Source organism: Anser anser, assembly GCF_964211835.1.
Source record: "Anser anser genome assembly, chromosome: 1".
NCBI classification, from domain to species: domain Eukaryota; kingdom Metazoa; phylum Chordata; class Aves; order Anseriformes; family Anatidae; genus Anser; species Anser anser.
In genome coordinates, this window is record NC_139720.1 from 8729335 (window position 1) to 9014328 (window position 284994).

At 37.9% G+C, this 284994-nt stretch overlaps 2 protein-coding genes and 2 long non-coding RNA genes across 7 annotated transcripts; 1 reads left to right on the forward strand and 3 right to left on the reverse strand.

Moving 5' to 3' along the window:
- Nucleotides 1-33551: 33551 nt before the first annotated feature.
- LOC310892868 lies at nucleotides 33552-37268 on the reverse strand. The gene is made up of 3 exons (XR_014578532.1): nucleotides 36928-37268; nucleotides 35562-35703; nucleotides 33552-34068 (listed from the first exon to the last, which is right to left on the reverse strand). It is a non-coding gene; the product is annotated as an uncharacterized lncRNA (long non-coding RNA).
- Nucleotides 37269-88458: 51190 nt separating this feature from the next.
- SEMA3D (semaphorin 3D) lies at nucleotides 88459-236941 on the forward strand. 4 transcript variants are annotated; one of them, XM_083815278.1, is made up of 20 exons: nucleotides 88759-89025; nucleotides 121118-121234; nucleotides 122739-122806; nucleotides 133757-133945; nucleotides 151812-151972; nucleotides 164686-164748; nucleotides 166425-166544; nucleotides 170741-170834; nucleotides 174075-174203; nucleotides 180398-180540; nucleotides 194556-194670; nucleotides 195052-195121; nucleotides 196029-196173; nucleotides 208205-208427; nucleotides 211659-211747; nucleotides 213590-213631; nucleotides 214864-215021; nucleotides 217314-217378; nucleotides 219598-219737; nucleotides 229666-236941. In XM_083815278.1, exons 4-20 carry the CDS (start codon nucleotides 133831-133833, stop codon nucleotides 230077-230079), a joined length of 2286 nt encoding a protein of 761 aa, XP_083671404.1. In that variant the 5' UTR covers nucleotides 88759-89025; nucleotides 121118-121234; nucleotides 122739-122806; nucleotides 133757-133830; the 3' UTR covers nucleotides 230080-236941. The 4 variants fall into 4 exon arrangements, with proteins under 4 accessions (XP_083671407.1, XP_083671405.1, XP_083671406.1 ...); XM_083815279.1 differs by lacking the exon at nucleotides 121118-121234 and having other exon boundaries at nucleotides 88461-89025; XM_083815281.1 differs by lacking the exons at nucleotides 121118-121234; nucleotides 122739-122806 and having other exon boundaries at nucleotides 88459-89025; nucleotides 214867-215021.
- LOC310888548 lies at nucleotides 138177-164671 on the reverse strand. Its single transcript, XR_014575926.1, has 5 exons — nucleotides 155300-164671; nucleotides 153802-154136; nucleotides 145085-153555; nucleotides 143752-143918; nucleotides 138177-143661 (listed from the first exon to the last, which is right to left on the reverse strand). It is a non-coding gene; the product is annotated as an uncharacterized lncRNA (long non-coding RNA).
- A 23466-nt stretch (nucleotides 236942-260407) lies between the features above and the next one.
- LOC310892266 (uncharacterized protein) lies at nucleotides 260408-278660 on the reverse strand (the record flags this gene model as incomplete). The annotated part of the gene is made up of 3 exons (XM_083819740.1): nucleotides 260408-260573; nucleotides 276280-277131; nucleotides 278587-278660. 3 exons carry the CDS (start codon nucleotides 278658-278660, stop codon nucleotides 260486-260488), a joined length of 1014 nt encoding a protein of 337 aa, XP_083675866.1. The 3' UTR covers nucleotides 260408-260485.
- Nucleotides 278661-284994: the final 6334 nt, after the last annotated feature.

Below are 284994 nucleotides of genomic sequence, written 5' to 3' on the forward strand. Positions count from 1 at the left end.
AGCAGAGTAAAGTAAGTGTTAATTTGTTAAACTGCGGAGCTCCACCTGGCCTAGATCACTAGACTCCTTCTCTATGCATATGCAACTACTCTTCATGTTAATAAGGAAAGCATGTTCTTTGAAGAGCAAATATACACATCACGCTTCACGTCCTAAAGCATTCAAGATGTTTTTTGGAGATGCCAGAGATAAGTAGCATGATGCACAAATACACATAATATTTGATGAGGTACCATACTACTTGATGAGATACCATAATACATAAAGAACTATTATCATTCTGATGTCTTCCACTACACATGCTGAGACTATCAATAATCACAGTTGGTTTAGATTTCTGGATTCTGGTTTTGGATAACTTGAATTGAATTCAAATACAAGTACAAACTGGCATTAAGCCTTTTTTTCCTGCATTATGGGAAAAGTAGAGCTAATTCAAAAATTTTGTGTTCACTAAGAATTTTGAAGCATGTATCTGTAACTATTTTGGATAACTAGATGTTTTTCATTTCTTAAATGTTATTTTTTTTATGTGTAGATGTTTTTGCACCCTCTGTCTTCTCAATTTTTCCAGCTTTAAAGTAGAAAAGTATAGAAGAAGGGATAAGATAATGCTGTAGTTTTCATATATTTGTGAGAAAATTGTAATCAAAATGTAAATTAAGCCTGAGCCTGACTTTTTTTTTTTTTTAAGAATTCTGGTTTTGGTCAAAATGTCTGGAAACAAAAGGGTAATAACTTTAAAACCTGATCAGACTTGAAAGTCATGCTAGAGAAAGAATGAGAGAAAGTTATTGTTAAAGAATAAAAATAGATGTAACAAACCAAAAGTATTGTGTTTCATGAAGTCATGGAATTAAGAAAAAAAAAATCAACATTGACTGGCAAACTGAACACACGGAAACCAGTCATTTGCAGACACAAGAAGTAAATATGTTCTGTAGAGTATTTTGACCTCATTGATTGTTCCAGCAATTTAGAAATAGACCTTGTAATAGGACCTGTAATCCTTAGCCAGTAGCTAGCTGGTACTCTTGTTTTCCACATTGTCAGTGAATCTGGATGAAAATATGTAAGCTGTATCATGGCTACATGTTTTGTACTCGTGTTCTTATTTTTGCAAGGTCAGGTTCAGGATTTACCTGTTTGTGTAAAACTCTCATTGATACCAGTTAATACACACAGAGGAAGAATACTGTATTTGATGTCATTTCTCAGTGGAATAAGATGGGGTAAAATTTGGTTACAAATGGTATGAAGTAAAGAATTTAATAAAACATCTGCATTTGGAGCTATATACTATTTTCAAAGAACCATAGAGGTTTATGTGGAAGTGGACATCTTTTGGAAGGCAGGTAGTATTGTAAAACTGTTAGATGGACTCAGAGCAAAATAATTAATCTGGTACAATTACAAAACTGAGCTTAGTTCTAGGCATGTGCAGAGGGGGTAAAAGGATGAACAAGCACAGTTTGTTCAAGTCCTTGCTTTGACATGTCAATAGAACCCTGAATCAATTGCATTTTGATACTTCCTAATATATACACTGTTATGATTCTGATTTTCTTCTGAACTGCTCACATTTTTGTATACCTTTGTACGCTTTGAAATGAAATTATTTCAATGAACAAACCAACTTCACTCAAATCTTCAGGAAAACACAGCCAAGTTGTGGTTTTCAGTTCCTTCCTCTCTCATGGTAACTCTGTATTTGTATTGTTCAGGCCCTACTGTTCTATTTCCAGACTACCCAAAAGATGGGTTTGCCTCTCATAATGATCTAGTTATACTCCTCCAGAATAGAATAACTACCACCAAACCTGACAGCCTGTACACTCACCCACCTGAAAGCCTGGAAGCCATGGAAAAATTTGTCTGGTTAATTCCAATAATGAATTCATATATAATGACCAGGACTAGATGGGCCTTGTTTCCTTTCCTTCCTTGTCCCTTTCCTTGTTTGAGGAGAGGGACAAATGGATTTACTGGACTGTGTGGCCTGGCACATCGGACAGATGTGCCAAACCCAAAAAGCTAGAAGGCCCCACTTTCACAATCTGTATTTGTACTGAAAATCAAGATCAAGCAAGCTTTTGCTCTTCTGCTACATGGGAAGTTTCTGGTCTCCATGAGGAGATGTGTTACGCTTTGATAGGTGTACCATCCCAGTCAAACTCCCCAGGTTATAGTGACTCTAGTGGACACCAGTGCACAGTATACCCTAATGCCATCCATCTCTAAAGGGGCAGAACCCATCCTTATTTCTGGAGTTACAGGGCTATCCCAACAGCTAGCTGTTCTGCGGTACATAGGTCCATGTGATTCCACCTCAGTATATGCCCCTAACTGTGAATAATTAGTTACAATTAAGTCATAGTTAAGGCTTTCTTTATTCAAGACATTTATTTAGAGTATTGAAAATGAATTTGAAGAGCCATCAATAGGAAAAATGGGAATCTGAGTATGTTTCATACAGAATAATGTCACATAGTCCTGGGCATTACAACAGCACATGATATGGGGTGTCCTTTGTCTTAATCACACTGAGGATAAATGTGAAATTTGACACCTTTTCTTCTCTACCTAGAGCTCATCCCCTGCATTTCCTTGCTTATTACAAGATAAGTTTTAACACTTTTTCAGAATTTGGTGGTGGTTGAAAAACATCTCCAGTTAAGTATCTTCCATAACTTGGACAAAAACAAGAAGTAAATGTTGCTGAGGAAAAGAAAATAAACACAAAGCACTTACATAAAAGTCATATCATTACATGCCCCCTTGCACAACTGTATTGCATACCTATTTTACTGTGTGAGCCTCTATTTTCTGCAGTACAACTGCATCCATCAGAGCACAAAACAAGCAGTACTTCATGAGTGAGGCAACTGTGAAATATTTTTTTTTCATGTTACCCTCCAGTATAACATTATGCCTCATTTACTTCATGACAGCTGAAGTCTGCACAGAGAAATCTTTGTTGTTACCCCTCTGATTCCTGCTGTAGTGGTGTTTGAGCACATCTTCAACAAGAACAAACTCCTCTGCAACTCCCAGTTTGAAGCAGGAAAGTATTATCCATATGTGACAGAGACAAAAGAAGAGATTAGGCCACTTTCTCCGTACAAGATGCAGAGCAAGTGCCAAGGGCTCAGAAAGTATCCAGCTTGCTCAGATTGTTCTCCAGTGCCCTAATTATTACAACAATTAGTCTCTTGAATGCATGGTGGTTTAAATTATTATACATCATGCTCTCTCTAGAATGAATGTAAAAGACCAGCAAATATTATGAAGGACCAATTGTCTACTAGGTTCAACTTTCCCTGCTCAGAAAGCAAGTTGCACACGAAGATGTGGAAAAATCTGTACAGGTTAATTGAACAAAACCCCAGCTGCAAGGCTGAGATCACTTTTTTTTTTTTTTTCCCCAACTGTCATTTCCCAGCCAAGTGTGTCACTGAGTAAGATTCACACTAATTGTATTTGATTTTGCCCATTTGACCAATTTCACTTCATATCTGTATTTTCTCAGCAAATATTGGACAGTAGTCTAGAGAAAGGACAACACTGAAATGCTAGAAATGACTCTATGGTTCAGCCCTGAGACAGTGACAAAATAGGTTGAACTGACTTCTTGCTGGGCCAGATAAAGTCTTTCACGGTCAAGGGACCCAGTGCTTCCAACAGCTGATCCTACATTCAGGGAGACAGATATTTGAGAAAATGAGGCATTACCACTTCTGATATTTGCTGACTCCTAGCACTGGAATAGAATAGCAGAGCTCAAACATTTGTCCCTGATGTTACTCCATCCTCACAGTGTTCTCTTTGCTCAGTGCCCCCTGCATTTATTATTATTATTATTATTATTTATTTATTTATTTTAAGGGGAGAAAGGGGAGGTTGTTTCTCCTTTCAGGTATACATAAATTTTCTACAAGAACATATTTACTTTCCTATGGATGGATTACGAAGAAACTGTTCTGAAATGTCTAAAATTCCCCAGTATGACCGGTTGCTATAATCTAAAAACTACTCTACCAAATCTACTACACTCATACAAAATGTCCAATAAACGTCCTTAAAGCTTCGACATAATTCAGTTTGCACTTGTTTTCATAAGACATTTCTCTAACCTTCCTATCACATTCCTAGTATCTACCATCCAACTACTGTAGTCCAGAGCTATTTGAAATACAATGGTAAGCTTTCCTAATCATACAAAATGCACATTTTTTTCATCTATCCCTTATTTTTCAATGTTGGATTTGCTAGGGAAAAATAATTTTGAGACTACTACCTGGTTTGAGAAGAAATGAGCTATTCCAGATGGAAAAAGTAAAACAGAGAGTTACAGGGTACTGAAAGAGGTCTCACAGAAATCTTTGTGTAGCTTTAGTGACAGGCATTGCCTTACATTCTGCCTGTAACAAACACACATTTCATTGCAGCTTTAACTCCAGCTGGGAGCCTGGCTATGTGTGTTGTAAAGTAATACAGAGTGAAAGGACAGTTGTATGGTGAAAACAAAGTATTGGGTGTCAGGAAGTTATGGGCTTCAGACCGGTATTTGCCCCTGACTATGCACTGAAATAAACCATTGGGTCTGTTTCTCCATCTGAATAACCACTTGTAAAATTAATGTAGTACTTGTATTCCTCTTGAAGGTACTGGACTGCTAAATTGGTTTCATGGGGTACAAGTTTGGTTTCATGAACGGTACAAGTTGCAGACTGACAGGAGAATTCACCTTCAGCATCATTCTCTATCATTTAGCCAAAAAAAAAAAATAATATATATATATATATATATAGTTACAACATTTTAGTGACATGGTAAAAGTGGTATTAGCAATGTCTGTTTAAACGTACTGTTTTGACTATGGACAGGGTTTTATATTCTTTTTTTAGATATCTAAGTTTGAACTATCGGAAGTCTACATTTAACTTAGCAAAAATATTGGATTATCTTTATTTCCCATAGAGAGTACTATCCTCCTCCAAATGACCATTCTGAGTATTGAAATCAGATTTTTGTTTTAAACCTATTTCCAGAGGAGTCATCACTGATTATTCAGGGAGCGAAGGGTAATTAAGCATGAGATGCACTTCACGGGTTTCAGTGCTTGATAGGTGGATGCTTTCACCTGACTTTCATTTAGATTCAGTGGGGAGAAATAAGCACTTCAGACTGTGCAAAATACAAGTTTATCACAAGAGATGCCTGTTTCTCTGAGCAGCCATAAAGAGAATTTATACAGCTGATATTAAGTAAACCTCTCAATTGAAGATGTCTTAGGTTAGATTCCTAATCTCAGAATACTTCTTTCTTTCCTGATGTCTACGCATCCACCACATGAAACAGATGTACAGGTTATCCTTAGTGTTTAAAGGCTAACACTTTCATTTTAAACACAGATTGAAATAAAGATTATCCCCAAAACAGAAATTCTGGCAGCAAGTAATTTTGGTCTGTCTCTTACTCTCGAGTGACAAAACTTTAGTTGAACAAACTCCTTGGGTTCAGGATTTAATTCTAAGGTAGGAATGCCAAACCCAAATAGGCCAGCACTCAGGGCAATCTGCCCAATTCAGTACAGGAACATGAGGCTCAGTTCTTCTCATGCCAGATGAGAGCCATATCCTCCAAGTCGCTGGCAGCTCTTCTCTGGGCCTCTCTTTTTCCTCTGCCTCCCACTATCCCCGCCTCCCTTCCCCCACTTCCAAAAAAACTTTGCCAGGCTTGCCTTATTTCATTCTCCATCAGAATAGAAACAATTTTTGCAATCTAAAATCTAGGAGAAAAAAAAAAGAAATTAAAAAAAAAAAAGAAATTTTATTTTCAGGCCAGCTTGCTGAGAAGAATCCTTAGCATAATCAGGTCAGTATAATCAGTGTTGCTTAAGTGGTCAAAAGCATTTGTGTTTTTAAATAGAAAAATACACATTGCAACAAGCATAAAATGGAAAAAAAAAAAAAGGAGATGGAAACTAAGCTAGTCTCTCAAAACAGCTCATATTAAAAAAAAAAAAGTTTCATTTTCTGGCTTCGCTCAGTTTTCTGTTTCTATGTGTTACAATTGCATTTTAGTAAAATGATATATTATTGCACTCTTTGCAGTAGATAGTGGTTTGTGGTAAACAAAATGTGATCCATCTTTTTCCAATACTTTTGTCTGGCTAAATAAAATTATTCTAATGTTTTCTGAGTTTGTCTAACGAGAAGTACACTCATATCTCCTGTTTTCCTTTCTTTAAAATGATTAAAGAACAAAAAAATCTCTCAGTCTGAATGTTTTTTCCACCTTCATTTTTATCCCTGTGTAATATTACTCTTTCAGATCTCATTGTTTTGAATATTGTTTTGGGTTATGATATGGGAGACTGTCACAGAAGAAATGGCTCTTACAAGGAATATTTTCCTGACTTATGGATTATGAAAGTTTTTTTTTTTTTTTAATGAGATTCTAGATGATGATAACTAAAAACAGACTCCAGAGCGGTTCTGTTTTGAAGATCCTTAAGTGACAAAGACTATCTTTGTTATCATGCACTATTTCTCCTTGTGCTTGACCATTCTTCATACTTAGTTCTGCTGCTCACTGCCTGTTCCATGACTTTCTTTTCACTGTTTCTCCTTTGTCTTTGTGGGTATTCAGAAACAAGGTGACTTCAGAGCCCATGTTATAGCTGGATATATACACAGACTGCTCACTCTGGCCACTTCTGGCTCTATAAAAAGCAAAGTTGGTGTGCTTACAGCAGGTTCTTTTTCATATACCAGGATCTAAAACTGAAAGAAAGCCCAGGTGATTTTCAAGCAAATTACTTCAGCTTCATTCCTTACACAAGAACTTCTGCTAACTATGTTGTGTCATTGTCTGCACAACATACAGCAGCAAGTGCAGGAATTTTCTACTCTGTGATTCTCAGCTGGCTGTTGAACATATGCCCAGTCTTGTACAATACTTAAGAACGTGTTATTCTTTCCCAGAAGGTCATTGCATACATATTGGGCATATAATGTGACATGAGACCTCAGAAGAACTGTCTCAAAGTGATTTTCTCTCTTCCTTATAAAAAAGGGCGGGAAAAAGAAAAAAATGCATTTTTTTTTACTCTAAATGAAATGAAAAGCAGAATTGGCTGCTCAGGAATTTGTTCTTCCAGAGGTGGTGTTATGCTTAGAGCATGGTGGTCATTAAATACACTAGTATGCTTTTACAAGAATAAGACACAAAGGCCAGTAGCTTCAGATTTAATGGTGGATAAAAAACGTATATGAATCAGAATCCTGTCACGATTATTTAGGTCCATCTAAAAATTATCCAGGTAACTCAAACTTTGTAATTAACTTCTCCCTTCCTAATTGCTGTTTAGTGTTAACTATATTTTAGGAATGGATTAAATGATTCCTGTGCAAATTCCTGATTCATATGGGTGAATGTATGACAGGTTTCAACAGAGGGTGAAAATCTGAAAATCTTTTCCAGCTTCTGGAGGACAGGTTTAAGCCAAACATACCATGAATTCAAGAGGTGAGCACTATCTGCCTAGATCTGATTCCCTTCAGATTCTCCTCTATAATGTCCTTCACTTACTTTTCTAAAGCTTCTGCTTGAATGATTAGTAGAGTATTACATTTTGCTCCCAATATAATTGAAAAGAACAAAGATGTTTTATTCTTTTGTTCTAGATCCTGAGGAAGGAGATGGTATTTCACTATCAACATAAGTTTGCACAGAGTTCCTTTGGTATTGACTAGCACTTCTATTTATATTAAAGGATTTCCAGGACAAGTGATATCTTTAAGATAAAGTCATAGAACAAGAATATAGCACAATCACATTTTATGTATTTTCTGGAAGTGTTCCTTTAACATGAATATCAACATCCCCAAAATCACAAAATCACCCACAGGAAAAAAAAAATGTTTTCTGCTTTTCAAATGAGAAAACATATACAAATGTGGAATGACTTGCCACAGATGAAAGGTAGGTAAAAAGTCCCCATTTTCAGACTTCTTCGTCTGTAAAACATTTTCAGAGCTAGCACCTAGGAATGAAATGTTGTTCTTATTGTATAGGGAAAAAAAAAAAGTCATATACTTTGAAATAAGTTTGTCACAATGGACCTTCCTAACAAGTTCATTCCATTATTTGAGCTAAAGAAAACCTCCATCAGTAGATGATAGCAGAAAGCCTTTTTGTCTCTTGATGCAACCCATTAGAAAGTGCTGCAACCATAAATGTATAAGCAATTTTGTAGTTGGTATTGGTCTTGTTACAATGCGGTGATGTGGTGTGGGTCTTATGTAGCATGTTGTTAGACATATATCATGTAAAGGTCTAACAGACCCCACCTGGACTACTGCGTTCAGCTCTGGTGCCCAATGCGTAACAAAAAACATAGACCTTTTATAGCATATCCAGAGGAGGGCTGAAAAGATGATCAGAGGGCTGGAGTACCTTTCTGATAAAGTCAGGCTGAGAGAGTTGGGGTTATTTAGCCTGGATAAGAGAAGGCTCTGAGAAAACCTTATAGAGACCTTCCAGTATTTAAACAGGGCATACAAGAACACTGAAGAGGGACTGTTTATCGGGGAGTGTAGTGATGGGACAAGGCATAACAGTTTTAATCTAAAAAAGGTTTAGATTAGATATAAGAAAGAAATTATTCATGATGAGGGTGATGAGGCACTCAGGCAGGTTGCCCAGAGAAACAGTTGATATTCTGTCCCTGGAAATGTTCAAGGCCAGTTTGGATGGGGCTTTGGGCAACCTGGTTGAGTGGAAGGTGTCCCTGCCTATGGCAGGGAGGTTGAAACTAGATGGTCTTTAAGGTCCCTTCCAACACAAAGCACTCTATGATTCTATAATATCAGGTCTCATCATCTGAGTCTTCACTGTCAATGGAGAAAAATCACCACTGTAAGATAACGATTCAGATAACTAGTTACTGATATGTATATGGCATGAGACAGTTGTTCCTCAGGAATGTCTGTTTTTTTCCATCACCTTTCAAGTGACTTTGTGATGGCCTTCATATTCCACATCTGCCTTGAAGTCTTTTTGCACCAACCAATTTCACTTTCATGAACAGCCTATGTGAACAGACTATGTTTTCCAATTGCAATTGTACTCCCATTCCATCATTGCAAACCAGCTCCAAGGCTTTTCTGACAAACAAATCCCAGAGCAGTTTAGCATCTGTAAATGTGACATATTGCAGACACGGAATTCTGAAATACGTTGTAAAAATTCAGGTTTTATGTGGTACTTTGAGATACTTGAGTGAAAGCACAAACTGTACAGTCCAAGCCCAGATGTTCATTAATCAGCCTTGTATCATGAGTTCTTTATTCTTTATTGTCCTGTTTCAGAAGCATATTTCCAGACTAGTTCAGTCATCTCCAAGACAGACCAAGTCTTCTGTTGTCTCATCAGTCTGTGAATACACTCAAATTCTTACCTTTTGGAGAAGCTATTTTGTCTGAGCAGTTCCATGTGTGCTAAAGCATATCCATCTGGCATCCCTGAAGGAAACTCAGTATGATAAATATTACTACAAATTAGCATAGTTTGAAACCTTGGCTCAAAAAAAAAAAAGGCTTTAATTAACTGTATTTACTGAATGGTCTTGGGATGTGTTTTAAGACTACTCCCTGCAGAGAAATGGAGGTAATCACAGAGAGTTTGATGCTGCATTGTGTGTTTGCGTGTGCGTATGCCTCCTCTGATCCTTTTTCTTGTCCAAAATACAGGTCTTGTACACTTCTTCCAAATGGAATAATCAGCAATTTAGTCATTGCCAGTAAAACTTTAGGTGTCTTAACTCTTCAAAATAAAATGTCAATAGCTGTTTTTTTTTAACATATGACTCAGGGTAAAAATGCTACTGCCAAGGTTTATCAGTCGTTAAAACTTCACTCAGTGCAGATACGATCTTTTCCCTTGGAGTTTAAACTAGAAATAACTTGTATTCCAAAGCGTAAACAAAGATCTCTCATGATTATAGTGCTGACTTATCTTTGGTTAAAATATTTCACAGAACAGCTACGCACGTACTTATGGACAGGTATTCAGCTGGCAAATTGATGGAGATTCTCCTTCTGGCAACAGCCAATGATAGGTGTAAGATGAATAATAGTAGAGAAGTAGCCAGATTGTTGAGAAAGGGTAAAAGAAGGTAATAAAGGGCAGTTGGAATACTGCTTGCATGGATAGACAGATGGAAATAAATTGAGACAATTTCAAAACTAAAGTAAATTATAGTACACAGAAAAAAGAGACTGAGCAACCAAAAGCATTAGAAATATTAATATTAATAACAATAATAATGAAAAAACAGTAAACACCAAAAACAACTGCTCAGCTTTACTACTTTAGGTAAATTAAAATTCCAGATGTACCACCAGCAAGATAAGTAAATATGGTAAGGATACTTCAGATTCAGTCTGATGGACATCATATCACGTAACTAGCAGTATACACTAAAAGAACAATCCACCTGCAAAATCTCACACAATAATAGTAATGTTTTCTGGAAGACATGAATAATATTACTTCACGAAAGGATACTGGGTCAAGTGCTCAGCTGTTGCAAATTGGCTGAGCTACCTTGATTTCAGTGGAGTTATGCCAGTTAATTCTGGACTAGATCTTCAACTGAAGTTTTTACTTGTAAAGGATTCAAATGTTTCATTAAATATCTTCTGCGATGGAACAATTCTCATTGCCATTCTTCCTCCATACATCTGATCTTGTCATATAATTTTCTCAGCCTCTTTTTGCAGCCATTCTTGCCTTTTAATGAATTAGTTAAAGTAGAATAAATATTTTCCAGGTAGACATAATAGAAATAAGAAATGTATCACTTGAGTTCATGTGTAAGGAAGAGCAAGCCCAGCCAGAATGGTGTTTCAGTTACTGATTCTGGGAATGAGTACATTTAGACTGGTACATTCCGGGAAGATAAATACAGTTAAACTGGCACTTATTTTTTATTATTTGGAACATGGAATTGACCTTTGTTATACTTTTATTTTTTATAGGGCCCTTGACATGACCCAGTATTGTACAGTGTGAGATTTAATATCAACGTAAAATGTTGATATATCTAATCAACTTCTCTTTTGAATTTATCTCAAATTTTATATTTTTACATGCAGATAGAAAATATATAATATACAACATAATTATAAGATACAATAAGCGTGAGATTAGGAATGATAGGTCAAAACAATGTATAACCCAAGGTCTCAAGAAATGGAACATCTATTTCTAAGTTCCAAGCTTTTCTACAAGTTTCTTGGAAACTGCCTATTCTCTTTGCCCCAGTTTCCTTCTACTTCAGTTTAATGAGTTGTACTTTTCTTCCTTATCAATACATAATGAGGATAAAGTTGTTAGCACCTGAAGTGTCATACTTTTCATCTTTATCAATACATAATGAGGATAAAGTTGTTAGCACCTGAAGTATTTACTTCACAGAATCACAGAATCATCTAGGTAGGAAGAGACCTCCAAAATCACTGAGTTCAACTTGACATGTACAAGGTAAATGTGATTCACTTCACCCAACCTTGTCTTCTGTTCTGGGTCCTTAGGTGCTGTAGTCTTTAGTCTAACTTTGTAGACAACAGAGGAGAAGCTCCTTCCAAAAGACACCTTTCCCCACTCAACTCATATTCACCTCCTGGAACAAGATGAGTCAGTCCCTAGAATGTCTTTTTTGTTCTGCTTGGCCTAGAGAGAGCCTAGATTTCTAACTAAATTAAACTTTCAAGTAGCTGAAGTTAGATGATATAATCACACACATGGTCAATACATTAATTATATGCACAGCCAAATAAACTGTTTTGAGAAGTCCAATATTTATAAGTTGAGATATACATAAACCAACTCACATAATCTCTAGTGACCATTGCCGCCTGGGAATTTCCTAACAATTCATAGCAGAAGTGTTTGAAGGATGAATGAGGAGAAGGAATATTGAGGGGGAACAAATGATTACAATATGCTTTGGTTCAGGTCAATCTTTAGGGAATATTTTGCAGAAGATCAATCATTAAATATCTCTTTGTTTTAATCCTCCAGTTATTAGACTTGTCATATGTCAATCCTTCTGACTTGAAAGAGCCTAAAATATGCAGGGCTGGAAGCAAATTCTATGTGTATTATGACAGGCATCATGAAGATGTAGAATGAAACACTCTGGTTTGGAGAACCATTACAGACCTATTCTTAAGGCTTAAATGATGTGTCTCCCACAAGATCTGTAAACTTGCTTGTTTCATAAGCAACCCATAAAACTGATGCCTGCAGGGGTTCAGCTGTCCCACTCAGTGTTTTTTTTTCTCTTTTTCAATAGTTAGATTGTGGAGCAGCCTATAAAATCAAGACCTCTGCCTGCAAGCCAGAAACTCTCTGTTTGACCTGTGATTACTCTGTTTTTGCCAAAAGACTTTGCAGGAGCAACACACAAATAAGATAGGCCCCTGTCAATAGGACACTTTTGCTTGACCTCAACTTGCTTTACCATTGTTGCAACACATGACTAGAAATTAATTTTTTTATTAACCTTACCATTCTTCTTTACAGAATACTTCAGGTTGGTAAGAGGAAGTTTTGTGCCCCTTTCAAATCCAAAGTTCCTTCAAGCATTCTTGGACAGATCTTGAAAGATATGCACATATACAACATATGCACATATACAACGTATGCACACATACAACACATATGTACTCTTTTTTACTGTGGTACAGCACAAACATTTTTACAGTGTTTACTGGAAGTTCCACTTCTACTTTAGACTTAACAACTTAACTAGTTTTTTTTTTGTTTGTTTGTTTGTTTTTAACCTCCAATAATTAAATCTCAAATCTTTCTTATACCCAATATTAGCAGCAGTTTGGAAAACAAAACCAGCCAAACAAAAAAGATGCATCATTTTCTCAGTTTATATTAGTGTTCAAGGACTAATGTACAGGGGGAAGCTGTAGCTATCAACAACCCCCATGATCATCAACTAACACAACATATTTCCAAAAATCACAAGACCAGGGAAGAATGCATTCTTTCCTGCTATTAAATGAGCTCTAAAATAAATCTAGGAAGTTACTTAATCCCTTATCAAGAGAAGGGAAATCAATCATCTTCTTGAGAGGATAGAGAAGCTGCTATGATTTACTTTGGTAAAAACCCAGAGGCTTGTAAACCTTCAAAGTTATGCTCATTTACCAGTAACAGAATAAGCATGGTGATGCTCAGGCAAAAGTATTGTTTATTCTTTTGATCTTTGTTTTTTTTCCTACTTTTTTTTTTTTCCCTCACTAGCTATATTTGCTACTTTCTACCACAGCATTTTCTAAAGGTGAATTATTCAATGCATTTCTAGTCCAATTCAGAAAGCTTCATGCAGATAGAATTAAATGTCACATATAGAACGAAGTAGAAGCAACTCAGTGAGCAGATAAATCACTAGAGTTTTTCCTTTAAGATATTAATGGACTTTTAGAAGCTAATAATCTACATACAAACATTTGAGACTATGAAATATAATACTTCCATCTGCGTGGCCATATGAAACACTCTTTTTCCTAGTCTTGTGTCTTTATAGGAAATGGAGAGAAATTCAAACATTTACATACCAAAGACTATGGATGTAAATTATTTACCATATAGTTAAGACTGCCTGTATTGACAAAGTCTTCTCTCTCGCTCTCTTTTTTTTTTTTTTTGATAAACTTTAGATTTTGATAAACTTTAGATTAGAAGAAAAAAAAGAAAAAACAAACAAACAAAAAAAAAATTACATTTGCACCTCTCCTCATTTCTTTGAGATGTGGTATTTTTGTCTGTCTGACTTTGTGTTATTGTTATATTTGCCATATTCTTGTGCTTCTTCAAGGGCTGAAAGGAAAAGCACAAAAGCCTATGCTTATTTATATTTGGTTCTTATGTTTTAATCTCTGATAAATGCTTGGGATTGCCTTGTCTGGTGTAGCCAGCAGGTTTAGGACATGGCTGGACTTGCAATATAGATACAGATCTATAGCATCAAGCCTATTTTTTTCTAATATGCCACTCTTGGGAGGTCTGCTGTGCTAAAACCGGCTGACCAATTCACTGGTAAAAATCAGTGCTATAGATTGCTGATATTCTAACAGTGATCTACTGGTTTTATAATTTATATATTATCCAAGATTAACTTTAGCAAACTGTATACAGTTGAATTGAACTTTCATTTTCAGATTGAATTTTAGACTCCTTTTTCAAGCTCTATTTCTCTCACTCATGCGTTTTCTCTAATGGGATTCCCCTGCCTTCAGAGATGATATTCTGACTCCCTACAGCAGTTCTTCATGCAAGCAATGTCACTGACATTGTCTTAAAGTTGGAGAGGGAATCATAGTAAGAAAACAGAAAATGTGAGTAGAAAAAGAAAACTTTATGAATAATATAACGAATACTTTAAACTTACCTTCTTTACTCCTTACCATGAATTTCATCTCTTGTAATTCATAGATATTATTAACTTTCCATTGAATCCCTTATGTGTTCTCACCCATGCAACTCAGAAATAAATATCTGAAAAAAATATTTTAGACTAAATCCACTGCAACCTCCTCCCTCTACACACACACACACACACACACACACACACAAACACATACAGTGTATTAACATAAATGTGTTATTTCCTTTTGACTGAAACTGAGAATAGTTTACGACATGAATCCCCTGGATTAACTTCACCCTCACTCACAACTCTTTCCTCTTGGTTCTAACTCACTACTGACTAATCAGACCTCTGTCAGGGTCTGGGGTATAAAAAGCATCAAAGTAACTTAGCCACCTTTGTTCTGCCCTTACTTCCATGAGGAGCTGCAGAATACACAATTTAATTCATTGTCCTTTATACCACTTCATAACCGTCTCTCATCCCATTTTCCTCTCACTAATGGCAGTAAATGCATCCTGCATAACTTGGGAAAACTGTGGCCTTGAATGCTGATGATTTCCTGAACATGATTCAGATGGTACATACACTCAACCTTTGTATTTCCTGGGATATTGGCCTGACCACTAGGAAATGTACAAAAAGTTCATTCACATTTCTTTTTTAGCAGCAGAAAGGGATATTATGTAACATTGGAAATTTGATAAAGATTAAGCTTCAGAGATTGCCTAGTTAATGAAAGCATTCTGGTTCCCTCAAAGAGTCTCTTTGCAACAATCATGGCTGAACAGTCCCCAGGGCACGGAGTCCTCTTCTGTACTGCTGAAAGGATAATATTTAGAACAGAGACAATCAGCCATTCATCCCCTGCCCTGATTTATGTTGTACACTTGGGATAATACTAACCCAGTAGCGGCAGTTCTCAAAGGTTTGCCTATCTTTTAGACCCTGGGTAAAAATGGAAGGGGAAAAAGAAGCTCAAATTAGTGAATGTGATACATTCTGCCACTGTGCAAAGTAGTTATAGAAACAATATGCTTCTCTGGAGACAGGTTTGACCTCAAGGTGTTCAGAGGCTCAAATTAGTATGCTTTTGCCTTGAAAAAGAGCTGAAAGACCCTGAAAAAGGTCATGGAATTTACTCTCTGAGGCATCATAGAGAGTGACTTATACTGTTTGTTTACAGCATGACATGCAGCTTGAGGAAACACACAGAAGTACACAGTGGGAAGAGCAGAGAACTTCAGAAGACAAGAAAGACTGGCTTCATAACATGGGTTAATAAGGTAGTCCTGAGCTTGGGGAAAAACCGTGAGGCTGGGAAATGTGTGAACTACAACTGAGAGATAATTATGAATAGAAGAGAGTCTTCGTTTGATGGTGTCGGCCTGACTGGGATGAGAGTTGTGCCTCATAGGTGAGGTGACTTGTTAACATCATGTAGGTCATTACTAAACAAAAATATAGATCTCTTTCCTAGGCTCTTAGATATCTATTACGCTTTGGGCCACCCAATCTCACCACCCACCAAGTTCCCTGTAGACAGTGGCGGGGGGGTGGGGAGGGAATTATTCTTCAGACAGCAACAACACTAAATTTTTTTCCAGATACATCAAGTGGTTCTCAAACTATTTTTTCTTTCATTCTCAGTGGGAGGCCCTGGGATAGGAGACAAATAATGGTTTGGCTCTATGGCTCTCAAGAACTACAGACCCTATCTTCTCCCGCTGTTTGTCTCCTGCGGTCTGTCTCCTCCCCTTGTCAAAAGGAATTCTTCAACAGATTCTACTCCTTGACTCTGTCACTGCCTCATGTTGGAATCTGCCTGGCAATGTGCCCCTTCTTTTGTCTCTATCTTCTTTCCCCCAGTCCCCTGTGATATTGCGTTGCGCTTTGGTTTGAAGTATAGGGGAAAAAAAAAAAAAAAAGTCTTTGAGGCCTACAGCTTCCTCTGGGACTTTGTAGCTGACCTGATGAAGAATTTTAAATCTTCTGCCTTACAACTCTTTTCTTGATTTCTCCCTTCTTTCTTTCTTTTTTCTTCCAAATTCTCCTCCCTTCTTACAAAGAAAAAAGGAATAAAATCACTTTTATTCTGGCATACATCTGTTTTGCCCTTACTGCCCTTGTTTTAACACTATAAGAAGCCACTAAGGTTTTGTAATTTTAATCATTAATCATGTTGCTGAAAGAAATATCTGTTTGCTGAAGGACATATCTATTTAATGGCAAATGATTTATTGACACATAATCATAAATCGTTGAATCATTCAGGTTGGAAAAGACCTCTAAGACCATCTAGTCTAACCTTTAACCTAGTACTGAAATCCACCACTATACCATGCTACTAAGTTCCAAATCTACACGTTTCTTATCTACATGTTTCTTGAACACCTCCAGGGATGGTGATTCAACCATTTCATTGGGCAGCCTATTCCAAAGCCACAAAACTCTTTCAATAAAGAAATTTCTTCTAATATCCAGCCTAACCCTCCCCTGACACTACTTGAGGCCATTTCCCCTTGTCTTATGACTTGCTGCTTGAGAGAAGAGCCTGATCCCCATCTCGCTATAGCCTCCTTTAAGGTAATTTTACAGCACGATAAGGTCTCCCCGAGCCTCCCTTTCTCCAGGCTAAACAAACCCAGTTCCCTGAGCCGCTCCTCATAAGACATTTTCTCTAGACCCCACACCATCTTCGTTGCCCTTCTTCAGACATGCTCCAGCACCTCAATGGCCTTCTTATAGTGACAGGCCCCAAACTCAATACAATATTTGAGGTGTGGCCTCACCAGAGCCAAGTACAGAGGGACAATCACTTCCCAAGTCCTGCTGGCCATGCTATGTCTGATACAAGCCGGGATGCTGTTGGCCTTGTTGACCATAGCTACAGCTGGCTACATGAATGGCTACAGTTCTTGCTGAAATTGTCAGGTGCTCAAAACACACAAGGAAGTGGTCCCTAATTTCTATTCAATTGTCTATTCAATCGTCTATTCAATTCCATTTCCTCTGAAATACATGGTGTGCTACCTGTTTTCTGGAATTTTCTTCAAAAGTTGAAGACTGAGTCAGTGACGTTGCTGAAGAGTGCTGAGATTACATGCACAGATGATATCAGGCCAGCCTGGCTAATAAGACATAAGTATTTTTAAATAAATACACATATTTACCTGAATACAGAATATTGATATTAGATTATGAACATCACGTAGCTGAATAATTTGTCTCTGCAGCTAGGACAGCAGCTTTCTTCACTGTATGATGACCAGAACTTTATGTGTTTAGTCAGTGAGCATATTTTCTTGAGTGCAGATATGCACATATTCATAAAAACACTTTCTCATGCCATATACTGTACACATGAGATTGAACAAACAAATGAACAGTACAGGATGAGTAAAAGACCAGTAACTTTGATTTTTCTGCTCCTCTATCATACATATTTTTGACTTTATAGGAGTAGCTCTCATCATAAGTGAGAGCTGTGATGAGTTTTTGTCACAAAATAAGTGACTAAGAAGGCAGATGAACTCTTTGTTTATGCATATTTTAAAGTTATTTTCTTTCAGGCTTAAACAGGTTTCATATGTCACAGAAAGTCATTGCAATAGTATTAAAAGATCTTTTTTGATGGGAAGGGAGGAGATTAATGCATAGCTAGTGGTATCTTAGAAGGCAATGCATACTGGCAAAGGACCTTCCAGAATTAAATAGAAATGTTAAAAAATAAATAAATTAATTAATTAAAAGAAGAGCTTAAAGAAAAAGGGGAGAACCTTACCAGAGAGAATATGTTCTTTACTCTGTCTTGTCAAATGCAATTATCAGCAAGTTAAATCAGTCATAGGGAGCCCTGTCTGTGACTGGGCTGGAGCCAGTAAAGTCATTCTGTTAGATGAATCCTGCACTTAATTAGATGTTATTTTGCCCCACCTAATCAACAGTGTGCTGGGGTGACCATGGCTGGCTGCCAGACCCCCACCCAGCCACCCTGTCACTCACTGTCCTCAACAGGAGAGGGGAGAAAGTAAGATAGAAAAGCCTTTGGGTTGAGATAAAGACAGTTTAATAAGAAAAGCAAAAGCTGTGTGTTGAAGCAAAACACAAAGAGGGAAATATTCACTACTTACCATTGGCAGGCAGATGTCCAGCCAGTTTTTGGAAAGCAGTGCTTTAGTATGCTTAGTGATTGCTCAGGTAAATAAATGTCATAACCATGAATCCATGAATGTCCCTGCATCCTCTCCTTTCCCTCAGCTTTTATTCCTGACCACGATGTCACAATGTATGGAGTACCCCTTTGTTCAGTTTAGGTCAACTGTCCCAGCTGTGTCCCCTCCTGGTGCCTTGACCACCCCCAGGTTTCTGGCTTTTGGCAGGAGGAGGCTGAAGAGAAACCCTTGAAGCTGTGAAAGCAATGTTCAACAGTAGCCAAAACATATGTGTGTCAACACCATTTTAGCCACAAATGCAAAGCACAACTCCGTATGGGCTGCTGTGAAGAAAGTTAACTCCAGTTAACTGCCAGATTCAGTACAAACAGCAAGTAAAAAAGTCCATCACCAAATAATCAAAAATAATTAAAATCTCAGTAGTAGGTGATCAAATACTGTATAGAAATACAAACAACTGAAAAGTGCTGCAGGATAAATATTGTAAAAAGTTTAAGGAAATAAATAAATTCCTGCATTTATGGCATGTGCAAGTAATTTCATGTATTTTCCTGACATCCCTCCTGGCATAAGTAAGTAATGCTCCTAGAGACATTGGCTTCCCTACAGCAGTGCCTGGCCAGAGGGCCTTCACATACAGAATAGGATGATGAACAGGAATTCTGTAGAAGAGGAAAATTATCTGGTATTAATTAGTTGATGTTACTAAGCAAGATTGGCTTCAGTACTTGGTATGAACCAAGTAAACTCTTTGGAAGTGAAGGACTCTTCTCCTCACTTGCTTAGTTGGAGACTAGAACTAGCTGAACTAGAACATAAGATTTGAATGCTCTTGGCTATATTCTGAAAGGGAGATAAAATTGCCTTGTTTCTGAAATAACTTCTCAGTTGCCAGTGGTCTTTTTGAAGGTAGACAGTTCCCATTTAATGAAAAAGATGTTCAATTAAAATTCATTCACTGAACAAAAATATTCCCTAATACTAAAGCACTAGCAAGTGCACTACAACTAAAAGTCACGCTGGATCCAAGAGCTCATTAAATGGAAATGATAACAAAAAGGGTATCTATATGTTAGTTCTGTTTAAACACTTAAATGTGTGAAATATAAATGATTTTTTCATCCATATAATGTGAGTAGATAAAGGAAGAATGATATAGTAGGCAAATTTTTAAATTTATCCACACAAGTCTTGCTGTATCTTTAAACAACAAGGTTCTTATGCTGACCTTTCCAGAAGAAACCACTGAAATATATTGGAGATTATAAACTTTGTGAATGCTGAAATACTAAGACAAATGTGTAAGCATTGTTATAAAAGTGTTCTTTGGGGATGATAAGTCTTACCAACCATAAAAATCACTAAGCCCAAACTCCACCTTCTGTATCTAATACTGCACTAGTTCACTGTCACTGAATATACTCAATACCAGTATTTTGATGTTTTCTACATGACTGAAAGTGATAAAATAAGTAAATCAAACTGATAAAAATATTGCCAGCTTCAAACATTTATAGACAGAAAAAAAATGGAAATGTCTAATACAGAGGCACTTAACCCAGTTTAACCCTCATTTAGCTTGTGTGAATAAATCCTTGTATTTTTATGACTCTAACAAATCAGTTGTTTGTGTGTCATTGCTTTAAAAATGTCGGATACAAAACCCATTTAAACCAATCCAACACTTCAAACACTGAGCAAGCTTTAATCATTCTCTCTGGTGTGGCAGGACAGGGCCTTAAATTCTAAGAGCACATCCCAGTGGAAATGTTAAAGATCTTGCTAGCAGAAATGGGCTGTCTAATTTCACATTAAATAGGAAGATTAATCTTCATGGAAAGATCATGACTAACCTAGAAGTCTAACAAATTCAGGTACTTCCATAATGTTTATTGGTAAAAAAGAAAACTTTCTAGTTCTGTAAGTGTTATGAGCACAGATTAATGAGCCTTGACATTCATTCTGTCTGCTGCAACACTTCTAGATTTATGGTAAATGGAGGTGTAAAAGCACTTCTTTGTTACCAAAATATTTTATAGTTTGTATGTCTGAAGATGGATGTATTAAAATACATCTATCTTTGGTGGAAATTTCAATTAGAAAAGCATGTTTGATCAGAAAGAATGAAAAACAAAACAAAACAAACAACAACAACAAAAGTTAATCTGTTACAGTTCATCAGTTTTATATTACCAATATCAGGTGTAGAAAAGAGACACTGAACAGCATGCAATCAGCATGCAAACTAAACTTCGCCAGTGTCTAATCTGACAGCTTAATTCAAATAAGTGCTTTGAGTGAATCTTACCTACTGAAAAGACTTCTGTAAAAGGCTTAAGCCCATATAAATATTAATCCCAGAACCTATAGTTTTACTTCTGCATAATTAGTTATTATTATTATTATTATTGTTATTATTCTTTGGGAATAGCAGACTGGAATGGTTTAGCTGCCTACTTTTTTTTTTTTTTAAACCATTAGTGTAGTTGATATTGTTCTAAAAGGAATCTCCTATGTATCAACTAAAAATACCTGGGAGGAAAGTTTTATTTTATTTATTTATTTATTTATTTATTTTTATTTAATGTAATATAAGAAGATTCTGGGTTTATTAAATATTTTTCAGGGTGATTTTCTGAATAAATCCAGACAAGGTTCTGGTTTTAAAACTACCAACTTCCTAATAACTTTGTTGACCATTTGCTTCGGTTGTGGCTTGCATAGAGTTACTTTTCAAGTTATTTTTCTTCTTAGTGTCTGGTATAGTGTTGTGTTTTAGATTTGGGATGAGAAGGTGTTCAAGACCTGGTTGGATGAGCAACCTGGGCAGCCTGGTCTAGGGGGTGACATCCTCACTCATGGCAGAGGGATTGAAACTAGATGGTCTTTAAGGTCCCTTCCAACCCAAACCATTCTATATTTCTATGGTTCTATGATTCTATGAGAATAATGCTGATAACATACCAAAGTTCTAGTTGTTGTAGAACAGTGCTTACACAGAGCCAAGGACTTTACTGCTTCTCATACTGCCCTGACAGTGAGGAGGATGGGGGTGCACAAGAAGCTGGGAGGGGACAGAACCAGGACAGCTGGACCAGACTTGCCAAAGGGATATCCCATACCATATGGCATCATGATAAACAGTAAAAATGGGGTCAGTTGGCTGCGGGAAGTGCTGCTGCTCAAGGGCTGGCTGGTCATCTACTGGTGTTGTGTGCTATTTGTTTTGTATACTATTGTATTATTAATATTATTAATTTTATTAATATTATCCTTTCATTTTCTGTCCTATTAAATAGTCTTTATCTCAACCCATGAGTTTTACCTTTTTCTGATTCTTTCCCCCATCTTTCTGTGGGGGGAGTGAGTGAACCTTGTGTGATGCTTAGCTGCCTGCTGCTCACCATTCTGAGATGTTGGGAACGAGCTCTGGATCTTACACTGGGCTGATACCACTAATTTAATTCATCAATGTTAGTTATACCTCTCTCTTCTTGGTAAATTCTAATGGTTTGATCTCTTCTGAATATGTTTTATAGTGATTTAGGGTTGCCTGTATATGCTCTGGGTTTAAACATTCAAATTATTTATACAGATATATACAGATTGGAAGTAAGTATAGGGTACATCTGACAAATCTAGACATCAAAAGTCTATGTCTGGCCACTGAAGACTCTCTTTGCAGACAATGGAGTTATTTAGCAGAGGCATATTTCATCACATCTTAAAATAGATGTCAAAAATAGGTCAAGTGTATCACACCCTGGAAGTACTTATTTCTCTATATTGACATTTGCAAACTCAGCTATTGATGTCTGTTGCAGAAATACTAGCACAAGTGTTTATACTTTCATTGTCAGATGTGATTAAGAACTTGCACAAAACGGTAAAGCGGCTGAAGAAACATTTCTGAGGCCTCTACTCTAAATCTGTCCAGCTTTTGAAGAGCTCTCTTTATTTCTCAACAAGAATTTTAAAAGGTTCAGTTTAAGGCTATAATGATAACTTTATATTCTCTGAGTAGGGATTTCAGTTGCACGTGTAGAAGCACAGATCTATGTATGCTGCTTGCAAAACTAATGAGTGGGCACTGAAGCCTGGAATGATTGCTAATGAGGAAGAAGTTTCCATTTTGTCAGTTGTACAGATTCAGCAAAGTAGTACAGTAATGAAAGAAATGTTAAGTGATGACAAGTGTTCTGCCTGATGTAGTCATGAAAAAAGAGAAAACAAAAATAGGGTTCAAAAAGGACTGAATTCCTTAAACTACTAAAAGTGGAAAATGATACTTCGAACAGTTAAACTGAAGAGAGAGTTAAGCAGAGAGCAGAAAGCCATTCATTATGGCAAGGGAGAACACAATAGGATGAATGAAGAGAAATCACAAGTGAGAGAAGGCGCAATGGTTCTTTCTGAGCCTCAAAGATATCTGCTGTTGAAGGTTTCAGAATTGCTGATAATTGGCAGCTCTTGGATTCAAACCAAGAGTTTCTCTATATACGATCTAAAGATAACCCTGATAGCTTGGAGCTGGTTTCATGAATGTGTCTGGGATTACTTATCTCACTTCATGAAAACAATATGTATTTTTAAGTAATAACAAGTTCATTTCTGGGGAGCAGGGGAGAACTAAGGTGTGGAAAAATGACTCATTTCCAAATATGATAAGAAAAGAAGTGTTTAGCTTGGAAGGTGTGTCTGACAGCAAACTTTAATTTATACATCCAAAATCCTTGGCAAACTTTGAAAAAAAAAAGTAAAGAAAAAGGAATTAAACATTAATAAAAATAGAATAAAAGCTAAACTACTATCATGCTGAATTGCAATAAATTGCCTACATCAAGGAGGTAACATGTTTTGTTTCAAGTGAAGCTTCTGGGTATATGTAGATCGGATCCGTTAGCAATTCAGCCACTGACTCTGGAAAACTATACATTTTCAGGTCTATTATACAGAATAAATAAAGAATAAAATTATTCAACTATTTGAATAAGAAAAGAAAAAGAGCAGGAATGGAAATTCAAAATTTGATTCCAAATCAAAATGAGTTTTGAGGACAGCAGCAAAGAGAGCTAGCATCAGCTAAAGGCAGATTATCAGGTTTCTGGGAACTTAGATTTTCTTGCAAGAACTGATTTAGTTCAATCAGATCAAAAATCTCATGCTTCCAAAGTGTTCAACGGATCTAAAATTTTGTGTTCTTTTCTGTTTTTTTTTTTTCATTTTTTTTCTTTGCTTTCATGTTTATTATTATTATTATTATTATTTTCTAGTTATTCACAGAAACCTTATGGACAGTGAGATATGCCTTGGAATTCTCACTAAAACCAGTAATGGTGTAATTTGCCAAAACTGAGTACTTCAATGAAGAGTTGCATCTCTCTTCAGAGATTGTTTCTGAAAACAGTGAAATAATGAAAGAGCATGAAAAACTAAGTAAATGAAGACTGTTCCTGAAGTGAGCTTTGGGGCCACCATGCTCCTCACAGTAAGTTTAATCCATCTGCAGGTCTGAGACTTCACAAATTCATTACAGCCTCCCAGCTGAATCCCTCTTCCAGGGGAGAGCATGGAACCTGTGACCTCACTGCCTTAAATATGGAGAGGGAGCCTAGAACTCTAGGGAAAAATCCACTTAACCCTTTCCTGAAGTTAGCAAAATGTTCATTTGAAAAGGAAATGCTTCAAAACAGCCTGAGTTCAATAAATCTCTCCTCAATTAATTCTGTTTATTGAATATCCCAACAAGTTCTGAATTAAGAAAATGAAATATTTCAGTTTCTAGGCCTTTCAAATTATAGTAAGTGAAAGGGATATAAACTGTAATTTTCTGATATAAATTAAACAGTTTTAGAATGAACACAAGGGTCCATTTAGAAATGTAGGGGGGTTGATTTTCCAATAGCCAACAGATTATTTGTTCCCAACAGAGTCTCTTTGGTGCACTCACCAAATTCATGTCTAAATAGTGAAAACTGACCTGTTTCAAGAAAATTTGGTTGTTTGTGTTGGTTACTCATGAAAGATGTGACTTATTAAGGAAACACACTGCCTTCTTACATGCAATTACAAGTATGCTGTTTTTTTCCTTTAAATCTATTGTAGCTAAACATGAGCCTGCTTGGCAACCTATAGAAGAACCTAGATGAATAGATGCAATCTGTTACAGTTACAGTAATCTGCAGTGATTATTTCACAATTCAGAACTGTGGAGGCGTTGAATCCATACCTGAACCATTAACATCCCAAAAGCATATAAACAACTTCAGTGTCAAGGAGTTTCTTTTCCCACAAAGATTCATCATGGTATTAAAATTTCCACTTGAGGCTGCAGGGTAGGGATGTGAACAGCTAAATTGCAATAAGGTATGCTCTAGATAGAGTTCATTCTATTAGACTGACTTGTCAGAATTAGTTTCACTTTGTAATATAGTACTGTAGCTCAGTAAAATATTTCTACAGTGAATGAATTAAATGAAACTTCACTATTTATTTTAAACATAGGTCTGGCTACATATAAATGATTACAATAAAAACATGGTTATATTTTTCATAATGCAAAGATATTTTATGTACTTATCAGTTCCTAATGATGTCTTAAGAAACAGCATTTTTAAAGGTCAAACTACATGTGCTCATGGAATATATCTGGCTCTCTCAGGGAAAGCCTGTCACACTAAACAAGATATTTTTCTGTGAGTTATCTGATAACTGGCCCATGTTCCTGCAGAGCTCTCATGTAAATCTTAGAAAAATGTAAGAAAATCTCATTATGATCACAATATGGTCTTGGATGTTTTTTAAAGCCAACAACTCTTCCAGCCAATTTAATATTCCTGCCCTGGGAGGGACTCCTCCCTGTGTTTTGGGAGCCCTACAAGTTGTTTCTGAAATTCCAGTATAATTACCAGTTTTATACCAGAAATGCCATGGAAAAGGTCTGATTAGAATGTGTGCACTTTAGAAAACTGTGTGATTTTCTAAAGACTTCTTTTTGTAGCTCTGTTTAGTGGACCTGACTCAAACCTCAACCTTACAAGCATGGAAATACTTTCCTTCCCAACCTGTCAAAATACGGTCACTTGCTCAATTTAAGAATGAGCATATTCATATTCCTTTCCATGCTGCTGCTCATGACACATCTACAAGGCCATCTCTTTAACTTTCAAATCATTCCTTAAAACTGTTCCCTGAGCTGCTTATAAATAAGCAAGCTAACACCAGGCTACGGCCATTGACCATAACAGTGATCACCAAATTGACCAATGATATCTCATTTTCTTAAAAGCCCTTGGCTGCTTATGCATATCTATTCCACCCTCAAATTTATTCTTTGGCCTTTGGTGACATGGCATCTAAAAGATTAGTGCTCTCAGGTGCTACAGTCAAGATCCAAAGTGCCTCCTTTCATCATACAATGTAGACATTATGACACCTTCAGAAAATAGACTTGGCATGTTGTTTATAACAAGATTAATATACCTACATGAAATGCTCTTACATGTAAGACAGGTATTTAACTTCCTTTAGCATTTATTGACAATACAATCAACACCATTGAGAGAAATTACTGAACAGTTCAATTCACCTTTAAAAAAACACATACAGTACAGTTCCATAGTTAGGCATGTAAAAGCATTAGAGATATTTTAGAGCATTCAAGATACATGGCCAGAACTGGGTGATATGACACATCACAAATGACCTTCCAAAGCAACACTTCAGGCCGTCTTGAATGATACTTGAGATCTAAATTGCAGCCTTAAGTCTTAAACTGAATTTCACTTTTGGCATGTGGAGGGTAATCTAGATTATATGGATTTCTTCTGTCATTAATACAGAGCCAAGGTAGCTTTGGCAGATGATTAGGAAAGTTTGTATAAGTGATGAGCTACCTGGAGTGTATTAAAATTAGCTCATTTCAGACATATCCAGTTTTCTTCTTTTCTATAGACACTTCCATGGCGTTATACAGTAGGCACTGCTGTTCATTTGGTTCCATATGCTGTTCCATAATCTGGCTACTTCTCTATTAGTAAAACCATTCTGTTCCAGGGATTGATGTCTGATCCTGAGTCCAAGTGGAAGGGCAAGGCATATGCCTAAACTACTCAGAACTACTTCCCTCTAAAACACTGGCAGAGCCTCATAGACACAAGGCTGTATCTATTTTTGTCTCTTTTTTATTCCCTGTGCTTTTACTTAAGGCATACATTCCTTTAGAAGCTGAGATACTTGCATCATACCGACTGCAGAACTGGGATCTCTCAGTTCCTGAAACTGAGACATTAATATGTTAGAGCAGGTATTCCTGTGGATGCTCTTGTTATTCCTCTAAATATTCCTAGTTAAACGTGCTGGACCCGTATACTCCACTATAGATAAAAGACACTAGTTGCACAGTTGTCTGCATCTTTCTTTCCAGAAGGGAACACTTTCTGAAAGACCACTAAAGAAGACTTATTCTGGCCCAGCTGGTGGTTAAAATGGTGCTAATCTAGTAATTGCTCTTTTAAAATACACTTGCTACAGGACTGTAGTCTAATTTTAGCATAGTGAATGCTTTTGTTCAAAGGCTGTGCTAGTCAACAATTTCCAGTGCTGGAAAATATTATAAAGATGGCTGGGAACAGCAGGCTGTTTTTTTCCAAGAGCATTAGAAATTACCAGCTATGAAATGAGACCAAGGCTCCTGGTTAGCATGGAAATGAAATAAGAACCACCTAGTCTCCAATGCAGATCTTGAATTAATTCTGGCTTCTGGTTGGAAACATAACTCATTTCCCTTTAATTTTGATGTTCTTGAAAGTTTTTTTGATTAAAACTGGGAGGTGATGTGACAGAAGAATACCAAATTTGTGCTGCTTTTTTCTTGAGAACGAGAAAACTGGTTCCCAGTTGGAGTAAAGAAAAGACATTTTCTCATAGGAAAAGGTCTGAGAATTCGGTTGGAGAGAGGGGAAGACGAAGAGACAAGAAGAGAAAGAGGGAGATAGAGAGAGATTAGTAAAAAGTGGAAGTTGAAAACAGAAAGCTGTAAGTGGAGAATAGATAGTTGCTGGGTTACTGCTTCAAGGGTTTGTCCCTGCTGAGCTCCTGTGCTGAATGAGTATATTCCACACTACAAATGGATCATATTTAGGAAAGCAAGTAAAGGAAGATATACCCTCTGACTTAACCTCTCACAACAGATTGGCTGGGCTGCCATCACAAGTCAATTTTACTGCGGAGATAGGACAAGTTTGGAGACAGGATTGAGCATGGACTAGGGAGTTTAAAATAAAGTGTGGTTTCAGTGTTAAGGGGTTGTGTGGTGTGTAAGAATGACTTAGAGAGCTTGGCTATACTGCTACGGTCACCCTTATTCAAAATCTAGCAGGCTCACATAGGTACAACAGCTGTTTTGTTTTCACTAGGTGACGCTAATTGAAATGCTTTTGGTTTTGTTAATAATCAATGTTCTACAGAAATGAAGGTGACACTATTTCAGTGAAGGCTTATCAGATCCTACTCTGTATAAATTACGGTGGTTACCCATCTCAGAGATTTTAAGTAAAGTTTAATATTTGCACAGTTGCAGACAAACACATTTAATGAATAGAAAAATAACAACAAACTTTTCAAAACAAACAAGCAAACAAACAAAACCACTTAAAACCCTGTATGCCAAGTGTTTCATTTTATTTTATTTTAGCCCTGACAAGAGTGAAGGAAAATATTTTATTTTAGGAACATGGTTTAGGAATAAATCTCTGCTCAAGACAGCTTAATTTCCATTGACACCTGAGGGATCTAAACACATTATTCATATTATACAGATGCTTAAGTGTTTCCCTGAATAGGACTGTGACACAATGACCCAGCCCCAAAAGTGTATTAATGTATTATATGTAGTCTCTATAATATGCCAGTAAGCCAGAAATAAAATGTCTGCTTGTGCCAAAAACATCTCATGATATGTAGCTTGCAGAATGGTACATTGTAGGCTTACTACTGTAATTCATTTTTATCACTGCAATTCAGCTGATTTCCTGAGAGAAAAGGTAAACAGGGTAGGAGAATCATCACTCCACAATTCCTCTGTACCTAAAGATATTTATCCTCAAACAAACATAATAACATTTCTTTAGCAATCTGATAGACACCAAGCAGCTAAAAGAAAGGCCATGCTATTCCCATGGCTCTCAAACAGTAGAGAAATAAAAGAATTCCTAAAATATGGTTTGAAACTTTGTCAACATTCAGCAGGAAATCCTCAAATATAAATGAAAGGCAGAAGTACTCTACTAGAGAAGAATAAATTCATTCAGCAGCTTCTCAGTTCACTAGTTGAGAAATACCCTCCCATGTGATAGCTAGCATAACACGTTAAGATTGTTTCCTTATTTTATTGATTTATTATGTAGGTATTTCGAATTTTATGATTAAGAACCTTACTCTTTTGATTAGCTGAAATATAAATTATCTTCATATTAAGTCCAGAATTAAAACTGATTAGATAAACCTAGGGGTACATGACACATGTTCAAGAAAAAAAAATCCAAATGAATGTTGCAAGTAAGTCTGTTGCAGGGTCCATAATTTGAGAGGAATTAAGGGATCAAAAGAGATGGGATGTTTCTTACTAAATTCCAATGCTCGGTTTAGGGTCTGAAAGCAATAAAAAATGCTCCTAGATGGTATTAGGCAATTCATGACTTCTAATCATGCTGTCTCAGGGGAATAATGCTTGGCCCTGTTTGAACAGGGCTGAAGCAGGAAGATTAGGATGGAAAGAAAGGCAGACATTTGGAGCTGAAGAAATGGTGATAGGTTGGTGAAGATGTCCAGGAGATTCATTCAACATGGTGAAGTCAATCCAGAGTAAAAGGAGGCAGCGGATGAAGGAGCTCAGAACATGGAAGAACTTTGGTTGATGCACGAAAAAGCAGGAGTGTGACTTGAACATCAGAATGCCACCTGGAAACTGGGTGCCATGTGAGAGGATGGCACATGGAGCAGATACTATAACCTGCTCTCAGACCACTTCAAAAAGTGGTTCACCCTATTTCCAAATATTTCCTGTGATCGGGTGTCAGGATCAGTCCTGGGGAAAGGAACTCGGATCAGCCCCAGCCTCAGGATGGCTGGGGAGTGTGGTGGAAACGGGGCATTTCTGTTACTGATGCCTGATTCCCCAGAAGCCATGTGAATACTACGATGTATAGCTATAGTACTATGTATAGTCATACACTCAGAAACAAGAAATGCTGCAAATGAGAATTCGTAATTTTAAGTGTTGAAGAGGATTTAAATAACAGAGTTTAAATTATTCTGTTTAAATTGATTTCCATAGCTTATGAATTGAATCTTAATTTTGATGTAATGACTGAATTGTAATCTAACTGATGAAAGAAGCACTATTTTCCATATTACTGCCAAATAATCAGTCAGTGCTCAGATAACATTAATACTTGCTACCCTTTCTAAAGGGTCCATAGCATATGTTTGATCTCATTTGCCTGATATTTGAAGTAATTGATTTTATTAGTGGAGACAGATGATTGCATTTTATGTTTTTAGATGGGTCTGCAGGTGAACTTTCCAAGCCCTCTTATCCTCATTGAAGTTATGCCAAATATTCACATATCAGGGAAGTGGGTTTAATCTCCACTTTACTTAATCTAGACCCAAAGCCGTGACTTTGGTTATCATTTCCTTCTCTCAGAGGACTTACACAGGAGAAGAATGCTTCAAATTCTTGGGTAGGTACAGATATGAGATCATCATCCATCCCTCTTTTTAAAACCCATAAAAGAATAAACAAAATTCCATACATTCATTTAATTGAGCCTAAAGTCCAATGTATTCAAATATTTCCAACAAAAAACTTCTTGAGTAGAACCTGTCCTATCATTCAAACATGTTCAAATCCACAGTTTATATGCTCTACTTTCTCACAAAAGTCCTGGTAAGAAATATTAAAAAAATTAAAAATATATATAAAAAATACAAGGATTCTCAACAACAACACCTCTCTGGTTTTATTGCATTTATAATGTATCTGGGTACCCACCCAGCTACGGGTGTCTAAGACCACTATGTTGCTTCTTAAAGCAAGAGACATTTTTAATCTTAAAGGTTCTTTCAGCCACTAACATAATTTCTAATCAGTGTGAATAGTTTTGTCCTTTGTTACCTTGCTGTAAATTGTGGTAATTATTCTATTTACATCGGTGTGGCATGGAGCAAAAATTAGAATACTGCAAGAGAAACGGGATGTGAATGCCTGTGATGTCTAATATTCAACACAACATTTGGAAGGTTGCCTAGAACAATGTACGAGTGAAGATGCCTTAAATAAATAACAAGGCACATGTTATGTCAGTGCATTTCTGTACAAATGCAGATTTGCTCTGTAAAGTATCCTCGCGGATAACTAGTGGATAACTAGCAATAGGACTAGAGGGAATGGCCTCAAGTTGTGCCAGGGGAGGTTTAGATTGGAAATTAGGTGGGGATTGGTCTATTCTCCAGTGTGTTCAGTGATAGGACAAGGGGGAATGGGCTAAAGTTGCGCCAGGGGAGGTTTAGGTTGGATATTAGGAAGAACTTCTTTATCGAAAGGGTTGTTAGGCATTGGAGTGGACTGCCCAGGGAAGTGGTTGAGTCGCCATCCCTGGAGGTCTTTAAAAGACGTTTAGATGTAGAGCTTAGTGATATGGTTTAGTGGAGGACTTGCTAGTGTTAGGTCAGAGGTTGGACTAGGTGATCTTGGAGGTCTCTTCCAACCTAGATGATTCTGTGATTCTTCTCAGAAAGAGTAGTCAGACATTGGAACGGATTGCCCAGGGAGGTGGTGCAGTCAGCATCCCTGGGGGCGTTTAAGGAAAGGTTGGACTTGGTGCTCAGGGATGTGGTTTTTGGGTGACATCGGTAGTAGGGTGATGGTTGAACAAGATGATCTTGGAGGTCTTTTCCAACCTTAATGGTTCTATGATTCTATTAGTTAGGCCATTTGTGTCTGAAAAGTAGGAGAAAATGAGGGAAGCTTCTTTCTCACTTCTTTGGTGTTATTTTGTCTTCGTCCATAAGCAAGAATGAATATGAACTGTATAATAAACAGCTGGAAATCCAAACAGAGGGTGTGGAAGGGTGGAGGAGTGGGGAAGAACACAATGCCTATTTGCCTACAATACTTCTAAAGCAAGCTTCTTTTGGAATATGGTCCTTGGCACGTGATGTCCATGTTCGGGCAAGGACTGTGAGCTGTGTGATAAGAGACTTCCTCCAATTTGGCCCAGCCTTCTTCTCTTCCAATCTGTCAGATACTATTTGTCCATTTTCCTGTATCATTGTGAGCCATAATCACTTAAAACAAAGCTCATATAACCACCAGTGGAAAAGGTTAAAAGGGTCTTGATGTGTTCCATGCACTTTAAAACCTCAGAGGAAAGGTTCAGTGACTGAACAATATTATCATACAGGCTGCCCTCCTCTTCCCCCCCGCCCCCCTCCTTTTTTTTTTTTTCCTTCTGCTTAATGTATGTAACTAGATGTGCTTTCACTGTAATGAGCAGAAGTGACCATTAAGGTCATTGATAATACTATACATTTATAGAACCATTTAGAAATATTCCTATATATTCATTGCATACATATGGAGGAATATTACAGTCCTTTACTTGGAGCAATGGTGAGGAAGTTAGATTTATGTAGCTAGGCTGTTTTAGCTTCTTCAGGGTTAGTAAAACCTATGGATCTTCACTACTCAGGAATTTTAGGAAGGCTTTCACAGTTCTAAATTAAAACTGTGGAGGATCAATGTAGCCAATATGGCTTCAAACTAACATATGATAGCCTAGCACACTGAGTAAATCCTCAAAGGGCAGCTGTTAAGATATTACAGCTACTCCACCACTGACACCCAAAGCTACTCCCAATACATTCAGAAAGTAGTCATACATCTCTGTTTCAGGATAGGTACATACAGAAAGGAGAAGGGTTCACAAACAAGGCATTTGAGTGGGGAAGCCTATGAAGCTTTTGTATGCATTGTGAATACAGTATTTCAGACTCCAGCACATCCATTTGGAACTTCTTCAAGAATGCAAAAACAGCCTTAAATGAAAAATTCAATATCCTGAAACATCTAAATCTTTCCTAACAGACATAGTGATAAGAGACAAAGCACTTTTCTCCCTTAGTGAAAGATGAAGTCTTAGTCCATCAAAATAATTCTAAAAGCTTTTTTAAAATTATTTTTAAATTTTTATTATGCATTGTGATGAAGTATATTTGTCATGGGTAGTTTGAAAAGTGTGTATCTTTTGCACTGCATTCACCATAAGATTTTTACCTAGCAAAAGCCCAGTAAAACATTGGAAAGTAGAACTTTACTCATTAAAACTGGAGCATAGAACAAGCTGATACCTGAGCAGTGAGCTAACAAGTGACCCATTACAGTGGTCACTTAAATGTTTGTAATTAAAAAAAAAGGTAATGCCTCTTCAGGTACTACCAGTGGTAGGTTAGTAGCTTGAACACCGTTGCAAGAATAACATGTTACAGAAGTTAATGAAAAAAATCAGAACAATCCACCTGTAATCCATTTAATTGTTACAGAAGGATTTTTCCTTTTCTGCAGTTGGAGTCTATCATTATCTAAATGGTCTACACAATATTATTGCCATCATTACTCTTTAAAGAGAGAATAGCCTGTTTTGGTATGTTCTGATGGTAAGACTTCTGCAGCAAGCTTTTACAGTTCTGTGTTTATCTCTACACATAGACTTTTATTTTAAAAAATTAAGTATTGGGAACCTGGTCTCTAACAGCAGACTATTGCCTCCATACATAAACTCAAAGGTAAAGATATTTACCCGAAAACTCACCCACAGCAAAATCAGTACATTAATATTCTATACTATGAGCAAAGAATTAGTGTTTTGTAGGAGTATCGAACATAGTGGTTGTTTAGATTTGAGCAAATCTGAATACTAGATTGGATACAGTGCTGGATTGGCCTTGGCTGGCTGCCAGGTGCTCACTCCCCCTCCTCAACAGGATGGGGAGAAAATAAGGTGGAAAAGCTCATAGGCTGAGGTAAGGACAGTGAAATTACTCAACAATTACTGTCACAGGCAAGACACTCGACTTGGGGAACACCAGTTTAATTTATTACTAATTAATATCACCATAGGTGAGTCAGAAACAAAAGTAAACTAAAAACATCTTCTCTTGCTGTTCCTTCTTCCCAAGCCCTGTAGATCCTTTCCAGTGTCCAGTGCTTCAGAAATGGACTCCTCCAGTAGGTGGGCTCTTGGCAGGAACACAACACACCAGTTCCTGATAAGAACCTTTTTCTGTATGGGCTCTCCATGGGCTGCAGATTCCATCAGGTTACATATATAACTGTTCTGGTGTGAGGTCTTCCATGGTCTACAGTGCTGATATCTGCTCCAACACGGTACACCATGAGTTGCAGAGGGACTACCTGCTTCATCAGAGTCTTCCTCAAGGGCTGCAAGGGTTTCCTTGCTCAGGTGGCTGGAATACCCCCTCTCCCTCCTTCTACACTGATCTTGGTTGACTGCAGGGTTGTTTCTGTCATTTTCCTGACTACTCTGTCACAGTTGATGCTCAGCACTTTCTACCCTTCTTAAAATATTTTATCACAGAGGCTCCACCAGCTTAGGATCAGCTTTGGCCAGTGGTGGGTCTGTTTTGGAGACATCTGGAACTGGCTCTATCCAACATGTAGTCAGCACCTGATCTCTGCTCTCTGAGGCCATCCCTGCAACCCTCCTACTGCCAATAGCATGTCATGTAAACCCAATACAGAGGTAAAAAGATTTACCTTTATCATCTTGGTATTTTATCACCTGGGGAGAAACAACCCCGAACACCCTGAGCAGGGATCAGTGACTGTGATCTCATGTAATTCTATAGATGCTACACTCTAGACTCACCCTGTGCAGTGATATATCCAGAAGATAATTCAAACCCCCCATTAAGATATCATCCATAAACTCGCTGCAGTCCATTAAATAAAAATTGTGTTTAGTCTGACTATTCCTAATGCAAACATCAGAATACCAACAGTAGTCTGTATGTATTTAATGCCATTCATTAGCATTCCTATAACTTGAATAGCCTCAAAATCACAGAAGAGCTGAGGTTGGAAGGGACCTCTGGAGGGCATCTGGTGCAACCCCTCTGCTCAAGAAGGGACACTGAGAGCAGGCAGCCTAGGACTATGTCCTGTTGACTTTTGAAGATCTTCAAGCAGGGAGACTCCACAACCTCCCTGGGAAACCTGTGCCAGTGCTCTATCAGCTGCACAGTGATGAAGTGCTTCCTCATGTTTAGACAGAACCTTTTGTGTTCCAGTTTGTGCCACTGTCTCTTGTCTTGGTACAGGGCACTGAGGAAAATTGACTTTGGAGAAAAAATACAAAACAAAACATTGACCAGGCACCTGCCTCCACACTTTTTGTGCCCTCCCTTCAGGTATTTATAGGACATGGATAATATTCCCCCTTGGCCTGCTCTTCTCTAAGCTAGAGTCCCAGCTCTCTCAGCCTTTCCTGAGAAGTGAAGTACTCTAGTCCTTTAATCAGCTTTGTGGCCCTTCGTTGGATTTTCTCCAGTAGCTCCATGTTTCTAGTACCGAGGAGCCAAGAGTGGGACATGATACTCCAGATGTGGCCTCACCAGTGCTGAATAGAGAAGAAGGATCATCTCTCTTGACCTGCTGGTAATACTTTGCCTAATGCTGTTTAGGATACCACTAGCTTTCTTTACAGAAAAGGCACGTTAACTCATGTTCAAATTCATGCCCACCAGGATCCCGGGTCATTTTCTGCAAAGCTGCTTTCCAGCTAGGTGACCTCTATCTATTGGTGCCTGGGGTTGTACATCCTCAGATGAAGGACTTCACACTTTACCTTGTTGAACTTCATGAGGTTCTCATCAGCCCATTTCTCCAGCCTGTTCAGGTCCTTCTGGATGGTAGCACAATCCTCTGGTGTATCAACCACTCCTCCAAGTTTTGTGTCATGGGCAAGTGTGCTGAGGGTGCACTTTGCCCTATCATCCAGACCAGGAATGAAGATGTTAATCAGAACTGGGATGGGATGGATCTGAAACACCTGCTGGTGCTCCATCTGGGAATAAAGCACCTGCTTTTCTTCGACCCTCAGCAACCCCCCAACAGAAGGGTCCTCCAAGAGACTGGGCAAGGTAGACAACTGCTTAATGTCCTCTGTCTCTAAGGTAGCTTTGCCAAAAGCCCAGCAGAATCCTTTTAGGTCCTTGAAATATCCTCTCCTGAGATAGTCTATTCCAAGGATGCACGGAGCATCTGGACCAGTCACAATATGGTGCTTTTGCCACTCATTCCCAGTTAGACTCACCTCAGCCTCCACTACAGTTAACTGCTGGGATCCCCCTGTCACCCCATAAATACAGATGGGTTCTGGCCCTTTATAGCTTGATTCTAATACAGTACACTGTGCACCAGTGACTACTAAAGCCTTATACTTATGTGCATTTGGTGTGCCAGGCCATTGAATCCACACAGTCCAATAAACTCAATTGTCCCTTTCCTCCCCCTGGCTGGAGGCAGGGCCCCTCTAATTGGGGTCAGAAACTTCATTCCTGTGTCTGGAGGACTGCCTGCTAGAAGTTGGAGCAGCAAATTTCTCAGAGAGCCTCTTTTCTCCAATTGTTTTTCCTTGCACTCACATATGTGTGCCTCTAGGGTCAAGGTAGATTTTCCATCCCATTTTCTCATGTCCTCTCCATGGTCACATAGGAAAAGCCACAGGGTGTTTACTCACTATATCATCTTCCTTGCACAGAAGTACACTTACCCCAATAGTGGAGACACCGGTTTGTACAAGTGGGGAGGAAGATAAAATCTCTTTTAGTTGGTAGACCTCTTCAGAAAGCTTCTCCACAGAAGAGACACAGGCATGTAGGGAATAGGAGACACTTCCTTTGTACTGCCAGAGTTGTTTAGCCAATTCATGCAGTGTGGGTTCCTCATCTTTCTACTTATCACAAGGCAAAATTTGAATTCACATTAAGGCACCTTTTTCACACAGCCTGTTGTTGCATCCTAACAGATACTTAAGAACATTCTTCAAAGTCAGGCTTACCTGCATGCACTTGAGCTTCTGAGATTTTTTTTTTTTAAGGCTGGGAAAGGAGCTTAGAATCAACATAAGTAATTTCACTGAAAACAGACAAGGTGAAGGAAGTACTCTGACTCCACAACATTACACAGCTGTAGAACCCAGGAACACTTACCTGCCAGCTTCTTACTTGCCAGCTTCTGAACCTAAGTCACTTCCAACAAGCTCACAGCTTATAAAGTGAAGTAGTACCACCAGGCTTTTACTGTACTGAGAAGACACCACCAACGTAACTAGCTCATAGAGTTTTCAAAACCATTTCACAGAGATAGCAGAAAACATGAAGAAAAAGCAACCTCCTGGGGAACACTGAGTCCATTTCACCACGATAGAAAAATCATCCTAGAAAATCTGACCCTCAAACTCCCCTAGGAAGCCTCCCTTTACTCCTCATGCTTCCTATATAGCAAAGGTCAAATGACCCACACCTGGCAGATTTCACTTAACAAGGGTGGAGCCAAGAGACCTTGTGGAATAGGCTCATCTACTTGGCTTCAATGTTTTAAGGTCAATTGCTCCTTATCACTAATAGAAATAACCTGATAAGGGGCTTAGTGGTTAGAGTTGACCTAATTAATTAACTACAAAAGGTGCACAAGGGTCATATTTCTGTTGGTCATTCTGTGAGGAAGATTTTTACACAGCCTGTTTTAAAAAATAAAGTAAAATATAATAAAAAACTGACCTTAAAGGCAACATTGCTATCATAGATTTTCATCTGTCTAGTCATGACGGATAAAGAAGTGTGGGGTACCACACTAGTTATTGGCCTCCAGCTACACTGCACCATTGATCACCGCACTCCAGGCTTTCCCACTTAGCCAGTTTTCAATCCACCTCGCTGTCTACCCTTAAGATTGTAAAGTGTCTTTAAAACATAAAGGAAGACATTTTTTTCTGTAAATTTTAACTGATGTGGAGGCTCTAGAAAACTTCAACTAATTTGATTTAATATTGAATGTTTTCAGTTCACAGCGAAGCTAATAGGATTAATGAATACTAGCACCTGAAAGACTTGGAGATTTGAATATTACATTGGAAACTGACGTCACGATCTTACTATACGTTCCCAGAATCAACTTAGACTCCCTACTAGTCACTGGATGAGCAATTCCACTGGCTAAGACTTGTTTTCTTTAAAATAAGATTTTCTCATATGGTCCTCTGAAATCTAGTCAAGCAAGCAAACTCAATATTTTAATGTTTCACTTTCCTGAATGATTCCTTACAGAACCATTCTGTTCTTTTTATTAGGAAGCTTTTTTCAGTTGATGGTGATTCCTAGGGTATAGATAACATTTTTTTCTATTCAGTCAAACTTATTTTTTGTTATCTAACACATGGACAAAACTCCATGTAAACTGATCTAAAATAAACAACACAAAACAATCCCTTTCTATGCTCAAGTAAAACGGTAACAAACAAATAGGAATTGGAGAAACATTTCATGGGATAGTAGGCTTTCTATGCCAAACACCATTGCAGTTAAAGAGCTGAGAGCTTTGGGCAATTTCTTTTCTTTTCTTTCCATCTATAATTTCATGTTCTTTTTTATATCATGGACATAAAAGACAGCTGTAGTTAAAACACACAGAAAATGATTACAATAAAGATGAATTTGTGGCAGTAAACAACACTGTGACTTTTTGTGCAAATAGAGGACACTTGCAGCATTTATATAGTATAATAACCAGATGTAGTTCTTTACCAGCTTTGTAAAAGTTTGCTTTGTAACTAGACTGCGGCACAGAACAGAGTATAAGCAATGGGGCTTCAGGAAAGCAAAGATTATTCATGGGAAACATCTGGCTGTACAGTAGGTTTATGGCTGATATTTGAATAATTTAAACTTAAGTCACACTCTCTCGCAACCAGACAAAGTGATTTTGGAACATGCTGACCTGTAGCTATTGAGACTACTAAATCCTAAATTCATGCTTTTAGATCCATCTTTCTACTGGTGATGACCCATTCAGGGAAACTATGTTAAATTAGCCTTTTTTATCACACTCGAAACAAGCAACACAAGATTGTCTTTCATTTGTCTCCAAATCTTTTTCTTTTGTTGCTTTGTCAGGATTAACTCATACCTCTGTGAATGATGTCCAGCATCTAACTGTAGCCAGTCTATGATCATGTTTATGTCTGCATTTTTCCATGGGTAATCTGTCACCTGTCATCCGCTACATTTCACCATCTTTTTTTTTTTAATTATCATGTTGAACGTTTTTGACTTTCTCATCTTTTATTTTTGCATCTTAGAAATTGTTGCACTTCATATTCTGTGCATTTAGAGGTGCTCTGCTTTCTATTTTTTTCTAGCTTTTTGGTGTCTTTTTGATTTTAAAAATGCAATTCCATAGTTAGTCCATAATTTTGCCGATTTTTCTTTCTTACTTTTATCTAGCAGAAAAGCTAGAGAGGAAAATATATGTCAGAGTAACCAAAAATTCAATTTATAAGGGACTACTGGACAGCTTTCCTGAATAGAAATCACAGAATTTTCCTTACTATTGTAATAATTTCCATGACCTAAATCAGTATAGTGCTGTGCTGTACAAACTCATATAAAAAGGCAGATTTTGACCTTGAACTTAAAAGTAAAAAAAAAAGAAAAGAAAACTGTTCTCATTAAAAAAAAAAAAGGGATCATTTGCAGGACTCATGTCTGTGTTTGGACACCTACATTTCTTATCTTGATATAAGAAAGAAGTTTTTTTCAGCGAGAAAAATCTAACACTGGAACAACTTTCCTAGGGATGAGGTGGAGTCCACGTCACTGGAGATTTTTAAGATGTGACTTGTCAGGTTACTAGGTAATCTCGTCTAGTCTCATTTCTGTGAAAAGTTGCATCAGATGATCATTCAAGGTCCCTTCCAACTTGGGCCATTGTATGATTCTATGAAATGTAGGTGTCCATGATATAATTATCTCCAAGTGAATGGCAGACATTTTTCGAAGTTCTCGCGGTATTTAATGGAGACCTAGGACATGATTTAGTCATGTTAGATTTGAGATACCTTACGGCAGTTGCCTTCCCTCCATCTGCCAGTCAAGAAGGACATTCTTTCGCGGTAAGTGCTTTGTTATGTTTTCCAGTCCTGTGCAACTATCTTAGACTCCTTAGGGCATCTCAACTGGTGTCAGAAATACAAACTTAGATAAATTGATTGAATCCTGTAGATGTTAGAGATCACATATGAAAAAATACCAGGTGTGATTCTGTTGTCTAAACACAGGAGGCTAATGCCATTTGAAATATTCCGTAGTATCTCATCTGGGCTCCGGCTATCACTCTGTACAGGCATGTATCCCCTTGGCCTGTATCATTATCAACTAGTTCCATGCAGATAACTCTGTTATCTCAGTGTATCTTAAACATCTTATCACACAAATAAATCATGCCATAGATGTCTACCCTTAAAAGATGAATAAATCTCTAGGTGCTGCCAAATCTATTATTGAAATATGGTGATCATTATGAAAGCTTATACACTGACTGAATATTTTTAAAAATATGCATATATATTCCTAAATTTAGACATATGTTAGGCAATATAAATCTACACTGTCATTGACTTTTATTTATGCTTTTTTTTTTTTATAGTTCCAAATAGCCCTGCTGTTTAGACAGTCTTTCCATCTAACCACCATCCATTCAAATACACAGATTCAGGAAAACAGAGTTGACAGTGTATCGATGTAGGTTACAAATGGACAATGATAGCTTATAGCACTCTATTTTAATAGCCCAGAGACCAGTAGACCCTTGGTTATGGCTTTGTGCTTGACAGTCAAAAACATTCCTGAAAGTGCACAGTCCAAAATGTTGCATTTTGCTGCCCAATGACTTGTGCTGCTTTACTAGACAACAGTTCCAAAAGTAAAACTGTCTAGGCCACCTGATGGGAGGCTGGTCTTAGTTTTGACAGAAATAATAGCAGGTGTGGAGACACCCCCTTGGCAACAAAATGGACCAACACAATTTTTGCATTAATACAACATGTGTTTTTAGTTTCATTTGCATTAAACCTTTTCCATTCATGTGCATTTATCCAATTTAAGAAAAATGTTAACTATATATAAAAGCACACGATGTAGCTTTTGGAAAACAAAGTGTGTATTTGGGAAACAACATGATGGCTGAGTTAGACTTTTTTTTTTAAATACAAGGATACAAGGACAACTCACTAAAATTAATCAAAAATCTTGTTCTTGTAACAAAAGAAGATTTATCCCTTACTGTCTGATTTTTACAGATTCTTTGAGTGTTTATAATGATCAGGACTCTTTCCTTACCTGACCACCACTCAGTTCCCCCAAGCTCAGCTTTTACTCAGCAAGGCCAGAAAAGCATTGGAAAAAAAAAATAATAGAATTTGACTAAGAATTTGTTCTTGCTCCTCTTTTATTTTGGAACTAAAAACTCATCTTTGAGCATTATAGGCATTGTATGTTTATTTTATGCCTAACTTTGAGTTTTCTGGGAATCTTTGATGTGATGCCTCTTTCTGTCTACATTGTAACACTGCACGATATTTCTAGGAATGTACTTATGGTGCTTGAAACCAGAAAAGTAAAAGCAAAAAAAGCAAAATACCTTCACAGTAAAAGAAACCCAGGCATGGAGGAACTCTGTGTTGGAATCTAATGGTGGGGATGGAAACCAAATGAGTGGGACCAAAGAGAAGGCTTGAATCACATTCAATTTGCATTTTTCTGTGCAAAGGAGTTTGGGAAAATTCTGTTTAAGTGTGTTGTAACCTGGAAGAAATTATAGCTGTAATAGTCTGTGAAAGTCTGAACAAACTAATTATGTTTAGGCATGCCTGGGCTGAGGTGTTACCCTAATTTAAGGCAATATTTTGTGGTTTAGAGGTGCAATAGTCACAAACCATAAGGAAACATCGAAGAGACTATTAGACTATTAAGTCTCCTGGCAGGAAGAACTGTGTGTGGTCCTTCATCCTATATGTACTCCCAGTAAAACACAAAAATCACTGGAAAATAAGAGATGATTAGTGGAACAAGGGCAGCTTAGCCCAGTGAATGGCATCTCACATTTCTGGGTCAACTGTAACTTAGATATGTGCTCACTGAAGTTCAGAATTGGTGTCAAAGCTCTGGAAATTGCAAATTGAGCATTAGTATAGAGTATTTTGAGCATTAGTATAGAGTATCTGGGAAGCATCCAGTTGCCCAAGTCTTCCCAAAATTAAAGGAGCAGACTTGAAATGTTTTCAGAACAACTTTTGGAGAAGAACAGCTTCTTACTGTATATTATCCTTCTATTTTAGTATTGCCCATTTGTAGGTTCTCTTTTAAAATATGTTTTATTTGGCTCCTTAACTCGTTGATTACAGATCTGAAGTTTAGGTCACTGAGCACCTAGTTAGTTTATTTCACCAAAAGGTTGGTGTTTATTAATGACCTCTAGAAATTTAGCCAGGCCTATATCACTGCCTGGATGAAGTGTTACCTTTTTTAACTCAACCATGTCCCTGTCCATTTCATTTCAAACAAAAGTAATCATTGCACCACCAGTGACTGAAGAGAAGGTCTCAATCCTCAGTCGCTTTAAATTCACGAGTCTTTAGTAACGATCACTAATCCCAGATGAGTATATGACTAATTCTCCAACCAAAATCACTATTGTATTCTTGCAAGCTGTGTTTATAGTGTTGCAGATCTGGGATGGGATGGGAAATGGGGGTTCACGCTTCTATTTAGAGTGGCATGTTCTCTTCTCCAGTTACCATATGTTCTGCATACCTTAAAGTCAACAACTGATTTACCTAACCTGGCAAAATTAAAACAAAACAAAACAATAAAACCTCAATAAAAATCTTGCGAAATGTAGAAAGATTAGAAACAAGCCAGTATGTTCTTTTTATCTGTCATATCTTGCTGACTAGTCTGCATTCCTATGCTATTGCAGCAATTTCTGAGTATGAAACTTCCTTTTCAGTGGTGTGTGGTAGGGAAGTTACAAATTAGACCTATAGAGAAATACACAGAAATCTGGAGGCAGTATGATAGTGTGGATAAGAAATATCCTTTATTCACAACAAAAGGAGGAGCTGTCTTCATTAGCATTGTCAATGCCTATACTATTCCACTCAAAATTGTAGATAATGGTCTGTAGTAAAAAATTCTGTGCTGACCACCCGCAGGAGTAACACATCTCTTCTACCTCCTATTTTTTTTTCTTTCTTTTATTCTTTCAACAAAAACATGGTATAGTGAGTGTTCAGGGATTTAACTGAGATATAGTCCCTAATAAAAACATATACATATACATCCAAGCATGATCTTCTTCCCACTTTTTAAACCAACTTGGCTAAAAAAGAGAAGTTCGGCTCTAAGGAGTTAAATCTCTGAGCACATTCTTTGTTCCCACCCTGTATGACACTTAAATTTGCCTTTTGGTTTGTCTTCTCATTTGAACATTCTCTTACAAGTGTGGGGAGATGCTGCTCTGATGATTGAATACAGATTTTAGTGGCTTTCTCTATTAACAGTGTTTCTGTTTCTGCCAAATATTGTTGGCGCTTTGGGATTCTGTGTACCAAGAGCTGGCATATCTTCCTGCATTTGTTCTGGCAGTTTTCAGTCCCCACACTATAGCAGCACAGACAGCAGAAGAGTAACCCAGTAAATCACCCCAGGGACAGAAATGCCAACCAACCAAAGCCTGACTAGTAATGCAGCCAGGATACTTAATCTGTCCTGGAAAATGGGACTTGAAGGAATGAAATAGAATTTTACAAAAGATATTATTAGGAAAAAAAGCTTGAATTGAACTCAGTTGTAAGGCTAGTGTGAGCCTGATCAATTAGTAATGCATAGCTGCTCCCAGGGCAGGGAAGAAATCAAGCTCTAATCCCCATTTTTTTTGAGAACATGAAAACAACTGACACCAGGTCTCATATTGGCACTGTTTCCTGCTTAATGCTGGCTACCAGAGATGAAAGCATCCTACCATCCATTTCCACCCATCTGATGAAGAGAGAGGCAAATTGTGACCTTTCCTCATCACAAAGCCTGAACATTTTCCAGAAACAGAAGTAGCCCCATGAGGGACGCCTACCTTTGTCCTCCTGCACAGGACAGCAGGAGTGATCTGTGCCCATCAGATATGAAACAGGAGCACATAGAATTTTGGAGGCAGAAACTTAATTGTAAAACTGAAAATGTAACTGGTTCATGACCAAAAACACAAGTTTGAGCAAAATACCATGAAGGAGAAGTGTTGGAAGACTAATACAGCACTAGGCTGTGATTTGAAGCCAAAGTTTCAAATGTGAAACTTGAAGTCTGGACTGTGATTGGCAGTGTGTAACGTGGAGACCTCCAAACTACAAGCAGTTTAATCATGATTGGGTAATGTAACCCACAGAGAGCTCCCTGTCATAGAAAACAGACAGCATGATGACTGGAAGTAGCTTCTCTAAGCCAGATTGCTCTCACTCTCCTGCTGAGACCAAACGAGTTCCAGCTCTGTTCCCACACTGACTTGCAGAGCAATGCCAATTATGTCAATTTACTGCCCTACCTGTAATATGGGGGTTATGGTTCTCAATTAAAATGAGATCCACAGCTAACTGAGAATGATTGATTTCTATGCTCACTGCTCAAAATAACCCTTCCCTTCAAAAAAAAAAAAAAAAAAAATTCTCAGATCAACAAGTCATTTTTTGGCACCATCCCAAATAAAATTGTTTTTGTATTATTATTATTTATTTTCACCTATGCAAACCCATGAAACATCTTTTTTTTTTTTTTAACCAGCTAAAACAAGAATCAACATTGAGTACCTTTTTTTTTTTTTTTTAATTAATGTAACTGTCATTTTTAAAATATATTTTTTTCTGTTTATTTCTTCAGAAAGGACGGGTGATGTTTTCCTCCTTGCTACTCACTGCCATTTTGACACTCTTCCCTGTATTCTTGGATAGCACAGAATAACACTTCAGGAATTCTAAGGGATTTATTTATATTAAGCTATGCATTCATCACCGAGGTGGCAAAAGCAACTCCGGCAAACACAAGAACTTAAACAAATTCCCAGACAGCTGTGATGCCTATTGTGTCCACCTGTGCTTCCTATGACTATTTTAAACATCATTTACAATATTAATGTAAAAACAAACTGTTACAATCTGTATGCAATGTAAAGGTGCTGTGATTAATGTACTAACATAATAATCCTCCATTTCAATTTAAAAATGCTATTAATGGTAGGGATTTGCATACTTAAAAATCTCATGATATACTTAATTTGTCTTTCAAATGCCTTCAAATATACAGTGCATCAGTAATGACCTTTTTGACTGTTTTCTGCTATCTTGTTGAATTAATCCTGACAGCTTCATAACCATGAGAAATCATAGATTAATTAGTTGAAGTTTCGAATCTACATTTAGTTGTCATGACTGCAGCTGAACACTTCTCAAATCTTCAGACCTTTCTGCCACCTCAACACATTCTCAGAAAAGCAGCCTCTCAGTTTCCTACAGGAATTAGCTACCAAAGCAAAGACAGTAGCCTTCATCTGGAGAATCACTGAACAATCAGCCAGGAAGCATTTTTTTCCCCTTTATTTACTTATTTGCTAGGAAGAAGCATCGCTGATTTTATGTTAATGATTCTTCCTTGATTGTTATCTTGATAAATAGATTACACGAGTGCCTGTAGGGTCATGCTGTTCCTGCTGTTTGCCATTTCTAATTCTATTAAAAAGATATAGTCAATTTGTTTCAAACTCAAGTGTTTCAACATAAGCATTTCAATTTAAAACTGAAATCATCTCTCAGAGATGCAAAATGTCTTGTTGCCTTCCTGGGGATTGTACAAATTGACATTTTTTTTTAATTTATTTTTTAATCATAACAACCCCAGCTTGTGTGTTCTCTTAAACCGGACATAAATTCCTCCTTCCACCTGCAATATTATTCCCTTTAAAAATAACTACTTAGGATATGTCAGAATTAATGTAATTGAGACCAATGGACTCTTCCAAAAAGAGTTATTATATTTAGATTTTAATAATAATGGCTTTTATGCAAGACTGCAGATAACCTACAGTATAATTAGAAAAAAAACATCTCTTTAGCATTCAAATAGTCATTCAGACAGGAACTCAGCCACTTAAAGAAACTCCTTTCCACTTCATCATCATTCTAGGAAGCATGCCCTGAGACCTGTCCAAAAGCCTGATCCCATGGAGTTGTTAGTTCTACCGGCATAAAACTGGTATAAGAGGAAAATCAGACTGAGAATTTTCACTTTTTCCAAGTATCTTTGAGTTAATTACCTTTTTGCTATTAATACTGAAAAATGTCAATTCCTTTTTTTATTATTATTATTATTTTTCTTTTTTTTTTCCTTTTTCTATTTGGATAATGACAATAGAAAGGTAAGATTCATAGCAATGCTACAGAAGTTAAACCATATTAACACTGGCTTCATTTTCCCATTCCTGAATGCCATGTTTCTCATTCCCATGTTTCCCATTCCTGAGCATTAGGCTACACTAGCTAGTTTGTATATTTGTTAAATGATTTATGTAAATAAAATGAACACAGAATGCCTTTTTCTTTTTATTGTTGTCATTTTTGTTTGTTTGTTTGTTTGTTTGTTTTAAGCAATGTAATACGGAAACATAATTTACTTTCAAAATAGTTCATTTGATAGATTTCTTATTCACAACAGCTCTTTAGCAATTCAGCTGGCTTCAAAGCTGAATCAGGGTTAGACCACACATAAAACAAAGTTTTTGCATTCTACAGATCAGTTTAAAGAGCTATTTTTGTACATTTGTTCATCAGACCTCCTACCTATGTTGATATTTGGTGGGAGTAACTTGTGTTTAACTTCTGCTTCACTGAAACACAAGCACCATTTTCCTTCCCTTCAGGCCACTTATCTCGTATACTATCCATTTCAAAATTTACCACCTGAATTTCTTGAATTTATTTGCTAGAACATAATCCTACGTTAAAGGATGTCCCCATGAATAAAGGCTACTCTGTGTAAGGCAGCACAAAATCTGCCTCTTTAAATTATAAATTTGGCTTTTTTTGTTTCATACGCTCCAGAGAATGGTATAAATGCCATTTTCTTTTTGAGGCAAGAAACATTAATTTCTATTATTATGTGGCAATATAACTCCATATACAATGCATCAAAGGGAATTTTGAGAAATTTTTGCAAAACCTCCTATTTGGGTCGTTTGGTACTAGGAAGTTCTTGACCAGTTTACATGGTTTCTTGGAATCCTCTGTAAGAGAGATAATTTTTAATATTTTATTCCACTTGTTGCAAACCCATCCTGATGCTGTGGACATTACTCAGCATTCTTCTGACAATTTAACATTCTTTGCTGCTGTGCAAACAAGATGAATAAACTAGCAATGGTATGCAGACAAATGTGTTCCTTTGTTTATAGCAATCACATAAATCTGTGTGCATTGATATTGGTACAGAGGTCTGTGATGATCCTGAAAGGGAGGATTTGGGCAGGATATCAATCTATTATGATCCTGAAATAATGCCATGGGATCTTTAACTTCCACTTGAACAAGCACTAAAGGCAGAGAGATGGAAACTTGGATTAACTTCTTATCCTAGTGACACCTCTTGCAATGTTTTTGACCCTTACTTTAAAGCTGTCACCAGTTGCCTTGATTTATGGAAACACTATCCTTTTAAATCCTCCTCACTCTTATCTCTGCAGGCAGTTTCCTGATTTGCTTTTCTTTCTCTCAGATCATCCATATTTTTTCTTGACGGGGGCTGTGTGGACAGCCACACTTTCGGTGGTGCTTAGGAAGAAAAATGGTTCTGTTTCCCAGTAGAACAGACAATATTATGGACATGTTTGAGTAGTGTCACACAGAAGGCTTTGTTTTCTGTTTCAGGTTATAGAAAGAAAAATATATCTATATAAATAAAACCAAACCCACCACCACTAACAAAAACAACTGCAGAAAACAAAACAAAACAAAACAAAACAAAAAGAAACACTAGAAACTCCATTTAATCTTACTCTTGTTTCGCAAGCTATGTTTCCCATAAAAATCAGAATTATACTATAGTAATAGGATACTATTTCCATCATTCCAAAGAGCTTTCGTTAGTTATACAGAACCTGTTGGGGTAATGCTGTTTCACCACCAAAAATAAAACCTGGTTCCAGCACCAGAGCTTATGTAGTAAATAGTAAATAGTATGTAGTAGAGCTTACTAGTAAATAGTAAAAAAAAGCCACAACCAGGGAGCAAGTTGGAGCACTACCCCACCAATATGTATGTCATTTAACAGTTATCATGCTCCCGTCAGTGTTTTGCCTTGTGCCATTTAGCATTGTCCAGACAATACCTGGGCACAGTTTAGGAGACAGCACTTTTCTACGTCTGTTTCCCATGGTCAGTTTGGGTATTTTCATCTCAGTTTTCTTTGGAGAGAAGCTTGATTAAATGTGTGGAGGCAGGCCATACCATGCCATTGGAGGTCAGGAGCACAGAACAGTCTTTGTCCATTGTTCATAACACAGATGCAGCCAGAAAGTCTGCAGCTGAAGCACAAGAAGAGTGGCAACAGAGGATTGTAGTGGAGTATCAGCCCACTGATAAAAGACAGAAAAATCTGGGAGGTAGTGCATCACCTGTCATTGTTGATGTAGCCTTGACAATGTTTAAAAAGAGTTTTTCTACCCTTTTTGAAATACTGAGAAAAGGTAATTTGTTGGGATTTTTAGTTCTTGCTTTTTAGGCACAAACTCACATCAATTTAAGAAGTCATAAAGAAAGTATTATTGGCCATACTGATATTATCTGCTGCCCATACTGACTGTTCTCAGTTTCTGTTGGAGAGTGACCACTCAAAAAGTTCAGTTGATTCTGTTACAACAAAAGAGGCAGAAACAAGTGATGAGGAGGGACAAGAAAGGAGCATATTTCTCCTGCTCCACTGGTGGCTGATCTGCCTTACGGAAGCCTGACCTTTCCCAGACACTCATTCACACACCATAAAATGTTCAATACTCTCTGTTATCTTGAATACTGTGCCATGGGTTGGAGAAATCTTAGTGCTAGAAAGATAATTTTGCAAAGATGACTACTGGCAAATTGGTTATCTATCAGTCTTACAGTAGAGACTGACATCTTCTTTGGGATGTGAGAAAGTTTAGAATTATAATTGTAAAAATTTGAAAATATAGGCAAGCAAGTTATACTTGATGTATTTCTGAAGGAAAAAAAATAATAAAAAATAAAGAAGGCCCACAAAAGTAATGAAAACAAAAAAATTGTACAAAGTAATATGTCAAATATATTACTTAAATTTCACCCAATGGTCTCTGCGGAGTGATAACCTGAATGACAAAGACATTAAGTAGAAGGGTCAGACCCCTACAACACACAAAAGAAAAATAAATCTACCTCCAGCAAAGTCACTTTCTTTCTGACTTTACTATTTCAATATTCTTATATTATTCTGCAGATATCAAAATAGGATAAGTATTCTACAAACAAAACAAATTAGGGACTTGACCCCAAAACTATAAAAACTGTTTTTTTTGTTTTTTTTTTTTTTAATATCCTGGAGTAAGTTTCTTTTACTTTTTCCTAATGCACTCTTTGGTGAAGAAGTACTCCTTAACATGATGCCAGATCTCTCTGCAGACACCATTTCCTACTGCTGCAAACCAGGCAACTTGGGTAAGATCACAACTAAGCAGCACAGTTCCAGCTGGACCCAAGCATCCTGAACTTCCAGGCATCAAAGTTGGCCTTAAGGAAATACAGTATGCCTACCTTAGAGATTTATTTATTATTTTTTTTTAAGAAAAAAGAATAATATATCAAGTTTTATTTGATTTTTTAAATCTGTCTTGAGACTTTTGTGGTGCAGTAGGGAAAATGAAGTTGTATTTCAGTATCTCTTGAATGTATACAGTGTGAATATGGACTTTTTATCCTTTAAAAATGTAAATATAGCTTTCAAAATCCACAAAGCTTCAGTACATGACCAGCATAGTACTCAGACTGGATTTTTAAAGAATATTCAAAGACTGCAGCAATCAAGAGCAGAGGATTGTACTTGATATATTTATCGTGGTTTTCTTAAATAACTTAAAACATGCAAAGTTGAAGTCTTCTCTTTCCCAAAGACAATTATCACAAAGTTATGGGAGAAAAGTATTTTTTATTTTTATTTTTTCGAATGAAGCCCAAGTTCTTAAGCTCTGTTCACACAGTTGGTCATTCAGAATCAGCAAAGCTTTTAAAAATTCCCTTGGGTTGGCTTAGACCTCTGTGACTTAATGACAGTATAACAATGGGATAAGGCTTTTCACAGTCTTCCCAGTAACTTCCAAATAAAGTCAATAAAATAAAACAAAATAAATAAAATAAAATAAAATAAAATAAATTGAAGTAACCCTTTAATTAACCCTTCTCTGACAGAAATAGTAATCACAGTGTTATAAACTGGTAAATTTGTTCAGATCAAGACTGTGACCCTGACTATTTACTACAAAGAGACCCCTACCACAGTGTGGCAGTTCATGTGCTACCCTACCATAAGGGTAGCATGTGAAAATTCTTCATTGATTATGCACTGTTTTGTTCTGCTACTGTAGCTGAGGCAATTTAAAGGCCATCACATGGGAATTAGCACAGCACAAATGTGTAATGTGAACATTACATTAATATCAAAAGCCATTCTAATTTAGCACTTCTGAAGCTCTTGATGGCATAGTAATATATGGTTTGTTGTCTCCTGTAAACAGAAGATATGCCTTTTTTTAATGAGAGGACAGTTTTTAACTGATCATTGATGGACATTTTGGCTGACTATTTTACAGAATTCTTATGGTTCTTACAATCTTGATTCTTTTTTAATAGAGAAAAACTAGCTGGCTTTCTCATATGAATTGTTCTGGTGTTTGGAAAAGGAAAATAGCCAGTCAATGTTACATAAAAACAGGAGGGGAATTGAGTTACAGAAGTACCCAAATGCATCCAAACGAGTAAAACATATCACATATTTTTCTTGAATAATACAGCCTCTTCAGAGTTGCTAGACTGTTTCTCTGGAGTTCTGTTTATGTGTGATGGACAAAAAAAAAACAAAAAAAAACTGCACCCCCTTATCTTGAAGCTGACTTTATTGAGAGACAACACTTTGGCATCCATGGATGAGCCTCCTTTAGTTCTACCAAAACTGAGCACCAACAGCTCATCCTGTGTCCGTTATCTCTTTCATGCTGTCAAAGCTTCAGCTCTACGCCTACTTAGTTTGGGTTTCTGTTACCTATCACTCCAGTCCCAACTGAAATAGCCTGAGGCAATGCTCTGTGCCATCCTTGTGTGTTGATGGACACAGCTGTAAATACCATGTAGTCTTTTTCCTTTCCTTCCTCTAGTCTTTCCTGCAGTCGTATCAACAGTGAGGCCCACAAAACCCTTGATAACGATTAGACAGCTGGTATAGATTGTGAGGGGGCTGTGAAAATAATAGAGCTGTAATTTATTTACTTTAGTTCCATAACTGGATCTAAATGAGTGAAAAGGGAAAAGAAGAAGAGAGATGGTACGTAACTATGTACAGGAGGAAAATAAATTCAAATCTGAAAAGACAAACAAATGAAAACCTGTTCTTTCATTCAACATCCCAATCTAGAAGAAAAGAGTTAGATTTAGGGTCTTTCTGTAAAAAGATACAACTGGAAAATTGATTGTTCTTTCTTCTGATTCAATAGCCTGTCAGGATAGGCTATCAAACACTTGAGCAGGATTCAAAGGTTTTTTAGGGTCAGGGCCAGGGTCAGGTTCAGGTTGAATGCGTTGCTCTGCCTGAAGACATTTGAACCTACTCCTTTCCCCCTACAAGAATGTAATAAGTAAAGATTCATGGAAGCATTATTCCACTTTCTATAAATAAATGTTCACAAGAGCAGAAGTTAGAGCATGTTTGTCACTTCCTGGCTGAGTGTCTCAAAAAAAAGTGGGTAGAATAACTAGTGCTAGTGTTTTTGTATAGATAATGTGTATTTAACTTAAAGTCCTCAAGGGAGAAACTGGAGGACACCTTCAAGATTTCTGACATTCTAGAATTCTAGGATTGCTAAATTCATCACTTGAAATCATAATGTGGCTTACTAAATGTTGAGAGGACTACCTTGGGAAGTGAAAGATTTGAATTACTTTTGTTCTTAGAAACAAAATTTGATGCTTCATTTTCTGAATTCTGAATGAAATCTGTGATGACTGAGCAAAAGAAGAGACATTGTTGCTATTTCGCTGTAAGGAAGGTTTAAGAAACTAGCCCTTTTCTTCCCAATCTTGTAAAATTTTCTGGACACATGAGAGAATTACCACTTGTCAAAAAAAAAAAAAAAAAAAAAAAAAAGCATTTCACTGTAAATCTTTTTTTCTAGATTTAATCTAACATAATCTAATCCAAGTTTTTCAAGCCCATGAAATGTATTACACAGTTCAGGGTCTCATTATTATATATACACATTATTTTTTTGCCATTTATTTATTCCCAAAATGAATAGCATCTTCTCATTTGTATTGCACACAGGTATTTGATGCATAGGCATTCTAATACTGTAAGACAATAATACCTGATGGCAATTATTATCAGGATTTTCTGAATGTGCAAGAATGTAGAAATCTGAAGACCAATCAGACAGTGACAAAGTATCTATTGGTCAGAAGTTCTTGTTTTTACTGTCTGATGATATCACAATATCACAGTTATACTATGATCCACACTGCATCTTCTGTGATATATTTTATTTGAAGAAACACAACTCCCATGATTTAATGTTTCCTGAAGCTAAAATTGAATGTTGAACTTTGAATTCTCTTAGACAGAATCTTAACCCCAGTTGAACTAGAACAATGACCTACACTAGGTGTTCCCAGATTAAATACTTGAACTGCTTATTTTGGAGACCACATCCCAAAGAAATGTAGAAGAAGCTTGTGTTTTCCAAAAAAATAACTGTTTCGATCTGTTTTGGCTGGTTTATAAAATTGTTGTGTGAGGCAAAGCCTGTTTTTTAGGTGAATGTATTCCAGGTTAGATCATTGGACTCTGAGATGAAATCTCTACTTCTGTAGTTTGCAAAGTGTTGTATTCTTCAGAAAGATCCAAGTCCAGAAATACCTGAGGAAAGCCACTGGTCATGGCTTAAGAATCTGTTTTCCAATCCTTTTTCTTATGAGGGGTGGAGAGGAAGGCTGGAGGCACTGCAGATAGAAGGAAGCCTGGTCAGGAGGAGGAAAGATAGCAGAGCTAAATTATGACTTACGGATAATCACATATTTTGCTGTCATAAGGTTTTATTGCACTTGGCAATGAGTGGCTGTGTTATATGAATTTATGTTCAAGCCTTATTCAAATGAAGAAAAAAAAAAAAAAAAGAGTCATTAGTTCATTTCTGAAAGAAAAAGAACATGCAGAAGCATCCACAAAGAAAATGACCTATTTCATTTGATCCAGCTTTAAAAATATGTAAATGCAGGAGTTGATTGCCCAAGTAATTTGGTCAAATTCTGTTCGGTTACCTGCAGATTTCATAGTTAGTTAAGCAGCAGGAGGAACTTATTACTCATGTTCTAAACTGTGCAACAGTGAATAAGGGAATTTAGAAAACTCAGAGTACTTCAGAAGACTTTTTCATACAAGTTTCTGGAACTGCTAGTAGAATTAACTACAAGAATTATCTATCTCTATCAGAGAAGACTCTTTGAGAAACAAGCACTGTGTTCTTAGAAGGGTTAGGTACACAGACTTTAAGACTTAGTCAAGTGGAACCAGTGTCTGTGGAGCCTGATGTGAGGAAACAAGATACCCCACCTCTGTCTAAGCTGGATATTTTATTTGTTTCTTTTCTGTCTCATCTCAGAGATGGACCTATCCTGTGTCTATACATATTTCCCCTAAAGCTCCTAGGTTGCTTTTAAAGATGAGTGACAGCAACACTTGCATTAATAAGAAGTAGAGATAGGATTTGCTGGACAAAAGTTCAATGTGTGTGGGTGTTTTCCCAGTTAGACACTCGTGTGCTCATGGCAACTGACTTGTCATGATGTCCACTTTGATGTGTTATTCTTGGATGGCTGAAATAGAGAACACTTTTACAGCTATTTGCTTCACTTGACTGAGGATGGAATGGTTCCAGTTGTGTAAATAGTTCCTTGTGCTCTTCCAGCTTTTCTCCTCACTACCCCCATGGAGATGCATTTGCTTAAGCAGGGCATGGCATGGGAGGAAGCACTGCTGGATTCCTCCCTCCAAACCTTCCAGCATATCTCAGACTGAACTACAGTATCTCTACCAGTCCAGACCTTGACCTTTCCTTGAAGAGAAAGAACCAGTTGTACACATTCTGGTTATGGTTTTCTCAAGTGGACAATTCAAAAAATAACTAAATATGTGTGACTCTTGTTAGGGCTTAGGTCTCCAGAGACAATCATTTAATATTCAAATTAACTTCACATTCCTCTAATCTTAATTTACCTTAATTCTTAATTTGAGATAATGATGATACAAAGAGAAGTATTATCTAATTAACACATGGGGTTGGAGTCTGGTATTTCTTTTTCTCTTGGAGTGCCTCAATTGAAACAGCTCTCACAGCACCACAGGATTTATGAGGATTACATAAAGAGTTTTTCCCATACCCATAGTGAGTACGAGTTTCATCCATCAATGCAAGCTTGTATAAGCCCTGTGAATGAATGGTTATGCATAACTTTGAAACCCAATCTCAAGTGGCAAAATGGGAAATGTATAGAATTCTATATATGATGTGTGGATTTGCACTTTTCTCATGTATAGTTGCAATCTGTGGTTTATGAATATTGCATTGAGGTTAGAAGGTATAACTTGTTTTGTAAAACACAATTTTCCTTTGTGTGCTTGATCAACTAAAAACAAACAAACAAAAAACAGGGGAATAACAAGCCATGTTTTAGTATTCTGTGTCTGAGTAATAATATCTGAATAAAAAAAAAAAAAAAAACAAAAAAACACTCCTGGGCTGATATAAACTGCTGCAGTTACATTTGTTTCTGGAGCTATTTTGTTGATGTCTGTTGAGTATATGACACGCTGTTAGAAAAGTATTTAACAATAAAAAGCATTTACTGTTGTCTGGCTCTCCACCTGGCAAGAATGACCCTACTTCTCCACAGATATCAAACAACACAGTATGTTGAACACGAGAAAGCAGGGTGTGAAGTTAGCATTACAGATCAGACAAAAGGTCCATCTAGCCTTTTCTCATCCAGAGACTAGTGCTTGATGCATATGAAGAAAACAAAACCAAAACCAAAACCTCAAAGAAACATTACAAATATGTAATGACTGCTGCCCTTTTATATCCTTTCAGCTTTGCCAAGATGAGTGGGTGAGACCCTTGAAAGAAGTATGAGATGGTTGAGGCTTCAGAGTACAGATCGTCTTTCCTTGTTCCTCCTCAGCATTAACTTTCTTTTTGAGCTCTTCAGTATACTTAACTTATTCTTCAATGAAGCAGCAGTAGCAACAGGAGGCCAGATAGTGTAACATTTCAGAAAACAAAACAAAACAAACAAACAAACACATACGCTAAAGGCCAGAGAGATAAAGTCAGCAGCAGTCTTCATCCATAAGCTGATGATCTTTGGCATCTGTTGGTGTTTTGTAACTTATTTTTTTCACGAGAGGTGAAAATTAAAGTAGTTCTTGGGTTCTTTAACAATTTTAGAGTATATATATTTATATATATATAAAAGGCCGGCAGCATCCTTGTTATCTGTAGAAGAGCTGTCTTAGGGCAGAGAGTGCTGCTAATCGCAGAGTCAAGATAAGAAATAAGTAGGTTTAAATCCAGTTTGTGTAATATGAATGGAGTTCAAATTTGAAAAAGTGCTGAGCACTGACCTGGAAAATCAATGTCAACAGATATCTAAGAGATGGCACCAAAAATCTCCAGGTAGTTTTAATGGCTGAACCCACAAAATGGAAAATGCATTGTCCAGAGAATTCCTAACATCTGTAAAATAAATAAATAAATAAAAATTCCTGTCTCCTAGACTAGATACCAGTTGGAATGCTTTACTTTAATCATTTCTGAAAAATAAGACTATAAAACACAATATATTTCCTGGTAAAAAGATATTGTTGTATTTCTACCTCATTCTGTCCAGTTGGATTAAGTTCTTGACAAGAACATCAGACAGTTTTTATTTGCTTCTTGTCATGCTAAATTAAAAGACATTTTGTATTACAAAACAGTTTAAAAAACATAAATCTTTGCAGTTTAAAAAGGACCAGCTCAGACTCGAAATCCTGTCATTTTAAAATAAATTCACTTTCTTAAAGAGCTTTAAATCCAAATACCCCAAATAATGTTTAACTCTTATTATCTTTTCTCCCCTTCTTACACCTATTCTTCTTCAGTTGTCTCAGTATATTTGATTTAAATGCCAGGTCTTCACTTTTTGCTTAATAGATGAGTTTTAAGTACGGTAAAATCCTATTAAAGAAAATAAATATTTAGAATACAGACCACAATCCAGCTTGGAGCTTTGTATGTCAAGGGAACTGATACATGTCTTTCACTATGGAGTGTTGTATAGCAATAAAAATGCTTGCAAGTTAAACCGACACACTTGGATCAGATGTCCACTCTGAAATGCCATCATTCTGCAAATGTGAGAAAATCAATAGGACACTTTACATATCATAAACTAATCATTCAAATGCAATTGGGAACATAGGCTACTTAGACAAGTCAAGGCTTTAGAATTTAACAACATACCATATATTTTATAACAAATAAATTAGCCATATAAGTTTTCAGCTCTCTATGTTTGTCATGTACAGATGTAGGCGTTCTTTTATTTCCATAATTCAGTTTTATAATGAAAATGTTTTTGAATCATATGATCACATAGGTCAAATATCATCCCTCCATTAAAGAAATGTGACTCCTTGTTTCAGAAAAATGTGGAATGTTGTGTATGTATATAGTCTTACTCTTTACTTAGTCTTACAAAATAAATAAACAAATAAATAAAAATTGGACTATCCACAAATTGAATTACAGACTATATTTTGCAGCAATGCTGATGTATCGTGAGGGAGAAGGATTGATTTAGCAAACAACTCAGTCAGAAGTACTAAATGAAAGTAGTGAAGAAAATGTTGCATCTGGAAACCATGTGTTTAGAAAAGGATGCTCATTCCAAGACTGGCCTTTGGCTTAGGTTTCTCTGTTTAGTTCCATTCACTCTTGAGGTGAAAAACGCATAAGCTTCACTGTTACATCTAATTGCAGACAACATTACCAGCCTTTATATAATCAGTATGCAAACTCAACTACCAAATGAGCTGGTTCCTGCATTTGTAGGAAACGTTCAGCTACCTAAATACTCATCTGCAGTGACTCCACATTCTCTGTGTAGACCGAAACACGTCAGCTCACCTCGAGTTGATCATTGGCCTTCACACCGTTTTTCTGCTTTGAAGTCACACTTTACAATTTAGTTTTTCTAACTGATATTAACTGAGGACATAACCTTCAAGTAACAAGATTAAACAGCCAATATACGTTTTGGATGTGAATTTAAGGAACCAATTGAAAGACCCCTTCAGAATACATATAGAGAAAATGTCAAAGACACCTCTATGCATAATGAAAATGAACTTCCCTTACAATTTCTTACTGACTGTGTCTAAATCTTTCTGTATCTCCAATGTTTTTGGTTTGAATATTTGAATTTCATTGGAGTGGTATTGTAATGTCATCAGTGTAAAGCTTTAGTCAAACAGACTTTTCATCTCTCATTTACTCAGTCAAGAGTTATAAACACAGCAGAAAGCATTAAAATGAACAGGAATAAATTGCAAGGATGAGAAGATATCCCTCAGGAATTCCAAAAGAAACATGAAATTAGTAATACTAGTAGGAATTCTATAGGCAGGATTAATCTTTATCATCCTGAAACACTTGAAAAATCAGGCACTGGCCTATGTGAGAGATTTGAAATACAGTTTCCTAACAGGGTCTACAGTTAGGTTTTATTTGCTTTCTAATTTTTAAATTACTATAGTTTGTATTTCTAAGCTTTTCTCTGTCACTCTGAAAGCTGGGGTCTTATTTATCTACCTTAATGGAAATGGGTCTCATATGAACACAAAGCAGGGAGCTGCAATTTTCAAGAAATATTTCAACTATGGTAAGATTTAAGATAATATGATAAGACGGCATCACAGACACAGGTAAGAAGCCACTCACTTAACCTTGAAAATTTACTGTGTAAAGTAAGTTTTAATGTCAATTAGACCTTATGAAATGTGAAAAGCAACCAACCAAACACAAAAATATACTAAAAAAACACTTTCACAAAGTGTTCCTTTGTGTGAACACAAAGCGTTCACATCCATGCCCATGGCAGCGGGGTTGGAGCTAGATGATCTTTAAGGTCCCTTCCAACCCAAGCCATTCTAAGATTCTTTGAAAATGCGGAGCTTTTCTATGCAGTGTTTTGATGAGTTTCACAAGACGAGCTAGTAAGATTTTGAAAATGTCCTAAATATTTTGTAGCTGTATTCAACTCTTAAAAATATGCCCTGGTCTCTTTCACCAACCAAGTGAACAAGTTAGCCCTCAGGTTGGCATTTGAGGATGGCAAGTAGCATGACATTTTGCTTCTCTGATTCAGTGACAGCTTGGGAGGTTCCCTTCCTAACGCACTCTAGCACGATACTGGATGTTCTCCAACAACCTGAGAGCGGTTCTGCAAAAGACTTGCTCAAAAGAGAATAGTGCATTACAACTGTCTAGTAAAGAAGGGCCTAGGAAATAATCCCTCAAGCTCTTTTCATTGGACCTGGGTGCTTCTACAAAGTACAGAGACTCTCATTGCAGTCTCACATGTGATTATGCACAGAACTCTGGCAGGAGGAGACAGTGGAAGTCTTGTTGTGATACAGTGCTGTGTCAAGGTAAGGTAATGGCGTCACTTGCTCTAAATCTTAAATTTTCTCTTGTTTCCTGTATGAAAGAAGAGATAAAAACCATAACGTGTGAAGTACTACAGCAGAGGACTGCAAGACTGATGTTTGAAAAGTGCATTATCTATAAAATGCATTGTAATTCCTTCATTAGATGTAAGAACTGGGAATTATACAACATCTTCCTTATCTCACAGTCTTTCTCTGTATTTACTTTCTCAACAATTTTCAGGGAATTGGTATTAGATCTTCCTCTAAACTGGAAGACTGGACACACAGATTAGATTACCTTGGACAAGTATTCAAAAGAGTTGAATCTGGGCCACCACCAGACCACACACCTATTCCACACACCCAGCCAGGTGGAATTCATTTTTTTGTTTCCATCTCAAAACATAGAGATCATTATAACTGTACTTTGAGTCTAAACTGTGCTTTTACTTTACCTCAAAGAAGACACTAAGGTTGTACCATGAATTTAATCTATCTTTTATTTCTATCAGGAAAGCAGTCTGACTTTTTAAACTGACCTGCTGTGATTTCTAAGTTGAAAACAAACACTGAAAGATTTCATTAAAACCAAACTACTTAGCTTTTTGTGAAACATCCCTGCTTGGTATTTGCTTTCTACACATAAGACCTGTTTTTCTTCTATCCCTCCAAAACAGTTTGATGAAAAAGACCCTCAACACTTGCTATTCAGCAATTGGGCCTTTAAAAACAAATTTTGGGTAATATGAGTTTTAACAACACATTAATATATTTATTTCTTGGATTAGTGTATTTAAGGGCTGTGAGGAGTTATGGGGACTGACTGCTCTTTTTTTTTTTAAACCACATGGGGTTTTTTGGCATTAGTGATGAAGCAGTTCTATGCCAGATAACCAAGGTTTATGAACAAAGCCACTTAATTTTAAAAGTTCACGTACAGGTTACAGAATCACTGGTGGTGTGAGCAGGTTTTCTTCTCCTTTCCTCTTCCAATCCATTAAACACCCATCTTGACAAACATACCTAACTGCAACCGAGGGTCAAATATGTTCTTGGAGTAAGCAAAATGTCTGTGCTCTTGCTTCCCCAGGTTTGCTCAGTAAACCTGGACACAGGTCCTGTGGCAAGCCCTCACTTACTGCTTAATTCTTTTTACAGGCAGCAGGTATTAAGCAAGCTTCTTGTAGCAGCTGTTCTGGGAAACACTGGCACGACTGTAATCCTCCCAGCTGAAATACTCCTAGGTATTTACTGATTCTCACTGTGCACAGCTGAAGAGGCTCTAAGTCACTGGAGCCAAACTAACCCTGGGGTCTTAGTGTTAGTTGCCAAACATAAAAATGAAGAAAAAATATGTGTTCAGGATCAGAATTTTAGGTTAAATAGGAAAAATACCCAGATCAAAAGCTTCTACTGTGGGGCACCCAGGAAGGTTTGTTTTAGCTATTGAACCCTTTTCAAAACCTGCTTTTTCTTTAAATTTAATTCAGCTTTTTGAAATGTAGAATATAATTTCAAACTGGAATGAGAAACATACTCGCATATGCCTCAAAAGAAATACATAGAAGGATTATTATTTGTTTTCCTGGATTTTTGTTTTAGTTTGAACTATTTTCAGACAAAGATCCATGTCATACTTTGGTACCCTGAAGCTTGCCTATTCATTTATTTATTTATTTATTTATTTATTTATTTATAGGCAACTGTAGAAATAATGCATCTACTGAAAAAAATATTGCTCAGCTCTGGAAAATCACTTTGGAAACAAATAACAAATACAATGATGAATGTTCTCAGTGAAAACACTGAAAGGGAACTATCAAAAAATCTTAATTGAAGATGAACAGAAATACAAAGAATATAGATTTCAGTAGACAGATCAGTTCCTCATAATAGCCTAATCTAATAATCAAGCTGAGTAGGGACTTTGTGTCCTTTGGTGTAAAGACGGATATAAGAAATAGCTGCATGCTAAAATCCTGGTTCACTGGTTTCTCTCAGACACTTAAGTTTTATATTACAACTTCAGCTTTTTTTTTGCCTTTTTTTTTTTTTTTTTTGATACTAGGCTTCTTTAGCTTCCTTATCCAGGGACTATTCTTAATACGGGTAAGATGGACCCCAACATTTTCTATTCACAGGATAAGATATCTATATTTGTCTGTCAAACTTGGGAATGAAGTATTTCTTATAAGAACATAGAGATGTTTGAGATTTCAAAAACTGTGTGGGATTTCAGGCAAGACTGAGAGGATCTCTACTGCTACCATATTAATGCTGCCATTATTATTTACATACTTTTAAGGAGTCAGATCATACCAGATTGTGGATATTGACAATGCAAAGATACAGTGAGAATGTGAAGTAGCTTGTACAGAAAAACTCTTCACAGAAACTATTCAGAGATTAATATTCTTTTTCAGACTTCTCTGCTAATGTTTCAGCACCATGTGGTTGGTATCTTTGAAGTAACATGAATGCTCCTTCCTTAGGCTTGCTGTGCTATTGGACTTGTTCTCATCTGGCCATATTTATACAGAGCAGGCTGCAGAATCAGAGAGGCTAAAACACAAAAGCTATCACAGTCACAGGCAGACTATGAACATTTTGATTTCACAAAAGGAAACAAAACGTAACTAGTGTTTGGAAATTTTCCAGTGACTTCCATATTATTGTGCTGTCTGACAAGTTCTTTTATTCCCACTTTACCCTGTCTTTCCAGTGTTTGCATACAAGACTGTGTGCACTGCACCAGATGAAGTCTTACTCTTACCTGGTACACTGGCATTTTTCCCCACTTTCTCTTTGGATCACGTATGTCTTTTACACATCTCAACAACACTAGCAGCTCATGGTCATGCTGTGAGTCTGTAGCATGCACAGTCTTTTCTCCTTTACTATTTTCAAGTCCTCATCATCCCACCCCTCCAACAGAAAGTTTTAATAGTGCATAAATGAATGTCCTCTACTTCTCATAGCATTGAATTTTCTCCTACTTCTGTGTCTTTAACTAATGGCCATCCAATTCTTTCTCTGCGGCATCCCCATCTTTCACCATAGTGACAATGATTTTCAGCTCTGTTGTCATATTTTATTAGATCACTCCCGGGTTTCTGTGCCAAACCATAATGAAAACATTATAGAAGGTTAGTCCAAATTTGATCCTCAAGAAATTCCACTTCAATGTCCATGTGATTCAACGTTTCCCATTTAGATATAACTTGTCATTTCCCCTTTTAGCAATTTTTAGCCAAGTTCCAGTTCTTGTATTAATCATCTCCAGTCCAAAATATTTCCCCTGTGACCCAGTCTCATATACTTTACCACAATCCACGTATGTGACTATATTTACCACATTTCCCTCACGCAAAATTGAAAGGCTTTATCAAAAGAAAAGTGACAGTCTTTAATACAGGACATGTTTGATAATCCGCGTCTTTGTCATATAATAAATTGACTTTTCAAATTTTGTTTGATTCTTTTGTCTTTTCTTCAAAACATTCTATAAGCCTTCAGTAATATTATTAAGAGTATTTCCTGTTTTTTTTTTTAACCTTTTTGATATATAGAGGTCCTACTTTTTCTTGTTTACCCATGATAACACTGCAAATTCATAGAATCATAGGATCAGAAGTGTAGAATACTCCAGGTTGGAAGGGACCCACAAGAATCACTAAGTCAAACTCCTGGCTCCACACAGGACTATCCCAAAATCAGATGCTATGTCTGAGAGTGTTTTCCAAGCACTTAAACTCCAGCAGGCTTGGTGCCAAGACCACTGTGAAGAACCATTTCTTAACCCCCAGCCTGACCCTCCCCTGTCCCAGCTCTATGCCATTCCCTCCAGTCCTGTTGCTGTCCCCAGAGAGCAGAGCTCAGCACCTGCCCCCCTCATGAGGGAGCTACAGGCCGCCATGAGGCCTCCCCTCGGCCTGCTCTGCTCTGGGCTGAACAAACCAAGGGACCTCAGCTTAGTCTCATATGTCTTGCCCTCTAGACCCTTCACTATCTTTATTGTCCTCCTTTGGCCACTCTTTAATAGTTTTATGTCCTTCTGATATTGCGGCACAGAAAAGTATAGGCAGTACTTGAGGTGTGTCTGAACAAGTATATTTGATGAAACTGACAAATTTATTAACACTCCTTCATATCAGAGCTGTTATTTTATCAGCATTTTGGCCGTTGATTTGTTTTTCAGGAAAATTTGAATGCATATTATTCTGTCAATGTTCACTTCTCCTTCAGATCAAGGAGAACCTAAGTTTTCCCCCTGCTTCATGTGCCCCATTTCTCACTCTTACTTCACTTTGCCTTTATGAACAATGTCTTCATGAAAACAGATAAAAATTCACAGGGGTTTGGTTGCTGATCCTTTAATATCAGCTTAGAATCATATATTGGTGTGAGCTGAAAGGGACCTTAAAGATCACCTAGTTACACCCCCCAATGCCATGGCAGGGACACCTTCCACTAGACTAGGTTGCTCAAATCCCCATCCAGCCCAGCCTTAAACACCTCCAAGGACGGGGCATCCACAACTTCTTTGTGCAACTTGTTAGTGCCTCACTACCCTCTGAATAAAGAATTTCTTCTGAATATCTAATCTAAATCTACCCTCTTTTAGTTTCAAACCTTTACCCTTTGTCTTAACTTAATCTGCCCTATAGAGCTATCACAGTATCTCTGTTCTTTGTTCATCTGCATGGTTGTCTTGTGCAATCAAGGCTTTTGCTATAGTTATTTCTTTTTTTTTTCTTTATTTTTTCTTTCCTTTTTTTAGATTTTTATTTTATTTTATTTTATTTTATTTATTTTATTTTTTGAAACAGTCTTGTTCTCTTTTTACATATTTTGACCTCCATGGTGTAGCTTCTTCGTTGGTCATTGGTTGATCCCTTAAGATCTTCTAAAATGTCTCTATAACATTTTCTAAAATATCTACTTCACTTTTAAAATTACAGTTATTTATGTCTTGCTTATTGTCCATTCATAAAAACTTGAATAACACTTGAACATGCCTATACCACCAACTATTGTTTTCAAGTCTGTATGTATTAATCTCATACATGTACAGTAGTAGAAATCACAGAATTATCTACTGTATGAGTACAGCCAGACTTGTGTCACCATTGCTCTGCAGGAGGACATTCAACTAGAAGCCTTGACCTCTGCTTCTGATTGACAGCAGAAAATGACAAAGTACCATCAGTTTTAAGAAGGAATTAATACTACTAAATTTTCTGCCAAAACCTGATGCAAAACAAACCCTGCTTTTGACTCAGATCTCACCCTCCTCCCTAAACCTCATGAGTATATTTTCATTGTTGTCACAGGGCATCCCTGAATTTCTCATCTTCTTCTGACATCAGTAAGGCTGAAATGATATTACAACATGGCAAAAGAAAAACACTACAGCTACTGAGTTTGAAGACAAGGGATTTCCAGTCCTGGGAAACTGGAAAATGTGTACTTAGCTGTAGCACAAAAAAGGTCATGAAGTCACTTTCAGCAGTGATGCAAAAGATGGCATAAATCAGATGTGGGCTTTGGTAAGCATGCAAAATGAGCATAATGTTACATTCAGAAGATGACAGTAGACAGTCTTCTTTTTGCAATACACAATACAAAGTGTGCTTGTGATCTTTTTGCTTTGGTTTATGCAGAAGGAGCTCTGCTGATTTAACTACTTTTGACCATTACTTCTCATGAATGAGGCAGATCTCTGATCAGATGCTTCACCCTCCTGACAAATATTTTATTGAAAGTGATACAAGTTTACAAAGATTCAATACCAGTGAACAGACATTTTTTAAATTGAAGTACTATAACCTAGTTTCTTAGAATAGTTCTGATGCAGTTCTTCTGGCCCACTTAAAACCTTGAGGCCAGAAGTAAATAAAACAATAGACCATAGAGGAACTTTCCAAGTCATCACAATAGTCACTTTGATATATTCAGTTTGTTTTTATGCTGATGACAATTCATCATTTGATCTGCTGTAAAGTAGGGTGCATTGGGGAATCAAAATCTGAAATGTCCCCTTGGTCATTTTAACTTCTATTAAATTATTTTGAACTTAGAACTGGGTGAGATGAATCCCAACCATTGTTTCTGATTCTGAACATTATTGTACAGAATAGGTTTGTTACAAAATCTCCTTTCAGCAAAAACAGGAAAGATTTAAGGACATCACCTGTCTTCACTGCTCTAGCAACATGTGCATGATTCCAGGTATAAACATGAGGTCACCTGGAAATACATAGTGATATCGTAAAAGCCCAAAATGAAGAATGGATAATTTAACAAAATCAATGCTATGCTGAAAACAACAACAAAAGAACAATATGAAACTATTTTAAGGCAATTGATATTTAGAGGTAAACAATTGGCTATGCAGAATACATAAAAGTAACTACACTAAGACGTCATGTAAAAGCAGTAGATGGATTTTTGTACTGTACCAAAAAGACTTAGATACCCAGACACAACGTCTTCCATTATCTCTTCAGTAAATCTTTTTATAACCACAAAGTAATTTCATTGGCTGGCATACACTGACATGGTTCAGCTGAGCTGAGTGGAACTAAAGAGATTTATGAGACCTGACAGTCAATTCCTTACACCTTTATTTTATTTTTATTTTTTTTCCCCATTCTGCCTATACCACTTAACTTTCCCTGCAATTACAATTTCTTTTGGGTGGCCTCTATGTGTTATAAGAGGAAATTCCATGCAAATGTTATTTTTAAAATATGCATTTCTACTGTAAAGTTTTTCTTGGTTGCATTTCTCCTTGCTCCCTTACACCTACATTTGGTGATCTGATTTTTTTCTCATTCAACTATAAGGCTGGGGAGGAGGGTTTTGTTTGTTTGTTTGTGTGCTTGTTTGTTTTTTGTTCTTTTTTGTTTTCCATCACAATATGTCATTTTTTAATGTTTGCTCTGAACACTTGCACATGCAAGTGGTTCTACTACCTCCATTATTTCATGGGAGCAAAGAGAACCAGTCCTCTGGGAATTGTGGAAAATGCTTAAAAGTACATTATAACCCTAAGTCATTAGGCTCCAATTACTGAATGAGCTATTCTGAAATCTAATGTGAGCTCCCAGATTTCTGCATCAAACATTGGTAATTTTAGCTGGCATTCATGCGATGAGGTCTTGCAAATTCAATTACTGAATATAGATCACTACTGCAGAATTGCATTTTTACACTTGTTCTCAGTTCAAAATGAAAAACAAACAAACAGAAAAAACAAACAGATTTAAAATTAATGATTTTCTGAATGTTTCTCATGTTCTCAGCACTCTTTTGCTTTTTTTTATATCAAACCTTCACTAGAAGTAGTGGGAAAATGTTAAAACAATCAAAGTTTATGAAAGTCCTTACTGTAATTTAGTTACTAGTTTTTATGAAGCTGTCAAAAAAAAAAAACCTGACAAATGCAAAATTTCAGTATTAACTGAAATAAATACATAATTTTGTACTTTTTATTTTAACTGAAACACATCTTGCATTTACATATCTACCAAAAAAGGGAATTTCTAATATACATTCTAAACAATGCATAATTCTGTACATTCACAAAAAAATTGCTTAATATATACATTTTAATAAATGAAGACATTTCATTCTCCAGTGTTTGAGGCTACTAAGACATTTGTCAAACAGTGAACTACTGAGTATGATGAGGACTGTGTTCTTTGAACTTAATGTTCAAATATGCTGCCATCGTGTTTTACCATAATGGTTTACTTTAATCATTCTGAGCAACTAGTTCTTAGGTTGTTAACATATCTGTAATTTATAATGACATTTACACTGAAGTTTGTTGTATTGTCACTTTTGGGAACCATGAAATGAAACATGCAAGTTACTGGATTTTTTTGTAGGCACATGGGAAAATTTCAGCATCACAAAAATCATTCTCTCAGGACTCAATAGTTCAGATGTTGATTTGATTAAAAAAAAAAAAAAGATAAATGAAATGATTCAGTAAAAATCTCTTTTGTACTGACTGTTCTGTTGGAAGAAGTTTGAGAATGTGATTTTGAAGTTAAGGTTTATATTGATGCTGAAAAATCCCACATGACCATTGGGTTCCCACTGATGTCCTCATATCAGTCATTCTATCAGCAAAATATTTTCTCTTATTTCTCATCCTATGAAAATGTACTGCAGAATAAATCAAGTGTCCCAACTACATCATATGTATTGTGTTAAACCACAAATCTGTCCACAACATTTCCTGCAACATAGTGTCTTTCTGATTTAAAGATGAATTTAATAAATTTCACTTTTTTTTTCTTTTTTTTTTCCCCATTTGTTTTGGCAGTGGTGTCTGTATGTTGCCTGGGATATGAGCTAGATATTCTGCTTGCAAAGACCCATGCCAGCATTGCAGACATATAACTAATTTCTATGAACACACACTCAGAATCATTTCCAAATTGTCCAGCCAGGCAAAGTGGAAGCACTTAGTGGTGCTAAATAGCATTCAGTCATCTTCCCTGCCACTTTCATCCCTGCTGGAATTGTTCCATTTCACATTGTCAGTGCAGAGGCCTATGGACTGGATGGGGAGTCCTGAGAGTTTTGTGTACCTAATGGCATCTCTGCTTTTTCTCAGCTGAGTATGTCTCAGAGGTTACCTGTGACAAATCTCTATGTATGTTGCAATATGTAAACAGCAGCACTGCCTTTCCATGGAAATAATATGTATCTGTCAATATGATCAATTTTAGTTCACACCTTTTTCCAATCTGTTTATCAATCTGTTCCTCAGGATTGTTTGGAAACAGTAGCACAAAAACACAACATCATTATGAAACTTGAAAAGATGCCAATTTGTTATGAGATTGGTTACAAAATGGTTTAGATTGGCATTCTAGCCTATTTGTTTACTGATATATTAGCTGGGTTTCTTGTTTCCCATTGTGCGTCCTTTTTAAGTGCTGAGAACTCTACATAGTTCCTTTTAGTACAAAGAAATTGTCTCCTTCTATAGCTAAAGTTCCAGTGTCAATCTTTGTGATAATGAATGTGACTGCTTACTGATGTTTACTTGCTATCTAAACTGTTAAGATCCTCGGTTAGTATCCTTATTTATTGTCTCAAGGATATTTAGGATCTAAACTATAAATAATTATACTTTATACTTATGCTCACAAATTGTAAAACTATGGATGAAATCAAGGTAAAGTTTTTTGTTGTTGTTGTTTGTTTTTGTTTTTTCCTAAAAGTAGGTGTCAGCTCATGGATTAAGCCTAAGTTTAAACATCTATGCGTAAATGTCTACTTGTGAAACTATGTGCTGAGGTTTTCACTGCAGTTGCACATGCAGATGTACTCTAAGGCACCTCAAATGGCACTAAATTGCTACATTTAAGAAACAGTACTGAGTAAAAAGTACAAAAATCTTTTCACATTATCCTAGACTAGAGGCTTATATTTAGAATGAGAGAATTAATAGTTATGAAAAGGTGTCAGTTCAAATAAGAATGATTAGTAAGCTTACAAAGGATGAGAAAAAACAACAACAACAACACAATTTTAGCTTCTTTACATGAAGGCAACAGAGTTTAAAAGAACAGATTAGGATATGAGCACTTTTCTGTATCATTTTGATACTTCTGTCAGCATCTGAAAATACATTTGTGCCAGCATAATGGTGCACTAGGACATACTAGCTCTTAGAGCATTTTAAGAATGTTCAATAAAAATACTGGGTTGAACAAATGAAAACACACATTCTAATTTCTGCTTGGATAGTATATTTTGAAGTATTGCAAGACAACATGTTATTTAAAGATTTGAAACATTTCGAGCAAAAAAAGTTAATTCAGATATGTTCCTTGCATTGAAAGGGCCAGCTACCTTTGTGCACCAGAGTATGGCATTTGTAGGTGTGATACTGTAAAAAACAGTGGGCTCTGGGCACATGTAACCATCCCCAATATGGTTTCAGGCTGTAATAATCATCCTTACTGTCTTATCATTTCTTACATAAGAAGTGTCTAAAATAGTGTTGGTATTATATGGGGTCGGAGCTTGAGTGGCACTCACGCACTGGTGGTGTCCCTTTGAGAAAGGGATTCAAAGTACACATAGAATCACAGAATCGTCTAGGTTGGAAGAGACCTCCAACATTGGAGTACTCCAAGACTGGACTTCCAAGTTTGGAAGAGAAACTGTGTGTTCACCATTTCTTCACCTAAGTGACTTCAATGTGTGCTGCCTAAGGGGTTCTAGACTGAAGCGGATGAGAATGAAGGACAATTGATGCTAGCTAGTAACAAGTAAGCCAGCTTTTTCTGGGTCATCACGCCCTGGTTTCTTGGACTGAAGATGTTGCTTTTGGAAATGCAGCAGCAGAACTGGGTTGTGTTTGCCTGGTGTTGCAGTCTGCTTTGCACCTGGTGTCATCCACTCATGGCATGTTGTCATGATGCAGCAGGGCTTCTGTATTTAACAGCTTTATCTGCATTTTCCCTTTATCTGATGGAAGGAGATATTTTTTACATAACAAAACTGTTAATTAGTTCTTGACAAGATTAACAGGGCCTTGCTTAGACACAATTAGGCCTAGTTCCATTACTCCTGAGGCTAAGGCTGTGCTAGAACAGAGGCTAAGAAGCTTTATAGGTAAACATAAATTAAAAGGTACTCTGCAAGCAAACCTATTTTAGGAAGGTTTAATAGACTTATACATGCAAAAGCTATGTATATAAAATGTGTTTTATAAGCACACTTTGTGAAAAAAAGAACAACTTTTTGTAGGGTTATACTGGAATATAATATAGTGAATAGTTTTTACTTTTCACTGAATTCTATATTTCCAAGCTAAATCATTTATATTTATACATTTGCATATTCAATGTTAGAATGAAAACAAGTTAGCTTTTCTGTGGAACTCCTAATATAAACACTTTGCTAAGGCTAAAACTATGACTTCAAACCCCTATGTAAACTGTCCTTTGATTGACTAGGATATTTGAATTAGAACATAACAGCAGGTATTTATGGATAAGTCAGAAAAAAAAAAAAAAAAAGAAAACAAAAGTATCTATCCCTTTAAAACATAAAAATGCTTGTTTAGACTCTTGATTTTTTGTCAAGTTCCGCAAGAGTTAGTACAAGGCAGAACTTCATGTACTGCTTCTCTGACACTTTGCATGCAACTCTTACTGGCAAGAGTATTGATTTCAGGAGCACAGGCAAGATATGAGTTAAACAGAGAAATCATGAACTCGGTATACCATCACTGGTTTAAATTTATGTTACTTAAATAGATACGGAGAACAATAACCACTCTCTGAGTTTTGATCTGGTAAAAACCTTTCTTTAAAATTCTAAACCAAAAGAGTATGTCATTAGCAATGTAGTCCAAAGTTCATCGGCTTTAAAAGAAATAAGCATTACTGCAGGGTTTTATTGATCTTAGAAGAATGAGGTCCATTTTAGACAGCTGACACTTCCAGATCTGTTGTGTGTCTATATTATGAAGTAGAAGAGATTTTTTTTATTTTTTTTTATTTTTAATGTTTAAAGGTGTCTCTGTCTTGAATCCACTTGCAAAGTGCACATTCTAGACCCATTCCTAAATCTAAGGAGCCTGCACAAAAACTTTATTTATGTTACTTGTTCATAGTCCCTAAGAGATAATCTGTTTCTAAGTGGTTATATAAAAAATAAATTTTCTTCCTCAGACATAATTACCACTTATGTTGTTACTTAAAAAATATCTCTGTTATACACTCAAAAAGTATAGGACCTATTGGATGTAATGTTAAAAGAGATATAGTTGTGCTAGAATAAGTACACAAAGGAACAGCTGATGATCATTGATTTATTTTATAAGAACTTTCTGAATGAATAAAGCCTGGAAAAGAGAAAACTGAAGGAGAGATGCCATGTCCCTGTGTCCCTGCCCATGGCAGAGGGGGGTGGAATTAGATGATCTTTAAGGTCCAATCCAACCCAAACTATTCTGTGGTTCTATGAGATTATCACCAGGTTCTGCAAAACCATAAGGAGTATTGGAAAGGTGAACAGGGAGTGTCTGCTGACCAGTTATGATACATGAGGTTTGGGGCATCGCATACTTTAGCAATACCTACTGACCAATTCATGAAAGAAAGGATCATGGAAGAATTTCTCACATAAATATACCATGTCAAGCTTGAGAAGGCCATTAGTTGTGAATGAGCTCTTTGGCATGGTGTCTTGGAGAGTGTTCTTGCATAAAAGTACTGTCTGCTTGCTTATTTTACCCACTGTTATAGACCAGATACTGATACAGATGAGTCTTTGACCTGTTCCTGGACTGTTGTTGTTAGGTTCTAGGAAGACTTATTATTATTATTATTAGAAATGGCATTGCATGTGTTAAATCACAAGAGGCCTCCTATTCAAATAAAGTAAGAAGGTTGGAATGGAAGCAGGAAAAAAAGGCAAAAGTAGACTCTAAATTCTGACTCCCTGAAGTCACATGGCAGTATAACCCAAGCTGTGAATTAAGGAAAACAAAGCAAGCCTGGATGTGGGCTCTTTGGTAGGCCAAGCATATCTTTGGGAAACAGCCTGAATAGAAGGCCGCTATGCACTGGTGCCAACGGAGGAAGCTGGCCAGTTAGAAAAATTTCTTCCTGCCCCTCTTCCCAGGCTTGTTAGCATAGTGTTTAGAGTCAAAGGGAGTAGGCCCTCTGAAATACCCCAGTCTTGCATCCCTGGAGCAAACAGTGTGCTCTGACCACTTAACAATAATAGCTTATGGGTTCAGTGTTGCAGTATGAACCACTTCATCTGGTGCTTTAATCTCAATGTTAGAACAGTGCACTTGACTTAGAAGGCAAGAACAAAAGAAAATGTCTTGAGAGTAGAGAGCTGAGAAGTAAACACATGTAACATTTCAAAAATAGAAACAGTTTCTAAAATTTCAAACTGATCTATTTCTAAAAAAAAAAAGAGATTTCTTTTAAAAAGTGTTATTCACTTCTTTAGCTTTAATTCAACTCTCCCAGTCTTGGTCTTATTAAACTGTATAGAAAGTTTTCTCTGTCATATATATGACTTAATTTCAAATGTTAAACTTTTCCCTTTTATTTTTTTTTCAAGCCTTGTTTTTAAACACATGAAATATTAAATATTTAAAACTTTATACTAAAATTCTGACAGAAAGTCATTTTATCATTAAGCAGTTAAAAGGAAGCATGTTGAAATACTTTGTGCCAGAAATGTCCCTATGCTACTTGAAACAAAACGAGCTTACCCCAAGTTAGAATCCATAGTTACAGAAAGGTGACAAGAGTTCTCCAGAAGGCAATTTCAGCATCTAAATGGTGCTTTAAGGATCATTTAGGTACCACTAACATTTGTCAAATTCCCACCTAAGCCTGTAGGTACTTTAAGTGCCTAATTTAACAGATTAGAGGGTTAGTCACAAACCTTTAGTATTATGAGGCTTTTTCATTTGTTAATGGACAGAATGTAGCTCCTACAAGCTGACTCCAAGTGGCTGCATTAGGCTTCAGCGCTGAAATACCCTGCAGGGCAGACCCCTCTTTCTCAGCACGAACTAGAAAGGACATTAGTCTCCCTCAAGTCATCCTCTGTGATTATTCCACATAATTTCCCATGTGACATCTAAACTGAGAGACTCCAGAGCAGAATAAGGTTCCTGATCTAAGTGTAAATCTTAGCCTGTCCTAACTCCACATGAAAGTGGACTTTAAGCACACCCCAGACATCTCCCACATCATGTTTACTGGGGAAAGATAACTGCTGCGCAGGCTGGCTGTCATCCATGGTGAACTTTAAAGAGGTCTTTGTTTTGAGACACTGCAGGGGCTTCCGTGGTGCAGAGCCAAAGGTCAGTTTAGGAGCAGCCCTGGACATCTGAATATCTGTGGCAGGAAATGTCTATTTTGATGATGTCCAGGAGCAAGGTGTTAAATTCATGCCTTCATCCTACTGGATGTCTTCATCCTCTTGTCCTGCCTAGCCTACCTGCATGACATGACCCAACAGACCTGCTTACAGTATGTCTCACTATGAAACAGAACAATATATATGATACTGGTAATTCCCCCTGCACTCTATAAACTCTAGGGTGTAGACATACTTCTTCTGCTTGACATTAAATTCTATTTGGTATGAAATACTTGAATATTTATTTGATCAGAAAGTAGAATACATTTCTGTGCAATCTTGTTTGTGTCTTTCTTAGAATTAGCTTCAAGGTTAAATTGAGTCATGGGAAGATTTGAGTTCAAGGTTTTTCTTAAAGATCTGTCATTTGTCTAAATCTAACTGAAAGATTTCTTTTCAAAATCTCTTTCAAATTTTAAATGTGGAGAAGGTTTTTTTCTAAAGCTGTTTTTAACAAAACTTGTTTTATTTTAATAATCAAAATAATAAAACATTCACAGTGCATTTCATTCTCCGCCATGGCAGAAGACAGTGCTGGGGATAAATTGCATATGAGAGCTGTTCATCATATCTAGAAATTGTTGTAAAAATTTTGTCATCAGATTTTCATTCCGAAATACTGTTTTAACAAAACTGATAAAACATGCTACACTGTTTCCAATAGGAGATGCTTTGATCTAGAGAAATGAACATTTAATTAATCAATACATTAAAAAATGTCCTTAGTAAACTGCTATGACTTTTCATCTTGCACATTAGTTTTGGCATGACATTTTATACAGCTTTGTAACTAACACATATGTAATAACATAAAAAGTAATAATAAAAAGAAAAAAATATCTCAGGGCCTTTGAAGTTCCATTCAGGTCCAACAATGCCTTTAATGCACTTAGTGCATAGTTATAACTGTACCTATAGAGATATAATGATAGACAGGTCTAGGATTGATTTTCCACCTCTCCCAGCTCTTTTTTGATTCTTCACAACTTAAACTGAATTTATCTTCTATCAGGTTTAGGTCCTAAAAACAAATCTATTGAAGAGATTGCTTTCATGGAGCATCAGTTCCTGTATTTATAGTCAGTTAACCTATATGTCTTATAATTTTTTTTGTACACGTAAATTCTTGTAGATGCATTTGCTTAATTTCTGAACTGTGAAAGCCTGAATGACTTGCTTCGTTCTTTATCCCATCATTTTCCTATAGTTTACTTAAATGTCGTTATAAATTTTGCTCCAGAGTAAAATCCCTTCACATATTTCTTTTCACATGGAGGAATTAGAGAGTTTTATATGCATAAACTTAAGATATTCAATAATCATCTTTCTAATAGGATTCAACTGGAACATGCAGAATCTTCTTTCCTTTCAAGGTAGGAAACAAACTTATCTCTTATTAGCAGTGAACCAAAAAAATGCCCAGTTTTCTTTGTACTCACACATAATGAATTTTAAGGTTTTCAATAATAGTCTTAATGCACAAGTCAGGGAACTAGTTGGCCATTTAAGTAACTGCAATCAGGTCACTTAAAGGGTAAGACAATCTTAAAATTAGTGAGGCATTGAGGAGGGCTATTTAGAATGTTTCAAAATGTATAAGGTGAGGTATTCAGGAAACCTTTTTAATTCCATCTTTTGTTATGAAGAGAAGGTCTCCCACTGGCTGAAAAATGACAAACCATCCATATATAATTTAATTTGTTTTGTAGAATTTTACACATTATTTTATTTGGAATAGAAGACACAAGTTTGCAGGGCTTCTCAGCAAGTCTCTACTTTATTTGAATTTCTGCATTTTTGTAGTGCACAGCAGGATAAATACATGGAGAGTTTGTTTGACCTTTTAAGTAATGGAGACTGACAGTGGATTGAAAAAACATATGGAAAAAAATCTATGAATATTGCATGTTGCTGTTGCTTTAATCAAGCAGGTCAGTGGTGCTACAGAGTGCCAGCTGATAGCACCTGTGATGACAGTGACATACACAGTGTGCATGTATGTCTTTTCCATATGTGTTTACTGAGTCCATGGATGAAAATATGTTACAGCAGCAATGAATGGAACTGTGAGCTCACCCAGTGGAGGACTTACTAAAAAGCCCTTTTCAGACTCTGACTTTTTTTCCATCTAGTTCCAACCCCCTCGACATAGACAGGGACACCTTCCACTAGACCAGGTTGCTCAAAGCAACCAACCTGGCCTTGAATACTTCCAGGAATGGGGCATCCACAGTTTCTCTGGACAACCTGTTCACCACCCTGATGGTAAAGAATTTCTTCCTTACATCTAATTGAAATCTACCCTCTTTTAGTTTAAAACCATTATACCTTGTCCTACACTCCCTGACAAAGAGTTCCTCCCCAGCCTTCCTTTAGGCCCCCTTTAGGCGCTGGAAGGACCCTATTCTCCCCAGAACCTTCTCTTCTCCAGGCTGAACAACCCCAACTCCCTCCGCCTGTCTTCTTAAGAGAGGTGCTTCAGCACTCTGATGATCTTTGTGGCCCTCCTCTGGACTCATTCTAATACATCTATGTCCTTCCTGTGCTGGGGGTCCCAGAGCTGAACACAGGGCTCTAGGTGGGGTCGTACAAGAGTGAAGTAGAGGGGAAGAATCACATCCTTGACTTGTTGGTGACACTGCTTTTGATGAGCCCAGGATACAGTTGGCTTTCTGGGCTGCAAGCACACACTGCTGGGTCATACTGAGATTCTCATCAAGCAACCACTACTCCCACGTCCTTCTCCTCAGGGCTGCTCTCAATCCATTCTCCACCAAGGCTGTATTGTACTTGGGATTGCTCTGGCCCAGATGCAGAACCTTCCATTTGACCTCATTGAACTTCATGAGGTTGACATGAATTCACCTCTCAAACTTGTCCAGGTCCCTCTAGATGGCATCCCTTCCCTCCAGCATGTCTACTGCACTTCACAGCTTGGTATCATTGGCAAACTTGCTGAGGGTGCACTCAATCCCATTGTCCATCTCACTGACAAAGATGTTAAACAGCACTGGTCTCAATACCAACCCTCAAGGAATGGCAACTAATTTCCACTTGTACATAAGCCATTGACTGCAACTCTTTGCATGTGACCGTCCAACCAATTCCTTCTCCATGGACTGGTCCATCCATCAAATACACATCTCTCCAATTATTCTCTTTAGCGCTATCTTTTGATGTACCAGTGGTCTGCAACAGAAGTTCTGAGTCTAGTATACATGTGTGTGTTATCATAGAAAGGTAAAATGGCAAAAGGCAAAAACAGCCATTACAGCATGGGTTTGTCTGAGAAACAGAAGTGAAATAAAGCAAAGATCAAATTGGTATGCAACAAGTAAAATGGTGCTCTAACAGCAAAACATCGACACTTTGAAGGCATTTTATGGCTTTCACTTCACATATCAAGCAGGGGCTGACTATAGCTAACACAAACTAACCATTCTGTATTGAAACTGATCTCTCGTTATGGCTAATAACATAGAACACTAACGTGTTTAATATACTTTAGGTCTAACTCAATCTTGCAATGGAAAATGAGCAGTTTATATATACATATTTGAATAAATCATTTCACCACTTGGTTTTTCTGAGAAAACACAGTGTATTACTTGGCACAAGTGGTAGGATATTGTGCAATACACAACAGAATTCATACTTTCAGTCCACTGCAATGTTTCAGCATAGCTTCACCGAGGTCATTGCTGCTGCAAGGAATTACATCAGCCAAGGATCTGCTATTGAGCTGAATTGCAGATTTAGTGTGTAACATATACAGACCAAAACAAACAAACAAACAAACAAACAAAAAACAAAAGCAACAACAACAAAAAGAACACAGAACTACAAAAAAAAAAAAAAGAACCACTATTCATAATGAAAAAAAAAAAAATATCCTGCAACCAATAAATGTTATAGTTACTGTTGATTTCAGTGAATCATGATTCAGTCCTCACTAAGCTGTACTAGATATTTGTTTTGGGGTATTTTGTTTCTATATACCAGTGATACAGAAAATAATGTATGGAAGGGGCAAAGTGACATAAAAAAAACCCACAGAAATAAAGCATCCTGCAGAGCTACCAGAGAGACCAAAAAGTACAACAAAAAGCTCCAATAAGCCTTCTGTTCCTATGGCCAGAAAGACTGACATGGAAAAAATAAATAAATAAATAAATAAAGGAAAAGGAAAAGAAGAAAAAAAAAAAAGAGAAGATTCAAATATTATTCGTTTTTGTTTTTGTTTTTAATGAGAAAATATGTTTGCTTTAATCAAATCCAAGAGTCTAGGGGACCTAAGCAAAATTCCTGTTTCTGGTTCCTCTAATTTAAAAACTACATAGATGTTCAAAGAAATAGCTAATCTTTTCTTCATTCTGGCCTCAGCAGATGCTATTTTTTTTTTCAAGTTTTAGAGGAAGGTGAGAGAATTCCTCTAAAGGACACATGCAGAACAATCTGCTGTAAGAGAAGTTCTGCTTAGAAAAATGTATGCCAGTTTTGAATGGTGCCCTCACTGAAAAATGGTAGAACTGAACCCTAAACCTACTCTTACACATCATCTTTCAAAACATATATTAGACCATGAACAAAAAATGTCACTGCCATTGTACAGTATCAGTTAAGAAAAATATGAGGTTTTTATTCTACAATTTCCTTTACATATTGTTGAGTTTCTGTCTGCCAGAAGATTATCTGCTCTTTGTAGAACATATGTAATTTGACAGTTGTAAATTCAATCACATTTTTCTTCTTGAGTGTTCATGGACAGGATACTGCACTTTAAAGAAATACTGTGAGACTAAAAATCAGAGGTCAATGAGTCTGGCTGGCTATAACTGAGTAGATTTAATTAAGTGGCTAATCCTGAGAGAACAATCATCTGCTGTTTCCACTGACTGAAGATGTGACTATTCAAGACATTTAGAGTCACTCCCTAAAAGTTGAGATTAGCAGTTGAAGAATCTATCGTGACCCAAGGGACCTCGGACTCAGGCCCCCCCTTTTTTTTTTTTTCCAAAGGAATAGTGAAATGTGGCTGGTTCTGTATATTTTCCCTGAAGGACTCTATTGTGTGTTAATTATTTTGAAGACTTCTTATGTCCTGGTGTTCTCCTTAGGATTGCATAACAATGACTTTCTTGGGTTATGGTGCTCCCTGCTTAAAATATATTGAGGACCCATAGACCTTTGCTGCAGTGGTAGCTATGGTGAAAGGGTGCTACACAGAGGTCTTGATAAAAGGTAAATTTCTGCAGCAGTCTGCAGAAAGGGGATTCATAGTGCAGAGGTCACAAGGCAGAAATTCCCACCTTTATTTCTTTCCAGCTGTGTGGTGCACATGCTTCTTCCTGCTACCATGACTTTCAGTGAGTCAATGATTTGGCTTAAGTTGCAAATCCGACTCTTGATTGCTTTTAAATGAGAATATAATATAAAATTCTGTTCCCAGAGTGATCTTTCTTTGACTGGTTTTGTGTGTGCTTGTCTTTTCATTGAAAAAAATGACTATACTGACTTCTGCTAATTTCTTTCTTGTATAGGGTTTGCAAAATCCTCCATGGTTCTATCCCGAAATAAGCCTGATGTGCATGAGCTGCACAGGACTTGATTCTTACAGCCACATATAAAAGGAGTAGAAATAATGGACATTGTCCACTACAAAAATACTTGTCTGATGCATGGTTTGTATTTTGTTTCATAAGTGGTGTAGTATCACAAAATCAGGCTTACATTTTTCAGTGAATTCCAGGCTTACAGTTTTGGAAAAGGAAGAATGTATCTCTGCATAGGCATCCAAAGATATTCCATAAAACCATGAGCACAGAACCCCTTTCTACCGCAACCACCACAAAACCTGGGAGTAAGTCTCTTCAGATCACTCCAGAAACCACTTAGATCTTTGCCAAATCTGTTTTCCTTTATAGTTAATTCTAGATTCAATAAACATAAAGAAAAGGCCATCAAATGAGCAGAGTCTACATAATTTGCAATTAGAACATATAACTGGTGTTTCATAAAAATACAGATATGGTTATGTCTCTGGGCTGAATTGAAAAAAACAGTAGTTTTGAAATCTTGCACCTGCAATATAAATTTGCTGGATTTTTTAGAAACTTAAAATACTACATTACATGTACACAAAGTGTGTATTCCTTAGCTATGGTCCTTTTTTGAAACTTAGCTCCTGAACAATGTTGCCAAAAGAAACAGCTTTTGTGCTTTCAGACAGCCAACATCTTATAAAACCAGGCAGATGAATGATGTTATGTGTAAGGGATGAATAAAAATATCAAAGATCTGAAGTTCCAAACAGGCTCTGCAGGCCAAGAAAATGTATTAAAATTCACCCCGTAGAAAATAAAAACAAATAACATTGGGGCGAACCTGAGCATTTAGTACTGCAGCAGAAACTAAAGGCTGTGAACATTCCTGAAGCAGTATGATCTCTGATTTTGCCATCAAATTTCCTACAGTTTTTGAAGTGTGTTGCTACATTGGGTTTATTCATTGGCAATAAAGATATGAACCTATGGTTTGTGAAATTTGTGCTGAATGGGTATCTATATTGTTGAGACTGACAGAATTTAGAGCCTTGCTGTTGAATTCTCACTATTGAATTTGAAGGGAAGCTTTTACCATTGACAGCAGAAGACGGGGATTACATTCATAAGTTAAAGCAAGAAGAAAGTTCTTGATAACTCAGATGGATTGCCTTCATGATTTAAGTTATAGAAACATATGCAAAAGAATTTCTGCTTGAGTTAGCACTTTATAATTTAACTTCATGAACTCATTCAACTTAATTCCTCAGTGATCTCCAGCGCTATATCAGTGTACAACTTAAATAAAAATATATATTCCTTAATTTATGTAAATGAAGGAATTGGATCCAGCATTAATCAGCAAAGCCACACATTGATTTTAAACTTTCTCATGCCAGTAAAATATGCAGGTGAAAATTTCCTGTTCTTCAAAGCAGTTTCTGGTTCAATCTGTTTTTACTTATATTTATATAAAACATAAATATTGGTACCATAATGAAATACTTCAGAAAGGGGTAATCCATTTATGAGATGCTATACAAAGGCACAGGAAAAATAATTATTTTTCTAGGCTACACCTGACTTTAATCAGGAGCTAGCAACTGACCATCAAAAATGATAGGAAGCCTGGCAGCATGCATTAAGAGGTCACCTGTGGGTTAGTTATGGGTAAGAGTCATCTCACAAGATTTTACAAATCTGAAGATAAAATTTCTTAGTATGAACTAGTTACCTACTAGGCTGCCTTCATGGGGCTCCTCCAAAGAAGAAACCATCTCACTTCTCTAAAACAGAATCATGTACTCTTTGGAGATGTCTTTTTCCCTTCTTTGACTAATATGGAGTCTCAGGTGACTAGAAGACACATAATGCCTTACATTTGTCTCACAATTGCATGGTTGGCTATTCTGAACCACCAAAGAATATCCCAAAGAAAAGACGAGAAGAAAAAAGGTAACTGAGTAATGGGAAGCGAGGAAACAAAAAGTTTCATTGGTATATTTTAAAATGTCTTATTTAATCACAATATTGTATTTTTTTTTAATAATTATTATTTTTTAAAGTCTACTCAGGAAAAGGATTGCTTTAATACAGAGTGATTCTGGCAACAGTCCTCACTGCTACAATACACATAGTGGAAGAATGTAGGAAGCTGAATCAGTCTCTGTCCCTCAGTCACATAAGTTACAGCTTGGATATATATTAGAGCTCCTTATGACCTTACAGATGCTTTTATTATGAACAATCACATCATATGTTTCCTTCATTCTTTAAATTTGTGTTTTATTTTCTATTGAACCCCAGACTTGAAATCTTTTTTTTTTTTTTTTTTTTTTGTCTTTCTTAAAAAATAAGTTCACAAGAAGCAATGTAATTCATTGATCCCTTTGACATCCAAGTATAGGATAGACTTAAATGCTCCAAGGTAAACTCAGAAGTTACCAAATATTTTCAGTTCTGCTTAGACATAACCTTGAGTTTCCCAACATCTGGATCTGCTCTGTTTCTTGGTTTTGCCAACAATACATTCATGTCTGGTAAATGGTCTACAGGGTCTCATGCACTCAAAGGCCTTCACATTTATGAAAGGATGCCAAAATAATTTGCTGTTGTGCCTTCACTTTCCAAAAATTAGGATGATGAAACATATTTCTACAACAGGGTTTGCTTTAACACTACTTTAAAAATCAGTCATCTTGGTAATGATTATAGTTATTAGCCATTGGAACCATTTCTCCAGGGACCACTGGATTCCTCTTTCTTCCAGTTATTTAGCTCAGAACTGACATTCTTCCTCATGAATAGGCTCTAGGTCAGCCAGGGATTGAAGGTTAGACTCAGATCACCAACTGAAATTCCTGAGTCAAGTCACAGATAAGTAATCAAGCCAGTTTTGGCCTTCTTTCTCTGTGTAAACTAAGTCTTATCTGACTGACACTAATGTGTAAGTGCTGAGTAGTTTAGATTGCTATAATTGAAAAATAATACTAAATCATGAAAATGATTCTATATAGTATCAGTAAGAGAAAGTAGTAGTTATGTTTCATTTCCATCCTTTTTCTACTGTGAATTTAATCAATAATAAACTACAGAAAAAATAAATCTGTAGATTGTTTTTTTTTGCACACTGAACTAAACTAATGAAAAGTACCCAATCTGTAAAAATTCTAGTCTTTCTTTTAATCTAAGGCACAGTTTCCATTTTTATTATTTGTACTTGGGTTTCTTTGTGAACAGAAAGCACCTGGAACTGTGAATTGACTTGGTAGATGCAGTCACTTCCACCCATAAATGCAGTTTGTGCAGGTCTATTTTCAAAAGTATTTACTCATCGTAGCTTCTTTTCTATAGCTTCAGGTTCTGTTCTCATTGCAGTCAAGGACAAAAAGCCCCTACTTATTGAAAGTTGAAAGTTTGAAAGATAGTAAATTAGAGCTAGATAAGCCAAGCCAATTAACACACCACATTTCACCTCATATCAAACTGATAGGCAAGAAGAGATCTATCCAACCCACAATATCAAATGCTGACTCTTAAATGCTCTGGTATCCTCCACATTTCAGTTTAAGTTACAGTATTCTCAGCTGATAAGCCACTGAATATATAAGCATTTTTATAGATGCACATGGTTTCAATGATGCTAAACTTATTATTTATTAGTTTTTTATTATTATTATTATTATTTATTTTTATTTTTGAGACATAGCCCTGAAGACTGAACAGCAGCCAGGCATAGCCACATGAAGAAATGTTGCTGATATAAACTGGATTAAATCTAGTATAAAACTGAATAAATGATTTCTCCTGAAAGGAGAAATAAACAAAATTAATTAAAAATCTGTTTGTTTAGTTTGAATAAAATATATTCCTGTCAGACTCTGAAGGTAATTTTGTTCAAGGAACACCAAAATGTGGTCACTCTGTTTCTAGGTTATAATGCTGAAATGAATAGCACCTTTCATAACAGAGTCCTCAATAACCTCTGGACTTGATCCTGAAAACACTTTGTATGTAATTATGTTGGCTTCAGCTGCACTACTTCAGGGTGGGTTTCACTCACTTAACTGTAGACATTTAGAAGTAGACATGTAGGCTCCCTCTGCAGTCAATGAAGAGATACAGAAAGAAAGCACAAGGAGGAAGTTGTGTTCCTTGTCTCCTCTGAAGTACTTTTTTTTTTTGATGAATCATTGCTTAGAGATACTAATTTCCTTCTATTTCCTGGATAAGGAGCCTATATGATTTGAAACCTAGTTTGTAGGAAATAAATTTATTTTCAAATTTGAATTAATATTTTTTTGCCTGGGATCCATACACTAGTCAACTATATGCTTGTGTAGAGAAGCAATCAGTGCAACATTTGACACAGTATATACAGTGGAATATACATTAGTAACAACTAATTCTTCTTTTGGCTAGAAAGGTAGCAGTTTAAAGTACATACAGATGCTGTACAACCAAACTTGGATGCAGCCTTGATGCAAATGGGAGTAGTATGTGAGAAGGACTCACTGCATCATGTGGACCAGAACCATGACAATGGAATGAAGGGGCTGCATCTCCCACAGAAACCAGCTCATCTGCTCACCTGACAATGTGGGCAAAACTGAGGTGTGCTCTCATAAAAAGTGCTGTTGAATTGTGAAGCAAGAAAAAATATAAGAATATTGTACTGGTATTTTCCCAAGAATTGCCCACAATACATTTCTAATTCAAAATGTAGCTTATTGTGGATTTTTGTGATACTGAGAATATGATGATGTGCTGCAGGGATTTTGCTAAGCTTTTGGGATTTGGTTCCCATTCACTGGGTTTAGATGCCTCACTAACCTCTTTTGGCTATGCTAATTTCCTTGTACAGAGAAACCCAGACTTAAACCTTCAGAGTCCCCCCGATCCACAGCTTCCATGAATATATGCCTGTCTCCATTAGAAATGATGTGGTGATCTTCAAATTCAGAGCCATTTTCCTTCAAATCTCTTGCACAGGTACTTCACAAAATGATTTAAACAGAATACTAACACAGAACAGAGGGAGCATGTAAACAAACACGCTATACCAAGTTACTGTTTTCATCCTTCTGAAAGTGCTGATAACTCTCATATTTCAGATGAATTTTATACTGACTTGGCCAGTAGCATATTATTTTAAGCTGTTAACAACAGTCAGTTCTCACTGGTGAAGTTATAACAAATTTAATGATTATAGTTTAAGGAAGAAAATACTTTAATACAATCCAAATAGTATTTATTGAGGACAATGAACATGAGTCCATGTAATGTACACTGTAAGTCATTAAGGCATGTGGTTTCATTTAATACTATTTTGCTTGTGAGGTGATCACCTGGAGTTAAAGTTTGCTCTAAAATGGGTAGGAAGCAAAAATATCCAATAATAAATAACAAATAGGGTGTGTTTGGGATGAAGCTATGTTTTAAAGCCAGAAAGAACATTTCTATCTATAGAACCATTGCTTGGATGTTTGTCTTCTGTTAACCACAAGTACATATTTTCAGTAGAAAAAAAGTGACTTTCAGGCATTCACAAAGATTTGTTCATGCTAAGGATAAACAGAACTAGATATCTTGTGTTCTGAGATAAGAAAATACATGGAATCGTTTCTTTTAATAGCACTCATGTTTTATTAAAATGAGGGGATATTTTATTATTGCTACACTGCTGAGGGGAACTGGAGTTCTCTGGACACAGCTCAGAGCTGAATTTATATTCCTACACTCCCCTGCTTGGTGCTGAAGCCAATAAATCTATAGGGCAGTTTTTGCCATTCAATGAAAGCAGGATAAGGCCTTAAAGCAATTACTTCAACCACTGGTTTCGTTGGAAGTAGAGGCAGGAGGTAGAAATGCCTATCCTTAGAAATATAAGAGAAATACAATTTTTATAAAGTGGGAAAATGAGCTTCAGTTAATTTTTCATGGAAATGAATTTCTTGTCTGACTCATAAAATACATAGCACTGCAGGACCTCAGCAGTTGCTTTCCTTTCCAATCCAGGACACATGGAAATACAGCAATCTTTTTTCTAGTCATAGTACTTATTTTATAGAAACTAGAATAATATCCCAACCTTGATCTGTAGAAAACTTTTTATTCTTTTCACCATATTTGCTCCAGATCCCACATGAGCTGTGCAGCAAAGTTTAGACTGAAGTCAGTGGAAATTGTAGGTGCTTCAGTAGACGGTTACAGATCTTCAAAAGACAAGGACTAAACAGTGGCAAGAAAGTACCTATAATAAGATGTTATTTAATTTCTACCTAGGCCTGTGACATGCTGGGCTAAGTTAAATGTAGTGAACTCCAATGGAGTTTGAACATGTTCTGTAATTCAAGATCAGATGACTAAGGTTTGAATTATCCAGGAATTTGGCAGCAAGACAAATCTGGATGTTCTACTTTTACCTAATCATTTCAGGAAGGTTTTGTCTGATTTTATGTAACATCTTAGACTTTTCTATGCACCTTTCATAACAGTTTCCTTTTGTCTCTTTCTTTTTGGTACAACAACTCAGTGAATCTGGATTATCTTTTACATCTTATAGCAAAGAACTAAGTGAAACATGCTCTTATTTGAGACCAGTAGAGTCTAGAGATGCCCTCTTTCATCCGCTCTAACCTGCAGTTTAATTTCTCCTGAAACAATCTTTACTGCTTGCTGAGCTTCTTCACAAACCTGAAAAGAGTGAAAGAGTCTTGACTTCTGCTTTGATTGCATCTTGTTCTCAATGCTTTAAATAAGGCAGAACTTGGGATGATCAGGTAGAAACAAAACAAAACAAAATAAAAACAAACAAAACAAACAAAGTGGAGTGGGACAAGTGCTTTGTCTTGCTCTGGAGTCCCCAGTCAGCCTAGCTGAACCAGCACAAACCAATGTGCATACTCTGGCTGTTCCTATTTTGCAAGGCAAAATTCTGAGTTGAAAATGAGAAAAGCCTTTACCTTCTGGTGGACTGCAAGGTGGCTGTTCAGTGCCTTGATAATACCATTACAACTTTTTTAAACACCTGTATTTTAATAACTTTATTATATATATATATAATATATATTTATATATCCTTTACATAGCCCCCCTCCATCAATCAGCACGAGATACATTATTGTCAGTGGTAATATGCCTGCTGTCTTCAGAGAACATTGATACAGATTTTTGGACAATGATGAAGTCTGAATTTGACTGGATTGTAAGTGGAGGACCCAGCTTGCCCAAACGCCTGCACAGTAGATGTGCTTAGTGACCTACTCCTCCCCAAGGAGACATATTTGGTGGCTGAGTAACAAATACGGGTACCTGAAGTTGAGTGGAAGAGGTGGTTTCTGCCCTCATCTGATTGACCCCCCACTCCATCCTTCCAGAGTATTCAATCAGAAGAGATTCACTAAGCACAATTTAGCCTTTTTTTTTTTTTGGCAGTCAAACAAATTTAATAAATTTAAGCAACAATAATTTAAAGCATTGTGCAGTGCTACAGAAATTTCTGTCACTGTTTGCAGAAGCACAGCACTCAGCATAACAGCAAATGCCTACAGTGTGGCAGCATGATGTGTCATGTTTCTCCTGCAGCCTTTACTAAGAGACCATGTATCTGCTTTGACACTTTTCTTAGATGAAAACTGTTTTCTCTGCAATATGCCAGTTTGACATTACAGTAACTGGACAGTGTTCAAACTTATGATCAAACAGAAAAGGAAGGGAATAGAAATTAACAAAAACAACTTACCTCTCTTCCTAAATTTAATTATTTTCTAAATATCCATTTGGTCACTTAATTCATGTTTGTACTACTGTTCAATGAGAGAAGAAAAAGGGAGATATCTGATGTTCAACTTTTGCTCTTTTATGAGCCACTCAGCCTTACAGGAAATCTGAACAGTTGCCCAGGGCACTGGGTGTGGAATTTGGTCTTAGGGGAGCCTCAAATAGCTATGAAAGAAAGAGAAAAAGAGAGAGAGAGAAAACACAGTTTTCAATTTCATGTTTGTAAGAACCTGTTGAACACATCTTCCACCCAACACTCAGTATTCCTTCTGTAGGACAAATAATGTAATCATCATTGCCATCATTATAATCTTCACATCTTCACAATATTGTAAAGAACTTTTCTCTTCCTATAAAAACTTTAGCTAATTTTGGTAAATTTGGCAGAAATTCCTATAACTTTCAGGGCACTTCTAAGACCCTGTAAGGGGCAGATACAGCCCTGGTCAAAAAGGTCACTCAGAGAGTTTCCCAATATTGCTGTACTTACCTACATTGGGATTTTCTGAATAGTGATTTAAAATACAATGCCAAGAAATGTATTAATCATTTAAAATGACACTGTGCAGATGGTGAATGTCTCCTCAGCTTGTGTCCATGGTATGACTTTGTGTAACTTTGTTGTACAGCCTTAGTAATAGAATAAAAAGGCATGCTCATACTGTGCTCTCTGCACAGAAATTTTTCTTTCCCTGTTTTCATTCAGCAAACAGCCACAAGAGGGCATCTTTTTCTTGGTTTCTTCCACTTCAATAAATTAAGAGCTTAATTATTTCCCAAATTCTTTTGTGTAATTCTTGAAAGATGAATCTTCTGCTATTTATTCCACTAAGAATATGTGTTCTCATGATCTGCAAGAAGGAAAAGCAGCTCTTAAAATAAAATCATTTCCAAAAAGGTTTTCTTTTCCACTTCAGAGAAACTGCAAACAGCTTCAACAAATGACTGAAGGGGACATTCACGCTGATTTGTTTTTCACTTGAGTCTGAAATATCTCCAGTACATGAAGCAAGCAGTACATTTCAGAATTTCTTCTTTTTACCAGGACTTATGCTTTCAGAATACATCAAAGTTCAATTATGTAGTTTTATTGAATGCTACAAAAATCAACAGGGATTTTCTTTCCGTCAACCTGCTCCTCATTTTCTCTTTGCTGATCTCCTTTGCTGCAAAAAGCAGTTACTAAAAAAGTGTCTGTGATGGTCAGTCAGGATCCGGAAACAAGGTGAAATGCAGTAATTATTCAATAGGAATTTAAAACCTAAACTCTGCTCTGAACTGCATCCTACCTATCACAATGATAATTTTATCAAATCTAGGGATTAAACCAGTGGAAAGTTTTGTTGATGATAATGAAATGAATATGGAAAATCAGGAATAGAATCAGGCCTCCCTTTTGGAGGCCTTAAAACAGAAGAAATCAAAGGCAGCTATGGAACAACCTGTCTTTGAATTGCTCCATTTATTTTGTGGGCATATGAGACACATGTAGACAAGCAGAGTCTGTGTATCTCCGTGTACAGAACTTACAAAAACAACAGTTTAGTACTGTAGTAACAAACTGTTTAAAAAACTAGATAAAAACGTGTCAAGCCAGCTTTTGATGAATTAAAAAAAAAAAAAAAAAAAGGTATTTAGATTCTACACTGTACACCGAGACCACCCATCTGACTTGAATGGAAGGTGAGGATGAAGTTCTGATGCCATGGGTAATGCAGTGGAAACTCCAATATATTCCTCTGGACTTCTTTGATTCTGCTGTTATTTCAAGGGAGCAACAGTTGGGGTCTGTTCTGCAACTGAGTCACCAGCTGAAGACTTTCAATCTGAGCTCTTCACTAACGGAAACGCAGTTTTTGAAAGAGCCCCAGTGTGTCTTGTCTGGAAGGGTCTGATACTATCTGTGCCATGTGTTGAATGGCTCTCAGCCTGTGGGCAGAAAGGCTCTTCCTTGGGCAGCCACAGAAGGAAATGTGTTGGGGAGAAGGGTTTGGTGTGGGAGTGGGTTAGTCCAGGAGAGAATTTCTCTCTTAGGAAGTGGTGTGCAACATGCGAAAGCTGGAGAACCACTGATGTAGCATATTCCATGGGCAAACAAAAATAAATACAAAAGCAAATGTATCCCTGGCAGCTTTGCACAAGGGCTTCCCATAAACGTGCACCAACCCCCAGCACTGGGCCACTGCCCAGCTCTTTTCTCCTTATCAGAGAGTGTGGCAAGCTTGCCCTTTTTTTTTTTTTTTTTTTTTTTTTTTTTTTTTTTTTAACTCCCAGTCTACCACCTAGTGACCTTCCCTGGCAGCAACGTGCCATGGGAATAAGGTGAGAGGACCTGAGGCTGCTTTAGACTTTATGATCTGGACCAGCACCTGTGCAGGGCGAGTGCAATATTAGGGTGAGATGCTCCTGTTGCAAACGCACAGGGGATCCTGCAAGAGCAGGCAAGGTCTGTGGTCCAGGGGAAAGTGCCACGAGTGCGCGAGTCCCCTTGTGCCCGATCTCAGCGCGGTGGGCATGCTGCTGCCGTGTCCGTGGGTGCGCTGAGCTGCTTTTCACGGAGCAAAATGCCACCCCGAATACTGCCCGGTGGCCGGGGCTGTGCCCGGCTCCGGGAGCAGCAGCAGTGGGTGTGAGGCTGGGCTGGCTGACATACACCCACACGCACACACAGCCACACACACACACACGCACGCCAAGCAGCCCATTTGCTGGAGGGGTGTGCATGTGCGTGCGAGGGAGTGGAAAGGGGTGGCGGGGATGGAGGAAGGGAAGCCAGGGGAAAGTCTGACACTCGGCGCAGAAGGAGCGAGACCCTCCGTCGCCGCCGGCGCCGTCGGGGAGGAGCTCGACTCTCTCGCAACGCCTACCAAAACCCAGCCACCGGCCCCGGCCCCGCACCGGGCTCACCCTGCACCTCGCCGCCGCTCCGGCTCCCCGGCAGGTACCAGGCGGCCCCCGCGGGACCCCCGCCACTTTGCGCCGCGCTTCGCCTCCGAGGAAAGGGGTGGTGGTGGTGGGGAAAAGTGCCTGGGGTCCCTCTCCCCACACACACACGTACCCGTGCTTGTCCCCCCCCCGGGGGCCACCTGCCCGGCTGTCATCCAGCAGCTGGGAGGCGCAGCTGGGATGCGGGGCATCCCTCGGCTCTGCCCCGGAAGAGCAAGCAGAAATGGGGTTTTGGGGTCGGGGCGAGGAGGTTGCAGTTTTGGGGAGCGGGGGTTGAAGGCTGCGGGGCTGGGTGCGGTGCGGCGGGAGGGAGAGAGTTGGGTCGTGCAGCACCGGCACCCTTCTGCTTCGTGTAGGTTTCTGGGGGTATTGCAAAGGGCAGGGTGGGGATAGGTGGCTCAAGTGCATCAGCCAAACTGTTGCTTGCTGGAGGGGTGGCAAAATCCCTTCTTTCCCGCAGAGTCCTCCAGCGCTGCCATGAGCGCGACTCTGCTGGATGTGTCCATCACTTGGAGCAGCAGAGCACCTGGTTGGCCTGGGGTGCTCGGTGGAATGAGGTTATTCTTCTTTGGCACTGACAACTCCTCTTTCGCTTTGTGCAATAACACAAAGGGGGGTAAAGCTCCTTGTTTTGCAGTGAATATTACAAAACGAAAGTTGTCGCTACTAGAAAGGAAACATTTCCGAGAGCTTTAGGTAATTGGTGACTGTACTGAAGAATCATAAAGCAGACACCTACGTTTCCTTAAAAATAAAATAAAATAAAAATCCTTTTGGTTTGAAATGGCAATACTTGTCCAAGAACAATAGAGATCAATGGGGCAATGTGACCATCAGCAGAGAGCACTTTGCTGAGAAAGCAGCAGCTCAACCCTGCATCTGTGGCTCTTACAGAGGTCATGAAGATGCAGAGTACAACTTTTGCAAGGATTTTAGCATGCCACTTTCTCTTTTTTACTACTTAACTTGCTGATCTATGCAATAGCTAAAGTGATTTGATTTTGCTGTTAACCATTAGTATGTGATTTACTATAATGTGCAATATTTTAATAGCGTTTTTCAAACTCTCATTAGTATAGTTGATGTGACTTTCATCTGCCTTTTAGTTAGCTCATTTAGCTTACTACAGGCCTGATCCAGAAAAGTACTGGTCATCGTTTCCTGCAAGGTGTATAGGGACCAAGGTCATTCCCAGCTATCTTTCTGAACAATCTTTCTGAAGAGGAATTTGGGTATTTTAAACCATAATTATAGTCTTACTGCCAGACAGAGGTACCCAAATTCTGCAGATGTCATACCTCTTCTTTCTTAAAGTTTCCAAAACAAGTCCTGCTCAGCCTTGATCAGGCAGTGCAGCTTGGCTTCACTTTTATTTGAACTTTATTTTGGCTTGGACATCCAGACTAGCCTGAGATCCAGGAACTAAATTTACTTTCCTTCTTCTTGCCACTGGATCAGTCCAACAGGGGTTCTCAGGGCTGGGTGAACAGAGTGGTAGGTGCACTGCTGAATACAGAGATGTGCCTCCAAACCAGGCAGAGGGCTTGGAGCTCAAGTCTCCCGCAGAGCATATGAAGGCTCTGCCCATGGCTTGCTTTAACCAGAAATGGAAATAGCAGCTTCACTAGAACCCTCTGCCATGTCTCAAAAGATAAGAATCACTGCTCACAGGACAGTCATCCCAGGAAGACAGAAGTGCCTTCAGTAGTTCTAAGTAAAGTGAATAAATCTCAGAAAGATGGCTGGGCGGGTAGCTGCAGTCAAAGTCCCTTGAAAGGCAATACCTGCTTTAGAGCCCCTTCTCAAGCACCAACCTCCACCTGCTTCTCTGCAGCTGTTGTGCTGACAGCCTATTTTAATTAAGCTAGAATATAAAATGGAAATTCACATTGTTCACTGTGAAAGAGCCTTTTAAAGCGTTTGAGGATGTTGCATTGTTACTACTTAGAGATTCATTAATGACAATCAAGCAAATCAGCATTGTAAGCACCAATGCATTATGAAAAGCCGAGCCAAAAAATGAAACACTCCCCCAAAAACCTGCCCTTACTTTGGTGCTATCAGGAAAGGTATGCTCAGCATCTCTTTCCCTGTTCTATCACAGAACAAGTGGAGGTGTAACTGTCCCACAAAGTCAGGATCTTTATGGTTTAATTTGCAGAAGGTAATATTCACTGGGAGTTGCTCTGCGAGCATGCTGTCAGCTTAGGGTGGTAAAAATAATGATGTATTACTGGATTCTTTTTTAATCTTTGTTTGGTGTTTACTCTGGTTTTACTTTTTGCTGTTAAAAATAGAGAAATTGTGATCTCAGGTGTCTCTTCACCATGCACCACTGCAATGTAGACATCCCATTTACCTGAGGCTCTGGAGAGGCTGATTCATCAGCCAGTAATCAGCTGAATTCCCAGCACATACCAACATTTCTTTGGCTAAAACCCCTAGTGCTGGAATTGGCCACCCAGCCACCTCCATAGTCTTTGAGGTTTCCTACATGAGGGAATCCTTTGGTGCTGGTTACGCAGGATTTCCCACCGCGCTCTCCTGGCAAGGCAGCCTGCGGGACAGCCAGAGCTATATTTGGCCCATTGTCTTTTTAACACGGGGAAAATGCTTAAGGGGCATGCTGAGTGTAGTTAAATCAAATAGATGCGGTGAATGTGTGATATGTTTGTTTTCCTTGCTTTCTGGACTTTTTCCAACTGCGAACAAGCAACAGAGAAGCTCAGAGCAAAGCCATGTCTGAGAGACATGCAGTGTGGTGGCTGTATTTAAACCATGAGTGAAACAAATTTTTGCTCCATGGGTGTGCTATTTTCATCTTTTTTATACTACTGCCTCTCTGTCATGCTTAACACAATCTCCCCCCCCCCAATATTTCTGTCTGGGTTTCATGTATTTTATAAACTAAACAATGGCAATGAGTCAGTGCTTAAGTTATCCCTATGTAAATCTTTAGCACTTTTATTTTCCCCTCTCTATCCCTCTGTATTCAGAAAGACACCTCTCTAGTATTGTTATTTTTCACATCCTAGAGGCATGCTGAGTGAACATCCATGTGTTATCTGACAGTGGGTGATAAAAAAAAAAAAAGGGAGAAAGAAAAAAAAAAAACCTTCTCTTCTACTCTCCTCAGTTTAGATGGATTCAACGTCACATGGAGGGGATCCAGGATGAGTCAGAGAGCAGTACTGTTGTCCAAAATTCCAGTTTGTGTTACAGCTGGGAGGCAGCATTTAGCATCATGTGGATTTATTTTCTTTTAACGGGAACTCCAAAATAATTTATGGAAGTCATATAGCCTAATGAGCAGAACAGATAACAGTAAGCCAAGAAGAACCTGGATTCCCATCTGGGTTGAATCATTGACTCAATTTGACTATCAGTGTGATGGGTGTGGTATTAAAGCCTAGAACATTATATTGACCTTAACTAAATCATTGCACTTCCCTACAGCATAACTGGAAAATGTGATTAAGATTCAGAGCTCTTCTGGTACCTAACAGTTTACTGAATAGTCAGCTTCACTGCACAGACCAAGCACACTGCATTACAGACATTTATCTGCAACCTTAATTTGCAGGGGGATTCCTAAATGGTTTGGGGTACATATGGCTAAGGATAAATTTGTGCTGTGGATCTTCTGCATACGTGGGGACCTGTAACTTGTGAGGACATTCTGCACTGCATGAATTTCACACTGTATATTACTCAGCTTTCAGTAACACGTATCCCTTTTGAACGTCTTTTTTTTTTTTTTCTTCCTGTGTTACTGCTGTAAACACAAAGAAGAGTTGTGTGAGCTTTGTCTTTTGATGTGGTCAGTTTAAAAGCTAAACAAATATCCAGAATTAAACTGTTTCCAATCTAGTTGGTCAGTGAATCAGGAGCCTTGCAGGAAGCAGATGTTATGCAAGAGAAAATAGACTAAAAATTCCTGTAACATCTGAGCACACTCCGATGATATGCTCTTTTCCTTGTTGTTGTTTTGTTATTTATTTTCTTTCTGAGAGGAGGAGGAGGAGGGAAGACACCCATTTTCCTGGAATGTCTCCTTCCAAAACTCCTGAAGACACTGCAGCTCTGAGTCTGATCTCATCTTGCGTCAGCATAACTCAAGACTACATGCACTGGAAACAGAAAGCGTAGGATTAACTGAAAATTATACAAAACTAAGGCTGTCATGAAATGAAAGACTTGCGCCTGTTCACAGTTAATCTGTATTTAGTGACTTCAAGGGATTTAAGCATGTGTTTAAAGACAGACTGTTGTGTAAATGCTCTCTTGAAAGAAGTACTTTCCTAAAGTCTAAATCTAGAGTGAGATCAAGTCTTTTAAAAGTTAAGTGCAGTCCTGAGGGCTGATGTGGCCAAATATTCCAGCATAATCTTGGCTAGAATTTTAACATTTTGTACAGCTAGATCTAATGGTATGTGCCTACCTAGCTTGTTATATTCCCCTGGAATTTATCAATGACACACTCCATATAATTGTGGTTACTTTTTGTCCGTTTAAAATCCTTTTTTGGTTTTGCAAGGGAAAGACTGCAAAGAGGGAGAATGTAAAAAATTCTTTCTCAACCCAAACCAAAAAAGCTTGCTTTTTTTTTTTTTCCTTCCACAATGAAGAATTAAAACAATGTCTGTTGCTCTCATGCTTAATGTCAGAATCTCTGCTAAATAATAGTAAGAGGAATATGATGAATTTTTCATATGGAACTTATTCCCTGTAATTTTATAATGCACATATGTGAGGTTTTATGAAGACTTATACTAAAAGGCTTTAGAAGAGTATAATAAAGGAAAACTGTGTTTGTAACATCCTTTGGAATCAAAAGAGCTGAACAGCTACAGTTAAGAGAGTAAATAAAATGAAGAGGCAATGACAAATAAGATTTACAGAAAAAACAACAACAACAACAACAAAACAGCCTTGGCTATAAGGTTACGTCCCTATTTTTCTGACTTTCTTTACAATCTGTGCCATTGCAAAGTGTAACATTCTTATATCCAATCTCTGATTTCTGAAAGACACGTTCCACCTGCATATAAAATACCTTTTTTTTTTTTCCAAAATACTTTTTTTTTTTAAGGCAGGTGCCTGAGAACCTTTATTAAGGACATAAATAAATCTTCAAAGCTACTAGAGTATGTTCTACTTACAGTGTGATTGTGTATTGCACCTCTGAAGATCTGTTGTTGTTTAAGGAGAGAAGACACAGTTGAGGACAAATTATTTGCATCTGTTTTCCAAATTTCTTAAAACGTTGTTTTTTCACACCAAAAAGGACTGTGGTGGTTTTACTCGGGTGGGCAGCCGAGTTTCACCACGGTAGGAAGTGCAGATAAAGTAGGCACATAAAGTAATGATTTATTACTTCTGTTTGCATAGTCTTTAGTTGCAAAGCAGTGTACCTTTTCTCATTCAGAGAAGGTCATAATAATTTATTAGTAGCATTGCAGTAACATTGGTCCCAGTCCACAGTGAAGGTCCCTGTCAGTAATGTAATGAAGGTGCTCTTGTGTTGAGCACTGGTGATGTATCTAATTAAACAAACAAACAAAACCACTTACAACCAAAATGTAGGGCAAGAGTCAGCAAGCACAAAAAACTGAGATGAGAGTTCCTCAAGAAAACAAGTAACAAAAACTGTTTTATTTGGTAGAATAAACAGAGGTCTCAGCCTGTTTTTCTGTTGTTGAATAGAATAAGCATCAGGGCAAAGTTGAATTTATAATGGCATTATGAGATCCCCTATTGTGAAAGATAAATAGCAAATTTGGCCTAATGCCTCAATAAATTAATTACATTGAATTAACCTGAGTTTAGCAGATTAATTTCTGAACAATGCAGCTTCAAAGAATCCACTTTATTTTGGGGAGGTATATTATAGGGAAGTTAGAGGATTTTCTAGAGACACAAAGTCTCCACATGAACAAATCTGGAATTCTTGGATCCACTGAGCCATGTAATATTTTGAGTTGGAGACTCTAAGCCTTTGTGTTTCAACTGGAGCAGAACTTGTCTTCAAAAGGGAAAACAAAATCTACTAGAAATACTATGCAGAAACACAAATCTAACAGGAAGGAGAAAACATAATTCTTTTTTTTTTCTTTTTTATCTGTGGAGCAGGCACACCATTTTTTATCTGGTTTTCACATATCTGAGCACATAAATAGTACAGACAGTTGGTGTCATGTCATTTGCTAAAAGCAAAAATATTGTAAGTCATTTATCTGTAGGAAAAGGCCTATTGAAAGAACATAAATCCAAGCATAAAGCTGAGCTAATAAAAGCAGATATATCTATTACCTGTTTTCCTCCCCTAAAACTGAAATGTAACACTATTTTTAGGTAACAAGTTTTTTTGTCAATGGTTCTTTAAATCTGCATGTGTTCATTTCAGAGTTATAATTAAATAAAATACATTTCCTGAATGGGATCCTGCAAAAGTTATCTTGAGTGAGGGGTTTCGTAATGGTCATGTTAATTATAGGAAAACCATCCAAAAAGAGGTGGGCATTAATTTAACAACAACAGCAAAAAGTACTTTACATGTCCCATTGTTGGGATATAGTCTGGAGCTGAGAGTCAAACTTCTGCTGCAGGCTGGAGAAGTGGAGAGTGTCCTTGGGAATGATGGTAGCAGAGAACAATCATTGTGTTGAAAAAAAAAAAAAAAAAAAAAGTTATAGCATGCTGCATCTTCAGTTGGTGTAAATTAGAGACGCATAACTGAAATTAATGGAGTGGTTTAGTGGTTTGTAATAGGTAAAGGCTGTCCTATCTCTTCAGAAGGACTGACTAGCTCTAGCTCTAAAAGCTGAAAAAGGACATCGGAGATTTAAATAAACTGTATATACTGAAAGCATTTGGGGGAGTAAAATTATAAAGAGAAGCCAGAGACTCAAGTAATGAGCAAGAGTTATCACTTCTTGTGCACTGACTCGCTGATTGTGGCAGGATCCCCAAAAGTCAGAAGTCTTGAGGGATGACTGCAGAAGCCATCTTGCAGGAAGTTAGGAAGAGCATTTAAGTCCTGAGCCACAGATTTAAATGCCTAAGTCCATTAGGGATCCTCAGTCATGAGCTCTACCAGCAGATAGGTGTCTGTGTAGGGTCAGATGTTTTCTTGTGTCAAAATTAAAATAAATGAATAATAAAAATAAATAAATAAAGGGCTCTAGTATGTATTTCGGTGGTTGAGGAGCCTTCTTTTGTCTGAGGTGGCACGGAAGTGCAGATTTTCCAGTGTGTGCCTGAGCAGTGGTATTGCTTGTACTTGGGAGTGTGGCTTCTTCAACTCTTGTGGGTATCGATGGCTTAACAGAAAGGGTCCATGGCTTGACATGGTGGTTAGAGCATCATCTTTCAGGGATTTATATATCTGGACCTGCTCCAATTAATATTTTGGAAATAGGTGGTGGTATTTCGTGTTTGATACTGAACTAAACTATTGAGTCCCACTAGTACAATACCACCTGTCCCTGAAGGAGGGTGCTAACCTCAGGGCTGGTGGATAAAGTGTAATGGGAGAGGTAGGTATTGTTCTGGTGTCAGTCTGTGGGAGAACTTGGTACCCTTGGGGCCCAGCCTGGGCTTGCAAGTACGGTGGGCAGAGCAATGTCTCTTTTCAAACACCACAAGCACTGAACAGCTTGAGATAATCATGACCTTGTTTTACATGCACCCAATAGCTTGGTGCCATGGGGGACGTGCTGCTAAGAAAGTTTGGATGCATACAAAGCCTTGGTAGGTAGTTTATATATTGGTTTCTAATACTGAACCTGGGAGGCAGAAGAGTCAGTTAAGGTCACAAATCTCTGTTATGAATTCAATCTTTCAGCTAAAATAATTTTAATAGGCAAGGGTGCTTTGCATAACTACTGCCTGAATCATTGTGGTCTCTTGAACTGCTGTCATATATGATATATGATGTTAGAACAGAGGTTTTCTAAGACCTGATGAAATCCAAGGTGTTCTTTTTAAGACTCAATTCGTTGTTCTTTTAAGTTGAACTCCAAATTTTAAAGCTTTGAGGACCAGAAGTAATATTTTAAATGTCAGTCTCACCTAACTGAGGAATAAATGAGAGAATTGATGCTTCTCAGAGAATTACTAACATTGTCCATGTTTAAGGACCTTTTAGGCCCTCTTTCTAGAGGAAAAGGTGCATTTACTTCTGCTGTACTGTGCTGTCTTTTTAACATGAGTGTCCTGGGTAATGCTGTTTGCAGTGTAAAGATTTGTTCTGGAGTTACTACTCTGTGGTTATAGTCCGCTAGTGACATCTACAAAAAGCAGACATATATTATCTCACTAAGCTGCCTCAGCTTGAAAAAAAAAGTAAAAAATGAGTCTATGGTAAAGAAATATCTTTCCCAATATGACACCCAGATAATGCATACACCTTTCAGTGAAATTATGGGAGTTTTTACATGGGAAGAATTTATATCATCAGATCAAATCATTATAGACTGCTGAGGGTGAAGACTAATTAAACTCACAAAATAAAATATATGTGAGTGGGGAAACAATAGACTGGTATTCTTTTGGTATCCCTCTGAATATTCCTGTGTCTTCTTCCCCCCCTCCAAAAACAAACAAACAGACAAACAAACAAAAAAAGATTTATACTTCTAACTACAAATCAAATATTATGCTGTGATCATGAACTGAAGCTCCTGTGTCCTTTTCTTCCCGTGCCTTTGCTACAATTCATTCCTTTCCTTAAAGGCAGCACAAGCACCAATATGAAACTATTACCACAGTGATTTATTTCCTCAACCATGCTTAAAATCAATGCTGGTTACTTACTGTATGGATGAATTATTGCGCTTTGGTTCTTGGTAATGACAACTTTTCTTTTTTTGTTATTTTTGGTAATGACAACTTTTCTTTATTTGTTGCTGTTGTACATTGACATGTAAGGATGAAAAATAAATACTTAGGCACAAAACATTGTTGGAAGCTCAAATGCCAGTTTCTGCACTTTTTCACAGCCTAAGAGAAAAGCAGGAGTTACGTGCAGCAAACAGTGCAGGGAGCTTGTCTCTCTTAATCCCAAACATCTGTTTTGAAAGCTAAAAAGAAATACAAATAAAAAAATAGCAGAATGAAATTGTCATATTCAGTTTACCATCCAAGGTGATATTTTGCTTCTTTTATCCTGGCTTTTCTATTGCCCTGGGCCTGTGCTGGAAGCCAGCATGTCCTGTGGTACAGCTTCATTCCTCCTAGCTGGAATTGCCCGTCCTCACCTCTTAGCTGCAGCAGGTTTCCAGGTGGTTTTGAGGCACAGGACATCCTGCTCCAACCTCCAAACTCTTCTCCCCTCTGAAATTTCATTTCCTTCCTGCTCCAGTTTAACATGCTCTAGTGCTTTAGTATAAAACTCCCAGCAGGATACACAATTAATTCCCAGAAGTGGCTCTGACATGATGAAAAAACTTCACACCCTGAGAATGCTCTGCTCGGTAGCAATCTTGCCTGTGTGGTGTTAACAGATTTCAGATTTCAGGTCTTGCGTCAGGTTTTTGTGACAATGGTAAAAATGCCTTTGTGATAGCATTTATGCCACTGATATCACAGGCACAGCTGTTCTGTTGTTGGTCAGTGATGAAATATGGATAGCAATTTTCTTGGTACAGACAGGCTGTATTTTTATTTTTGTCCTAGGTTATCAACCCGTTTTAATGGGACTAAAATCTGCCTTAATGAGTGATGTTAAAAACAAAACAAAACACCTTTCCATCCATTCTGTCTTTTCCTTCCTCCCTTCCTTCCTTTCCCTGCACACAAGGTAAATGCCACTTAAGTGATGTGAGAAGAACATTTTGGAAAGTGTTTGAATTGATTATGTTTTGTTTTCCATCCAGGAATTCACATGACACAAAGGAAAGTGGTATATGACACCTCCAAGATAAACTGTTAGACTGTCTATAAAGTGTTGCAGTCATCTTTATAAGTGAAATGGCATGTGCGGCCAGAATAACTGGGACACAGTGACTTCGTTTACAAGTAGCATTGTTATCTGTGGTACAAGCATCAGCAGAGAATACCATGATCAATTGTGATGTCCTTGGGGGAAATCTCACAAGGCCTAGCAGTAGGCAATGTAATATTCCTACTGTCTGTTTTCATTCTTTTCTCAACAAAATAGTATTTTGATGCTTGGAAGGAATGACCCGTTTTAAATTGTACTGTCTCTCTTCATTCATCTTTGAGCCACATGGGAGAAGAGGTGTGAGCACAAGTGGTTAAAAGTTGAAAAGATGCTGCCAGAGGATGGAGAAATCCATGACTGACATCTGTGGAAACAAAGATTGTTCTGTGGATCTACTAAGGGCCCTGAGGGTGTTACTTTCAGATGGGTCATTGCCTCAGTCATTGCCTCCCGTGTTTTCTTCTAGAAGATCTGTAGCTTTTTTCCAAGTAGTTTTCTTAGATCCCACTGATGACTTGTAGTCTAAGCTTCAGATATATCACATTATGGAAAGCGTTCCAGGCTTAACATGCATATATGCCACCACTCAGAAAGAAAACCAAGCGATACTGTGGAGGCAGCAGCAATCACTCAGAGCTCTTCTTTTTGCACATGCTCAAGTTGAAGATGTGGCCTCCGTCCTGTTTTTTTTTTTTTTTTTTCTTGTGTGTCTGTCATTTCTACCTCCTGCTTTTCTCTTAGGCTGGCAGAAAGTCCCAAAATAGGCATTTGAGTTTTTGGCAGTGTTTGTTGCCTAAGTATTATTTATTCCCTACAGAGATATGGTGGTGATTTGTATACAGTTTTGAAGCAGTGTGTTCCTCTTGTGGTTCACATAATGTAGTTTGGGAACTCTGATGCAGAACAAACATGTTTCCTTGTTCTGAAACTGGCTGGTTGGACAAAATTTTCTCATTTTGGTGTAGGAGGTTTATCGTTTTCAATTTCAGAAGACAAGTGCGGCAATACAGTAGAAAGGATGTTGCAGAATCTCATGTGCTTGATGTCCCCAGATGCTGAATCCTACCTGGAAAATAAGTGCTAATTCATAAGCAAGCTACTGGATCCAACATAAAGGCAAATGTGTTCTGCAGTCTGTTTAATATAGGAGTTGGTTATATTTCCCTCTAACAATATTGTCTAGAAAACCATTTACAATTATTTGAACATCTTGCTTGAAAGAGGCATGATATTTTTACCTGTATGTTTCCCACAAGCTATGCTTATAATTTCTAAAAACAAACAAACAAAAAGCAAACAAACAAACAAAAAGAAAAATATGACTTTGATGATAATTCATTGTTGATATAGTATTGTTTTGACTAACTACAGTTCAAGGCTGCTGTCCTGGAAGGGGAGAACTACACTTGTGCTTTACCAGAAATTGTTCTACCATGTTGTTTGTTTGGATAGTGTGAGGCCGTCAACTTTGCTTTTCTGTTTCACTGTACTGAAATAATTTAAATAAATAACAAAAAAATAAAAAATCAGCTAAGATAAAATGAATAGAACCTATTTTAGAAATTGACATTTTACCAAGGTGCAAGTCTCAGAGGGGTCAGGGGATGTGCTTAGCATTCAGCATTTTTCCCAGGATTATTCTAAGAAACACGTATCACCCAGTACTGAAGCCTGCTCTGGTCTGATAAGGTTTGTCTACATGCGGAAGTCAACATGCTGTTAAACTAAAGTTTAACAGTGTACACCATGTATCTGCTTCACACTAACTCTCTGCATGATCTGTCACAGGGTACATGTCCTAAGTCTGCTCTCAGTATGAAGTAAGCTGCTTTCTAATTAAAAGCCTTCAAATTTGTGATTGCAGAGTAGTCAGTGTGCTGCTAATAGATGTCATCTTATGTTTGGACTCTCTCTTGTTGACAAGACCTAAATATTTCAGTTTTAAGGTCTTGGTCAGTTACTTGTATAAGTGTAACAAACAATATTTGTGTACTGTACTGTGATACAAAGTGCCCAGATGCTACATTTCAGAACAGGACTCTGTGCTCATTGAAGTGAATATGCTATTTTCACTGACTTTAGTAAGAAATCCAACGTTATGTTCATGTTTTCACTTGTTTCACAATAACACCTAAAAATCCAACCTGGAATTTTTTCCCCATTCTACTATTCCTGGCATTAACATTTAAGGACTGCTTAGAGAAGAGCAATAAAAATGAAAAAGGAGGCACTGAGTCAGGTTTGATTTATGAGGAAAAGTTAAAGGATTTGAGTGTACATAGTTAGCTTGAGTTTGAAAAAGAAGAAGACATGACGTTAAATACTTCAGAAATTTAATTCCAAAAATAACAGAGGATTTGCTTAATGTTAAGGACATTCCAAAGGTTAGGATAGTAGCTCAGGAGACTTGGGGTTAATTCCATGACATACGTCCTTAGGCAAGTCATTTCTGCTTAGATCCTAGCAAATTCCTAAAGACATCCAACTGTCACTTCTTTGTCATCATCTTTGGATGTTAGTCAGATGATACTGAAAAGAATCTAATTTAGACAATTAACTTGTTAAAAACCTTTGTGTGTCTGGATCTTGACCTCTACCTGCCTCAGATATATATGTCTGTAAATGGGTAAAAACTACCCTATGTCATAAAAAACAGAGCGAGAATAATGGGTTCGGAAAATATGGGTGATCAGAAGATGTAAAAATGGGAGTCATGTAGATATAACAAGCAGAGAAACTAATTAAGATGGTATTTATTTCCCTTCTCTGTATTCAGTACAGTGATGAGGTGCTCCAAAGGGCAATGCATCCTATTTGGGGACAGTATCTCAGGCAGGAGATGAATTCACCCCAGCAGTGCCTGTCTCCATCCTTTCTGGAGGGATTCAAGACAACACATGAATTTTAGATGGTTGAAAGGAGCCAAGATGAATGTTATCTTAAGAATAAAAGGATCAAATTGCATCAACTCAGCCTGATTTTAAGGGGGAAAAATGCTTTTAATGAGTATATTTGCTGAAACATTCTTTTATAAGAATTACAGGAACCACCTCAAAGAAGTTATATTTTCCTTCTCTTATATATCATAAAACAATTCAGGAAGTCTTTTATTAAAAACTAACTACACGATGGAACTCCCACTTCTCCAATTTCTGGTATACAGTTCTTGTGCAAACTAGAAACAGACCAAAAGTGTTATGGTGAACGCGCTACCAATGAATACTGTACCAAGTTAGATCTGTGTGTCCCAGGTTACCTAACAGTACATTTGAAAATCAAGGGCTTTATAACTAAAAGGGAGCTGAGCAATTTAGTAAATCTGTCCCTAATGTCTCATGCTTTAATACAGCATCCTTATGCTAGTTAGAAATATCTCTAGGTGGTAGCTAGTAGGAAATAGCTACCTCTTAGAAAATGATATTCAGAGAATATACAGTTATGGGCAACATGAGTTTAAAGAAAAAGAAATATGTAGAAAAATTAGAATTATTCAGAGGAGACCAACAATAATTCTGGAAGCTTCTATCAGAGCAGCTGGAGGTCCATGTGCAAAGAATCTGTAAGATGCTGGGGCTGTGTGGAAAAGTTCATCTATAAATACTGATGATGGAGATCAATATGACCCATCTGAGGTCCCTGTTAACAGACACAATTGCACAAGTTTGCATTTCAAAGGAAGAGGAGCTATTTGTTTATTCTGCTGTAGGCGGTGCTCGGTAATAGAGTCCTCCCTAGTACTATTAGTTTTGTTACCCTGCAGGACAGCAACATCTCTTTGTGACTAGTTTACTCTTTTTGGTTTGCATTCTTCAAAGAAAAGTCCTGCTTTCATGCTTTGTCCCTCTTGTTTTGGTAGCTCCCACCTCCTCCTTACACAGCTGGACTCTTATTTCCCTCACAACTACTTGTTGCTTGCCTACTTCACTGTCTCTGCAGGGAAGGGAAAGAGAGCATCCCTTGCTATTCAACCCCTTATCTTCTGCCTCATCTATTGATGAAGAGGCATTGGTAAAGTGAGCACTTGGATCCTCCAGACAACAAGGATCTGGTGTCAGAGAGCCTGTGGTTACATCTGGGCTAGACTTATGGTTGAGAATGTCTCAAACATGCTGAATTCAGAAGAACAAAATGTGTTTGCAGATGTTTGTTTGTATTGTTTTTCCTTGACCTTGCAGACCCAGTACCTATTGCTAATCAGAGATCAGCTGTTGTAAGGACATAGAGGAGGATATGAGGTTTGCACAAGGGATCTAATCACTGTGGGGAACTTGTCTGGGCATGGAACAATCCTGGCTCAGATCAGGATGTGAATTTTATGATTCTATGATTCCATGAAATAAGAACTCTCTCACTGATGATGAGTAGTTGGAATAGAAGGCTCTGAGCTTAAAGCCCACTGCAAATGTCTGGCCATATTCAACCTCAGCGACTCTGGCAGTAAGGTGTATGGGAGATGTACCTACATCTGTCTCCCCATAGAGCCTGGGCATGGACTAGACATTGTTACTGTATGCTCTTATTTGTTCCCACTGCAGAAACTCAGATGTCCGAGGCACTTACTTTCTGAACTGTTAAGGCATAAGGGAGTAAAGGTGGAGATAACATGAATTGCACTAAGACCAGGTTATTGCTGGGTTCCCTCAATACCCAAAAGTCCTAATCCTTCATGTGGGAGACTCTAGACCTGTGAATTCACATCACTTGCTTTATGCTGTAATTCAGGGGTTTTGAGTCATCCTCTGTAGGTACCTGCAACATAGAGAAACAGAAAGAAAGCAGACTACAGTAACAGGAATGTCACATTGCTTATGTACAGCTAAGTAGCTGCTGAGCTCTGCTTGTTACTTTTATTATTAATAACTTTCTCATCTTTTGCTCCCTCTGACTGTTTTATCCATCTGTTGTCATTCATCATGCATTTAGACCACAAACTACAAGGGCAAAGGGCTCTTGTATCCCCATCACAGTATCTGCAACACTATGGGGTCCTGCCCCTGACTGGGGCCTCTAGGCATTATCCCAGTATAAACAATACATAAAAATAGATCAGCAAAGTAGCATCCATCAAGAAAACCATACAAAGACCTAAACAGTGTTTTACTATTGAATTGCTCTATTGTCTCATGTGTGGTTCATGCAATAGCTTGCTGTAGTTCTCTGAGTTAGAAACAGAAGACAGATCATACAAAGCCTTATATCAATGGGCTATGTGCGGGGAGCTTGGGGAAGATCTATAATTACTAAAATAGGGAAGTGTGCCAAAGACGATTTACAAGCATGGGGAAGAATGCATCTTTTGTGATGTTCAGGACTTTATCAGGTTTATTTTGGAGGTTTTCCAAGATTAATAGCAGAAAACAGCCAAAAATTTTAAAGTGAAGCAATCAAACCAAACTTCAGCTGCAGCAATAGCTGCAATAGCCGAGGGGTTTGCAGTAGCTTCCGCTCTTGACACAGCACTGATTGTTCAGGCCGCAACAGGTAGAACCACATTAAGCAAATCAATTGATCTCAGTGATGTAGACAGCTTTTGAGGTGTATAAGGGCAATACCTAATAGAAATGGGTATTAATATTGCAACTTGTATTTGAAACCCTTGTTGCCAAGCTCATCCACTCAGGGCCTCGCTAGACTACAGTATGTCCAAATAGCATGAGTTAAAACTCCACTGGAAAAAGTTATCAAGTATGTTAGGGAACAAAGATATATCACAGGAATGATGTATTACTATCCTCACTCAGCTTTGAGTCATGAACGTACAGTGATTTGCTGTTGCATAGTTGTAGATTATTATTCCTTGTAGTGGATTGGATGGGATTGCTTAGGGGGGTTTGGGGAGGTATAAATGCCTTTGATAAGTCCACGCCACTGAGGATATTGTGACAGTAGAGCTTATAGCACCAGTTCTCAGATGCTTTGTGAGAGAAACTGATTCCAGTGTTGCTCTCCACTTTCATTGTAGTGTAAACATGTTTCAGTGCAAGTACATTTCTACTGGGCTCATGACTCCAGTTTGGCTCCGAGCTCCATGTCTGTTTGGCAACCCCAGCTGAGGGCTCTAAGAAGCAAGCTGGGAGTATCTAAACTAAGATGGTCATATAGGTTCTTCATTTAATCAGCAGAGAGGCAGATATTTCAGATTCCTGTCCAAGAAGTCTGAAGTGGCTGAGAGGAATCAGCTCCTGAAGTGCCTTTATCCCCCTAATGATTAGTCTCTAAATGCCGACTAGATGAACTTACACTTAGTTTTTTAAAAGACTAAATTTAGAATGGAGAAATCACAGTATTTCTTTAAATCATTTTAACTGCTTTTTCAGGCATTCAAAGATATTGGAATATTAATGGCAGCAAGAACTTGGAAAGCAGCATCTCTGAAAGCAAACACTAGTCAAAAGGATTGAAGTTCATTTAGGTTCCAGTGTTCAGAGGCAGTGAACTGGGGTGAATCTCTTAATTGTCAATGCAGGAGCCTGTCTCAGTGCCAGAGGGTTTAGACACATAACCTCTGCACTATGTATTTGTTGTCATTGTTGTTGTTTTCTTTTTTTCCTTTTTTTTCTTTTTCTTTTCTTTTTTTCTCTCTCCCCTTCATCATTGGAGAAACATGCTGTTGCAAACTTGGATCACAGGTTGCATCTCTGGTTTCTGCTACTGAAGCAGAATGGGCTTCAAAGGTGTTGGATGCTGGAACTGTTGTTCACGAACAGTGCTGCAGGAGTGTATGGTATTTAGCGAGGAAAACCACATAGGATTTGATTTTCGAATCATCATTGACATGACTGTTGAGCACCTGCATAGCTGTTTGTTGTGAAAGGAGCATAACAGCTTTCTGGGTGCTTTCATGTCACATCACAAATGACATTAATAAGTAAATCAAAGAGATTTTAACTGAAGAGACTGAAGCATTTCCCTTGACTTCAAAGAGTTAGATAGAGCCTATTAAATCCAGAACTGTGTCTACAGGCACAATGTACAGATACAGAAAACAAAGAGAAACTTTCTTATTTACCTGCTTTCCATTGAACCTGTGCTAGTCTTTTATGGTTAAGCTGGATCCGTGGTAGCAATTTTTCTGCTGTCTTGTTGGAATAGGAAGAGGGAGACTTCTCTGTGGCATCCCGTCATTTATTTCTGTGAGGTTTCTGGAGGTCCAGCCGCCTCAGAGGTTAAAGCACTGAGAACTGTGCAAATCAAGCTCCGAGCTCTTTCTATAAAATCAAACAAACATGTGGCTCCTCATTTCAGAGTGCCTTACTAAACAAATTCCTTTGGTTCTGCAAAAGAATTTATAAATGGATGTAGGGGGACAGAGCATCCTTGGTTTCCACAGATACAAACAAACCCATAGAAAGAAAAGAAAAAAAGTCTCTTTCATTGGTCTCAGGAAGAGTTAGGCAAATAACCTGAGCAGCAAGAGAAGAGGTAAGTAGTTGCACAATCTTCATTCATATCATTCACACTCACGTGTTGGGAAAAGAATTCCCAGTACGAGACTGGGCTCAAAATTAAAAGAGAAACATCCCCAAGGCTTTTGGAATAGGACAAAGAAAAGAAGCTGCAGAAGCTCCACTCTCATGAATTGTTAAAACATAACAAGCAGTTGGATGGCAGAATGGATGTTCTTTGCCATAAAACATTTCCTGAAACCCTTTCTTCCAAGATCCATGCTGATTATTTATTTGTTTCAGTTTTTTTTCTCATTAATTTATTTGACTAAAAATAAAAATAACAATTAGGCATCTCATCTTCTGAACGTGTCAAGAAGATACTAGCAATAATTTTACTGGTTTCTTAAGTGTGATCAGTTATTAATCTCTTCTTGTGAGTATGTGGTGGAAGAGAACAAGGGATTTATCGCTCATTCTTGTTTGTAGTCCTACCAGCTGAAAAATTTAATAACTGCTCCAGCTGTCACAGAATCACAGAATGCTTGAGGTTGGAAGGGACGTCTGAAGGCTGTCTGGTCCAACCTCCTACTCAAGCAGGGCCACTGACAGCAGGTTGCCCGAGATCATGTCCTGTTGGCTTTTGAATATCTTCACGGAGGGATGTGCCACAGCCTCTCAGTCTGGTCATTGTAAGCTTTCCATCCTCAGTTCTGCAGATCCATTTCCAGCAAGTGCAGCAGCACTGCTCTTAAGGTGTCTAAAATAAACCAGCCAATGTTGATTGTACCACAGAGTGTCTCCATGAACAGGTTCTCTGGCAGAAGCGAAGATGTGGCATGGTATGAGGGCCATGATAAGTACTGGAGGCCAGAAGTGCCCCCGTCACAGTGCTGTCCTCATGGGTTTTATCTCCTTTTTCTCATTTTTGAGGTCCATATAACATGGAAGGTGAACTAAGGACACCTGTGTAGAAGTCAGTGGACGTTTGCTTTAAAAGCAGGCCCCTGGACAGGAACTCATAGGAGGACACTTTTATGCATTGTAGTGGGTATCAGCTATTTGCTGTTTTTTTTTTTTTTTTCCCAAGCTTGTCAAAGCTTTTCTGAAAACAGAAGTTTTTAGTGGCTATAAAAAGCAGCTGATGTTTTAGCCTAACACTGCCTTTTTTAAAAAACAGGGTTACATTTCAAAGATTTCACCTGTAATTTAGCTGTCTACTCCCTCACAAAACCTAGAACCCATTTTCTTTTTTAACTTTCTATGTGATGGTCACGTTCACCTGATTCTGGCACGTGTTCACACTGAGGAATATTTTGTGCTGTTTTTACCACATCTCATTTTCTTCCACAGAAATTACACAATGAAAGGCAGTATTTTTTAAGTGCCAAAACTCAATGGGAGCCTTTGCTGGCTCTGTCACTCACTGGCTATCTTTTCTGATGGCTTCAGTGCCATGTTTCCCTTGTGGGTGCAGGGACTCTCAGGCAGACTGCAAGAGACACAGATGTGTTACATCTGTATTTGTAAGTTAAACAAGGCCAAAAGATGATGTTTGCCTGCAATAGCCTGTGATGTTAGCATGCTCAGTTTTGCTCTCATCAATTAGCAGTTTTTCAAACTGCTTTAGCATAAGCTGGGGTTATATGGAGGGCTCCCAGGAGGCAATGTGGATGAGACCACTCTGTCCTGAAGGGAAAAAGAGTTTAGTTGTATGGACAGAAGCTGTGCCAGGCTGCACTGTCTCAGGACCTGCAAATGGTGTCTGTCACATTTTGTTTATTGATACAGACAGCCCTGGGGTCTGGAAGCTCATCAGAGCTGCACTGGGTTGACTGTACAACTGTTGTAGTTGCACGTGCTTTTCCTCCACTCACCTTTTGCTTGTTTTGTCTTTGTAGATGTAAGCCCACCAGGGAAGGCATTGACACTTGCTCTTTATTTGTGGAGTTTGTAGTACCATGTGGCCCTGACTGCCATAGATTTCAGTGCAAATAAAGGCAGTCGAATCTGGTCTTCCCTGTTTTCTTGCAGCTTGCTGTGTTTTCCTTGACTCTAACTGTACTGTTATGGAAGGAACAAAGGTAGCTACTTAAGAACTGTAAAACCTGCCTCTTTTTAGTCCTGGCTATTTAATTTTGTAGGCTTATGTCAGACCTTTAAGGTTAAAAATGTTTCTTTTCTTGTCTTGGCATGAACAGCAAATGGAATGTTTCAAAGGGGAAAAAAAAAAAAAAAAAAAAGAGTCCATACAACACAAGCCAGAATGATGCAGCTTTGCCTGTTTTTCTTGATCTGAAACACTTTGCTAGCTGGAGCTCAGTATGGCGTGGCTGTCTCAGTTTCCATCCCATTTTTGGATGGAATTTTGCACACCAAATAGGTTCAGAAGCAACCATTTTGTTCATGAACGGGCAGATGTTTGTCCATGTTTGCAGCGTAACATTTTCTTGGTAAACATTTCTCCTCCATCAATGCTCCCCAAACTGCAGAATAAATCATTTTGGTGAATAGAGGAGAAAACTGTTAGACATTACTGAGAAGCAGAGAATAAACTCTCCATGTCTTACATGATGCAGACTTGAACTCTTCATGAGAGGCCTTACCCAGCAAGGTCAGGACTGTGATGAAGTATAAGTTTGGAAGGGGAATCTGCTCAGGAGATAGTATAACCCACTGAGTGATAAGTGCTGACAGACTGGCACCCTGATGTTTGAAGTGCTTTCCCTTGTGGCAGAAATATGTCTCTGATCCTGTTGTGTTATGGCCAGACTCAGTCTGTTTTGAAAACCTATCCTTTCTTCACATCGAGACTCAGAAGGATTCAGGCTGAATGTACTTAACAGAACCCTGAATTTTGGGCTGCAGATAAAGAAGATGAGTTTTAAATATTCGATACGGCCATCTCAAAAGGCATTTATAGAAATAATCATAAACATATGTCAGCCCATTTCCATTATTATTATTATATTTTCACAGTAATGTTTTTCTAATACTCCATTAAGTTATTGTGCTTAGTGCATGAGTTCATAGTGGATGAAAGCATTAAGTTATAATTTCAAAGGAATGATAAAACAATAACACCAGGGAAGTTCAGTTGTCTTCTAGTCCTTAACAAATTGGGGGCATTATTCAATCTGTCCAGGGAGGCTGTCACCTGGTTCCTGTTCTTCTCTGTTTCTTTCCTGTGGGTTTAGCTTGTGCATGCTCCCAGTATGGCCACACAGGGAGAGAAACTGAAATATGTGAGTGAGACCCAGAATGGGAGAGTGAAGATTAAGTGAAATGTCCTGGGACCTTCTAGGAGAAAACTGCTCTACTCTTTGACCAAAACTCAGTGACAGAATTATATAATCAGAAGCTAATCATGGATGGTTTGACTAATCTGGGGTCTTAAGTCAGTAATTATATGATTTCAATTGCTTGAAACTCTTTGCTTCAGTTACAGCTGCAAATTTATATATATTTGTACAAATATAAAAAAAGGAATTACAAATTTTGTAAATAAAAATAAAAAAGCTTGGGAGAGAGAGAAAAAATTAGATTTTTTTTTTTCTTTTTATCCTTTAGTTTCTAGCATAGGTCCAGGGCAAGTTTCTCAACCCCTTTCCTTTATCTCCAGGACAGCAATATTTTATCACATTTTTCAGAAGATTGCCAGTACCCAACATGGGAATTCTATCATTTTGTCTGGTTGTTCAACAACCACTGATCAGAACGTCTGCTCTGGAAGATAAAAGGGGGCAGGGGTATAACCCTTAATTATATAGAGGGTTAATCAGACCTCTCTTTAACTTCTTGAATACAGAGGGTATACCTGCATAGATAATAGAGGAAAACAATGTTTTCCTTTCAATTAATAATAACAAAATACTAACAGACATTTAGATATGTCAGTTTTCAGTGATTTGCAGCCACTCTCCCCTCCATTGGCAACAATGAGAAATGACTCGAAAGTTCTTTCATTGTCAGCATCTCAAAGGATAACTGTTTGCACTTTCATTCCTTCCCACTCCCTAATGTATATGCACTAGGCTGCATTTTTTAACTATGCAATCAGATATCATATGTTCCTAAAGACCTCTGGGTCATTCATGCAGAGGGTGGACATTGAACAAAAGACACACCAAGGAAGTAGAAATGTTGTCTTGTTATTTTTAAGAGTTCAGTAAAACATTGCCTTTATTTTCCCTCTGCTTCACAGACTTGCCATGAGAGGCAGGATCATGTTGTTTGCGGTGACATTCCAGCTGTTGCTCTGACATTTACAACTTTTCTGTTCTTGGCCTTGCTCTTCTTGTTTAATTTATCATGGAATCCGTTTTGTTGAATATAACATTTTCTTTCATTTCATCTCAAGTGAGAATACTATAAGGACATGTACACACAGCATGGCTAATATAATTTTCCTTTTTTATTAACGGAAGGATAAGAGCCTGTTATGCCACCATTGGAGGGATTCATTCCTTTACCTCCTATGGCAGAGGACCGTGCTTAGACATGCCAGAAGTTTATGAGGTTTCTGCAAACGATTCACAGTGAAGGGCATCATGTATGGAGTGCCTATACGTAAATCTGGAACTGGAGAAAAAAAAATAATTGTTCTAGTTATGTTTCTGTTGGTTTTGGAAGTATTTATTTTGCGCTGCATATAGTCAAACAGGTAAACAAGTAACAGCATAGGCCCCATTTTTTTTCCTCACATAAAATATGTGGTATTTAACTGGAATCAGCAGAAGGACCTAAGGAACTCAGGCTGGTGGTTCCCATTTCTCTCTGTTGGTTATGCATGTAGCTTTGAGTGACCAGGCTGCCAGCTTCTACTTCTTGGGTAGCTACACTGAATGGAGGTGAGTCTGTTCCTCTGAGATGTCATCAAATATTTTTTACACTAAATTTAGTAAAGATGGGCTCTACTTTCATTCAAATCATCTGAATGAATGTGCTTTCTAATTATTCTGTCATAAAATAATTCAAACCTGGAACTAAGATTATAAAATTAATATTTGTGTACTAATGAACGAAAGTATCACTGATATTATAGCATCATGATGGTCATGATCCTTTTCTATCAAAGTAGTGCAACTTAAAGTCAGTGTGCACATACCAATCTATTCCTTACTGGTTACTTTATGCATTACTCTGATACAGCTCTATAGTGGAGATTTTATTATAAATCTTTATTATAAATCTCTGCTACTTTCATTAAAAATGTGAAGGCTCTCACTAAAGTACAAGGGAGGTAATTGCTTGGAAAAGAATGAAGAAGAGAAATGAGTATGAATCAGATAATCTCTGTGTACAACTGGAAGTTTTACCAAAGAATTGATCATCATGATTTAGGCAAAAGAAATCAATTTTCACATTAGCATGTTCAGACATTGTGTGCTGTCAAGAGGCTTGTGTACTTTAAAAAGTATTTTAAGGACAATATTATTACCTCTATATTTTTATGGGCAATAGTACTACCTCTGTTAATAAGGAATAATCTTATATAATAATTTTACATACTGGATCTAAGTGGAAATCTATGTTTGTAGAAAAGTAGATTAACATTCATCTTTAGTGCCATGTTGGAATTTAGAAGGGTGAAAGATTTCTCTAAATGTGTATTTCTCTCAGTATTTCTCTAGAGTCACTACAAAACTTTCATCTTTACTTCTGTAATGCATTTCTTCAAGAGAATCAATTTACCAGATGGACTCCTCTCATGTTATGAGACAGCTATATGCCTTTATAGAGATACAGTTCATCTCTGTGAAAACAGGATCAGGCTGTCACTATGCAGTAGTTTAAAATAAGCTCCATGCTGTACCGATGTGGTGGGTAAGATCAAGACAGTTTATAGATCTACACGGGATTTTAGAAGGAATTCATAGGGATTCCTTTGGGACTTGACCTTGTTGACAGTGTTATTGACATTACTCTTTTTCTTCTCTGTTACTCAATGGAAATCCAAAATGCAGCCTTATTAAATAGACTCATAGGATTGTAGGAGGTTGAACTTCTTTCAACATTATTTATTTATTTATTAAATAAATACATTTTTCTGTTGGGGGAATTTTCTGTGGAATTTTCAGTTTTTATATTTACAGAAATGATGAAAAAAGTATTTGATGTATCATGTGTGATTAAGAAATATTTTAAACTGAGGATTCTGGAATAAATTTTCTCCTTTTTTTTTTTTGGTGAGGATGGTGAAAAAAAAGGGGGGGTGCATTTATTCTGTTTTTTCACTAAGATGTTTCTGCTGTAACATTTGATACAACAATTACAAAAAGCCTTATAGGAACTGAATTAAAGTGAAAACTGCAGTGCAGACAAGGTGATAGAATTGTGCACTGTGATTCTTATTAACACTTGACATTTTCTCATTGTTATATAGCACAAATTTAGTCTACAACATAATAAACAATGGGCTGCTGATTAATAGGACTGCTTGTGTTTTTCTACACTTGCGAGTGCTTCTGGAGAACCATTGATCATATTAAGAAGATTATTTTGCACCAACATTTGTGCCTCTGTAGCTGATCACTGTTTTTCTGACTGTCTTTTTACACCATGAAAGGACCTTGGCCCCGTACTGAGGAAAAAAAGTCAGATTATATTGGCTTAGTGTATTGAATGTCTGCCCAGTGATATGTCCAGGATCTATCTTGTTTTGCAGTGATAGTTTATAATTAAACTTCTTGTTTCCTTGAGGGTCCTTGTTTTGGCTTTTTAAGAGTAAAAATGCTACGTGATAGATGTGTCTTTGTTTTTTTCACCTCAGACGAATGGAACAAATGTCCAGATTTGCCTAAATTACTGCCAACATGTAATCTTTAAAAATTAAAAAAAAAAAAAAAAAGTTGTTTGTTTATTTGAAGGAATTCTGCCAATATTTGGAAGCAACATAAATGTAAGAACAAATGGTTATTTAATTATTTTAAAGCACTAGTATTGTATTTATTGGTCTATTGTTTGTTCTAAATTGAGCTGTTGTCATGACGTTAGCCTTCTTAATACAACACACAAATATGCAGTTAATATCCTGAGGATTTTGAAAACGTGGTTGTCTTTTCATATGTTGCCTTTCAAAACTGGCTGGGTTGTAACAGTTGCATTAGACTGCCTTTTGTCTGGGCAGCTATTGTTCCTATAGTCAGTTCACACAGGGTAATTGGCTCAGCCTTTTCCCACTTCCAACTCTTGTAGACCCTATCTGACTGCCTTCCTCCCCCTCTCTGCTCCCTGCAGGTTCTCTCCCAGCGATGCTCTGCAGCTTCCCAGCAGCAGCACTGGGCAAAGCCCAGCCCAGGAGGGCTGAACAGGGCTGTTAGATGGATAAATCAAGGTCCACAGTTTGGTTGATCGAGCTGAATGTTTTTGTGAAGACATGACAGCTCAGTACCCCAGTAATGAATGTGTTCCCAACCTTGTCCATGGCTGATAGCATGTTAGCACTGAGGAGGCAGCTTTGCCTTTTGATTCCCCACAAAACATTCTGGTTTTATTTGAAATGCTTCATTTATTGGAATAAATGCATAAGGATTTTACAGGCAACATTCTGCCTGAAACCATATGTTGGAGAAGGCTGAAGTAGAAGACACACTCAGGGTCGAGGTTAGTCTGACACACAGGAAAGAAGGAAAAGAGTTGTTGCCAGCTTTCAAAATTTTGTGTCTTCTAGCTTGGATATCAGACTGGGCCAGGTCCCACTGAGTGTATCCTTCAGTTCACTACTCGTACTCACCCAGTTCTAAAAATTGTCAAAGAACAGGTTTTTGAGAATGACCAAGCTCCTTCAGTTATCTTTTTTCTCTGTCTGCCATTGGATGTACTTGAGTGTCATAACCAACTGTCTTGCTGCAGAAGCATTCTAAATCAAACATCAGCTTAGAATTAGGTGCTTAGAATGAGCCAAGATGTCCTGGTTGTCCTGTGACTGATAGTCTTTGAGTTCGACAATCTGCCAGCCATAGACATGCACATTCTGGTTCAACTTTTGCTCTAAGGATCATGAATCATTTCTGTTTTGTGTAGGTGCGCCTCCATTTCTGAAGACAAATGGGAGGCAGGAATCTCTCCTAGGATGATCACTGCAGGGTTTGGGACTTAACCCACCCCCCGCATTCGTGCTTGACACAGCAATAATGCAAATACAGTGGTGAGTTGGGGCAGCACTTGGAAGAACAGGCACTGGCCTCAGCTTGCTCAGGAAGCCTCATCCTTGCTTGCTGTCATTTGCACCCCAGTACTCTACCACTTTTAAACCACACCAGCAGTCCCCCAGGGTGAGACTCAGTCTTTGTGATGTTGTGTTGCCACCTTACAGCCAGCTTCACTGTAATTCTTCCTGCCCTTGTTACCCCACCGATGTTGTCCGTGAGAGGCAACAGCATTGCTTCCCCATCAGTTTCAGGGGATTTCTCTCTGTGCCTCCTGCCCCAGGAGTTAAGCAATTGATGTTGCACTGGCTGTTGAACTCTGCATGACAAGCGTGAGGGATTTCTCAACCTCAGCATCCTGCTGCACTGCACCAGAGCCTGCCGCCAATTAGATTGGGAGAACAGTTCCAGACACATGCATTTGGTTCGGCAAATGCTGCTTGTTTGTTGGGTGATGATGTTTTTCCAAGTTTACACTTTATTTGTGGCATGAGTGACATTTCTGCAAGGGGTGGTGATGTGTCTCTAAGTCTTGTGCTTTTTTTTTTTTTTCTTCCTTTTTTTTTTTTTTCTCTATTCTGACTTTGCAAATATGCATCAAACCGCAGGATATGTTGGTTTAGTTTTGTATGAGTAAAAGTGCAGCAATAGCCAGGGACTTATAAATTAAATTGAACACATATAGTCACTAGGTTTTTGAAACAATATGTCTTTACCTTAGTTAAATAAATAATTTTGATTTTCTTAGTCCTTGGTGGGCAAGGATGGGATAAATCTCATTTTTAAATTTAATATTAGGTCATTAATAATCCAACACTAATCCAACACTGATAATCACTACTTTGTAATCATCATTGTTAAATTACTCAGGGGACTTACATACACCTTTTAAAAATATAGAAATATGAATATTTAAATAATTCATTCCAAGATCGCTGTGTACAATATTACCTTGCCTACAAGACAATTTCATAATTGCTTTGATTCCCTTTGATCCCAGACAGATTGCAAACAGCTTTTAGGAGCTCATAACATTTCTTTGTCAATATTCCCATGCCTAGGACTAAATTGCTTCCACTGAAGATGTTCAGTGGCCCAAATGACTGCGCTTGAATTCTGAATTTGTTGGATCTCTCATCCTGTTTTTTTCTTTTGGCCTGTTTTCATATTAATAATGGGAGAATCGGTAAGCTTCAGAAAAAAAAAAAAGTAAAAAAAAAAATAGAAGGAACATATATTTCATCATGTTACCCCCAAATAAACTATTATGCATAATCAAAAGAATAAAACTATGTCTTTTTCCAGTGTCCCAATAACACTTTTTTTTTTAAACCCTTGCATCACAGTTTTGTACTCCTGTGGGAATGTAAGTGATATCAAGAACGACATTTTTTGAGTGCAGCTGCAGTTATCATTAAAAGAGATAAGCATTTGAAGGAATTTTGATATTTCAGCCATGCTTTGATATAAAAGGTCTCTTGTGAGAAATACACAACTATGCCAAGTAAATTATAGATGATTATTTATTCATATTTCTGCATTATTATTATTATTTAAAAATAAAAGCCTGTAAGATGTATTTAGTTTTTAATGTTTAAGGAATAAGATCATAATAAACTGGAAATTCATCTGCAGTTGCTGTGAATCACAATAGTTCCCTATGGAACAAGATGCCTACCATGCATAACTACATCTGAGTATGGACAAGTTACTTTTCTTTGATTATTGCATCATTTATATCCTTAGTCTATTTTGGCTATAAGAATATTCATTAGAGCTCACTGTAAAACTGCTTTTACATTGGCAGCCAGAAGTTTGGATCAAACACATTGAAAGACATACATAAAATCGGAGATATTACACATTCACATATTGCAAAGGAATACAGTGTATACTCTCTGTCTGTTTAACTTTCCTTACCTAGTAATATGAAATTATGGAAAAATAGGATTCTAAGAGCCTAGAAAGTTATTAAATACTTTGAAGAACTGCTTTAAGCTTTCACTGATTTCAATGAGAAGTGAAAAGAGTTATCACACTAGAAAAGGTGCTCAATAGCCTCAAAACAATGAAATCTGTGTCCTGCATACAAGACGAAACATTAAAATGTACCAGAAAGTATTGAGAGGTTCCATATTCATTATGAGTCCTGGTTTATCTGTTAGATTTGCTTTTTTTTATAACTTCATCTGTGTTTTAGCCAAATATAAGTCTCAAAACTTCACTGACCTACACTTCAACAACAGGCAGAAGTGCAAAAATGGAAGGAAATGAAGCTTTACCAAAATCCCTTCTTTTGCCATTCTCCCAAAGAAAAATCTGAAGGATCTCGGAAGACATTTGCCAGCATTTGCTCTATAGACTATGTCTTTCTTTCTTTTTTCTTTCTTTCTTTTTCTTTCTTTCTTTCTTTCTCTTTCTTTCTTTCTTTCTTTCTTTCTTTCTTTCTTTCTTTCTTTCTTTCTTTCTTTCTCTTTCTTTCTTTCTTTCTTTCTTTCTTTCTTTCTTTCTTTCTTTCTTTCTTTCTTTCTTTCTTTTTCTTTCTCTTTCTTTCTTTTTCTTTCTTTCTTTTTTCTTTCTTTTTCTTTCTTTCTCTTTCTTTCTCTTTCTCTCTCTCCTCTCTTTCTTTCTCGCTCTTTCTCTCTCTTTCTCTCTTTCTCTTTCTCCTTCTTTCTCTCTCTTTCTTTTTTTTTTTTTTCTGAATCATATTCAAGCAATTGATCGCATTAATAAATCTGCCATCCATTCACCATTATTCGCCTAGGAAACAATACCGTTTAACTGTATTATGTTCTTGTTATTACTTTTTTTTTTTTCCTGAAGGCAGAGTGGATTCAGACACTATACCTGCCAAACTTGGAGAGGCTTTGGATGTGGATTCTAGTTTTCACCATTTCTAGTGATTTGTGGATCTAGATTCAGACATTCTAACTTTGGACATGCTTGTATTTTTTTAAGCATTTAATATTTGGGAGTCAAAATGTCATCCTGGCATGGAGAAAATATAGACATGCAGTGCATAAGTTTGTGGAAGAATGTGGTTTCATTACAGTTGCTTAACAAGTTATTGCACATCGGATAAAGTAATAGTCTGTCCATGCAATTTAGCTTGCCCAGAGTGAGGTAAACATCCATGTGCTCCAGAGATTACTCATTAAATGAAGCATTATGCACTCAGTACTCAGCAGCACTGAGAAGTCTCTGCTCTCCTTCCACTATTTTTTACTTTAAAGAGAAATTCACTCTGCATAAAAGTAATTTTAATTATGTGGTTTGCTCAGTGTATATTTTGGATATTTTTCAATTGCTCACGCAGACTATAGACAAACACATACATGTGTGTGCACACAACATTTTCCTTGCTATAATTAGGTATTTTTGGCACTTCGCAATAGCAGGTTCAAAGCCAAATTGTAGGTACCTTTGGAAAATCTTAAAAGTAGCTGTAATTGAAAAAGGAGGTATGACATTTCTGTTTTAAAACTTAATGAGATTTTTTTTCAGAAAGTGTAATGTTTTCCATCACTGTTTTAATATTAATTTTTTATGAAAAAGTCACAGAACTTATGAATGTGTGCATTTTTTGAAACATCTCTGAAAACCACTAGACAATGACAGAAATATCATCATATTATTACTATCCTCTGCAGTTAGCAACTTACTTGAAACTTGATGTTTTTATAGAGATGATCAAAATAACTACAGAAATGTTTAATTCTAAATAAGTAAAGATAAATCACTTCATTCTTTAATATAATTACAGCTTATGTTATTATGTTATTGTTTTAAATCTTTTTTTTTCTCTTTTCTTTTTTTCTTTTTTTTTTTTTGGTCAAAAGAAGGGATTTTTTTTCCCTTTAGGGTTCATTGTAGTATTTCTATGAGATGTAACCCATTTGGATATTTACTACCCTTCATGATTCACTAAGTAGGGTATCACTAGTGAAGCTGTATTCTGACAGGCCCTTAAATTAATGTCAGTGTATGTATGAAATATAAGCATGAAGTATATAAAGTACAATTGTTCTTTAGTGTTTATATTTGTCCACAAGTCCACTAGAATATAACACACTTAACTGAGGAATTCCTTTCATGAGCTGTAAATTTCAAGTTTTGACCTACTGACTTCATGATAGTGATAATTCTCCAGTGGGAGTAAGATGGTCATCACATCTTAAAATAATGTCCAAGAGTCAAGGAAATGTCCTGGTTGGAGTAAACAAGTATCTCATCCAGTCTGCCGTTCTGGCACCAAGAGTGGGTAAGACCAGATTTTTCAATGGAAAACATAAATCTTCACAATTTTAATGTTCTCATCTGTATGTTGCTGTTTCCTACATTACTCACACTTTGAGACATAAAGATTAATAGAATTCTTAATTGTATTTCCATATACTCTGTTTATAGCATAAATCTTAAAATACATTAAAAAATATTTATCATATTAATTTTGATAACAGAAGATTTTAGAGGTGTATTCTCAACTTGTGCAAAAGCAACACCTGTCACCCCTTATATTTCCTTTATAATAAGAATAAAATTTCTGGATGTGGGAAAAAAAATCAGTACAGTAAAATTTAATTTTGCTCAACATGAGAGAAATAGAGGGCCTTGTCAGGGAGAGAGGTGACCGAGCTATTCAGCTGGTGGGTACTGGGGGTACTGGGGCACTTTTTCCATCCTACTGCCTGAAGGTGTTCACCAAGAGCAATGCATGGGAGCCTTTCTGCTACTGGTGTTGAGCCACCGTGAAACACTGTGATTTTCCCCACCCATATATTTGCCAAGCTTGGCAAAAACTTTTGTAGTCAAATGCACAACCTTGTCCTGGATTCCAAACACACATTCAGTTGTGAACCCTTACATCTTCATTTGTGCAGTGACCGTAGCAATGTATTTTCATCTGGCAACAAACACTCATTGGAGCTGACCACCACTATCACCTTCTTAATTTTTGTTGATCAACTTTCTCTTTAATTTCCTAGACAATCTATACGTCTACTATATAATGAAGTATAGAATGCATAATGCCTCTAATGGCAACATATCTGAAAGATCATGACTTTTAAATCAGAATCTTCCCATTTTTATTGTCCCAAATATTTTGATATTGTTGTTGTTCTTGTTAATAATAATAATAATAATTTTATTGATCTACTTTCTGGCTAGTATTATGAAAGGTGAAAATAATATGTTTTCGTGTTGTTGTTGGTACTAGAGGTGGCTCCACACACATTGAGTAGTAGACATGCAAAATTGTTTGCCAGGTTGTGTTGTAGATGTAAGAATTTTAGAATGGCTCAAAAGGATTCTGTTAAGTACTTGAAAGTGGTATCTAGTAGGGGTTAAATAGAGAAGCCACAATAGGCTCAGGAGATCTCCTGATCTGAAAATAGACAAAAAAAAAAAAGGGGGGGGGGATTGATAAAGGTAGAGAAACATCATATATGAATGCTCCATTCTTATTCTTCCTTAGGCTTACTGTTGAAAGCAGACTACTAGATTGGATGAATCTTTGGCCTGGCCATTGCAAACATGATTATATTCTCATTTAAGTAAGAAGGTGATGTCTAAGATGGTTTTTCTGAAGTAGGAAATGAATGTCAAAGGTGGAAAAAAACCAATATTGTTTAAATGTAGAAAATCAGTAATGTGTTTAGTGCTACGTATTGCTAAGGAGAGGCAACATTAATGTTGAAAGAAGCTCAAATGTGATTACTTTTTCAATTAGAGTGTATATGTTTGCAGTCTTGCCTTTATAGCTTTTCCATTTCATCTTATACTTCTGCAAGGAAGAGATTTGCAGTGTTTTCCTGGTGATTTCTTCTGGTAACTTTCCAAATACATACAGACGGAATTTTCTGATCTAGCTGCAAATCTTCTATGTGCTGCTTTCTAAACCTGTAGCCAAACTTCAGTACCATAACTCACATTACATTACGCATATGCTATTGACCAACAAAACCCAATCAGCTGTAGTAACTATATGTGCTAAAAAATGTCAGTCTTTTTCAGAAAGGAGATTGTTTTGTGGAACAGTTAAAAAGGACATGGTCAACTCATAGTTCATGAGTCAATTCAGTGACTCATTATATTGAAATTTTTTATTAAGCACATAAGGCATTTATTTTAATCTTGTTTTCATCTTTGGTCTCATCCTTTGTTGAGATTGGCCTTGCATGCTGAATTCTTATCTTTTTTATTTTTTGTGTGTTTTTTAAATGTTTATACAAGCACTTCTGAAAAACAAGAATGTAGCTGAGGTGCCTATAAATGAATAGAGATGCCAAGGTATGAGTGGGCTTTTTGAATTGACTCACTCTGCATGTCCTGACTGACACACCTAGGTTATAACTTCTAAATGTCACTGCCAACAGACAACTTTCTTATCGTATAAATTTGCCTCTGGCAGAATTGTTGTTGAGAAAAAAAAGTATAAAATATGTTAGAGTAATGGGTGTTGTTATTGTTGTTCTTGTTATGATGAGCGTTAATGATGATGGTAAAAATTATAACTGTCCTTACTCCAAAAATTTCTCTACTTAATGTTAAGAAATAAAATATCTGCTGCAATGTTTTTCTCTGTGTATGTTCATGTTTTGGCAGACAATATCTGCCATTTGTATCAGCCATCTGAAATTACTGCTTGATGATTGCTAGAGTGAGAACGACTCACAAGCTTATAGATGCTCTGGAAACTGTCAAGGAAAGTGCTATGAGAAGGTATTTTTCCATGAAGTCCATCTGAAAATAAAGAAATAAATAAATAAAAATCTTGCCTCCACCCGGTTTATTAATGGTGCAAGACAATAGTAGTTCAGCAGTAATTTTCTTGGTAGAAATTTTAAGTTGACTTTGTTGTTTCAAGATGATACTTTCAGTATTTGTTTGTTTGTTTTGTAACAGCACTCCTGTCACCCTATGTCTCAGTCACAGATCTTCAGATAAACAAAACTCAAAGTCTGCGTGCATGAGGCTATGATTTTTCTGGGCTCAGGAGAAATGTGACTATTCTCTGTGTCCTAGAAAGAGAGTCGTGAGACCTCACCCTGCATTGCATATTACACAGAAAGAATTAGCAATGAGCTCTTTCTACGCCTCTGGAGGAGCACAAAGCAGCTGCAGTGGGGCTAAGGGTCTAGACAGCTAATCTCATTGAGGATGGAGGACGGTCAGCACAACAGAAGAAATGTTCGATAGCTTGTCAATTCATGACCGTAAGGTCTAAGAGGCTTCCATTCCCTCAGACAAATGCTGATCCTATTAATATGAATGGTTGAACTTCATTTGACATCAGCCAGTCCTGGGTTTGAGTGCAAGTACATTATTGCCTGTGACTTTAATGCAAGTCACATACCCGTGCTGGGCAGACAAGCGAAACAGTTTCCAGTAGTCATTGATTGTTTAGCTTTTGCAGTGCTGTGTGAAGATGGTCAATTGGTGTATTCCTCTGTAACTGTGTTCCATGCTTTAGCATCTTCAAGATAATTGCTGAATTTTGTAAACTTCATCTTTACACTTATAAATAAACCTATGTTTATATTAAACCTGACATGTCATGTCTGATAACCTATTAAACTCTGTAGAAAAAAGCATATAATGTTTAAGGTAGTAACATGAATAACTATTAATTAATATAATTTGATTCCACATCTTAACCAGCTTCAAGTCCACCTATGGTGGCTAATGAATACATTCCTAGCCATGAAACTGGAATGATAGTAATGCATTTCCTTTGCAAAGACTCAATAAAGTATGTGCTATTTATTGAATAATTTAAATTAAAAATGAGAGATGTATCATATATACATTTTTAAAAATACATCTTATTTATTTTATTTGTCTCTGGGCACAGGGATTTCGGTTTTGTGGTGCAGATCCAAAAAAATAAAAAAAAGATCAAGGATTAGTTTGTCTAACAGGTTATTAGTTTTCTCCTTATTGTATAGGTGGTTACTGTTTAATTTGCTGAAGGACCCATGGACCAAATTTCCTTTTAAATAGTCAATATACAGTTATTATGATGCTTCATTCTTACTGGTTCTAGTTTTCCGATTTTTTTTACAAAGAAATTGCACTTCATACGGACAGTCCATATACAGCTTTTGTATAATGCATGTTCGTTCATTTAGTTAGTAGTTATATTTGTAACTCCAGCTGCAGCCATCACTCTCTAGATCTGTCATTGAAGGATTTTGTTTTAAATTCTGCCTGTCTTTGTTTTCAGATGCCTCTGAATTCCTCCCTGTGTTGAGTCACAGCTGTGAAAAGAGAAGTCTACCTCTAATTCAAAGGGTCAGTGGTTTAAAAGCACTAAAGCCCAGTGGGGAATAACTTAAGGAAGATGGTTAATCATCATGATCCCAAGGGATTTAATAAACTTGCATCAGGCTCATTTGACATTAAGAGTCCTGGATGTCTTCAAGCCCTGGTTTCTTTGGGGAGTGCCTGTTTTACCAAGGAATGGGATCCTCTATAGAACAAGCACCTGTGGTGGATGTTTGACACCTGCTCAATTGTGATTATGGAAACATATTTTAGAAGAAGCTTATTCTTCTCCACCACATCCCTTTTCTAGCTAAAGCTGGCATGGAGGCCAAATCCTTTTTAGTCATTTTTCTTCCCACACCCTTAAGAAGCATTTAGTGTAGTAAGGACGGTGGCCTCCATTTCTTGATCTGTCTGGCATATAATAGACTGGCAGAAAGGAGTTTCTAATTTGGACCAAAAAAAAGGGGGTGTCAGGCTGGAATACACAGCTGGGATTTTCTCTTCTGGGTGAGCAATGCTTGTTGGTTTTGTTTGAGTGTCACCAGTCCATCCAGAGGTATTTGTCACTCAGCTTCCTCTTCTAGCTCCAAAGGGGGAACCCTGGAAGAAATCCCCTTCTTATCTGTTCAGTGCAGACAAAAGCATTATCTCAAATACAGAGTCAATATTTTAAGACTTGATTCTGGTGCTAAGTTCTCATGGGATGGGCAAGCCAGGGCTGTTTGTGTGAACAATATCTGGCGTTCTTGATATATTGGATTAAGTTGTATAGCTAATGTGGTTTCTATACCCATTTTGTGTGTACTTAATGCATCTTATGTGCGTTGCTGTTCTTGATACAGGGATTTGTGATCTGCTTGTGAATCAGCTCTTGAATGATTGCTGCTTTCAGACAGTTTCACAGAAGGAAAGAATTTCTGAATTCAGTCATATTTCAGTAGTAAAACGGATTGATCTGTGAGCAGATCAGATAAGTGCTGACCTCATCACAGGAGTCCTTGATAAGATGAGAATGATCACTGTGGAACAGGAACAACCATTTGATGGCTGTCAGAGCCTTAAGTTGAGGAGTACAATATTGTTGGATGCTGCTGAAGATGTTCAGTGTATGATCTGGTTCAGTTATTACTCTGTCCACTACCTGTTAAAAGAACTAGTAGAAAAATGTAGGTAGGAATAGACATCAGGAGGTCATATGGTCCCATCTGCAGTTCAAAGAAAAGAGAACTTCAGCTTTGGATCAGGTTGCTCAGAGCTATGTCCAGTCCAGATTCAAATGTCTGCATGGACGGAGAACCCAGAACTCTGGGCTCCTGTTCTGGTGTTGACCACCCTCATAGGGAATGAAACTTTAGAAATCCCTCAAGATCAAGTCTGCCTGGTCCTCTTAGAGGACAAAGAAACTAGAGGTGACATTTTACTCTCTACCTCTTTTCTTAATAATATACTGGTTATGGCACTTCCTTAGTAACCAACTAATTAACTGTCTAAAAAGCGTTGCTATTTTTCAGTTAAGTATTGATTCATATGTGCAGTCTGTGTCCTCACTTTGTCCTCACGAGACAAAGGAAAGTTATTGTGGTTTGAAACCAAAGTGGAAATAGTTCTGTGTTGAATGGAGGTGGTGATGCCTGAATTCTTGTTTTCTTTTTCAGTATGGCTGTTTCAGATTCCAGGAACTGTTGTGCTAGCACCCTTCACAAAGCAGCTTAAAAATAGACCTCCAGAATGACTCTCTTGCACCAAATATAAATTGATTTCTATTGCAAAAATCAAGCAGAAAGTTCTCTCAGGGTCTGGTAGCAGCATGTTCTAACCCTTGAAAATGGTCAAGTTGGTTAGCAGTGAACATAGGCTTTGATAACCTGACGTCTGAACTCACACAGGGTGTGTGTTAGGCCTTACACAGCTCTGTGAAATTCTTGTTTATGGAAAATGAAACTGTGATTGCTTGTAATTTTCTGCAGTTTGCACAAGGGCTGAAATCAAGAGTATAACACTGGAAGAAGTGGTATGTGAGTCATCGATCTTGCCACAGGAATCACAGCCAGCAGTATGCAGTCCCTGGTGAGAAGGGTGGCCGGGTGACTAAGGCACTGCCTGGATGTCGAGGGGATGTGGGTACTGGTCCTAACTGCTGCTGTGACCTTATGCAAGTGATGTCATCTCCTATGGCAACATTTAAAAAAAAAAATCAATTGCCTCATAATGGTGAGGATAGTGGATAGAGAATAGAAGCATTAAAGCTTTTAAACTGCTCAGGTGCTGTAGTGATCAGTACTCAGGGGAAACTTATCAAGAGAAATAGATCCACATTAAGTTAGGACAAAATGAATTGTGTAAGCTTACAAATAGGATGTGTTATAGTGGTTCTGCTACCTCTCTATCACTTAGTCTACAAATGTAAACGAAATAAAAAATGAAATCTAAGAACAACAACAACAGAAAAAAAAAACACAAAACAAAACAAAAACAAAACAAGAAACAAGAAAGCAAATACATTCAGCCTAACAATAAAATAACTAGGCTAATGAAAAAACACAGATCAGTGCACTGCAATGTACACATTGAGTTGAATATCATTTTACACATTGGCTGTACAAAGAGTTGACACAAAATTAGTTGGACAACCAGTAAAAAAAATATTCATCCAAAAGAGTTCAAGTGTATGATCATGAATTATTAAATCAAAATCTGTTGGAAATGTAAATTAAAATCCTTCCGGCACATCTCTTCCTCTACTGCAGTTTATATATTAACGCCTTGCAATCTATGCTGCACAGAGTTCACTGACAGTGCATCTAATAATGAGGCCATACATTGATGAAAGGAATTATATGAAAATATGCCGTTGGATATACAGCAAACATATTTGATCAAAGGCCAGCTGTCACATGAAATGAACATTTTTTTAACCATCAATAAACTGTAATAGCCTGAATTCTTTTTAAAAACTATCACATTAGACAGCTGACAATGAACTAATAATACTGGTAGGTAATGAGACATCCTATCAGAAATAGTACAGTAAAAATAATTCTGAAAATGGTTGTGTTGAGGCCAACTGTAATACAAAGAGGCCTATCCTTAATATTTGCAACATTCTAGTTTTCTTTAAGAGTCCTATAGGCAGCTTTTAGATACAGCTGGGATGTCTGTGAGTACCTACAAGCATATAAGAAAAATTCCAAGAAAAATAAACTAGCTGGCAATAAATTTCTGCTTATATCAGACAAATCTAGCTACAATTTTAGCACAGTATTTGCTGTGACATGAAATAAACATTATAATTATATTTGTAAATGTAAGTATTTATTCTTCTCTTTCTGCCAACTTTTTTGCTTGTTTTTGTTTGGTTGGTTTTAGTAGGGTCTGTTGGATTATGATTCTATGGATAAGCTGGGTGGCTGTGGGCAGAATGACTTTTATATTGTTGTATAGTATGGAGTTAATAAAGCTATTTATGAGCTGGAGAGGGCTTAGGTCTGGATTGCTTGGATCAAGGACAGATGAGCCCTACATTTTTGCATCTGTAGATACATCCATGTAAAAACCCACTGGCTATACTCTTCCAGAGTATGAACAGTTATGTACCTTGCTTTTGGATGGTGACTAGAAGGGAGTCTGGACTTGATTCATGACAGATTTCAACAGTGTGAAATTCACTATCTTCCTGTCACAGACACGCAAAATAAATGGTAAGACAAGTCTCCATGCATGTAAATAATCTGTAAAATACCCCTTTGCCCCTAGTTACTGGTGACCCCAGAAATACCAGCAAGTCCAGACCTCTGGTAATTGAACTGTCAATGCTGGAGGACTCATGTGCTACTCCTGCAGATGTTGGCAGGTCTCCTATGCAAGGAGGTACAGAGAACAGTTTTTCCATAGCAAAACACTGGCAAGGACTCCTGGAGGTGAAAAAGAGACTGTAATCCTTCCTTTGAGTTGGCTTTTGTAGATGTATATTTCTTCCAACAAAATAATGGTGGTTGCAGGGTCAGTGGTTTAGCTGGCGTGACATTGCTGCCTGGGGTTAATTCAGGTTTTAGCAGGACCAGTGCAATCTGTAAGTGTTTAAATGTTCAAGCAGGTCTCTCCAAAGTGAGCATTTCTTTTCTCTGATGGCCACTGTGACACTTTTCTGGCTTTTCAAGTATTTTCTCAATAACAGGTCAAAGCTGTTCCACAGGCCGAGTTTTCTGCATGCCTTTTTTCCCTGCCTACTTTATTCAGACGAGCCACCCCAAGTGCTCCAGGTGGTGACAGACGTTTTAGAGGAAAATTCTCTGGCTCTCGTCAGAAAACTTCAAACATCACGGTACTCGGCAGGATGTGGCTTTCATCTAGTCTACCTTTTCGTTAAATGTCTCGAGGAATTTTCATCCTACTGCCTTTTCCTTTTCTTGGATTCCCGAGTTACAAAACCCAACACAGAATCACTTTTCATAGTTTGAGAGGCTTTTTTGGTCTGCTGGGAAGGCATGCTGTACCTAAAATATTGTAATGCTGAGGTTTGGCTTAATGTTCCTTTTGATTCTTATGTGTGTTGCTAAATCGTACCATACATTGCTTTTTTTCTTTGGCTTTTTTTTTTTTTCTTCTTCTTCTTCTTGGTTTTCTTCATATATATATATTTTAATTAGCAGGTGTGTAGGGTGTTCTCATATGGTTCTTAAAAAGAGCTTATGGGAAGCTGTTACTACAGACATAGTATCTGAAGTCACGGTTCCTTCCACCCAAAAGAAAAAAAAAAAAACAAACAACAAAACAAAACAAACAAACAAAAAAGAAATCTGAGATGCATATGCATCTAACATTAGAGTGAATGGCATGTAGGGATTTATGTGTGGAAGGTGTCATTTGTGCATGTGACTGGACACTATTCTAATCTTCCTATCTCCTCATTGCAATATCATTATCAGATCATAAGTTGCTTTGCATCCCATCCCTTTCTTGGACAATAGACAACAGAATAGAATGTAAAACTCCAGGTCTGTGTTTTTTTTTTTTTTAATTGAGACAATATACAAAGAATTAGTGTTCAAGAATAACATTTGTTTTATCATCAGTCTTGGATTTATGCATTACACATCCAGAATACATAGTGCCACAGATAAAACTTCTCAGAATCACTGTTTTTAGTAATATTTAACACATTTGTGTACATGGTTATCTATCAATCACATTCTGAAAGGATTACTTCTGTGTCTACGTGAAATCTTTGGGTGTAATCCTGACCCCTCTGACACTGACCTGAAAAATATCCCAGTATCTTCTGAGGATAAAGTGCTCATTTCCTATACATACAGTTTTAAGTGCACTATAGTAAAGTTCATGGTCAGATGAACTCTTCATAGCAATGTGACACAAACCACTCTATAAAGGTTACCCATTCTTAAGAGTTTTTATCTCCTAGCAGACTACATGCCTTTTATAAATGCTTCCATCAGCAGACTAGCTTAATTTAACTCTGTATTCAGAAAAATGAAGAAAGCCGTAAAAAGAAAAAAAAAAATTATCTTCAATCTTCTTCTCTTACATTTCAGTTTCTTAGCCTCCATTTTTGCTCTAGCTTCACTTTACCTTTGTCTTAATGAACTAAAAATCCAGTGTAAGCCTCATGCATATTTACACCCATTGGAGAGCTATATTTATTATCAAATGATTCTCTGCAATGAAAATAATTTTGACTTCTTGCTTCCTCAGTTGCATCCTCCTCGTTTCTCAGTCCCTTAATTTTATTTACCTCTACTTGGCTGTTGTCATGTGGGAATGAGAACAGCAGATTTTCTTGCTTTCTGAATTACTGGTGTTGAATGGATAGGGTATAAATCATGTGAGGAGCTCAGTAAAGATAAAGCCTGTAAAGCTTTGTAAAACTCCTTATAAGCTGGGTTATGTATCATATGAATTGTTACTATTCATCTGGGTGTATAACAATAGCAAGGTCTATTTTATGACAAAACCTTATCTAAACCAGATATACCTAAAACAATGATGTAAAAAATAAAAAAAAAAAAAAGAAATTAGTCACTCACTGTAGGCTGTAGTGTCAGGAAGTGATGTGATATTGATCTTTCTCTCTCTCTCTCTCTTTTTTTTTTTCTGTAAAAAGAATTATTTTTCTCAATCTTGGAAGAGAACATTTGTTGCACTATAAACAGTACAAAAACTACTTAATAAATGGGAGAATAGTGATGAATAATACTGTTTACCAGTTCTTGGATGGAGTTAGCTTTAAGCTGAGATTTCACAATGAAGAGAAAAGCATCCTCTGCCAAATAATATATCAACAGACAGTCTATCTAAGAGCTACAAGAGCATAGCTACATTGTGCTCTGGATCAATGTCATCTTTGTTACTTAAAAAGCAAATTAAAGATTTTAAGTAAGTCTGGAGATGCAATTTTACTTTTAGTCCATTTTATTTTATGAATTATTTTATGACTTGTGTGTTTACAGTTTTCCGTCCTATTGACACAGAATGCTCAATATCCAACCCATGATTATAGTATAGTATTGAAATACACAGTAATATTATTCCTGAAAACATATGTGATAAGTGAGATGTCTACAAGAAAATGCATTGGAAGAATATGCATGCATTTGTGGTTAAAATAATGTGCTTTAAATGTGTATGCATATATATAAATCTTCTGTTTGATGTAACTAAACAGATAATATATCTTTCAATACATTTGAATTGTGGGTGGGAATTTAGTTTCTTTTTTAAGTTAAAAAAAAATTTATTATTAATTATTTTTGCTAATAAGTAATACGTTCATCTAGTAGTACACTCATGCTATGTGGTTGATGCAGATATCATCACAAGGGACATCTTTTATTCTCTTCTTACTCCATGTAGAAACAAAATAAAATCCCCAAATCCCAGTCAGTGACAGAGGAAAAGAAAGAAAACCTTGGGTATCAAAGATAATAGTTTACATATTGAGATTAGATGACCTTGGTGACTTACTGAATCTACTTATAAATCCACAGTGATTATTAGATATTTTTCTATTCTATTCTTGCCTTTTTAAAATAACATGAGCCAACTAAAAGATTTTCAGTGGTTACTTGCAATTTATAACATTGCTATTAGATTTAGATCACAATCTGGTTAATCACTTTTGCCTGTATTTGCTGCAGGCTGTTTTCATCATCCTCTTCATCGGAGTACAAAATTCTGAATTTTAAAATGGCCGTGGAAGACTAGCACTGGAGACAGGTTTTAAATTATCCTCCAATTCAGAAGAGGTTTTTGTTATGGAATTCAGCTGAGTTACATGAGCTACTGTTTAAAAAGTGTGTGTTTGTGGATGGGTCACAGTCCTTTCAGTTCTGGACTTCATGACGCCAAGGGAGGTCGGACACCTACTCAGTACTTGTGAATGCGAGATTTTGCATTCAGATGGGGTTTAGCTGAACAATCTGAAAAAAAACTCCCATAAGCACAGAGCTCCCTACTGGCTGTGTATTTGAGAAGCCTGAAGAGCTCTGTTTATTGCAACAAAGGGCCTGGAATAAATTATGTTTAGTAAATTGGCTCCAGGTTTTCCTCTTTCAGACAGTAGCTTCAGAGTGATCTGTTTTATAGACTCCACTAAATCTGACCAATTGCAGGGAGGTGACACCTCGTTTCGGGGATGTGACATCACACATGTGCCAGTTACATCCAGCTGCTTCTCTCTGGCAAGATGGCAGGACACCGGCGGATCCACGTTTTGTCTTTTGGCAGTTTTTACCCACACTCACTGTGAATTTACAGGCCCCACAGGGAGGTCTAGGCAGGATGGAGCCAGGCACCTTGTCCCCTCTTCAACCAGGCGCCTCCCACCTCCGCGTGGGGCAAATAATAGCTTCTTTCTTCTAGTGGAAATACCCTGTTCCCGGCGGGATGTGTACATAGCCTCCTCCCTCAGCCGGTCTCACAGGTGATAATTAACACAGTGCAGGTATTTCCTAACTGAAGGCAAGGTGGGAAAGCAGCTTTGGCCTCAGTGTTTTTTTGTTGTTGTTGTTGCTGTTGTTTTTCAAGTTCATTTTCCTCATTTATTTTGTGTCTGACTATGATGAGGAAGTTTTAGAACATGTTGGTGCTTAGCAGAAATATTGAAGAACTAAAGGAAATAATAATTTTGCTCCCCCGACAAAGCTCTTATTTTCTGAGCAGAGGAAAAAGGAGGAGTTAGATTAGCTTTTAGGTTTCGTATTTTATTTCTGTTCATGGGTCTGATTATTTTGGAACAGCGTGACCACAGCTCTTTTGAGAGCAGGACACTGATTGACATTGCATATGTTACAGAGAGAAAGGGTACTTTTGAAGATTAATGGCCAGTTAGTTGGTCTGAAGTTCATTAACCTGGGCTGGTCATTAGACTGCTGGAAGGACTCTGTGTGGAAGCTGGAATTGTATTAGAAGATCATCATAAACTAAAAATATATGTGACAATCTGGCTGAGTAGCAGTGAGTCTAGGACAAGACGGTTGGCTCAAGCTCACACAGCAGCTGTCTTCAGTGAAAACTAAAAGCCTTGTGTCAGAAATTAAAGCAAATGTTTTTTTTTTTTTCACATTGTTTGAATGAAAGGAAAAAAATAAAAATTTCCATTAGCAAAAGAGCCTTACATGAAAAAACAAGGTTCCTTATGACCAAAAAGCCGAATTCGGTGCCGATTTTCAGTCTGCAGTTAAGCAAATGATCGTGAATTTGGGCAACTGCTTTTTTTCTGTCAGTGATAATTTTTTTCCTGACTTGTCATTGTACTTTGTCTTGAGAAGATGAACCCCAAATCCTTTAGTGAGATCCCTGCTGGCTGAGACCCAGAACCCCACGCCACTAAATCTCATCATAGTTGTAGTGAGACTGATTCCCTGTTGATTGCTTCTTTTTCAAGTATGGTTTGTCTCTGTCATCCCACTGAAGATGAACAGGGCTGTTTTGTCTTGTCTTAATAAACCGCCTCACCCCCCCCCCTTCTTTTCCCCTTTTTCACCCCAAAAATATGTGATAGGACCCTGAAACAGACAAATCAACAGAAGTTTTTTTTTGTTTTCCAACCACAAATAGGTGTACCAGCATGTAAGAAATAAGGGCTATCATCTCTCAGGATCCTACACTCCAGTTAAGAGAATGGAAAGAGGAACCAGAGACATTTCAAATTTGTTTTGTTTCCTTTTCTTTTCATGTCATCTTATTAATATGTAACAGCACTTGGCCAAAAGTAGTGCATTCAGACACAGAATGGGGGTGTTGAGGAAGGGATTGAGAAGAAAGAGGTTTAATGTTCTGCGTAGGAAGGATGCTTCGGGCGTTTTACAAATCTATTCCCCTCTCTCTTTCCTCATCACGCCCTTCCTGTACACTCCCTTGTCCTTTAGTATTGGCAGAAGTGCTGGAGGCTCAGAAAGCCCCAACTTCATCCGAGAGAGGTTTCCTCTGTCAGAGAGAGCTAAAGGAGTCCTCTTTCCACTCCCTTTGTGCCAGGAAGGAGGTACTACCTGCCTCATGAGCTGGTGAATTGATTCTGGATGCCTCCGCAACGTGCAGAGGGGTTCTGGCACCAGTGCTGCAGCTAGGTGAAGTTCAAGACAAGGGGTGGCTCATGAGGGGGGTGAGCTGGACTGTATCTCTCGTGGGCTCACAAGGAGCCTTCCCCCTGGTGCCTGTGCAAGTGATAGATATTCTGGCCTTTGAAATCACTCTTTTTATCAGGTTGTTTTGGTACGTTTCAGAAAAAAATTTCATGACAAGTCACGAGCCATTAATCTCATTACTAACCATAACATTTCCTTACATCTTGGTTTACAACATCACTCAAACATTGACATTTGTCATTTTGCTGGCTATCTTCCCTAGCCTCTTGTTATGGTGCACCTCCAGGGGAAAGTATCTGGTCTCATGGATATTTTCATGCTCTGACCTCTGTGATTTATTAAACATCAGCTTCAACCTTTAGGACCTCAGGATGTCATTTCAAATAATTTCAAATAATTAAAAAAAAAAAAAAAGCAGGCAAAATGGATCCCTTATAACTGGGTACAAAACAAGACAACAGGAGAACTGTTGCTGCTTTCTGTGCAGCTACTGGGGTGGCTGTGTGACCTGTAGGAATTAGGTTCACTACAGTTTTATGATTGCGATTTTGTGTAGGGAAAATAAGGACAGTGATAATCACTTTCTTTTGTTAAACACTTCAAGATTTATGGAATATGAATGACTGTTATTAAGTGAAAAGTGTTGCAAAGCTGGCTTAGTCGCATACTGTGTTAACATAGTCCCATATCAGCCTATTGACCTCGGCATGAACCACTCATTAAAGTTTATAGGACATTTTGGTGGATGAATTGAGGCAGTTATTCCACTGAAAATATCTTACTGCAAAGCACATTTAAGTCCATCATCTGTGTTGACTTTTTTCTCTATTAAAACTAAACACAACAGCTTGCTGTATCCAATTTTCTTAGTTTATTTATGAAAGTTTATGATGGGTATGTACTCACTGTTAACTCAACTTGTTCACTCATGGTATCTGAGATATTACAGCTTATTCTAGTCATAGCATAAACATACAATAGCTGTTGTACTGAGCTAAAGAGTGAGTTATAAAACTTTTAAGAAATCTAATGGAACTGTATGAACTAATGAGATACATGAATATTTTTGAGTGGCAAATGATCTTTTTATGGATATTGCATTAATTTAATTTTTGCTTAGACTTCAGCTATGCTAGACATTGGTTTTTGAAAAGTTTAAATATTTTTCCATCCCTAAAGTAAGTGTAGTATTAAAGAAACAGATATACAAAATTTAGATTTATACTAAACAAAACAAAACAAAACAAAAAAAAACAAACTTTTGTAGCAAATGTGTTAAATTAGCTACTCTTTAAAGATAGGTCTGACTTGCTTTCAGAAATATTATTTATATGATAATGCGAAAGATCTACAGATGTTTCCTTTTTGATTTCAGATTAAATTTGGATTGTTTGAAATAGCGGAGAGGTATTTCACCATACTGCAAAAGATACAGAAGAAGAGAGCAGAATGAGAACTTCTCAAGCACCTAATGCCTGCTGCCTGTTATCTTTAGCAATGCTGCTCCTTCCAGTCACTGGAACATCAAAGCAAACTATACCAAGACTCAAGCTTTCCTATAAAGGTAATTTATGTGTAATCTTACTTATGTGTATTTCTTGTTGAGAATGTTGAGAAGGTTGAAGGGTTTAAATATATAGTTATAAAAAAAATCTTTAATGCCCATGTTCTGTAGAAAATGGATTTCTTGTTGCTTTGACTGTACAGTAAACTTGAACAGTTTTCACAAGATACAGAGATATATCACTTTGATGTCGTCTCCTTTAGCTAAAGCAAATGCTCACCAGATTGTTATTTTTCAGTTATGTCAGCACCCTGTGCTTATGGGAGCTCATTTTGCTCTCAGTTTTTCAAACATTGGTCTTTGTATGCATTTCAGAATCACACTCAGGATGGTCTGACAGGACAGGAGGTTGTAAAGCCTTCATCAGTGGTTATGATATGTTTATCATGAGCTCTAATACTCAGAGGAATTTATTGAGTAAATAGAATGAAATATTATTTATTTACAGGCTTCTCTTTTGCTAGATGTGTATACCAGTGTGTATGGAATTCCACTGTGTATATCTGTGTTTGAATGTGTTTGCGAGAGAAAGACAGAGGAAGAGAGATCAAGAGATCTTGACAACATTTTTATAAATTCAGGAAACAGTTACACTCACTTAAGCCAATGAATACAGAAACTGAAAGACCTGACATGAGTTATGAACGTTAGCAGTAAAAAATCCCTAACATATAGCCAGACTTTTCACAGCTAGGCCTTTTGGAGATAATTCCCAATAGCAGCATATACCATATGGCAATGGCATTTATTGTGGATTTGACACTCATGATTAGTGAATTCCTCTTGACTTCAAAAGCAGATAGCCTTTGGCAAAATCCTGATGGATGCATTTGGCAGGTAAGGAGAAAGGGAGAGAAAAATTATTGAGGTCAACACAGGGAAAAAAAAATCACTGCAATCTTAGTTTGAAATAGTGGCAGAGACCTGCTGGGAGTGGTTGGGAAAATGCCTGAGCTCGTTCAAAAAGACAATGAACAGATGATTGATATTTAGGCCCTGACCCAAACTTTTATTAGCAACTTTATAAACCTTTCAGTTTGGCTTGAGGGTTACAGTTTCCTATCCAAACTTATCCACCTATATCCCTGTAGGGGGAAAAAAGCAACAACATATACAAACCAGCACATAAATCTTAATTTGGAGAGATGCGAAGTAACTGAAAAGTCAAAGGAGAGAATTATCAGATTTTCTTTCCTTTTTTTTTTTTTTGATTTTTTTATTTTTTTGGCAGGTGGTGGTAATTTTTGTTTTTCCATAACATACAAGAAAATAAGTTACTGCTTTTTGTTTGTTTGTTTTCACACTTCTTTTGGAAGTATTAAAATAAGAAAGAGGGAAAAAAGTATTAAAAAACAAAAAAACAAACAAAAAAACCCCACAACTTGTCTGCTTTATTCATTTGATATTATACCTCTGAATAATATATGGAGAACAAGTAAAGGAAAACATGGAGCTTTTATTCTTTCTGAAGCAAAATGCCACTTTTCTTACACAGGAGGAGAACAAATGAATTATTCATATATATATACATATATATATTTTTAAGATACTGTGTTTGGTTCCTAGAAACACTGGATGTCTTTCTAAGCCATGATATGAAGAGTTCTAGTGTGACCATCCACTTCAAAAACAGCCAAGATCAGGCATGTTTAATCCACAGATGATATTTGGTTGTTTGCAAGTCTGGTCAAATAACCACCCTGCAGCCACGTGTCTGGGTTTTAAAGAGCAATTCTGATTTTTTTCTTGGAGCTTGCTTGTCAATGGGTGATGGACTTTGCATTGTAAATGATGCAGCTAGTATATGTCATAACAAAATCAAGATTTTGTTGTTGACAGCAGTGTGTCAGATGTCATGACTATTTAATACAGTTGTCAGAACTAAACTTACTTTTCTTTTCTTTTTCTGAATTTCTTTTTTTCCCAAGCATTCCAGCCAAAATAACTTCAAGGTTTCTGCACATAAGTTGTAAGAGAAATGAACTGTCTTGCCAATTCGCATAAAATTGTTAGAGTCATGTCATTGACAAGTCCTGGCACCTCCATTCTTTGGAGTTTGAATATCATGAGGATAATATGAGGCCTTTTTCCATCTTTATGGAAAACTGACCAAACTTGGCCACGTCAGGCAGTTCTGAAGACCTGATCACACATGTGTTCATTTCACTGCTAAAAATGTTGTCTTTCAAGGGAAGGTTTCAACCTCTTCCAAATGCAAAGTGTTTATGGGATGGCACAGCTCCATCTTCCCAGAATGGCCCAGCATATGCTAAGGCAGTATAGCTGGAAGTGAGCAGGACTTTCCCCTGCAGTTACTTCATCTCACAGCTGTAGCTACTGCAGTGTAGTAGCACACACCTCAGATGAGGGCTAGGAAACTGCTTCTTCCCATTCCCTGACAGTAAGGATAAGAAAGAGCATGCCAAGTATTGCATACATGCTGAGGATGAAGAAAGACAGGAGACAGGAAGAGAGGAAGAAGAAGTAACTGTATTAAAGGAAGATGGAGAAGGAGAAAATTGAGAGAGAAAGAAAGAAGCTGGTGGTGGATATAGGAAGAGGAAGAAGAAGCAGGGTGGGGTAGCTAAGGAAGTGTCTACAACCGCAAGAGTGCTCCAATAAAGCTCTGTTTGTCACAAGTCCTCTGAGTTCAGAGAGCAATTAAAATTTTGGGGCTTGTCTGCATGGCAGTTATGGGTTTTCATCTTCTGTGAGGTACTTTAAGGGGCAGAAGTCTGGGCTGGAAAAGTTAAGATGCAGATATTGCAGTGAATCATAGGGGTATCAACATGATGCCATACGGTGGATTTCCTTCATTCTTTGGCCCAGTTCTAAAAATACAAATTCAAAAAATCATACACCCATAAAACTACATATATCAACTCAAGTCAATTAAAATTTTTTACTAGAGGTGTAAAATTAAGAATATATTCTACACCTATGTTGATATAATATGCTATGATCTTTAATTACATACGTCATCTTATATTCCCATTTTTTTCCTGATTCATTAATTGAATAATTCTTCAGTATTTCTTTTTATGACTTAGATTTAGCTATTAGATATTGGTGCATGCCGTTCGTAATCCAGAAATTATCACTGTTCTTCACGATACCTCTCAGTACATAGTCCATAATTTCTTTCCTAGATATTTTTTACAAGATTATCTGTCATTCTTATTATTATGCTATGTTTGTAAGATTAGGATAAGGTAAACAAACTGTCTACCAAAAGATTACTGCTAGGGCCTGATTTTTGAGTAATACTCCATATTTTAATAGTCTTTAAATACACTACATTCACTCTCAGAGCAATGGTGTGTATTTATCATTCATTCTGATGTAGCTGGAGATAACCTATGGCCATCACACAAACTGCAGAACTCGTCAAGCACAGAAGTGACATTCAGCTTCCCCAAGCAGCACATTTTTGCTGTCGACTACCCCATTTAACATCCTTATTTCAACTTCTACAGCAAATGAAGAAAATTATCATATACTAATCTCATTCAATACTACTGTTCACAGGACACCAGTTCTGTTACCAAGGAAGGGAAGTTCCTGTGTTATAATTCGTACATAAAAACATGTTTAAATCATTTTTTGTAGACGGTCCTATTTTTGTCTATCTTTTGAGCAATGGTCTTTGGAAATTTATTAGCAAGTACTTTTATACAGTTTTTTTGTGTGTGTGTGTTTCTGGGTTTTAGTTTATAAGGAGAATCAGAGGGAATAACCAAGCCAGAAGGTTGAATGCCTCCTGGGAAAACAAAATAAAACAAAACAAAAAATGAAACAAAAGCAACAACAAAATAAAACCACAACAAAACAAAAGATTTTTTTTCAACAATTTTCTATTTTTGGTCCTCCTAAAATTTTCCCGTAGAAACTCAGGCTCCTAACTACAAATTTAAGCCTATGGGTTTGCTTTATTTAATTATTTTTCATTGACTTTATGAGTAGTCTGGACACTCAGAGAATACATTTGTATTACAAAAATGTGCACCCTGTTTTGCTGTCTGGGGAACATACCCCACTCTGGACATCGTCACCAGTGATATACCCATATTTACATCCACAAACATATATCATTCCCACGCAGAGGAAGTGTGGCCATGCACCAGGACCAAGACATGCTTGCTGTGACCAGTGCTGATATGGATGGTCAGGGGATCAGGCTCCTACATTTTGACATAACACACAAGGAAAGGCAAGACTGAAGGCAACCTTGGGCTTTTAAAACAGGATTTATTTAACCCTTATAATAGCTATGGTAGTAATTTAAATCTAATAAGTAGGAACATTATTCTCAGATGACTTTTTATTCTTCTCATTGAATGCATCTCATTCCCACTAAAATCATGACAAGAGGTTTGCCATTGACGTAAATTGAAGCAGGACCTAATATCCACACCTTTTTTTCATCTTAACTAAACAAGCTAACAATATGCAATTCTGTCTCCTCTGTTTAAGGATGAAAATGCTAAATCATCAGTTCAACATGGAAATTAGCCACATTTCAGAAATGTCTAGCTTCATGAAGTTTTTCATATACATGTTTTTACTCCCTTTAGGAGTGATCCATTCATATGACATGGGGAAAAGAAAAGCAGAGGATTACTTTTTGGTGCCAGGAATTCTTTTGAAAAAATGACTGTATTAGCACATTTCCTTAATATTCAAAAAATGAGCCTTTGAACATATTAATTTATAAAGTCAAGTATCCTGTTTTCTAAATTATTTTTGCTTTAAACATGTTTCATTGTATAACTAAAGAGATACTTCACTGTTGCATCAAGAGCAGTTTTTTTCTGTTTTAGTAAGCCGGCTTATTTCCATGGCATGCATCATTTAATTACGCATGTAAAATACAGTTCCAATTGTATAGCTCTGTGAGCCTCATTTAAACTGTCTGTGACATTGTGGTAATCCCAGTACCAAGAAGCGGGTGTTGCACAGCTATGAATGGCTCGAACGTGGTAAATTTGTTATGTATAGAAAAGCCTAGAAATGAGCTTGCATTTCTGCAGCTGTGCTTGCTCCACAGGAAGAGGAAGAAAGATCAGTAAAAACATGCTTTTCTGGTAATATTAGCAGCTGTAATTCTGAATGCCTGTGAAGATCAAGGAAAATCTGCTCAGTGAGGAAGTGCTGGTTTTCTCGAATCACTTATTTTACTTGATATTTAATTCATTTTTAATTATTTTTTATTTATTGGGAAAAATGTCTAAGATTATAGAGTAATGTAAGATCTGTATATGAGAGTTAAGATCTCAGTGTCAGATGATTGTCTAGTCATGAAATAGATTTTGCCTGATTTGTCTCAAAAATCCTTTCTGGAGGCAGTGAATATTGAGACTGAAATGCACCCTATGTTGGAGGCAGATGGGCATTGCTGTCCATGTGATTTAAGAGTCTTGCATATACTGTACGCTAAGTATAAACTTAAAGGGGTTGATGATGTTTTATTAACAGGAAAATGAGCAACCTTCTTGCATTTTTCCCTTTTTAAACTAGTGAACTTGAAGGTCAGATCCAACTATATGTTGCATTTTCTGTCATATAATTATCACATATATAATGTCCTGGAGAACAGCCTCCAGTCAGTGACATCAGCAGTTTACATAGCAGTTGAACTAAGAATAACCTTAGAGAACTGACCCGTATCAACCTCTTAACAGTGTAAACAGCCTGTAGCTCACAACAGTTTTCTTTTTTCATGATCACAAAAGGGCCTCAATTGGATGAAAAAAGAATTGTGTTCACAAATACCAAACTATTCTGTTGAATGTTCACTTGATTAAATCTCAGTAGATGAGAGAAAAACAAAAGAATAAGACTTTGGGAAGAATGACTAGTGGCTTGTAAAAAGGAGGATGAGACAACACTGAAAATTGGTTCCCTAGAACAAAAATGTAGTGATTATAAATGATCAATTGCACCAACTTTGAAGAGAGTACTGTCAACAATATTTCTGTAGTTGCACTTTTACAAAGACAGTTGTAAAACATAACCAATTCTTAGTAGCTTTGAAGATCCCAGCCTTGTTCTCTTTCTATGCACTAATTTGAGGGCATGATCCTCTTGACGTCAGTGTGTGTCTAGTGGTGGACATCTGTGGTTGCAGCACAGGTCCTCAAGTCACATCCTATTTCCTTTTCCTCCCTCCCCATTTCTGCTGTTCCATATATAGATAAGTTCTTCAAACAAGGGCTGAGGGGTTCAGGGGATACCTGTTCTGCAGTCAAAGTCATTTGGAGATAAATAAATACACAAAGAAACAGCAGAAAGAGACAGACAATTTTTTGTGTATCACACTGGAGCACTATCAGAACATCGTAGAGTCATAAAATCATAGAATCACGGAATGGTTTTGGTTGGAAGGGACCTTGAAGACCATCTAATTCCAACACCCCTGCCATGGACAGGGACACCTCCCACCAGACCAAGTTGCCCAAAGCCCCATCCAACGTGGCCTTGACCGTTTCCAGAGATGGGCCATCCACAGCTTCTCTGGGCAACTTGTAACAGTGCCTCACCACCCTCTGAGTAAAGAATGTCTTTCTAATACCTAATCTAAATATACCCTCTTTCAGTTTATTACCATTACCCCTTGTCGTATCACTACATGCAAGAGTCCCTCCTCAGCTTTCCTGTAGCTCCCTTTAGGTACTGGAACCTATGAGATCTCCCTCGAGCCTTCTCTTCTCCAGGCTGAATAACCCCAATTCCCCCAGCCTGACTTCATAGTAGCTAAGTGCTCCAGCCCTTTGATCATCCTTGTGGCCCTCCTCTGGGCTCTCTCCAGCAGGTCCATGCCCTTCTTGTGCTGGGGACACAGAGCTGAACACAGGGCTCCAGGTGTGGCAATCTACTTTGTGATCCATATGCTGGCTGTCCTGGAGAAGTATATCATGTTGTACCATAGGATTTCATGGTTAAAATATTACTGAAGACACCAAAGTTTTATGTTCAACTTATCTGGCAGCTTTGAAAAGACTTTACAAATCCCCCCACATCATACATGCAATCTGGATTTTTTTGAAAAAAGATTTCTAAATAATATGTAATGTAACTGCTGTCTATGTGGCATCTGTTGGTGTCTGAAGGAGAAATAACTGTAAATAATAATGATAAAAAAAAACTAAAAACCCTGACATTCTAATATTTAATGATAGCTTATGCCTATATACTAACAACTGACAAGAAACAATTGGAAAGTGCACATGGTTAGCCTGTGCAGACACACACATCTGATATCCGTTGCCCTATAATTTTTAGTTGGTATGGTCCTGTCTCAACATTGCCTAAGAAGCCTGTAAGACAGATATTGGGTCCACCTGCATTTCTGCATGTGGGACTCTGAATCTGACAGAGGCTGTTAGGCAAAAGGCCAGCACAAATAACTGACATGTAAAGGAATTAACGTAGAAATTCAGTGACCTCTTGTTTTAATGGTTTAATAAGAGGTTAACTCCCGTCAGTATCAGGAAACAAACAAACAAACAAACAAACAAACAAAACCTGATAATTATGTTGCACTTAGCCAAGAGTGAGCATTATGCAAGGCCAAGCTATTTTAATGTGAATTGTTTTTATTTTCACTTCTGGAAGTGGTTCTTTCCTAATGCTAGTGCAAAACTATTTTAAAAGCCTACCTCTGCATTAGCTAATTGAATTACTGCGTTACACTTGCTTTTTAATCAAATAAAAGGTATCTGGAAAAACGGAAAAAAAAATAATGTTTTCCTAAATATCTTAAGCTTCCTGAAAACAATCATTTTCTACATTTAAACCACATTTGTTTTAAAGAATATCCATCCTGTGCAGTTACCACAGATGATGACTATGTGACTTAAACAGTGCTTCCCTACAGCAATTGAATTTCTTTGCATGTCTATAGCAATTTAGAACAAGGACATTAATTTTGCCTTGTGAGATCAACCAGTCATGATGGAAAAGCTAAAATATTAATGCCTCAACTGTCATTTATAAATATTCTCTTTCATCATTAAGAACATGAGAAAAGAAAAATAATAATAATAAAAATCTGGCTTATGTCAGATTGGGAATGCCCTGTGGGACGGGAACAAACAGTCACGTGTGGGAAGAGCAAGCAGGAACCTCTAAAAACAGGTTTTGTGCCAACAGAGGAAGTGTCTGTCCCACTGGCAGGTAAATCTGCTCACAGAGGTCCCTGCCCTTCCCCTCCCTTCCTGAGAACGCACCTCTCCCACTCAGCCCTGCCAAAGTTTGTTCTCTGCTCATGGATTCGCACTGGTCAGCTGGTTGTTGTTTCACAGACCAGGTTCCACCTCCTCCTCACTGTATCTCTTCAGCCTCCTCATCCAACTGAATATGTTTTGGTGGAGTGGAGAAAACAGAAGAGCTTTTCAAAGCAAGTGATGAGGAATTTTGTTTACCCTCAGAGGGACTGTGGGAAGTGTGTTGAAGGACTATCAGCACTTAAGAGATCTTATAGGCTCTCTCAAGACAGTGGTTTCATGGCAGCTGAGACAACATCATGCTATTGCTGGAAGGAGGACATCTCCCTCCCTGCTCTCTTCTCCCCAAGCACACATATGCACTTCTCCCCCCTCTTACCTGCTCCCAGATGCATGGATCTGCCCTTTCTCTTGCACTAATTCCAGCTCTCATGAGCTCCTTTGGCAAGGATCTGTTAGCATTTGGGACTTTACTTATTATTTAGCTTTACAGCCTGACCATACAGCTTGTCAGGGCTCTGGTCCAATGCTTGGAGTCAGAGAGGAGAATAGCCCCCATGACTTCTTGCTATACACTCAGAGCTAGATCCTCAGCTGATAAAATTATTGCAGGTCACAGTGGTTAAACTGAAGGTCTGGCTCAAAGTCATGATCAGAGTGAAAGCGAGGTGTGTGTCTGTGTGGAGCATGCAGAGGATAGGGGAGGTTGGGACATACAGTTATTCAATGCTTTCATAAAAATCTGTGTTGCACACAGACACTGGTTACAATTGGTATATGATAATGCTAGTACGGAAATTGCAAATAGGTTTCAATAATAGAAACTACAGGCAAAAACCAAATAAACAAAACAAAACACTGGATTTTTTTTTCCCTGTCTATGAACTGTTCTTTTAAGTTATGAAAACAGAGGCACTAATGAGGTAACTGAGCAAATAACTCTGGTTGGCAGGAACTCTTCTTTGCACTGTCAAGTCACCTTCTTCAGGAATAGCTCATGCTGCTCTGTATCTCTTCTAAGCCTGTTAGTATCAAAGTGTTTTCTAGTCCCATGCCATCTGACACTTTTATTACAACTGAATTGTTCATGCGTCTGCAGTTCAAGGTCTCTCGTCTTTAGCATGAAGGCCTTGACTGCTTCGTTATGAACATTACTCTCATTAAGGAAGCTGGCAAATAGACTTGAACTTGGTGAAAAAATGTATTCTTAACAAATGTGACCTTCTGAAAAACAGTATATTTCATATTCAACAGATATAGGCTCAACAAGGCAAATTCTGGCATCAGACGTGCAGCCTGAGAACTCAGGTCTTAGCAAAAAGAGGCAGGCTCCCCAAAAGAGCTGTCAGCACCTATCTGTGGTGTAAGACCAGCTGCTGAGGCAAATCCAGACTTCTGTGGCCAATTAGACCTTTGGTTTACATGAGAAAAATCCTTGCAATTTCAATTCCTGGAGAGTGAAATCCACAACACAATTCTCATTTGCTTCACCTACAGAGCAAAAATTGAGTAAAGATTTAAACCTGTGTCCATTTCTGTACAACTGATACCAGATAATATAGGTGGAAGAAACAGTACAACCTGCTGTTTTATCTGTCCATGGATATATAGGCTATAGAAGTCTCTCTGCAAGGTGCTGTGTGCATCTTCAGATAATGCTATGTTCTCAGAAGTTTCTCCAAAGAGACAGTTATGTGAAAATTTCAGTTCCAGGTGCTTCAAAATACTTCAGACCTTTTTGCATCACTCTGAAGAAAAAAAAAAAAAGAAAAAAAAAAAAAAGGTCTGAAATGAAAGGTTGGTGCTTTTTTGAAGGCAAAAGCAATATAACAACAATCATTTGTTTTGAAAAAATGGGTAGCACTGCATAGAATTTTGTGTACCATGCTTTGACAACAGAGTAATGTGCCTTAAAGTGCTAAATATGAAAACTGCATAATATTTTTAACACCTGGACATACTGTCAAAGTGCAATACACATCTCCAGCCAAGCAAGAAAGAATGAGTCCACTGCTGCAGACTGAGATGTGTTCATTCATGCAAGTTAATACAAGTTCCAGATCCCCAGTATGATTTTGATGCTAGACATCTACAAGGTGCAATGTGTTGTCAGCGCACTTTGTGTTGCACATTTCTCAGTGTGGACTAATCTCCACGCTTTCTAATTACAGGTCATATGGTTATGCACCTAAAGGTAGGTGGAAAGTTTGTGATATGAGATGATAGGCTAGCTGAAGCAGTAAAACTATTTCACAATGAGTGAAGCTTCTTTAAATAAGCCAGTCAAGGATTTCAATTACCATTATTTCTACCTGAAGCTTACCACTGATCTTTTGTTTTCTGTATATTTGATTTTATATTGGCTGATAGACTGGAAGAGACAAGAGTCTGGGAAATGGTTAACCAGGGCAAAAACTGAAATTCTAATGAGAGTGAGTAGAGCAGCAGTATTCAGCTGAAGGTGGTTTTTTTTGGTTGTTTTTGTGGTTTTTTTTGTTTTCTTTTCTCCACGTTCAATGAATTTATAGGCTGTTTGCTACTGTGGCTTTAGTAATGGGGAATTTTGCGATGGCTTTAAGAATAGGTGAGCTGGTGGGTTGCTCCCTCAGAATAGATGAAAGGTTTTCTTTCAGCTGCTTGATGCTCAGGACACTGAAAAATAATTAAAAAAAAAAAAAGGCAGGGATAGAGTTTGGTCTCCAGTCAAGTTAACAATTCTCTTTCTGTTAGGTCAAGAAAAATCCTGATCTCCAGCTTCAGCAATGGTCTAAAGCTTTACTGTGCTAGATATAAGCAGAAAACTGTATGTTCTTAGAGAACTATATCCCTTTACCATTGGGATACTTTGAATAAAATAAAAATAAGATTGCAGCAGAAGAAAGCACATTTAATTCACATAACTCAGATGATTTACCCATTATGTGTGAGACTGACAGTCAGGCTGAGAATCTGTAAGAGATAAATGAAAAATAGGTAAGTGAAGCCCTGGAATTGAAAATGAGGAAATTGAGGTGATGAGGTTTGTTTTTTTTTTTTTTTTTTTTTTTTTTTTGTGTAGTCTGCCTTTCACTTAGAGAGGAGCTTTGTTGTCCTTTAAGTCCATCAGTGTGCCAGGCATTTCTAATGGAAAGGTATGTGTGATGAGATGCCAACAATTATCTACACAGTACCAATTCTCATATGCTTGCCAGTCATTTATATTGAATTACATCTGTAATGCTTATTCTTTTAACATCCACGGTATTGTTTTAAAGGAGAGAGAGAGGGAAAAAAAAAAAAAAAGAAAAGAAAAAGAAAAAAAAAAAGAGGATTTAATTTTGTCTTGGCAATAACAGTGAGTTTGCTTTCCTTGGCAATTTTTCAAGGAAGATAAAATACTTAGGAAAAAGGAACCTTACTAATCCATGGCCTTAGATTTTCTACACAAAAAACAAATGTTTCACTCAGATGCATTTTCAGTTGTGCTGTCTAAAAAGTTAATTATTTTGTTTGGCTCTTTGAAGGTTGTGAATTGAACCTTTGCATTTTGTTCACCAACAACATGAAGTCACAAAGCAGCTTTTAATCACCTCCGCAATAATAACACTTTACAAGTTATTTGTGCAGCTGTTTCTCTAGTCAAATTTATTTGCAGTTACTAAAATACACTTCCATAAACACAACTGAGAATTGTTTAGCTAGTGCTTTAACTGAGTGTATTTTTGGTGGTTAGCACTTACCTATTTTGTTTTACTGGATTACCATTTTTGCAGACTTAAAATACACAGAGCCAGACAAAGACAGCACTGTATGTTGAATATACCCCAGGCTATGAAATAGATGGACTGAATGTTCTGTAGTAGTCTTGACTCTGATCTTGTAGAAGCACCTCCTTGCAAGTGAGCTCTACTAATATGAAAGAGAATCAGGTCCCACATCACACCAGAATTTAATACAGTTTACATATATATATACACACACATAAATAAATGTATTTCTCTTTATGGGTGCAGTAGCTCTTATAAGGCATACTGGAAGATAAGATGATCTTCCTTTCCCGATGAAAGATACAAAAGTATCTTGACAGCACTGCACGGAGTGATCTATTGTTTAGTTATTATTGACTGTAACGATGATTTGAGAAACATTGTGCATGAAGGAGCTACTTACGTTTTTTCTGTGTTGTAAAATGTTGACATTTGACATGTCAATACGTGTTTCCAAATAGGGATTTGGGAAATTTTACTCTTACTGATTGCTAGAAGTGCCTGCAATTTGACATGGAAAGTGCCCTGAAATGCCTTAAAGACTGCAGTAAAACATTCCTGAATTTTGGAGCAATCTTTGAAAAAGTTCTCTTTCAAGTGTCACCTCCTGAGACTGTAATACCTTCCTGTAGATCAGTTCAGTCCTGAAGGAGGAACATAAGTGCCTAATCCCCAAACTATGTGGTAGAGTATGAAGTAGTTTGGGGCCTACCTAGAAACAGATTCAAGATTTTTACATAATGTTGTGCCAACAAAAAATTGTGTTTTCTCTGCTCCCAGTAATCCATATCCTTTTGGAAAGGCCCTGCTGTACCATGAATATGACATTTTCCTCAAGGCCAAATAAAATCCATTGTATAGCAATGAGCCACATGGCATGCACAACAAATCATCATTGTCCATGGTGAGATGCAATTAAACAAAATATAGCTTACTTCTTGCAATAAGTAGTAGAGATTCATAGATGGGAAATATTCATACAAATACATCTGGGGTCAATTGTATGTTTAAACTCAGAATACTTCAGGAATTAAGTAATTTGCTGTATTTGTGCTATTTTGACACTTCTTTACCCCAGTAATTTAGCTGAGGATTCACACAATAAAAATGTGAATTGTCATGGATATTTTCCAGCATGTGAAGGAACTTGCTCACATCTAGAGTAAAATGACGTGATGTTTGCCTTTTGACTGTGAAAATTACAAAATTATACATATGTAGTGTTTAAATTCAGGATGTTTCAAGGGTGTCATTAGATGCAGCTGTTTTGAAACAGGTTGAGGAGATCCCTTTCTGCCAGTTTAGGCATTGCCCATCATTACAAACAAAAGTCTGGCGAGAAAGGCAATTCTGAATCTTCATGAACTGTTTCCAGATTGCTCTGTTCTTACACCATGCTGGGGTGAGGAACAACAGTACTGTCACCAAATACATGAGCTAAGGCTAAGAAGTCTAAATATGTTGTGTAAATGTAGATACATATTACCAGAATGCAATGACATTTTTTCATCAGAAATTTTACACAGTGGCTCTGATGCTGTATATTGTTTAAGTAAGCAATGATCAAGCTGTTGTGAGCTGAGACCTCTGAAACACTTACCTAAATGATTAAAAACTAGTTACTAATCTATCTTCTGCCACTCAGCAGTGAAATATTAACCCACTTAGGAATTTAGCTGTATATTCATTTAATGGCCAGACTGGAGTCTGTGAAGAAAAGTGTTTAATTTTCAGTAAAACAGTATATACACACTATAAACCGAATGGTGAATGTGCACTTATAAAAGACCATCCCTGTAACTAACTTTGTTTCTGTGCACTGCAAGAAAACTATTTCTACACTAGACAGGCTTCAATGATTCACATCAACATCTTTCTTTAAGCAGAATATATGCTCTGAAACATGAATGGGCAAGTATGCTTTTCATGGTAAATTTTTCCAGTGTGATATCCTAGGTCATATTTAAGATATTTGGCTGTGATGGGCAATTTCAACTGATAAAGCTGGGTTGTTTTGTTTTTATCAGGTGAGAACAATGATTAATTTGGCTGTAATTTAATCAATTCTCTGTTAATGTTTACTTGACAACTTTTATTAGGTCATGTTTCAGTTTTAATCTTATCAGTGGCTATGTTTGAAGTCTTATTTCCAAGCTCTTTTCAGTAGTTAGTAAATAACTGACCAAACCTGATTCTTCACCACTTTGCAGCTTATGTTGTCATTTACGTCAGTAAGAAATCAGTGTGCAGTGCTGTCATTTTAATCTGGAACATTTTACAAATGTTTTCCTTCTGATGCAGTGAAATAAATCACTGTACAAGGCACCAGGCAGGGCTCATTCCCATTTGGGCGTTTCACCTATGAGACAACATTTTCCCTCCCCATTGTAGCTGTCTAGGTGGTTCTTTACTAAGAAATACTAGAAGTGTTAAGCAATAGACAATGACTCTTCTTTTGGGATGGCCACTGCAGAGATTCTTTCTACCAAATAAGAAAGAAATAGGAAATAGCAGTCTCAGGGCTCTTCTTTTAGATATGTAGAGAATCAGGTCGAGATATTTTGGCAAGTGACATGCTTGCAAAGGGCAATGGATTTCATGACTCTAGGCAACGAAACGAAGTGCTATCGAGCATTTGTACAAATGTATCATGTATCCTTACTCAGATCAAATTTCTACTTGGTGATGAGAAGGAACTTTTCCTCGTATTCTACATTTTATTTACCCATCCCACATAGACCAGCACTATGACATGACTGGAAGCTTGTCCTCAAAAGAGATTGAGGAGTCATGTAACAGAGGATGATATGGGTTGCTGAAATATGGTAGCCTGTGAAATCCATCTATCTCTCCTGTTTATTTGTGTTAATGCCTGTAAATTACTAATTACTAGATATTGTTATCCCTAATTTCTTTCTCTCCCTCAGTCCTATGTACTAAGTGTTAGAGACAGTTGTTGAATAGGGGTTAAATTTAGACTGCAGAATTTATAAGGAATGCTATATGCAATGGATTGGATAATCTAGTAATGCAGCCAGCTCTTACATCATGGGTGGAGCAGAGAAAGACATTTGCTCAGAAATGCAGAGGTGATAAACAATATTTTAGAGATCAACTGAGAAGAATCTGAGCAGCCCAAGAGAGCTAAAACCTTCTTTTTCACTGTGGTCAGCGTCAGAGAATCCTTTCCCAATAAACAGCTCCATCACATCTGGTGCCAAGAATTTCCAGTCTGGAAAAACAAGGGAGGAGTTTTATGGAGTCTGTGATGTCTGATGAAGACGCATCTACATCACACAAAAGTTAAGAGTAACTGAAGATTGCTAACCTATAACAGAGAGCCCAACAACACTGAAAGTGTCAGGAGTAATAAATCTTTACCTCTTTCTGGGTGAAAACACACTAATGGAGTAAGCTAAGTTTCAGAAATTTGGAATTTAGAGGGCTTTTATTTTCACTTTTTAAAATTTGTATTTATTTTTAACACTGGTTATTAGCCAGGTAGCTAACAGCTTGGCTATTCTTCAGACAGTTCTACTGTAAGTAGTAGTTTGGATGGGATTTAGGTGTTTGTAGTACTGTGCTATCCACAACTTTTTCCTCAGTGATCTTGCTGTCAATCAGTAAGCAGGTCTTTTAAACTGTTACTGATTTGCAGAACAGCGACATCTTTGTCTTCACAAAAGATAGGCAAGAAAGGATAGTGCTAGTGTAAAGCAGTGTAAAGTTTAACTTTTGATTTAGTTTTTTAATGTGAAGTAAGATTTTTCAAAGTACTGCCAAACAAATCCCACCTAGGGGAATAGGAGCTGCAATACAAGACAAGACAATTTGTTTTAAGACTGTACCTAACAGTATTCAGCAGTGAGCCAGACAAAACCACATAAGCTTAAGTAGAAGTGACAGAGCCAAAAAAATACTTTTAATAATTCTGTACCAGGTAGTCATATGAATAAAGTTAAAATATATATTTTATTTTTTTTTTCTCCCATGGTGCTGTTTATTAGCCATCAACAAGACTTAATCTTTTGCTTTGCCTATCACATTTTTTTTAAGAGACCTTGGGGGAAAAAGTCTTGTTTTTTCTTTTTTCCCCTCTTTATTTTGATCCAGAGTTTCTCTGCAAAACACTGGCTGTGGTTTTAATCATGACTAGGAAATGTAAGTAACTTGTGCTTTAAGTCTAGCCTCTTTAGCAGGAAGGATACATTGTCCATCCGGTGCCAAGAAGGTGGAAATATCCTTAATTTTGTATTCAATTAAATACAGGATTTACTTTTCTGTCCCAAAATTTGTGAATGGTTTAGCTTGGAGAGGTTGCTTGTGGAAGAACTGATTCACATGTTTATTTTTGTTCTCCCCAAATTAGAGACTGCTCAACATGACTATACTCTCGTTGTGCTCTTTTCTGTATGTTATTTGTGTCCTCATCCAAAATTACGTCTGCAAAGTCTTCAGTGAGCAAAAGATTTCAGACTCTTTACTTTATGGCCCTTTAGCTTTTTTTTTTTTTTTTTTTTTAAATGGGGAAAAGCATAGATTCTTTCATTAGTTTCATAGAGAAGCATATTTTTTTCTTAATTACCTTTTGAAGGGGATTGGAAGCCACTACTACATCACAGTAAAAGTTGTGTTGAAAATGTATGCTTTTAAAAGGGAAAGTGTTTGATGTTAAACTACAAGCTATAGCCAGAGCTCTGCCCTAACTTTCCCTGCAGAGAGTACAAGGATGCAGGAATGGCAACCTGGTGCCAACTCTGTAAGGAAAGTACAGACCCCAGGAGTTTAGAGGTGTTAGTACTCAATGCTCCCCTTAATATGCCTCTATATTGCCTTTTTTTTCAATACTATGCCTTGGTATACCTATGCTCGATGGGTATTGATTCATGTTTCAGTTCTCGATTAAACTTGTAGTAACTGCAAATTTAATTGTAGAGATTTTCTGTACTACCACCAAAAAATGACTGGTAGGCAATGGAAAAAATGAACCTTACGCAAAACTTTCTATACTTAAAGTGTCCTTATAGTATTTAAAGGGGCATACAGAAAAGATAGTGAGGTACTCATTATCAGAGAGTTATACAACAAGGGGTAATAGTTTTAAACCAAGAGAGAGTAGATTCAAGCTAGATATCAGGAAGAAATTATTCACTCTGAGGGTGGAACAGGTGGCACTGGAACAGGTTGCCCAGAGGAACTGTGGCTGCCCCATCTCTGGAAACGGTCAAGGTCAGGCTGGATGGGAATTTGGGCAGTGTGATCTGGTGGGAGGTGTCCCTGCCCATGGCAGGGGGTTGAAATTAGATGATCGTTATGGTCCCTTCCAACCCAAACTGTTCTATGATTCAACACATTACAGTTGTTACCTCCTTCTCCCAGTTCTTCTCATCCTTATATACCTGCCACACCTACCAGCTGTTTCCAGTTCCTTGCTGTTCTCTGTGCCATTGGCCTTTATATGTTGCTGCTTTATATGTTGAGCACCAAATACGGTGAGATATTGATCCTTGGTCCTGTGTATCCATGAGTATGACAATATAAACACACATTCGTTTTCTTACAATGCAGTAATGATATAGCTCTTTTTGTTTCTAATTTCTGCCAAGGAATGTGATTCCTTTATGTCATAGAAGCAATTTATTAAGAAAGTTTCATACAGGCAAATCTTTGTGAAAGTAAATATTACCCAATTTGGAAGTAACAACACCCCTCTCTCCCTCTCCCCCAAAGAAAACCAAGGTTGAAAGGAACTGTATTATGACCCTGGAGAGACATGCTCCAAGACTGCAGTTATGTCACTGGCATACTCCATGCTGGTTGCATATATTTATAAAAGACACCAATGAGTCATATGTAAACATTTTGATTATAAAGATTTTCTTCATTTTCCCACAGACTTGCTGCTTTCAAACAGCTGCATCCCATTCCTAGGATCTACGGAGGGGCTTGATTTTCGAACCCTGCTGCTAGATGAGGAGCGGGGCCGGCTGCTAATCGGGGCTAAAGACCACATCTTCCTGCTCAACTTGGTTGATTTAAACAAAAATGTAAAAAAGGTCAGTTTATTTTCCACACAGTTCATCTCATAAGTTCAATTTTGTTCCTTTTTATCTATTTTTTTTCTTCACTGGGTAACTCTGATTTGTTGTGTGATGTTTTGTACTAGGACTTAATATTTATAATATAAATAGTTAATATTAATCTCACCTTCCATAGTTATACAGGTTATTTTTAATAAAATGAATTTCTCATGGTATCTGACCTTCTGTGAGACTGAAATCCTTCAAGAGGTCACCCATCTGTAGGAGCCCTGCATTGCATGAAAACAAAATATCAGCAAATTGGCAAACATGCACCTGTAAGTGTTTGCTTCTTTATTTCTTTTGTCATGGTCACCCTTCTCAAGTAAAAGCATTTGGAAGATGGTAACTGCAGGCAGATTATTCGTTGCTTCCTGGCATTACTAGGATTACATTACTCCGATATTAAACAGAGCAGAGGCAATTTGGATGGTTTAAATTATGGCAATGTTACTGGCAATTTAATATTAATATTTACATTAATATCTGGAACTGCTAGTGATAGGAGAAGCTTCCACTGGGATCCACTGTACTCACTGGCCCTTGCCCTGAGACAATGTGTTAACTCCAGATAATAAAAAGGCAATATAGCCTTCAATAGTTCTAGTACACATGGTGAAACAGAGTTTTTGTAAGTACAATTGACGGCTACATATAAAAAACAGATGCTTGTACAGAAACACACACAAAAACTGCTTTCCTGCTTTTTCCAGACACGCTACTTACTGAAGAAAATTTAAATTCTCAGCTGTTTGATATTTTCTTTAAGCACCAGCAGGAGGTTTTAAGTGACTGTATTCTGCTGTCAGTTCTGAAGTGGTAACTGATCCTAAATTAATATGATGGCAGCACAGGGCTTAACAGGTGTAACAGGAGATGATTTTGCCCCACACTTAAATGCAACACTTGCTGTCATCGTATACAAGTGTTTCTAGTATCAAGCTAAGTATCTTATTTCGACTTCTGCAATGTTCCATACACCACTTTAAAATTCTTTTTTAATCCTTTAAAATTCAGATTGTTTCAGGAGATTTCTTCCCTAGGATGCTTTATGAAACACCACATGTTCATCTTCCATCTCGGTAGTTTGCTGAAAAATCAGCACCTTTTCAGGAAATTGCAGTTATAACAGCATTATTCATATTGGAGATTCAGATCATGGATTGATTTTTGGCATAGGCTTTCTGTAGCAAACAAATTGTGTTTGTGTGAAAAGCAGACGCCTGTTTCTGTGGGTTGCTGATTGCCTCCTGAGAGATGCTGAGTGCTGTCACTTCCCATTATGTTCAGTGGGGATTGATTAATTCAGAGCTTTCTGGAGGCATTCGCACCCTGCATAGTCCACCCCTCCACCCAAGTTGGTAACATTTCACTTTAGCCATACCACTGTTGATTGTTGTGGATGTTGCACTTTCCAAGAAGTGCAGAAAGCAAACTGAGCCAGGAGAATTCATTTGTGATCAGGCAGCACCATTAGTCATAAATATTTTAGAGCAAAGAATTTGAATTAAAATTCACATTTGGTAAGCCATTTAATATGCCTAAATATCTCTAGTAACCTGGAGAGAGAAAAAAAAAAAAAAGGTAAAATTCATAGCCACTAAGATATCTGGACTAAAGAAAGAATTATGTGCAGTTTCAAATACATTTAACTATTCAGGTTGTCTTTAACTTTTCAGACAAAACATTGAGGCAAAGTGTATTTAAACAGCTAAAAGTGACACGTGACACTAAAACCTTGCAGAGCATCCTGGTGTGTTGATTTCCAAGGTCTCCATGGGCATTCAACAATTTTATAAACTTACCCTGTTGAGTACATGCCCACGAGGCAATATCATACAGACATCCTCCTTGGTTCCTCTGTGCTGGGCTGGTTGAAACGTGTGAGTGAGGGGAGAGAGGGGATGGAGGAAGTTGGTTTTGTATAAATCTCAGTCACTGGTGAGGTTTCAGTGCTCAAAGATACTCTCCAGTAGCAGGGAAGTGTCAGAAAGTAGCATTTGCCGGTGCTGTGTTTAGACTGACCGTGGTTTGCATTGGCTCAGGGCCAGGCGGCTGGCTTCCAGGCTCTCCCGGTGAGAGGAAACCACACAAGTTGGGACGTCGATGGGCTGAAGCGTGTCCTTTGTCCTCTCCTGTCCTGGAGCAAGAGCAGTCTGAATTAATTAGAATATTAAACATCTTCTGATTCAGATTACTTAATAAAAGTTCTCAGCTTCAGATTTATTTATTTATTTATTTATTTTGTATTAGTAACTGCTGATACACCAAAAGGCCAAGTTAGCATTCCTAACAATTTACTCCCAGAAAATCCCTGTCTGTCGACATAACTACTTGGCAAAATTATATTGTAGTGTCTGATGCTCTGTATTCATATGTCTGGAATAGTACTCAAAGAAACATCTAAAGCATTGTATTGTGTTCCCTTCTCTAATGTATACACACATATCATTTCATAACTTCATTTTTGCAACCTAATTATTTACTTAAATCAGTTAAATTAATTTAAATATATTAAGTTATGGCTTTATTTCCTGGTATAGTTTTTCCTGATGAAATAAATCAATAGTTCTTCTCGAGTTCCGATTTCTTGAATCATTGTATATTTTTATTCAATTTATTGTGTAATTGGTTGAAAACTTCTTAACTGTCAGCTCAAAAAAATCTACCCAGTTTCCAGTGCTTGCAAACCGTATTATAAAATAACAGTGACTAGAATAGTATAACAGAAAAAGACTCCAGAATGAGCAATGAGAATAAGAAAAATGAAAAAGACTAAAAATGTACCTAAATGATATAATTGTCTTTCTGTAGTATGAAAAAAAAAAAAAAAATCCGTGAACTTGAACTTGTCTTGAATAGAAGCCTATAGCTATTATTCCACGAATAGCATTATCCGTGCCATAGTCTTTTCTTGAATGATACTGAGGGGCCTGACAGATGTTGAAAGTTATTTATATACCGTAAAATAAAGAAAAGGCAGAAAAGAGCAGCAACCTATATTTATCAGGCCATTGCAAATGCAGACAAAAACTATGTCACAACCAAGTAGAAGTGTGGTGTAAAACAAAAAATTTTTACTAGCATGAGAGGATGGAAAGCTGTAGAAGAATTCCTTAGGAATCCTAATCTCTGGGATCTGTCTGAAAAGATGACTTCAGTCAATAGAATTTTCTTGTGAGTTTGCCTAAAAACTTTGTTATTTTAATAATCAAAAAGAAGAGAAAAAAAAAAAGAGAAAAAAGAAAAACCCTGGAAACTAAATAATAAATACAAAATGTGACCAGCTGGGCAAACACTTACGAAGTAGCTGTAAAGAAATTCTGCACCTTTCTGTAACTCGTGCTCACTACCAGTGTGAGCAGGGTTATATGTCAGCACTATTATCACTGTGCAATCTGTGGTGTGACCCGCCCATCTCTGCAGGAATAGGAATGCTATCAAGGCTTGACAAGCTTTTGAAAAGCTGCCAACCTGCAGGAGCTGTCAGTGCTAGAAGACACGGCCACATGTGGGCCAAATAGATAAACATGTCAGATCCCCAACAGCAGCTTTGGAACAAGTTGTTTTCATCTGCCCCAGTGTGTATTGGCACTAGGTCACAAATTATTGTTGCCTGGAGTATTCTTAGTTTGTGGTTGCTACTATTTTTTTGGCATTGCCAGGTGCAGCTGTCATGTATTGTATCCTTTAATCTCCTTTAGTACTGATTTTATCTGTGTGCATTTCACAGTAGAAAATACATATGCATATATATATATATGTATATCTCATTTGGGTAAATGCTTATCAAATAGTTGTGAAGAAATTCTGCACCTTTTTATAACTCCAGTGCTTACTAACAGTGTGAATGGGATTAAAAGTCAGTAGTATCACTGTGTGATACCTGCAGTGTGACCCACCCATCTCTGCAGGAATGGGGATATACATGAAAAAGCATATGCGTGTGTGTATATGTGTGTTTCTTATATAAATATATAAGTATATATAAACAATACCCTTAAGATATAGGTGCCCAATTTTATCTTTATTGCTCTGGGAAACCTGTCAGTCTATATAAATGTCTCAATTAGGAATGAAACCAGTGGGAATTAAGCCAGCATTGAAGGTAGGCTTTAGTTGTACCATCATGCCAGAGCCTCAGGTGTTGATACAGAGCCTGAGATGTTTATTGCAGCCTTGAAGCACAGTAACAGTAACATCAAGTTTATTCCTTCTTAACTAAATATATGCAGCTTATTTTATATTTCAAAGAAATTCCGCTTTCTGCCTGTTAGCAAAGGCTGTAGACTGCTTGAGGGTGACACTTTACCTGTCAGGTGAAAAGGATTGCCAGGTGATATCAGTAGAGACCAGAGAGTTATCTGGAAGTCACTGGAGATTTCTAAGTTTTGAAAGAGGGGGCACAAAGACCAAAAAAATCAAAAAATAAAATAAGTCATGTGGCAGGGGAGGAGGATGGTCATGAGTCTGTTTGTCAGCGTGTTCGTTTCTTTTCAGACGCTGTTAGTAGAGAAGGTTCTGAGAAAAGAATGAGGGTGATGCTGAGGTCTGGCAGGGCCATGTTTTCACCTTCCTTTCATGAGGAATTAGTTCCCAGGCATTAAAGGCATGCTTATGGCTTTGCTTTTGAAACAAAAACAACTTTTCTGGATATTGCAGTTCGTAAAGTACTAATTTCCACCTGTTTTAGGGTATTTCCCATCCTTGCAAAACTCATGATAATAAAACTCTTCTATCATTTACAGTAAAACAAGACTGTTTCTATTGAGTATCTATGTAATTGAATGTGCTACTACCAAATGCTATCAACATTGTGTAATGAAGCAGGAGTGTAAGAAGGAGCTATGATGGTGTTTCAGGTTAGGGATGTCCAGAGATAGCTGTGGTAACTGTGCTTGCTAGCCCTTGGAGTGCCCTTGCCATTGATCTATGTAAATGTTGTTTTGAAGCTCTGGAAACCTTTAGAGTCCATAACATTGTTTGATAGAGTTAAATTTAGGCACCTGTGTAGACAAGGCAGAAGCTTTTAACTGATGTTTACAGACATGGAACAACAGACTGAGGCAAGATGTGGAGAAAGCAGTATGTAACCAGGACAGAGATCCTGGGTGGAAGAGGGTGTCTCTGTTATTTCCTTTTGCATTGTTGCCATAAATTATGTTTCCATAAACATCCCCTGTTGTTTTTATATTTTACCCATATGTTTAGGTATAAAAAACAGTCAGTATCCTGCTCTCTGAAAACTCATGTTGGGCTTTGACTTTTTCAAAAGTAGGATTTATCTTCAGTCTGAAGTGATAAACAAGTCAGAAGCAAATTGCGTTTACACTGAAAATCCTGCTGTATGGTTTCCTTTTAGGAGAAACAGACAGAAGGCTGAAGTCTGTTGGGGTTACACTGTAGAAAACGAAATGTAAAGGCATTGAAGCCTTTCAGGATTTAATCTGGTGTAAATGAAATCAGCATCCGGTCTGTTTTCTCTAAGGTTTCACACATGCTCATAATGTACACCTGAAAATGCACTTTTCAGAAAACCCTTGAGTATTGAAAGCATTGGCTACTTTTTCAATTGTGCTTGGTGTGGGTCAGGATTTAAGAGCCCTGTGGCAAGCTGAGATCTAGCTTCATCTTAGATGCAATACAAAAAGCCCATTTAGTTCAGACATCTCTCTTTAACAGCCACTTGCCAAATTTAAGCTACCAAAAGTCTGCGAATGTGTCATCTAAATACACAACTGTTGCTTCCCTATGACTTTCAAGTGCATTTAACTCAAATTGATATTACCATGAAAATGAAGAATAGCATATACTTGCACTTCCCATAATCCAAATCAATCCTCATATCCTCTCTTCCCCTCCTTATGCCATATCAAATTAACTCTTTCAGAGATCCAATTTTCTGCTGTTATAAAATAATCGGAAATTCCAGTCAAATATCTCCCTGGAGGTGTATTTCAACTATGGGAATTAGTGTGATGAATGTAGAAATAACTGTTGAAAGACAAGAGGTCTGTGGTAGATATTAAAGTAACAGAAATTTAAGAGAACCCTGTTTTTTAGGGGTCTCTAAGTAGTCCCGAGAGTTAGCTAACCTTTGATAAAACTGTTAAAAAAGCGAAAAGTGAATAATCCAATTCTAAAAACAGTCGAAGTTTCAAATACAAGGAGAAATTCAGATAAGGCACTTAGATGTATTAAAGTCCTTTGTTTACTGATGCTTTAAAATATTGAATTTCAGAGTGTAGCAAATACAGTGGGAACCAGTTATGAGAAATGCTTAGGGTAACCTTCCTCTTAGCATTTGTATATGAGAACAATCTCTGCAGTTCCCCAAGTTGTGAACTTCCCATACCAGATACACTAATGCAACAGATGTGAGGTATTTAGAGACCAACTGGTATACTTGAATAGTATGCTAAAAACATCTAATTTTCCCATTATTTTCCCACTCTTTGTTTACAGCAAAATAATAGTAAAAAAGCATGAAATTCTTTCCAGTGTTTCTTGGGAAATTCAATAAATTTTTGATGCTTGCAGTAGGTTTGTTTTTTTTTTTTTTTGTTACATGACCCTAGGTCAGTATACAAAAATGACAAATGTCATAGTTCCCAGCAAGCAATCTATGAACACCCACTGTTACGCTATTGAGCTGTGATATTTACGGTATTGTCTTATGAAACAGTGTGATAGTCTTATCTTTGGATCACTCATGTCTTTCCTTGGTGCTCCTTGATCTTACTATTTTTCCTTGCTTTTCATTTTTCTGCTATGAATTACTAAGTTCTTAGTGAAAAAAAAGGAGAAAGTAATTTTACTGGTGGGAAAACTGAGAACTGAATGTTACAAGTAGTAGGGTAATGGCATAGCTGGGATTAGAGTGTCTCCTTCAACATTTTTGGATCATGTTGCCCTCTTTACTGCGTGCGCTTTATGATCATATTAGGCTAAGTCAGGAAACCATTTTTTTTTTTATTGTTTTTTTAATCATGCAGAGTAGCCTTTCATGGAGGAGAGTTTCTCAGGGGGAGCACTTTGCATATGCCAGTGTGACAATGGGCTTACAGCTCAATCTGGCTTTGTTCTTTGGGCGTTTCAGTTGGAACTGTCTTATGGGGAATACATTAACATCAGTGAGTTTAAGCTTCTGAATTATGGTCTGCTTGCTTCACAAAGTCTTAATGAGACATTTTGACATCAAAGATGTTCTAATTTTATTGCATGCCTTCTTCTATGAAGCATCAGTACAACAAAAATATACAACATAGAATAAAGTAAGGGAAGAAAGCAGACTTGCTGCATCAAGTAGCTGATTAAAATCAATGTATTTTTCTCTAAGTGCTTCCATCCACCTCTTATTCCTTCAGCATAGGAAGGAAACAATGTCTTTCTTCACAGGACTTAAATTCAGTGAGTGAGTGATAGAAGACATGCTGATCAGCTGATGTCTCTCACTCCAGATACGGACACATCCTGCTGGTGCTGCGTGTACCACTAATGAAACACTTTGGGGTTTCTCGTACCAGAGACTGTACTGATAGAGAAGTGCTGAAGCACGTGTGCAGCGTCAAGCACATGAGAGGTTCCAGTGAAACCCCCAGGGCTGCTGAAAACCGTCGACCTCAATGGGACACTCAAGTGTTTGCTGCTGGCACGAGCGTGACTATCTTGGGGATGTGGAGCTGGGAGGAATCAGACTGGTCAATTGGTCTCACTCCCTGCTATCACAAACAAATACCTCATACAGCAGTTATTCCTTTAATAACCCGGTCCAACTCTGTTGAAAGGGGCATTGTGGGATACTTTATGCAACTTCTGTAGGATGGTCTTTAATACCAGAATCTTACTACTCTGATGTTTCAGGTTTTTTTTTTTTTCAATTTATGATCTATATTTATTTATGTCCAGTTTATATCAGTATCCTCTTAGTATTTATAACTCTGTTTTTCAAAGTGCTTTGATTCTTCCTGCGGATTTGGAAGTCTTCATTTTTATTACTTATGCTTCTTAATTTTGTGTCATCTCCAAATTTTGCTGCAGAGTGCTGTCTTTTTGCCAAGACTACTGAGGAGTACATGAAATAATATGAGCTATGACATTATTTCTTGAAGAACTCCATGAGTAACTTCCTACCACAAGTTCTTTATTTATCAGACCATTTTTTTCTTATTAATAATTATCTATTTGCTCTGGCTGAGCTAATCAGTTTCCATGTGGCAACTTACAAAATGCTTTATTGAAGCGTTGATGAAGAGGATATTTACCACATTAATGTTCAATTCAGCTATGTTATTAAGGAAAGGTACAACATTAGCCAGGAGCAATGCCACTTTACTAATTTATATTGTGTAATATCATATTTGATATTCACTAGAAACTTAAGTTATCCCTTCCACACAAATTTGTTCTGAAGCCTTGCAAACAGATGAAATAAGACCAACAGGACTGTAACTTACTTAGATACCTCATGTTCTTCTTTCTGTGTGTCGTGATTATGTGTAGTAATTTCCATTCTTTTGGAAAAGCTGTGCATCATCCCAGGTTTAGTAGCTTCAGTAGAAAGGATTCTTGGAAAACCTCTAATCTAATAAAACAGTTTCTTTGGAATCAGAACAGTGTTTTGTCTTTGAGCCATCACTTCACCAAGGGATTTATAGTCTAAGTGTTAGCCTAGAAACAAAAGTGGTTAGAGAAAGTTAGATACAGAAGAACAAGGGAAATACTAGCTCATAACCAGTATTGTTAATTCATGACAGATGGCAGCTGAAATGAAACTCACAGAACTGTGTCTAGGTAATATTTATAAATACTTATAATAGTATATATAGCATTCACCAATCAATTTATGTATCTAAATCATCTATATTTTTAAAAAAATCATTTTTTTTTAATTTTCACTCTTCTCACAGTAAAAATGTATATGATTGGAGGAAGGAAAAATGTTACTTTTAGAACTTACTCTGCTTCTGATCTGAAAAATATCTTTGTGGTTTCTAATGTTTTGTTTTAATCAGAAATGAATTTCCAGCTACCCTTTAATGTGATACCTTATCTGTCCTACGCTTCTGTGTTACTTAATTTTGTACTCCTGGGAGGTTTTCTTTCACTCTGCTAGCAGAGAACTTATTAGCTTACAGTTATTTGGAGATTTTAATTTCTTTCCTGTTGCTAAATTTATGAAAATATTTGTGCAATTATTTAAAAGTAATGGTAACGTATTTTGTTTTTAATTGGTCCATAAAAGATAAAATCAGGAAACCATGACAGTAGTGCTAACCTTTGGAATTTTGATATGGATATTTCACAAGGAAAATAAGCTGAAGCTTAAGAGAAGAAAATAATCCTGTTTAAGAATATTGTTCATGTATTTCAACTAGTTAGAGTCTTCCCTTAAATTGAATAATTAGCTATTCTAAGATTTCTCCAGACGCTACAGATATAGACCATGAAATATATCATATATATATATATATATATAATTTTATATATAATTTGTGCTGTTTGAAACGTGAAATGATTCTGGTTTTCCATGTGAATATCATTATCATTGTTTTTATTGTTATTGTTGATACTGATACTGTTATTTTCCTTTGAGTCTCAAGTTGATTTAAAAGTTAGTTGGATCACTTAGCTACACTTTTCATTGACTCTTGTGGCCTTGTATAATGCTAAATACTGAGGCTGTTGAGTAGCCAGAATGTGAGACAATTGATTTTTCTATCATAACTGACTGTGGTCTTTTCTTTTACAATGGCAGGGAGTATGTATGTCTCATCCTGACTGGTCCAGTTTGTATGACAAACACTATTTCCCATGAAGGAATCTTAACAAGAATTAACAAGAATTGAGGGTAGAGTCCATTAATATACCTGAAGTCTTCAAGTGGATGTTTTCCAATATAACTGGAACTCCCAAAGCAGGGGTCCAGTACTTCTGTGTAGTTGGCAGGAAGAGGCAGGCATTTTTGAAAGCCTACAGGAGATCTTGTCTACATAACCAGATACCTAAACAACTTTGGGAGCAAAAGAAAAAAAAAAAAAAAAGTCTTCAAGAATCCTCAAAGACCTCTAATACCCTTCTCTGTTTTTGATGGGGTGTGCTTGGGCAGAATTGGACATGAAGTTTATGTGAGAGAGACTTGAAGAGCAGATCTCAGCTTAAGTTAACCAGGCCATTTGGAGATCCATAATCTTTTATTCCTCTGCCTGTTCCTCTTCACCAATATTTTTTTTTTCAGTAGCACCGATTGTGCCTCATCCTCTCGTTCTCCTTAACCCAATGGCACTTGTGACAAAACAGTGCTGCAAGGGGAAGCTGTCCCACTCCACCCAGACAGAGGACAGATGAATTCACTGTCACTAGCTTCAGCTCTTCCCAATGTTTTTGCAATGTTCCCAGTGCTTCTTGCTGTACTTTCTGGAGTTGTACACCACGTAATCCAGACATGCTGGTGTGGCTGATTTCCAATTGCATTTTCGTACCTGGATGCTATCATGACATCATTCTGAGAAAATGCTCTGGGAAAGTAAATTTTTACTCAGTGCAGAGATGTTTTTATACTGCCTTATCTCTGACTTTAAGTAAATGTTGCTGTAAAGGGTTAAGGTTTATATAACTTAAAATACATTATCTTTACTATTAGCCTCTAATCACAAAGGTAACTGTAAATTCACTGAGAGGAAATTAATTTCCTTGCAGAAAGCCAACACATCCATTAGCACTGGGAAGAGAAGAGAAAGAAATGAAATAAAAAGATGGTTTCCATATTGAGAGGAACACTGACTGTGTGTTTGGGACTGTGATAAAGCCATTCGACACAGGGCACTCTAGCTTTCCATCCCAGTGTGGGTCTGAGCCTGTGTATGGGGCAAGCCACATCTTAAAAGGTGCCACCATCTGGGCGAACAAAAAGGAATATTACAGAAGCTAACTCCTCTCACATGTTTTTGAGTTATTTGTCCTTGGAAGATCCTTTTTAATAACTATTATAACGAATTTTTATTCATATATTCACTACTTACTATTTAGGATTTTACCAAGTGTGATTAGAGACTCGAGTAAAAAAGCATGTATGACTACTAGCAATGACTACTCTTCATATTGGTCTCTGGGATGTGAGGCAATTTCCTACCTAATATTTGCTCTAAAATTAGTGTGATTTGTTTTTGTTATAAATCATGAGAAATGGTTGTAGCTTTCTTTTGTCAAAATAAGGAAAAAAAGATCCACGCTTAGCATAATACTTCTGAAAGACTTGGTATTTAGCTTCTTGTTTGAATTTAGTAGAATCAAAAATATACTGCATAATTTCTCGCTCTACTCTGCGCTGGTGCGGCCTCACCTCGAGTACTGTGTGCAGTTCTGGGCACCACAGTACAAAAAGGATGTGAAACTGTTGTAGAGTGTCCAGAGGAGGGCAACAAAGATGGCGAAGGGCCTAGAGGGGAAGACATATGAGGAGCGGCTGAGGTCACTTGGCCTGTTCAGGCTGCAGAAGAGGAGGCTGAGGGGAGAGCTCATTGCAGTCTACAACTTCTTCGCGAGTGGAGAGGCAGGCGCTGACCTATTCTTCGTAATCACCAGTGATAGGACCTGCGGGAACGGTGTTAAATTGAGGCAGGGGAAGTTTAGGCTGGACATCAGGAAGAGGTTCTTCACCGAGAGGGTGGTTGCACACTGGAACAGGCTCCCCAGTGAAGTAGTCACTGCACCAAGCCTGTCTGAATTTAAGACGAGATTGGACTGTGCACTTAGTCACATGGTCTAAACTTTTGGGTAGACCTGTGCGGTGCTAGGAGTTGGACTTGATGATCCTTATGGGTCCCTTCCAACTCGGGATATTCTATGATTCTATGATATCAAATTCTAACTGTTTAATTGAAATCAATGAACCAGAAATGGAGCTGTTGCTCTTTGACTTTTCACCACTAATATCATTGGGGTTACAGTAACAGATAATGATTTGTCATCTGGCTCCATCTGCACTTAAACCTAAATATAGAATTCTATAATACAAATGAAAGAAAGAGAAACAGTAATAATATATGCTGCAAATTATCTAAGGTATATGATTATCCTCTAAACTCCTATGTCATTTTCTAAATCTGTATGTTTCACTCAGTAAACTCAGTTATTGTTGACTGATGACGTTTTAAAACAATGTGCTATTAATTTCTGTCAAATGTACTTCTTGTTCTACAAATTTCCCTTCAGCTACCTTTAGTTTTTCAAACAAAACTTCTTTTCATTTGGAAATTGGCAGTAACAGCTCACTATTTTTCTATAACTGCTTTGCCAAGTTCACTGGACCAAATTCATCACAAATGTAAATTGCCTTGTTCTGCAGTCAGTTTAGTTTCAAGATGATTTGGCTCATCTAATCTTTGAGAAAAGCATGTGGTTCATAATGCTTACAAGGTGTGTTAGGTGGATCAACTAAGTACTTTTAAAAGGTAGGTATACACAAAGACGAAATTAACAAAGAACAGGGGATTTGATTTTAAAGCCTTGATACTAGTGACAAAAACCTGTATTCAAAGCCACATTCACTTCTACTCACGTAAATTCCTTTGACATGCATAAGTCTGTTTTAACTGTTCATTCAAGGAAATAGCTAAGCAGCAATCAGAGGACTGTTTATAATATATATCTTAATAATATATCTTTGTATTATTTAAACTCTCTTCCAGATTTACTGGCCTGCAGCAAAAGAAAAGGTGGAGTTATGCAAATTAGCTGGGAAAGATGCCCATGTAAGTATAGTATCTATATTTTTATTATTGCTGATAATACTGTGCATCCATGTACTTGTTTCTAAATGCACTATATAGGTTAGTAAGCTGCTTTTACACTTTTTTTTTTTTCAGGATTAATTGAAAAATTTTTTGTTTTAATTTAAAAGTCATTGAATTTCTTTAAATGTTAATGCTTCAAGAAAAATATTCAATATTAAGAGCAGCAATCATGCTTAGCCATCCTTGTATGTAATGAATGCAGTTGAGAGACGAATGGACTTTCCTCTGAAATTTATTGTGGGAAAGGTTCTCCTGAAATCCTTTCTTTCCCATTGCACTGCTCCTCTTTTCTTGAAAATATCCTGAATGTAACTTCATTATAATTCATTGGTGAATCAGAGTAGCAGTGGACACTACAAATTAACTTAATTTGTAGACAGCTGCAGCTAAGGTTAAAACAAAATCTCAGACTCATTAGCTTTTTCCTGGAACCACAAATCTTCTTTAAGAAGTCTCTGTGTATATAAGGTGCATTCATATATACAATAAAACTTTCATATCTCTTTTGCATAGCACAGATTACATCGTGTCTAGAGTCTACTACAAATGTAAACATTTCCCAGCTGTATAATAAAATTTCTTCCTTTTCTCTCCACAAATCCCGTGCTTTCTGTCCAGCTTGTCTGTTACCAAGGTGGACTCCAGCTCAGAACACTCTCTGTGCTCTTGTCTGAGGAATTTCAACTTTTTATCCTAACTTATTGCTACCCTTATCTTTACAGCAGACAAGGGCTAAACAACACCTCTGCTGAGCACTGGGAAAGTTCTGATACTGGTCTATATGGAGGATTCGTGCTGATCTATTCCTATGCTAAGACAAAAGGAAAGGCACCAGAGAATATTAGTTTCTAACATACATCATATCTATCTCCTTTTTGCTTCCTGCATTGTCTCTGCACTTAGGTGTAGGATGGTCTCTTGGACCTATACTTACCCCTTGTGCATTGCCTAAGTACCTTGTTATATGTGCACACATTTCTTTAATTTTGGGGAAAACTACAACTTGCCTTTATATCCAACTCATCCTTACAGCAAGTGGCAGCCATCTGTGCTGCTTACCAGTGACGACCAAGCCCAGTTAGAGCCAAGACTGACCTGATTATCCCGAAGGACTCACAGAAATCCCAAATAAAGGTGACCAGCTGTGGTTGGTGCAAAGAGAGGTCACTTGCACAAAACATTCCCTTGGAAGTATGGTGAAGCCCTTCAGATTGCCACAAGGATTTCTATCATGTAATCTTCAGTGCTAAAGCTTGTGCAGAACCCTTAATCAGGAGCAAAGGCAGGAGGATTTGTAGACAGATTAATCCAGTGGCTATCTGACCTTTGTTGACGGAGGATGTGTCCACAGCACATGCTGAGCAGATGTCCTCCAGACTGTACTGTTACCACATAGCTTCTCGTGGCTGTAAGCGTTACAACAGAAGGGCTTACAAATCTGATTGATGAGCTGCCTGGTACATAGCCACTGCAAAATTTTAGCCATCACAACTTTGAACTATCTAGTAAACAGTCACTGCTACAGTAGTTTTGAGGTTAAATACAAGGATACTATGGTTAAAACCTAGTACAATAATGTCAAAGAGAAAAATAAACATGAAAATTAACATTTCTCTCCTTTCCCTTCACAACAGACAGAATGTGCCAATTTTATCAGGGTTCTTCAGCCCTACAACCGAACCCATGTTTACGTCTGTGGCACAGGAGCATTTCACCCTCTCTGTGGATACATTGAACTTGGCACTCACAAAGAGGTAATTTAATTTCCTTGCAACTCTGACATGTCAAGGAGTAACCCTCGTCTTGTTTAGCATTCATCACAGATTGGAAAATACCCTGTGAGTGTGTAAAAAATGAACTGACAGCAGCTTGCATAAATAACAGAGTAAATGGCGGATTTTTTAGGTCAGACGGGAACTCGTGTTCTCAGATTTGATATGTGTGTATCGCTTTTGAACAAAGCACTTTCCTTGGTAAGACTTAATACACAACGTTCTTCGGAATGACACTTCCACATGATTAACTAAGTGAAGAGCACATTTAACCCAGATGTCCTTCTTTCTAGTAAGTCATTTCCGCACATATTTTCTGCTTACGTACACACACACACACATGCAGAGTTCAAGATGACATTCACTGCTCTAGTTTTTAAGGTATACATATCCCCTGCTCCTCAGGGATTGCTTCCCTGTAAGGGTAGTACAGAGTTTGTAAATGGTCTCCGAGCTGAAGGATGGTATCTCAGGCTTTGCAGCTGGTTTGCAGTCCTCTCACTGAAGAAATGCTGGGTATCCTCCATCACAAATGGTGTATTCCTGGACTGAATTTAGCGGCTGATTGGTCTTCATTTGCTGGTGACAAGGAAATCTCTATCCTAAGTGGCAAATGTTTGAGACCTAACCCCCACAACAGAAGCATTTTGGTCTTGTGTCAAGCAGCCACTTAGTACACAAGTCTCTTTTTAACTCCTGTATGTATCACACCTTGGCTATATTTATAACACTGGCTCTGTTCTCAGACAGTGTCTGGATGTGACCTGTCTGGCTGCTTGCCTACACTGCAGGCTTACTGTGCTGCTGTAGAAATAGCTTTCTCTTTTCTCGGGGTCTAAGTGAAATTCTAGAATATAAGAAAAGAGTTTTAATGATATGTTATTAAATGCAATACCCTGAAATATGTACACATTGGATTTATTCTGACGTACAAAATCAAGGGCAGATGCTCCCAGGGAAAAAATAAATAAATAAATAAAAATGTGAGGAATGGGTATTAATGCTAGCCCTGGCTGAGACCCATTTTATTCCATAAAATTGTGGGTTGATTGACCAGGGGTCTGCTAAAGTTGCAGAGAACTGAACTATCTGAAATCTGCACTGTGGTGTTCTTTTCCTAATAAGCCATTAATACAAACATATACTGAATAATTGGGCTTGCAAATAAATATTTTTTTCTTTCTTTTTTTTCTTATTTTTTCTTCATTTCCTTGAATATTCCAATTGAAACAACTGGATCCCTTGTATTATGCTGATTCCTTAGCCTGAATGATTAAATATAAAGCTGAACTGAGCAGAACAGCTCTCAGCAAAAGTTTAAATAAGGCTCTGGCTTACCTCTGGATCATTAATGAGATGCCTTATCCACTCCACTATTGCAACTTAATTAGTGAAGGTTGTTTTCATCAGACTTTATAAAATCATGGAGTTGGCCTGATTGTTCAGTCTGGCAGTCAGTCTAGACAAGGGGTCTGGCTCAATTAGACATGACCAATTACCTTATGAGAGGAAATGGAAGAAGAATTCCCAAATTGTATTTCCTAATCCCCTCACTGTCTCCCAGTCCTGCCTCTCCTGCACTGACTGGTTGCTCAGCTGTAGTGGTGAGCTGTGCAGCATTCACTACTCCCACCTCCTCTGACGGTGGAGATCTTCTACAACCGCCTACTGAAATAACAGTTTGAATGAGACATGGTTTAGTGGGTAATATTGGTGATAGGGGGATGGTTGGACCAGATGATCTTGGATGTCTTTTCCAACCTTAATGATTCTATTATTCAATGTTTTCCCTTTCTTCCTGGGATACCAAACACCATATAGCCATTGTCCTGGCACTGCCGGTCCAGATAAATCTGACAATAGCACAAGGGTGCTGGGTCTGTTCTCCTTGCAAACCCATTGATCTGAATTTGACAGACAGTAGTTGAAAATGTTTCCTGGTTGCTGGAACTGAAGCCAGGAGTCCTGTATGGAAATTCAGAATGCTTCTGTTGCAGATCTTTTTTTTTTTTTTTTTTTTTTTTTTTTTTAATCTCTGGCTTGTAAGGATGAATAGTGGATGTTTGGTAATTAGCAACCTCTACAGGAAGCTGTGGGATGCTTGGGAGAGCCAAGGCCTGAGATAGCCTCACGGAGGCTGTGCAATCAGGCAGTGCCCTGATGACCTTTGGAAGCAGCGGAGGATCTGCCCAGTGGTCTGCTGGCCTGTGCCAGTGCTGCAAAAACAGAAAGGAAAAGAGTGTGGATCAGGTGACTCAAAACCACAGCACACACTGCTTTTGAAGCAGTACAAATCCCCTACGGGATCACACAATTAAAGGGGATTAAAGTCCTAGTCTTGCTATTACTGAAGTCACTGCCAAAACTTCTCTTGGCTGGTAAAGACGAGGCTTGGCCTGGTTGGTGCCATGAGCCACAGCTCTCCAAGGGATGCTCTTTTCTTTGAAAGCTTTGTCCAAAGTGAAAGCAGGAGTTTAATTCTGTGTGAATGCCTGGTAGTGTCCATTAGTTTGTCTGGGTGAAGTCTGGAATACTTGATGGTGATCTACAAAGCCCTCGGTCTCTGGAGTACTGCTGGATATTGGGACAGTCTCTTGGCATGTGACACTGCAAAGGTCCTCTGAGCAGCTCAGGATTGAATTTCTTGGAAGAAATGAGAACGGGACATTAGCATTGTATTGCCAGCAAAATAATGCTCAGTTTTTAATTTAGTTTTGTCCTTACTGTGCTGTGGCCCAGTTCAGTAGCCTGAGAGTTTGGTTTACCTGATATCCACAGGTTTGAGAGGATAACAAGGGTTCTTGTTGGATTATTAAATACTGATTTATAGAAGCCAGCATTGCTGGAGAAAATGGAATTTATCTTCGTAGATTGGAATTGATTCCTTTTCCCTCTTAAGTAAGGAGCTTAATTATTAAACATCCTGGGCTTTTGTCCTCTAAGCCTAGAGAATTTAGGAGACTTCTCAACGAAATAGAACAGCTTGGTTATTTATAATCTGATGCACTATTAGCATGAATTGAATTAATGTGTTATGAAGTCTGATCTTATGTGTCTATCTTTGGGCATAGTAAGCTCAGCTGCACTCTTCAGTCCTCTTGCAAGGCAGAGGTATAGAAATAAATAATTAAAGTAACTTCACTCTTTTTAAAATAATGGTTTAAATCATAGTTGTTTCTTTGAAACTAACTTCAAAAGTTGTGCCTCTGCAATTAACATTAAACCCACAATAATTTTATTCCTGACCAGTAGTCAGGTCATGTGGTTTTTAAATGTCACTGTACATAGAAGAGTATATTAACAACACCTCTGTAGGCAATCTCCCTTCTCTAAAAACAATAAAATTGTGAAAATCAAGTCTCTGTACCTACAAAGACTTCATTTATCTGAGTAATCATTTTGCCTTCTGAGGACATTTGGGTTTCAGTTAAGTGTGCTTTTAGGAAGCTAGTGAAAGGAGCAAGTGAAACTGACTACTTTAGCAATTCAAAACTATAGCAAAACTTCAAATTAATGCTTACAAAAATTGAATCAGAAATATAAGATTCCCCACTGAAATCACCAGGAATGATTTTAAAATAATTTATTTTCTTAATCTCCCTCTATGCCCTTGTTCTGAGACCTAAGCATTAATCACACTGTATTTGGGAACTTTAAGGAAGGATCTATTCTAATATCTCTTGTATCGTTAGCCTTGTTAAAAATAACAAGAGAGAACATATGCTGCTCTTATTTAAAGGGGGCTGAACTGTGTCTGCCACAAACATTATTCAGCAGTCCCTAGAGAAATTTAGGAGTCAGCCAGAATCCCATCTGGGTCTCCTGTTGCAACACAGTCTATCAGCACTTTCTCAAATAGAAGCCAGTGCCTTTTAAGTACAATTCAGCCTTTAATTTGAATAGAAATGAGCATTGTATCTTTTTTTCTGAAAATCGTTTTATTTTTCCAAGATTTATTTTTTGCTATGGAGTGAACAAGATACATTAAAACAATGAGTGAAAAAAAATAAATAAAAAAAATCCAGGTATAAAACAGAGACGTGGACTGTAAACATTAATGCTGACATGACAGCTACATGATCTAATACACCTTCACTTCATATGTTAGCAGAACAGTCTGTCTGAGTGAGTTTTTCTCTGCAGCCACGCCAGGCTAATGAATATGTGTTTGTTCTCAGGAGACAATATTCAGACTGGATACTCAGAACTTGGAGTCGGGCAGGTTGAAATGCCCCTTTGATCCTCAGCAGCCGTTTGCATCTGTGATGGCAGGTAAGAAACCATCAGAGCCAGGCGCTCGGTGGCTTCATGGGCAGACACCAGGGTCAGAGGCTCAGCAGATGTCACTGGTGGAGAAACTCTGGCTGTGGTCTTGCTTCCAATGCTGCTTTGTGCTCTGGGACCTGGGGGAGCCTTCAGACTGCAGACACCAAACAGTTGGAAGTGCGGCAACACAAACAGAGAAATTTGAGTGGCTGTGAAACCTCTGAGCAGGGTTTCATTCTCACCCAGTCATTTCTCCGTTAAGAAGACAACAACAACAAAAAACAAACACATGGACAGACAATGTTTCAAGCGTTACTGGGCCTCTTTCCACAATTATCAATATGTTCTGCCCTTTGAAGTCTGCTGACATCCACTATTTCCATAAATACATTTCCGAGGTTTCTATTTACTCGAGTAGCCACTTCTGAAGCTGGAAGCCTAAGAACGAGATAGTGCAATCTGCCTGTTGCGTGCATCACAGCGCTGTGTGGTCTGACATTTGGTGCCGAGGAATGTCAGCTTGACCTCCGGATTTCAAACCACTATAAGAGCTACTTTTGTCATGGTTTGGTTCATAGCTTTGGACAATTTTCATTTAACTTGTCCATCAAGCCTATGAATACAAGATAAGAGTGAAGCACCATGACGTTTTCATTTACAGCCAAAGAGCAGTGGTGACAATGCTTTGAAGTATTGGTCACTCTGTGTTATAAAAAGAATATGACTAATGTTCGGTCTTTATTCTCAGATAATAAGATAGATGATTTGTGATTCTGACCCAACAGATGGGGCAGGACTTCCTTTATTAAAAACAATAGATTAAAGCCAGTGCTTATTCTTCTCAGGGACCCCTAGAACTGTTTAATGACCGTGAAGTCTATTTTTAAAATGGAATTCTAGAAACTTTAACTATTTTTTTTCTTAATGCAATATAGCTCCATGATTTATTATAGAGTTGGCTAATTTCAGTAGCACTCTAGTACATCAACTTCTTTATTAAATCTTGTGAAATGAAGAAGCTGCTGTGCTTTAGCTGACTAAACCATGAACTTTGGTACATAAGAATTTTCAGGCTAGATAAAATTAATGATTGGGTTGTTCCAGCATCCCTTCCCTGATTATGTCTGGTGTCAAGTGCTTTGCAATAATGTACAAGGAGCATTGTAAAGAGTTACAGGCCTGACCAGAGAATGCATTCTTGACCTATCTTTGGATGATTACTTTATTCCCAAAAGTGCTAGGAGAGCAGTATAGCTCATGGATAAGATACTGCACTGGGACTAGGGGAGCTCAGTTCCCATCTCTGCTACTGGAGAGAGGAATAGCCTTTGGAACATTATTTATTTCTGCTTGGTTTTATTTATCTGAAAAATGGCAATAAAAATTACTTACATCCTTCAAAAAGCACTTTGTAATCAGGTATAAATATGAGCTAAATAGCATTTCCTTATATTTCCATTCCTGTACGTAGGTTAATATAAGTGAGTAATTTTCATTCTAATACCTAATTTCTCTGAATTGTGCACAGTGTTTCAACCCAAGTAAATTCCACAGATTAATTATACACTATTGGAAAAGCTAGTCTTTCCAGCTAAAAATCACCTGCTCATCATCCATCTTCTATTACAAATTACTGCTCACCAAAACCATTCTGGAAATAACTGGAACTTGGACTGAAAGATACCAAAAGCCACAAGAAGTGCTGAAAGCGCCTTGTCAGCGGAATGTAGGCAAGGATGAGCAATTTCTGTTAGTCCTTCAGGTTTATTGATCACTGAGTGCCTGTCAGTTAGCAAACACCAATTACCCTGCCCATTCCTCATTATGACAAATACCGTACCAAATGCACTATTGTTTCTTTACAAAGGCGACATGCTGTCTGAAAGATGTGTTTTCCAATACTGTCAAGGAAATAACGCATAAGTAATAGTAATATTGAAGTAAAAAGAAAGCTGACAGATTTTTTTGGCCAAATAAGGTGCTTGTGGGCCACTGGGTTGTGGGGTTTTTGGTTTGTTTTGAGGTTTTTGGGTGTTTTTTGTTTGATTGTTAGTTTGTTTTTAGCGTGTTTATAAATTTTGCAAATGAAATTATACAACATTTGTGTTGACTGATATTTATTCTGAGTTTGCTCTCAACAAAGGACTTCTCACTAAAATATATTGTGAAATGTTTCTGCTCAGAGCATCAGAAAACCTGGAAAGGTAATTTTATGTATCACACAGATCATGCAGCTTTTTGTATGGTTAAGGTCCACTTTTTACAAACTGATTTACTGTTGCAAGCCATTAAACAAAACCAAAACTTCTCCGACCAATAAAGCTATCTTGTTATTTTTGCAGAAATAAAAGAGAATTGTAAAATGCACAATGTGGTTAAAAAAAATCAAAAAAAATAAATCACAGTAACTCTTTGCTTCCTTTTAGAAAAATACTGAGATCTGAAGGAAAGCAGAAAATATGGTGCAATTCTTAAAGTTGTGAGTTTTACATTGCTCAGAAAGCTGACAGAAATGTAAATAGTAACTGCAATTGTAGCAAACAAACTACAGTTCTTAACAAGACAAATTCTGGCTGCCTTATTCAATCAAGATGTCTCATTCATTTTAGTGGAACTACTCACTATGTTAAAATGATCACAGTTTGGGTCTGTAGCCATATTCCTACCATTCACATGTTACATAGTTGAGAAGGATTTCACTAGTGCCTAAATTCCTCTTCATGAATGAAGTGTCAGGCAGAGATCCCTACTTCAGGAAAGGGCCAAGATGAGAAGCTGCTCTGGTGGAGTATCCATTGTGTTCCAGCTCCAGCCCAGGAGCAGCAAAGCCATGTGTGCTGGCAAGGCTGGGACATGAGAGCTAGCTTGGATTGGTAGATGGTCCTCTCCACGTCATGCCCCCCAGGCTCATGGGGCAGGATTTTCAGTTTGGATATTCTTATATCCCCTTAGCCCGAAGCTTATCAAAGCCTGGAAGGGAGGCTTTTTTAGAGGCCTAAAAGATCTGAAAATTAGACATGGACTTCTTCACTTCTCAGACATGTTATTATAAATACTACTTCCATTTAAATATAAGTAATTTCACAGAAGCACAAATCCCATTAAAATATAAGACAATAACACTTTAAAGCATTAAATTAGTTCATAGCCAAATTAGATGCAGGTGGTATTCACCCAACAAAACACAAATGGTTGTAATTTGTTTACTCCACAGCTGTAGAAACCCCATTTCTTTTTCATTTGCAGATGAGTATCTTTATGCTGGAACAGCTTCTGATTTCCTTGGCAAAGACACGGCTCTAACACGTTCCCTGGGCCCTTCTCACGACCACCATTACATCAGAACTGACATTTCTGAACATTACTGGCTTACTGGTAAGATCCCAAACATATGCTGTTGTCATTTGCATTGTCCCTGTCTCTCTGAAGTTAATAGCCCCTTTCTTAAATAAATATATGTCCAGTAAGTATAAATATAGATACTGTATCATGGTATCTTTGGATTATGTAGACTCTTTTGGAAAAAGCTCAATGGAACAAAAATGCACTTGAGAAAAGTCAGAGGTGAAAATACTAATTAAGGAAAGGGGAGGAGAGTAAGACCTAATAGTTCTTTCCATCTTTGATCTGTACATCTGTATATAGTGCTATAATTGGAATACTATCATGACTAAAATGCTTTTATTTCCAGTCTTGTTGGAATATTTTTTTTAATCATTTTTCTTCCTGATCACTTGTTAAAAACTGTTCCCTCCAGTATGTTGAAATGACAGACTAGAAATTCCATGTTTTTAGGTAGGAGGTCTTTTCTCTCTCTCTCTCTCTCTCTCTCTCATTTTTTATTTTTCCCCCTTTTTAGAAGGGGAAAAATACCTTTTGTTGCTGTCAGGATCATTTTAAAACCACTAAGGGCACCCTAAAATAGCTTCCCAAGCAAAACACTGCTTTTTCTTGTCTGTTAAAAACATTCTGAGCTAGTAAACCCTCTAGAAAACTGGCCACATTTACACCCAGCCGGTCTCAAACCACACACAGAGTAACGTGGAAAACTTCGCTCACAAGCTAACTCTGCTCAATTAAAGCATCCTCCTTTTAGCTGTCATCTGTCTCTAAAGATGTGGCAACACAGGCCCTGATTCAGGCTGCCTGTGTAACTATTATGGGTGTATTGTAAAGCCAGGGCCTGCTGACCACAGGGTTGTCTTCCCAGCAGACAACTTCTGAAAGGCATAATTTTACCTCTTAACTCTTTGAGACCTCAACAAGAGGAAATGTTCATATTTTTATCATTACTTCCCTACTCCTTCTCTCCCTCCTCCTAAGCTGTTGCTCTATATTTATGTCTAGATGTGGCTCCATAACCTCAGGATTTCTCCTGGGGAAGGGGGAGGAAAGAAAAAAAACTTCAAGTCAACTTACTTTTCCAGATTGGAGTAGCTCTGCAGACATAGCACTCCAGTGTGAGATTTTCTAACTTATCCCAGTTTCATCCCCTGTACTATGGCTCAACATCTCTCTTGCCCCACCTCTGCTATCTCCTCTCTCTCATTGCTGCATGTCCCTTGTGCAGTTTAGACCAGAAATGGGCTGCATGCAGTATTGGACTGGGATGGGTCCATCCCGGAGGCAGTTCTCTAACCATGTTCCTTAACATTTGAATTTATTACTGGCTGCTTGCTGGTGCTCAGCATGGAAAGACAGTTGGGGTAGTTGCTTTCCTAAGGGATGCTATAATATCCTAAAAAGAAAGATTTACTGCAGTTTGGTCCTAAGGAGCATCTGGTGTTATCATTAGTACATATCCACATCAATGAGTATTACAGGGGGATGAAAGAGGGCTCAGTTCCCAGCACACAAGGACTTATAGCTTAAATATCCAGTTCTAAACATTTCTTCATGATATTAATGATTCTTCATGAGCAGTTTGAGACCAGGGAACAGTACAAGAACATAGGATAAACTAAAGGATTGAGAACTGTTTGTGTTTTAGTTTAGAGGCTGTGAGGGGAGGTCTGCCTTTCTTCTTCCCTATAGATTGATTCATTTTTTATTCTGTTTTCACGTAAAGCATCTGTATCTGTGAAAGATTTCTAAGGAGAATAATATATTAACATGGCTGGGGTTGAAAAACAGCTTCAGTGTGATTGCAATGTGAAAATTTACCCATGCTATGTAATCACCAAAGACCCCATATATTCTTCAGGTTTACCCTGTTTCCAGCCATATAAAAAACCACAGTCATGCTATAAGACTTCACAAACACAATCCGCGCAGTGTTATACTAAGAGGCACAGGCATAAAATAAGTACTTTTAATATTTTGAAATGGTCCTTTTAAGGCTGGAGAAAATTTTGAGTGCAATTCTAAATGATGGGATCAGTTCCGCAGTAAGCCATAGGGTAGCCAGTATATTGCTAGGTGATTGTGTAGCATTACCAATTTCATACATTTTGTGCTTTCAGCTGATATTGGTATAAAGAAAATATTTACTTAATTTCAGTTTTAAAACCTCCACCTCATCTAAATCCCCTCTTCCCTAAACCTACCACCCATTGACCAAGTATGTGCTAGACCTCCAGTAAAGGTCATACATACTTGAGTAATTGTACAATTAGAAATAAATTATTTCCAGGCGTGAGTCATGTTTTACTTAGGATAAGCATAAAATGTGTAACTTGTTTTTTTTTCCAGTGGGCTGCGGAAGTTTTGCTATAATGCACCTTAATATTTTAAAGTTTTTTTTTTTTTTTTTTTAATTCAATTCCTGGAAACAAGATTATTCTTTCCTGGGGGAAGGCAGAGAAAGACAAAGCACAAGGGAAAAATGCGTAGGATACCTTCCAGTTCCTTGCAGGGCATCTCTATCTTGACTAATTAAGACATGTTTTAATCTCAGTGACTGAATAGCCGCTCTGCAAAGGAGAAAGGGAGGAAGGCAGCTAATCTTTCCCATGACTCACGCTCACACAGGCTCATACTCCTGCATGCAGTGGCACTGAAGGATGCTGCCTCCACTCAGACTTCATCCTGCACGGCTGGAGAATTGAGCGCTGTCACAGCAGCTGGCTAGAGCTGCTTGTCCCAGGGCTGGAGCCCTGGATGATGTGCATGGGGCTGGGCCCCTGCTCCAGAAGGCAAAACCGCCCGCTGGAACCGTGTGCCTTCCTCCAGCTGAGGCAGCAGAGGAGGGCATCCCACAGTGGGGTACCAGACATACAGGCATCCGCTAAACAGCTGCACATTCCTCCCTCCTTTATAGGAAGTTAAAGTCAGAGTTAGGATGAGTGTTTCCCTGCATACATGAATCTTTTTTTGGTTTGGGGGGTTTGTTTGTTTGTTTTCATTTCAGTTTAGTCATCTTTGCCAGGGACAGATACTTACAGGCAATAACTTCTTTATATCCTGCATGTTTTGGATGGGATTCAGCTCACTGAGCTTTAAAAGGCAAAAGTTAGCATCCTCTCTGAGCTCAGCCATTTCAGTTGTCTCTGCCTGTAATTTACAGAGAGATGTGACACTTCCACGGGGTGACTCACCCCACCTATTGTAGGAATCTGTCTTAAAATAGGATTATTTATCGTCACTTTCTTTCTTTCCCCTATCAGTCCCTCTCTGAGAGAGGACCTGGATGAGTGTAGGTTAGGAGCTTGACTACTGGATGGTTGATGGTTGAAGGTAAATGAGGTGAGCACTGTCCTTTGTATCTTATCATGCCCCATATTTCTGGCAGCCCAGATACAAAGAGCTGCTGCAGAAAGTGTCCAGCTGTTTTGGTTTGCCTTTTCATTTCTTTGTTCTAGGATTTGCTACGCATTTGCTGTCCTCTTTTTCTGGATTTAATAATTTTCTCTGGAAGCATTATTAATGCATGAGAGGTTGTCCTGGCTAAAACTAGTGCTTGCTTTAGAAGGGTGAAAATAGAAGGCAGGTAACCTAAAGCAAACATGACCACCCCTGGGAAGCAGCAGTAAAGGATCAGGTGTAGTAACTATTCCTACTAGACCACAGGAACATGTTTAAAAAAAGCACGAGCAATACCTGAACCTCTGGTAGCTTCTTTCTCAGAGCTCCTGATGCCTTTAATTCCCTGTTCTGTTGCATACAGTCTAACTATGAAATTAATATGTGGGAAAACTTTCTATTGAAGTAATTAAGGGAGGACAGTGGTGTGTATGGGAAAACAAACACTGGTTTAAAATGATCATCATATAATTTATTTCCCATGCAAAGAATCCAAAAACCCAATTCACAATTGATTTGAACTTGCTTTTCTACGTTATGGAATGATTACAAGAGATGAGACAAAGATTTCATTTGCAGAACACAATGTGCTTTTCAGTTCATGATCTCTTTTATTAAATTGTTTTCAATCTCTCATTCTTCATATCTTTTATGGTGTATTTTTGTTTGGATTTTATTTTCAAGATCAGTGTTCTCCATTGTGATTTAAAATCATTAAATATTTGTGTTCCTTTAATTTGTTAGAGATTCTTCAAAATCTATTCCAGGAATTGGTATTGAGACATTTGTTTTTGCATTTGGCTTGCCAAGTAAAGCAATGAAATTTATTTTTAAAAGACCATATATTCAGGGTTTTGTTTGGTGAATGTGGATTCAAAAAAAATAATAAAATAAATTTATATGAAATTCAAAAGAATGCTACAGACGTATTTCACAGATTTCTTTATTTATTGGTTGTTTAATAAACTCCATACTATAGAAGCCATATTGGAAGTCATTATGTATTTATTCATGCTTAGAGATCTAATCTTCAAAGTGGCTTTAAAGGCCCTGAGGAGTAACTGAATATTTGCTTTAGACTCATTTTGAAATCCTCGCTTAAATTTGTTGGACCTGACGTCTTCATCATTTCATTTTTCTGTTGGTGCCATTCTGTAGTGTCAGAAAGGTTTAAAATGGAAGAGGCAATTTGTGGCAGTTTTGACCAATAAATTTACTCTTCTGTTATGAAGGTGCATATTAAGCAGCCCTTGAACATTTTGTCTCAAGTCTTTGTGAACCTTTGAATCAAGGACCCTATTTTTGTTCTCTGTGTACCATAAAGTACATTGTGTAAACTCCTTGAGGTGAATATGAAGTAATAATCATTAGAAAAAAAAAAAAAAAGTAAAGACATAAAGATACAATAAAGACATAAAGATACAATAAAAGCTATTAATAGTATTTCCCACAAATCACCAATGTGCTCTGTTTGCTCTGCCATCTTATGCCATACCCCTTACTACCTTTCACTGCAGCCTTACCTGGGACAAAGACCATGTGTTTTATTACTGAAATAATGTATTTCAGAGTCAAGGGTCTCTTTGCACTGTATTTGCGTAAGCACTTCTGTTTAAAGAAAAATATCATTGCTCCATGGGCCCTCAAAAGAGCTCATCTATTGTTGCACACTGGGGAATGTCTTTAAAAAAATCACTTCCCAAAGTATCTGGCTGACTTGTGCAAGGCAGTGTGGTTGCCTGCTCTGTTGCAGTCTGGAGTCTATGGAATTTGTTTAATTTCTGATTGTAGTATGTAAAGAAAAAAAATAAAAACGGTGAACAGGAAGAACAGAAGAAGATAACATGAACATGAGATCTGAATAAGACAGTCAAGAATATGGATGAAGTTATTGGCCCAGTGAGATGCAGACAGAGATAGCCAGGTTTTCTTTGTAAGAGACCAGAAGTAATACAACTGCCATAGCACTCCTTGCAAAAAGCAAAATAACCCAAACAGAATGTTTCAGAATCAGCCTGGCTGAGGTTGGAAGGGACCTCTGGGGGCCATCTGGTCCTCAATCCAGGATACCCAGAGCAGGTTGCTCAAGACCATGTCCTTTGGCTTTTGGAAATCTCCAAGGAGGGAGATTCTACAGCCTCTCTGGGCAACTTGTTCCCAGGTTGATATAGCTAACATGTTTTGGTGCAAAACAAGGAACTATCTCCTTAAAACTAATTGGAGTTGTGGAGTTTGGTGTGCTAACGTTTGCTAACCTAATCTCAGCAAGGTACTGTGTTGGATTTTGTAGATATAGATAGTAGGATTGTTAAAGCACAGATATGTAGGAAACTTTTAACTCGGGAAAGATGTCATTTATGTTTGAATTTTTAATCCTGTGGATCAATCAAAGTTCTTTCATTCATTTGCAAGCTATCTCTAGTAAACAGTAGTGTATTTCTATACTCATAACTACTGAAATGTGTAATTAAATTAAGTAAATTCTACCACGGAATTTGGGAAAAAACACTTAGCTTGATGTTGGTGGTTGAGAATGAGAGTGATATGGCAGACTTTGCTTCCTTTCAAACAAGAAATGATACCCGATGCTGCATATTTATGTAAGTGGTAGTAAATTGCATACATAAAAACATCACACCAAGAGTAAATATTTCAGAATCCCTGCTGGTTTTCTCTCAGAGCTTATAACAAACTTGCCACTGTGTGTCTATATAGTGATATATTTCTTTCACTGAAAGATGCAACATAAATGTAGATATTGAAGAAGAATTTTAATAACAGGACTTTTCTTCATATTTATAAAATCTTTTTTTTTTGGGAACTTCTAGGAGCAAAGTTCATTGGAACTTTTCCCATCCCAGATACCTATAACCCAGATGATGACAAAATCTACTTCTTTTTCCGAGAAATATCGCAAGATAGTGGCACATCTGACAAGACAATTCTTTCTCGAGTTGGAAGAGTTTGTAAGGTGAGGGCTCTGTCTTTTACACTATTTAAAACAATGTACATTGTTTGAAAAAGAAAAAGAGAAAAATAAAAAAATTGGTTTGAGCTATCCTGAAATTTTTCAGTACAATGCTACTGCTGTTTGACATGTACTCATCTGAAAAATACTTAATATTGACTGCATATATTTTATAAAAGCTAATATGCTTATAAATGAAAATCCTTTGTCTAAACGATGATGTATTGACCTTCAGATATGCAACAGTGACCTCAGTTTCATAAGCTTTCATTGAGGATTGACTTGATGTTGTGTACACAATGGCAAGGTATTTGGATTTTTGTGAAAAGTGCTCAGTGAATGGAGGGATATACAAACCCATCTTTTCAACATAGATCAGTACATCGTCTGTGGGCATTACTGAGAGCTGAGGTCATTCGTTTGTTTCTAAGCATTCCTGATAATCAGTTTGGGTGGGACTGGTTAAAAAAATGCAGTTTCTGAGCTACATCCACACCCACCTGGAGGTTTTCTTTCTTGTGAAGTGCTGTCTTTGACCTGTTTACAAGCACGACCCAGGAACTGACTGTGCTGCAGTGTAAGAAGTCTCGTTTAGTTGGTGCCTGAATTGCTTTGAGAGATTATTCTCTTCACTTTCTCAATCATTATGTTTGTTTTTGCCCCTTATGAAAGATTTCTCCCCTTATGGTACGCATAATGTAGATTTTCATGAGCTGCACTCTTTCTGAATAAGCATCTTTGTCAAGGGAAGAAGCCTCTTCAAACTGTAATGAGAAGATAAACCAATTCCTGTCATATGAAGGCAGTAAATAGTTTGCGGTTGAACAGCCTGCTGGTTTTGCTAATGTGTTCTTCCCGTTATAGTGGAAAGGTCGATTGACTTCTGTGACAGACATACTGTCTACCCTCTCCTTTATCACATAATATTTTAGGAAGAGATGCAGTCAGAGTAGATGCTCCCATCCTGTTCTTAAGTCTTTTAGTGAATCCAGGTGCACAAGAATTGCTGGCAAAAGTCAGAAAATGGGACTTTAAAGTTGTCTTCATATTAATAAAAATAAACTCTGAGCAAATGTTTCTCATGTGCCTAACTAGGTATCAGCAACACTATTATAGCAAGCACATTAAGTACGTACATTTCTGTGATATTTTGTTCAGTTGTTTTCATTTACTTGCATTTTCTGAGCAAAGCAACTCCTCTGGCAGTGAAAATAATCTTCTTAAGGAGAAACTTGAAAACTAGTGAAGAAACAAAAGAGTTTGTGATTTGCAGTAAGATACATCTAGCAGAAAGGCACACAGAAAGCTAATGGACACACACTGAAAACAAAGAGCAGATACATGTGCATGAATGCATAAATCTACGACTGTTCTGCAGACCAGCAAACTCCTAACAACTGAGATTTCAGTGACCACAGCCATTTCACACTTCTGTCCTTGACCTAAAATGTTAAGAAAACAGTAAAAACCACCTCATTCATAAATCAGTTCTCTAGTAGGTTTTTAGCCAGACGAAAGAATGGATAATCTGTAGTTGGGTATTTCACAGTGGTGTGATTAATGGCAGAATGGAAATGCAAACACACATGATTTGCAACTAGACATGGCATTTGCTGATTATGAGAAAGCACTTAATGCATTAGGAAAAATTGGTATACAACAATTTTCAAGTCAAGGCACATGGGAGATTATATTAAACTAAGATATATTAGCTAGAGATGTCCAACATCCTATACCTAGAGAATAAGCTGATAAGGTATCATAATAAAAGCAAAAGTATTGCAAGGAGATCCTAGCAACTGTGTGTAATCATACCTTGAATGAGACTGAATTTGTAGGGTAATCATGTTAAGTGGAAATAAATTGTTTTGAATTTTATTTTTAATAGTCAAACCAACACAACAGAAACTGGTAAGTAAGGTGATTATTATTAATGCTATTATTAATGTTTTATACTGTCTTCCTTATTGAGTGCTTCCCGATGGATTCAGAATTCTCTTGATAGTTTATACTCGTGCATTTTTGTATGACTGTCTTCATTATCTTGCAAATAGTGAAAATTATTAAAATACAGGTAGAATTATTATATTTAATATAAGTTAAAATGCGCAAATAAACTCCTCTATTTACAGACTAAGATCCTCTGGATCTGTGGTCTGCTGTAACACCTCTGTTATGGTTAGTTCTCTCCAGTATGGGATCCATGTCTTTGGTTAAAATGATGGATAAAACAACAATTTCTGCTTGCACTGTCTCCTAAATGTGACCTGTACTGCATAAAGTTAAACCTTTGCTTTCTTTCATCAGCAAGCATGGAGTAACAGTGGATGGGAGGAGGTCAGCAATTTTTGAAATCATTTGCTTGGTGTAATCCCAATTTCTTTCTACTAGAGCTCAGTTGCTGTCTACCTCACTGTGCCTTAGGGCTCCTGTACATTAACGGCAGAGACACATGCTGAAATTAGAATAGGCTTTGTTTTTAATAAGGAGGTTAGTCAATGCAGCCTATTCTTTGGCTAATTTTCAGTGACTCAACAATATGGTCTCTCACTGATTTTCCCCTTAGGGAAAATCTTCTCTGGAAAGCATTCCCTTTTCCCAGCTACTTACACACCCAGAAGATTACAATGCTCTCACTGGCAGCTCTTTGCCCAGAGTCAAACAGCTGTCACTTGTCCTGTTCATAAGACCGTACTTATACTTACCGTCTCGAACTTGCGTTGTAATAACACAGCCACTATAGCAGTAAATAGCACTAATTTAGGTTTGCGTCATCTGCATTCTGTAGATCACCAGGGGATATCAGTATGAATTGGGAGGAAGTGTTTTCAACAGTCACTTTCAGAGCCAGTTGTGTAATTTATCATGGCAAATGGCATTTCCTATTTTTGGTTTGAGGGAGGTGGAAAAGTAGCATTGTCCTATCCATAATACCTGCTACTACTTATAGTATGTTTCTCCTTATGTAAAGAGTAATGTGTTGGGTTATTTGCTTTCTTTTCAAGAACGGTCATAAGTGAAGAGAGAATTACTATTAAATATTTGCCAGTGATATGTATCCGTTTTTTTTAAACATACAAGTACACTTGTACATATTACATGCATCATACAAACCTTAACATCTTAAAAGCATGGGTCCATATATTTCTAGAAACACACGATTAAGCTGTTACAGCTCCACTCTCTTCAAGCCCACACTGCAGAACCAGCTTGCATTAGCCAAAGACATGACACAGTCATTACACACCGAGTCTGATTTTGAAAACAAAATGCAGCATCTCTGCACTGTGCCCTTTGCAAATAACAAGTCAGCTACATTTTTGTATACATGTCCACCACAAAATAATTACAGAATTGTAATTGCATTTAAGGACAACCTCACATATGCACAAATCTAACCCTAGAAAAGGTTTCTCTCCTATTTTTCCCCACTCAAAGTGAGGAATAAAAATCCTAGCTTGCAGAAGCCCACAGAAATGTTTTGGATAAGGAAGAAGGTTGTTGGGGTTTTTGTTTGTTTTCTCTATAACATCACATTTTTTTCATAGTTAAAACCTCATTCTATTGGAATGGAGTGGAAATTAGCCAAAAGTGGTAGTTTGTCTGCTGCAGTATGAAAATCCTGTTTATTATTACAGCACTATGTATTTGCTGTGTTATAAGCTTCTCTGTAATGGCTTTGGTGATGTATTGCAAAAATTAGTGCATGCAGTCTCAGAGTCTGATTTCCAGGAGACCTCAACTGCCAAGAAATAAGACTTTAGCCCCTGATGCTGTTTTCATATTTCCCAAAGTGTTCAGCATCCAGAAGTGTCCTTTGTTCTAGTGGGAACAAGTGAGCTCTTTGTCCTTTTTTTTTTTTTTTTTGAGGGGGTGTGGGTTGGTGGCTGTTATGCCATTCCACCCTCATATATACCCAGCTGTACCTGGGGATGAGAATATACCAATTAGGCACAGCCCTCTTGGTTAAACTGTACTTTCTAAAGGCACTGGAATGTAATCATTTTAAGCACTCCTGAGTCGAGAGTGCGGGACACACCCTGCATTCCACCTTAGGGTAATGTGATTTATTTCCAAAGCCATGAACACGAGCAGAGTTCAAGGCCATGACCTTGCCTCCCGTCTGGTGTTTAAGGCAATTTGTATTCCTGGAGTGGCAGCAGGGAGCTATTCCACCCCGAGCCTGAGTATAGGGTCTCCAGTGCACTCTGCTGTGGGACTGCTGGCGTGCAAAAGTTGGGAGGTGTTTTTCTTGTCCTGGAAATAGTCTAGCCATGCCTTTACTGTGACTAGAGGTAACTGGGTCATTAACATTCTTTGTATTTCTATATCATGTAATGCATCACTGTGTAGATAATTGATCTCTCTCCACAAAACATTTGAGTTGTCCACATAGTGTAATGCTTTACCATTCAGCAATATTAGCTAGGATCCCGGAAGCGAAATAGCCATGTTAACGTGTTCTCAGCAGGGTTAATTAGTCTGGGCTCACCACCATGCTCGTGTAACTATCCTGCTTCCAGTTCTGCAGGCAACTCATTCCAGACTAGATTTAACTTACTGCGTATTACATGCTTACATACTTTCTTCGTCACCATAATATTGCCTAGCCACAATGCTAACCAAAGGTAGTGGTTTGTATATTTATTTATTTATTGAAATCTCTGTGATCATGATTAAAACCATTTAGAAAAAGTCATCCATAGAAAAACTTTGGCCCTTGTTTGCCAGCTGGGCATCTTTGCAGCTGTGGATCCTTCAGCAGCCAACTCCTCCTGGACTTCCAAGTTTGACATTTTAATGTTATATGCTGTCTGAAAGTTTTCAAATATTGTAGAAAAGCAGATGCTCATCAAGATGATTTCATTTTAAGGGCTGGTGTGTTGGAGACAGCCCAGCTCCATACAATATTTGTTTTCTAACTGTGATGAATTATGAGATAAAACACCAGGCTTTGACAGGTCTTTTGGTCCAGCTTTCCTTATTGGCAAGGGTACAGGCACAGTATAGGAAGTTTGGTGTTTTTGTCTCTCATGGGTGCATTTCAACAATGTAATTGGAGTTTGTTTTTTTGTTTTGTTTTGTTTGGGGGTGTGTCATGATTTGCAGATGAAGCAAAAATATGTAAGTTATGCTTATATATAAAGAGGTGTGACTGAATTTTACTGAGCCTCAGGGAAAATGAAAAAGAAATTGCAGTGTCAAGATAGTGCTTTAAAAGCTGGATTATGGAAATGCAGCTGCACAACCTCTGAAGCAAACTCTGGAAATCATCTCAGTTGCCTGAGACACTCATTGCCAGAACATGTTTTTGACAACCCAGCAGCTCAGAAGTGAGGAACTTGCAGAGTTAATTGGAGTGATGTACCAATGCATAATCCAAAATCCCGGAGTTCAGAGTGCTTTGATTCAGACTTTTGTATTTCTTTAAGACAGTAAATTTTGGAAGTTTTCTAATGTGACAAAATTAGCTCTCTGATTTTTTTCTTTCGGTACCATTAACATGAGGATGTACTCTTCATGGTTTACTGTTCAGGCTTTACTGATGTTTATTGACTAGTGCTGAAATCTAAAGAGATCTGTAAGATGTTGACCTACCTTTGTTTTGTTCATCTGCTTTTCCAGCTCTATATCTGTGGTTGTGTATACTGAGATCACACTGGCCTGCATTAGTGGCTTTAGGCACTTGACAGTGTCAAAGCTAAGAAAGTAATTACCAGGCATCCACCTCAGTTGGTAAATGCAGATGACTTTTTTTTTTAAAGGAAGATGCAGCACCTTGCATCTTCAATCCAAATCGTTCTTTGAAGGCCATATTTTCCACTAATCATAAAGGGAGCTTTGGCATACTGGGTCCTGAGGATGTGAAATTCAAAACATTCCTATTTAAGAATGTGAAATTTTATGGCAAATTCAGGCCTATTTGTTCAGACAGAAACCAGTTTAACCTAGTACTGCCTCACACTGTTTTATGATACTTCTGTATAAGATTTCACAGTGCTCTTAATGCACTCAAACATATAAATTCAGCCCTTCTATATGACACTAATTGCGTGATCCTTCTAACCACTTGTCTTGCCTGTGGCTTCATAATCAAAATGGTAGATATCGTAAGTTGAAGTTTTTGTAGTGTTTTTTTTTCTCACCTGTCATTTTATATCCTTTTATGTATTTATAGCATGTAATTTATAATAAGTATATATGAAACTACAGATAAAAAACAGGTAAAGGCAAGTCAAACACTGGAATAAACCGCAAACAGATTATACCCAAAATTTAAGGTAGATTTTCCTGTGAGTTAATTAACATTTTTGTTTGGTTGAGCCATCATCTTTTGCTCAATTCAAATTTCCACTGAAGTTAAAGTGAACAGCCTAATGACATGCATCTATTTTGTGTCAGCCTTTGAACAGTTCTGTTCTTAATATTGTCAGACCTGTTGGAGGTAATTTCAGCAGGGTTACTGAATGACCCTGCAGTATAATGGTACTTTATCACTTCAAAGCTTAAAAAGCTTCATTTTATTATTTCATTTGTCCCAAATCACATTCAGACATGTTCTCTCTCTCCCTCTCTCTTTATCTTAACCTGTTAGTTTCTGTCTCCACCCACCCCACCCCCCACCCCCGCCCCCATATGCTTAGCAACCATCCAGAAGTTCTCTTTGCTGGTTAGATTTTCCAATTTGGATCCCATCCAAAGTTAATTCAGTAGAAACGTCTGAGTGTGATGTTTAAACACTTTCCAAAATAAAAATCAACATTTTCCATAGTGAACCAAACAATTATGTATGCTTAATATGAGTACATTACCATTCTGAATGAAATAACAGCAAATCCACTTGACGAGCAGGAACTCAAAGCTACAATATAGTTTCTTACACCCATCATTCCGACAGAAGGCATTTTCACACAGAAGTGGCCTATAGTCTCGTAGTTTGAGCTATGGTTTTCAGTTGCAGTAACGACCCTCTTTCCACTTGTCTTAATGCCTAGAAAGATGTGAATGCCCAGAGTGGCATCCTTACCCATAGGTTTCATGTCAGCTTTCCAGTGATGGGTTGTGTGATCAATGGACTTGGTAATTTTGCCATAGATTCAGCTACCTGAGTTTCACCCTGGTTTCAAGCCAAAGGCTTCCTTCATTCAGTCCTTCTAGGCATTTACTCATTTCAGCCAGGAAGGTCAAAAACAAGCATTCCACTAACCACAGCACTCCTGCATGCGTCTGGTAATAGAGATGTGTGCCCCTCCTGTCTTAAGTCTGCTGTCTAGATAGGGCAGAGGTTGAGGCAAATGTTTATCTTTTCTGTTTGTTTTGGTTTTAATATCTATATTTGACCTTGGTTGTGCAATCAACTTTGTACGTGCACAGCACACAACAAATGATTTGATCCACAAGCTATAATCTTAGTCTATAGAAGATTCTAGTTAACCTCTCCAATTCCTTTTGCACCAAGCAGTGTGGATTACACTAAGGGAATGAAGCCAGACAGTACAAAGGTATGAGGGCAGTGAATCTGCTGCACTAATGCTGAGGACCATTTAGTCAAAGTGCCTGACACAATGGCACTGTCTCAAGATAGGGACAGTAAGCAGGCAGCCAGGACAAGGTATGCATTAGGCTCTGGACTGTGAGGGGGTATGATTTCAGAAAGGTGCTCAAGACTGTCAGCTCCCAGGGACCAAAAAGCAGTCTGGGGTTTTGCACATCTGTAATCTCGAATTATGGGTTGTCTGTTTCAAGAGGTGATGGTATTCAACTCTCCAGAAAAATATGGAAAATTATTATAAGAGGATTCTCTGTAAACAGGTTTGCCTAGGGGAAAGCTTAATGGCCAAGCCACACAAATCTAGAGGAACTTCTGAATATGCTGTTGGAGGTGATAAGAGGCAGTTAGTCTGCTCTCTGAGACAGTCTGAGGAGCACCGTAGAGCTATCCAGCTGATGTATAACCCTGGTAAGCAGGAAGGCTAAATTTATTCTAGGCTTTCTTGTTGAGGTGATGTGTGACTCAGGCTCTTCCTATCAGTGGTCCATGCACATTCACATCTTTAGTTCTCGTGTCTGATTTTATGCAGATGCTACTGCAGTGGTAGAGACCTTATAATGCACAGTCTGTAGGCTGAAGCATTTATTCCATTCTGCCAGGCCAGACTCTGCAAGGGATGTCTCTGTGACGAAGCACGTTATGCACGAGGCCGAGTCCTGCACACGTCACGATCTTTGGATCAACTAGCTCAAGCAGCAGAAACACTATAAACTAGCAATATCCACTGTGTCCAGATGGGTTGGTGTCTTATATGAAGCAATATGCAATCCTGTAATAAGAAGCTTTCCCTGTGAAAGATCTGGTCATCTCATATAAACAGCAGAACTACTAAATAGTCACCACTCTCACTTGCAGATGGGAACTGTGCACATAGAGATGAACTGACTTTCCAAGTTTACTCTAGGTATCCATAGCAGTCACAGATCTAAATTGCATGCACCTCCTTTCTCTTGTTTATATTGCAAGTGTATTTTTATTCTCTCTCAGTCAGACTTCATGGATTGCTTGATGGTTTTGGACCTGAACCATAGCCTGCTGAAATCATGGGAGGAATCTTTTCTCTGACATCAGAATGGTTTAGACCAGAACTTTTCAACCTAAATTCATGAAGAAGGAAGTCTTACTTTCCTGTGTTATGCCAGTACCTGACAGAGTTGGATAGGCCCAGAATACAGAAAATAAAACCTAATAATTAAACAAAAAAAAAGAAAAACTAAAAATTTTAAGACAGAAGTCCACTGATAAGACTGCTGGCTGTTACACTGTTTATAAACATAATTGAAGTCTGCTAGAAGTGTTTTTTTTTCTTGTTTATGTCCCCCCCGCCTCCCCTCCTCCACATAATGTACAATTTTGCTGCTGGGCAATGCATTTTTTTCTGGTGGCTTTGTAACTTAGCTAGACTGCCCAAAAGGGAAGGGCTCCAGGGTCTTTTGCAGTTTCAGCACTTTTTCTCTCTGTTCTCCAATATTTCCTTTTACTGAGGCCAGGAATTCACTTTGGATGGTCCTTTTGCACATCTTGCCACTGGCTCTAATTAATAACCTGCTTCTAGAAATTCCACTCATTGTCTTTTTTTTTTTTTTTAAATGACTATTCAGGATAATTACTGTCTTTAAAGTTTTATGAATCACAGTGTTTGACATCTTTGATGTTGATTGATTTTCAGAAAACTACACTTTTTGTTCTAATGTTCAATTTGTCACTGTTACTCACAAACAAATAAGAGATTTAAAACCCCAATGATGCAGATGTTCTTTAGCTTTGCTGCCATCTGTTTTCCTGCCAACACATATATTTGTGCATTTCAAAGAAGCTACGTTTATATTATATATAAGATAAAATAGAACAGAAAATAGGAGCAACCAAAAGTTTTTAAGTGGATTTTTAAATCATTTGTTCATTGACAATAGTCTGATATTTTTTATTTTCACAATAAGCTGGTAACTTATCACAAATCAGAGTTTTTGAAAAGCAAGTTGTTTTGTTCTTCTGTACATAAATTACAGGCCACAAAGTTGAGATTCGCATAGAAGTCTCCAAAGGAAGACATTTGATACGATCTTATTTTACTTCACAAATTTTGCATTATTTTGCATTATTATTTAAACAACATTCTTTATTGCTTTCAGAAAACCATATACTTACATGTGAACCTGGGTTCATTGAAGTTGTGCATTAAATATTTAAATTCTTACAATAGCTTGGTAGTAATTGTTTGTTTGTTTGTTTAGAATAAACTCATAACAAAAGGATAAAATTTGAAGATTTCTGTAGAATAAAAGTATTTTTAATTAAAAATACATATTTAATTTATTTTTAATTTATTTCAATTAAAATCACATTGGATTACTTCCCCACTTTTTTAGATAATTTCTGTGTTTAGGTCTTTGTGTTCTTTTTGGTATTCTTTCCTCAACACATGACAGATTGAACTGCCCACCTTCTAGTTGGCAATTATCTAAATCTCTAACTCATGCAAACACCAGCAACTGAGATTTTACAGGCACTTCTTCCTGTTAAAAAGAAGGTATTTCAGGCGGAAGTGTTGGTATCTGTTGCAGTTTGTGAGATTACGAAGCAGTAAGTGCTAATTAAAGCTTTATTTATATTCAAAAAGAAATATGCAGTCCTAAGTGCCTTCATCTGTAATGTAACAAAGTTTATAGTAAACACTGCTAATCCAGTGTGCTTAGAAGTGATATTTTTGGAGATAAAATTTCAGATACTTGTGGCTGCTCATCTGTTACAAGTAGATTAGTAATGTTTTGGGAATGAAGGTCGTGTTCATTCTGCCTTCCACTTCTCTCAGCACTTAAATTTTTCTTGTCTTGTCTCATCTGCCTAAAATATTTACTGTTCTTTGTCTTCAGTATCAGTATCTCTTGGCCGAAATAATTTCAATGAATCAAATTTAACACACATTTCTGTCATTGTTGAGGCCAGTCCTTGCTTGGTGCAAATAGGTCCAGCAGTCATTTAGGATGTGGAAACTTTGTGCTGAAACCCTGTTCCTGGACACTTATGCATTGACTGGTCTCTGCTTTGGTGATTTGCTCTCTATCCAGTTTTTCTTATCTACTGACTATCCAGCCTGTATATCTTATTATACAAATACCGTACTTTACAACCAGCTTGCAGTATTTGAACACATCAGTGATTCATTGCAGACTGATATTAACTATTGTCTTCATTTTATACCAACCCAGTCTCAAACAGATTTTCAGGCTGTATGTCTTCTGTCCAACCTTTCAGAGGCCAATAATAATGAACTATGATGGTCCAAGGAATCTGTAGCAGAGTAGGCAGATACGATTCAAAGCTAATGAGTTCGTACTAATGTGGTCTGAAGGTGAATAATCACATGTCTCCATGAGCTGAAGCTTTGAGACATATCTCATAGTCTGACCTAATATGAACCATAAAATATTGTTAGGAAAGGAGGGGGACACCTTCTTCACAGCTTAGAGATGTTCAGAGATTTCTCAGACAACTACTACTTGAGAGCCCAGGAGCGCAACTATGCCTAAATTGTTAATAGGTTTTGAACCCTGTGCTTTGAGCTGAGCTAACACCACCTGTAGATAAAACTGCCACAGCCTTTGGCAATTCCTGCACTTTATCCAACAGTGAATCTTGAGCACGTTTTAGGAAAACAAAGACATTGCATTATTCAGAGATGACACAAAGAGTTGAAGAGTATTATATGACTGTAAATCAAACTAAAAAAAAAATAACAAAATTGTTTAAAAAAGGAAAAAAATTCTAAGAAAATGTTCATTTTGCTATATTCAGCAAAAGCAGTAGGAAGAAGCATGTTGGTGGGTATGTCAGTACAAGTACAAATTTTTAAACCACTGAAAGGTCCTTTGTGTCTCTGATTTCTGCAGCATGATTTTTTTTAACACTCTGACCTCAGAAAAACTTAGTAAATCATGAAGTGCTGGCTGGTCATTGAATTCCCCTTGCTCTTTTGTATATAGTGCAGTATTATTGGCACCATTTGGATCTATCCTTCAAACTTAAGGCACACTTAGTGAATGTCTGTACTAATGTCTTTTAAATTCAAGTAACATGGTTAACATCATGTCCTGGCTTGAGAGTGAGGAAATACGGATATATCTTATACTCAGTGGAATCTTATACTTTAAAGCACATAGCACTTGCTAAAACTGCTTCCTTCAAGAACAGGATTTGGTTCACACTACTCTCTAGGAACTCAGTGGAACTACTGATACGTTTAAAATAAGCATTTACAAAAATGTTCTGTTGGATCACATCTTGAGGGTGGTAAAATACAAGAATGTATTTTCCAATCTCTTGCAGGAGCTCAACTCCTGCAATGGCAGGAGCCTGAGCAAGACAATTTTTTTTATTTTTTTTTTTTTTTTCCCACTGCAGCCTCATCATGTCTTGCTTCCTCCCCTCTTCTTGATCCTAGCCAGGCTTTTAGAGACATCTCAGGAGCTAGTGATGCTGTTCCCCACCCACCAGAAACCTAAGTGGATGCCCTGCAATGCGAGAATTGCTTAGCTAATCTGAATTGCCAGAGGAAGAAAAAGCTTAAAGCTTTTTGGTTTTTAAGATTCTTTCTTGCATCTTCGTAATTGTTTGGTTTTAATTAGTCCACAAAGTTTATCTGTCATGCCTTTGAACAGAACACACACATGCAGAGCTTATTTTTCCTATTGGCTTAAGGCTGCTAATTTTGACACCTTTGTAATAAATCTGTTGGCTAGATGCAAAGCTCCAGGCTTGGCAGGACTTCAGGAAATCAAGAGGGGAGGTAGCAATTCTTGTAAGAACATGAGTTCCAAAGGCGATAGATTAACAAGAATAATTTCCAACTGAGCTAACCAATTTAAAAGTAGCAAATGCATGAAAAAGGAAGCTGGAAAGGAAGTACATTACCAGAGAAGTGTTACTCCTTGTGAGGTGAATTTCAGCACATTAAACCATCTTTCTGATTGCCTTTAATATTTATGATACAGCCCTGAAGGGCCAAATACAGTCCTTGGAAATACTACATAGTACCCTTATAGTTACAAAGCGAAAGAGAGAAAGAGAGAGAGAGAGGAAGGAAGGAAAGAAAGAAAGAGAGAGAGAGAGAGAGAGAGAGAGAGAGAGAAAGATTTCTCCTAATAAATCCAGAGGGGACGAATATTTATGACTAAATTTGTCGTGCTTAATTTTACAGCACAGGCCCAATAAGCTTCAAAGTTTGTAAATGAAAATAAAAAGGCATCTCCTACAGCTAAGAGACTACTGTTGGTGATAAGAACATTTCTCTTAAAGGACTGAATTCATGGTTCCTGCTGGAGTAGCATTGTCCTTAAAGATGTCAGTTTGAAAAACCTGGGGCATAAATAGCATGTAGAACCTAAATACATCAGTTATTTGGAGCCAAAGAGGACAGATAAATGTCATTCAATCCATTCTTCATATGCTCAGTGGAAGAAGAAAAGCTCCTAAACAGACACTTAAATTGAGCTTCCTATAATTTAAAACATTCTTCTAAGTGCCACTCCTCCCACTCAACTCCTTCTCCTTTTTTTTTTCTAACAGTCTATTACTACATTTTTTTCATATTCTTTCTCATAATGCTCATTATTTTGAACAACTTCTGTCGTAGTATTCCATTTCCCTCAAAGAAAAAAATGGAAAATGTCTAAATATTTTAGAAATATATTAATTTCTTAAATGTAGCTAAATGGAATTAGTGTACCTTTAGTGTATCCTTTCACCTACATAACTGAAGCATGTGGGATCATAGGATCAATAGAAGGACACCTACTCTTCAGAAGGATAATTCAGTTTTCAAGTGACCCTCTATGATGTTTTTCTTTCTCTGTTAACTAAGGGGAATTTGGGCAAGTGTGCTCATATCTTGGAAACCTATAGTAAAAGAGATTTAAAGAAAAAAAAATCCTTTCTGTGGAGAAAGAAATGATGTTTCCATAACAAAGATTATTGAAATAATATGACTGTTTTTCCCTGGAATGCATATATCTGTGTACTATATAAACAAAACAACACAGTACTTACATCTCTGGAACAGAGGAACAGATGATGAATATATTTTTTCTTCCTTTCTCTTCCTTTCTTCCTTTCTTTTTCTCCCTCTCCCTCTCCCTCTCCCTCTCCTCTTTTTAAATCTATCCAGAATGTTCTGTATTATTTTTGAGTTTGTAAACAATTCTTGAAGAACCATTGATTGCAAAAATTAGCATTACAGAGAACAAGAAATAACATGATATAACATATGCTTCACAGCATTCCAGCTGTGGAGCTGTTCTGAGAACATTGCAAACAGATTTGGGTATAATTAGGAGTTTTTAATTGCTCATTGCTGAGCTGAGAAGTGACTACTCTAGCTACTTATAAAAAGGTTGTCCTGCACTTCATATCATGTGTTAGAACTGCTCTTATTTTTTTAGTAATTTAGTCTTCATTTTCTTTTTACTAGAATGATATGGGAGGTCAGCGGAGCCTAATAAACAAGTGGACTACTTTTCTGAAAGCCAGGCTTGTGTGCTCAATACCTGGTCCTGAAGGAGCAGACACACATTTTGATGAGCTGCGTAAGTTGAGTTATCTTTAATGGCTTATTTTGTCATCAGCTTTGCTTGGTTTTGTTTGTTTGTTTGTTTATTTGTTGGTTGGTCGTTTTTGTTTTTCTTTTTAGAGAAGTACCACATCTAATTCTGATTTTACTAAATTTCCAAGTAGTTCCCCAAGATGGAAAGTATATTACTTATTATAATAATATTATAATTCTATATAAAAAAACACACTACCTGCAAATGGGCAAATGTCAGAAGATTAGTACAAATTCACGTGGCAGAAATTAGACAAAAATAAATATTTGTTATATTTTTACAAATCTTCAAATTATAACTGATAAATGTAGAAATATTCAATGGATGTTTAATAAAAAATAAATAAATATGTTCCCATTACAGAAGATATATTCCTGCTTTCTACCAGAGATGAGAGAAATCCTCTTGTATATGGAGTCTTCACTACAACAAGGTACGTATTAGGAATATGTTTACCTCTGGAAACAAATGCAGAAGACCTTAATTGGGGATAGATTAATTATTTAATGAATATCTCAGCTGTTTATTTTATTGAGGTGCTTTATGTAATATTGTCAGGAAGGAAATTATTATTTTGTTTCTGTAACATTTGAATTAAGTGTAAATAATAAGGATAAGTAATATACTGCACAGTGCAATTACAAAGAAAAATTGCCAAGACACTCCTTAACTAAGAAGCAGCCACTACTGTGGCTCCATAGAATATATAATCACAAAAAAATATTTAGAATTGAATTGAATGTAGCACAATTAATGACATAGCACATGAAGTAGCTGAAATACATGCCACTCAACAACCTGGGATGGTGTTCTTTGGGAAAGTGAGTTCTTATCTATTTATTTATTTATTTATAGAAAAATACCTAGGAAAAAAATAAAATAATAATAATAAAAAAGCAATAAATGTTTATTTCTAACTCTTTGATTATCTGGTAAATGCAATTTTAATTCTCAGGCACGTCACCTGTGTTATCCTTAAAATACAGACTTACAGAAGTGAACATAATTTAAAGTCCTTCATCTATAGAAAATTCTAAACTTAATAGTTAATAAATGGTATCTGGAGCCTGCTGAACACTAGAAAAAATGACAGTCTATGAAGTGATCCGAAAGGCTAACAAGTTCAGGTTTCACCTGAGCAAAGCTTTACATTGTAATGACAGTGACATTAAATATCTGTACTTATCAGACCTGTCCACATTGTCTGTTATTTAGCACCACTTATATCAGCTCTCAGGTGCAGGATTGATCGAAAACCCATCTCACTCAGTGGAATTAATGAATTCACTGGATGAGGTGTGCACTGAAGATGTGCTTATCAGTCTGTCTTCTTTTTGCAGCTCCGTCTTCAAGGGCTCTGCAGTTTGTGTGTACAGCATGGCAGATATCAGAGCTGTTTTCAATGGTCCCTATGCTCACAAAGAGAGTGTGGATCATCGATGGGTGCAGTATGAAGGTCGTATCCCATATCCCAGACCTGGTACAGTAAGTGTCTCCTTAATTACATACTTCTATTTTTACTCAAAGGCAATCATACTTTTCTCCCCTCCATGGACTGTCAATTTATATTTTCCACTCAGGATGTTTCAAATTATCCTCACAACCCTTTCTCTTCTGTTGAGAGCTCAGACTTCTACCTACCCTTTTTCTGTTTATATATATAAATATACATTTTCCATTTCTCTGAGATTGTGTCCAGATTGTCTATTTCCTGATTGTCTCCTATTGTGGTCTCCTACTGTCCAGCTGAATTTCCATCTGTTGGGATCACCTCTGAGGCACCAACACTTTATAGAAAGCCAAAAACATTTCTTTATGGAGGAATAAATTATGATGGGGTATTTTATTTGGAGTCTTGTATTTCTGTTAACTTTGTGTTTGTTAAAATCCCATTCCTTGAGATATGGTCATTGATTCTATTATGTGTGTTTGGGCATGTGTTGTGTTTTGAAATAAAATAGAGTTAGTTGCTACGGATTTTGTGTGACGGAAGACAAGTAATAGGAAGAAAAGTGAAGTTTAATGTCTGGAAAAATCTAAATCCAAATCTGTTAGACTCGAGATGTAACAATCAGATCAAAAATGTTGAAAGTTGAATACTAGTAAATAATTTCTGTACTTCTGTCTTGATACTAAATTTGGAAAAGCATGGACCTATGTTACAGCTGAGGAGGAAAAGGATATGTCTAAAAAAAATGCATTTACTTTTAAAACATCAGCAAAACTTTGAGCAACTCTTGTTACAATCACTGTAAAAGAGCAGTGATTTAAGAATATGACAGATACTGTCCAGGACAGCTTTACATTATATTGGTCTGGTATTCATTGAACTAGCCTACTGCTGCATAAATCTAGCCAAATGCTGAGCTACTGAGGTTGGACTGCTGCTCGTACCTTGCCTAGAAGCCACCTGGTTGTCTCTACACTATTTCTCTGACATCTGCATTGGTGTAACCGTTGCTTCAAGCTGTATTATCTTGCTTATTTACCTTTTTTTTTCACACCCTTTCTTGTATCTTTGTGTTTTCTTCATCATCCTTCCAGTGGATCCAACTTCTTGGTCCATTCCCTTGCTCCCTGTTGCACTTGGTCATCCTTAGCTTCAGCAGGTCATGCCATGTGCTCTGATGATCTCCTCTCAGAGCTGCAGGCGGGTGGGGAAGGAAGGCTTTCCATAAAGAGTAAGGCAGCTCCAGCCTAAGATCTGCGCTGCTGGAGCAAATAAGCTCCTAATTTAGACACCGCAGGCTTACACATCTCTCTCCCATGCAGAATATATGGTGCCCCCAGAAAAGAAGATTACATTTAATTCTTTTATTATTATTATTTTAGCATGCGCAACTCCATTACTGGTTAAGAAGTGCAGATGTGTTTAGTTTTAAGTACAAAAATGGTGCCAGTGAGAACAATAGCTGGTCCCATGGTATCTAAAGAGATTAAAATAACTCTCTTGAAAACCTCGCAGTGCCCCATAAGGATGAACACTCTGCACAGATAGACGGGTCATAAGCTCATTGCATTTTTGAGTGTATTAGCCATCACATGGTTGAGCTGGGATTCGCAAGGAAGGAAACATGTCATGCTGAAGCATGTCAATGCTGATCTTTATCGCTGATTCGAATATCCATGCTCAAAAGTATTTTAAAAGTTGGAAAGTTTAATGTAAATGGATATTTTCCACGAGCAGCCCCTTAACTCTCTAACTGCTTCCTTTAAACACCTGATAACGGCTGTGAGAAAATAGTCTCGTAAAAATCCTTAGGAACTCTGTACCCAGTGGATTTCTGTAGGAGTTTGTCTGACCAGGAGCTGAGAAGGGAAGTGGATTTTACTGAAGAAAGTTCTCTGAAGAGAGATATCTGTAATATTTACTATGTAGATAAGGTAAACATATTGCTGCATACTTATTTATCATTAGTCTTACTGAGCTGGAATAGGCTTGGATTACAACATACTTCAGGCTTGGTAGTTTAAGATAGCGTACCCAAATAAGAGGTGGATTCACGCCATGCTCTCATCCTGAAGTGGAGTACTCCAGACTTCTGGATCTGAGCAGATTTAGGGTGGGATCTGAAAGGGCAGCGCAGTGCTCAAGGGCAAGGAAAAGAAGCAGCACATTACATGCCCACAGAATGCTGCAGTGTGTCTGTATGCTGAAATGTTCTTTTATAAAGATTAATTTCACCATTTCTTGCCAACTATGGGGTGATTCAGGAATGAGCAGAACAAAGCCAAAGAGGGATAATCTGTCCAGTTTTTAGAGTTACTAGAGCATTTTTGAAATTTAAGCTCTACTTAAGTGTTGCATAAAGCTTAGCATAGCCAAAACTGCCCTATTTTATATTTCTAATATTTTAAGTTATTGGCAAAGTCTAAAAATGGCAGTACTAGGAAATGCATTTCCTTTGATGTTTGGCTTTGCAAGAGGCATTGACTTCCTTTTCAGCATTTACACAGAAGCTAGGGACTGCTTACCCTAACTTAACTTTTTGCTCAGCTGCCTTTATCTCCTAAGTAAATAAAGCTGTTCACTATAGGGGCTGTGACCACTTTGATATTGAAATTCTGACAAAATGCTTCCTGTGGCAATTTGTGTTGGAGATAAACTCCCAGCACGACCATGACATCATGCCTTGGCAATGCTGAGCATCATGAGGGCGATGCAGTGGGGTCTGCCTGCCCTCTGGCGTCCTGCGAGACCCTGGCCAGGCTGACTCGTGATCAGATGCTGCAAAGCATGCAGCAATTCTACTCCAATTTCTCCCAGCAGTGTTAAAGAGCAAGTGGAAATGGTGAAAATTAAATGGAAGCAAGGCTTGAAATCTATTTCAGTTTGGAAGATAAAAAAAAAAAAAAAAAGGGGAGACAGAGAGAGAGAGAGACAAAAGAATCAAGCAGCTGGCAGTCTGGTACAAAGGGCTATTTGAACACCAAGAAAGCTTTTGCTTTTTCTTCTTTAGATGCCTCAAAATTGGACTTGCATATCTGCAGCTGTCCCCAAATAACAAGTCCAGTTTTCTTGCAGTCTTTTAGGGTTTCACCCAGGAAATTATCCTTTGATAAAGAAATCATCAAGGACTTTCTTTAAAATGTGTTCTGTGTTCTGAACCGGAGTTTTCATAACACCCTCCTAGTAATCACAGAAGATGTTCAATCTTTTAAATAAGATTTTCAGTGAATTAGAAGAAAGCAGCAGTTCTAGCCTATTTATATAACTGTAACTGCTGTACCAAGACCAGATTTTGAGAGGAACATCAATGTTTAAAGATGCAGATTAACACATAGTCTGGTATGTCATAGTGCCTAGGTATTTAATTGCTATTCAAGGCAAGACTGAGTACAATGGATCTAGATTTCTGGATCAGCAAAGTAAGAATCTTGCAGTTTAATTGACTTCTTAGCTACAAGAAGCAGCCCAGTACAGAAGCTATTGCTTTTCTCCATTTGTGGTGTTATATCTCACCTCTTTCCACTCCAGATCTGAATACCAATATATGCTTCTGAGCTTCTATATTCTTTGTTGTTCTCTCTCTCTTTTTAAAAAAGAAAGTTCCTTTACCCTCAGATCTTTCTGTGATCTTCCTCAATTTTTCTTGTCTTTCTCAGTTGCTTTTTCTTCCTTTCTTTAGTGAAATCCCTTTATTTCTTCTGCTAATCCAGTGCAAAGGCTCATCAAGATGTGGTGTCCATCCCATTGGGACTTGGCTGAGCCACAAAGAAATACTGTCTGCCAAAAGCCTCCCCCTGTCCTCACGTCTGGTTAATTTTCCTGCTTTAATAAGCGTGTTCATAAAACACTGAAGGTTGCACAGGTTTCCTTTGTTATTTTTAGACTTATCTTTCTCCTTCACCTGATCTTTTATGGGATAGACTGCATTCTTTGCTTCTCCAATTCCTCTCTCCTTTGATCTCACCACTGTAAATGGGGCTGCTTAATTAAGTGAAATGTTTCACTTTATAGGTTTATTTTCCTGAGAAAGCCTCCTCCACCTCCTCCTCCGTACCAACATGTTCTCCCCAACATGAATCACTTCTCAATTCATAGCAGCCTTTCAAAAGGCTGTGAACCCAGTCACCTTTCCAGTGTGCTGAGGTCGGCAGAAAATTGCAAAGTGCCACCTACAAAGTCAAGTTCAGTCACCTAGCTGGTCTCAGATGGTTAACCTCACATTAATGTTCTCTTATGTCAGCCTTTGCTATCAGCAACACAGGTGTGTTAAATGGAAAAGCAATACAAGGAGTTCAAGACAAACATTAGAACAAACCCCATACATCGAGTGGAATACAGTCTCTAGCTAAAAATAAAAAAAAAATAAAAAAAAATCATGTTAGGGATTATTAATTAATTTATTTATTTATTTTGTGCATATTTAGGGGGATGGAGTGAGATTAGATGTTGATCTCATTTAAAATTTGGCTGTTTCTGTGTCCAGCAGAACCTGACTCAATCTCCTCTCCCCTGTCTTCTTTCAGGCTTAAGCTGCAAGGCTGTTGTGAACATCTTTACAGGATGGACAGGCACATTATGTCCATCCTCTAGAGAAACACTAAAGTTTTAGAGGGGCATGTCCAAATGCAAAATGTTTTGTGAAGCTCTGATCAGACTACAGAGAAAAAGCCACACAGTCTTTATGACACTCAGGAGCTCAAGTGCCTTCTCCAGAATGGATTAGTGCTGAGTCTCCAGCAGCACATAAATGCTTAAGCCCCAGGAGTCATCTCTTGGCTGCCATCTAAATCACAGAATATCCTAAACTATAAGTACCCAATATTCTAAGGTTCTTCTGGGCATCATACCAGTTCCTCAGTGCTACATCTCAGTGGCTCATTCCTCAGACTCTGCATTTCTCATTAAACTTATATGCACATAAAATTCAATTTGTTGGGTGGGTGGAGGATCCTCTTTTAACACAGAAGTGACTAGCTGAAGGTATTTCTTCTGTTTCTCTGCTTTTTGCTTGATGGTTAACTGATAACAAAACTCATTTGGAGTCTGGAAGGCTCTACGTTGCACTGCAGGAGAATGCTGCTTATATGGCCATATTAACTCCTTCGTAGTTAAACATTAATTAGCTGAGATCATAAGCAAAAAGGACAGTGTCAGCATCAGCGCCTGGCTGCAGTTAGTACATTCCCTCTGAGGGAGGGTCTGGTTCTCTACTTCCTGCTGCATATAATATAAAATAGAAAGCTTTTCAGTGGAAAACAGATCTTCTCCATTCCTGGTTAACATCCGAGCAATATTCTTTCTACTCTTGGCTAAGCTGAGACCTAATTATCCCATGAAAAGTGAAAACACTTTCAAACAGGAAGGAGGGGGGAGCTCCCAGAATGGCTCTGGTCCATGTGTCTAGAACAAATGGACACCTCCACCAGAAGGGAAGCCCAGGCTAAGGCATCAAATTCCCCAAAATGAGAGAGATTTAAGAAGTATTCCATTCCTTTATGTTTCACACTGGCTACTTGAGATGATCCCAAGAGAGTGCCTTACTGGTATGGTGCTTAGTTCTGCTTGTGAAAAGCATGAAAGTTTTCAGCCTGGAACTGAAAAATCTCCCCAGCAGATGCCTACTTCAGTCAGTGTTATGAAGTCCCTGTTGTGCACCTAACCTATGTGTGTTTGAATCCCATTGTTAAGTGGGTCTAAGGGTAAATGTGACAAGTCTCGTTTAAAATGGGGTTTTTGACATGCTTGAAATCGAAACTCTTGTAGTTCACAGGGAGCATCATTCTGTTTAAAAATTGTCAGCAGATAACAGCACTGCTGAATTAAAGATACATAATTAAAAGGATTTTTTTTTTTTTACATACCTTAAATCTAGATTCCCAAATAATTGTCACAGTTTTAATAGGTGTTAGATCCAGCAGCTCTTACTGACTTCACTGGCTGGTGTAAAGCACTATGCATTTTGGCAAATTGGATGTTTATTTAGGAGCCTAACTTCTGGCACCAGCTTTTAAAAATCTTGGCCAGGGTTCCCATATAATGTTAACACAGTCACACCATATATCTTAGTATTGTGTGAGATCTACACATCCAGCACTCTACTAAGTTGTAAATTTAATAAGATGAGAGGAAAAAAAAAAAAAGAGAGAGAGAGATGTGCAGTATTGCTAACTTAGAGCCTACTTGCTTTTACTTGAGAAAGATTAGCCTTAATTTACCACTTCATGATTGCATTTGGATACAAATAACAGATGAGGGAATAAAAAGGTATTTTTTCAGATCACCTGGGCTTAGGACTTGGTCCAGGTTGATTAGAGTCAAAGTGAGCTCATACTGAAGACACTGGAAAAGCTTTAAGTTGCTACTGAATTGATTCTTTAAAAGTTCATATAGCAGTTTATACAGTGTTTGAATAGAGATGTTCTTAACAATTCTAACTCTGTTTCTGTTTTGGAGGCTTGTTTTTGTCTTTTACTTTTCATTTCTGAACATGTACATTTAGACAAAGATACCATTTGTGACAGTGAACACCTAAGCAACTTTGAAGAATAAATTACATAGTGAATATATTTCCTGCAAGAGTCCTATCTAGCAGTACTAATTTTACTAATTTAATTTTTCTTGACTTCATCTATCTAAAAGAAAAGTATCTAATTTGAGCTAGTTGTTTAGACTTCTCTATCAGAAGGAAAGAGACAGTCACCTCCTTTCTGCAGTTCAAACACAGCTAATATAATTTAGGTCAGGCGAGATGAATCCCATGTCTGTTGCAAAAGTAGAAGCCGATGAGATAGCACAATGATGGTACTCTAAGAACTTTTATGGAGTCAGACTCTCTTGTAGTCCACATGAAACAACCCTGGCAGTGTATTCCTGTGACATTTGATATAAATGCAAATATCTTATTGTCTCCAGTGGAAGATGTCACATATCTGAAACAGCATCTGGTGTTGCTGATGTGAATAAATGTGAACCGGGCAGAGAACACTGATATCATTATCACATGTGACATACACCAGGATATGAACTCACATTTTCAGAGGTGAAAGGCTGCTTCACTCACCTACTTGGCCATAAAGCCTTTATCTCTGTGCATCCTATTGATTGCAATGAAAGGAAGCACAAACCTACAGGAATTGTTCTGTAATGATGGGTGGACACAGCTTCAAACAGCTGCCCGAGGACTTTGCCAAAGGGTGGCCCAAATGATTTTTTCATTCCCTTGTTCCATCCATCATGCCACAGTTAGTGATGCCTCTGGAAATAGCTCCCTTGGCCAAGCATAACAGGGTTACACCTGCCCAGCTGCTCCTGGTGGTCATGCTGTCTTAGGATGGGATCCAAAGCCTACTGAAATAATTGGAAAAGTTCCTATTGACTCAAGTGGATCTTTGGATCAGACCCTTAGTTCTTGTTTCTACTAAATTAGCTCTGCAAACTGGCAAAGATTTCCCTATATTATACATGGTAGGGTTTAAGTCTTTGGTAATACTTCAACAGCTTTATAGTTCCATATTGGTAGACATTTTATCCTAGTGTTTTTAGTAAGTGATGTCATTGTTCTCATCTTCCTCTGTTGATTATTTTTTGGCAAAAATTTAGGACATTTTTAAGACCTGTGGGTCTACTCCTTTTTTTTTTTTTTTTTTTCAAATAGAAATGGACTTCTGAGATTGAGCTATGAACAGGTGAGCAATCGGCAAAGTTCCATAAGATGTGACCTGTAACTCAGAGTTAGTGGGTGATAGTATGAACCACAGAAAATGTACATGTAAGGGAAATCAACCTCTAGTACTCAGTGAGGGGGAAAGTGAATTACTGCGTGGTTGGGGATGCAAAGAATAATGAATTTCTTTCCGGTTCTACATAGAGTAAATTGATGTAAAGGTGGATAAAGAACATGGGTTTCTTTGTATTGATTCCAAAAAACTTTGATTCAGCCCCTGCAAAGATAAATATACTTTTAAAATCAATAGAGCTTTTGGAGTTCTGGCATAAGTGAAATGCCATTTTCCTTCCCTTTCCCTTTCCCTTTCCCTTTCCCTTTCCCTTTCCCTTTCCCTTTCCCTTTCCCTTTCCCTTTCCCTTTCCCTTTCCCTTTCCCTTTCCCTTTCCCTTTCCCTTTCCCTTTCCCTTTCCCTTTCCCTTTCCCTTTCCCTTTCCCTTTCCCTTTCCCTTTCCCTTTCCCTTTTTTCTTTCCTTTCCTTTCCATCAAACCCTTATTTTTGTCTCTTTTGCTGCGTAATACAAAATCATATATTTCTTTGTGATATTATTAAACTGATATTGCTGTCTTCAAAAACCAAGCTAACTACAGCCCACCTTAAAGGTATAACCTTGCAAAGCCTTTAATTTCTGAAAGCACAGCAGAAAACAGAACAAGGGAAAGTCTACTCAGAGAGTGAATTTCTTATGGAAAAGCTAGCATAAGACCCCTAGGGATAACTCACTGCAACATATATTTCTAAATGAACTTTTTTTTTTTTTAGTAGGATTTTCCTCTTTTTCTTCTTTTCTACCTGTATTAAACTGGGTTTGCAAGGAATGTCCTTTGAGCAAGTATCAGAGTACAATAATGTAAATCTAGTTTTGTTCTCGTCAGTTCATTCACAGACATACTTTAAATCGTATATTGAGAAAAAATGTTTGAATATGTGATGGATCATATCTTAATTCATAGACTTATTGACTACGGAGAAATTTACAAAAGCTATTAGATGATTCAGGAGCCTAAGCACTATTCCTGTCTAGAATCCCATTTCAGTAAAACCAACACTTCTGCTGAGCTCTCCCCTGCTGCCCCAGGGTGTGTTGTGTGCATCCCACAGCCCAGGCAGAGAGCGGGCAGTGGAAACCCAAGGAAGGGAATGTTCCAGGCTGGCCCTGAGCCTGTGGGGACAGCTTTGCTGCTAGTAGCTAAAGTTGCATGGCTGTGAGAAGGCAGTTCGCCAGCAATGGAGGAGGGACAGGCTCAGCTCTTGGCACTGTATGTATTGTTCTTAATGTGAATGTTTTGGATAATATCAAACTTTACGTATTGGAACAAATGCTAACAGCAAGACCTTAACTGGCACCATAGACAGAATACATGTCAAGCTGGAGATGTGGGAATGCAATCTAAAGTTTTTGTAGAAATTAGTTCTGAAGGATTGTAGTGCAACTTCATGACAAATCTTAACTTTTTTCCAGCACACTACAAAAAACATTATTTCATCACATTGCTTTCTTCACAGGCTATGTTATGGCTCCATCTGGCAGGAAATAAAGGGATTACTTAGTGTTAAAAAAGCAGAAATTGGCAGTTCATATGTAAAAATGTGTATTTATATATAAAAATGTGTCATTCCAATGTAACACTGGAATAGTGTTTCCAGCTCATCTTATTAGTATTCAGGATTAGTACCACCACAGTAACACATCTAGGTGTCTCCAGCTTCAAAAGAGAAGCTTTCTCAGATTCAAATTAGAGACTAAATTTAAAGCAAGGGATGACAATGAGATAAGGACAGCCATGGGAAGGAAATCAGATGGGCATGAGAGATGATGGGTCACCAATACGATTGGCCCTGAAAGCAAATATTCCAGGGCTCACCTGGAAAAGCATGGAAGGGAAAGACTGGAAGGTGGTTGAGGAGGTAGGGTTATGGGCCTAAGAGAGGTGGGGGCTAAACCCATCAGTAAACAGAATATCCTGGGGAGGTATCTAAGGGGGGTGGAGGGTGGGATGTTCACATTAGCAGTGGTCTGGACCTGAAAAGGAAGAGACAACATTGTTCAAAACCAGAGAAAAAGATGCTGTAGCAGCCAAGCTGTCAGCCTGAACAAGAGTTTCCGCTATGTAGAAGAGTAAGAAAAGTCACTTCTGAGAAATAATGAGCTGCAGGGATCATCTGGCATCTGGAGAATCTGCTTTTATTACAAGAAAAATAAATGTGAAGCGTAGGATGTTCAGTTCACCAAAAAGTTGTGGCCTCTGTTTACAGGCCATATACAGGGTATTTCAGTCTAGAAAAATTAGCACGATTAAAGCACTTGTTAGCGGCCTTCTTCCACAGTAGCTCTGGGAGTAATTCCCAAGAGAAATCAAGCCTTAGTCAAATGTGGGGGCATGCTGGTGGGGCTCTTACCAACTTCTGGCTCGCTGCACCTGTAAGACAAAAGCTCAGCCTCAGTAAGAGGAGCAGCCACCCATTTCTGATCATACCAGAGCAGGGAGCTGGCAACAGTATTTCTGCTTACATCCCTCTCGTTTCTTTTTGTACTTTATTCTTCTCTCCTCTGCTATGCACAGATGAAGTATTCTGTGATTTTGCTGAAGGAAATACTAAAAGAAGAAAGTCTTCAACCAGTGAATAAATAGATCCTGCATTTTAAATACTTGAGATTATCCTACTTAGACAGCAGAGGGCACTCTAGACTTGCTGTTGAAAGTCACACAGTAAAACTATTTATTCAGCATGTAGCAAATTTAACTGCATATAGCTATCTGTGCCTTGAAATGGAGAGCTAGACTGCATGATAGGTCATTCAGTTCTTCCTTCACCCCAGACTCGATTTCCTTGTCTTGTAGAATAGCCAAAGTGATAATACTCCCATGAGTGGGGCAGGGAATGAGGAGGTGAAATTCTTTGCAGATGTACCGATCTTATCATGAGAACGTTTCTGGTTTATAGCAGTGCTTTTGAAAAATGAAGTAATGGTGTCCAAATGCTTCTTTTGGATGAGAAGAAGAACTGAGCAACCTGATTTCTGACTGGCTTCACAAGCGTTTTAATAGAAAACCCGATTTCTAATAGAATATAGGTTTAATCTGTGACTTATTTAAATAAGACCAAATTTCTAAAGTGATCTCTACTGATGGCATCTATTATAGTATTATATACAAGTAGTTCCTAAATATTTTTTTTAAATAGGTATTTTCCTACATTTGTGGATTGTTTATAACTAAATTTTGCTGTCTCTACTATATGATGTGAAAAAATGTTAAAATGCACCACAGGCTTGGATGAACTGCTTGAATGTTAGTAACAATGATGTATTCTAATTACTGGTGATAGTGGTGTGGATGTTAAGGCATATCTCCTACTCTCTTTAGGAACGCTGCAAGATGAAGAAACAGAAAGGATTTTGGACGGTTTTAAAAGACATTTGGCGATAAAATTCAAAAATTATACATAGTTTTAAAGTAGTTTGTGTTTGCAGATTTGTTAGTGCAATAAATATTAATTATTAGCATTTGATTCAACATCAAACATCTTTTTTCTAACGTTGTCTTTTTTTTTTTCTTGCTGTCTTATAAAAACAATTCATCTCTCCTCTAACTTCTAATTTAAGTTATCAAAACTCTGACTAAGAAAGAAGAAAAACCTATAGGAGTTTTTTCTTCAAAGCTTGCATATATCTATAGGTAGGTAGGTGCACGTGTGGGCATATAACTAACAGGAACTGAAGATTTATAATTCTGAGTAGCAGTAAAAAATAGTGAGATGAAACAAATTAGCAAGTTTTAGGTGATTTTAAAAGATAAAGGAGAATATGCAGGATAAAGAAAAATGAAGATGAAGGGAAATCACTTTTGAAGAGAGATAAAAATTAAAAGAGGAGAGGTGAGAGTAGAGAAATAAGGAAGAAAGCTGCCCTTTGAAGAACTGGAGTAGCACATGCTGGAAGTGAATACAGAGCTTCCCAGTGTGCTTCCACACTTTCAAAACATCACAAAGCTTTCTAAATTGTAAGTCAAATTACCATCCAACTGGTAAATGTGACTTACAAATGGATATAGCTGATGTGCTAGCAGCTATTCTTTGCATTGGTGTGCGTTTATATAAATACAAAGCAAAAGAGCAGAGACCAAAATTTCACTGTAAAGAAATAATTGACTGAATTTACACTCCTATTTAGTCATCTAGGGAAGTGTTCTGCTTTTCAAGGTAGCTGAGGAGCTGGATAGAGCCCTTGAGATTTCAAAATGGACAGAATGTCTTTCCCAATAAGCAGAAAAACCTGCAGATTTCAGGTATTTCTTTCACAATATTCATCTCAACTTCTTGGTCTTTCTTTTTCTTTCAGTGTCCAAGCAAAACCTACGATCCACTCATAAAATCTACAAGAGACTTTCCTGATGAAGTCATTAGCTTTATAAAACGCCATCCTCTGATGTACAAATCCGTTTACCCGGTGACGGGAGGACCAGTATTCACTCGGATCAACGTGGACTATCGGCTGACGCAGATTGTGGTGGATCATGTCATGGCAGAGGATGGGCAATATGATGTTATTTTCCTAGGAACAGGTATGACTGGACTTCCACTATCATTTTGCACAAGCCCCACCCTTTAAAAATGCTTTTAGTCCAGCAGGTCTCAAATAAACGTGTTGATTAACATCTTTTCCCTAATCACACAGCTTCAGGAAGCATTAGATGCCCCCAGTTCTGTGCCAGGCTTTCAAAAAAAATGCTAAGATTGGATGAATTTGTCATCTCAAGAGATTTCTTCTGAGATTAAGATTTTAATGCCTCTTGGTACCTAGGTGATAACCCAGTTAAGGATCAGAGTACCTGGACTTTCCTACCCTCCAAGCGTCATTCACTACCTGTCTTTATGTTATGTGGCTCCAGTTCCTGTTGGCAGCACATCAATAGGCAATTAAAAGTGGAATAAATAAATAAATAAATAAATAAAAGGAGTAATTCCTGTTATCAAAAGTGACATGGTACTTACTTCAACATTACACCTCGTGACGTTGAAAAGCTAAGAAAGATTTCACATTGAGCCTAAGGCAACAATTCCACTTCAATAAATTTAAAGATATTACCGTGCAACATGAATAGCTCCAAACAAGAGAGCCAGGATTGAAAAGAGAGAGGCTAAACTAACTTGTTAGGGAAGAAACCTGCTTTGCAGTCTTTTTGTCAGTAATTATGTACGTATTTACATTTTTATGATAGCTTAAGGAAAAATTCTGGTTTTACCATAGTAATTAAATTCAAAATCACTGAATAGATCACCCGACAGCATGGCATGCTAAGAATTATTATCATCCCTATTCATAACATTTCTAAAGTATAATCCCTCATCTTATTCCACAGAAATTTCTTATTCTTAATCCACAGTTTGAAGTTTCCTCTGTTGTAATAGCTCTTATAAAGCACTTTGCACCAGAAGATCTGAATGCTTTACTAAGGCAGCCATTGCCATTATCCCCATCTCACTGTGGGTGAAACTGAGGTACACAGAGGGGAAAAGATTTATCTGAGGATGTGCATGAGCTTTGGAGAAACTAAATCTTTGTTCGAATCCTACTCGTTGTTGGGTTGTGCAGCATTTTGTCTGGACTATAAGCAAATTTAAAGTCATATAGTTTGATAGCTACGCATACCCTGAAGTGATCTGGGGACAGGTGTGAATTGTCACAGAACATTGCCTTTTAAAATGTGTGGGTTTTCTCAACCTTCAGGAGGTTCCCAGCTGCACTATCACATACACAAGTTCAGAGAGAGCCTCTCTCTGTGCATTTATATCTTTCAGCTCAATCCACTTCACAACTCTGTCTTCCAAAAAAGAAGGCGTGAGACTCCCCTACAACTCAGTACAACCAGTGTGCAGTGGTGTCAAATGGAAAAGTGCATTTTCATAGAAAAGAACATTAATATGGCATTTGCTCCCTGGCTGCCTGGGGAGGCTAGGAATAAAATTTACCCATGATGACAGAAAATCCTTGTTGCTTTCTGAATGCAATCTTTAATATAGTCATTGGCAAATGAAAGTGAACAAATTCAGGCTGTGAGCTGCATAAGATTTGAGAGTACCCATTAAAGCCTGCTTTTCCAGCGATACTACTGAAGAAAAATAATGTAAAACAGGCTATAAGAAAAGATGGGTTATAGCTAAAATATACAAGATATTCTTTCAGTGATTGCAGAGGATGCCTTTAGATGTTTATTATCCTCTGATACAAAATCTTTCATGGGAATAAAATTATACTGAGAGACCAGCAACCAGAATATTGCCATGTTACCTGTCACTATCCAGCACTGGTGCTAACTCTTCAGAGTAATTCATTTGGTTTGGAGGTGTCCAGGCGCACAGGTACCGTGCAGTCACTAGGTGGCACTCCATAACATGCAGATACTTTTTTATCATGCTTTCGTTAAAAATGAGTTTTCTTCTCCAGAGGCATGTGTTTTTGTTCCATTTTATCTTCTAAACTTGTCCTATGGAAAAAAAACAAAAAAAATCTAAACACAAATATAAAATTTCAAATAGCACATAAAGAAACTGAATACAAGCATACCAAATAACCTATGAGATTTTTTTAGCAGCAGATCAGAAACTTACTCTGTGTTTGAATGTATGTAACCATGTTATTGTAGAATTTAGAAAGACAGGCACATGCAACCATGCTGCAGGTCTTTTAACATACACAGGCTTTGGAAATTATATCCAAAACAAAACAAATGTCTAATATATAAGGCAAACTGAAATACTCTTAACTTTGATTGGTAATATGATCTTCTGTAGTTTGGAAAAACAAAGAAAATCACATTCTTTCCATTACAATGTATTATTTTCCATTATTTCAAAATGATGGATAACGCTTAGCACTAAGCTGTGCTGTGTCATTTCCACAATGAATATTCCAGCACCCAACTCACTTCCATGCGCAATTTTTAAGTTTTTTTTTTTTTTCCAAGGCCAGTAAAGATTCGCAATGTGTAATGGTCTGAAACAATCTATTTTTTTTTTTTTCACAGATGAAGAATTCAGGTTGAAATTAATGAACAGAGAAAATTAAAAATAAATAAAATAAATAAATAAATCTCAAGATAACATAAAGAAAGAAATTTTGCACTGTTTAAACATTTTTTTCTAATGTTGAATGGAGATTTTGTGCAAAAATCTCCCTAAAATGAAAAGACAAATGAAAAAAAATGTATTATGTAATATCCCACATTAAAATGAACCCTACTTCTGATTAAGAAGTTGTGCTGATGAAAATTAATCCTATTAATAAATAAATAAATAAATAAATAAAATAGGTTTCTACCAGTTTGGCCCCCTAAACTGGGTCTGTTTAGGGTCAGATGGGTCCCAATTCCAGCTCAAGGAAACATGCAGAAAGATCCAGCTGGGATCATGAATGTGCTTGCGCTTATGAGTGTTTGTATGTGTGTGTATTTGTGTAGCAGCAGTGCTAGACCACCCCTGTTGAGCACAATCTACAATTGCGTTGGCTCTGCCATATGGCAAAACCAAACATATTTTATAGAGTTATGTAGGTAGTGATAGATGCAGGTAAGGATAGATGCCATTTGAAGGCTACATCCTTGATGCATTAGGTTTATTTTCAGTGCACAGTTTTTATTTTTTATTTATTTTTTATTTATTTTTTATTTATTTTATTTTCTAGCCTAAGTTTACAGCGTCATTTTTAAAAATGTATATATAAAAGTTGATATGAAGTAAGAAATGGAGTAGCTGAGATGTAACAGTGGGGTTTACTTGGTGAACATTTGTTTCAGATGTAGGCACAGTCCTGAAGGTTGTGAGTATTACAAAGGAGAAGTGGACTAAGGAGGAGGTGGTCCTGGAAGAGCTGCAGATATACAAGGTAAGAATTAACAGACACTATTTCTATTATTGAGGGAACTTTAAGGCCCAAACTGGCCTTGTCTGTCTGGTTGTTTGCTTGTTGGAACTAGTTCAAGTTTTCAGAGGGACACTACGTAAATTTTTAAATGTCTTGGTATTCTTTGATGACTTAATTGGAAAAAATAAAATCAAACAGGCCATGATTTTTCAGACTCATAGGAAGTCCCATTTTTCCTGCCTTGTTCTAGTCTGCAATCTTATTATGAGAACAAATTATTTATTATTATTGTATTTTTAATGCTGATTTTCCAGTTGTCTCAGCTTTGTGATTATTCTTTATATAATTATAATTTACAAACCGAACAAACAAAAAAATCCACAGATGTAGAGAAGTTCTTCAAAATAAAACACCTTAGCAATTGAGAACTGAAAGAAAATAAAGCAAGTTTTGTTTATCATTGTGTTTTAATCTTTTGGAGTGGGTTGACTCAGTGTTTTTGGCCATTTTGATTTGGTTATTCTGGCTGAGAAGAAAAGTCACCAGAGTCCTGAGAACACCATTAACTTCTTCATAAATAGAACTTGTAAAAAAAAAAAAAAAGAAAAGAAAAAAAAAAAACCTCCTTTCTGTTGCACAGGCATAATTTCTGATTAACCTCATTGCTGGTGAGGAAGCTTACACAGACATTCCATTCCAGTAGGAAAATAGAGATGTGCTTTTCCTGCTGATTTTCTTTTCCATTTTGCAGTTTCTTCTTCATTCTTTGCATTCTCACTTTCCTTCCTTTTCACCTTCACCTATATAGCTCTTCTTCAGTTTTCACCTTGCTTTTTCATTAGAGTTTATCTGTGTCCCTGGCGTTTTGATTATGTTCCCGCATATTCTTTCTCTTATGTGCTGCATGAGGTCTCAGCCAAAATTTCTGTCCATGCTAAAGAAATGATTTTGAGTCTTAGAGGCTGCGTTTTCCAAGCATGAGGACAGAATATTTAAAAATTATTTTTGTAATGCTTTTTGATATGTCACGTGTATGATAAAACTTTGATTTAAAAGTTCTCCATGCCTTCTTCTAACTGTCTCGGACACCGATTATAAATATTGCTCTGAAAATACCAAGATTACTCAGTGGCCTGCCAAGTAATCAGGAGTTTCAGCATGCGCACTAATTTGCTGCATTCTTAAAATATAATGTCAAGGGCGAATGTACCGTATCATATTTAAAACAAAACAAAATAAAAGGTTATTTTTTTTTTCTAGTCAGCAGACATTCCTTCACGTTTTTATTGGTAACATTTATTTTACCTCTATGGTTTTGAATCCAGAAAATTAAAGGGGGTGAGGGGCTGAAAAAACATCTCTTATTTCCTAGAACCATATTAACATTAAACAGTAGGCTTAGATTAATTATCTTCTATTAGGAGATAGATAATACTCAGAGCTTTGTCCTGTTCTTACATCAGTCACCGGCAAAAAATTCACTGTCTTTCACAGAAGTGAAATGCATCCTAGGGCACAAGATCTGCCTTTGTATCCCTTAAATGCCATCTAAACCTTGCAAGTAGTGTTTAATAAGAACTTAACTTGATGCAAAGGCTCATTGCCAGTCCCCAGGTCAGGATAGACTGCAAACTCTAAGAATTAAAACCAGTCACCTTGTAAGCAGCAGGGAAAAATTATGGGAGGTATTTTTGTAAGCAAGAATTTAGTGTATTGTTTGTCTTTGTTTTGTTTTAATATTAGTTTAAACCACATAAATTAATCTGTAATTTAATTTACCTTTTGGGTATGTTAGTGTCTGTTCTCATTTTATTAACAAAAGGGAATGTGTAAACTAATGCACTTTCCTAATTTATTTTTTAGCACCCTTCATTTATCTCGACTATGGAGATTTCTCAGAAGCAGGTAATCACAAGCTCATTTAATTACTGCAGGATATAGGGTACACCGAACAGTTAGTTTGTAATTTTCAGGTGGCGCCTGTTACTTATTGGCCAAAGTTTCCATGGATAACTCTTAAAATGGATCTGGAAAGAAGGGGATATGTTTGAACTTGTTTCCCTGCCTAATTTACATTTGCTTACAAACAGTAATTTGTGTACCCAAGCTGGTAATTATTCATGGAAACAAATCTTCAGTCTTATGGTCGTGGGATTTGTGAATGAAGTCAATGCACATTCATTTTCCGGACACTAGAAATACTTGGCTCTCTACAATCTAGCAATAAATTATTATTATTGTTGTTATTTTTTATGTATTAGTAGTCAGGAGAGCTCAGGGCCTCATTGTGCTGAATGTTGTGCACGCACAGCCTGCACACTGGCCCCCCTCCTCTTAGTTCACTGTCTAAATCTGGGTGGTCCCCTCCTGGCAGGGGCTGGTCCCAGTTGGCACTCCCCCTATGGGAAAGGGTTTCAGGGCAGCTCCGAGCTCTGTGATGGATCCGTGCAGGCTCGGGAGGCAGCGTGACACCAGAGCCACCCCTTCCGTCCCCATGGAGGTGGCCGGAGCAGCTCCAGTAGAACATGCCAAATACAGGAGGTATTTTGTTGTTCAGGCACGCACAGCACAGCTGGGTCCCATCTCCCCCCCAAAAAGGTGGCAAGCCAGCTGGAAGTGCTGCATGAGCCAGCTCTGGCTCAACAGCAAGCACTTGGACCACCCTTGTCTCAACAAGCAATCCACTCACCCACTGGGGAAAGGGGAGTAATATTATCCTCATACTACTTGAAGATCAGAAGCAGAAGATGATGTTTTATTCACACAAGGTCATCACTAGTTCCCAGATTCATAACGTCATGGCTATCCAGCCCCTTATTTTTAAACGTGTTAATAAACCCTCCTCGCCGTAGATTGCTTCTGGTTTTTTTGACGCAACACAAAGCCAAAAGTGTAAGGGTGTTGAATGCTGGTGTCTTTCCAGGACGGCAGTCCCCTTTCCATCAGGGATTAGTGGGGAATGGCCAGTTCACACTGAGCCCTGAGAAACAGCTTACAGTAAAGGAGGAATTCTCCCTCTTTTTTTCAAAAATCTGGGACAAGGTTGAAAGTCTGCAAGTGTGGCACTGAGGAAGGGAACTTTTTAACCGGGCTACTTGGAGAAAGATCCTAATTCATTCGCTTTGCCTGATTTGCAGCAGCAATTGTACATTGGTTCCAGGGATGGATTGGTTCAGCTCTCTCTGCACAGATGTCACACGTATGGGAAGGCTTGTGCAGACTGCTGCCTTGCCAGAGACCCATACTGTGCCTGGGATGGAAACTCCTGTTCCAGATACGCCCCCACTTCTAAAAGGTAAGAAAAAAAAAAATACCATGTGCTGCAAAAGATCTTGCTGCTTGCAAGAATTTAAGAGGTTCCCAATAAGAATGTGTCACCTTTTTCACCTTTTTTTTTTTTTAATTACTTTAACATAGCATGTCATTTACCTTAAAATTTGATCAAACTCTGGCCATGTTTCATATTTTCTGCTTGAAGAGCTGTGAAGACAACATAGCATTGTTTAAGTGTGTGTGACAGTAACTCAGCTACTGCAGTTAACATAATAAATCCATCACTTTCCTTTTTTATGCTGAATTCTTTAAGGCACGAGATGCTCAGATCGAGGGCCAGGTTGTGACAATGGAAGAGAGATGTGAGAGCCTCTCATGAGCTTTTGCTTTTTGTTCAGGGCACCACCATAGTTATGAAGCAAAGTTTATCACTCCTGGTGTTGGGACTAGATGATCTTTAATGTCCCTTCCAACCTGAGCCATTCTGTGATATTACCACTCTAGTATCACAGAGTGATCAGCAATGAAATGCATTTAACTCAATAAATGAAATGCATTTAACTCCCTGATCTAAACAAACAAGCTTTTCCTATCTGATTTAACCAACTCAGATAGCGTAGCCCACTCTCCTAAATTTTATCTGTGGTTTAGCCATGAGAGGGAGACAGAGGTTTAAGTAGTGCGATTGGGCTGCAGCAGGAGCAGTTTTTCTACAGTGACAGAAGCTTTATCTGAACTCTCTGTACCTACCAGCTAGGGCTGCAGCATGGATCTGCATGGAAGAAGAGCGTGCTGCAGGCTCCAGCAGTGCATTACCTAAGCTGTTGATTCAATGTGGGATGTGCCTGTTGGAGTTTTCGGCTGCTTTAGCCATTGCTCTGCTGGCTGATTGAACTGGAGTCCACAGCCTCTTCATTGCTCTTTGCACGAAGCCTTCCTGACAGTAATTCTTGTAGCGAGGGTCAGAGGTTGCAGTCTGAGCTCAGGCTCTGGAACGAGATTTTCTACCTCAGGGGCTGCAGGGCTGGGACCTGAGCAATTAGACAAAGCATTGAAGTTAATGAGTCATAGGTTATTGTGTCATGGTGTCAAGGAACTTTATGTGTTTTCCCTCAAAGCCAAAGCAAACTAAATTCAGAGAAGCGTAAATGAAAGGAGAAAAGCAAGTGTTCAGGCTCACTGCAAAGTTAGTCACACATGAGGCCTGCTGAAGTCTGAGGTGGGCTGGAGCATGGAGATTGATGGTCCATGCTTTTCAACAGATGTGCAGTTTGGTGGGTAGGCCAAAAGTCTGTGGCTCTGAAACAAAGGATGGGGTGGCCAGCCTTGGGAATCCTCCAGTAGATCAGTTGGATGTTTTTCTTCCATCTAGCAGCTTGTGCTTCCAGCATGTCTACAGCTTTCACCACAGCAGACAGCTCGGCCTTGGGAACCCGCTCTCCTACCGAGGCATTGCTCTGTAGATTTGAGGTCTTGCTCCAGTGTGACTGTGAAAAAGGGAGCTCCTCCCCGGGTCTCCAATTATTCCACCGAAAAATTAAAACATAAACATGTTTGTAGCTCCTGGGAGATAAATGCAATCATCCGCAGAGGAAGAGGGGGGTTTTGTTTGTTTTTGTTTTTGTTTTTTAATACTATGACACTAAAATTACACTAAATCACAGTGAGTTTAAGTAACACACCCAGAGGTTACCAAGAAAGTTAATTGTGGAACCAGATCACTGGCTTAAGTGCTTTTTCTATACATGCAGATGAAAGATAATCAGATTTGGCAATTTTTTGTTGGCAAATTAAAATATAAGTTTTCTCCTCTTCATTTTAATGGCAGATTTACTAGTCAGTATTATCTTGGGCTGATCCTGAGCTCAGATTTTATTATGACTCGTTGAACCTCAGATCTTTTTCATGGCACAGTGTCAAGGATGTTTCCAGATATTTCCAAGACTGTCCATCCCACCAAGAGACCTACACCCAGAATGGGCAGTTTAAAAGCAGGTTTAGCTGTTCTTTCTGTCACTATATGGCACATTCTTTATTCCAGCCAGATTTATTTTTTTCTCTCTCTCTTTTTCCCCCTCTCTTTCCCCTCACAGTGGTTTTCCCAAATCACAGGCCCTTCTCTTGATGTCAATTGTACAAATCTCTCTAGGCCACATGCAGCTTTGAGGGTGAGGCTGGTTTTAGTTAAGACCGTAATTGTCAGCAGTAGGGTGGGAGCAACGTGCATCCACATCTGCTGAGCCCCTCTGTATTTTGCTGTTGAATTCCAGCAATTATGCCTGAAGTGTTACAAGTTTTCATGCTCTTCCCATAGGCGAGCCAGAAGGCAAGATGTCAAATATGGAGACCCTGTTGCACAATGCTGGGATGTGGAAGACAGTGAGTATTTTGCACTTTTCCTTGCTCTTTTGTCCCTTTGACAACAGAGTTTGCTTTAAGGGTCCCTGTTTGTCTGTGAAAACATGCTAAACTGGGGAAAATAACACTATTAAAGTAGCTGCCTTTCCTGTGATTCAGATATATTTCTCAACCCACAGTGAAATTCGTGGAGCCGAGGCTAGGGCAGCACCCTTGGATGCTGTATGGGCATCCCTCCCCAGCACCCACCCAGGCGAGGGAAAACATCACACACATCACTATGAGCAGTTATTGGGACCTCGGTTAATTCAGAAACAGGGAAGACAATCCCACAGAGAAACACTCAGGGGAAAAGTCAGAACACACCAACTTTTCCCCTTCCATCACATACACTGGATGCAAGTCCTAAGACCCAGCTCCAGCTGCCAAAGCAGCCCCTTCCCCTCCCTGCAGCTACTTAAATACTCCTGTTATTAACAACAGCCTACCCCCCTCCTATCAGTTCCCCCCCTCCCTTTTCCACACCCTCTTTTCGGGTGCCAAAGAATCTGGCTTGCTCCTTTGGCAGCTGCAGCAGTTCCCTTGCAGCGTGCACTGTCAGTATGAAATCCTGTGGTTACGCGGCAATCTCTGTGGCAGCATAAAATAAATGAAAAGCATTCAAAACCAAGTTTGGGTTTGTCTGGGTCTCTTATATTTGCTTATTAAAGTGAGCAACCCAGTCAAAACAGTATTGATTGTATCGCTGCACTCAAGCTTTGATTCAGGAAAAGCCACCACTTTCCATTGATCTGGTGATTTTCATACCGCAGCAGTGCTGGATGCCTGCCGCAGATCTCGGCGTGAATCCCTACAGAAATCAGAGCTGCTTGCCACAGGATCAAAGCTTACGTCTGTTGCACAGTGTAGAGGACCCTGGCTATACATGTGTACATATAGACATAGTCACAAAGTCAGGGTAATGTCTCATTGCCATTAAAGACAGTGGCAAAACTCCTGTTCATTCCCAAAAGGCCAGAATTCACCCACTTGCTGCTTGCCATCACTTCCAAGCAGTGGCATCTGAGACCGTGCAAAGCTCAGGGTTGTAGAAATGCTAGCAGAAAGGCTGACAATGTCACGTTTTTCCGGAAAGATAAAGAGATACTGGAAGAGTCAGTTTTCCTAGACAAATGTAAAATGACTTAGCATGCAAATTGGTATTAATCCTTATCCATGACATAGCACTACCAAGAGAAATTTCATCCAGCTGGGGACAACCCCTTTGTGCCATAAAACCATGAAGCTGACCTGTGCCACTCCAGGCTCTTGGCTTATTTATGCTATTTGTGATAATTAACAACATTATGGCCCCAAAACCTACTTAAATTCAGTGCTCCACTGTGTGAGATTCCATCCCAGAAACCGCATTGGCTGCATGAAGTTGTTTGGCTCTACTAAAATCTCTGTGGCACAGTGAAATAAAAGAAAAGCATTTAATGCAAAAAGCTTGAATTTCTGCAGATCTCATATACGTACATATTATATTGAAAAAAAAATATCTAAAATTGTATCCATTTTATTGTTGAGCAAACCTTTATTTTAGGAGACGCCACTGCTTTCACGTTCCTCTCTGTTATTGGCAGGATGTAAGAAACAGCTTTACTCTGATGATAAGGCAGATAAGACACAAATAAGACAGCCTGAAAAGGAAGATGGAGTTGCAGATTTTACCAATGACTTGCTCAGGTCTACCAACCCCCAAGAAAGAGCTTAGATCTGCTCGTGTACTTGAGTGTTTGGTCTGAAACATACTACAGGGAATTTCAAATGATACTGAAGGAAGTCAAACTTCAGTTGACTTTAGCCCTGCAACTCCTTTAAAGTGTTTGAGAGGAACAAACCAGACCCTACGATGTACCTTCAGCAGCTGCTCCACCTCTCTCAGGTTTACTAGTTGCATTACATAAAGGAAAAATATAGGTCAGATTTTAAAATCCTCAAAGGCAAAAGCTTCAGCTTTAAAATGGAGCAAGCTCGTGATATAGGTTTTATTGACCTCCTTAAAAACCAGTTGCACTGGAGGAAGGTTAGCAGCCGCCTCTAAATCCTCGTAGTTATAGTTTAAGCTAAAAGTTAAGTTTCCTTTTGCTTTTTTATAATTCACTCACTCTTATAGCATCTGTTCTGAATCAGGCTATTTTCCCATTGCTTTAAAAAACAGGTCAGGGTTAATCTCCTGTACCATGTTTGCTTTCCAGGCATTAGTCATGAAACTGCTGATGAAAAGGTGATTTTTGGCATTGAATTTAATTCAACTTTTCTGGAATGTATTCCTAAGTCCCAGCAAGCCTCTATTAGGTGGTACATTCAACGCTCTGGAGAAGAACATCGAGAAGAGGTAAGTTATAGTCATCAAGACAAGTTTCCTCTGTAGAGAATTCAGCTGAGTATTGAAAGGCTGGAGTTACTGGGATTAGCCAATGTTTTACTTTTCCTTGCCTCACCTTAGGTATTGCATAGCATTCTGGTAACACCATTTGGGGAAGAGAGAAGCCATTTGCACTGGATCATAAGCAGATTTAGATACTTACTTTGACTTACATGCTCATTCTATTAAAAAAAAAAAAGGAAGAATAGAGAAATTAGGCTTTAAATACTGGTAAAATACTGAAAGTAAAAAAAAAAAAAAAGACTTTTTGTTCAGTAACTAGTACAACTACTTCTGCAGGCAAAAGTATGTTCAAACCTCTGCTCCATTTAGTGTCTGACTGCCTTCCCTTATATTGTTAGGCACTGTAGCTAAGAATTGCTTTGTATGTCTTGCTGCTTCTCTGTCTCCCCAGAGAAGGAACAGTTTGTACAGCAAGGACCTTTTTGTTTTGTTTTGTTTTTTTGTTTTATTTTTTTTCTTCTTTGGAATCTGAGGATTTTTCTGAAATGGCACTCTGCTGAGGCAGAGATGTCACGTTAAAGAATTGCACCTTGCAGCTGAAGTAGAAAGCACTGAAATTTGCGATGGCCCTTAACTCCTGCAGGAGGCAGTTCTGGGGTCTGCACCAGTGGAGAAGTGCTGGAAAAACCTCCAGGTCCTCCCTTGCCCCCTGTGCCATGTCCTGCAGACTCCTTTCTGGCCTAGTGACAAAGGGGCCCTCTTACATGCCCAAAAGGTCAGCGAACTGGGACTGATCTTGACTGGGTTTGAGAGAGTTTCAAACCTCGGGAGCCTTCATAGCCTTTCCCTTACATGAATGATTTTGTGTCTGAGGCCAAGTCCTGCTGTGGCTGCAGCCATGGCAACAGGGAAGGAGAAGAAAGGAAAAGAAGTGCCCTCTCAAATGAGCTGCTCCCAGGTGTTAGATACACTTTTTTGTTAAATGTTCATCCCAGACAAAAATTAGTTTAAATGACAGGAACTATCAAACACACAACCAGTCTTCCACTCTCAATGATAACCTGTCCTGTGAGGTTTTCTGAGTGCGGAAAGTAGTCTAGTTCTTTGTAAAAACTGGGGAGATGCAAGCCAGGGCAGATGCCCATGAGAGCATCACCTCTGGTTGAGACCTGCCTCACTGCTGTCATCCACTAAACACCGCTTGTAGCATGAAGGGAAGTCTGCAGGGATGAAGCCACCTCAAAGTTGAGACCTCAGTTACGGCTTGACCCAGGAAGCAAGAGTAAAGGGATACAAGTCACCTCTGAGTTTTCTCCATAAGAGGTACAAAAAGCAAGGCTGTATGTTGACTATGACACTGCATTGCTTTTAATTTACTCCCCTTCTCTCACTCATGCTTTGGATTGGCGAAGATTCTTCCCTCTGCTGGGAATAAACATCTCACTAATTTATAGATGCACTGCTTCCCCCAACATGCACTAAATATCAAAGGAAGGAGCTTACTGGTCTGAAACACCATCTCTAACCTCCATTACAATCCATACTTGGAAAAAAAAATTGTGGTCTTCTGATCAGCAGGCCAACCATGATCATAGCCACAGGTGGTTAAAGTGAAAACCCAGTTAGAAGTGTATCAGCCTTTAAAGACCTATGGGCACTCATGGTTTGTGCTTTAATTGATTTACCTTTAAGTGTCCTGTACAGAAGACTCTGTGCTCTACTTCCCTAAGGCATCAGTTTGCAAATGCAATTACATATTTGATCAGAGAAAAAAGTAAAGTATTTGCTTAATTCAAACCATGTGTTTAAGAGGAATTTTAAAAATAAATTTAAGCAGGTACTTTTTTTTTTTTTTAATTCTGAAATGTAGTTCATATTAAATTATGAGGAGACCCAGTCATGTTTTTTAAATAATGCATCGTAACTACAGCATGTGTCCAAGTTCCTCAGAGCTACAAACTTCATCTAAAGCAGTCAGTTCTCTGTGAAGAACATAATATTTCTGTATCATAAGAAGCAGTACTTTCGAGATTTGAAAGCCTCTTAATGGAGTGCTGTTTCTAAGTTTTACCTGTGTCAATTTAGGAAAAAATAAATAAAATGATTTTCTCCTACGTCAAACGTTCAGGTGTGCACCTGAAAGTCAGGAAGCCAAGTTCATGGTGGTTTTTTTTTTTTTTTTTGATTTGATTGCAAAACAAACAGCAGATCAAACTGACTTTTGAACAAAGTTAGAGCAGGCTATAAGCCTATATAACATAGCTTAATATAAGGCTATGCCATTTTTTGCCAACATTTGTGTTTCTAAAAGGTTCATTGTGGGAATGGCTGGGCCCCCGCTCCCAATTTTGCACCAAATACCAGTAATCCAGACACCATGATTCCTAATACTACAGGAGTGCCCAGCGTGCCAAGGTTGTGATCTAGGGAGAGAGGATGGAAATGTGCACTTATGTGTGATGGCATTTGAATCTCCAGCAAGCGCACAGTATACATCTTTGCACATTAGCAGCCTTCCACAGAAATGTTTACTGGGCTTGCTCTGTGTAAACAGTCTGACATCTGTTTGTATGAGAAAAGTAAAGCTTTGCTAAAAGGCTAGATTAACCTTTGAGGCAAATTTAGAAGAAAATTTGAAGAAGAAATATGCAGACAGATTTTCTACATTATGAATGCTAACAGTAGGCAAATAGCTTCTTACCACATATTGTCCCTAAAGCCATAGCAGTGTTTCTGTGATCTAGCTTTGATAAAATAGAAGTTGGAGCACATGTTCCGGAACTCCTTGGGGTGGTTTTGTTATTTTATTTATTTATTTATTTATTTTTCCAGTCTTTGAAGGTTGCAGCTTGTATAAATGCATATGCACACATTGACAATTACAGGATCAGATCACTTAAAACAGTATATAGCTATTAGTTTTGCTTGATTCCTGCCAGAGAATTCTTTTTCTTATTTTCTAGTGTTTTGACCCAGTTTAGTTCCAGTCTCCTAAGAACTGGAACTCATCCTGAGTAAACTCAGCTTTCACATCTCAAATTACCATGTTGGGACATTTCATTTTTCAGAAAGAAAAGAAAAAAAAAAGTTTTTTTTTTATTTTTAAAAGAGTTAATCATATATGAATGTCATGTTTAAAAATGCATGTACCTGAAGTTAAATTCCTAATTTCAGATATGGCTACCTAAATAAACCCACCCAATCTGTAGAAAAGCTGAGCAATCACTCTTCCTGTTAAAGGGAATAAGAGTATTTGCAGGTTAAAATGTTAATCCCTTTTTAATTTGGGCATTTTTAAATTAAGATTTTCAGTTTTTCTAATTTGAAATCTATCTTATCAGTGGAAATGAGTTCATCGGTATTAGAGCCTAATTGGAGGCCTTCCTGGAAAATTCAAAGACAGGCATAGTAATTGACTTTCTTTATAAAGTACTTCAATTTGACTGAAATACCATATGTGACAGCAACAGGGTAGTCATATTTAATGTGTAGCTTGATCTTTGCTTAGCCAATGCCTCACCATAACTTTTCCCATTACAATTATATTTTCTGCTCCCTCTCCCTTCCTGCAGCAGATTTCTCAAATAACACTGTGCATTATTTCAGTGCGTGTCTTAGCGGTGTAACTTATTGTGATGACGATACCATGCTTTGCAAATGACTCTGTGCACCTGGAATTTAGGTTACGGACTTTTAGTTCCAGGGCTGTAGCTGCAATGTCTCAGCAAGTCTTTAAGCCTCGCTTTGCAAATAGACAGCTACGCACTCTCTCTGACATGTACTACAGCTTCCTGAGGGAAGGAAAAGGGCAAAATCCAGACTAGGTGGGAAGCGTTGTGCCCAGCAGGATGTCTCCAACATTTCACCCTTCGGGTCATGGTTCAGAGTGTGACTTCCAGCCAGAGCAACCTGTGGGGAGGGACAGGATCTCCTGTGGTCCAGGAGCTGTCACCAGGTCATTTTGCTGCCAGTGGGAGTACATTTCCCTGTAGTTTGGGGCTGTTTTAAGGTCAGGAGTCAAATATCTAGTGCTTTTGTGGTTAGTGTTGCTCACGCAATTGATCATGTTTGTTCCTGTGCTTGCAGGGTTAGTCACCGAGATGAGAGCGTTTTGGCAACTGGAGTTCATAAAAAAAAAAAAAAAAAAAAGTGGGGATGCCATTTCTACATAATGACTTAAAGTGCTGAAGTTTCCTGAAGCTTAAACTCAAATATGTATTTATTTCTCCTGAAATTCCTATGTGTTAGGTATATAATAGGTATCAGGACTAGAAAATAAAACAAGTGCAGGGCTCCCTACAAAGCCCTCAGTTTTGGTGTCTTGTGGCTCTGGAAAGTGCTCGGCCCCCTGCTTTAGGCTGGCCTTCACCCTGGGCCTCCTGGGGCTTGGAGCCTGCCAAACTGCCATGCACCCATGCAGGGGACAGAGCAAACCATATGGTCTGAAGTGACAGAACAGGTGTGGGTCGCTTTTAACTCTCTCTTTTCTGGTATATTCATACCTGGAGGTGAAAATAAATCGGCTGAAAGGCAGAAGAACATTCCAGTTTCTTCTGCAGCCATTCTCGCCCTGTCCCATTTTCCTGCCCCACAGCCTGGGCTGTGTTTTTTCTGACAGACCCAGCTCAATGACCGCCTGACGTTTTGGTAGGTACATGAACATGACTCACTCTTGTACAGGACTTCTAGACGGGCACAAGAGCATGACCCCTTCAGGGAAGAGCTGTTTCCTTTCAACATTTTAGCCAGACTAAGACATTTTTCAGTTTGTCCAGGATCTGTGTCCTGTTCAGTTGACCTTAGTGGGTGTATGCTGGTGAATGAGACATAAGTTTCCATATCTTTTTGTGGCTGGAGATTCTTGCATCATGATGGCTGTGATTTTCATTGTTATAAACATCTGGTCAGAAGCATCTTGTGAAAAAAAGGTGGTAAAGGATGCTTAGGCCAGCCCTGAAACCTAAAAGTCAGATGAGAGAGCTGAGTAAGGAAGAGGACGTACACCAAGGTCTAAGTTTCTAGTAGTATTTTCTGTCACAGGAGTGAATTTCAGTATTTTTGTAGCAGACACAGGCTTAATCCTTCGGTCGATAAGAAACAGATCAAGAGTGGGAGAAAATAAGATTTATTCTGCAGCCTAGGGACTAATTATAGCTCTCATGCTTTCACTCTTTTATTTTATTATGACTCATTGGTGTGGCATTTTTTTCTAATACCTTGAGATCCTTAAGTAAGACTAATATTTTTGACAGTTTCCTAAGGGGAAAAAAAGATGTAACTCTGAGCTGCTATATAAGGTGATATTTCTGCTTTCATTTGAATATATTGGGGGGTAAAAGTTTAAAAATTAGTCATAGAATGAGAAGTTAGCTTCACCTTGAGAATAATAGAATGCACGTGTCTCCATAATGTCACTACCAACAACACATTCTTCATTTTAGTTGTGAATTCTTAGTAAATAAATTTTAAAAAAATGTTAAAAAAGAAAAAAAAAGCAGAAGAAGAAGTAGAGAAATCAACTGTACAGCTGTGTTGGAGTTACATGATTAGTTTACCAGGACAACAGAAAAAAAGGTGCATATAACAATAATTCCAACAAAAGCAGAGTAATCTTTATTTCCACTCAAATGGTGAGGATGAATAAGAAGGCAATAGAAAAAACAAAGCTGAATGTGAATTCTCAGCAAATATTCCTCATTTCTCTCTCCCCCCTACAACAGTTTGTTCAGGGGTTGCTGCTACCCCATGATTAGTCCAGCTTTACCTCTAACATTTTTTCACATGGTGATTAATGAGAGAAGGCAGGCTTTGAAGCCACTTTCTTCTCCCAGACAGGTGCAGTGTTTTAACTGTGAAAGAGTTGACATGTGAATTATTTGTAAAGAGGGAGCTATCTAAACACATCATTAGCAAAGGACAAAAGGCATTGACCTAACCTGGTGCCACAGCACTTTCAAATCCTTGGTTGTTTTCCAACTTACTGATTGTTTAAAGATTTGCCATCATTATTGGCAATGCCTATTTTTCCTCTATTGTTAAATTCAGGTTGCGAAAATCTATTACATGGAGATATTTTTCCTTTGTCAAATATTGCCAATTCCTATGGCATGTGCCATGTTTTATTTAGTGTAATTTTGAAACCCCAAGTGCCTACCATAAAGGATAAAAAGTACAAAATGCAGATAAAATGTTTTTAAAAATCTGCTCCCACTCCAGTAAAATAGAAAGTTAATGGTAATCAATTGCTTCATTTTTGTGGTTTACAATTGGTTCCCAATTGAACAAAACTATTTCTCTCCTGTTTAATTTTTATTGTATGCTGAAATTTAAGCATGTCAGCAAGCTTTTTATGAATTAAAGCTGTTGTGCTTCTGAATTGTTAAACCCTATTTATAAATATTTAAGGAGAAGTATTGATTATAATTGGCGGGGGGGGGGAGTGGGGGAATGAATCCACAGTTGACCAAAACAGAATGATGTCTTTAAGTAGTCTTTTCACTCTCCTCAAAATTTAATAAAATATGTTTTACATCTATAGGTCAGGAACCAAAGAGCACATTAAGCATTCAAGTGAAAGGTTAAAGATCTACTACCAAGTAATGAAATGCCAGGTGTTTATGAAACTCCAGAGCCCTATGGGGGAAAAAGTAGAGAGGAAAGACAGGAAGAGTTCTGAACCTATGGGTAAAACAACATAAACAGGATACCAAAAAGAGAAGTGAGGGGGGAAAACAATAATGAAGTGTTGCTCAATACGTGTGAAATCAGAGCCATAATTTCATCCTACCAGAGGATAAGAAAGGAATGAACAATGAAGGCCCAGAGAAGAAGGAGGTGACAGTCACTGTAAATCAATATCCAAGGTTAACACAGGACATTCTGTAAGAATGCTGCTTCATTAAAAATAGGAGCTGTGATGGGCTGGGATTAGGAGACATAACCAATTTAGCCTCTGTTAGCTTTCTCTGCAGTATCCTGAGGCAGAGGGGGGCAACTCTCTGAGTTAACACATTTACAACTAGAAAGGGACGGCTGCTACACAAACGGTAAATAGTTATGAGTAGCAGGGTGCTGGACTTAGGGGTCCAGTCATCTTTTCAAGTCTAGATCTGCCATTATTCTGCCTTCCTTTCACTGAAAATAGGCGAAGCACTAGTGAGGGCTCTTTGGCTTGGTGCCGAGCCAGCCGAAAGAGCCAGCTGGAGCACTTCCAAGTGTAGGAGGTACACAGCTGTCAAGGCACTCTAGACTACAATACTGGCAGAGCCACGATAGGCAGATGCTACTGCTGCAATTGCATCCAGCCCTGAGCTCAAAGAGATCTGTCCAGTTTTCACTGAAACAATGTGGGAACTGGGTCTTTGCATAGAGAGTTATGAAACCCAAATGTCTGCAAATTAGCTTCACCTTCCCATCCCTCTCCCTACATTCCTCAAACTGGGGGTCTGTAGGATTTTCCATTGTTAGCATGAAGCCTGGGTAGAAAAAAGAGGAGCTTTCTTTTGCAAGGCTTTCCTTTTTTGTGGAGTAGAACAGCACAAGGAAACACCTGCCCTAGACATATTTCTGCCTACAACTACTTATCTTTGGGTTCATTTATACCTTTTTTGCTTCTGTTTTTACTGTAACCATGAGGAAGGTGCATTTACTTGGGATGAAGTGTCACTATCTGATAAAATTGAAGACTACTGTCCTATGCTGTAGCTTCTGGAAGAGAAAATTTGGTCTTTTCTAATCTGTCTCCCTGCTATCTTATGTGTCTGTTCTTCTGTTTTGACCATGATTTCTCCGGTTGGAACTCAGTGTAGTAAATCAAATACGGCTGGTGCTCATGTAGCACCTGTTGTCAGAAAATAATCCATTTTCCAGGAATTTTCAGAAATTAGCAAGATTTCACCCTGCTGGTGTCAGTAGGCATGATTATATCCAATTTACAAACAAAGAAACTAAAGCCCAGGGTTGACACAACACTACCAACATGTGTCAGGATCCAAACAATGCTTGGCCACAGAAGCAGGCAGCCAGAGCCATGTTCTAGCGTAGGTTTTTGTAGCATTTGATTTCTTCTCACTGATGCAGTCAAAACAATTGTAGTACACAGGCCAATATCCACCTACCTAATCTATAGGTTGCTGAAGATTGTTATAGCTGATACAGGCTAGCAAGGAAAACTCTCTCTGCTCATGTATTACTTAGATACACATGTGTTATATTTTCTGCTGATCTTGAAAAGGTCTCTTAAATCATTTAACCCTTCCAAAGTCCTTATCAAAGAATATCAGAAAATGGGAAAGCAAAAAGCCCTTGGAGGGGCACCTCATCCATCTTTTTTGCTCCAAGATACCCTCTTATGATAAAGTACCAGTGAGTTAGAATCATAACAGATGGAGAATCATATGTATAAATAAGTTTTTTCCCATGGAGTAGAAGAGGGAATTGTGTGCAGATTTTTTACATAAAGAAACAGTGTGTAGCTTACCCACTGTGAATAAATCTAATTTAGTCATCTTTATGCCTCCATGATCTTCGTTCTCTGAAGTCTGTTGGAGGGTCAGATGTGCACTCCGGGAAATTTTCCAGATTCTGTGTTGGTTCTCTCTGACCCCACCCCTCTTTTTAAAGCCGGTGCTCAGCCTTGTGCAGAAATTTTTCTTCATTATAACAGTACCACCAGCAGCTCTGAGGCTGTGATCAAGGGACTGGCTTTGCTATGGGCTGAGCAAGCGGCACCCCAGGTCCTTCGGTGCTGTTGTGGCCTGCAGCCTCTGTGCGGCAGCAGAACATCGCATGCCAGGGAGATGACAGCTCTGTGCTGGAACAGGATTGTTTTCAAAGGAAATGCTGGTGGTGGAGTCTGGGAGTTAGGGCTCTGCTTTCTGCTTACACCTCTGCTACTAATCTTTATATGGTCTTTGGCAAATCATTTACTTTCTGTGTTCCCCAGCTGCAAAAATACTTAGATGCCCAGTGCCCCATCTTGTTTTTTATTGTATTATATTGCATTTCTATTTCTATTTTATTTCTATTTCTATTTATTTTAGTTTAGTTTAGTTTAGTTTAGCTTAACTTAGTTTAGTTTAGTTTAGTTCAGAGTTAGGTTATTTTGGAAATCATTTTCAGATCACCAGATATGTAACATATCTTACAGTGTTATTACTTTAAGGTGCACATTTTTTAACATGTCATATCACGCTATGTTTTTGGAAATATTTGCATTCGTAAATGAAACTGCATTTCCATGTTGACAGACTTCAGCTCTCACTTGCAATTTTTTTTATTTTTTATTTTTTTCCCCCCCCCGTAAGTTCTTCTTTACGGATCTTATAGTCAAAACAATAAAATAATTGTACTGGGTTGTCATCTAACCTCACTGGGTGCTTTTAAGCACGTCTCACTGAGTCAAAGGCAGGATCAATTTCCTTTTATAAATTCCACTTGAAGAAGATAAAAATCAGAGCATTTCACTTTAAAAATCAGCAGTGGTCGTTATTTTTAATGCAATAATGTCTCAGGTCATTCCAGATATACAAGTACCCCCATATATTGGATATATTACGGATACCTCCAGAAAAGCAGTTAAAAAACAAATGGGATTTATGGCACTAAACACCTAACCTTCCTTGGAGAACACAGCCTATCTGTTGCATTCTGGTGTGATGAGTGCTGCTGTCTGGCTTTTCAGCTGTACACTGTGTATCTTTTACTAATGCATGCTGAAATGTCACTGATGCAGATGCTATAGCTAGGAGAAAAACTCAGGAATTGAAAGGATCTCATGGTATCTGTCTGAGCCATGCATGCCCCACCTCGTGCTGGGACAGGGTGTGCAGTGTGCCCGCCCTGCCTTGTCTCCACTTTGGTATTGCACTGACACGTGTTCTATTTTTTTCTGAGGAAATTCACGTATTTCATTCTTCTCTGTCCAACCATGCAGCTGAAGGCAGACGAAAGGATCATCAAAACCGAGCATGGGCTGCTGATACGCAGCTTGCAAAGACGGGATGCGGGAGCCTATTTCTGCAAAGCCCAGGAACACACCTTTGTCCACACCATCGTAAAGCTGAATTTAAACGTCATTGAGAATGGGCAAATGGAAAGCACTCAGAAAACTGAGGACGAGGAGGGCCGGGTGAGGGATTTGCTGACAGAGTCCCGGCTGCGGTACAAGGACTATATCCAGCTCGTCAGCAGCCCCAGCTTTAGCCTGGATGAGTACTGTGAACAGATGTGGCACCGGGAGAAACGGCGACAGCGAAACAAAGGTGGTGCCAAATGGAAGCATGTGCAGGAGATGAAAAAAAAGCGAAACCGAAGGCACCATGAGCCGGCCAGGCCACCATCTACGTAGTTTGAAAACACTATTTAAAGGACATTTTCCACAAAAAAAGAAAAAATACTGTGTTTTGTTTTTGTGCATCTTGCCTATGAATTAGTACTGCTTCTTATTGAAATCAGATAGCTCACCATCATTATTAATCTGTACAAGACTGTACAATGGCATTCGATACCAAATGAGATGTTCCTTATTGGAGTACCACACGCCAGGCAATAATTTTGAATGCATTCATTAAAAAGAAAAGATGTACACTTTTAGCTAATTTCTGGGTAGCCTGAGGCTACGCGAGCTGTGTTCTGTACTTCCTGCATAATTTTCACATAGGATTTAGCATCCGTGTTCCCATGTTAATATTTACTGCCATGTTCCACCCCAGAGGTGGCTCCATTTCAGGGGAGGGCAGATGTATTCATAGTTCTTTGGCATCTTTCTGAATAAGAAGCACGGTAGAAATGTGTGACAGATCTGCAAAAATACCCACTAATTTACCCACTGGGCTTGTATACAGGCACATGGGTGGGGTTTGCTAGCACAGAGAGGCTCAGCGAAAAATCAAATTAAGTATTGGCTTAGGGACAACATTGATTTTCCCCATTAAAAAAAAAAAAAAAGAGAGAGAGAGAGAAAGCATAATCATAGTTTAAGAGAGGGAAATTATCAAGCCTTATTCATTAGAGTTTGATAGCCACCAGTTTGCAGTCCATCTGCTGAACTGAAATGTTCACTCTAATTGAAACTGCCACTGAGATGCTTGGGAGTAAATTTCCTAAGTGGTGTGTGGGAGGTATGTGCACAAATCCTATTAACAAATAATGGGATTCTTGCCTGCACCTCTCCTGTCCCTCGGAGTGTTGTACTCTGGCTGTTTCCCTGGCCCTTTGCTAGCCTTATTTTATGCAGAGGAAAAGAAAAATAAAAGACAACAAGAAAGCTAAAACAAAAGACGATGAGGGAAGATATTTAGTGGCTGAGATCAGTGCTCTTGACACAGAGCTGACATTCCTCAGATATGTGTATTCTTTGGGATTTTCTCCCAAAGGTCTTATGTATTTTTAAGTTGAAAATTTGCATTGTTGGAATTAATACTTTTATTATAAATAAAACAAAAGATGTCCATGTGTAAATAAAACTTGTTAGAAATTTGCTGTATACCATGATTCCATTTGTAAAGTGTTCCTTGTTCCTCAGTTCATATTTTGGTAGTAGGAGTGTAAATCTTTTCATATAAGCAGGAAACCCTGGCCTCATTCTTGTCTATTTGACATCAGTATGATTTCGTTGAACTTATTCCTGATATGCAGCAACAAACACAAGCTCAAAATCAGGCCTACTGTCTCTTCTCATGAGTCACAGCCCTTTTTTCTTCTCTTCCAGCTAACGTCCTCCGTTTTGCCTTTCATGCCTTTTTGAGTGTGAAATGACAAATTAGCCACTTCCTCACATGGAAGAGAGCTTTGATGGATACCAAAATGACAGACTTTACTCATTTCTCATGCATTCTACAGATCGGGAGAGCAAAGCCTGTGGGAAATCCGTGTAATTGGTGTGCGCCTCATTAAGGAACTGAGAGCATTGCTTCAGAAAGTTGTAGATTTGCCCTTACCCATGCTCGTGTTTGTGTGCGCATTCAGTCCCGGGTTGATAACTGTAGCTACCATTTTCATCACTGTTCATTTCCTTTCTGTTGTAAGTCAGATACAGCAATGTGTATGTCAGACTTCAGAAAGGGAACTCAGCTTACCCATGCTTCCTGTAAAAAACAAAAGCTGAGTTTGCATGTATTGTATAAAAGCCAGCAATACCATATGTCATTAATTTTAGATTTTTTTTTTTATTTTTTATTTTTAAATAGGAGATGTATGAGTTAATTAGGAGATATCAGATGGCATGCATACAATGCTTTGATAGTGTAAAGCACTGAGTGCTAGATATTATAATGTCCGTGGGGAGGAGGGAATTTCTCAGCACAGGACCTTTAATCAGCAGAGAGACTGATGCTGAAGACACTAACCAACAGTACAGTACTTTGAGCACCTGCCGAGAACTTTTTTTTGCCATTTTTGCTGCAAAATAACTTAGGCCAGACATTTCACAGGAGACTCATCATTTTGAGTACCTTGATTTTAAGGCCCATTAAGACTACTTAAAGGAGGTTTTGGGGGGTATTAAACTACTAAATGTAAACCATGTAAATGTAAAAGTACTGGGGTACTCAATATTCTTGGCTGGAAGGTTGTACTGTCATCATACAGAACCTGCTCAGTTATTCCTTATTAGATTTTTGTCAGTCCATAAAGTCCCATTTCTCTTATTTGGGTATTAAGTAAATGAGTGGAATCACAGCAAGGCTGTGGTCTACATTCACATGCACTGACAAAGGGCCTACTCTTCTCACCAGTGGTGACACAGTATTTTAATTTTAGAAAACTGTCATCTCATGTTTGCCTAGAAGCAAATCAGTTCTTCTATTTTTTTTCCATCCTTCATGAAAACTAAATTACTTGATTTATGTTTAGATATAACTGAGGGTATGTATTCTACAAATGAACCCTCCCCCCACTGACTTTAGTAGAAGTCTTGAATGACTAAGGGTCTCAGTGCTGGGAGCATTAGATTTAAATGGTTGAATTAAAATGTTATTACTCTAAAAAACAACTTTCATTTCTTTTATTTCCAGTGTTGCTGCAATGAGATTCTTCTTAAAGAAATTACCTCATCAGTGTGGGTAGCATAAAACCCCAAGTGAGTTATAAGGCCACTTCCATCATGGGGAAATAAATTCAATATCCTCCAAACCAGTGGTCTGTACTGGGTTCATACCACCCCAGGGGGAATATTTAATAATATTGCACTGATAAATGTCTCTGTTTTGATACATTGGGTAAGAGGTATGTATCCTAAAGCCGTCAGGGCTAGCACAGCTCCTCATGCACAGAAGATCTGACATGGCCAAGGAGGCCAGAGGATGTTGGAGACCAGGGATTGAATGGGACATATCAAGGATCACTTCAGAAAACAGGGTTTTGTTAGTCAGGACTCCATAATGCAAACCCAGGAGTAGGAGCAGGAGGAACCATGGGTCTTTCAGCCGCCTGCAGTCCCAGAGAGGAGTTTAGAGGATGAGCTAGACTAGAAACTAGACCAGTAGAGGATTGGAAAGTATCATTTTCTTTTCAGAAAAAAAAAATCATCTTGTGTATAATTTAAAGGCTAAAACCTAAACCTGACTAAATTTCAAACTGATGATTTGGATATTTGTTGGGTTGCTATGACCCACAACAGGCTCATAGTTAAAATGAAACTGAGCCTTGCCTCCTGCAAGAGCCTAGTAAAAAGAAGTTAAAGTTTTGGTCCACAGTGGAAAAAAAAAGTTGCCTCCATCTTAATAACTGCAGGTTTAAGCAGCTGCCTTACTGCATATGATACAGCATAGGTATTTATTTACGGATGCATTCATTCAGGAGTCCAGTTATTAATACATTATCTTTTCCTTCAGCAAAACCTTCCCACTGACCCTGCTTCAGAAAATGGCCAGTGCTTGACTGAACTGCAGTGGCTTTAAACAGATTCCTAGAATAACCAGCACAATGTGAGCTGTAGTTATAAAAATGCTGAAAACTGACATAATCTTTAAAGCCCAACAGGGCCCTAAACTCTGTAGCAGTCTTGCAGTCGGTTAAAATAAAACAGAAAATGGGATTAGCAGAGAAAGGAATAAAGTATTAACACTTATTGTGATAAAGTAGTTCCGTTACTAGAAACTGTTCCAACAACAGGTGTGAATGTGTGTTCATGCCATAAGCAAATACTTTCCTCTCCAAGCAGTTTAACTTACACTTGCTTGAGGTATCAACCTCGGAATGTGAATACTTTCCAATTCATAAGTAGATTTTGGACCTGGTTCTCATGTCACTCATAATGCAGTAATTAGGTTAAACGCCACAACTTTCCTTTAGTTCAAGTGCTACTCTGACCAGAAGATCCCTACGGTTAAAATGCTATAAACTCTTTAATATATCCATTATATGTATTGATCTACATTTAAAATTTCAGATAACGATTAATTGTTTATTTTTACTCATTATTCATATAATTAGTCCATGTGTCTCATAATAATATCAATATTTAATAGAAACTAATGGAAATTGATTTTGCTAAAGTGTTGTCACATGAGCATATGTGTATAGCAGGACATATTTGAATGTGTTATGTTCATTTTGTAATAGAGGGTAATTGCAAAAGACAAATATGATTTTGAGAGCTAAGGTTCAGATAGGCTCCCACTGACAACAAAGATTAAAATCTTATTGGAACCAAATCACAGCCTAAGTAGATTATATTCTATTTACAGTCTAGTAGTCAAACAGCCAGAACTATGGGTTGTCCTGTAAAGTATATTGGCCTGGTTCTTCTTGCATACTCCTGTAGTTGAGATGTAGAGGTCTAAGGAATGACATCTGAGTGAATGGAAAATTAAGCCCACGTGTCTCTCTAATATATTCTGTTACATTTTATAAACTTTAAATGGTCTCCATAGTAGTATTTTACCATAGTGCTGCTAATATTACCCTGAACTAAGCTTCTGTAGCTAGCTGAAGTGTGACATTCTTTGCAGTTGTAATCCAGTTTTCAGGGTTTGTAAAATAAGTTCATTATAGTAACAAAAAAAAAAAAAGCACAAGATAAGAGTTCAATTATAAATTCTATAAGACAGATTTGTAAGATTTGTAAGATTTTATTTCTATCAAAATAGTGAGTGCCCTTAAATGTACCAGGAACTTCAGTATTTGTTTTTCTTTTCTTGGTAAGGTAAGGATACATAACAAATTATAATCTTGAGATCATCACTTGCCAATGTGTGGCTGAAACATCTGTTCTGACAGCTGTAGTGAGGATGGATTTTTACTTGCTTGTTTTTAACTTCCACCAGTTAAGCCCGTTTTCTGCTGTGTCTGAGACTCTGCTGTGTCAGGTAACCCTGCTTCCATATGGAGAAATATTGCAGGATCTGCATTTCCTCAGCATATAAACCTCCCCACAAGTCACAGTATCACAATCTGCCTTCAGACGATGACTTTCCTAAGTGTTAGCTTTTGTATAGAGTTGCAGATGTAAACCAAATACTGAGAGGTAAATTAGAGACCAGATGGGCTTGCATTTACAAAGTAAATTTTGGGGACTTGCTTAGAACTCTCCTTTTTCCTTTTGCTTATGTGGTTACTGTGTATAACACTCCAATTTAAAATCAAAGTCTTTTGTGCTTTAAAGTATAAGGTTTTCCATGTGATATAAGAAACAGAACATTTCCAGGTGATCTGCTTGATTGATATGGACTGCTGGTTAATAGTTTCAAACAGTACAAACCAAGGAAGTCAACTGTCCAGCCATACATGGCTGTGATATTTGTAATGAGCCTAGACATATCTTAATTTTGGTATATTAGTGCTGTGGCTATTTTTCTTTTTCTTTTCTCTTTTCTTTTCTTTTCTTTTCTTTTATCATTTTATTTTATTTTATTCATGCTACTTCTGCTACTAAGAGGAAACATGTCCAAAGCCAGACATGTTCTGAAGGTGCAGCATCTGATAAAGCAGTAAGAGGAACAGAAGGCTTGGGCAGATATTTTGGTATGGAAACAGCATAGTACATTTGCAGGGAGCAAAGTCTGATGGGTTGAACGAGTATGCTAAGATGTATAAAGACCACTGTGCTGTTTATCTTGCATAGATTGAAATTGAGAGTAGATTTTAAAAAGGTATATATTTCTTTAAATTATGAAATGCTTTTGGTATAAACAGATCCAGAAAATTTAAGCTCATATTAGGTTCATTATTAAGTCCATTATTTGCCAGAAATATCAAAATAAAAAAAGAATGAACAGAATTTCACAAATTTCCACTTTCTAAATTTATTTTCCTTTTCTTTTAATGGAACTTCTAATTTAAAATATGTTTATTAAAATGTTTCTCTGTAGGACAAGGTTTTTTCTTTTTTTCTTTTTTTTTTTTAAAATCTATACTTTCACATCTCTGAAAAAAAAATCAAGAAAAACTGGGAAATTTTAAATGGAACTGGAATATGTTTCATATTTTCATGTGTACTTAAAACTTGAAAAAGCAGCATCAAAAAATGCTCATGCCCTCTTTCTGAGACTATATGTGGCTTCCATCAAGGACTTATTCCGTAGAAATGAACTGCAATAATCACATTTTAAGACTGCCTGTCAACATATCTCAGCTGTAAAAACTAGATACAAACCATACAAATCTATGAAAATACAAGTGAGAACAGATTATCTCCAAATGTTTACCTTTTTTTTTTTTTTTTTCCATGATGTATGTGTCTCTATTCCTCTCTCCCCCAGTGACTATCTCAGGATGTATATTGGCTGGGGAGAGAGGAAGAGATTACAAAAGCATATCTCCAAATTGCAAAATGAAAAGTTACACTAAATGGACTGACAATGAGGATTATGATTAATACCTCACATTTGACCAATAAAGACTATATTTTCTCCTAAGGTGAAATTCATCACTCCTTCCAAACCCCAGCACAGGAATTATATGCCATATACCTTCTTTTTTAAATTGTAAGCCATAAGTGGTACTCGGGCTGACCTTGTGAGTGGGGTTCAATTTCATTCTTTAATGTAACTATTTGTAGAGTAATACGGCTGATTTTTTTTCATAAGTGTATCTATTTGTAAATGCTGCAGCTAATTGAGTTAAAATGATGACTGAAGTATCATTTAAAACTGATAATAAGCTATGTGTTTGCCATGCCTGCTGTTTTACTAGAAATTTAAATCTTATATGCAAAGGTAACACAAAAAATGTATATTTAGTTCGTACTATAATAAAAGGCAAGTACTGAGTTTCAGCTTCTTATTTAAACCCACATCAAACTACAGAGTAAACATGAGCTTTCAAAGAAACAAAATCTGCTTCATGTCATGGAAATGAAGCAGCTTGGATATTAATGCAAGGTCAGTAACCTAAAGTATCTTAATTCAGAAGGCTCACCTTGATAAGGGCTGTCAGAGGTTCAGCCTTCACGGAGAATGTGCTTACAACCAATAGACTAAGTCTACAAAAATGTCTTTAAGAAGCCATGGGCCTGAGCCATTTGGATTAGTATGTGCAAAGCAGTACACAATAGGCAGGTTCATAGTTATTAATTTAAATTCAATAATAGCTTTTTAATGCATGCATTTATAGGTATTGAAAAACTACCATTGTCCTTAAAAACTGCACTGACATTATATTTTGGAGTTGCCCTCAAAACAAACAGATCACCCAACCATCCTGGACAGCCTCGGGAGCACTTTTGGCTTTAAGGGAGTGTGACTGTTTCCTGCCCTTCAGAGTGTTTTCAGGATGGGGATAACTGGGGCGAAGGAAGGGCTGTTCATTTTTGTAATGAAGCAGTGTAGCCTTTCTCCATGGTTAAAGGGAGAGGGAAATTGCTGGGGAAAAAAAAAAAAAGACAGGGAAATAAATAGGCTCACCGGTCACCTCTTTTTCTAGCCTTCAGCACAGCCCCCTGTGTTTCACAGGATTTATTAAAGGCCAAGGAGGATATTTTGTTAGCAGACGGTCAGCATGTCATTTCCAAGGACATCCGCACTGGTGCACTGAAGGACGTCTGCTTCCCAATCCCATGCTGTGTCCATTAGACCTCGATGCTTCTGACCCTTTGCTGAAAAGGTCCCAGGGTACTGCAGGCCTGAAAGCTGACTCCAAATCCCAACTGCAGCAATTGCCTTCTGCTTACCTCCATTCCACCTGCAGTTGCAATTGGATATGGTATTCTTCATTTCCGAGCCTGAACTCTCATTTCTGTGTTCCCGTGCACTGCTAAACAGCTGCCGGGTTCCCCCGCTCCCTCCCCACAGGTGGCTGCATTTGATAATGTCTCATGTAGGATCAATGTTGGTCCCATTGAAGTAAGTGGGAATTCTGCCAGCGTGTCCCAGCTCTGGTCCTGCCTCCAGCTGGTAAAGCACTTCCAGCTCCTGCAGGAGAAGAGGTGCTCTGCACAGGCTGCCTGATTAACCAGGTTCATTAGCAGAGGCTGTGTAAGAAAGGAAGAAACCCTTCAGCTCCTTTCTGCAGCCACTTGCTCAGTAAGAGATTACATGCAGCACTGCTTTGTGTGCACTCACAGAAACAAAAGCTAATTAAGCTGAAATCTGTCATTTTCTCTGTAAGGATTTAAGCAGGGTCAAACTTCCAGACAATTAGTGATGAGTCTCGGGAATGAGCAAAAACACTCTTGCTGCAGTTGCTCAGAAACATTTCCAGAACTGATTGGCTTCCTGAGCAATCTCTGCTCCACTCTTTGCTGTGTGTGGTGCCTCCTTCCAGACCCTTGGAAACCAGAAGTGCTGTTAGCTGCGGAAGTCTGTGCTTAAAGTAAGAGGTATGAGGTAAAATCCGGCCCTTCGTGATTCAAATCACGGGAAGTGTTCTGGGATGTGTTCACACACAGAATCCATATGTACTGTGAAAACAAGCAACTGGGAGCTATCAGTCTGTTCATAATCATTTGTATTTCTGCAAAGTAAAATATGGTGTAGGGGATGATTAGGGGTTCATATAATTTGCACCAATGTGTCCATGCAGTTACTGCATACAGTAATATCTGCACTGGGGCAGAATGACACAGTTTGCAGTTCACGATCACGTCTGCAAGAATGCTCATCAAACACTGGACAAAACTGTACACTGGCACACGTGGGGCAATTTATGAAATGCTAATAAATGTTATCTCCCTCTCTGCTTTTGCCTACAACTATTTAGAACAAATTTGTAACTGAATATGTAATGGAAAAAGCTAGCAAGCATTTTTAAGAGTTGCTAGATGAAACTTAAGTGTTGTTAAGACAGGAAATGACAAACTTTGACTCTTTAGCCAGTTTGATTCTTTGCCTTGCAATAAAAATGTTAATGGCTATCATTTTTTACATCCACCAGTGTTGCTATTACAGTACTTTACAATTACGTCTTCCAGTATTACATTCACTTCCACACGCAGGGAAGAAAGTCAACAGCAAAAGAGTAAGCTGCTCCTTTCCTGCTTATTTCTTACAGGTAGGTGTGGTCCATAACTTTCTCCCAGGAAAACTTGGTTGCTTTTTTATTTTTTCCTTATAAAGAAAACAACCACAAGCATGCAGTGTTTGGACTGTATCTGCTAACACATACTAGACTTGCTTCTCTTCATTTCTTTCCATGATTGGGATTATTCTCAGTGATTTCAAGTTGAGCACAGATGTTGGCATTTGCAGCACTGGAACTGTTGTTTTAGCTTCGGAAGTTGACAGCTTGGGCACATAGGAGGCTTTTTAAAAATACTCACATGAGAGCCATTGTCATGAAGGTTTATTATTTAAGGAAACACAGAATTTTGTTATGGAATCAAAGTAATATCTGCTTTGGGTAATATCCATTTTGCTCCGTTCCCCAAAGCGCATCAGTGGATGAAGGCTTTTTAAAGAGCAGGTTTCCAGACAAATTACAGGTTAATTCTCTTTTAATGGGGCAAATACTAGAAATTCTCTCTTACTCTGACACAAGCTGATGTTCAGAGTTTTCCAAAATGCTTTTAAGGTAAGGAAGGTATGGATGGTATATTTGGGGTACACCTAGGGTGTGCATGGACTGCACTGTGCAAGGGATGCTTTAGCTGATGCCAAACAGATAAATGTATCTACTGCTGGTTAATATATTAAAAAAAGGCACCACTACTTCCAGCTAGATGGTAAATAGTGATCTAACCTTGTAATGTGAAATTGCAGACTCATTGCCAACTTCTATCATACCCAGCATTCCAGCCCCAGCTTTTCCTAATGGATTGCTATAAGCTTGTCCCTTAGAGGTGCAAAACAGAAAAGCAAAAACAAAACAAAAAAAGAAAAACAACACAAACAAACAAACAAAAAACACTTGGGAACTTCTTGTTGTAAGACCACTGAATCTCCATGTATGTGTTTGTGTAAGAGAATGAATCCAATGTATTGGAGACAAGATGCTTGCTCAGGGAATCCATGGCAAATACTGTACTGTTGGGCTTGAAACGTTTGCATAAGTGACCCTGAGAGGCTGTGCAACTGCAGCATACACAAGGATTTGTGGATATACATGAGTCAGTCGTGCACTGAAAGTAACTTCAACACAGCATGCCACAAGAAAACTTAAGCTACTTTTGTAGGCAACAAAGCAGGATTGCCAGTCATTATTCTAGCCCTCAGCTGTTTTCTTGTTGTTGTTGTTGTCTTCCTTTATTGTTCCTTTTTTTGTTCTTTTCTCTCCACTTTTCCAATGCCATTTCAGCTTTCTGTAGTCAGCCCAGCCATAAAAATCCACAACAATAAATTTCCTTCTGGAGATTAAGCAGCTAAAGCTAAAGCTCAGGAACTGTGTCGCAGACTGGCAGTGAGTCACACTGAGGACTGAGCCCTAAATCACAAATTTAACAGTTGTGGTACAGAGAAGTGAGTGAACTCTAAACCTTAAGACATTGGCTAGCAATGTAGATATTGAGCTAACCTTTTTCTGTGTGTATCTGTCTTTTATTGCAAAAACAAAATCTCAGTGTGCTTGAGATTCAGTGAACATCATGGTGTCATCTGCAGTATGCTACTAGATAAAGAGGAGGAGGATTGCTTCAATTAGATAAAAAGTCAAGGTTTTGAACAGGGTGGAAGTTATAACATTTTTCAATTTTCAGAATGTTCACATTTTTCCACCTCAGTCAAGACGTGGACTAAGCTGAAACAATGGGAATCTGTTTAATCTGCTTTAAGATGGTTTCAGAAGAGAGTCCAAGTCTCTACGGATGTACCTCTTGTACCTTACAGAAGACAATGGCAGTAGAGAATATGCTGCCAGTCAGAAAACCATAATCATATTCTCATTTTGGATAGAATGGACTATAAGTATATTGCACAAGACAGGAATATTGCACTTCTCAATTCAAATACCTTTCTTTCATGAAAAGAAAATCTTAGAAGAACATGAATAGGTAGTTGTTGCAATCAACCCTTTTGAAACTGCATATTGTTTCCTTTGTTTCTTTCTCTTCCAGCTGGTAAGTATTTTTATTTCCTGTCCTTTTTCTTCTTTCTTTCTTTCTTATTCCTGAGGGGATGGAATATTCTCACGTGGAGCATGCTTCAAATTGCATGCCTGACCAGAGGATTTAAAAGATGGTGAAGAACATAACAATGTTTTAGTTCACTTAATGCAATATAAACTTCATTTTGTAGAGGTGCCTTTATCTGAGGAATTCACAATTCACTTGTTGCATACTTCAGTTTCCCTCCTTGGTCCTTTTCGATGTCACTAAAGCAGCATATGAAAGTCCTCTATGCTAAATGAAAATGCTCTGGAAAATAAGTGGTAGGAAGCACATGCTATTTTACGCACTGATGCAACTCCATTCTGTTCCTATTAAAAGACTTTTTTCATGAGTGCTCTTGTCCTTTTTCTCCACACACAAACCTATTTAATGACACTAAATCTTCTGGGTTTTATTTTCTAGCTTTTGTTGTTTGCGCTGTATGTTCTGCTTTTGTTTAGACTGCAAGGAGGCCTTTTTTATTCATAACAGAATTTAGGATCACATTTATGGATAGAAGTTATTTGAAAGAGGAAAACATAATACACAGAATCTGCCAAAATTTCAGAAATAATATGGGAAGCTTGGTTTTTGTAATGTGCAACCAGTTGGCTAAATGATTCAAAAGGAACTCAAAGACCTGGAAAGTATATGTGGAAGACTGCTGTATGTCTTATGCTGTATTGTGTTTTTTTATACACTGGAGTTTTTTCAAAGACAAATCTTTGTGTTTGCATAGTAAAGCCTTACATTTAATTAAAAAATCTGAGCTTTGGCTGCAGCATATATATATAGACAATTACAATAACAGGAACTGTGTTTGAAACATATTAAAAGTTATACTTGTGTTAAGACAGTTGAAAATATTTTAGTAAATCTCAGTCTTGAAGAAGTATCCAAAACTTTTAGCTACCACACCACCTTTGGCAGTGATATGATAGGTGATACTGGTAAGAGAAGGATATACAAAATATGGAACCTTGATCATAACTTTTTGGGGACAGTAAGCGATGTATGCACAACTTTTAAGGACACATCTTAATATACACCAGGATAAGCATTTGTGAGGTAAACCTAAACTAGCTGAGTGACTAGGACTGTGTCATAAGCATCACTGTTTCTGAGGTGGAAGAATGAATAAAAATTCTTCTGCTGAAATTAAAATAGAAATTTGCCCTTAGCCTCGATCAAGAACTAGTGGAAATGATAATGTATCTTCTGTTTTTTATTATTTTGGGAAAAATGCATCTGTGAACGTGACGAGAGTCTATCAAAAATAAATAAATAAATAAATAAGATACACAGATGTTGCATATTTGTCCCTATGTCTTTGTAGACATTGTTGCAGGACTATAATCTTCAAAAGGAAAAAAAAAAAAAGCTTTCAAAGCATTTTGCAAAATGCTTTATAGCCCATACACAAGGATCTTATTTTATTACAAAAGATATTTATAAAAGGCTATTGGCAAAAGTCGTTGTTATCTAGCTGTGTCACTTGTAGCTTTACTTCCTATTGAAATATGGGATCCATCTGCTTACTGATGGTAGGATAACAGCCATCATTCCCACTTGCTTACTGTAAATGATATATCTGAAAGTACCAGAAATGTGATGGAGTGCAATCCTAGCCCTTGGTCATTCCCTCAAATAATTCATAGTTAATTTAGGCCAGACTAATATAATTCCAGCATACTGACTGAATTCCAGCTTCAGCAAGTTCAATCTGATTCACCATACATTTCCAAAATATGCTAAAAAAAATTATCCTCCTTTATTAATTTTCCCAGTAGCCTATTTAAATTTGTGCCCCATTTCAGTGTTCTGCTGCTGCATTTTAATCTGACCAATGTACTTTTGCTTACTTCTGTGTTGCAAACACAGTTTTGCTAAGCTTTAAAATGGGTGTACCATAGAGTTCAATGAAGCATAGCTATGAAATGTGTAACTCTACAGAACAAATTCATGACTTATCACCCACATGGAAGTTGGTCATAGACTGAATGAATTTGAATGTTACCAACAAGCATAAGCTATTTCTCTGTAGGAAGTTTAATCTATTTTCAAATTCCAAGAGCTCCATAAATAACATCTGAATATAAAAAAAAAAAAAAAAAAAGGCTCTAAAACATCAGGTCCATTGCAGTTGATATAACACCCAGGACCCTAACTGATAGTGGGAAAGTTTCCTAATCATTATGTGATTCTTAGGTTGTCTGAACATTAATTCCAGAAATGGGTGTTATTCCACAACAATTAACTTTCTGTCCCTCTTTCCAATCCCTTGTCCAACCATACAAATAACCTAAATTCCCAAAATTTAAAAAGGTGTTATGGAGTTCTGATTAGTCTTTTGGATTCACCTACCTCCAGCTTGAATTCAGCTGACAACTATTTTATCCACCCTTCCTAGCCAAAGCCATACAAAGTTTATTCAATTGAAAACCTTCTGATAAACCCACCCATGAGATGCCAGTGAATGTTATTCATTCACAAGTGGCACAGAATTCTTCTGGGAAAGGCCAGGTGCTGTTACCCTTGTTTCCCCAATTACTGTACAAAACAAACATGATGAAGGGACTGAAGCATCTGTCCTATGAGGAAAGGCAGAGAGAGATGGAAGAGTTCAGCCTGGTAAAGAGAAGGCTCAAGAAAGATCTCATCAATTTATATAAACACCTGAAGGGAGGGTGCAATGAAGAAAATGGAGCCAGCCTCTTTTCCGTGGTGACACAACAAGAGACGATGGGCTCAAACTCAAACACAGGACATTCTCTCTGAGCATCAGGAAACACTTCTTTACTATGTGGATGATGGAGCATGGAAACAGGTTTCCCAGAGAACTTGTGGAGTCTTGCTCCCTGGAGATCTTCAAAAGCTAACTAGACATGCTCTTGGGCAACCTGCTGCAGATGGCCTTGCTTGGGCAGGATGCTGGGAACCCCAGAGGTCCTGTCCAAGATCACAGTTCTGTGATTCTATGATCTCTGAAGCCCCTTATCAAAATAATTTACCATGTGCTTACGATAAAGGGATGTCCTTTTATTATTCATAATCCCTTCCAAATCAAATGTTTGAAGTTATTAAGAGACAGAGTCCCTACCTCCTGGATTTGGCAAAGTGAGCATTCTTCTTCAACCTTAACAATGTTCTGTGTGGCAGCAAACTAAGACATTTTTGTAGTACTGAAAGGCCGCTGCTTTGTACATTTATTTAACATATAATGCAGTTCATGGAATGGAGATGGCCACAAATTCATTTTGCTTGAAAAGGTAAGAAATAAGAGCCCCAGGGCTGCATAGTATTTCCATGTGACTTGACCAAAGACACGCATTCACTGTATAATTTTAGAATCCCAATTCACTGTCTGACCTGCACTAAGTAGGACTCTATTAAACGAGTTGTCTTGTTGAAATCTTTTGACGTTCCTCCATGATTAGTTAGCAGATAATGTAAGCAGGTTTGAAGAAATGGATTGTAAGTCTTAGTCAGACATTATTCCTCACTTAAAAGCTTCTGCATCAGAAAATAATTTCATTGATTAAAATGAAGGACCTTCTGTTCTACACTAGCAGAACTCAAACATAGACTTAACTACATTATTTCACAAAGTTTAGTAGACCACTGAATTTTCTTTTGAAAGTTTTTAATGGAACTATGCATACAGAAAGCATCATGCTAAGTGAATGTCACTTAATCTAGTGATGCATTAGCTATGCTGTTAGCATTTTATATGAAACTACTAAAATTACAAGTTCTAGTATATATTACATCTATTTTACTTGCATAATGTTGCTGGAATTCATGATGAAATTTCCTAGATTTTTTTTTGCCAAGTGTTTTAAATGTTTTGCTAAGTCACTCACATTTAATTTTGCAACTTTTCCTATAAAAGTTTAAATATGGTGTGTCTCATTATTTCAGTGTTTCTAAATGTCAGCTAGTCTAAATATCAAACAGCTATTGTGTTACTCAGAAAGAGCTGGGAAAGAAAAAGACAAAACAAAACAAAAAATAAGCAACAACAAAACCCCTTTTTGGCAATCAAAGTGAAACTTGTTCTGAAATATTTTATCTTTTTCAGGTTTGTTTATTTCTCTAAAAGCAACAGTTTAGTATTGACTACGGAATATTTTCATTTGCTTTGGCATGCAGAAGTAAGAATCCAGTGGAATTATTTGGTGATTTACACTAAGACATTGTCAGAAACTGTGAATTCAGTGTTACCAGGAAGTCCAACTTCAAAGAAAAGATTTTCAGAACCATGGCATTAAGGAATTGCTAGCACGATCATGAGGGATTGACATAAATACTTCACTTTTTCATACTTCCAGCTAGGAAAACACTGCTAAGCATCATTCCAATGCCCTGTGGAAACAGATGGTATGTGATAGCGAAAGACTATTTCAAACTAAAATATGCTCACTCTTTATTCTTACAATTCTTATCATTTTTGCCAACTGTCCCTTATTATAGTAATTTGTGTGCATATTTTCTATGGAGTCTTCTTTCAAAAATATAACCCAGACCTTTAACATACTCTGTGCTTCTGTGCTGAATCAGATCAAACCCAGGTCACCAAAGGAAAGATGCTTATATTTTCTGTGTGTGCATTTTGCCGCCCTGTTCATATCATTTTAAAAATCTAGTTAAATCCACACAGACTGGTTTCATTTGTGCATTTAACCTCTGCAAAGGTAAGACCAATAAAGATCATATCCAACTGTCACTGTGTTAGATCAAGATCTCAGCCTAAACATATGGTACAGAAAGATTTAGGTATATAACCCTTGAATGTGGATTTGTGGCATAGAATTTCTCATCTTACTTGGTAAAAGATGTGACTGTCAGCAATACAATTTTCTCAGCTTATATAGCTGGAGGTCTGGCATGACTATAACTATCACTATATATTATAAATAGAAAAAGGCCAGGCTTTATTATGCAGCCTTTCTAAATATGTTCCACTGAATAATTTAGTAATTAAACCTGTCTTTATCTGATACAGAACAATTTTACCAACTCCTACTATCCTTAAAGCTTTCCAGGCTGTTTTTTTTATAACAAGGGAAAGCTTCTTCTTATTTGAGGATAATTAATCTCACTCACTTTTTTTTTTTTCTCCCCTGCATATAGTGTTATTAATGTAGATTCCATCTTCCACTGTGAACTTATACTAAGTTGAGTAACTATTTAGATAACCCTCAAAGGCAACACTTTCCTGCAGACATATGACTATTGTGGTATGAATCATTAAAACAATTTACTTTACTGAGAAGTGAAAATAAAGCACATTTCTGAAAGAGGAGAGGTTTTCATTCTCATACTGTCTCAGAATTTATTTGCCTATTAACTATTCCATAATAACCTAACTGGTCATATTGCATTCCTGATTCATCCAATAACTTTTTTTGAAAGTTGGAAGGCTAATTGCAGAGGTGATTATTTATAATATCTGAGTGCTTTATTCAGGGGACCCATTAAAAGCATAAACAGTGGGGACAGAGAAAGGTTACAACTGTTTTAATGAAAAGAAACATATGAAAGTTTTATACAAGTATCACTCCTAAACTTGTCCAGATTTTTAAATAAAGACTTCTAATGAAAATAATGTTTTCCTTCAGAGGATCCATTATGTTTTATACTAAGCAAAATAGGCTATTTTACTCCCAGTATAGCTATTTTACTTTACTCGTCAGTGTTGTTGTCAAGATTTTCTTGTGGTATGCTCAAAATCAGATGTTTTTGTAAAGCCATGGTGCTAAGTGAATGTGTGAATTTAACAAAACTTGTACTTTAAAAATAAAGGTTCCAAAAGCCACCACTCCAACTTTGTGATTTTTTTTTTTGTTTCGTGGGATTTTTTAACAATGTTGTTACTGGAAAATCAATCTGGTGACTGTCTGGGATCAGAATATTTTACATTAGCGCTCTGTAAGATCTGCTTTTAGATGAATATAGCACCTCTGAGAGCCCACAGGACAAGTGGCATTATGCACCGTCTGCTATTCCCTTACACAGGCTAAATCATCCAAAAGTATTTTCCTTGCTACATCCATGCTTCATGTGCTAAATGTTGAACCATTTGGAAATAATAGGTTTTTTTTCTTTCACATATTCATTATTCGTCAAGACTTTTTACTTGGCGTTAAGAAAAAAAAAACCACACACACACACACACAACTGTTAGGTCCTCATGCCAATTGTTCCCCAAAAGAGTAGGTTCTAACACTTTTGATTAGCTTTTTGGTTGTTGCTAAAATATGATTTTCATTAAGACAGAAATGCCCTGCAGGGACTATCTCAGTTTTAGTTTCACAAAATGTGATTTTGGATGGAAAGAGAAAAGAAAGAAAGAGGCTGTTTAACCCTCCTTTTCTTGTGCATAGCAGCACATTACCGCATAATGACACTGAGCAGGGATGAGATCTAAGTATAGTGTGTCTGCAACAGACTGATCTTGTGCATCTGTAAAGTAGGAAAGAGAATCTGGAGATGTGACTATTTCACACCTCTGTTAACATCCCGCATGCACAATCTCAGAGATCCTGAATGTTTCATTTTCAAAGTGATATTTTAATACAATTTTAAATTTTTACAGGTTTTTATTAACTTTTGTGTTACCTTCTGATGAAGAATAAAAAAGAAGTCATGAATGATATTATAAGAGGCAATTCCATACTCCCATGTAGCCCTAAACCTGAATATTTCCTACTTCACTGTAGTCAATTGTATTATGGGGTACTCAGCAACTCTAAGGTATTTTCATAATGAAATATTTTCTTAGCAGATAAGAACGTGCTGGTATAGTTTGCCACAGTTTTTCCTTAATTTAAATTTTACTCTAATTTTTATATCACTCACTGTTCTAAGCCATGATATTGTTCACTTCTTTCATTCATTTCCTGGTGTTTGGGCAATATTCAGACTGATACACAGTATGAGGAAATCATTCTTTTGCTGTGCCAGATCTCTGCCATGTCAACAGCCAGAAGGGAGGTTCCACATCTGGAAAGTAGATGCCCTCCTGTGGAGTTAGGTAGCCCACACATCTGTATCTGGATACATCCTGGAGCAAAAACATACCTCTACACAGGGAACAGTGTAACATATTGACCTGGGAAATATTCATTATGGCTGGAGAGGGATTTTTCAGACAAAATGTTCTTACCAGCTCTAATTTTCAGTTGATGGGTAGGGTAGGTGATAGCTTGTGTTTGATGTGGTGAAGAGAAAGACATGGCAAAACTCTCTACTGGGCTCCTCCTGGGACACCAGGAACGAATTACATGTGACAGATGTTAGTCACTTAATGAATAATTGGAAGAGCCTCAGATACAACAGTGATGAGAGCACTGCAAGAACCCATGGAGAATATAATCATGATGGTAACAAAAGAGTGTCCAGCCTCACAGCAACATGCCAAGAGCATGATCTAAGATGCTTAACTGGCTAAAATATCAACAGATCAAACTGAGCAAGGCTAAGACATAATGTCATCCTTCAAATTGCAGATTTGGGACTGAATTTGCACTTAAAATAACAGTTCGATACTCTTCCCACTGCAGACAGTGGCAAGCTGCCAGTTGACCTCAGTGGGAACAGACTTGGCCAGAAGCTACTGTGCAAGTAGAACGTGCAAAGTGCTGGATTGGTACATTGGAGACATAGTTCACAGTTTAGATGCCAGAGAATACAGGGGGGGAAAAAAAAAAATAAAAAATAAGCTAAACCAAATTTTTAAAGTACAACACACAGTCCAGGATGGACAGTCAATGGCATCTGTTAGTAGAAGAAGGCAAGTTGAGAAAACATGGAACAAAGAGAAAGAAATCAGCATCAGCATCTGCTTGTAAAAGAAGGGGATTCGGTCTCTACTCAGACAAGTGACACTACGGAGATTTCTGGCTGCTGATGCTGGCAGTCTGGTGCTGGGATAGCTCTGCAGAGGACAAGTTGAATGTAATATTGAAAACAATACATTCTACTAATTTCTGTTACTGTGGGCATGGGAACACTACTTTTGGGGGCTGCAGGATTAAGTGCAGTAACTGTATATAAATTAGGAGTAAAACACATCTGCCCACTTAAAAGAATGGATAGAGCAAGGCATATTCTGGAAACAACTGGAATGGTGAAGAAACCACAGATATGAAAACAAAAGGACTCATCCATTTTGTGATGGAGCCAAAGTGCTACTGTAAAATGGAGCTCCTGCACTGAGTCCTGCTAATGATGTGACCTGCACTTTGATAAGTCAGTAATGCTACAAACAACCTTAACTCCCTGACTAAATAGCAAATGACATGTAACATGATTTTATTGAACGATTTAAATTAAAAAGTCACATCCCTGACAATCTGTACATCCCTGTATGACTGTGTTAGATTGTCACAATGGATCTGCCCTGAAACACAGCACCGTAAGTGGAAATAACCAGAACATTGCCATTGTTATTACCCATGCAAGGCATTAGTTTCTTGACTTTGATGTGTGTTAGAGCTCTTCAGCCTATTAGCTTTCATTGCACAAAAGTGTAAACTCATTCCTAACATCATCTTTTTATGGAAATCTCACCTGTATGCTTATACCCATCACTGGAGCATGTAATAGTGGTGTCAAAGTTAGTAGAGATCCATGCTGTCCCAGCTGGTCCATGAGGAAGGCACAGGCTTGTTAGCTCTGGCTGAATTGGCTGTGGCAGCTGTCTTTGCTCCACTATGGGGCAGGGGGTGGGAGGGGAGAGCAGAGACCTTGATCTGTGTCTCCTCTTTAATCAGAAGTAGATTAACACAGAACTTCACCACATACAGGAACCACATGTCCCTGCTGAGCTGCATGGTAATTAGCAACCAAAATTACTCGTTTGTAATGTTACTTATGTTGCTAGTAACAGTAACTCTAACATTAAAAATAAATAAATAAATGAAGTTTAGGTTTTACAAGATTTTTCCCTTGTAGGATGCTCAGAATTTTTGAGTGTGGAGTGGGGTTTATCTTGAACTTTGTTTTAGATGCAAGTTTGTCAGCAGTTTTGTTAAACTAAAGATTGAAAAAAACAGTGTGTTGTCTTCAAAATATAAATAATTAAATCCAAAAAGAATGCTACATTTCTAAGGTATACTTGACATGTAAATTCAGCTCAATTTTGTTTAAGAACATATATCTCTGAAATAAAACATCATGTTGATTTGAAAAATAAGCTTTCCTTTGAAATCATAACTGCTTAATTTCAAAAAAAATGTTTTAATACTTAATGAAATTTCTTTCTGTCATTATCCAAGACAGGACAAATCTGCAACTTGCTTTAATGAAAAATAAATACTCTTTTCACCTTTTTTTTCTGTCTGAATCTAGATATGATCAGCAATATCAGAATCATCATTAGCAGAGTTTGTTCTACAGAGATAACCTGAACTCCTACAGGGTGCAACCTTGTCTCTGACTGCTTGTTTGGTTTCTATGAACTGAGCTGTCCACTTGTCATTCATCAGAGTTTCTGTGAGCAAATGTGAAAGAAAAGAAACAAACAAAAAATTATTCTGTTCTTTGCATTATAGGTAAGCTAATAACAGATGAAATTGAGGCATCTTCTATAGTTGTTAGAATATCAAATATGTCTTTATAAATTTGAAGTACAGAAACAATTCTGTATAAGAATGGCAGATAACAAGGTGAAGGATCTGAGGCTTAACTGATTGCTCCCTGATGTCCAGTTGAGAATCAGCACAAATAATCATTTTGGCATCAGACAGAAGTCAAAGGTCAGGATTTAAAGCTGTCACAGAAAGATTCTTCAAATAAGCCAAGCAGGTGCTTACTAAAGCATTATTGCCTGATGTGTTTAGGGATTCAGAGCAAAGCTTGATGGGAATGGGAATGCAAGGTCTCCATAGATAAACGGGGAGAGCTGTTTTATCTGGAAAATCTTTCCCACTTTTTTTTTTTTTTTTTAAGTGAACAAGTCTGTAGAAAGCTGGTGGGTAGAGCTCTGCTCTTTCTTACTTTTCTTCTCCTCAGCTAATTAGATTTGTATTGTATTATTATTATTATTTTAAATTTAAATAAAAAATAATGACCTAGTTCATGAAAAAACTGGATGTGCTGTGTACACAGCAATTGCAAAATGGCTCAAGTGCCAGCCTTCTGGAGCAGGTGATGCATTTGTTATTGTACCAGCGCAGAACAGCAAAATATGACTCCTGATGCTTCCTGCTGTTGAGGATGCTTAGCTTCAGAGCACCAGCAAAGCTGTTGCCTATATTGCTGTCCTCCCCAACATGAGAAGATGGACGCATCAGTACCAAGTCAATTCAAAGGCTGGACAAAGCCCTTGTATTTACAGGTCTGTGCTCAAGGTGCTGGTTTCTACAGAACCTCAGTATCTTAGTTGTCAACTTGACAAGATGATCAAATAGTCACCTCTCGTAAGTCCTCAAAGTACCCATACTCCATTGATAGCTACAAAAGATGAATTAATTAGAAAAAACTGCTGTCTCACCTTCTACAGCAGATTCTAATGTATTTTACTGTTGGTGTTACTAGGAGCAATCAAATAGAAGGGAGGTAATTAACTCAGTTCATGCAGTGTAATTTACCTTTGATACCATTCTTCATGCTGACTTTTAAATCAAAGAAAAAGGTCAGAGATATGCCATTGCTTGAGGGCTATGGATAATGAAAAAGCAGATCTAGCTCAGGTTAAAACTGAGTACAGTATTAAGCATCAAGTCTGATTGTCAACTCTGAAATTTTGCATATGACTTATGAAATTATCCCTCATTCCATAGAGTACTTCTCTGAAAATAGAGGGATCTTGGGCACCTTTTCAAATCTAAGACTGCTTCTATAGGACAGGATAAACATTTGAAGCCAGAGTAAGAAAGATTTCCTCATATGCTGTTGACTGCATCTTGAGAGTTCCCGATATCCTTCCCCAGCTTTGCAACACAAATTATTAATGTAGTTGTGGATGTGCATCCTTGGTGATCAGCTGAAGCTTTCAGAAGTTGAACATTTTGCCACTTCCTGGAGAAAGTCTCAAATTCATTGCATCTCCAAACTCTGATCCCATGGGAGTGAATATTTATAAATTCCCTTTAAATGTAGTAAAAACAAACAAACAAATAAAAGTTGTGTAATAAATGCCAGCAGTTAAGTAGGGAGAAAGTGAATGTCCAGAGACTGCAATTGGAAAGATAGAGACTGAGACTGCTATAGGCAGCTTTGGCCATGCAATCAACCTCGTCTCCATACTTTTTATCAATTGTTAGATTTTTAGATCCCTGAACAAGTCTCCTGTTTGATTTCTTAGATCTCAATGTCATTCCCATTTGGAGCTCTTCCCTGACTATTCGAGTGGTTACCGTAATATTTCTATCTTTTCTTTAAACTCTTTTCCTGTATTTGTGTTTTTGTTTTGTTTGTTTGTTTCCTTACAGCATATTTAACACACACTGTAGACCAAGGGACAAATTTGGAGAAGGATTTGAGCACCTGCTGCTTCTGTTGAAACTAGCTGGAGGTTTTAGGTGCTTTGCAAATAAAGTTCCTACTGGTTTTGAATATTATCAAATAAAATAACTGCTTCCCATTTACAATGACTTACACAAGGATGTCTCCGTATTCCTTTTCATGGCTGGCTGGATTGAGACACCTGAGTTGGAGCTGCTGCAGTCCATTTCATGAAATGAGCCATCAGTTTAAGGGAAGGATAATAACAGCAGAGGAACTGCTTTACCACAAGAGATCACTAATCCATTTTATCCAGCATCTTGCCTCAATTCTGAATACCTACGAAGAAAGTGTTAAATGCACTTAGTGCATGCGGTATTATACCATGGGGGATATTTCTTCCTTACCCCATCTGGTGATCAGTTTATACCCTAAGGCTTGTGGATTGAATTCACATTGAAATTATTCGATAGGTTCATTTTCAATGCCCAGAAAATATATGTTGTTAAATTCCGCTACATCTGACTACCAGATACAGTAAATCTGCAGTTTTCAGTAAACTACCTATATGATCTGCCTTTTAAAATAAGTAAATAAATAAAATAAAGTTAGAAAAACAAAAAAGTAAAAAAAAAATGTAGAGGCAGACAAACAGTGAAAACAAACCAAACCAAACAAACCAACCAAACAAAAGAAAACATTGGAAATAAGAAAAAAAAAAAATAATAAAAACTCTTTTAAGCTAATTTTTTACTAGTCTTTTCTGTTATATTTATATTTGACCCTTATGATTCTGGGGCCAACGTTCAGTAATCTCTTGTAGTTAAGATCACATTCGGCATTCGGCATGCTGCTAGAAGGTCTTCCCTCCTTTATTTTTTGTGACTAAGATTCTCAAGGGAGTTGAAGGATGGTTCTGCTCTAGTTCCTTTCAATTCAATTAGTAACTCTTTTCCAGATCCTAACGTAGTTTTTGAAAAGGTGTTTCATTAATTTATCCAGAAGGATGTATCCACAGACCTTGCACCTAATTTCATTGTTATAATTTACTGTAATACTTGTCCCAAGAGCAAACTCTAAAACAGTTTTCCAGCCCATGGGATATTCTGACACTTTGAAATATGTTTTCCTTCTGAATTGTTACAAAATATAAAACTCTTTGAGACTTTTTGTCAAACAAAATATTCTGAAATATTTCAGTTTTGACCTTATTGAAATGATTTAACGCAGGTTGTGTTTTAAAGAATATTTGCCAAGATCAAGCATCCTGATGGTTTCCTCAGAAAAATTGTTTATAAAAATGTCACGTTCCTCTGAACGTTTTCCAGCTCATCAAGCCAATGATTTTGCTGGAAAACCGTTCCTTTGGAAAAAAAAAAATATATATATATATATATATATATGCACACATATTGCCTCACTTTTCTGTGACTGATCAGTACAGTCTGGGATCGTCAAACTATGGGAAAAAGAAGTATAAATTGATATTGCTCCAGTCATGAATGTTCTTATTAAGATACAGACCACTTGGAGCTTGACTGATCAGTAATAAATCTGAATAGTCACTTCCAGTAACATGAACAAGACTTGACTTTTCTTTCTTGGTACTTTAATAATGTAACAATGTTAACAATGTCGCTGATATCCAGTGTGGTTTGAAACTAAAAGTATTCTCCATTTATCTGAGTTGTTGCAAGGTTAGCTCAAATTCCACTTGGGGGGGGGGGGGGGGCAGAGAAGGGAGGGAGAAGGGAAAGAAAAGAAACTATGCTAAAACATAAAGCCTTTCAGCTAATAGCAATTTATTTATTCATTTATTTATTTATTTATTTATTAGGACTGTTGTTCAAGTGATATGTAAAAAAATAGTTGTATTCGAGACTTCTGTGTGGGGTAATCCATTTTCTTCATCCCGTTACAACTCCCAGTGACATCACTAGGAATGAGAAAAGTATGAAAAGATGAGAAATTTGCCCTCAAGCCCTACAACAAGGTTTTAATCAACGTGTAAAAGGTGTATGCAGTCCCACTGCAATGAAGAGGAATTACACAAATGGGAGAACTTTGCCCTTACAGCACAAAGTACCACTAAGTTGCATGTTAAAGGAGGTAAGATTTTCAGGAGCAATCAGCACAGGGGCTAACACAACGTCTCTGAAAGCAAAACAAGCAGGTTTCGCCATAATCTTCCATGTCCTTTCCTAATACCAAAGTGTCAAAACTGAAAAACATGGTCTGAATGTCTCTGTATTTCAGTGACTCAGAGTTTATCTTTACATTCTAACGGTAATTTAGAACAAGCCTTCCAAAATTGTCATACATTTTCTTGAAGGGGAATAAGTTACAGATGATGTGTTACATACTACAGTATTCCCACGTGGAGTTAAATGATACTCTCCAAGGCATCCAGTAATGCCATTTACAGTTGGTCTTATCTTGAAAATGCAGACTGCTTGCCAAGAGGCGTTCCTGACCATTCAAGTCTGGGCAAAATCTCGCATGATCCAGAGGGCGCATGTTTGATTTATGTCTGAGATACTCTTTTACACTCCATTACTCACGCACTTTAATTGCAAAACACTGCATAAGCACATGTGTTGGAAGACAGGACTCATTTACTACATAGTCCAAAGGGCAAGCATCAGGATTTCTGGATTGATATTTAATACTTGAACAATGAAAAATGTGTAAAAGCCAAGGAGCTGGAATAATTGTCAACTGGTGTCATCTTTGCTCTGGTTTTCAGTCACTTTCTGTAATTAGATATTAAATTTTGTGCAGAGTACACTTGATACTCCAAACATGTCATCTCTATTAAATTAAATAAAATCCAGGAGGGATGAGAGTTTAGATTGTGATAAGCTTTGAAATCAGATGTTGTAGCTAATAGTCATTGTATTTTTACTATCTTTTTTTCTTTTTTTTCCTTCATGAAGGATGAAAGATATCTCATGAGTTGCTTGTCAGTTGGAAAGTTAGTGAATTATTTCCTTCAGTTTGGTGAATTAGTAGATGTAGATTAATAGATCTGTAAGATCTTCAAAGACTGACTTCCAGCTGAGAATAGTTTATTTCTCTATCTGCTGACTCAGCTAGAAGACAGTTCCTGGCTTGAGTCTCAGAATTAGACATTTAAATTCGGATTTTAAATGAATTTATTTAGGAGTCTATTGCTACCCTGTGACTCTAAACTTGCAAGTTGGGAGCTCTAAATTAAAAAGCTAAATGGAGATCAGAACTACCTCCTTTGCTCTCTCAGTCATTTAAGTTCTTACTAGCCTCCCCAGTTAAGGCTGAGAGTACTTCAGCATACAACTTAAATATATTTAACAATATTCTGCCTTTATTATACCTTTATATGAAACCTCTGTACAGTATCATGTAGTAGACTTAAAAAAATAATAATAAACTCAACAATTTCATAAGGTATTTGATGTGCAACATGGGGTATTGCATCCTAATGAAAATTATAAAATACTTTTGTAGACCTTTCCATTTCTAGTCTTCTCAGTGCACTGTAAAGCATTACAAACATTTAAAGCTGTGTTTCAACATCTAGAAATAATGAGGGAACAGAGGCAGAGGCAGATTAAGATGAAATTTAGTGTAGATCTTGTTGTGACTCAAAGGCAAAGGCAGGGCTAATGAAATGTTCGTGAAATCCATGAAATCGGGAGAGTTGCACCACTTGAAAATCTGAACCTTACTCTACTTCATTAATCAGTGCACACTTTATTTCCATTGGTCCCACATTACATTTTTCTTCCTTTCTAATTTATTATTGTTATTAATTCCTATTTCTACTATTATGGCTGCTATTCTCTTTTAAGAATGACCTTAAATAAACTCCAGGAAAGGACTTTTGAAATTCAGGGCTAGAGTAATGAAATGGTATTTTACTTTCTTGAGCTATTCCAGTTTACTAAATAGTAATTTGAGTTTTTTTTTTTTTAATAGTTTATTTGTTCACTTGCTTGCTTGCTTTTGTCTGAATGAGGATTCTGTATGTGCTGCAACATTTGAACATTTGGTCTTTTCATTTCTGAAATAAAAAAGAGGAAAAGGGAAGGAGAGAGACTCACACAATTTTATAACAGCCACTCAGATATCCCACTAGATTATTTACAAGTTAATATACAAACTAAGCTGCTTTATGCTTTAAATACGTATAGAAATGAGACATTATAACTGACTGCAATATTTATAAAAATATTTTTTTTAAATAAATGGTGAGTGTGGGGAGAACACAATAGAAAAGGTGAGAAAGAATTGCAGAGAAAGACTGAGACATAGTTCTTAGTTTTTAATAAGCCTCACAAATCACATAATATCCTTTAAACAATTGTTGCACCTTGGACTCCTGTCGAGCCCACCTCACCATTGATATTGCAAGTGTGACACCTCTTATCCCTTTATTAACCTCTCCATTTTATGATCTGTTAGTCATAGATGCACATCTGCTTCACAGGCCATAACAACAACACCTGCCTAAACATCTTAAAAACAAGGCGTCTAAGTGCATAAGCAGGACATGTGCTCCCCAGCAATGGGAAGCGTATCCTTCCCAATGGTGGTAGAGCCAGCAGAGCAGCTATAGCCTTAGCGGCTCATATGGTGCACACTTGTGGTTGGCTGGCATGGGGCTTGGCCGAATAGTGAGAGACTCTCAGGTTCAAACAGTTGCAAATTATTTAACAGGAATAGGGGTGTGAATTTGTTATGTGATCATGTAATGGAAGAGCCTCTCACGATACATATGTGCAAGCCATGGGGTCAAGGTTGTGAACACTAAGCCTGAATCTCTGTTCTTTCATGGACCAGTACAATACTGCAGCTTACCGCCCAGTAAAAATAAACTCTGTAAAAGTTCAAATGAGTTCTCTTATTTAAAGCTTGGTGGAAACAGCTTTGGTGTCCTGAATACTCCAGCAATCAGTCAGTCCTGTAAATGTATGCCTTTCAAACTCAAATGCATTTCAAGTGCCTCTGTCCCACCTCTCCCTCCTCAGATACTCCAAAAAATGCAGCCATTGCTCAGATGTTGAATGAATTTTCTTGCTAAGAGATGATTCTGGGAAATAGATGTTTGAGAGCTATGTGTTGGAAAGAACCTGTCTGCTGCCCTTTCATTTATCTGTTTGTTTAGCATTGGTGTTCCCTGAAATAGCATTAAAACTCTTCTTATATATGGTAAATTGAATTGTTATTATGAACACGGAGAACATTTTTCTTCATATTCCTTTTTTTAGACACAAGCATTGATTAAAGACCAGAGAATAGGGGCAGAAATGCTGCACAGCTGAGCAATTTCCACCAATGGGGGCTGTATTTCAGATAAAAAAACAAAAGCCCCATGCTCAACCCACTGTTTATAATGGTCTAACGGGTGAGACAAGTTTGCACTAATGGTTGAAGCAAGAGAAAGCAGGACCCTGATCCCACAACAGTTGAATATCTGAGAAGTCAGTGACTGAGAGCAGGGATCGGTGCTCCTTCCTTGCTATGTTGGCTGCACCAGGGATAACAGCCTGGAGACAGAGAAATGACCTTGTATCACCCTTCATCTGGAACAAGAGGAAGCCTGGCACCAACCTTGCAATTCATTTGCTTATTTGCTTCATACAAATGTTCCAGCAATTTTACTCATAAGCTGCCGTGTATTTCCCCTCTTGGCATGACTCCTTCCTTACCTGCTATTCTGCTTTAGCATAAATCCCAGCACTAAAATTGAATTGGGCAGAAATTTTGAAGTTACCTGTCATCTTGTGGGCAAAATCAGGATGGTTTCTAATAGACTCATGTCTGTTGATTTACAAGATACAGATAAACTTGTGAAGAAAGTTTTTCAACAGTGATTTTTTGAAATTTTCTTGGTGTAAATGCTACTACCCTGTAACCAAAAAAGCAGTTCATTTGGCTCCTGTCTTTTTGGGATTCCCTTACCTGACTTTAACTACTAAAACACATTGAATTAAATCCTGGTCTTTCCTAAAGCCGTTAGCGGCATTCCCTGGACTCAGAGAGGACCAGGATTTCACCTACTCCCTCACATTTCTCCTTTGGCCTCCAAGCTTTGTAGATGAGAAATTTCAAAACTGGATTGCTCATCTCAGCCCACAGGACATGGCTGTTGACCCACTTTTACACAGCAGCTGTGGAATACAATGACATTTCAGGAAACTTCATCTGCCAAAAGGTGCTTTCAGCCACACTATCTATCACCTTAACAACTGCTGGGGAGTGAGTACATAATGTGCATGACATTAGCACCTGTTTTTATAACACTCCTGTTAAATACCAGAGGCCAAGACTACTGGGTCTTATTCAAAATACTGCTTGCCCTCAAACCAGATTGTTTCCCAGAAAATGCCAGAGAAGAAAATGATTTCCCAAAAGAGAGTCAGCCTCTTTAATCTACTGGGGTGATTGCTTGTGAAAAATCACTGATTGCACCTCGAAGTTAAAATTAGTCATGTTTAAATGTCACTGATTGGAATACCTGACACTGTAAACCCAAATGAAGGAGAGTCTGATAAAATATCCTAATCAGGAAAAGAGAGCATTAAATTAACTTAATATTCTAATGTACTTAATGAATTATACAAAGTTTGATTAATTCAATTCTAAACCAACTCAGTAGTGACAGTCAGTGGATTCTTTAGTTCTCATCTGGTGTTTGCTTAAAGGCCTGTGCAGCAATGAGTTCAGCAAAATCCTTGCCCAGTTCATCATATTGAGATATCAAATAGAAACACAGACAAATACAAAAAATAAAGGAAAACACCCCATTTGAACCAAACAGTGAAGGCATCATCACCTCAGAGAAATCAAGCAAGGCTGAATGTCCAGTGCTTACCGGATCTGTGAGTAGAAAAGAGTTATAATCATGGGGTTCAATGTAGTACATTGTACAAAGCCTTGTGTAGTACAAGCCACATCTCTTTACCTAATAAATGCCCTGCGAAGCTCCCTGTGTCTAACCCAAGCACATATTTTGCTCATCATATTTTATATTTAAAGTTCTGGTAACTTCATCACAACTCTAGGAAAATTTTTTCCAACGACAAATAGCCTTAGAGTTTGTACTCTATCCTGGTGTCTAGTCATTACATTATGGTGTTCGTGTATTTGCCTTATAAATAATCTTTTTCTTAACTTAAACCTTTGATTGTGTTGCTAATTATGGACCATAATAATACGTAGGATTTCCAATTATTAAGTTGGGGAGCCCTTCAGTTCCTAATGCTGTTTCAGTACTAATTTGTACTGAAAGAAGCTTCATCATTCCATAGTTTTCCTGTGAATAAAAGGTATGTACGTTTATGTTAATGATCTGCTACCTTTTTCTTGCTATTAAATAATGGAAGTACAGCAAAGATTGCTTATTGCCCATACCTTCAAACTGAAAGAAAAAAGACTAAAACTCTAAATCAAAAAATAATTTTTAATCTATCCTTTTGTGTATCCAAACTTTATGCATGATAGGCAGAAAACCAGAAGATAAATATTTTCATTTATACCTTATTAAAAGATATGACATGAGTAATAGGGCACTCACCATAGGATATGTATGAATAGCAGAAATGCTGCATGCTCCCATTGACAAATGGCTCTGAGTTCACAGCCATGAACAGCCATGGTCCCTGAAGACTTCTACTGAAGATTACATAACCTGTTATGTGAGATTGTTTAGATTTTTATTAGTTTTTAATTGAAATTGAACACTTAGAAAAACAGTGAAGTAGGCAAACTTACCGTTCTATGATGAAAAAGCAACTTGTTTAATCCAATGAATATTTCTAAGAAGCTACTGTACTGTGGGCCAGGTGTCATGGAAAGAAAGGTGTCATGGAAAGAATACAGGGATGCTGTTCGTGTTTGTAGGCAGAAAATTCGTGTGGCCAAAGCACACCTGGAGTTGAAGCTGGCTGTGTCTGTGAGATAAAATAAAAAGGGCTTTTTCAGATATGTGAATGGAAAAAGGAGAACTAAAGAATACGTAGGGCCGCTCCTTGATAGGGAAGGTCTCCTCACAGACAATGACATAGGCAAAGCAGAGACGCTTAACGCCTTCTTTGCCTCTGTCTTCAATGCCGATGATGGGCTTCGGGACCCAGGGTGCCCTGAGCTGGAGGACCGGGACGGTGGGGATGACAAACTCCCAACCGACCCTGAACGTGTGCGGGATTTGCTGCTCCACCTGGATCCCTACAAGTCCATGGGTCCGGATGGGATTCATCCCCGGGTGCTGAAAGAGCTGGCGGACGTCATCGCGGAACCTCTCTCAATTATTTTTCAACGATCCTGGGAATTTGGAGAGGTCCCGGTAGACTGGAAGCTGGCAAATGTTGTGCCGATTTACAAGAAGGGTCAGAAAGAAGACCCTAGCAATTACAGGCCTGTCAGTCTCATGTCAGTGCCTGGTAAAATCATGGAGAAGATGGTTCTCGAACTTATTGAGGCGCACCTGGGGGACAAAGCAGTCATTGGTCCCAGCCAGCATGGGTTTGTGAAGGGTAGGTCCTGCCTAACTAACCTGATTTCCTTTTATGATAAGATCACCCGTATGATGGACCAAGGGAAACCAGCTGATGTGATTTTTTTGGACTTCAGCAAGGCTTTTGACACGGTTTCCCATAGGATCCTACTGGACAAAATGTCCACCATACAGCTAAATAAAAACATCATACGATGGGTGAGCAATTGGCTAACGGGCAGGGCCCAAAGGGTTATGGTAAATGGGGCTGCGTCAGGCTGGCGGGCGGTCACCAGTGGGGTCCCTCAAGGCTCCATTTTAGGGCCGGTACTTTTCAATATTTTTATAAACGATCTGGATGTAGGAATAGAAGGTATTTTGAGCAAGTTTGCTGATGACACCAAACTTGGAGGAGTTGTGGACTCGAATGAGGGTGGAAAGGCCTTGCAGAGGGATCTGGATCGGTTGGAGAGCTGGGCGATCACCAACCGCATGAAGTTCAATAAGAGCAAGTGCCGGGTCCTGCACCTGGGACGGGGAAACCCTGGCTGCACGTACAGACTGGGCGATGAGACGCTGGAGAGCAGCCTAGAAGAGAGGGATGTGGGGGTCGTGGTAGACAGCAAGTTGAATATGAGCCAGCAGTGTGCCCTGGCGGCCAGGAGGGCCAACCGTGTCCTGGGGTGCATCAAGCACGGCATCGCTAGTAGGTCAAGGGAGGTGATTGTCCCGCTCTACTCTGCGCTGGTGCGGCCTCACCTCGAGTACTGTGTGCAGTTCTGGGCACCACAGTATAAAAAGGACATGAAACTGTTGGAGAGTGTCCAGAGGAGGGCGACGAAGATGGTGAAAGGCCTGGAGGGGAAGACGTACGAGGAACAGCTGAGGTCACTGGGCCTGTTCAGCCTGGAGAAGAGGAGGCTGAGGGGAGACCTCATCACAGTCTACAACTTCCTCGTAAGGGGGTGTCGAGAGGCAGGAGACCTTTTCTCCATTAACACCAGTGACAGGACCCGCGGGAACAGGGTTAAGCTGAGGCAGGGGAAATTTAGGCTCGACATCAGGAGGGGGTTCTTCACAGAGAGGGTGGTTGCACACTGGAACAGGCTCCCCAGGGAAGTGGTCACTGCACCGAGCCTGTCTGAATTTAAGAAGAGATTGGACTGTGCACTTAGTCACATGGTCTGAACTTTTGGGTAGACCTGTGCGGTATCAAGAGTTGGACTTGATGATCCTTAAGGGTCCCTTCCAACTCAGGATATTCTATGATTCTATGATTCTATGATTCTACTTTCACAGGTGAAAAGACACCGACTGTGGTGTGTATCCCTCACAGATGTACAAACTGATATGTGTCCCTCTTTGTCTGACCAGGATTACCCTAGTCTGGTGATTAAAATATCACACAGCTAAAGATAATTAAATTGTCAAGGAGTTCAGCACCAAGGATAAGATTTTTTGCCCCTTCATTACTCCACATAATTCTTAAGATGCCTGTTGGTTTAAATACAGGTGTTTGTGGTTATCAGTCATCTTGGAAAAAAAGCTCCAAGCAAACTTTCACTGTTTTTTTGATGGGGTGAACACATCTGCCTGCAGCCACTGGTTAGCAATTACATGTAATTCAGGAAGAAACATGTCTATGGTTTATGTTGGAGTATTAAAATTATAAGCTTTTACACTGTTGGGAGGATTTATGGGCAGAGGAGAGAGATTTAGCTAAGGAGTTCCTTGTGAAAACACTAAGAAAACAAGGGACTTTTTTCTATATTCTTGGTATGTAATTCTTTATTTTCTGTTTCTAAGAGATGTAGTCTGCCCACAGAAACATTAGCACTACTGTAGATTTCTAATAGTATTTAACAAGAGAGTGTCTGAGGAAGGGAGGTTCAGGTTCTGATTTTTGATTCTAGAGATAACTATACCAGAAGGTGAGGGAATAGAGATCAAGGTCTGGCTCTCCACTGTACCCAGTGACTGTCCTAGTCATAGACCAGGATAATCCCTCTTGTTCACTGGATCACAAGTCTTTTTCTAAGTGGAATAAAGTAAACTTTTTCACCTGAAACAGCTTACATATGGTTCTCCCCTGGGGGTGAGAACTATGGATTTGAAATTAATCCTTTCAAGAGAAGATAATCTTCAAACCTAGGTTTTCTGATTCCACTCAGAGTTCCCTGGGCAGGGACATAATGTATAGAAGTAATGATATTGCATTTTTATAAATAGACACCAACTCTGAACTCCAGATTTTTACACAGGCAGATAGTGACAGGACAAAGGGTAATGGTTTTAAACTAAAAGAGGGGAGATCTAGTATGGATGTTAGGGGGAAATTCTTTACTCAGAGGGTGGTGAGGCTGGAACAGGTTGCCCAGAGAAGTTGTGGATGCCCCATCCCTGGCCATGTTCAAGACCAGGTTAGATGGGGCTCTGGGCAACCTGATTTAGTGGATGACATCCCTGCCCATGGTAGGGGGATTGAAACTAGATGATCTTTAAGGTCCCTTCCAACCCAAGCCATTCTATGATTAATGCATCCTTCTATCATGAGCATAGGCTCTCAACTTCCTAACAAGAAGTGGTGATCTGGTACTCTTTTTCTAATTATTTCACAGAGTCACAGAATGGTTGAGATTGGAAGGGATCTCTGGAGGTCATCTGGTCCAACTCCCCTGCTCAAGCAGGGATACCTGGAGCAAGTTGCCCAGGCAGTTTTTATTCTCCAAGGATGGGAGACTCCACAACACCTTCGAGGAACCTGTTCCAGTACACAGTCATCACAAGTACATAAGAAAAGTGTTTCCTGATGTTTAGAGACAACCTCTTTTGTTTGAGTTTATCCCATTGCCCTGGCATGGGGCACCACTGAAAAGAGCCTTGCTCTGTTTTCTTTGCACCCTCCCTTCAGTTATTCATACACATTGATGAGAGCTCCTGAGCCTTCTCTTCTCTAGGCTAAAAAGTCCCAGCTCTCTCAGCCTTTCTGCATAGGAAAGACACCCCAGTCCTTTAATCACCTTAGTGGCCTTACATTGCATCCTTTCCAGTATGTCCATCTTTCTCATACTGGGGAGGGGGCAGAACTGGACACAATACTTTCTTATGGTCTGTGTTTTTTTCTTTTCTTATTTTCTTACTGTCTGTTTTGGTTTGTGATCTCAGGTGGCTTCTACCCTCCACTCTGAGGAGACCTGTACATGGAATCTAAATGTCAGACAAAAGGTCTAACCACAGACTGTGCTGTGGGCAGACAACTAGAAGTTAAGCATTGTACCAGTGAACGCAGTGATCCCTAAGTTCCTTTACAGATTCATATTTTAACTTACTTAATATAGAGTTCATCTAGAGCTCTTCCCATCATCAGTGGAAACAAATAGGCAGCCTGAGGGAGAGTGACCTCATTCCGAAATAGCTCTGCAATGTCGGAGGTATTTCCTTCAGTAGATTCTTCCTGCTTAAACTAGACTTCATTCATTCATTCATTCATTCATTCATTCATTCATTCATTCAATTTCCCCTGGAAGGAAAAATGTTTTTCCATTGACTAGAGATGCAGAGGTGATCAATTTAGACTAAATGCCTAACTTTCAAATAGGTGGAACCAATTGAATGAATCCTAGCCTTTACGACTTACTTTGCCATCTGTAAAATTTAAGCTGTTCTCTCCCTCAACAGGAGGGTGCAAAGCTAAACACTTTAAAGACTGATAAATGCTCAAAAATGGAGGTTGTGAACACAGAAGTCAGCAGGAATTTTGCTACTGACTTCAGTTGTGCCAAGATTTAATGCATACAATTTAACTTATGTTTGAAGTAAGCTTTCATTGTTTTTTATGTCCTAGTATTCACAGAACAGGTAAAAAAGTCAGTATTAGATGGCTTTCAGAAATCCAGGCTTTCTTGTTATGAACTGCTACAAAAGACAGTAATAGAGCTCTAAATAGCAAGGAAGGCTTAAATAATCTCATAACCATATCACCTGTATTATGTTTTATAATGATTCTGAGTATGATTGCTTTTGCAGATGCTGGTTGCTAAGTTTCTCGTATGGGGACTTCAGCTATTTAGGGATGCATGGATGTATATAGCATATTGTTCCACTGAATGTCAGCTATTGAGCCATTAGAACAACAACTAGAGGAAAACTGCTCGGCCATTAAACAGGAGTGTGATAAATTCACAGAATATTTTCAGTCTTGATAATCTCAAAACAGTTACAGCCTTAAAATCATTCTTATTTTTCCCTAAGCAGTAAAGATGTAGAGCAGACATGATTATGTTCTGCCTAATATTACCAGATGCTGGAGTAGTTCCCGATTTCTACACTTGTGTGCCCAGTTGCATCCCAGCTTCATACCATTCACTATACACATTTTTTTTTTTTTCCTTGCCTTGTGTCCAGGCAGGAGAATAGGCCAATGAAACCCTCAGGGCATTTTAAAAAGGAAGTTGACCAGTGGCGTCTAGACACAGACTTTTGTGTCAGGTATTCTCTGGTTTAATAGAAATCAAGCCTGTGCAAACAGTTCACCATGGCTGCTGCTATCCTGATGACTGCTGATCTCTTCTCAGGGAACCTTCACGTCATCCTGTTACTTCAGAGTTTTGTAAGAACTTAAAAACATATGGGTATCAATTAAAGCTTATGAAAATAGCTTCTTATGTAGGTTTAGATATGAATTCAAGAGTGAAAAAACAGACTCTGCCAAGCATTAGGAATAGCCTAGCCAGCCAGTTCTTTCTATGGCAACTATGCTGCTGGTTCAATGCACCTTTAGGATTACATAGAACCACAGAACCATAGAATCATTCAGGTTGGAAAAGAGCTCTAAGATCATCTAGTCCAACCATTAACCTAGCACTGTGAAGTCCACCATTAAACCATCACTAAGCACTACATCTACACATTTTTTGGAAGACCTCCATGGTTGGTGATTCAACTACTTTCCTGGGCAGCCTGTTGCAATACTTCACAACCTTCTCGGTGAAGAAATTTTTCCTAGTATCTGGCTTAAACCTCCCCTGGTGCAACTTGAGGCCACTGTCTCTTATCACTTGGTGCTTGGGAGAAGAGCCCTATCCCCACTTTGTAAAAGCCTCCTTTAAGGCAACTGTAGAGCGTGACAACGTCTTCTTTGATCGTCTTGTTCCATAGGCTAGATATCTCCAGTTCCCTCAGCCACTCCTCATAAGACTTGTTCTCTAGACCCTTCAACAGCTTTGTTGCCCTTCTCTGGACATGCTCATGGGGTTGTTGTGCCCCAAGCGCAGGACACAGCACTTAGCCTTGTTGAACTTCATACAGTTGGCCTCAGCCCACTGGTCCAGCCTATCCAGATCATCCTGCAGAGCCTTCCTACCCCTGACCAGATCGACACACGCACCTAACTTGGTGTCATCTGCAAACTTACTGAGGGTGCACTCGATCCCCTCGTCCAGATGATTGATAAAGATATTGAGGAAAACTGGCCCCAATACCAGGCCCTGGGGGACACCACTAGTAACCAGCCTCCAACTGGATTTAACTCCATTCACCACAACTCTTTGGGCCTGGCCACCCAGCCAGTTTTTAATCCAATGAAGATTACACCAGTCCAGGCCTTGAACAGCCAGCTCCTTTAGGAGGATGCTGTGGAAAACAGTGTCAAAAGCCTTACTGAAGTCTAGGTAGATCACAGCCACAGCTTTTCCTTATCTACTGAATGCATCACCTTGCCATAGAAGGAAATCAGGTTCGTCAAGCAGGACCTGCCTTTCATAAACCCACGCTGACTGGGCCTGATTGCCTGGTTGCCCTGTAAGTGCTGCGTGATGGCACTCAAGATAATCTGCTCCATGAGCTTCCCCGGCACTGAAGTTGACTGACAGGCCTGTAGTTTCCCAGATCCTCCTTCACACCCTTCTTGTATATGGGTGTCTCATTTGCTAGATGCCAGTTGACTGGGACCTCACCTGATAGCCAGGACTGCTGATAAATGATGGAAGGTAGATTGGTGAGCACTTCCAACAACTAACTCAGTACCCTCGGGTGGATCGCATCCAGCCCCATAGGCTTGCATATGTCTATGTGGTTTAGCAGGTTGCTAGCTTGATAATCCTCATGGATTATGAGGTCTTGATTCTGCTCCCTATCTCTATCTACCAGCTCAGTGGACTGGGTACCTGCAGAACATCTGCTGCTAAAAACTGAGACAAAGAAGGCATTAAGTGCCTCAGCCATTTCCTCATCTCTTATCACTATGTTTCACCCCACATCCAATAAAGGATGTAGATTTCTTTGTACCCCTTGTCTTGTTTGTGTATTTATAAAAACATTTTTATTAACAGCAGTAGTCAGACTGAGCTCAAATTGGGCTTTGGCCCTTCTAATGTTGTCCCTGCACAGCCCTACAATATCTCTTTATAGTCACCCTGAGTGACCTGCCCCTTCTTCCAAGGGTCATAACCCTCTTTTTCTTCCTGATCTCTAGCCATGGCTCTCTGTTCAGGAAGGACAGTCTTCTTCCATGCCAGCTCGTCTTTTGACATGTGGGGACAGCCTCCTCCTGTGCCTTTAAGATTTCCTTCTTGAAGAGTGTCCAACCTTCCTAGACTCCTTTGCCCTTCAGGACTGCCTTCCAAGGGATTCCGTCAACCAGTCTTCTAAACAGGTCAAAGTCTTCCCTCCAGAAGTCCACGGTGGCAGTTCTGCTCACCTGCCTCTTTACTTTTCCAAGAATCAAGAACTCAGTTAATTCATGATCACTATGCCCAAAACAGTCTTTAGCCTTCACTTCACTCACAAGTCCTTCTCTGTTAACAAGCAAAAGATCCAGTGGGGTGCCATCCCTAGTTGGCTCACCCATCAACTGTGTCAGGAAGTTATCTTCCACACACTCTAGAAACTTCCTAGACTGTTTCCTCTCTGCTGTGTTGTATTTTCAGAAGACATCTGGTAAGCTGAAGTCCCCCATGAGAACAAGGGCTAGAGATTGCAAAGATTTCTCCCAGCTGCTTATAGGATATGTTGTCTGCCTCTTCCACCTGGTTGGGCAGTCTATAACAGACTCCCACCACGACATCTACCTCACTGGCCTTCCCCCTGATTCTTGCTCATAAACACTCAACGCTGTCATCATCATTGTTCAGCTCTACACAATCCAAACACTCCGTCACATACAAGGCTATCCCCCCACCTCTCTTTCCTAGCCTAACCTTTCTGAAGAGTTTGAAGTCATCCACTGCAGTGCTCCATTCATGTGAGCTGTCATACCATGTTTTGATGATAATAACTGTGTCATAGCCCTCCTGCTACGCAATGGCTTCCAGCTTGTGGTGGTTTTACCCAGCTGGGCAGCTGATCTCTACCACAACCATTATTTCACTCCCACTCCTCTAAGGGAAAGGGGGAGAAAATGCGATGAAAAGGGCTCAAGAGTTGAGATAAGGACAAGGAAATCACTCACCAATTACCGTCACAGGCAAAACAGACTCAGGATACTGAGATTAATGTAATTTATTACCTATTACTAACAAGCTAGAGATGTGAGAAACTAAAAGCAAGTGAAAAACACTTCCCTCCCCTCCACCCTTTTCTGTATGCTTCCCCCAAGTGGTGCAGGGGAATGGGAAATGGGGCTGCAGCCAGTCCATAACACTTTGTCTCCGCAGCTCCTTCACGGTCACTCTCTGCAGGCCCCTGCTCCATGTGGGATCCCTCCCATGGGATGCCGTCCTTCCCAAACTGAGCCTGCGGGAGCTGCCCACAGGCAGCAGCTCTTCAAGAACTGCTCCCACATAGGTCTGTACCATGGGGCCCATCCATTAGGAACACACTGCTCCAACATGGGTCCCCCATGGGTGGACTCCTTACAGAGGCCATCCCTGCAGGCCCTTGCTACCAAAACCTTGCCATGTAAACCCAATACACAGCTCCTCCTGTTTGTTTCCCATACTGCGTGCATTTGTGTAGATGCACTTCAGTTGGGCTAGTGATCCTGCCACCTTTTTGGGGGGAAAAGCCTAAACCAGCTCTGTCAAGCCTGGTTTTATCCCTTTCCCCCTTCAAATCTAGTTTAAAGCCCTTACAGTGAGCCCTGCTAAATCCTGAGGAAAGATCCTTTTCCCCTCTAGAGACAGGTGATCGCCATCCACTGCCAGCAGGTCTGGTGTCTTGTGAAATGACCCATGATCAAAAAAAAAAATAAAAAAAATTATCTCGGTGACACCAGAGCCAGCTTAGAGCCAGGTATTGATTTGCTTGCTCTTCCTGTTTCTCGCCTCGTCATTCCCTGGTGAGGGAATCTTAGCAAGAATATATATAGGACTCTCAAAGTTTTACAAGGAGTCTGAAGGTTGTTTAAATATCGATTGCCTATTTTAGCTAAGGACAGGGTTTAAAATGTCTAGTGGAATCATATAATAGTACCTTAGAAAATGATCAGAGAAACAAAATGTTTCTTCTACCTCAAAACATTTCCCAAAAGACTTTGTGAAGTCATAGCAAATGGCTTGCATGAAGAAAAAAGTATATATAATTTTCCATGTAAAGAAATTACACTTCTCCCTACAAAACTCTGCAGAACTTGTAGAATTGAAAAGGCAAACGCCTCTCCTTCAAGAGTTCCAGAAGAAATAATTCCCAGCAATGAGCTACAGTTTGCCAGCTCTGACCTCCAAGGTTTTGGACGTCATGTGTTTTCGAGCCCTCACAATCTGCAAGAGAAAGCCTGGCAAAGAGAGAAGTGTGGGTTGCTAAGGGAGTTCTACAGCAAAAAAAGACCACATGCTAGCTCTGTGAATGAGAGGGTAACCCCTAAATCACACACTGGAGTAAGCCCAAATTTCAGCTACTTATGGGTCAGCAGAACAGAATAATACTGGCAGCTTTAGGGAGAAATCTCTGATGCTTGTACGGATGTGGAGCGGAAATAGTACTAATTTAAGCACTGGAAAGCTTTTCTCTTTAACCTTTTCTTTACTGTTTCAGTAAGTTTGAATCATATTCAAGCTGAAAGATTATGTTGATGTAAAAAATACATAATTACTGGAGAATGATAATTCATGTCACTATACTATAAATCTCCACCTATGACTCAGCAAGGCTCAAACCCAGTTGAGCTGTTCAAGCCAAGCCCATTTGTCTGGAGCCCCTGTAAGTTCTTTGTTCAGCAGTACATTAAATTAAATCTTTCTATAATTGCCTGTTCCTATCATATGAAAACCTTTTTTCCTTTTGCCTTCTGTTGCAGGACATTATGATTTTCAGAAATTTTAAATACATGAAATTCAGCACAAGGCAAAAGATTTGTGTTTTGGACATTCTCAGACTTATGTGTGAGCCTTAGATACTTCTCCACAGTGTTTTGTTACAATACATGCATATTCTGAAATGCCTATGGTTTGTGATGTCTTATAAACTGAAACTTTTTTTTTTTAATGGGTGAGGTTGACCTAGTTGAATTTTTATGGCAACATCTGTCAGTGACATGAGGAAAACAAGAGTCTTGATTATCTGGTAGCCATCCATTACACATACATGTTGGTAAGAATAAAAAATGATCTGTGAGTTTGGCCCAGGAATAGAAACACATATGGAGCCTGTGGCCTTAAACATTGGTGCTATGTATTCTGAAAAGAAAGAACAATTCAAAGATTAATGAAGAATCTCTAATCTTTTTTTCCCATTAAATATATAAATAAATAAATAAATAAAAATTGCTGTGGGACAGCATCATCTCCATTAAGGGGAAAAAAACAAGAAAAAAAAAAAACAGAAATATTGGATTTGGACAAAACTATTTTACATGGTATTTTAATTGCTTCAGTGTCTAATCCCAGAACTAATTTATAGTAGAGTAGCTATCTTCTTCCTGTAACATTATAATGCTTTCATATTTTAAACCAGGTTCAAAGAGCAGCCTGTATACTTTTCCACTAAAAGAAAAAAATGAATTGCTATAGGTAGATCAGGGTAAAAGAATAGCACAATAGCTCAACAAGCAGGGATAGGGTCCTTTCTTTACTCAGTGGAAAACTGATTTAAAAGCTGTCTGGTACACATCAAAATGCCTTCCACAAAACTGATTCATTCTACTTTATAAATTTCACAGAAATAAAGGGTTTTAGATTTTTTTTTATTTTTTTTTAGTGTCCAAGCTACTCACATAGAATGTTTTACAATGGTGATCAAATTTGATGCCCAGAAAAAGCTGTGGGAATTGAGGCCCATGAAATCTTGTTTCAACTGCTTTTATATTTGCTGTCGGAGATGGATATCATTCTCAAAAAGAGAAGGGCGTTACTTTGGCTCTTAGTGTATTGCTGATCTTTCCCTTGTGTGCTTGTCTCAGAAGAAGCAGGAATAATTGTATAGCTTAGTCTTCAACCACTGATCAGTAAAACTATTTATTGGCCATCACCCTATACTCAGAAATGCTACAGCCTGGAAGCCTGTAAAATCAGGAAAAAGTTTCCCAAAATGGAAAAAGAAGTGCCGTTATCTGCCCCAAGGTCCTTATTCTTGTGCTTTTTAATAATTCAATAGGTTGTGGGAACTTTCAGTCACTTTCCCCTATTACTTTTCTTGGAGTCCAGATGAGGGAAGTAAAGGTAATAATTCAATAGTTCCAAGGGAGGAACAAAGCTGGGAACAGATGGATCTACTAGAGAAATCTCAGGTGTTCACGAGCAACTAGCAACCAGAGCTTGAAATTAGGGAGGAGAATGAAAATCTAAAAGCAGGAGATGCAAGATCTCTTTGCATTATTTAGGGCTTGTGATGCACGGTGAGTACTTTTTTCTTTCAAAAAGTAGGCCATTGAAATCTTGAGGGGTAATAGTGCAGTGTAGTACTATTCCTTGTGAGGAAGAAACTGACTCATATGGTTGAATTTTTGATGTCTTACAATAAAAAGCAATGATCCAAGCTCTCTGACATTCTATTTCAAAGCCCTATATACCATAAAGTGTTAGCAAAGTTGTTGGTTTTTTTTAATGCTCTTTTTATGCTCAACTTTAGTGTATTTTAGTGTGTTTATTTTTCTGCTTAGAAATTAATGCTCCTCTTCCACAGTGGCTGCATGTAACTTGTGCTTAGTTTTCTTTTTTGAAACGACATTGGACATATTTTGCAATTTTCGGGAAAAAAAAAATCAAGCTTTTAAAAGTGATTTTCTAAATGTGTACTATAGAAATATAGTGTAAATATCTGTGCTTGCACAACTCCAGAATCTATCACTTATATTCTGCTGCGGGAAGCTCCAAAAGAAGATTGTACTACAGAAATGCAACAGTTAAGTAATAATTGAGGATATGGGTTTTTCTAGCAAACACACTGAGAACTATACATAAGACTTGTCTTCTAACTTGGGAATGTTTACATTTTAAAAAAGCACTGATCTAATTAATCTGTGGTCACTGTCAACAGAACTTAGAGCAATAGTCACTGTGTGAACCTGCACAAAGGAAGCAGTCAGATAACCCTTAAACAAGCTGCCGAGCCCAGATGGGTGGTCTTGCAGGTTGTCACTTGGTTTGCCCTTTCTGTTTACATCACTTAGTTATTTTTTCCATTAGAGAAAGCCTTCAGATGCAGGGCTGATTGGTATGTTTTCTTAGTTTAGCCATTCATCATGTTCTAAGTATTGATTCTGCAGCTAGAAATGCTGGTTGCTCAAATCAACAGAGGATATTCTTGTTACTAGGCTAACAAAATGTGGATGTTTGTGACAAGACTTATTTTCACTGTTAGGGCCATCACTATGTAAGATAAATTTTCTTGTAAAGGACCAATTTTTTTAAGATTTCTGCACACTCACAATGAAAATATTATGTGGGTGAGAAACACCTGTTTTCTAAAAAATCTTTCTGTTCAGTTTCATTCTGCTGCAGATTTCACAGATGCTTTAGGGAAAAAGAGGGACTGCAGCTCACACCCTAGGATAGACAGGAACCTAGGACAGGTAAATCAGAAACTTGTACTTTAATTGTCAACGTGTCTGCTTCAAGTAAGGTGCCATCATTTTATAAAAGAAACATTAATCAAACAGTTTGCAGTTACATTGTCTGCATCCCAGGTTGTGCAGTAATAGGCACTTTATTTCCCTCCCACTTGCTCACACACACATTCACCCGTCTAATACTACATTTAGAACAGATTCCTTCCAGCTTGGACTCCCAAATGTTTCCACTGGGAGATAGTAAATACTCTGTTTGTGTAGTACAAAAATCCAGTGTATGTACAGTCCCTGTTTAATGAGATAAAACACAAGCTGAAGGTCTGAATGGGTCCCAGATAGACTTATACATTAAACACTGAACCATATGTCCATATAAATAAATAAACAACTTCACTGTACTGGTAAAGAAACAGCAAGAAAAATATAAAAATCTGTGTTTCAATTTTATGATTTTTTTTTTAAGTGGATGTTTACTGGTAAACTACATTTCACTTAAAATTAAGAGACCAATGCAAATAAATGTACATACACATATGTATGTATATATAATCATATATAACTTTCGAATTACACTACATACAGAAATGGTCTCTTTTGAGGGGGGTGAAATTACAAAGATATACTTTTACCTGTAAAAGAAACATTCATTCTGAGAAGCTGAGTTTGTTATGTTGAACTCCAGCACCAGTGACAACCTTCTTCAAATCTAATTAAAAAGATCTCTTTTAATGAAAAATCTTTTTGTGTTAAAGCAATTTTCTTGCTTTAAATTGAAAATTCCAATGAATGTTTTATAACAATGAATCCTTTTAGATATGTGTAAATATAATGAAAAATAACTTTATATTTTCAAAGAATTTTTTATCTGTTTCCTGAAAAGAAAATGTCAGAGACCCACGAGTGCATGCAGTACCAAGTAGGGGCCTACAACAAGGGTTTAGAAAAAGCCAGAAAGAAAGGACATACACAAGCTTTTTGTAATAGTTCAGATGTTGGACTGAAGCCTTGGTTTGGGTGTTTTGTTTGAATCAGTTCACTTGTCACTAACTCATTTCTGTAGAGTGAACAAATGAATACATTTGCTTTTGAGTATGGGTACAGTCAATATGTGATCATTCTTGTTGATAAATCGACTCCTAAAACTTAAGTGAAAAAGTCATAAGTAAGAGCTGAGTGTTTGAGAATTCAAATAAATAATTTGTCAGGAAACTGTAACCATCTGTCAGTCCCTTGCGCTGGTAGGCTTTTTTTCCTTTTTTTTTTCCCAGGCCACTAACAAGAAAACTAAACTGCCGAAACCAAATAAAGAACATACCTTTCAGGCTTTTGATCAAAACAAGTGAGAAGATGACCAGTCATATAAAGGGAAAAAATAAGATCATAGAGATTACTTAGACTTTCAAAATGGATCACAGGTTTATACTATAAAATAGAGGCCAAAAGTACATTCCTCAGTTATTCTATGTAAACAGACATCTAAAATGGCAAGAAACTTGTTCTCCAGCTCTATTCCACAATTAACTTTGAAAGAACTAAGGCCAACATGGAAATGACAGGTGCTTGATGAGAAACAGCTAATTCGAAATATTGGCATCTCATTAAAAATGACCTGATTTTCCAAAGTGCAGAGTTGCATGAGAAACCACTCAAACCCTGTCTCCTTTGGAATTTAGATGCCATATCCTGCTTGGAAACTTTATACCAATTTCTGACAGGCTAGGGCTGTTTCTCTACTTTGTTACTCACATAAATGATAAAGATAATCCATGATGCAAACATTTTTTGCAGACCAGCTCAGTTTTAACAACACTAACTCAAAAAACAGAAGCAGGATAATCACTGAGACACAGGATACAGTAGCCTGCACAGACTTGTTTTGGCAAGCAGACTTCAGCTGCCCAGGGCAGCAACAGTCTCATCTACTGCAGGCATCTACATATCCTCCTCAGATGCTCCTCCTGGGGTCATGGCGATGACAGAGAGAAATAGACACTTTTAGGGACTAATTCGTCTGACTTATTTTAGACATCTACTTTAGGAAGCAATCAGTCTATGCTTAGAGAATGCACTAGGTATCCAGCAAAAGCTTTTCTTAAAAAAATGCTGCATGAGATTCACCAAACAGGAAATCATCCTTCTCATCTTTCTGCAATTAATGCATCTAAGGGAAAGACTGCTAATCACAGTGAGTCTCACATGCAATTAGAAATTTCTTGACTTAAGCCTAAATTCTGGTTATCTTTCTTCTTTCACTGTTGTATTTTTTTCAGTCAGATCTGCAAAATACCCATGTGCTAGATATTTCCTTAGCAATGCATGATAGTTGGCTAGTTAAAAAAATAAAATAAAAAATCCATATTGCCAGGCAAGACAATAATTACTCTTACTGTAGATTCCCCAAAGACATGAAGCTGTTATTTCCAATACTGCCAACCTCTAGTACTCTCAAATCATTAATATCCTTTCTATAATCATGAAATTATCTTAGGTTTCCACTATTTATAAATCTTTTCAGAAATAAAATAATCATTTTCAATGAGTTTTTGAAGGCTTTTTTTTTTTTTTTTTTTGAGACTTTGATGATTGCTTGGGATTAGTAAGGAGAGAGAAAAATGTCTCTTAGAATCATAGAATATCCTGAGTTGGAAGGGACTCACAAAGACTCTCGAGTCCAACTCCTGGGTCCCCAAAGGACCACCCAAAAAATCAGACCATGTGTCTGAGAGCATTATCCACATGCTTCTTGAACTCCGGCAGGCTTGGTGCTGTGACCACTTCCCTGAGGAGCCTGTTCAAGCACCTGACTACCTTCTCGGTGCAAAAAACTTTTCCTGATATGCAGCCTGAACCGCCCCTGTTGCAGCTCCATGCTGTTCCCTCAGGTCCTGTCGCTGGTTACCAGAGAGAAGTGTGGTGGTTTAACCCAGCTGGGCAGCTGAGCTACATTTCTCACTCCCCTTCCTCAAAGGGAAAGGGGGAGAAAATATGATGAAAAGGGCTCAAGGTTTGAGATAAGGACAGGGAGATCACTCTACAATTATCGTCACGGGCAAAACAGACTCAGCATACTGAGATTAATATAATTTATTGCCTATTAATAACAAGATAGAGACATGAGAAACAAAGGAAACAAACTAAAAACACCTTCTCCCCCATCCACCCTCCACCACCTCCTCCCCCCAAGCAGCACAAGGGAATGGGGAACAGGGGCTGTGGTCAGTACCTGATGCTTTGTCTCTGCCACTCCTTCACAGTCCCTCTCTGGCCTTTCTCCATGTGGGGGTCCCTCCCACGGGATGCCGTCCTTCCTGAACTGAGCCTGCGGGGGCTGCCCACAAGCAGCAGCTCTTCAAGAAGAAGAATGGCTCCACATGGCTCCAAACCACGGGGTCCATCCCCCAGAAGCAAACTGCTCCAGCACGGGTCCCCCACGGGCGGCAGCTCCCCCCAGGCCCCCTGCTCCTGCGTGGGCTCCTCTCCATGGGCTGCAGCCTCCTCCAGGCCACATCCACCTTCTCCACCGGGGGCTCCTCCACAGGCTGCAGCGTGGAGATCTGCTCCGTGTGGGATCCATGGGCTGCAGGGGGACAGCCTGCTCCACCAGGGGCCTCTCCACAGGCTGCAGGGGTACTTCTGCTCTGTGCCTGGAGCACCTCCTGCCCTCCTTCTGCACTCACCTTGGTGGCTGCAGGGCTTGTTCTCACTCCTCACTCTCCCAGCTGCTGTTGCACAGCAGTTTTCTTTTCTTTTTTCTTTTTTCTTTTTTTTCTTTTCTTTTCTTTTCTTTTCTTTTCTTTTCTTTTCTTTTCTTTTCTTTTCTTTTCTTTTCTTTTCTTTTCTTTTCTTTTCTTTTCTTTTCTTTTCTTTTCTTTTCTTTTCTTTTCTTTTCTTTTCTTTTCTTTTCTTTTTCTTTTCTTTTCTTTTCTTTTCTTTTCTTTTCTTTTCTTTTCTTTTCTTTTCTTTTCTTTTCTTTTCTTTTCTTTTCTTTTCTTTTCTTTTCTTTTCTTTTCTTTTCTTTTCTTTTCTTTTCTTTTCTTTTCTTTTCTTTTCTTTTCTTTTCTTTTTCTTCCCTTCCCTTCCCTTCCCTTCCCTTCCCTTCCCTTCCCTTCCCTTCCCTTCCCTTCCCTTCCCTTCCCTTCCCTTCCCTTCCCTTCCCTTCCCTTCCCTTCCCTTCCCTTCCCTTCCCTTCCCTTCCCTTCCCTTCCCTTCCCTTCCCTTCCCTTCCCTTCCCTTCCCTTCCCTTCCCTTCCCTTCCCTTCCCTTCCCTTCCCTTCCCTTCCCTTCCCTTCCCTTCCCTTCCCTTCCCTTCCCTTCCCTTCCCTTTCCTCCTTTTCTCTTTCCTTTTCTCTTTCCTTTTCTTTTCTCTTTTCTCTTTCCTTTTTTTTTTTTTTTTTTTTTCTTTCTTAAGTCTGCTCTCACAGAAGTGCAAACAACGTCACTTATTGGCTTGGCTCTGGCCAGCAGTGGGTCCCTTTGGAGCCAGCTGAAACTGGCCCTTATCTAGCATGGGGTAGCTTCTGGATTCTTCTCACACAGGCCACCCCTGCAGCCCACCGCTGCCAAAACTTTGCCATGTAAACCCAATACAAAAAGAGATCAGCACCTGCCCCTCCGCTCCCCTCATGAGGAAGCTGCAGGCCACCATGAAGCCTCCCCTCAGTCTCCTCTTCTCCAAGCTGAACAAACCAAGGGACTTCAGCTGCTCCTCATACGTTCTCCCTTCCAGATCCTGCACCATCTTTGTAGCCCTCCTCTGGACACTCTCTAAAAGTTTTCTATCTTTCTTATACTGTGGTGCCCAGAACTGCACACAGTATTTGAGGTGAGGCTGCACCAGCACAGAGCAGAGCGGGACAATCACTTCCCTTGACTGGCTAACAGTGCCATGCTTGATGTGCACCAGCGTATGGTTGGACCTCCTGGCTGCCAAGGCACACTGCTGGCTCATGTTCAGCTTGCTCTTGACCAAAACCTCCAGATCTCTGTCTGTGGGGCTGAATCTTGTCCCCCAGCTTGTATGTATAGCCAGGGTTACCACTTCCCAAGTGCAGAATCTGGCACTTGCTCTTGTTAAACTTCGTATTGTTGGTGATTGCCCAAGTCTCCAAACTGCAAGGCCTCACCGCCCTCGATGGAGTCAACAGTTCCACCCAATTTGCTATTGTCCATGAACTTGCTCAAAAAACTTTCAAGTCCTACATCCAAATCATTTATGAAAACATTGAAGAGGACTGACCCTAAAATGGAGCCCTGGGGAACCCCACTAGTGGCAGGTCACCATCCTGTTGTAACCCCATTTACAAGAACCATTTGGGCCTGACCCATCAGGCAATTGTTTACCCATCTTATTATGCTTTTATCTAACTGTATTCTGGTCATTTTGTCCAGAAGGATACTGGTAGAGAAAGTATTGAAAGCTTTACTAAAATCCAGAAAGATTACGTCAACTGGCTTCCCTTGGTCAGCTAGGTGGGTGACCTCATCATAAAAGAGAATTAAGTTTGTTAAGCAGGACCTTCCCCTCACGAACCTGTGTTGGCTATGACCAATGGCTGCATTTTCCTTTAGGTATTTTTCAATAACTCCTGGAATAATCTTCTCCATAATTTTACCAGGCACTGAAGTGAGACTGACAGGCCTGTAATTGCCCTTCTTGAAAACTGGGACCACATTTGCCAGCTTCCATCAACTGGGACCTCTCCAGATTCCCAAGACCCTCAAAATATAATTGAGAGAAGTCCCACGATGACATCAGCCAGCTCTTTGAGTGCCCTGGGATGAATCCCATCAGGCCCCATGGACTTACATATATCCAGCTGGAGCAGCAAATCCTGCACAAGTTCAGGGTTGTCTGGGAGTTTCCACAGTCATGGTGCTCCAACTCAGGGCAGCTTGTGCCCAGCCCACCACTTGTGCTCACGTGTGCTCAGCCCACCACTTGTGTTTAAAGCAGAGGCAAAAAATGCATTAAATGCCTCTTCCTCATTCTCCTCTTCTTCCATTTCCTTCTAAGTGAAAGCGAGGATCTTACATTTCCCTCAGTTTTAAGAGCAGCCATATTAAGCAACTAATAATTATCATGAGAAAGGAATTAAAATTGTAAGAACTGCCTCCCCCATATGACCAGATTGTTTAAAGAAATCAGATTAAACTTTATTTTTTTGAAATCCGTGCTTTGCTGTGAACGACATAAGTATGCTAATGTAAATTATGTACAGAACTTCCTTGTTATCCATCTGTTAGAATATCTTCAGCACATTCTTAATGTTCATTAGGAACCCATAAATAGAAATAATAGCACAGAGCCAGCTATTTAGCTTAGAACATTTTTAGTAAAATATTTATTCTAATTGTCTCCTCTAGCTAGTTGAAGTGATATAGGTGTTTGAAGAATACAGGAATAATGTATTGTGGAGTCTCTGCCAGTTAGACCATTAAGATTTTCAAAAGCATGCCCTAGGATAATGTATGGCCCAAAGAAATGTCTAACTACATGCAAAATGGAGAAGTTTTTTAAGTTGGCATCTCAACTGTCCATTATTTTATTTTAAAGTATTTCAGTGTGAAGGTAAGAGCCTTGCTTTTTTCTCCCTGAAGTCTAGGGCATCACATCTGACAAAATCACACCATATCATTTTAATTTACATTCTAGATCTGAGATCATTGTATATGGGCATCACTCTGATCCTATAAATAATGACATCACTTTCAAATGTGCCATTTGCAAACATTGACAAAACCATTATTTTTCATTATCTGTTATCGTTATGAATTATCACCCAGCCCTGGCCTCAGTAGGAAAGTCATGTGTAGGAAAATATTTTAAATTTCCGAGCCTGCTAAAAAAATAAATATAGAAAAAGAAAAATACTTTGTGGAAAGCTATTTGGAATAACTCCTAGTTTTTATACTTGGCAATATGCAAGCAGCTTAAAAAAACAAAAGAATATGAAATACAAAACATAGTATGATACAGCACCTGACAGATACTTACCTTACATACTAGAGGAATTGCAGGAACTCCACTGAAAACAAGCTATTTTTCCTATACAATTTAGATGTATTCATGGGTTTTATGTGAAAAACAAAACAAAACAAAACAAAACAAAAAAAGTATATACCTAACAGAGAGAACATAAAATTGTAACATATGTGTTGGATCAAGATACTTGAATTAAATTCTTTACTCCACTTCATGTGCAATATTGGGAAAATTAGGAAAATAGTGCTATTGCTTTTGCAGTGTTTCTCTGAGAAGTCCTAAGCTGTGCATGCTGTGGTTTGTTGCATGAACACCTCAGCAGTCAGATGTGGGAGCACATGCTATTTATTTGAACTCCAGGCAAACTCTACTACCCTGTTAGTCTCATGGTGTGGCAAGTGAACACAGTGTCATGGACATGCTTAATGACTGTGGTAGAGAAGTCATAGAACCTCTAATGACCTCTGGAAGTCATCTTGCCCAATCACCTTGTAGGTTGCCCAGGACCAGGTACAGATGGCTTCTGAAGATCTCCAAGGAGGAAGACTCCACAGCTTCTCTCAGCAACCTGCTTCACTGCTCAGACTCTAAATTTCATTTTTCAACATTTAAAGTAAATGTCCCATCCTTTTTTTTTTTTTTTTTTTTTTTTTTTTTAATTAGTAGAAAGGCACAGAGTAAATGTCTGCATTGTTTTGCAAAGAGCCTTTCGGTACCTTTTTTTGTTAAATATTGCTGCTATTTTTTTTTTCCATGTTGCTAAACACTGGTGTAAAATCATTCCAGCAAGAAATTGAATATAACAGTTTTTCTTATTATTAAATCTACTGAAAAAAATATAAATAAAAAAGACAGCCTCCTCTAAACCACTGGAAAAGCTCTGTAAAACATGGCTACCTAAAAATAGGTATGTACTAGCAAATGCTAAGTTATGCAACCTTTACTATTATTGTTTGGTATTAATGTCTAAAGAGTGTAAGTTTGTTACTCTGATCATAGCCAGATTCCAGTGCCTTCATGGGGAGAAACATAGTCTTTTCTGTTTCACTTAAGTACTCCAGTTTTTTTTTTTTCTGGCAGTCAGAGATGAACAAACGTAAATGGTGAAAACTTTAACTGTTTTAATTGTTTTCCCTCGGGTAGTATCTGAGGTGTTTTATGGCCAACATCTCTCCACCTCCATTTTTTCTCTCCTGGAGAAATCATTAAAGTCCTTTGCACTATTCAACATCTCTACAAACCTTGTGCTTCATTATGGACTAATATATCAGTAGTGAATGTCCTTGGCAATTCATGCTTAGTTCAGATCTGTATTAGACAGAAACTGCATCATCTCCACCTTCCTCAGGGCCAAACTGAAATAATATATATTTCTTTTAAAAGAGGGAGGAAGGAAGGAAGGAAGGAAGGAAGGAAGGAAGGAAGGAAGGAAGGAAGGAAGGAAGGAGGGAGGGAGGGAGGGAGGGAGGGAGGGAGGGAGGGAAGGAAGGAAGGAAGGAAGGAAGGAGGGAAGGAAGGAAGGAGGGAAGGAAGGAAGGAAGGAAGGAAGGAAGGAAGGAAGGAAGGAAGGAAGGAAGGAAGGAAGGAAGGAAGGAAGGAAGGAAGGAAGGAAGGAAGGAAGGAAGGAAGGAAGGAAGGAAGGAACTAAGGAAGGAAGGAAGGAATATCTGTCAAAGTAGAAAAGAGCACTTGGACGAAAATTGTTTTCCCTGAACTTTCCAGCTCTATCTGGAGAGTTGTCTTGCAATGAAGTCAGTAAGAAAATGGGAATCTTTCCCAGCAGTGCTACTGAATGCCTGAAAAAGGCAGTTTCCATCTGCATGGGCCAGAACTGTTTCTTCTCCCAGAACACACACCTGCCTCTGCTGGTGCAGAAATTAATCCCTCTCAGACTTGACTAATGTAACTCTTCATTCCCAGGAATGAAGTTTCATAAACCAAGAAAGCCACTATTTGTTTGAAGCACAACAGTAGGCTCTGCTTAGCAACATGCTACCCTGAACACAAAATCATGACATTCTTTGCGTGGACCACACAGATCACAGAACAGAATTGAGGGCCTCTCTTGTGAAGTTTTGGTGTACTCATGTAAAACAATAATTTATATATATATATATATGTACATATATATGTATATATATATATAGGTTTCATAGGGAATAACAACCAATCGGTTTTAAGGTAACGGAAACTATTTTTAGTCCTTTTCCAAAGTTGAGACTATAATTCCCCAAAAGACTGGGGAAGTGTCCAGAGGGACTCAAGAAAACTCCCTGAGGATGGAGTGAGCAGGTTTTAGCAAGAGGTGCTGCTTTATCGTGGACCGTTCTGCCTAACTGCAGGTCACAGCTCCACAGCTTGTATCCTTCCGGCCTCTGGGATAATTTTGGATCCCAACCCACCCCTCAGCTCAAGATATGTCAGCGAAACACTATGAGCAAGGCAAGCGCTGGGAAGTGGAGTCAGCCAGTGTGAGCTGGTGGACATGGCTCCCTGTGAGAGGACCTGAACTAAACATGAGCAGTCTGGGAGAGGTGTGTGTGTGCAGCTCACCCCTGAGACAGCATGGTTGCAGGCCTCAACACTTCTGGAACAAAACAATGGAATTCCACTATTTAACTTATAGCATGCCTATTCTTCAGGCCACACTGGAGAGTAGGATTAGCCCAAAGTAGCTGCAAAAGAGCTGATTCATGCATGAGACAGCATGACCACAGAGAAATGCAATTGAAAGTATAAGCATTGCTTCTCAGAGGTGCAAAATAGCCTGAACTGCGTTCCAGTATCACTTGTCGAAAAGCTAGTTAGAGTATCTCTAAATTATTCTTCAGAAAGAGAATCCTTTTTATTTTTATTTTTGTATTTTTTTATTTTTCCCTGAGCTTTTACCCAAACTCACAGACTGAAAGAGCAGAGCCAAATAAATGAATCAAACTGTGCTCTATAGACTGGGAAGACAGGAAATAAGAGAGAGAGAGAGATTTATTGTTTTTAATTTTTAAATCTTGGGAGGTGCTCAAAAGCTATGTTGATGGGACCATAGAAGTAGCTAGATAGAGACAGTAAATATCAGGAGAACCAATGATAAATCTTGCTTTTATTTTTATTGGGACAAATCCCGAGTTTATATAGCTGAATTACATGCCAAAATTTTTGAAGTTGAGTGTCTAGAAATAAGCACTTATATATACATGTGGGAATCAGTGAGAACTGTTCTCAGTACCTCTGAAAATTGCTTTCACATAGGTACAATTTATAGGACTACCTTCAGACATCGAGCTTTGAAAAAATTGGCTAGGATTTCTACCTATTTATTGTTTCCTGGGCCAAAAAGAGTGATGAAAGTAGCGCACTTTTTTATTATTATTTCCATATGTAATATATTTATAAGAATATTTATGCAAGGAATGTTACAGAAATTCCATGCTTTGTTTCCTTTGTGAAAGATACCTTCCTCATAAGAAACACATTATGCTTGGTCAAATATTTCTCTCTATGGGAGAATTAGATCCACAGAACCGTGGGGTTCTCATTTATCAGAAGCACTTAATTTATCACCTGGCTTTTATTAAAAAAAGAGAGACATCTATTCTGTTTGGACAGCCACTGTACACTGGATTTAGGAGATTAAGGTTTACTCTAGAAAAGTGTTATTGTGAGATATGATATGAATAGCATGACATCATTTCTGGCATTACAGTATCAGTGAGTGAGAGGGGAAAAAAAAAAGCAAGATGCAGACAGTTTTCCGATAAAGGGAAATAGCTCTATATTCTTTTCATAATTTACTGTGTTTTAAGATTGTGTACGTCATATACAAGTCTAGAAATAAGAATAGACAAAACAGCAATAAATTCTTCAGAGGACATTATTTGAAAAACACACTGATGTTTCTAAGTGTGGGAGAAAGTGGAATTTAGGGTAGATTAATGAGGAGTCAGTGGGCTTGGATATATTTTATCACTTACAAGAAAACTAGGGATTTCCAAATTGTAATTTACATCTTTGTATCAATACAGCACTTAAAATGTAAACAAAAACAGCAACCAATTGTATGTCTTGTTTTGATCAGTTTTATGACCTTTTTCTAATTTGTATGTCATCATGGGAAGAAGATATATTAACTCAAAAAGTAGTTCATTATAATCACCGTATTCTCCCCAAAATCAAGACAAAATTTTATTAAACCATTTTCCTTATTATACTCGATGATTTATTTTTTTATGGAATAAATAAGAACTAGTTGTAACAATATAATTATAGCTATAAGAACTAGCTATAGAAATATAACTATAATTATAACTAGCTATACCTAATATTGAGTTACGCAAGGATCTGGGCTGATTAATGAATTTCTGTTTTACTTATATCTTTGATAAAGGATTTTCATGACATATATTCCCTACCTTTAAAATAATTTAAAATCATCACAGAAACTTGTGCCAGGATATTATTATTATTATTTTCTTTCCAGTTCAGTAGTTTAGGTGCATTGGATTTCAGGTGTACGAGATGGCGTCATAGACAGTACTGTTACTGGGTGGTCTTAACAGCAGAAACGGTGAATGCATATAAGGAAAAATATTTTTTTTTTTTCTTGAGAAAAAATTATTTCCTTGAGCTTTTGGACTATAAATATACAAGTAACCCTGTATCCTTAAAAGAGCTAAGAGGTACCACTGGTCTTAACTCTGGTGCCAAGAGCTGGAATAGCACTCTAAGAGATATTCTGCACCCCAACTTTTTTAGCAGATGGTTTAAATGTAAGACTTAATAGTTGCAAACTCAATGGCAGATTGGTTTCGCTGATTTCTTATTTTCAATGTCCTAATTCCTGGATCACATTGCATATACTTGGTACCACAACACTGAGTTTTATTTGTTGAGTTTCTATTGTTATACCAGTTTGCATTATATTCATAGACTTCACTTGATTTAGCTTTACACATTTGTAGT

Bases quoted from the DNA above. Each gene is read 5' to 3' on its own strand.
- SEMA3D (XM_083815279.1), top strand. From the start codon at position 133,831: ATGAGAACTTCTCAAGCACCTAATGCCTGCTGCCTGTTATCTTTAGCA. The intron at 166,545-170,740 runs GTAATTTAATTT...GTTTGTTCTCAG, and splicing joins AACTTGGCACTCACAAAGAG to GAGACAATATTCAGACTGGA. The intron at 211,748-213,589 runs GTAAGAATTAAC...TTTATTTTTTAG, and splicing joins AAGAGCTGCAGATATACAAG to CACCCTTCATTTATCTCGAC.